At 44.5% G+C, this 233,250-nt stretch overlaps 10 protein-coding genes across 35 annotated transcripts in view; 5 read left to right on the forward strand and 5 right to left on the reverse strand.

Moving 5' to 3' along the window:
• Positions 1–22,402: 22,402 nt before the first annotated feature.
• Positions 22,403–25,105, reverse strand: LOC110527341 (putative potassium channel regulatory protein). The gene is made up of 2 exons (XM_021608554.2): positions 23,528–25,105; positions 22,403–23,026 (listed from the first exon to the last, which is right to left on the reverse strand). The coding sequence occupies exons 1-2, from the start codon at positions 24,103–24,105 to the stop codon at positions 22,771–22,773; spliced, it is 834 nt and encodes a 277-aa protein (XP_021464229.2). The 5' UTR covers positions 24,106–25,105; the 3' UTR covers positions 22,403–22,770.
• A 134-nt stretch (positions 25,106–25,239) lies between these two features.
• LOC110527340 (importin subunit alpha-4) lies at positions 25,240–38,642 on the forward strand. Of its 2 annotated transcripts, none has more exons than XM_021608552.2 (16): positions 25,240–25,459; positions 27,718–27,762; positions 28,976–29,065; positions 29,204–29,233; positions 29,322–29,470; positions 31,064–31,149; positions 31,406–31,498; positions 31,581–31,750; positions 32,503–32,547; positions 32,645–32,776; positions 35,076–35,204; positions 35,432–35,536; positions 35,656–35,727; positions 35,876–36,038; positions 36,187–36,281; positions 36,588–38,642. In XM_021608552.2, exons 1-16 carry the CDS (start codon positions 25,391–25,393, stop codon positions 36,684–36,686), a joined length of 1,572 nt encoding a protein of 523 aa, XP_021464227.1. In that variant the 5' UTR covers positions 25,240–25,390; the 3' UTR covers positions 36,687–38,642. The 2 variants fall into 2 exon arrangements, with proteins under 2 accessions (XP_021464227.1, XP_021464228.1); XM_021608553.2 differs by having other exon boundaries at positions 31,412–31,498.
• Positions 38,643–41,454: 2,812 nt separating this feature from the next.
• On the forward strand, positions 41,455–45,846 carry ebpl (EBP like). The gene is made up of 4 exons (XM_036982666.1): positions 41,455–42,014; positions 42,106–42,175; positions 42,502–42,640; positions 44,554–45,846. The coding sequence occupies exons 1-4, from the start codon at positions 41,826–41,828 to the stop codon at positions 44,789–44,791; spliced, it is 636 nt and encodes a 211-aa protein (XP_036838561.1). The 5' UTR covers positions 41,455–41,825; the 3' UTR covers positions 44,792–45,846.
• On the reverse strand, positions 44,837–46,888 carry LOC110527346 (ADP-ribosylation factor-like protein 11). The gene is made up of 2 exons (XM_021608566.2): positions 46,571–46,888; positions 44,837–45,617 (listed from the first exon to the last, which is right to left on the reverse strand). The coding sequence occupies exons 1-2, from the start codon at positions 46,795–46,797 to the stop codon at positions 45,311–45,313; spliced, it is 534 nt and encodes a 177-aa protein (XP_021464241.2). The 5' UTR covers positions 46,798–46,888; the 3' UTR covers positions 44,837–45,310.
• A 105-nt stretch (positions 46,889–46,993) lies between these two features.
• LOC110527343 (RCC1 and BTB domain-containing protein 1) lies at positions 46,994–55,798 on the forward strand. 10 transcript variants are annotated; one of them, XM_021608555.2, is made up of 14 exons: positions 46,994–47,727; positions 47,815–47,844; positions 48,539–48,773; positions 48,954–49,104; positions 49,252–49,418; positions 50,003–50,161; positions 50,303–50,410; positions 50,573–50,715; positions 52,591–52,668; positions 52,820–53,013; positions 53,207–53,333; positions 53,513–53,664; positions 53,793–53,923; positions 54,427–55,798. In XM_021608555.2, the coding sequence occupies exons 1-14, from the start codon at positions 47,588–47,590 to the stop codon at positions 54,565–54,567; spliced, it is 1,956 nt and encodes a 651-aa protein (XP_021464230.2). In that variant the 5' UTR covers positions 46,994–47,587; the 3' UTR covers positions 54,568–55,798. The 10 variants fall into 10 exon arrangements, with proteins under 10 accessions (XP_021464230.2, XP_021464231.2, XP_021464232.2 ...); XM_021608556.2 differs by having other exon boundaries at positions 52,823–53,013; XM_021608557.2 differs by having other exon boundaries at positions 48,554–48,773.
• Positions 55,799–56,357: 559 nt separating this feature from the next.
• cdadc1 (cytidine and dCMP deaminase domain containing 1) lies at positions 56,358–66,903 on the forward strand. The gene is made up of 10 exons (XM_021608564.2): positions 56,358–56,614; positions 57,648–57,751; positions 59,496–59,673; positions 61,256–61,618; positions 61,831–62,058; positions 62,531–62,580; positions 62,765–62,934; positions 63,984–64,173; positions 64,420–64,477; positions 66,112–66,903. The coding sequence occupies exons 1-10, from the start codon at positions 56,491–56,493 to the stop codon at positions 66,210–66,212; spliced, it is 1,566 nt and encodes a 521-aa protein (XP_021464239.2). The 5' UTR covers positions 56,358–56,490; the 3' UTR covers positions 66,213–66,903.
• On the reverse strand, positions 66,860–86,148 carry cab39l (calcium binding protein 39-like). The gene is made up of 9 exons (XM_021608565.2): positions 85,920–86,148; positions 72,666–72,803; positions 71,760–71,924; positions 71,524–71,642; positions 71,135–71,303; positions 70,837–70,896; positions 70,083–70,148; positions 69,811–69,954; positions 66,860–69,644 (listed from the first exon to the last, which is right to left on the reverse strand). Exons 2-9 carry the CDS (start codon positions 72,765–72,767, stop codon positions 69,465–69,467), a joined length of 1,005 nt encoding a protein of 334 aa, XP_021464240.1. The 5' UTR covers positions 72,768–72,803; positions 85,920–86,148; the 3' UTR covers positions 66,860–69,464.
• Positions 86,149–86,816: 668 nt separating this feature from the next.
• On the reverse strand, positions 86,817–156,489 carry LOC110527347 (guanine nucleotide exchange factor DBS). Of its 10 annotated transcripts, none has more exons than XM_036982634.1 (29): positions 156,353–156,489; positions 146,994–147,180; positions 123,511–123,594; positions 121,060–121,174; positions 113,119–113,209; positions 103,766–103,879; positions 103,533–103,649; positions 102,820–102,969; positions 102,435–102,559; positions 101,511–101,625; positions 100,887–101,006; positions 99,888–100,079; positions 98,658–98,849; positions 98,228–98,387; positions 96,083–96,227; positions 95,381–95,447; positions 94,956–95,071; positions 94,391–94,553; positions 94,042–94,260; positions 93,669–93,890; positions 93,270–93,441; positions 93,071–93,143; positions 92,870–92,970; positions 92,522–92,614; positions 91,975–92,049; positions 90,163–90,243; positions 89,308–89,417; positions 88,953–89,178; positions 86,817–88,756 (listed from the first exon to the last, which is right to left on the reverse strand). In XM_036982634.1, the coding sequence occupies exons 2-29, from the start codon at positions 147,172–147,174 to the stop codon at positions 88,677–88,679; spliced, it is 3,699 nt and encodes a 1,232-aa protein (XP_036838529.1). In that variant the 5' UTR covers positions 147,175–147,180; positions 156,353–156,489; the 3' UTR covers positions 86,817–88,676. The 10 variants fall into 10 exon arrangements, with proteins under 10 accessions (XP_036838529.1, XP_036838528.1, XP_036838535.1 ...); XM_036982633.1 differs by having other exon boundaries at positions 103,760–103,879; XM_036982640.1 differs by lacking the exon at positions 146,994–147,180 and adding an exon at positions 155,453–155,595 and having other exon boundaries at positions 103,760–103,879; positions 156,353–156,465.
• A 135-nt stretch (positions 156,490–156,624) lies between these two features.
• Positions 156,625–181,950, reverse strand: tubgcp3 (tubulin, gamma complex associated protein 3). 2 transcript variants are annotated; one of them, XM_021608570.2, is made up of 21 exons: positions 181,668–181,950; positions 180,676–180,783; positions 180,116–180,183; positions 179,940–180,014; positions 177,874–178,094; positions 177,136–177,290; positions 176,307–176,419; positions 173,842–174,036; positions 173,580–173,706; positions 173,325–173,491; positions 170,090–170,200; positions 169,873–169,981; positions 169,011–169,200; positions 168,752–168,887; positions 167,147–167,215; positions 166,357–166,492; positions 166,129–166,217; positions 165,893–166,024; positions 165,217–165,357; positions 159,624–159,740; positions 156,625–158,624 (listed from the first exon to the last, which is right to left on the reverse strand). In XM_021608570.2, exons 1-21 carry the CDS (start codon positions 181,741–181,743, stop codon positions 158,463–158,465), a joined length of 2,697 nt encoding a protein of 898 aa, XP_021464245.1. In that variant the 5' UTR covers positions 181,744–181,950; the 3' UTR covers positions 156,625–158,462. The 2 variants fall into 2 exon arrangements, with proteins under 2 accessions (XP_021464245.1, XP_021464244.1); XM_021608569.2 differs by having other exon boundaries at positions 173,580–173,712.
• Positions 181,951–186,795: 4,845 nt separating this feature from the next.
• Positions 186,796–233,250, forward strand: part of LOC110527351 (probable phospholipid-transporting ATPase IH) — a 91,393-nt gene continuing 44,938 nt past the window's right edge. For all 6 annotated transcript variants that reach the window (XM_036982643.1, XM_036982645.1, XM_036982644.1 and 3 more), the window contains exons 1-11: positions 186,796–187,259; positions 227,262–227,384; positions 227,810–227,899; positions 228,029–228,217; positions 228,863–228,991; positions 229,312–229,415; positions 229,530–229,580; positions 229,689–229,753; positions 231,008–231,089; positions 231,413–231,563; positions 233,048–233,245. In XM_036982643.1, coding sequence (XP_036838538.1) covers positions 187,221–187,259; positions 227,262–227,384; positions 227,810–227,899; positions 228,029–228,217; positions 228,863–228,991; positions 229,312–229,415; positions 229,530–229,580; positions 229,689–229,753; positions 231,008–231,089; positions 231,413–231,563; positions 233,048–233,245 — 1,221 coding nt within the window. In that variant the 5' untranslated portion in view covers positions 186,796–187,220. The remainder of the gene's footprint in view (positions 187,260–227,261; positions 227,385–227,809; positions 227,900–228,028; positions 228,218–228,862; positions 228,992–229,311; positions 229,416–229,529; positions 229,581–229,688; positions 229,754–231,007; positions 231,090–231,412; positions 231,564–233,047; positions 233,246–233,250) is intronic.

Consider the following 233,250-nt stretch of genomic DNA (forward strand, 5'->3'; position numbering starts at 1 on the left):
TTTTGTTTTTTCCTCCTCAACTTTTTCACTCCGGACGCTTTATCTGGACACGATTCGTCAGGACCTCCAACAGCCGAAGCTAAGTAGTAACATTAACATGATGCCTTCAAATTGCAGTCGCTGTACTCGCCTTACGGCGAGGATAGCTGTGCTACAAGCCCAGCTTCAGACGCAATCGCTAGGCAAAGGTAATTTCAGTGTAGGAAAGGATGAAACAGCGTCTGTGTCACCAGTAAGTACATATAGTAGTATAAATCCCCTGGCACAGTCCCCGCAGCCGGACAACTTTCTCACGGTTTCTGGAAGGAAATGCTGTAGGAACGCTCAACCGGTGTCACTCATTCAGCCGACAGAAACTTTCAACCGGTTTTCCCCATTAAGCAGCGGGTCGGAGTCAGAGGCCGAGTCTTCTCTGGTCTCTACTCCTCCCGTTACGGGGTCTGAGACGCCGAAGCTTCCCACCATTAGCTCTGACAAATTGAAAACTCTAGTCATTGGCGACTCCATTACCCGCAGTATTAGACTTAAAACGAATCATCCAGCGATCATACACTGTTTACCGGGGGGCAGGGCTACCGACGTTAAGGCTAATCTGAAGATGGTGCTGGCTAAAGCTAAAACTGGCGAGTATAGAGATATTGTTATCCACGTCGGCACCAACGATGTTAGGATGAAACAGTCAGAGATCATCAAGCGCAACATAGCTTCTGCGTGTAAATCAGCTAGAAAGATGTGTCGGCATCGAGTAATTGTCTCTGGCCCCCTCCCAGTTAGGGGGAGTGATGAGCTCTACAGCAGAGTCTCACAACTCAATCACTGGTTGAAAACTGTTTTCTGCCCCTCCCAAAAGATAGAATTTGTAGATAATTGGCCCTCTTTCTGGGACTCACCCACGAACAGGACCAAGCCTGACCTGCTGAGGAGTGACGGACTCCATCCTAGCTGGAGGGGTGCTCTCATTTTATCTACCAACATAGACAGGGCTCTAACTCCTCTAGCTCCACAATGAAATAGGGTGCAGGCCAGGCAGCAGGCTGTTAGCCAGCCTGCCAGCATAGTGGAGTCTGCCAGTGTAGTCAGCTCAGCTATCACCATTGAGACCGTGTCTGTGCCTCGACCTAAATTGGGCAAAACTAAACATGGCGGTGTTCGCCTTAGCAATCTCACTAGGATAAAGACCACCTCCATTCCTGTCATTATTGAAAGAGATCATGATACCTCACATCTCAAAATAGGGCTACTTAATGTTAGATCCCTTACTTCAAAGGCAATTATAGTCAATGAACTAATCACTGATCATAATCTTGATGTGATTGGCCTGACTGAAACATGGCTTAAGCCTGATGAATTTACTGTGTTAAATGAGGCCTCACCTCCTGGCTACACTAGTGACCATATCCCCCGTGCATCCCGCAAAGGCGGAGGTGTTGCTAACATTTACGATAGCAAATTTCAATTTACAAAAAAAAATGACGTTTTCATCTTTTGAGCTTCTAGTCATGAAATCTATGCAGCCTACTCAATCACTTTTTATAGCTACTGTTTACAGGCCTCCTGGGCCATATACAGCGTTCCTCACTGAGTACCCTGAATTCCTATCGGACCTTGTAGTCATAGCGGATAATATTCTAATCTTTGGTGACTTTAATATTCACATGGAAAAGTCCACAGACCCACTCCAAAAGGCTTTCGGAGCCATCATCGACTCAGTGGGTTTTGTCCAACATGTCTCTGGACCCACTCACTGTCACAGTCATACGCTGGACCTAGTTTTGTCCCATGGAATAAATGTTGTGGATCTTAATGTTTTTCCTCATAATCCTGGACTATCGTACCACCATTTTATTACGTTTGCAATTGCAACAAATAATCTGCTCAGACCCCAACCAAGGATCATCAAAAGTCGTGCTATAAATTCACAGACAACACAAAGATTCCTTGATGTCCTTCCAGATTTCCTCTGTCTACCCAAGGACGCCAGAGGACAAAAATCAGTTAACCACCTAACTGAGGAACTCAATTTAACCTTGCGCAATACCCTAGATGCAGTTGCACCCCTAAAAACTAAAAACATTTCTCATAAGAAACTAGCTCCCTGGTACACAGAAAATACCCGAGCTCTGAAGCAAGCTTCCAGAAAATTGGAACGGAAATGGCGCCACACCAAACTGGAAGTCTTCCGACTAGCTTGGAAAGACAGTACAGTGCAGTACCGAAGAGCCCTTACTGCTGCTCGATCATCCTATTTTTCTAACTTAATTGAGGAAAATAAGAACAATCCGAAATTCCTTTTTGATACTGTCGCAAAGCTAACTAAAAAGCAGCATTCCCCAAGAGAGGATGACTTTCACTTTAGCAGTGATAAATTCATTAACTTCTTTGAGGAAAAGATTATGATTATTAGAAAGCAAATTTCGGACTCCTCCTTAAATCTGCATATTCCTTTAAAGCTCAGTTGTCCTGAGTCTGCACAACTCTGCCAGGACCTAGGATCAAGAGAGACGCTCAAGTGTTTTAGTACTATATCTCTTGACACAATGATGAAAATAATCATGGCCTCTAAACCTTCAAGCTGCATACTGGACCCTATTCCAACTAAACTACTGAAAGAGCTGCTTCCTGTGCTTGGCCCTCCTATGTTGAACATAATAAACGGCTCTCTATCCACCGGATGTGTACCAAACTCACTAAAAGTGGCAGTAATAAAGCCTCTCTTGAAAAAGCCAAACCTTGACCCAGAAAATATAAAAAACTATCGGCCTATATCGAATCTTCCATTCCTCTCAAAGATTTTAGAAAAGGCTGTTGCGCAACAACTCACTGCCTTCCTGAAGACAAACAATGTATACGAAATGCTTCAGTCTGGTTTTAGACCCCATCATAGCACTGAGACGGCACTTGTGAAGGTGGTAAATTACATTTTAATGGCATCGGACCGAGGCTCTGCATCTGTCCTCGTGCTCCTAGACCTTAGTGCTGCTTTTGATACCATCGATCACCACATTCTTTTGGAGAGATTGGAAACCCAAATTGGTCTACACGGACAAGTTCTGGCCTGGTTTAGATCTTATCTGTCGGAAAGATATCAGTTTGTCTCTGTGAATGGTTTGTCCTCTGACAAATCAACTGTAAATTTCGGTGTTCCTCAAGGTTCCGTTTTAGGACCACTATTGTTTTCACTATATATTTTACCTCTTGGGGATGTTATTCGAAAACATAATGTTAACTTTCACTGCTATGCGGATGACACACAGCTGTACATTTCAATGAAACATGGTGAAGCCCCAAAATTGCCCTTGCTAGAAGAATGTGTTTCAGACATAAGGAAGTGGATGGCTGCAAACGTTCTACTTTTAAACTCGGACTAAACAGAGATGCTTGTTCTAGGTCCCAAGAAACAAAGAGATCTTCTGTTGAATCTGACAATTAATCTTAATGGTTGTACAGTCGTCTCAAATAAAACTGTGAAGGACCTCGGCGTTACTCTGGACCCTGATCTCTTTTGAAGAACATATCAAGACCATTTCAAGGACAGCTTTTTTCCATCTACGTAACATTGCAAAAATCAGAAACTTTCTGTCCAAAAATGATGCAGAAAAATTAATCCATGCTTTTGTCACTTCTAGGTTAGACTACTGCAATGCTCTACTTTCCGGCTACCCGGATAAAGCACTAAATAAACTTCAGTTAGTGCTAAATACGGCTGCTAGAATCCTGACTAGAACCAAAAAATGTGATCAAATTACTCCAGTGCTAGCCTCTCTACACTGGTTTCCTGTCAAAGCAAGGGCTGATTTCAAGGTTTTACTGCTAACCTACAAAGCATTACATGGGCTTGCTCCTATCTATCTCTCTGATTTGGTCCTGCCGTACATACCTACACGTACGCTACGGTCACAAGACGCAGGCCTCCTAATTGTCCCTAGAATTTCTAAGCAAACAGCTGGAGGCAGGGCTTTCTCCTATAGAGCTCCATTTTTATGGAACGGTCTGCCTACCCATGTCAGAGACGCAAACTCGGTCTCAACCTTTAAGTTTCTACTGAAGACTCATCTCTTCAGTGGGTCATATGATTGAGTGTAGTCTGGCCCAGGAGTGGGAGGGTGAACGGAAAGGCTCTGGAGCAACGAACCGCCCTTGCTGTCTCTGCCTGGCCGGTTCCCCTCTTTCCACTGGGATTCTCTGCCTCTAACCCTATTACAGGGGCTGAGTCACTGGCTTACTGGGGCTCTCTCATGCCGTCCCTGGAGGGGGTGCGTCACCTGAGTGGGTTGATTCACTGATGTGGTCATCCTGTCTGGGTTGGCCCCCCCCTTGGGTTATGCCGTGGCGGAGGTCTTTGTGGGCTATACTCAGCCTTGTCTCAGGATGGTAAGTTGGTGGTTGAAGATATCCCTCTAGTGGTGTGGTGGGGGCTGTGCTTTGGCAAAGTGGGTGGGGTTATATCCTTCCTGTTTGGCCCTGTCCGGGGGTGTCCTCGGATGGGGCCACAGTGTCTCCTGACCCCTCCTGTCTCAGCCTCCAGTATTTATGCTGCAGTAGTTTATGTGTCGGGGGGCTAGGGTCAGTTTGTTATATCTGGAGTACTTCTCCTGTCCTATTCGGTGTCCTGTGTGAATCTAAGTGTGCGTTCTCTAATTCTCTCCTTCTCTCTTTCTCTCTCTCGGAGGACCTGAGCCCTAGAACCATGCCCCAGGACTACCTGACATGATGACTCCTTGCTGTCCCCAGTCCACCTGGCCGTGCTGCTGCTCCAGTTTCAACTGTTCTGCCTTATTATTATTCGACCATGCTGGTCATTTATGAACATTTGAACATCTTGGCCATGTTCTGTTATAATCTCCACCCGGCACAGCCAGAAGAGGACTGGCCATCCCACATATGCTCTCTCTAATTCTCTCTTTCTTTCTCTCTCTCTGAGGACTTGAGCCCTAGGACCATGCCCCAGGAATACCTGACATGATGACTCCTTGCTGTCCCCAGTCCACCTGACTGTGCTGCTGCTCCAGTTTCAATTGTTCTGCCTTATTATTATTCGACCATGCTGGTAATTTATGAACATTTGAACATCTTGACCATGTTCTGTTATAATCTCCACCCGGCACAGCCAGAAGAGGACTGGCCACCCCACATAGCTTGGTTCCTCTCTAGGTTTCTTCCTAGGTTTTGGCCTTTCTAGGGAGTTTTTCCTAGCCACCGTGCTTCTACACCTGCATTGCTTGCTGTTTGGGGTTTTAGGCTGGGTTTCTGTACATCACTTTGAGATATCAGCTGATGTACGAAGGGCTATATAAATAAATTTGATTTGATTTGTACTGTAGACCTGCCCATGGTGGGTTGGCCTTTCCAAAGTATAATTATGTTTCATTGGGTAATAAACATTGATTGAATCGTTGTATGAAGTTGTTACTTCACAATTTCGTGAATATATGTTTAGATCTGACCTTATACAAGGCGTGACTAAAACGGCTATGTGGATGGATGAGAGGCATGGGCATGCCAGCACACTACAGGGTGGATCCAAGCTGCTGTCACCAGATGGCGCTATTTATCAAGGAAGTAGTTCAAATCCATTATCTCAGTATTTTGTGCTTGCCCAGCACTGAAGTACCTGATTCAACTAATTTACTATACATCAAGCCCTATAGCCCTTGTTTAGACTTTGTGGATCCCAGGACCAGGATTGAAGATCACTGCTCTTAAGAAATAGTGGTTCTTAAAAGGCTAGAAGTTGTGAAAATGTTTTATAGTTAGACATGTTTTTTTTTTATAGTACTACATACTCCTACTGTAGCTAGATACTGCATTAAAGTAAGTTAGTCGACAGCCCTATCAAATATAGTTGTGAATGCGAGTTCTAATACCTGGTCAGCCGTTCATGGTTGGACTCCATTACACAGGCACATACAGAACTCTAAGCTTGTGACACATCCTGTTCTCAGGGTCTCAGACGGTCCTAGACGGCTGAGTCAGGACTCGGGTCAGGGCCGACCATGTGGTGCGTGGGTGTCTAGAGCAGTCTGCAGTCTGGCTTTAGTGGTTGTCCCAGGATGTATGGACCCCCATCCCACTCGTTCCACTCTAGCATGTCTCCATTGTTTCCTAGGAGTTCTAGATAAAGTGCAAGATGATTAATTCAATAATGAATTAGTCCATTGAGTCATTGTCTGTAATCTGAATTTCATTTATTACCAGTTGTGGCTAATTGAAGACAATGTAGCCTGGCAGGTAGCCTAGTGGTTAAGAGTGTTGGGCCAGTAACCAAAATATTGCTGGTTTGAATCCCTGAGCCATCAACAGGGTGAACAATGTGCCCTTGAGCAAGGCACTTAACCCTAATTGCTCCTGTAAATCTCTCTGCTTATTAAGAGCGTCTGCTAAATGACGTTAATGTTCTGTGTACGTGTGTTGTCTTTATGTACACTATCTAATAGGTTATGACAACCCTCTGAACTCTGATCCAGTCTTTACTGCAACTCTGGAGTATTACAAAAAGGATCCTTTCTTTTCAAATGATATTCTCTAAACCCTGCACCTGTATGGAGTGATGTGATGTGTGAATACTGTGTCTATGTCCATTTGAATGGTTCCAGACAGCACCTGTGTGATAGCGGGAGAGCCATGCAGTGACTCACCATTGTGGGAAAACTGTAGGCTCAAGTATCTGTCCCACAGCAGCATAGGACTGTGGAGGTGCTAGACAGTGGGCGGTAGGTAGGTGGTGGTCAGGGGGAATTTCCCCCCTTGGTCTGATATGGGTCTAGGTAGGCCCTGACAGCTGATTGGACCTGTAACATGGTCTGGTTTGGTAGTTTAGTGTTAGCACTGTAAACCACATAGAGTGTTGTTGAAACGTCCTTGCAGTATCGGTACCGTTCTCGAGTCTAGCTGAGTGAAATCCCCGGGAAGAGAGTCACCGACTGACAGACAAGTCACCTATCACCTCCTCCTCTCCTGGGGTGGGAAGGGTGATGTCATGGCTTAGATGTTGGTAGTCATGGTTGCTGCACACAGAGCGCGCGCGCGTGTGTGTGTGTGTATAAATGAATGCGTGGGTGGGGAATTGACTAGTGGGTTTTCGTCCATGATGTCATTCTTGCAGGGTGACTTTGGCATGTGTGAATATGTGACTGATTGGGATCTGCTCTTTACCCCACAGAAGCAGTCCAAGAAATGACGTGCCTGCTTCTTGTGTACCCTCCAGAGAGACTTAATAATGATTTGATTTATAACCCAGAGATGGTCATTTGATCAGCCGCACACCCCAACCCCTCAGGTCTCTCTCCTCTTCCTCCATCACTCCTCTAAGGCGCCGTTCACAAAGGTACCCAATTCAGATTTGTTTTTCTCACTAATTGGTCTTTTGACTAATCAGAGCAGCTCTGAAAAAGAGCTGATGTGAAAATATCTGGTTTGATTGGTCAAAAGACCAATTAGTGCAAAAAATACCATAATTGGGTTGACTCTCAATTCAATTCAAAGGGCTCCATCTCTTCATCTCTCTCTCTCTCCCTCCATATCTCTTCCCATCTCTCTCTCTTCTCATCTCTCTCACTCGCTCTCTCCATCTCTCTCTCTTCCTCCATCTCTCTCGCGCCATCTCTCTCTTTCCACCTCTCTTTCATCTAGCTCTCTCTTTCCATCTCTCTCTCTCTCATCTCTCCCTATCTCTAGCTGGAGGGTAGTAAGGCTAGTACAGAGTCAGTGTACACTTTTAGGAAGGAATCACATTAATTCTCATTAGATCTGGATTATTACAGATTTGAAGGAATAACATTCATTCTCATTAGATCTAGATTATGTCAAATGGAAGGAATCACATTCATTCTCATTAGGTCTTGATCATGTCAGATGGAAGGAGTCACATTAATTCTCATTAGATCTTGATCATGTCAGATGGAAGGAGTCACATTCATTCTCATTAAGTCTTGATCATGTCAGATGGAAGGAATCACATTCATTCTCATTAGGTCTTGATCATGTCAGATGGAAGGAGTCCCATTCATTCTCATTAAGTCTTGATCATGTCAGATGGAAGGAATCATATTCATTCTCATTAGGTCTTGATCATGTCAGATGGAAGGAATCACATTCATTCTCATTAGGTCTTGATCATGTCAGATGGAAGGAATCACATTCATTCTCATTAGGTCTTGATCATGTCAGATGGAAGTGGACGGAGCATGACAGGGCAGAAATCCATAAAACCCAAACCGCCTCCAGGCTTCATGATGACCTCATACAGATACAGAACACCCCGATGCCATCAGTCTGTCAGTCTCACCTTCAGTTATTGAGGGGCAGGGCCGGCTCTAGCCTTTTGCGGGCCCGGCCCTAAGCAAGATTTGGTAAGTTTTAGATTTAATTTCTTGCAATTCTACACATTTTGCCATGGGTGTAGAGGTAGAGAAAATGTTGCAGTTTTATAACAGATTACCTGCAATTCTACCCATTTGCCATGGGGCAGAGAGAAATCATAGCATTTGTATGACACATTTCATGCAATTCTACCCATTTCCCATGGAGTGGAAGGAAATGGTTGCAGTTTTAAAGCAAATTTCCTCCAATTCCACAATTATCACGCTAACATGATTTCTGAGTGAGAATGACTAACAAAATGAATGGGGCCTCCTGGAGGTCAGGGCCCATGGGCTCGTGCCCTGTGTCCCCGGTCGGTATTCGGCCATGACTTACTACAAGTTCAGATACCATTCAAATCATTGTTAGCTGACATGACTATTGGAGTGACTGACATACAGTAGCAAGAGAAAAACTGCTGATGCACAACTACATTTTGAAATTGCACCTGCTGTATTCTAGTATTCTTAGAATAAGAATTCTTAGTATATTCAATAGTAAGTGGAGACCCCGGGGGCCCTAAGCAACCGCTTATGTTGCTGATGCTTATATCGCTTAGGACTTTGGCCCTGTTGAGGGGAAACATCTAATGGACATGAAACAGCTAGAGACGGTTCATTTAGATGAGGATTTAGAATAGACTACAAGGGAATCAGTCAAGTTTCACTGAGGGGGTTTTCCGTTTGTTGTAACAGTAGTAGTTCCTTATTTTTAGTCGAGTACACTACCATTGCTAGCCAAGCAAAACTTTAGAACTCTTATAGCACTTTGTTTTCCCAAAGCAACTGCAAGAACAGATCCCTGCCTTGAACGAACTCCCACCCCATGTCTCTAGGGACTCGCTGGTCTCAGTCTTTGTTTAGTCTACTACTGCACAACAGACAAAACACACCACTGGGGACGAGATGATGAGTCGATCACTCGTCACTTCACTTCTGACCTCTCAGCTCTCTCAACACTGTCTTTACCAACCGATACTGAGCCTAGTATCTGTGTTGTCATGACAACGGTATACGCTTACAAGAGATTTCCATGTCAACGGATGAATACGTGACAAGAAGCCTCAATGTGTATCTCTGTGTTTAAGAATCCAGCAACGGTCGCTTAAGGTCGCTGCAATCGTGAACCTTTGCTGCAATCCTGATTTTTGTGTGACCTTACAACATATAATGGTTTCTATGCTGACCCCAAAGACGTCTGTGACACAGGAGACCACCAGTTGGAAAACTCACTCACTGCACTACAATGCCTGTCACACGATCCAATTTTCCAATCAGAGTGATTGATAACCTTGTCTATACCAATCACCCTGAGGGGCTCATTGTCTCATTCAGCAGATTAAAAGTCAGTGAGATGATACATTTTCTTATCACTCAGTCAGTCTGCAAACCGATGATATCATCCTATAGAATGAGTGGAATAAATGCTATGACAATATAGGTCCAGTATTCATCACATTAGTTCTATAATATACACTCATGGCTCATCTTCTGTTTTGATAAGCATTGAATTGCTTCAGAACACCCATATCGATTTGAAAGCCATGTTGAACTGTTGTAAAAGGAACCAATGAAATGTATGACTGAGGAATAAAAGAGCAGCCATTCAGGGAGATAATCAATGTCAGTTCTCTCAGTCTGAGACGTGATGATGTCACCCTGTTCTGTAGAGTGCAGTGGGAAGGATAAACTGAGGCAGGCTGATAGACGGTATTCATCTCATTAGCTGTTTTTAGACTCATGAATCATTTCAGACTCTGGGGATCAGGGTGAATTACAGGGGCATTCCCATTAAAACCTCAGACCTCAAAAGAACCTTCAAATGCATACACACACACACACACACATGTTTTTTTAGGTCAAACTGAGTACATGTGTATGAAGCCCAGCTTGGGACATCATACCAACACTACTACCCTATATTAGCAGATAAACATTATTCCTTCTCTTTGTCTGCCACAGACTGAATGTAATTTCTCTCCCAGTGCGTTTGTCACAAAGGATGCTCATTCAGACATTCACAGTATATACACCAGGGAGGGGTGAGTTAAACTAATTTAGATAACAGTGCTAACTAAACACGCTTAATTGCACCATATATATACTGAACAAAAATATAAACGCAACATGAAAAATATTGGTCCCATGTTTCATGAGCTGAAATAAAAGATCCCAGAAATGTTCCATACGCACAAAAGCTTATTCCTCTCAAACTTTGCCAAGAGAATCCATCCACCTGACAGGTGTGACATATCAAGAAGCTGATTAAACAGCATGATCATTACACAGGTGCCTCTTGTGACCAGATCCTGAGGACCATTTGTTTAAGGTATCTGTGACCAACAGATGCCTATCTGTATTCCCAGTCAAGTGAAATCCATAGATTAGGGCCCTCCCCAATTTTTTCTCAATTGACTGATTTCCTCGTATGAACAGTAACTCAGTAAAATCTTTGAAATGGTTACATGTTGCGTTTACATTTTAGTTCAGTATATTTGGGCGAGGACATTCCTGGGATGCTTTGTGGCTCTGTGTCATCACACCAGGAGCAGTTAATTGTTGGGAATGACCTCATCAGAATGCTGAGGTGATTGTGTTCCTGTTTGACTGTCTTACGTTCTCGCGGTCAGGAACGTAAGACAGTCAGTAATGAATTCCGAGGTTGAGGAATGAATGGAGAAATACAGGCTTAAAGGCCCCAGACTGCGACGCAAACGGAGACAGTCGGAATGAACGGCAGGATGTGTGGGTCATGTTTCATTAGACATTGCAGGTTAGTGTGACTCACTGAGACCCCAATAACCACTCATACACACATGGGCACACACACACACACACCACTGATATACAGACAGGGTGTTGTGACCTGTTGCTCTTAGGTGACGTGAGACTTAACCGGTAACATGTCTTCCAAGAGGCCCAGACGACTGACTGATTTTATTTTATATGTGGCTGTTTGCTAACAGTGTCTTATTCTAGGTTTCTAATTTCTCCCTGCCGCTCTCCTCAGAGGCTTTTGGATAGGTTTGCTGCAAGTCGTAATTGCGGTTGAGAACAGTTTATGTAAGAAGAGACATGGAAGAGTTTGTGGAAAACAATAATTACCGAGGCAGTTTGTAAAATGTAGCGTGAGATAGTTCATCTAACAAGGCCCATCTTTGATGATGTTCTCTCCTTAAAGTAACTGTTCAGTGTTTCCAGATTTCTATGCAATATGACCTAAAATGAACTACAATGTGAGTGAAATCGTTTTCCTTTCAAACAATTGTAATGAAGTGTGTTAAAAGATTTTATGTGTTTAAGTGGTGTGGGATTTACCCCAACAACAGAAATGTGTGGGCGAATACCGGTCATTAAAAATATTTACGTGAGTAAACCACTGATTGGCCGGCTCAGCCAATGAGCCAACATGACATCATGTTCTATGAGGAAATAGCAAGCATTTTTAAATGTTCTGTTTGAGATGCAAGTTTGAGGTGGAGTTTTTGAAGTGTTTTTTACTCCAATTTATGCTTTGGCCACAAATACGAGTAAAGGAAAAGTCAACAACATTATTTGGGTATGAGTTAACAGAATATGAACTTTTATAAGTTTGATTTTCCCTCCACAGTTACTTTAAATGCTAAGGAAACATGGAAACCTTAACGTACTGTAACTCACCAAGCCTTTTGGAAACGTGCTGAGGGCTTATGTCAGCATTCATTTCGTTTTTTGGTTGTAAGTCACAAATTGACGCTGGCCTGTTTTTCCAAAGGAAATATCAAAGGAAATGTGTTCTGTTCTTTCAAAATAAGGATGTTGTTCAGTACTGCAAGTCACAGGTCACATACCTTTGATCCATCATGAAACAAAATAAAAAAGAATGGAAATAGTTCCACAAATGACTGCCAGTTCTACAAAACATTTACTGTAAAGGTTGGGGGTCAGAAAAACATACCAGTCTTTAGGTATGAGAGAGAAAATACCTCTGCGATGATTTAGAGAATACCAGACATTCCATTGACGCTTTCCATTCATTCCTTGGCAGAATGTTGAGGCGACATTAGACACGGGCCCATCGTTATGACTGCACACACACACACACACACTGGATCACCCTGCATTCTTTCCTAAAACTACAGTAGGCCATTCTTCCTGCCTATATTTGGTAGAGTGAAGAAGGGAATACCCTGTGATGACATCATGACTTTCTCCTGCCAAAGGGGAGCTTACAATCCAGAGGAGGACTTCGAAAAGTAAACTACATCTGTGTGTTTTTCCACCTGACATTCATTTGAATGGTTATCAATTCAAAGTTGCTTTTCCACTTAAATAAACCATGTTGATCTGTTAGTCAGAATGAAGCATGAAACAGTTTATACTGCAGTATTATAGATTCACCATGCATCTCAAGAAGACAGGTCATCAACCGTGCAGGGATGTTTTGGTGGGTTATTCTTTTAGCTCTGTCTTGGTCTTGGCAGGCATTTTCCACACTTCAGAGCTCCTAATGTAAACCTTGGTGGGTTTGAAAACAAACAAACAGCAAAACCAGAGATTATAATCAGGGTGAATGTGGAGTTTAACAGCGCTCAGATTCAACTGTTGTTTTTCCCTTCTCTGGACACGCCCAATCCCAGAGGAATATGGTGATGCTGGCTCTTTTGTTGCGGGGTGGTTGGTGGGGAGGGTTGGAAAGCGAGGTTGTCTAGGGAAGTTTGTGGCCTGTCTGCCACTTTTTTGGGCACCGGCCAATGGAGCCGACCAAGGGCTGTCTGCCTTTCAATGCCAAAGAGTTTCCCCTACACTCTGCTACCTTCCCTTGCTCACTTCTTGTCACAGATCTGGCTAAAACAAATAGGTGAATTGCAATATAGCCTCAGCTAGGTGGACCTATCGCTAACTTACTTGACGGAGAATAGAGGGCATAGGAGGAAAGGGAGCGACTTTCGGGATTGAGATGAGGCCCTGGGCTCTGAAAGCAGGGAAGAGAGAGAGAGAGAGGCCTGTTATTTCCCTGGCGCCCACGGGACTGAGCGGTGTGAGGGAAGGAGGGAGGAAATGACGCCTGTCCTTTAATTAACTTCTACTACTACTACTTCATCCACTAGAAAGCAGCAGCAGCAGGCTGGCTGGCTGGGTACACAGATCAACAGACTGTTGTATTGTGGAAATGGTTCGTTTTCTAGTTGAGCTGTAGGCTATATGGCTATAATAATATTGCTATGAATTTGGTTTATTTGCTATTTTAAAAAGTACTTTAAACACTTAAATTAACAATCATGTGGATTTTAGAACTGTGTACACTTCTAGTGGTTCTATTTCTATATTTGGAGTTCCCAGCCTATCTAACCGGCTCTCAGGATAAAGACTCCCTTTGTTCTCTCGCAGACATAAAGAGAGAGCGAGAAACAATATGCAATTTTTTTGGGATAATATAAAAAGGAAGGCCTCCTGTAATTCCTCTCAGACAGCTACTGTCACGGCGCGTTACTAGCTTTCCCTGAAGATGAAGACATCGGGCCAGCGTCAGAGAGAGAGAGAGAGAGAGGTGGAGAGAGAGCGTCCACCTACGCCTCCATGTACAGTGAAGGATCCACTCATCCGTGGTGTGAGTAGCAGTTCAGAGATATTGTAATAGAATGACTTCAAAGCTGCCTTGATCACATGGTTGCCTTTCCCTTTCTTTGGGGTAAACAAGCTAATTAGCTAACACCAAGTTAATAGGCCATGCCATTGAAGCCATTAAGATTAGTGGGCTTTACACACTGTGTTGGGCAATGGAGAAATGTGGTAGTACAGTAATGTCGGTGGTTAAGAGACAGACACTTTGGGCTGTGGTGCACCTAAAGTGGTGCACAAGGTGGGTGATGATGACACTGCATGGTGAAGTCATTAAACATGACATCATTATCTGGACAGCAGCCAGGAGAGATGGTAGGCTTTCATCTCTCTCTCTCTCTCTTTCTCTCTCTCTCTCTCCTCTCTCTCTCTCTCTCTCTCTCTCTCTCTCTTTCTTTCTCTCTCTCTCTCTCTCTCTCTCCTCTCTCTGTGCCCATTTCTCTTAAGACAACACAGACTACCTCTGTCAATCAGTCTCTATTTTCTGTCTTTCTTTCTATCTCTTTGTTTTCTCTCTCTTTCTTTCTTTTTAAGTGTGTATATTCGGTGTAGCCATTTACCTAGCCAGGCTGCCTGACTGCTTCTACATTCAACGAGTTGGCCCAAACAGAAATGGAAAATACTCTCAGGAAACCAGGCAAGCCACTATTCATACTTCTTCTCAATTCATACAAATTGGGGTTCACCCCTGAGGGCAGATTGTGACTGTTGGGCCTCTCTGGACTGAGTTCAGAGTCACGCGATGGTGGCAATGGTCCCCTCCAGAGGCCAGTGCCCCCCTCTATTTATACAGAGCCCTGTTCTGGTGTGACGGCTGCTGTTGTCTGTGGCCTGGCTCTCTGAATAACCAGCTTTCTCCTCTGTAGGACCACCATGCTAATAGGGAGCATGGGTTATAGGGGGACAGAGGGGCACTGTGGACTGGGTGCAAATGGAACACGCTAACAGAACGTTAGACTGACTCTCTGTCTCTTTCTGTCTCTTACACTCTCAATAAAGCTTTTTCTTTCTCTTATTATTCTCAACCACACTCTCTCCCTGTCTTTCTTTCGCTTTCTGTCTCTGTCTCTTTCTCCCTCTCTCTCTCACTCACATTCTCTCTCTCTTTCTCTCTCTCTCGCTCTCTCTCTCGCTCTCTCTCTCTCACACATACTCTCTCTCTCTTTCTCTCTCTCTGTCTCTCTCTCTCTCTCCCTCTCTCTCTCACTCACATTCTCTCTCTCTTTCTCTCTCTGTCTCTGTCTCTCTCTCTCTCTCTCTCTCTCACATACTCTCTCTCTCTCTGGCATGTTATCCTCCTTGGATGTCTGTCGACATACAGTATGGTTGCATAGGTTTTGATGTACCAACACACACACATACACACACACACGACTAATGCCACTAACGCGTGCCCAAACTTGCGCCATGCTTCAGATTACTTCGACAGGGTGGAGCGTTGGCTGAACGAGGAAATATTCCAAAAGTCAGAATTTCAGGCATTTGCTGTCGTTTGCTCCGGCACCATGGTTATGCAGGCAGGGAGCAGCTGCTGTCATTACAGATACTGTAGTTCGTGTGTGTGTGTGTGTGTGTGTGTGTGTGTGTGTGTGTGTGTGTGTGTGTGTGTGTGTGTGTGTGTCTTTCCCTACCAACGGCTTGGGAGAAACACGCTTGCTGCATCAACCAGCCACTCCCACACAGGGAGGAATGGGAATAGGACGATGTTGACCCCAAGCCACTGATATTTGTGTTTTATAGAGTTTTTATTTACGCACATTTCCACATGAAGTAACAGAAAACTAGTACTGGAAAAACTCACCTAATTGGTCCATAAAAATGTGCTCATAACAGAGTACCTGCAGAATAACTACAGGTTTATAACCATAATTAAAACTAAGGTTTGGTTTGGACTACATAGATATGAGACTACTTTTAAAACCTGACGATGTTCTTATTATCAACACACAGATAGACATTATTCCCCATATCGCCTCTCACAGCCCCACACTGCACTTGTTGGCCATTCCCCAGAGTTAAGACCTGGTGACAACTTGTTCTGGCTTTATTTCTGTACATCGCGTTTGTCGGCCATATTTGTTTATGCTGCGGTGTCTGGTGATCACAACCCTGGATCTGGATTCTGTGTCCTGTCTTGTGTTGCATTGACGGGTTGGGCTACTGCTACTGCACAGATACTGTTAAGCCCAGTCCTAAAAGAATCTCCAGAACCTTCTCTCCCTACAGATGTAAGATCTTAAATGGATCAGCCTGTTGCAAGAGAACTTTCCTGCAATGCAGGGGGGACTTTAAAACTTGTATTTGTATTTGAGGTTTAAAAAGTCTTCTGAAGTTTGTAATTTCCACTGTTAAATTTCAGTCTTGATTTTCCCTTCTAAAAAATGTATCAACCCCTACAAAAATGTATATTAATTACAATCCACATAATAATTAAAATGTCCTGATGCTGCAGGATTATTTTCTGGCTCAAATCAAGTTCCTACATCTGTAGTTCCACCCTATGGTGTTTGTAGATCTGAGGGAAGTGGATAGTTGTAAGCAACATGGTAGAAGTTACCAAAGTCCATTTGGAAGACTGTAATAAAATCCTTACTTTATTGCTTAAACCTATCCAGCCCCTTCATATCTGAAATCACTAAATGGGAAGGGGCCTATGGCTAGAGGATAGGTCTCAGTATGGAAAGGGATGGGGACTAGTGTAATTGAAGAGGGTAGCAACTAGTCCTTTATAAATAGTCAGGAAGCAAGCACACATGGAATGATTGCTCAGAAATGCAGACAAACATTTAACCTGATGGGACATGAAGAAAGATAAAGATAGACAGAGAGAGATAAAGATAGACAGAGAGAGGGGTTGAGAGGTGCACAGGGGATATAGGACACCTTTTGCTCCTGTGTTGTCTTGTCTCCATAGACTTTAGTCCACCATTTTTACCTCATCAGTTGCCATGTAGATATTGCTTATACAGAAATGAGCTTCATTATCTTCTTTAGTTTTCATGAACTAATCTATACTGAACAAAAATATAAACAAAACATGTAAAGTGTTGGTCCCATTTTTCATGAGCTGAAATAAAAGATCCCTGGATACCTCGTAATTGGGGAGAAAAAGAGAGAGAAAAAATACATTTTACATCCCTGTTAGTGAGCATTTTTCCTTTACTAAAGATAATCCATTAACCTGACAGATGCGGCATATCAATAAGATGATTAAACAGCATGATCATTACAAAGGTGCACCTTGTGCGGGGGACAATAAAAGACAACTCTAAAATGTGCGGTTTTGTCACACAACACAATGCCACAGATGTCTCGAGATTTGAGGGTGCGTGCAATTGGCATGCTGACTGCAGGAATGTCCACTAGAGCTGTAGCCAGAGAATGTAATGTTAATTTCTCTACCAACATTGTTTTAGAGAATTTGGCAGTACAATCAACCAGCCTCACAACCGTTGACCACGTGTAACCACACCAGTCCAGGACCTCCACATCCGGCTTCTTCGCTTGCGGGATTGTCTGAGGAGAGGGATGGGGGTGCTGAGTAGTATTTCTGTCTGTTTGTGGGGAAAAACTCATTCTGATTGGCTGGGCCTGGCTCCCCAGTGGGTGGACCTGGCTCCCAAGTCGGGAGGGCCTATGCCCTCCCAGGCCCACCCATGACTGCGCCCCTGCCCAGTCATGTGAAATCCATAGATTAGGGCCAAATGAATTTACTTCAATTGACTGTTTTCCTTCAATGAACTGTAACTCAGTAAAATCTTTGAAATTGTTGCATGTTGCGTTTATATTTTTGTTAAGTATATACTTTATTCATACAGGGGATCCCCACTCTACCAATTCCACTGAAACATGGGCTTTCAGTTGTCCCTGTAAACTGGGTAAATTTGAACACCATTGAATGTAGGCTATGTTTGTTGATAGGATCCACTGTCATGTTTTCTTTCACTTATGGGACATCAACTGTTTCTGAGGTTGGCCTTTTGCAGATACTGTGGGTCTTCTGTTGCAATAGCAGACATGTCTGTCATCTCTGATGCCTTTTGTCGATACAGACACGTCAAAGAAAGTGATGCAACAGTTTGTCTTTATGCCATGTTGTTACTGTACTTTGGTAACAATGTAGACCAATTACTCAGCTGTAGTTGCAAGTGAGGTATAAGACAATGACTGAATTGTAAGAAAACTGGACGAATTTATGTTTCAAATTCGTTCCATGTAAGAGTAAATACTATTAAACATGTATACAATCTTCGGGTCGCACGAAGACGTCAGGTGTCACAGATTAATGCGCGATTTAGTATTCGGCATGATATTTTACAGTATTTTATCCATAGACCTATAATGAAGATTTGGATAAATGAAAAACACCTTTGTAAGACCAATGTTCCATTACATAGGCCTACATTACATACATTATTTCAAGGATTAAAAGGGTTCATAGACTATAACCTATATAATGCATTCCAAATATTAGCTCATTGCTATTCAAATGAAGACGACAAATTCAGAGTTCTGTTTTCCAACACATTTTTCTTTTCGATAATCCGACTGGGTTAATTTTATTTCAGTGAGCACGCGAAAATACTATTCCAAGCAGAGTTGATGATCGTTTGTTGAGTCGCCTTACCATGTCTGACTGCAAATATTTTCGGAAACCAATTGTTTCTATTTGGTGTATATTCCTTTCAGATAGACTTTCAGCCTATAGCTATAGCGTGTACATTAATTGAAAATTGAACTGTAATGAAACAAATTATGTTTTAATTGAACAACTAGCTAGAAATGTACTACATGTTATGTAGCCTAAGTAGTGTGACATCAAAATGTAACATTAAAATAAATTATTTCAAATACCACATTAAGCCTGAAACTAAGCGTGAAAATGTATATAATTTACGACTAAACACATGCACCTTCAAAATACAAAATTTTGCTCTTACAATTTTGATCACAGAAAACGAGAAACAAAGTGATGATATTGAAAATGTGTGCTACGTGAAACGAGAAGGATGTGGACAACAATGTAAAAATGTAAACGATTAAGGCAATTCCACCAACAACACTTTCAACTGCTAATTCATTGTATGAAGCAACTTTAAAACGACATTATCAACGAATGGAATATTTTCATCATCATTGTAACGCAGTGCAGCCAGTGTTAGTTGGCGTTGACGCGCGAGATACAATTCCCCACTGTCGGGCCTCGGTTTATCCAACCACGCAAAAATTACGCACCAAATAGTTCATAATACAGAGTTAAAGAAAAGGCCTGACAGCTCCTGACGACCAGCGGTGGAAAAAGTACTCAATTAGATACCTTAATAGAAAATGACTCAAGTAAAAGTGAATGTCACCCAGTAAAATACTACTTGAGTAAAAGTCTAAAAGTATTTGGTGTTGAATATACTTAAGTATCAAAAGTAAATGGAATTGCTCAAATGTTCTTAAGTATCAAAAGTAAAAGTACAAGTATAAATAATTTCGACTTCCTTATATTAAGCAAACCAGACGGCACAATCTTCCTTTTTTATTGGATAGCCAGGGGCACACTCCAACACTCAGACATAATTTACGCATTTGTGTTTAGTGAGTCCGCCAGATCAGAGGCAGTAGGGATGACCAGGGATGTTCTCTTGGTAATTATGTGAATTTGACCATTCTTGTCAAAATGTAACGAATACTTTTGGCTGTCAGGGAAATGTATGGAGTTAAAAGTACATTATTATCTTAAGGAATGTAGTGAAGTAAAAGTAACGTTTCCATAAATATAAATAGTGCAGTACAGATACTGAAAAAAACGGCTTAAGAAGTACTTTCAAGTATTTTTACTTAAGTACTTTTAACCACTGCTGAAGACTATAGTCATCACTTAACCGAACTTCGAAAGGCGACTTCTTCTCTCCCCGAGGCGCACGTCTTTGGAAGAGGGCTCGCCGATTATGGTTTTATAGAGATGGGGGGTGGTGGTCGCGCTCTGTCTATATATAAAGTCGATTGAGGATGCGTTGATCTATTGGTTCGTGTGTATTAGCTCTTGTGTCGGCTGAGGTCAAGTGATCTCCCTTTTTTCTTCAAATGCCTTCGCCCCGCCTCCCTCGCAAAACTAGCGCTATGGAGTAGCCTATAAATAGGCTACTACAGTAGTAACAAAAGAATAGAACTTCCTTGAAGCGTGATGACCGGCTGGTTAAACTCACTGGAATATTATGTTGTTTCAATCCGCAGCTTCCTGTGCACATTGGGAAGAGTCTAAACGGGATCATTGGCTATAGGCTACCGTCTCCAGGTGTCATACGCGCAGGTATGTAGCACGATGTCTACTCATTTATTCTCACTCAGTCGGTCTGTAACATTCTTTTCGTCAAGTCGTTGTGTGACAGTTGTTGTGACCGTTATTCTCACTCAGTCGGTCTGTAACGTTTTTTTTTGTCAAATCGATGTGTGCAGTTGTTGTTATGATCGCCGTGTGTTCCTCAATAAATACATAGCTCGAAATAGCCTACCTTAAAATATTAATACATTTCATAAATGACAATTACACTATAGCCTGTACACTTCCTTATTTGTATTTGATTAACAGGTACATACTAATGATTGATGTGGAGGGTCGACTGTTTACAATAACAATGACCTCGTGTAACAGTAGACTCAGCCACTGGAGAAAAAGTACTTTTGAGGCATCAACAACTAGATCAATTTAAAAACGGGTTACATCATCAACTGTAACCAATAAAAGGCGGGACTTCCGTTTCAATTGCGGCGGAGTTCTCCACATCAACTGCTGTTTTATCACTGCCAGAGCCTAAGAAAATATGTTATAAGTGATTTAAATAAATATAAATGATTTAAAAAAATGATGTATTATATAATACAACAATGCATGGGCTTTGTTAAATGTGCTAAATTAACACTTTGCCTTTTACTTATTTCTGAAAGGATTGTTTGAGTTAGATTAATAATATTTTTATACAAACAACACACATGTCTCAGCTACCATTACACACTGTAACTAAGTTTCTATGACATACAGACGTTTATAGTTCAACGAGAGTGGCGGAAGTGAAATACCCCGTCAGCAGGGTTAAATGTAACAGGCTGCAGGATTCAATGTAACACTCTTCAATTTTAAAAATAAGTGGTACTTGAAAAATGTTATGATTTGAAACTGATATTTAGATGGAAATACACTAAGTTGACAAAACATGTTTTGATTACATTTTTTGTGCATGTCATATTGGCCAAAAACGAATTATCCAAAATGAATATAAGCATTCAAAAAGGTATTATCTGAGTTGTACTGGGAAACTTGATGTAAAGAAGTGAAATGTTATATCATTATGTGAATGTGTCTAAATACCATATAAAATACCAAATTATAAAATGTGTTTCATTTGACCCCCCAATTACTCATTTGAATCTAATCTGAGTCTTTTGAAAAAAATACTAGAATAATTATTGTCATCAACTAATCAAAATATATATTCTTACGGATACATTATATGTGATTAGATACATGGTCATTAAAAAAATGGAGGCATCAAGACTATTCATGTTAGGCCTCAAAACACTTTTTGGCCAATAAAATAAAAAATTATTGACTGGTACTCCTAAAACGTCTCAGGTATGTAGAGACATTAACCAAGTATTAGCACATTGAATAACGGCTTTCTAAGTGGTTTCTAATTTGTAGGTGTTACAACTGACCCTGTGCATACCTCATGGCAGAGGATACAGCATGCTGTCATTGTTCCATGACCATACTATCCCAACCTCATTGGCTTTTCTTGTCTTGTTTCAGATAGAGGAGAACTCTAGCCATCCTTCATACCCAGTTGATGGGTATGTGTGAATGTGTTAGTGTAGATGTGTCAGACCTTGCAGTGCTGAAGCAGCACAGAATGGTTTGTGGGTAATACAGGGATACAGGCTGTACTGTGCTGTTGCAGTAACGCCTGGAGAAACATGGAAAAAAGGATTGGAAGAGTGAAAGCAAAACACACATAGTTCCACCTGCTAGGCTATGTCCTGGAGGGCCACGGTGTATGCAGGCTTTTGTTACAACCCAGCTCTAACACACCTGATTCAACTAATTGTGGTTTAAGACCACAATCAATTAAATCAGGTGTGCCGGAGCACAAGCCTGCATACACCATGGCCCTCCAGGACCAGAGTTGCCCAACCTGTGCTTACACCTATCCTATCCTCTCAGACCTATGATAAGTGTCTAAGGCAAGGGCTTGAGAGTTCAGCCTGGGTACAAGAGAGGATGGCTGTGGTGTTATGTGCATGTCTGTGACAACGTGAGCGAAGCCTGGACATCCGAGGCTTGTGACCGCCATTCTGTGACTGGCTGCCTTGCTGTAGCAGCACGTAAATATTGGAGTTCACCACTGCTGAAGCCTCCAGTATTGACGGTGCTGTTGAAGCAAAGCATTGCCGTTCGACATCAGTCTATGGGCTACCTGGTTGAATAAAACAAAGTTTGTTTTTTCATTGTTTTATTTGTGTTCTTGATCAAATACATTCTCAATTCTATTTCAATTTAGAGAATTGTACTTTTGGAAATATACTTTAGGACACAGGAAATTGATGTCAAATAAAATATACTGTATAAATTGAGACTAATGGTGAGGTGAAGCATATTGACATTATGGCCCTCAACATTATTATCCTTTGTCGCCATCTGCTGGTCAATCCAGTCTGACTCGCAGAGAATGGATCCATCTCAATAGTCTGAAGTCCACTGATATTACAGAACTGGACATGGAAAGGGAACCACTTCAGACTTTTGAGATGCACCCTGACACTGAGTTCACTTTTTCTTTCCTTCACCAAGCTGGCTCTGTGTGTCCTGTCTTCTGAGATGTTCTGCCCTGGGGGTTTCACTCAGTACAACGATCTGGGTATTTCTGCTCCTTTCAAACATGTAGCATTCAGTCTTCTCCTCTTGGGAAACTATCCTTGTGTCGATCAGGCGAAACCCATCCTTCAGAAGGGTGTCTACCAGCAGGCCCAGGACGTTGGTGCTGTTGAGAAGCTTTCTGTCATCCGGCTCAATAGTTACAAACCTGTAAGAGTAAAACAATGCAAGTTTGGTCTTTAAAAATTGTGCATAATATAGTTATTTGAATAAACATACAAGAGTTATTAAGGATCCAGTGTTTCCCCTAACATTACACAGGCGAGTGCCTATACACTAGGCACATAACCTGCTCTCCATGACCCCCGGACTTCTCACTTCCCCCCTGCTGCTCCCCCAATGGGCAATCCCTCAGGGACATTCTACCTGCCCCAATGGACCTTTACCCTGCCCCCACCCCCCAATGGACATGTATTAGTGTTACAGTTGTAAATATGTATATATTTTAATTATTATTTGTATTTTTTCATTCACTTCTCTTTTTGACCTGCACTGTTGGAGCTCGGAGCTTAAGAATTTCACTGTACCCTGCAATTACATCTGCAACTCTGTGCATGTGACTAATAAACTCATCATACAGTATGGAGCCCTTGAGGAATTGGCCAATGGGAGACACTGAGATGGGTATAATAGTGTAACTTCCCCTCACCTGGCAGAGAAGTCATCCCTGGCTAGTTGGTCAGTCCCACAGTGGAACACCATGTCGTGGTGAGAGGGTCTCTGGACCGGTACAGGATGAGGTGTGCTGGGGTTCTGAGGCAGGTGTGGGAAATTCCCATTCAGATTTGGATCTTCCACAAAAATGGATATCCTTCTCGCCAAAGCCTCCAGAGTTTTGTTGTTGGAGCAGAATATTTGGAAGAATCCGTGAGTTTCCTGGACAGAGAAGCGCAACTCTAGAACCTCAACTCTGGATCGATGGCTGTTCCTCTCAACCCAAAGTGCCAAAGGATGCAAACCATAGAACTGTGCTTCTTGAGCCAAGCCATTGTAGTCAGAGAAGTCTGCTGGCAAGGTGATTTGACCTGTCCTCATATAATCCAGGATGTATTTAAAGAAAGTCCCATCTCTATCTACAAAAACTTGTCCACTGATAACTTTAAAATCTGCGTCTTTGCCATCCAGGATCCTAGCTATTCTTGAGTCTTGGTGTCTTCTGAGAGTTGACAGAGTAGTGGTGAATGTTTGACCTCCAATATTGAATGTTATTAAGTCCTGGGCACTCATGTTTAGATGACTGACAGTTTAAATCATTGCAGACAAGAATGGGTCTGAGGAGAGGAGTGGTATTCAGTGAACATATCCTGGCAACACCAACCGTAAACAAAACAAATTTCATGCTAGGTGAGTGCAGTCACATAACTTCAGTTGGAGAGGCTGGTGACAGTGCAGAATGTTACCACTAGGGGCTAATATGAGCCACAAATTGAAATTGATCATTGAGCCCCAATGGAGTAAATCGAGTAATAAAACACAGGAGGTTGGAGGCACCTTAATTGGGGAGGACGGGCTCGTGGTTATGGCTGGAGCAGAAAAGTATAAAATACATGGTTACCATGTGTTTGATGCCATTCAATTCATTCCATTCCAGCCATAATTATGAGCTGTGCTCCCCCCAGCAACCTCAAGGGGTACTAAAGTTACTAAATGGAGTACAGAGAGGTTGGCCCCCCGGATGGTTGATTTGGCTCCTGACAGTAGACATTGGTCTAAAGTTACATCTACATTCAACATGGGATTAGCATTATCCTTTTTTTGTTGCATTGTTTTTTATGCTTTAGCTTTGTGTCTCTTTTATTCAGTTTACCCTCCTGTCAGTTTAGTTCAATAAATGACAGTGAGTGGCACTTAATCTGCACTAATCTGAAAAAAAAATAGGATGGGTAATATGTGAGCATATGTTTATGTAGTTTCCTCAAATTCAATGTGATAATGTTTATTTAGTTGTAGGTAATACATTAAAGCAATAATAAACAACAAACTGTAGTAGTGATTTGATTGTTTTTCTGTTCAAATATTAGTGTAACTACATTTGTGTGGATTAACAGTAAAGTCAATTAATTTCTTGTTTAATTTGTGAAGCATTGATCTTAAGTGATTCTTCATAATGAAGTCCTCCCTTTGGGCTCAAATCCAACCTATCTGTCAACAACAGCAAGCAATCCGTGTAAAGTAGCCAGCCATAGCATAGTTGATTAGCAAGTCGTTTGGTAATAATGTACAGTATCTTCATTGGAGACAAAAAAAACGATATATTGCAGCAATTTAAGGGTATCAACTAGTTACATTGCGCAACAATTTTGCAAGGAAGTGGGTTCACCAGGGTTCACACATACTAGCCATAGGCTTCCTCCCCCAATTGACAGGATTCCGTGGCTCCTCCTTGACGAGATTATCCCATCGCGGTGTATCACGTCTGGACAGCCACCCTCGGCAAAACAGCAGTACGTTTTCTCTTTTCCCACCGGAGCTTCAAGCGCAGGATAGCCAAACATCCCGAACACAGACAGCCATGGCAGAAAACGCCGATTTGGATAACCACCGAATTAAGAGCTTCAAAAATAAGGGGCGCGATGTCGAGGTGAGAATCTAGCTAGGCTAACGTTAGCTGGCTGGCTGGCTGGCTGGCTAACTAGCCGTTAGCAACGAGTGCTTGCGAACACTCGGGGTTACCTAGTTCTCAATTCGGTTTGGTTGCTGCAGTATTCATTGTCCGTCCGTGTTGAAGTTATCTTTTTCTATAATGTGTCGCCGATTATGATATCATCCACATTCACTAACTAACTAAAGTGTATCATGCGGAGCGGGCGCGGCTTTCGCAAGGCCTGCTAGTTAGCCAGGAAAGTTGCTAACTCCGTGCTTGCTAGCAGCTAGCTAGGTTGTGAGGAACATATTTTTGGAAATGAACTATTCTGGCATCAACTAAACTAAATGAAAGTAATAGTTATAATTGGTAAAAGGCACCAGACAACTAACTATCTTGATGTTGGTCATGGGCATGACATTTGATATTTCGAGTTGGCAAGTCAGTCACTGTAACTTAACTGAGCTAGCTAGATACGCTTACCAGCTAACCAAACCAGCTAATTATAGCTAGTTGTATGTGTCAAAATGGGCGGATGATGCACATTAACTGTTACAAAACAACTAGCACAACTCAACTTCCACGGCTGCAACAGTTGAGATTCGGGGTTATTAATCAGTTTATAATAATATACCCAGCTAACTAACTCATACGTGAATGAACAGCTTGCAATTCAATGTCCCAGTGACCGCAGGGTGGGTGTTTAACAAACAGTGAGTTAGAGCAGTTGCACCATAAACACCATAGCACATCTGGAACTAAAGCTAATGATGCTACTGTCACCATGCTGATTCAATACAACTCCAGAGTGGCGCAGCGGTCTAAGGCACTGCCTCTCAGTGCAAAGGTACAATTAAAACCTCACACTCGATGATTAGGGACACACATTTAATTCAAAGGGACATGCCATTTCCCTTGTATCTGTATTGATCACACATCCTTAACATAAATATTCCACTTTTGGGACGACATAACATGTTGACTATCCCATATTCTTATGTATTAGAAACACAGTAATCTCGGATGGAGGTCATGATGGATTACTGTCCATCTGGTATGTGCTATATTGAGCGAAGAGGAAACAGAAGTGCGGCATGGTTGTTTTGGGGCCAAGTGCCAGTGTGACTTGCACATGTCTAACGACCCACCAGCCCTGCTGATAAGCTTGCAGCAGCTAAGCCAAGAATTCGAAATGGATCACTTGTTGTCAGAGATGAAAGGCCTTGTCCAGATACAGCCCCTATCCTTTAGGCACAGTAACCTATCAGATCTATAGAAGTGCCCCAGGGCAACACATTCACCCTGCTCCTATAGTGCTGAATTCTACTGCATCAAAGAGGACACACACAACATCTTCAGTGAGATTTAGGCTGTGTTTAGACTTCAAGGAATGTTAAAAGCTGTAGGATACAGAAAATGTATCCCTTTCACAAGTTCTGACCTACACCACCACAGAGGGCCACAGTGACTGCCGTGTATGATGTTGATAGAATACAATAATAATCCCAACATATAACAGGATACTCCACAATCAACATTGGCTATGCAGAATAAGTAGTATTCAAATGTAAAGAAAGGTTGAAGACCTCTGGTGTGTTCTCCAGGAGCTGAGGCAGTCTTCCCTCTCACAGGAAGTCGCCCTCTTGTCCCAGCATGGAATGAGTGTCCCAGAGAAATGCTTGGAATTCCATAGATTTGATCGATCGTTGTTGAGTTTCAGAGGTCTCTGACTTCCTCCTCCCAGCTGGCCAGCTGAGCCACTCTCAGGCTTTCTCTCATGGCTGATTCACTATCCTCCCTAAACACAGTTCCCACAAAAGGCAGTGTTGACCAAACATTGTGTTCCGTCTTCAATAGATGGAGTGTTTCAAACACATATGGAACCACATCAGTTTTTTACTGCGACCTTGAGTTAGGGTGTCAGATCAGGGGCAGGGTTTTGCCAGCAGCAGCGGGTCACACCTTTGAGTTGGTGGATAAATGTAAACAGAATCATTGCTTGCATGAGGGAGGTTACACAGCGTTAGTAATATGAACCAGGATGCCCCGACTGGCAATCAAGTTAACATGATCCTCTGCCGCCTGTTGCCAACATGCAGCAGTACACTTGTAATCTAAAGCCCAGTCTGTAAACAAAATGGAGCCAGTTCCAATTGACTAACATTGCATGTGGTTTGTTTGAGTGTATGGGCTGTCTTTTTAATGCTCCAGTAGTTAGGCTCATCTCTGACTGTTCTCCTCTCTCTCTCTTACAGACTATGCGAAGACATCGCAATGAAGTGACAGTGGAGCTGAGAAAGGTGAGCCTCAGCATCTCTATTGACTGTTTATAGTTCAGTTGCATCCAGTGGACTAACCCATTAGCCTACTCCTGCTCCTCCCCACACTGAAATTAGAAAGGCTCCACACTATCCTCTTGAGTTTCACCCTTCACCTCCCACCCTACCACACCTCTCTGGTCTCTGTTTGTGTCCTGGCCCACTCCACAGATGTCATTCCAGCGCTGCCGTGTCTGTCATGTACCTCTTATTTTGGTATGCGTGGCACAACTGTAAATTGAATTGATACATGCATGCCCTTTTTCCAGCCTGTTAAGTCTCTCTGGGATGTGGATGTTAGGTGGAAGCAGGGTTATATAATTAATTCACCTTTATTTTGACGGGAAATGTTGCAGTCTCTGTTCTCTATAGCAGACTCTATAGCAGCTTCTCTGGTTGGAACCATGACTATTAGAGGGGTTGGTGCCAAACTGAACTTAGATCAGCATCTGTGTGGGGGGACGACGACGACTTCATTCCATTGGGATATGACTCTGAGCTAGAGCTGAGATGGATGATACAATGAAAATGATTGACACTGACCATACCGGTCACTTATTGCAGGCATTTATCTGATATCGTTCATTACGATAAGAAGCCTATATTAGAGAAAAGAGAAGTTTGAAATCAAATACATTTTCTAAAATGGGTGATTTGAGAAAATGTACAAGCGCTGCACATCAATGTTCCAAACTTATCATTATTGCATCAATTCAGACAATTTAGCGCGGTATGGATTTTTGTCCATATCGCCCAGCTCTACTCTGAGCCCTTGGTCTTTGCACTAAGGCCCCAACATGTCCTCTGAATGCGGCTTGCAGAAGTGTTTCAGGAAGTCTGAGCTGACCAGAAGTGTGAGAGAACTTCAGTTTTTTTCTGCTAAAAAGCCATGTCCTACCCTTACAGAAGAGCAAACCACTAATGTAGGTTGTAGGATGAGTGACACAGCAGTTCTCTCACATAGCATGTGTGCTGCAGAAGAGAACCGTCTGTGCAGAGATGGATGCATTCCTCCCTCATGCTATCTGCCACTAACATCACTGGGAGGTTATGGGAGCAGTCTTAGCCTGTAGGGGTCAAGCAGGGAATCTATTCCCGCTCTGTGTGGGTGAATGTTTCCAATAGCATTCACTCCTATATTCCTTCTAGGATTCAACACTTAAAAAATATATATATATATATTTTCTCCCCCCAGAACAAACGAGATGAGCACCTTCTGAAGAAGAGGAACGTTCCACAGGAGGAGAGCCTGGAAGACTCGGACATAGACTCTGACTTCAAAGGGGTGAGTCAGTCCTCTTTCTCTCTCACACTACGACTTCAAGTTCAGGAATGACAGGGATATGTTTCCTAGCTCTAACCCTGCAACATGTAAACGCGTAGCTACAGCAAATCTCACAACTCTAGTTTTTTTGTTTTGCAGCAAAATGTAACACTGGAAGCCATCTTACAGGTAAGCCTGCATTCTGTCAGTGTTGTTGAGAACCATACACCTTGAGCTGTTGGCGCTAACCTCGTGTTCTCGCTCTCCTTCCTGTCAGAATGCTGTCAGTGACAACGGACTCATCCAGCTCAGTGCCGTGCAGGCAGCCAGAAAACTCCTGTCCAGTGACAGAAACCCCCCCATCGACGACTTGATTAAGTCTGGCATCCTGCCCATCCTGGTCAAATGCCTGGAGAGGGACGACAAGTAAGTCTGCTTTATGGGGGGGAGGAAGAGACTGTATGGGTCATGGGGCACCTTTGCCCTGGAAGAGTAATTAAAAGATGAGGGCGGTAAATTGCCCCCGTGTTAATTCTGTGTGATGCCCCCGTTCAAAAGTTGGAGAAGTGCGAAAGGAGAGAAGGAGAGAAAACCGGAGCGTGAATGAGTGGGTAGACTAGCCCCGTATGTGTCAGACTGCTCACTCTCCATTGTCTCTCTACATTCTCTGTCATGCTCTGGGGCTACTGGTGTGCCCTCCCTCTCCTCCGCATGGCTGGGCTGATGTGAACACTGTAGCAGGCTGCAGACACAGACGGATAGGAGAGAAAGTGTGTGTTCCGCTCTGCTGCACTAGTACTGCCCCACAGCTGACAGCTCTGTCTCTTCAGTGGTGGGGATGGGGAGCGATTAGGGGGAACTCCCCTGGACATGGACTGGTGGGTGGGATGAGATGGGGGGGCAGGGCTTAATGTGCAGGGTGGGGTGTCACGCTAGGACAGGCACAGGGCTGCTAGAGACATGGGGGGATTTATGTGTTGTGTAGAAAGGGGAGGTTGGGTGATGGAGGCAGGAGCTTTGAGGCAACGATAGATAGATAGATATATATACACACACTACCGTTCAGAAGTTTGGGGTCACTTGGAAATATACTTGTTTTGAAAGAGAGCACATTTTTTGTCCATTAAAATAGCATGAAATTGATCAGAAATTTATTTTTATTTATTTATTTTACCTTTATTTAACCAGGCAAGTCAGTTAAGAACAAATTCTTATTTTCAATGACGGCCTGAGAACAGTGGGTTAACTGCCTGTTCAGGGGCAGAACGACAGATTTGTACCTTGTCAGCTCGGGGGTTTGAACTCACAACCTTCCGGTTACTAGTCCAACGCTCTAACCACTAGGCTACCCTGCCGCCAGTCTAAACATCAACAGTGAAGAGGCGACTCCGGGATGCCGACCTTCTAGGCAGAGTTGCAAAGAAAAAGCCATATCTCAGACTGGCCAATAAAAAAATAAAGATTAAGATGGGCAAAAGAACACAGACACTGGACAGAGGACCTCTGCCTAGAAGGCCAGCATCCCAGAGTCACCTCTTCACTGTTGATGTTTAGACTGGTGTTTTGCGGGTACTATTTAATGAAGCTGCCAGTTGAGGACTTGTGAGGCGTCTGTTTCTCAAACTAGACACTAATGTCCTCTTGCTCAGTTGTGCACCGGGGCCTCCCACTCCTTTCTATTCTGGTTAGAGGCAGTTTGCGCTAACACAACGTGCCATTGGAACACAGGAGTGATGGTTACTGATAATGGGCCTCTGTACATCAATGTATATATTTAATAAAAAATCTGCCTTCTCCAGCTACAATAGTCATTTACAACATTAATAAGGTCTACACTGTATTTCAGATCAATTTGATGTTATTTTAATGGACAAAAAATGTGCTTTTCTTTCAAAAACAAGGGAATTTCTAAGTGACCCCAAACTTTTGTGGGCTTATTGGTTGTGTTTTGTTGTGTGGGGACAGCTTCTGTTTGTCTCTTCATATAGCTAGGCTCATTTACTCTCTCCTCTTCCCCAGTCCCTCTCTCCAGTTTGAGGCTGCCTGGGCGTTGACCAACATAGCATCAGGGACGTCACAACAGACTCAAGCTGTGGTCAAATCTAGTAAGTAGTTTCTAGTTCTTCTGTGGTCCAGTTTCAAACTGACCCATCAGGCATACATAATGGACCGGTCTATATGAGCCAACCTATCCATCTGGTTCCTGGTATAGAAACACCTGTTCTCAACTGTCTTCCCCATCTCTCTGTCTCTTGTCTGCCAGACCCTCACTCTACCTCTAACTTATGTCTCTTTCTCTACCTGTCTCTAACTGATGTCTGCAATGTTGTCTAACATATGGGTCTGCCTTTCTCTCTACATGTCCAGATGCTGTGCCTCTATTCCTGCGGCTGCTACAATCTCCTCACCAGAACGTATGTGAACAGGCCGTGTGGGCGCTAGGCAACATCATCGGTGAGTGATGGCTCACACACATGCATACACACACACACACTGGCCGATGCCAGTCAATGACACCTGTGTTCTTCCCGTGCAGGCGATGGACCGCAGTGCAGGGATTACGTAATCTCTTTGGGCGTGGTCAAGCCCCTGCTGTCGTTTATTAACCCCTCCATCCCCATCACCTTCCTCCGCAACGTCACCTGGGTCATCGTCAACCTCTGCCGCAACAAGGACCCACCGCCCCCCATGGAGACAGTACAGGAGGTAAGACAGACATTCAATCTAACTGAATTTCGTTGATATCCAATTACGATCTTGTCTCATCGCTGCAACGGTCTCGGGAGAGGCGAAGGTCGTGTCATGCTTCTTCCGAAACATGACCCGCCAAACCGTGCTTCTTAACACCTGCCCGTTTAACCCAGAAGCCAGCTGCACCAATGTGTTGGAGGAAACACCGTCCAGCTGACGACCGAAGTCAGCCTGCAGGCGCCCGGCCCGCCACGAGTCGCTTTAGCGCGATGATCCAAGTAAAGCCCCCCCGGCCAAACCCTCCCCTAACCCTGACGACACTGGGCCAATTGTGCTCCGCCCTAAGGGACTCCTGGTCACGGCCGGTTGTGACACAGCCTGGAATTGAACCCGGGTCTGTAGTGATGCCTCAAGCACTGCGATGCTGCGCCACTCGGGAGGCCAATCTGACTGAATTATGATCTTCACATAGATGTTTGTGTCGTCAATATTAGCTGAACCATTTGCCCAACAGCTCTGGCTGTGTTCCATGTGTTTGGATGATGATGGGGGGGTTTGATTAGGGAAAGTGGTCTGGGACTTTGGGTGCTGCCTAGCATTCTGCTTCCCTGTTCCCAACCATCTAGCCTGGTCCTGGAGGTCTGCATTGTCTGCCTGCTGAAACCGAAGACACCCTGGGTCCTGTCTGATCTGCTCAATAGTCGCTTCATTGTACACCTCCAATCATTATGCCTGACTCTCTCTCCTCTCCTCTCTACCTCTTCCAGATTCTACCTGCTCTCTGTGTATTGATATACCACACTGATATAAATGTAAGTATCACCCTACTATCACAACAGCAAAGCTAGTTGCTTTGCCATTCCCTATGGAAATTCCCTGGTTCTAACTCCGTCCTCTCTCTGTGGTCAGATCCTAGTGGATACAGTGTGGGCCTTGTCCTATCTCACAGACGGAGGGAACGAACAGATCCAGATGGTCATCGACTCGGGGGTTGTCCCCTTCCTCGTCCCCCTGCTCAGCCACCAAGAGGTCAAAGTTCAGGTATGTCTGCTTCCTTTCCCCTGATTGGAAGTAGGATTAGGGCTGTTACGGTGACCGTATTACCGCCACATCAGTGGTCATGAGTCATGTCCGCAGTCAAATGCCACGTGACTGTTTAGTCAGGGTAACTAGGCTTCTATAGCTCTGATGCTGCTGCTGATGGCCATTAGTAGCCTACCAAACTTGCTAACTGCCTGGTACTCAGCACTCTCTTGTCCCTCTAATCACTCTGAAATCAATGCAAATGTATTTGAAAATCTAATCAAACACTTCATGAGAGCTAATGTTGCGCAACATTTTAATAGGCTATGCAATTGCGTGAGAAAACAGTGATGGCTTTATTAAAGAGGAGTATCCCATCAGCTTTCTATTGGCTAGGCCTACTATTATTTTATTTTTTAAACTTTCCTAATATTAAGCACATTGCTTATATTTACAACAGGAGTATAGCCTACTGGCTGGCATGAAAATAAACCACAGCGTCCTCCATTCGCTATATAAGTGCATAGATCGCATAATTTTTTTCCCTCCCTACACCTGTTCCGAGATGGCATTAAATCAAGAATAGTCTGATGGGTGACAATATTAGTCTATCAGTTGTGAGTGATGTATTATCACTTGTGAATGATGCCCAGTGTGTGCAGTAAGGCAAACGGCGCATGCCTTGTTTCGCCCGACTTTTCCCAATCACTTCATGTGGACTATCCCATAGGCCTGTAGTGCCTAACTGGCATACATAGGTGGCGCTTGAGTATCAAGTTTGATGAATTACATTTTCACCATAGAAATGCACCTTTTTTTAAATATTAAAGCATTACATGCAGACTCGCATTTTGGAACATTCATGCTTATTGCCGTGTGCGCGTTGCTGCACTTATGTGATGAAATAGCTTAATAGTTGATCAACATTTTAAGCTAAATGCCCTGATCTGTTGCATCAGCCTCATTTTGATTGCGAGTGGTTGTATTAATTTGGGCTTTATCGCATTCCACAACAGGCCCAGAGAATGTTTAGAATAATTATTTATTCCACAGAAGGACAAGCGGACCAACAGAATAGGTACATTTTTGTACTATGGGGGATAGTAGATTGACATAGGCTAGTGCTTTTGCTGTTCGTTAGGCCTACTCATCTTGTTGGCTGATGAAAAGTAGGCTAAATGTGAACCGTTCTAACATAAGAGCGACGCGCATGTGTTGGTCTTCACTTGTAGCCTACTTCTTAGCTGAGATGCCTGTGAGAAGGACCTGATCACGTGACAGGCATTGGATAATTAATAAGAATTGAAATATGAGAGAACCACGTGAGAGGTGCTTTGGAGCACGGTAGCCGGGAGACAGGAATTATAATTATTATATTCAGCCCAAGGACACAACGGCCACTTTAGTGGCAAATGGCATAGATTTTTTTTAGGGGATTAAGGGGATGCCGCTGGGAAATTCAAGGCCCGTTGAGAATATTATCAAGTGCTTGTCAAATTGTGAATGAGAGAATGATTGTATGCTACCTGCACCAGAAACAGTGCTCATGCCATTCATGAGACTTTATTCAAATCATCATTAGTCGCATCATGCAGCCTTACAATATATTAAAAATTAAAACATATCTCCCAATGTTGGTGTATCAACTAAAGTTGCATAAATAACTCAAACATATAGGAGTACCTGTTTTTTTTTTTTTAACTGCTCAACACAGAATAGCCACATTTGCAAAATTGTTTGGAGAAAATATCCTTTATTTAATTTAGCTATGTTCAGTTGTATTCTTCATACTATAAAATAATGCCATGGAATTCTAAGTAAATCTTGTCGGCTAAACTAGTGTAGCCCACAGCCATTTGGCATAGCCAGATCAGGACCTATCATAAGGAAACTCGGTATGCTATTCTGTTCTTCTGAAATAGACTACATTTTCTTTAGAGCTGTCTAAAATAAATAGTGGATTTATTGTGAGGGTGTAGGCTATATTACATGGATTTATTAGATGTTCCTACGGTCTGCATCAGTGACTTGTAAGCTGTGTGGAAGCCGGGAGATGCTAAACGTGTTTGTGTTAACTGTCAATTACTGTGTGAATGACAGTTTATTTGCTTGACAATCACCGGCTGACAAGATTTCATGACCGTCACATCCCTAAGTAGGATGAAGTCACCCCTACTCTGATCTAAGATCCGTTTCCAGTTTTCCCTCTAATGGTTGAGGTTAGGCTTGTGGGAAGGGTAATATACCTGGAACTTACTGTATGGAATGTGTGACTTCCTGTGATGTCATTAACCACCTATGATGTCATATCCTGTAGACTGCAGCTCTGAGGGCAGTGGGGAACATTGTGACGGGGACAGACGAGCAGACGCAGGTGGTGCTCAACTGTGACGTCCTCTCGCACTTCCCCAACCTGCTCACACACCCCAAGGAGAAGATCAACAAGGTAACAGGCACACTTTTAGATGCTATTGGTGGCATATGTTTGTTTTGCTGTAATTAAGTCCTGTAGCGTTGAAATGGGATGGACCCCAGTGTTGTTTATTTCCAACAGTATCTATACCTCTGTGTAACGGTCTCAGTCGTACTCATGTGGTCCATGGTGTGCGTGTCTGTGGGTTTCTCTCAGCTGAATGGCTTCCTGTGTGTGTGTGTATCCCTCCCGCCCACTAGGAGGCCGTGTGGTTCCTGTCCAACATCACAGCAGGCAACCAGCAGCAGGTGCAGGCCGTCATCGACGCTGGCCTGCTGCCCATGATCATCCACCAGCTGGCTAAGGTGAGTCGCTGAGCCCTTATGTAGCCCTACGAAGCATTATGTAGCCCCTATGTCCTTGTGGAGATCTGTAAGGAACACTACCCTAACCACTGACAACCTCTCTCTGTGTTTGTCTGCAGGGAGACTTTGGCACACAGAAGGAGGCAGCCTGGGCCATCAGCAACTTGACAATAAGTGGAAGAAAAGATCAGGTATGTTCTACCAGGGCTGTTTCCATCAATACCCAATCCATACAGCGTTGCATTTTGTATGGTCCTGATTGGCTGGTTAAGTTTACCCATCTGTAGGCAAAGCACGGCCCCGATAGGCTGATCTGCTATGTTCTACCCGACCCTATAGGTGGAGTACCTGGTGCAGCAGAATGTGGTTCCTCCGTTCTGCAGCCTGCTGTCTGTGAAGGACTCCCAGGTGGTTCAGGTGGTCCTAGACGGCCTCAAGAACGTCCTCATCATGGCCGGGGACGAGGCCAGCACTATCGCTGAGATCATAGAGGAGTGTGGAGGTCAGTGTGTGTGTTAGAGGGGGGAGTGCTTGTGTGTCAGTTCACCATGTTGCCATTGTATGACAGTGTAGTGTTGCTATTGTGAAGCACACATTCTAGATTGATTCACTGCGATGGACTTTCATGCTAATTTCTCTCTGCCCATTAGGTCTAGAGAAGATCGAGAACCTCCAGCAGCATGAAAACGAGGATATCTACAAACTAGCCTTCGAGATCATCGACCAGTACTTCTCAGGAGACGATGTGAGTACCTCTGCTCTGACAGAAGCCCTACAGTTTGCACACCGTTAGAACCCAGCGCTGTCCTGACAGTGCTGTGCTGGGTGTAGGATGTGTGCTACAGAAACACAGGGCCTTTTTCCTCCGCTTCCTCTGTCAATGGGGTAAGATGGATGAATCGGCTATAGGCCTTGCTACAAAATTCTATATAAAATCTAATGAAAAATTGACCTATGTTTTCTGTAGTGACAGTGAATCTAGTCTCCACTCTGTGTGTTTGTTCATCTATGGCACCACCCTGATCCATTTATTTTCCTTCTCTCTTTTTAGATTGACGAGGATCCCAGCTTGATCCCCGAAGCCACTCAGGGCGGAACATTCAACTTTGACCCCGCCACCAACCTGCAAGCAAAGGAGTTCAAGTTTTAAAGGCAAACGGCCACCTAGTAGGTCTAACTCTCTAGCTGCTCTGAACCCTCAAGTCACCTCCTTCCCAACATCAATCACTGACTCACTAACAACAGTTCAAGCACTGAAGGAAGGATCATTGTTATCCATCTCTTTTCAAGCATCTCACAGCGATGCTTATAAATGTTCCAGAAAGAGAAAACGCCTCGTCCGTCATTCCTGCAGTTGCCAAAAAGTTGCTATTATCCTCTCTTACTCAGACACGTTCACACACACACACATACACACTGAAGAGACTGAAGTCATCTGTGTGCATGGACCAATGATCTTGTTCTACCAATCATCATATCAGCAAAGAAGAGGAATGGTCTCATTTAAAGGCGTGCTCTTCTCTGGAGTCTGGGATCAGAGCACGTTGGACACAGCGACTGAAGACACTCAACCTCCGAGTTAATTGACTCTTGAGGAGTACGGACAGCATCTAGGCCGTCCTTTGTTAAACATTCTAATTGATGACCTCATCAAAGGGCTGTTAATTATTCAGTCCTCATTGAACTACAGTTTTTTTTGGAACAGAACACTGAGAATGACTGCTCTCAAACCCCTTCTCAGAGGGTAGAGAAGTGAGCAGTCGACATATTCCCAAGTGGACTGAACAGATTTCAACAACCACCTATCACTATAATATGTTTCCTTTTAGTTGTGAAATCATCATGAAAAACAATGGATTTAAAGTACAAAAAATATATATTTAAAATTATGCAACAGGGAAATTCTGAAATTAATAACAAGGAAGACTTTGTAGCATTGATCTATGGATGGCTTGCTGGTGGAATGGTTTTTGGGTTGAAAGGAGGGGGAAGGGGAGGGGAGTTGAGCTGGAACCAAACGCACCTCTCCTCAGAACTTCTAAACTGGGTTTTTGGATTAGTCCCTCTTACCAGGTTCTATCCTCTGAACGAGAAACCCCTCAACAACAAATAAGTCTTAAAAACCAGGCTTCAACTGGGCGTTTCCAAAAGACATCCATCTCCTCTTGCAGGGGAGACATATCGTCGGACATTGAATTTAATGACTCGAGAATTTGAGGAAATATTTTGGAAAGATATATTGGTAGAGGGACAGAGAAAGACGATGTAACACTGATTTCATCTGTGTAGATTCCACATCTGCAGTTTCTATTCAGTCTTATGCACACTTCAGTCACCCCTCCCTCTGCTTACTGTGTGTGGAAAGCAATGTTTGCTTCAATAAGTCAAAGCTATGGTTGCATTGCAATGGTCCATTGACCATACAGTTGTTCCATATTTTTCTCTTCTATATGCTACATCTAATTCTACAATTTAAGAGTATTTCCCCAACTGTCTGAAGTTTGGTCTGTACAAAGCAGCTGCATTTTGCCAGTCATCCATCGATCGGTTCACTTTGCGAGGCTGTAATGTTTTTACTGTTGAAAGATGAACAGGGAAGTTTTGTTTTTAAACGTGATCGATGACTTGATTGAAAATTCTCTTGTGAACTGGACTTTTGTCTTGATTTCCCTCCAGCATTTATTTGTGAAGGGACCGGAAAAAACAAATTACATTTGGACTAATGTAGTTATGTTTTGGCTGCTAACTACTGAGAAGGCATGGGGATTATTTCAGGGGAGCGGCCCACGCCTTTTTGGACTAGCCATTCACAACCGATGAAGAAAGTCTAGCTGGTGTACAGTCATTGATCTAGATTCTAGAGACATAGAATGAGAGCCACTTTAAAGAATGGAATTTTTTGTCTTGTATCAAAGTGATACAAGCTTATGCTTTTGGGCAAGATTTTTACTTGCTAACGAAACATGTACTAAAGACGAAAAAGCAACAGATAGCATTTTGGCCTCTGTCTTACTTTTTATACATTTTAGAATCCATATCTCTTTAAGGTGGCTCACAATGTTCCTTTCAACTCTTGTGTATATTAAAGAAAATGAGTTGAAATCCATTTAGCCGTTTGGTCACTTGTGTTTTTTCACTAGGTAAACTGAGAACCATGGCAAATGCACACTGTTTATTTGGATCCCCATTTTGTTTTTGCAGAAGCAGCAGCTACTCTTCCTGGGGTCTACAAAACTGATAGACAAGGACAGTCGCAACAATGTACACTGCTCAAAAAATAAAGGGAACACTAAAATAACACATCCTAGATCTGAATGAATGAAATATTCTTATTAAATACTTTTTTCTTTACATAGTTGAATGTGCTGACAACAAAATCACGCAAAAATTATCAATGGAAATCAAATTTATCAACCCATGGAGGTCTGGATTTGGAGTCACACTCAAAATTAAAGTGGAAAACCACACTACAGGCTGATCCAACTTTGATGTAATGTCCTTAAAACAAGTCAAAATGAGGCTCAGTAGTGTGTGTGTGGCCTCCACGTGCCTGTATGACCTCCCTACAATGCCTGGGCATGCTCCTGATGAGGTGGCGGGTGGTCTCCTGAGGGATCTCCTCCCAGACCTGGACTAAAGCATCCGCCAACTCCTGGACAGTCTGTGGTGCAACGTGGCATTGGTGGATGGAGCGGGACATGATGTCCCAGATGTGCTCAATTGGATTCAGGTCTGGGGAACGGGCGGGCCAGTCCATAGCATCAATGCCTTCCTCTTGCAGGAACTGCTGACACACTCCAGCCACATGAGGTCTAGCATTGTCTTGCATTAGGAGGAACCCAGGGCCAACCGCACCAGCATATGGTCTCACAAGGGGTCTGAGGATCTCATCTCGGTACCTAATGGCAGTCAGGCTACCTCTGGCGAGCACATGGAGGGCTGTGCGGCCCCCCAAAGAAATGCCACCCCACACCATGACTGACCCACCGCCAAACCGGTCATGCTGGAGGATGTTGCAGGCAGCAGAACGTTCTCCACGGCGTCTCCAGACTGTCACGTCTGTCACATGTGCTCAGTGTGAACCTGCCTTCATCAGTGATGAGCACAAGGCGCCAGTGGCGAATTTGCCAATCTTGGTGTTCTCTGGCAAATGCCAAACGTCCTGCACGGTGTTGGGCTGTAAGCACAACCCCCACCTGTGGACGTTGGGCCCTCATGGATTCTGTTTCTGACCGTTTGAGCAGACACATGCACATTTGGGGCCTGCTGGAGTTCATTTTGCAGGGCTCTGGCAGTGCTCCTCCTGCTCTTCCTTGCACAAAGGCTGAGGTAGCGGTCCTGCTGCTGGGTTGTTGCCCTCCTACGGCCTCCTCCACGTCTCCTGATGTACTGGCCTGTCTCCTGGTACCGTCTCCATGCTCTGGACACTACGCTGACAGACACAGCAAACCTTCTTGCCACAGCTCGCATTGATTTCCATCCTGGATGAGCTGCACTACCTGAGCCACTTGTGTGGGTTGTAGACTCCGTCTCATGCTACCACTAGAGTGAAAGCACCGCCAGCATTCAAAAGTGACCAAAACATCAGCCAGGAAGCATAGGAACTGAGAAGTGGTCTGTGGTTATCATCTGCAGAACCACTCCTTTATTGGGGTTGTCTTGCTAATTGCCTATAATTTCCATCTGTTGTCTATTCCATTTGCACAACAGCATGTGAAATGTATTGTCAATCAGTGTTGCTTCCTAAGTGGACAGTTTGATTTCACAGAAGTGTGATTGACTTGGAGTTACATTGTGTTGTTTAAGTGTTCCCTTTATTTTTTTGAGCAGTGTATAATGTATAATACCAGTGGTGGAAGAAGTACATAATTGTCATACTTGAGTAAAAGTAAAGATACCTTAATAGAAACTGACTCAAGTAAAGTGAAGGTCACCCAGTAAACTAATACTTGAGTAAAAGTATGGGTAAAAAGTATAAATGCCAAATTCCTTTATATTAAGCAGACCAGACAGCACCATTTTCTTGTTTTTTAAATGTCAGGGGCACACTCCAACACTCAGACAATTTAGAAATTAAGCATTTGTTTAGTGAGTAGGTCAGATCATCGGCATTAGGGGTGACTAGAGTTGTTCTCTTGATAAGTGTGAGAAATTGACAATTTTCTGTCCTGCTAAGCATTCAAAATGTAACATGTACTTTTGGATGTTGAGATAAATGTATGGAGTAAAAAGTACATTATTTTCTTTATGAATGTAGTGAAGTAAAAGTAGTCAATATGAATAGTGAAGTACAGATACCCACAACTACTTAAGTACTTTACACCACTGTAAAATACGATATACAAACAGTATAAAGTTTGACTAATCAAATGTACTATGCTTTATTTATACTATTGTCAATCGTTGTCCAATCTGCTGTCCAAGGTCCTGATTTCGGACCTCCTCCTGGTTGATTCTACAATCGGCGTGGCAAGATGGTCGACTGACCGCTCTAACAATTTCTCAAAGGCGAAAGGCATGCGGCAGGCGAGATCAGATGGGAATATTCTAGCCAATGAGAGAGCAGATACCCGTAAGAACTGGCACAACCGATAGAAAAATCGTCGCAATGTCACGTGCAGGACATCAGTACACTCTTAATAATTTAAGTATTATGAAACTTATATTTGATCAAATAAGCCTCACCTATCAAAATAGCAATTCACTTGTATCTTCACTAGATTCGACACTCATTGCTGCCCCCCCCGCCCCACTTGGTCTGCTTAAACGCTTATTTTCACGCAGACAGATTTTGGGCGGAGTCGAGACTCGCTTCGCCTCCGGTTCACCAACTTCAGCTCCCCCTTCATTTTCTCTTAGAAGTGTAGAGATTTATCCGACAGCCAATCATGTACTTCTCACAGCGTGACACGGGCAGGGGGAGACGACTACGGAATCCATTTGGGACAAGACCATAGAGAAGGATAGAGGCCTCTAGTAGCACAAAAAAATATATTAGGATGGGAAGCGCCATTGAGGGCTTCCACCATTGTAATGAAGTCAACTGGGTGGGACTTCCAACTTCATTGAATGATCCCGACTGGTTACTCTGTTAGCGTCATGTCCAACCGGACGGATCAGCCAATCACGAAGAAGAAAATGTATTACTTCAAAATTGAGATTGACAGCATCGGCAGGGCAGGCAGACGCAAAATGGCACAGATGAGTCATCTATCTAGCTTTATGGACGAGACAATAGTTGCAAGTTCAAAGAGTAATTTGCATGGTTTGAGTCGAGTTTTCTGAGAAAATGGTATCGGCGGCGTTTAAAGAAACCCAATCTCTCTTTACTCCAGTGACGGTTTATTCTCTGCTGGCCTGCGCCACTCAGTTCGTCGTGGGATACATCCTCGCGCAGATATGGGGAAGAAAATGCTCTGGACCTGATAGATGGGTGCTCGTGTGGCTTTTCTACGACGCAATTGTTCACATTACTTTGGTGAGTGTGTGATGTGAGTGAGAAGGTGTTGTCAACATAGAAAGTTAATTTGCAGCTCTTATTTGACTCTTTCTACTGTTTGTTCTTACAGGAAGGACCTTTTGTTTACATGTCACTTGTTGGAACCGTGGCAACTTCAGACAATATTTTTGCTGAACTTTGTAAGTAGGCTACCTTGACTGCAATAAAAAACAAATGGATTAAACAAAATGATTTATAGTACTGTGTATTGAACTTTTTTTTTTATCATGCAAAATATAAATTATTACCAATGGTGCGTGTGTTTGAGATGTGCTTTGGAGCCTGGTTGTGGTGAGACATCTAGTGGATATAGTATTAAAATGCTCACATTAAACTGAATAATATACAGGAATGGAATATCAATCACGGTTAATGCTGGAGTAGAACAAAAACGTGCACCCTCTGGCCCTGGGGTCCCCCAGGAATATATTGAGATACTGCTCTAACAGATATTCTGTCCATGTAGGGAAGGAGTATGGAAAGGCAGATGAGCGCTGGCTCCACTCTGACCCCACCATCGTCTCCTTGGAGCTGTTGACGGTGGTCCTGGACGGCATCCTGGCGCTGGTACTTGTCTATGCCATCGTCAAGGACAAACACTACAGGTAGGAACACTGGTACTAAATATGCTTCATTGTCAGGCTTTTATCATGCTTTATGCCATTTCTATATTGGTACCATATTTCTTTATAGAGAACACTAATTATATACAGAATTGTCCCATTACACAAACGAGTGTTTACATCCCATTAGACACTATAAGAATGTAAATTGACTTGCTGTCTTCAGCATGTGATGTGTTGAATGACCTATTACCATATACATAGATGTAATGTGCATTTGGAAAGTATTCAGACCCCTTTTTCCACATTGTTACATTACAGCCTTATTCTAAAATCAAATACTGTTTTCCCCTCAATCTACAAACTATACCCATAATGACAAAGCAAAAACAGGACAAACATTTTTTAAACATTTTATTAAATATAAAGAGATACCTTATTTACGTAAGGATTTTTTGCTATGAGACTCAAAATTGAGCTCCGTGGGCATCCTGTTTCCATTGATCATCCTTGATGTTTCTACAACTTGATCGGAGTCCACCTGTGGTAAATTCAATAGATTGGACATGATTTGGAAAGGCACATACCTGTCTATGTCCCACAGTTGGCAGTGCATGTCAGAGCAAAAACCAAGCCATGAGGTCGAAAGGAATTGTCCGAAGAGCTCCGAGACAGGATTGTGTCAAGGGACCGATCTGGGGAAGGGTACCAAACATTTTCTGCAGCGTTGAAGGTTGCCAAGAACACAGTGGCCTCCATCATTCTTAAATGGAAGAAGTTTGGAACCACCAAGACTCTTCCTAGAGCTGGCCGCCCATCCAAACTGAGCAATCAGGGCGAGAATTGCCTTGGTCGTGGAGGTGACCAAGAACCCGATGGTCACTCTGACAGAGCTCCAGAGTTCCTCTGTGGAGATGTGAGAACCTTCCAGAAGGACAACCATCTTTGCAGCACGCCTCCAATCAGGCCTTTATGGTAGAGTGGCCAGACGGAAGCCACTCCTCAGTAAATGGCACATGGAGCCCTCTTGGAGTTTGCCAAAAGGCACCCAAAGGACAGACCATGGGAAACAAGATTCTCTGGTCAGATGAAATCAAGATTGAACTCTTTGGCCTGAATGCCAAGCGTCACGTCTGGAGGAAACCTCACAGTATCATGCTGTGGGGTTGTTTTACAGCGGCGGAAACTGGGAGACTAGTCAGGATTGAGGGAAAGATGAACGTAGCGAAGTACAGAGAGATCCTTGATGAAAACCTGCTCAGGACCTCAGACTGGGGTGAAGGACTGGGGCAACAGGACAACCACCCTAAGCACACAGCCAAGACAGCGCAGGAGAGGCTTCGAGACAAGTCTCTGGATTTCCTTGAGAAGCCCAGCCAGAGCTCGGACTTGAACCCGATCAAGCATCTCTGGAGAGACCTGAAAATAGCTGTGCAGTGACACTCCCCATCCAACCTGACAGATCTTGAGAGGATCTGCAGAGAAGAATGGGAGAAACTCCCCAAAAACAGGTGTGCCAAGCTTGTAGCATATCCAAGAAGACTCGAGGCTGTAATCGCTACCAAAGTTGCTTTAAAGTACTGAGTATAGTGTCTAAATACTTATGTAAATGTGATATTTCAGGTATTAACACATGTCAAACCTGCAAAAATTTGAAACTTGTTTTTGCTGTGTCATTATTGGATATTGTGTGTAGATTGCTGAGAACCCCCCCCAATTTAATCCATTTTAAAATGTGGCTTTAACGTAACAAAATGTGGAAAAAGTCAAGGGGTCTGAATTCTTTCCTAATGCACTGTACATGGAAAATATAGCCTGGGCGCAAGTTGGTTATCAACCTAAGTAAACGTGTCATTGTTTGTTTTGAATCTCAATGGTCAATGTGTGTTTTTAGCTTGTTTTGTTGTTGCACAGCCTGGCCTTCCGGGTGAATAGTTCTCCATGTTTGTTTTCAGGCACTTTGTCCAGATCACGTTGTGTGTGTGTGAGTTGTACGGAGGCTGGATGACCTTCTGTCCAGACTGGCTGGCAGGCAGCCCCAACCTCAACACAAACCACTGGCTCTACTTATGGATCTACCTGGTCTTCTTCAATGGGGTGTGGGTGGTGGTACCTGGACTGCTGTTGTGGCAATCATGGCTGTCACTCAAACGACTTCACCCCTCCTACCAAGCCCCGAAGAAGCAGAAATAGACATTATTTTGTATGTACATAGTAGGCATTGGCACGCCCACTACCCAAAAGCCTGGCTTCGCACAAATAATATGCCATTTAGCAGACAGACATTAGGTTTAGCATGTTTTATTAGTTTATCATTAATATAAATAGTGATGTATCTGCAAACAAAAATATTAGTTTCCCTAGCTCTTTCCCCACATCTCCACAGTGTAATAATACTCTCCAGTCTCCCTTAACATCACAGCAGTTAAATGTGCCTGCTAAGTGTTAAATCTCAACCATGTTGATTGCACAATCAAAATGCCCAAATATGGATCCTGTGCTTAGTTCATAATTGGATTGAGAATCCTGGCTCTTCCACAATCATTGTTCTGTTATAATCTGCATTTCAAATGGCACCCTATTCCCTTTATAGTGTACTACTGCTGAGGTACTTTAACATTGTTCTAGTTTAAGGTAGTGCACTATATAGTCAGTATCTCTGACTTGTCAAGTGTCTCTCACACAGTGATATCTCCACTGACGTGTCTCCTCTCAGCTCTTCTTGATGAGTTTGGCCACAGAGAGGAAGGCTTGCTGGAGCCCCATTCCCTTCAGGCCGCTGCATGCCTGGATCTGCCAGGCTCGGTCTTTGTAGCTGGGCAGCTCCAGCTGGTTGGACACCTCTCTGATGTTCATGGTGTTGGGGAGGTCCTTCTTGTTAGCCAGCACCATCAGAGGTATTCCCTTCATGTTGTCGTCGGACAGAACATTCTTCAGAGCCTTCTGAGAGTCCCCTATACTGGCCCGGTCACTACTGTCCACCACGAACACCATAGCCTTACAGCCCTCCAGGTAGTGTCTAGCTAATGATATTGCAATTTTAGCAAGTCATTAGTTGAGGATAAAAGGTTATTCTATTCCAGTACTCTAGCAACCTGATCATGGGACCGGAGACAGAATGTGCATTTATTTGTTCTAGACTTTAACTGTCACACCTGATTAAACTACACTGAACAAAAATATAAACTCAACATAGTTTTGGTCCCATGTTTCATGAGCTGAAATAAAAGATTTCCATACGCACAAAAAGCCTCATCTCAAATTTTGTGCACAACTGTGTTTACATCCCTGTTAGTGAGTATTTCTTCCTTGCCAAGATAATCCATCCAGCTGACAGGTGTGACATATCAAGAAGCTGATTAAACAGCATGATCATTACACAGGTGCACCTTGTGCTGGGGACAATAAGGCCACTAAAATGTGCAGTTGTCACATCAAAATTCCACAGATGTCAAGTTGAGGAAGCATGAAATTGGCATGCTAACTGCATAAATGCCCACCAGAGCTGCTGCCAGAGTATTGAATATTAATTTCTCTACCATAAGCTGCCTCCAAAGTCATTTTAGAGAAATTGCGTCCAACTGGCCTCACAACCGCAGACCACGTATAACCCCGCCAGCCCAGGACCTCCATATCCAGCTTCACCTGCGGGATCGTCTGAGACCAGCCACCCAGACAGAAGATGAAACTGTCTGTAATACAGCCCTTTTGTGCAGGGAAAAACATTTTGACTGGCTTGGCCTGGCTCCCCAGTGGATTGGCCTATGCCCTCACAGGCCCACACCCCTGCGTAGTCATGTGAAATCCATAGATTAGGGCCTATTTAATTCAATTGACTGATTTACTGTGACTCAGTAAAATTAATTGTTTATTTTTTGTTCAGTCTAATAACAGGCATTATGATTAGTGGAATGAGATGTTCGTAGTACTGGGCTAAAACAGAAATAGAATAGCACAGAACCAACAACTCGCCTCCAGTTGGCCCTCATCTCCCCCTGTCTGCCCACATCCCACACGGTCAAGGCCATTTTCTTGTTCAGATCCAGGGTCACCACGTTGAAGCCCACGGTGGGGGAAGTATCCATCACCAACCCTGTCTTGAACCTGAAGAGCAGGGTGGACTTCCCAGATGAGCCCAGGCCCATCAGAACAACCGTGGGAGTCCTCTTGATTTCCCTCTTGGATAGAAGCAGCCCCATGACAGACACACTTGGCTAGGCAAAGCAGGGTCTGATGTAGAAGGTAAATAGGAAGTACGGCAGTCCCACCTAGGCAGGGGTGTGGGCCTGTGCGTTAAATAGGCCATACTTCCTATTTACCTTCTACATCAGACCCTGCTTTGCCTAGCCAAGTGTGTCTGTCATGGGGCTGCTTCTATCCAAGAGGGACATCAAGAGGACTCCCACGGTTCTGATGGGCCTGGGCTCATCTGGGAAGTCCATCCACAGCTTCTGAACAATGTTGGTTTGTTGGGTCTTCCTCGGTAGTCTCTGATTTACATCAACAAAAGGAGATTCGGTGAAAGCGTCAGGTGTGCTCACTTGCTGCTGCCCTCCGGTGACTAGAGACTCACTCAACGTGAATAAAACTGAGTTTGAGTTTCAGAATATAAACATGGTCACATGAGAACCAGTCTTTTCACATTCTTCTTTTAGAGGCTGTACCAACAGGCTTTCTCAGTTTCTCTATACTCTAATGCATCCTCCCTCATTGCGCAGATCTAGGGTTTGATTGGTGAAAGCAGTGGGGTGATTATTACCGCAAGGGAAGAAAGTATGTTTTTTATTTTAATTGGGCCTATGTTTTATTATTAAACACCAGAGGGCTGAAAATGGTTATTCTTAACTCCCATTTATTGCGTTAGTAGTTGGCAAGAGAACAATAGACTAGCACCCAGGCTAGGCGCATGTGTCCTAAAATCTTCTCAACCGTGGACTCTGCCCACCGAGTCCGCTGATGACCTAAACCAAGCGCACCTTCTTTCAGCCCATGACGTCAGAGTGTCCATCTGGACCAAAGATTTGGACGGGGCTCGAGCGCAAAACTATCGCTAAACTCAAAGCTGCTGCCTGGTACGTTTGGTATCCTTACATCAGCGACGACAACAACGAAGTGACAGCTTTATTCTGGTAATCGTGCTTTCAAATCATATTTACTTGAGGTAGGTTTATTAATAGTCGAGCTGTTAAATGTGTCTTTCTTGTTTCTTTCCTCAGTTTTCTTGATGATATGGAGCGATGCTTTAGGTACAGTAACCCACAGCTTGCTAGCTATTAGTCAGCGCTGAATCTATCCAGCTAGGTGCTAGGCTAGCTTGCTTTGTAGATAGCCAGATAACGGTAAACAGCAAAGGGAGACTGCCATGGGTGCAGCCTTCAACGTAGTGCATCGCTAGCTTGACCAGTCACTGTTAGGTGACCGTTACCATGTCGCAAGCTAGTTTGCTACCTGGCAAGGTAAGCTAACTACTGTTAGCCAGCTAGGAGGCTAATGGATGCCGCATTTGTTGTGGCTGAGATTCACGATTGTAATCCCAATGGTAAACAGAGTGCATGGCCAGAGATGCGTTGGATCTGCAGTACCGTACTTACGTAGTTAGCTAATGTTACCTAGCTAGTCATCCAATTATTTAACCAACTGTATGAGACAGTTAAAAGATCTGGATGGGAACGTTTGCCAAATAAAGTAGCCATTCCATCTCCATCTGCATGTTGTCTGTATAGCCCAATACTATTTAAAAAAAATTCGATATCACCGTGAGCATCCAGAGATGGCATTATAAAGTCCTGAAGTCATGTCTAACTTACTGCACAAGCCTTTGAGCAAATATTAACATATTTATGAATACCTTAATTGAAACCAGGGTGCCTCACCACTGAGGTTTAGACTAAGACACAGTGTTTTGTACGTGTCTGTCTTTTGATGGTTGTCTTGTAACAGTGTTAGCGGGGACAGTGGTGGCCTCACAGCCCCTGCTTCTCCCTCCCCTGTGTCCCCCGTCCTCACCCCGACCCCCCCACCGCGGAGAGCCAGAGTGAGGTACCCAGCCATGGTGGATGTGGGGAAGTGGCCCCTCTTCACCCTGCTGGGGGCTCAGGAGGTCTCCCGCATCAGGCAGGCCTGTGTCTTCGGAACCTCGGCCAACGAAGCTATCTACATCACCCAGGACGATGAGGTGAGACTGGGGGTGTCTCGATTGTATAGAATAACTTTATAGTTTTTATGTAGTGCAGAACTCTCTGGAAAGCAGTGGAAATTGTTACTGAGTGGAGTTTCTTGGTTAAATAAATATAATTACATGTAATGGCATCCTCTCCCTGACTTCTCTTCATCTTTGTCTCTGATCTCCCTGTAGGTGTTTGTGTTTGGGCTGAACTGCAGTAACTGTCTGGGGACAGGAGACAGTCAGAGCACCATGGTCCCTAAGAAACTAGACTTCCTCCGAGGCAAGAAGGTGGTCAGTCTCAGCTATGGCAGTGGACCACACGTCTTACTGGCCACAGAAGGTATGCTGCCCACTTGCCTTACTTGTTTTTACCACCACCAAATGGCAACGTTGGCACGTTACTAGAACTTTACCAAAAGCCAGTATAATTGTCATAGTGCAGCTTACTTAAATAGCTCTGTTATACTTTGGTGCGTTTGTCTCTCAGGGGGAGAGTTGTTTGCCTGGGGGCACAATGGATACAGCCAGCTGGGCAACGGGACCACCAACCAGGGGGTGTCACCCATCCTGGTTTCAACCAACCTGCAGAACAAGAAAATAACACAAGTGGCCTGTGGGTCACATCACTCTCTGGCCCTGACACACGATGGAGAGGTGAGGGGAAATTCTTGTTTAAGTCCTTTTACATGCACTTGTAACCCTGAAATAAGCCCGTTTCAAGATGTCAGTGTCTACTGCTACTGCTACAGTGCTACTGCTAGGTACATAATGTTCAAGAGAATAAAAAGACTGATGAACATGAGTGGACTATTGGTGGAGGTTGTGTGTAGCCTGTCAGTGTGTGGAGTGGACTATGGAACCCTGTCAGGTTCAAGTTTTCTAACCAGGGCTGATCAGTGGTCACTTGTCTTGGCTGTCTGTCTCTTTAAGTGGTTTATGTTTGTCCCAGCAGCAGGTTAGGAAGGTATTATCTCAGTTCACTGTGTCCAGGCTGGCTGCATCTAACCCAGGCCCGCTGGCCTGGTCTCACACACGATTGAAGAGCTGATGTAGAAATGACTAATGATTTCCAAAAGTAGCCCTAAATATCTATCTTGGATGTGTTGAAATATGTTACTCAGCACTGTAAAGGGGTAGTTACAACATTACCTAATATCATGGTTACCTAGGATCACTGGTCACGAGGTGTGATTGTGTATAGGGTTGACAGTCGGTGTGTATATGATTCTATCTGCTAGGTGTTTGCGTGGGGTTACAACAACTGTGGCCAGGTGGGTTCAGGTGCCACAGCCAACCAGCCAACCCCCCGCAGGGTGACCAACTGCCTGCAGGGTAAAGTGGTGATGGGCATCGCCTGTGGACAGACCTCCTCCATGGCTGTGCTCGACAATGGGGAGGTGAGAGACCAAGCCCTTGGGAAGGATGGGTTTATATTGTGTAGTTCCCTCCGGTCCAGAGAAAGTCAAAGCAAAATGTTATATAGCAACATGTACATAAAGGAAGATATTGCTGACTACCGTGGCCTGTGTGTGTTGCAGGTGTTTGGCTGGGGATACAATGGGAATGGCCAGCTGGGAGTGGGCAACAACGGTAACCAGCTGACCCCCTGTCGCCTGGCAGCCCTCCAGGGTCTCTGTGTACTACAAGTAAGACTGGACAGTAGTGTACACTACTACCACCTGTATGTCTCTGTCTGAATCATCTACTCATGTCTACTTCAAATCAAACTAATACAAAACAGAATTGAGCCCAGAGCCTTGTTGCTGTCCACTCCCACTGTGTAAAACCCTTAAGGACTTGTCTTCCAGATCGCGTCAGGCTACGCCCACTCCCTGGCTCTAACCGACGAGGGCCTGCTGTATGCCTGGGGGGCTAACACCTACGGACAGCTGGGTACTGGCAACAAGAGCAACCAGCTCAGTCCTGTACACATCATGGCTGAGAAGGAGAGGTAAGGGAGAGAACACACTCACAGGATTGAGATGTAACTCTGGTGGCTGCTACTGCCCACTAAAAGCCCCAGTTGATATTGTCATCTTTCAGAGACCCATGGTTAGTTCTCTTTTCTCTTCGTCTTCTCTGTTGTATTCTATCCAGTGTTTGTCCATACCGTAACACTGCATAGTCCAAACATTGGCTCAGACACCAGATCTAGAATAATCTGTCTCTGAGTTTACATTGTCCCTGTCACAATGTAGCAAAACTAGAATGGAGGGGAGAGAGGGGGCAATTATGTTGTGGGCTGGGGTACAAATGGTTTTGACACTTGACAAGCCTATACTTTTCACTGAAAACATGCAAACCAGTTATTGGGATTTAATTCGGAATAGATTGTGGACATTTGTCATGTTCATTTCTATCTCTGAACGTTGTGTAACATATCAAAACACTCTTGAATGAGCCTCAGGCTGGCCTTGAGATCAAGCTACAAGACAGAGGGCACAATAAAACCAGCAACCTTCTATGTCCATGGAATACGGTCATGGCTAGACAGGATACAGTTTGTCAAATTGACGTCAAAGTATAATATTTTAGCTAACCCTAACCTAATACTCCTAACCTGCTACGTTAATTATCTTAACCTGCTGGGTAAGTAGTGAGGTCGGGCACTGATGTTGGCCGATTAGGCCTGGCTCGCAGTCTGTGTTCCAATTCATCCCAAAGGTGTTCGATGGGGTTTTGACAAGCCATTTCTGTATGGAACTCGCTTTGTGCCTGGGGGTATTGTCATGCTGAAACTGGAAAGGGCCTTCCACTAAGTTGGAAGCACAGAATGGTCTAGAATGTCATTGTATGCTGTAGTGTTAAGATTTCCCTTCACTGGAACTAAGGGGCCTAGCCCCAACCATGGAAAAAAAGTTCCAGACTATTATTCCTCCTCCACCAAACTTTACAGTTGACACTATCCATTGGGGCAGGTAGCTTTCTCCTGGCATCTGCCAAACCCAGATTCGTCCACGTGACTGCCAGATGGTGAAGTGTGATTCAGAGAACACGTTTCCGCTGCTCCAGAGTCTAATGACGCTCCAGCTGACGCTTGGCATTGCGCATGGTGATCTTAGGCTTGTGTGTGGCTGTTCGAAATGTCCTTGTCTCATCGCGCACCAGCGACTCCTGTGGTGGGCCGGGCGCAGTGCGAGCTAACACAGGTTGCCAGGTGCATAAAACCCTTTTATTTTTTCTGAATTTGACCCCTTTTTCTCCCCAATTTCGTGGCATCCAATTTATTTGTATTTTTTAGTAGCTACTATCTTGTCTCATCGCTACAACTCCCGTACAGGCTCGGGAGAGACGAAGGTTGAAAGTCATGCGTCCTCCGATACACAACCCAACCAAGCCGCACTGCTTCTTAACACAGTGCGCATCCAACCCGGAAGCCAGCCGCACCAATGTGTCAGAGGAAACACTATGCACCTGGCAACCTGTGTTAGCTCGCACTGCGCCCGGCCCACCACAGGAGTCGCTGGTGCGCGATGAGACAAGGACATCCCTACCGGCCAAGCCCTCCCTAACCCGGACGACGCTAGGTCAATTGTGCGTCGCCCCACGGACCTCCCGGTCGCGGCCGGTTGCGACAGAGCCTGGGCGCGAACCCAGAGTGTCTGATGGCACAGCTGGCGCTGCAGTACAGCGCCCTTAACCACTGCGCCACCTGGGAGGCCCCAGGTGTGGCTGAAATGGCCAAATCCACTAATTCGAAGGGGTGTCCAGATACTTTAGTACATAGTGTATATCCCATATAGTTAAATTCATGGAACAGCAGTGACTTCAGCAGTGTCCTGTCATTCTTCCTTCTCTTTTTGTGTTTCCTGTCTTCGTCTTAAAGGGGAGAGGGAGAGAGGCCCACCGTAGGCAGCAAAAGGACAAGGGAAAACACTGAAGAGGCATGGCACAGAGAGACAGAGTAGGGAGACGTGTAAAGAAACAATGCACTCAAGAATCACAGAATTTCTTATAGCGGTCAAAAGACACAGGAGAGTACCGTTACTTGGTAGAGTGTGTGTGTGTGTGTGTGTGTGTGTGTGTAACACACTCCCCCCCCCCCCCCCCCCCAGCAGGATAGTGGAGATCGCGGCGTGTCACTCCACACACACATCTGCCTGTAAGACCCAGAGCGGCCAGGTGTACATGTGGGGCCAGTGTAGGGGTCAGTCCATCGTGCTGCCACACCTCACACACTTCTCCTGCACTGACGACGTCTTCGCCTGCTTCGCTACTCCGTCTGTCATGTGGAGGCTACTCTCCATGGGTGAGTTAATTTCATCATTTATTAAATGTTATTTAAAGGTGCAGTATGTAACTTGGTTATGTGTTTTTTTCTGATCTCTAAGTAGGAGGTTCCCCTAACCAATGGTCTAGGATAACCCTCTCTCTCTCACACACACACACACACACACACACACACACACAATTCCCAGCTAAGGCGTTGTGTTCTGTTGTAGAGCATGATGACTTCCTGACTGTGGCCCAGTCTCTGAGGAAAGAGTTCGACAGCCCTGAGACGGCCGACCTCAAGTTCAGTGTGGACGGGAAATACATCCACGTACACAAGGCCGTGCTCAAGATCCGGTATGTGAATTTTAGTTTAAAAAATCTATATTTTATTATACTGCTGAAGCAAGCACATACATTTTCTTTAAGACATGTAGCTTTTCTAGTTTTAGCCTTTCCAATAGGACCAACCAGGTACAATAAAACCTGTCTATAGACGTAACACGGCAACATGTGTCCATCATTGTTTCTGTCAGGTGTGAACACTTCCGCTCCATGTTCCAGTCCCACTGGACAGAGGACATGAAGGAGGTGATTGAGATCGACCAGTTCTCCTACCCCGTCTACCGCTCCTTCTTGGAGTTCCTCTACACTGACAATGTAGACCTGCCCCCAGAGGATGCCATCGGTGAGTTGGACTGAAGCAGGAATCCTGTTTAGGATCCATACGGGGCCCCAGAATCAAAACAAATGACTTTGAGTTAAAGTCCATCCATAGTAAAGCCGCTGTGTGTACAAACTGTGTCTCTGTTTCAGGCCTGTTGGACCTGGCCACATCCTACTGTGAGAACCGTCTGAAACGTCTGTGTCAACACATCATCAAGAGAGGCATCACCGTGGAGAACGCCTTCTCTCTGCTCTCTGCCGCCGTGCGATACGACGCTGAGGTGAGACACACTGTGACAGTGTCACTACTAAGGGTTAACCACTCCGATGCTTACTGGTTACCACAAGCCTCTTGAGGCTGGCTTCTACGAGAGACGTTAGCCGTGTCATTATGGACATATTAGTCAGATGACCTCGTATTCCATCTTATACATATTTAGGTACTGTATGCCAGGGGTAGGCAATTAGATTCAGCCGCGGGCCGTTTTTTTTATGCGTAGCGGATGGTTGGGGTGCCGGAACATAATTATAAGTTGTACTCTACAAATTGGATACTAAGCCCCAAAATAGATTTGATTTGAAAATAACAAAGATACCTTGATTACCCTACGTTAAGCTGTTTTTTTTTTGTTCGTTGCTGAATTCCTGGTGACTTTACAGTCTTTTCTGACTCAAAACTAAGGGGCCCCCAAAAGATCACTTCGGTTTTGGGCCGCTTGTTGCTGACCTGCTGTATACTGTACCCGTGTTCATACTGTGACTGGATGTGATCGCTTCCCTGTAGGACCTGGAGGAGTTCTGTTTCAAGTTCTGTGTGAACCACCTGACAGAGGTGACCCAGACTGCAGCCTTCTGGCAGATCGATGGCAACATGCTCAAAGAGTTCATCTGCAGAGCCAGCCGCTGTGGGGCCTTCAAAAACTGACTGACCACTAACCAGCCCAGAAGGAAGGACGAGGAAAGGGCTAGCATGAACTGGTTTGGCTTGACACTACTTGGCCATGGTAGAAAGGACAAAGAAAGAATTGGTATGAACATGGAAACGGCTAGCTTGAATCGGATCTCTAAATTGCCATATTATTAATCCATTGAGACAATGTCTGGCGTGTTCATCTGGTGACTATGGCTCACCTCCAGTTACACAGCCAAAGAAGCCAAAGCCAGTCCCTGCCTGTGCACCTAATATTCCACGTGGACAGATGGCACTGTGGGGAGGAAGTTCCTTTACCAGTCAAAACAGTGACATCCAAGTTCATTGTCTGTCACTGCATGTTTACAAACCTGCTAAATGGCATCAGACTGCTCATTTAGCGTCAGTTTAATTGGAGGACCATAGATCTAGCTTACGATGGACACGGTTACATGCCTGACAATGTCTGGCAGTCTACCCCCCCCCCCCCCCGATTTGCATATTATTATTATATATTTTTTTGCATCAAAGTTGTGTACTTTGCTCTACTGTTAAGGTTGGATGTAGCTGGCCAGAAATATATTTTACAGGGTTTATGGTTCAGAGCCTGTGGATGTTTTGAGGAAAGGACTGTTTCAATATGATTTGTAATATGCTGTGTACTGACAAAGTAGAGCAGAGCTTGTCATTTATTCATTCAGGCACGTTAATTCTCGAGACTTGAGATGAACATGGTGATGCAATGCAACAATGAGCAGGAAGTTGGTTTTCAACTCTTCAGTTCTTTTACCAGACAGAAAACAAAACATTTGGAACATATACAACTTGTTACTCTGTGTGAACTTTTTTTATTCTTACAAAAATAGATATCTACATTGTTTACTATTACTTATTGCATTCCTTTGGTTGAGATTACTCCACCCCAGCATTTCCAATCATTCTGCTGCTTTGAATATTGTTTTAATGGTTTAACGTTCATTACTACATTCTAATTTACTTTGAAGCGAGTGTTTGTACTGAAATTGAAATTCAATGCATTGTACTTTTAGATGTATTATTTTTTCAGAAAAAGTGTTGCTTATGTTTATTTTTGCAATTACATTTAGTTTGAAATATTTACAATTATTTAGGATGGAAAGAGTTTATTGGTGCCACAATTCTCAACATGTTTATCGACTTGCAAGTCATGAGATGCAACCACTTTGAAATAAACAAAACTACATTATTGTATACAATGCTGGATGATGCATTAGAAATGACTTCATATATTATTGTTTTGAACATTCATGAGCAATGACAGATAATTACAAACATGTCCTTATGCTGCCATCTAGAGGCCATCACATACATTCTCTAATCCTAGAGACACTTGCCAAATGAATACCATTTTTATTTTAACCTGGAGGGTCAAGCCCTGAATGCTGATTGGTTGACAGCTGTGGTATATCACACCCTATACCACGGGTAGGATAACATTTATTTCTACTGCTCTAATTACGTTGGTAACCAGTTTATAATAGCAATAAGGCACCTCAGGGGTTTGATGTATGGCCAATGTACCACGGCTAAGGGCTGTGTTCAGGCATTTCGTTGTGCTTAAGAACAGCCCTTAGCTGTGGAATATTGGCCATATACCACACCTCCACGGGCCTTATGTCTTAAGATTATCACGTCATTAATGAAATGACATACTTATAGTGGAATGCAGATGTAATCTGACAATTGTTTAATTGCAACCAAGAATGCAGAACATTTACAACAAACACTGCGCTTGACAGTTCTGGGGGTTGGGTGCAAGACAAGGTCCGCCTATTTGTTCGACGTCAGAAGATGTAGGAAGAAGCCTAGCTTAGCTGTTCAGAAACCAACTACATCAAATCATCATACGTATTTGCCTTGTCTGGAGACGTTCGCTAAATTTTACATTCAATTGATTGAATGGCAACGACGGATACTGTACAGTCGAACCAATATTTGAAACCAACCTGTGCCGCTTCATGCAACTGTAAAGGATATCGCGATGTAAGGGAAGCCAGCACACAAACCGACACCAAAGTACAAGGTGAGACTACTGCGCTGTCAGTTACTGGCGAGTTGACAGCTTGACAGAAAATGCTGCGAATGTTTTTACTGTTCGATATAATATTGCTACTCACACGGAATAATGAGCTTTGAGGCATCTTAAAAATTAAGACGTAATTGTGTCACCGTCTAGGCTTTTATTAGTTTGAACCCACACGTCTGTAACCTACCTAGTGACTGTCTAGAAACGTCCAAACGGGATCCTTGGGACGTCCCAACTGTCTGACGTCACCCCATTGAATTTTTTATTTTATTTTATTTACAAATATCCTCAAACAAAAGAGGAATAGTCACATGTAAACAAGAATACAAACTATTTACATTGCCAGGAATCCTAAACAAACAAATCGTATCAATAATACAAGTTTGAATTTCCTTTTTGTTTTTCATTTTAGTTAAAGTAGTGCCATATTGTTTAAACTCAAAGTGAAAAAAGTTAGGTTTTGAATTAGACCATTTGTGAATATGAAATGTACCTAGTATTATTAGCTGTTTAATTAAATATACTACATCTTTATGTCAGAATTTCTGAAATGAATCATATCAAAACCATTATAGTACAACCGGTCCTATTTTTTTGTTGTAACAATTTTGTCACCCCGTTGAAGTTGAAACTTAAATGGTAGCGGTTTCGGGTAGTGACTTTCCAAGGATCATGTGACTGGTTCTGCAAAAATGTCTTGAGCTTTATGGCACCGGACAGGTAAGCTGGGCTTGCTCTGTAATAGTAGGGTTGCTGGATCAAGCATCCGTTTGGTTGTTCTACCCTATGAATGCCAGAGTCACATACATGTTTTGAAGAGAAATGTACTGGCCAACAGTTTCACATTCTATGTCAGTGCTCCAAAGTTGCAGTGGGAAGAGGAAGCAAATGTCTGCCCAATGTTTGGTTTAACCTAAATAATTTATTTGAGCTCAATGTGTTATCACTTGGGAGCAGCAAAGATCTAGTGGACAAAAAACTCGCTTGCCTTCCCTGTTTGTAAACACGTTTTTCTATGGTGTATTTTTAGGTCATGGACCCAGGCTGTCCAAGGTTAACCTCTTCACCCTGCTGAGTTTATGGATGGAACTTTTCCCCAAGGAGGAACCAGAAGACATAAACCAGAATGACTTTGTAAGTTTGACCTACAGTGCATTCAGAATATATTTATACCCTTTCCCCTTTTCCACATTTTGTTGTTACAGCCTTTCCCCCTCATCAATCTACACACAATACCCCATAATAACAAAGTGAAAACAGGCTAAGAATTTTTGCAAATGTATTAAAAATAAAAAACAGAAATACCTTATTTATATAAGTATTCAGACCCTTTGCTGTGAGACTTGACATTGAGCTCAGGTGCATCCTATTTCCATCGATCATCCATGAGATGTTTCTACAACTTGATTGGAATCTACCTGTGGGAAATTCAATGGATTGGACATGATTTGGAAAAGCACACACCTGTCTATATAAGGTCCCACAGTTGACCGTGCATTTCAGAGCAAAAACCAAGCCATGAGGTCAAAGGAATTGTCCATAGAGCTCAGAGACAGGATTGTGTCGAGGCATAGATCTGTGGAAGGGTACCAAAACATTTCTGCAGCATTGAAGGTCTCCAAGAACACAGTGGCCTGCATCATTATTTAAAAAAAATTATATATATTTTTACCTTTTATTTAACTAGGCAAGTCAGTTAAGAACAAATTCTTATTCTCAATGACGGCCTAGGAACAGTGGGTTAACTGCCTTGTTCAGGGGCAGAATGAAATGTTTTACCTTGTCAGCTGGATTCGATCTTGCGACCTTTCGGTTACTAGTTCAACGCTCTAACATGCCGCCCCATTCTTAAATGGAAGAATTTGGGAATCCCCAAGACTCTTCCTAGAGCTGGCCGCTCCGCCAAACTGAGCAATCGGGGGATAAAGGCCTTGGCCAGGGATGTGACCAAGAACCCGATGGTCACTCTGACAGAGCTCCAGAGTTCCTTTGTGGAGATGGGAGAACCTCCCAGAAGGACAACCATCTCATCAGCACTCCATCAATCAGGCCTTTATGGTAGAGTGGCCAGACGGAAGCCACTTCTCAGTAAATGGCACATGACAGCCCACTTGGAGTTTACCAAAAGGCACCTAAAGGACTCTGACTATCAGAAACAAGATTTTCTGGTCTGATAAGATTTAAGATTGAATTATTTGGCCTGAATGCAAAGCATCACGTCTGGATGAAACCTGGCACCATCCCTACGGTGAAAAGTGGATCTGCAGAGAAGAATGTGAGAAACTCCCGAATACAGGTGTGCCAAGCTTGTAGCGTCATACCCAAGAAGACTTGAGGCTGTCAAAGGTGCTTCTACAAAGGTCTGGAAACTTATGTAAATGTGATATCAGTTTTTTATTTGTAATACATTTTCAAACATTTCTAAAAACCTGCTTTTGCATTGTCATCATGAGGTATTGTGCGTAGATTGATGAAGAACATTTATTTAAAAATCCATTTTAGAATAAGGCTGTGATGTGGAAAAAGTCAAGGGGTCTTAATACTTTCCGAATGCACTGTGTAGCGGCCATTACATATTGTTGTTAGAACGTTGGGCCAGTAACCGAAAGGTCGCTAGTTTGAACACCCGAGCCAACAAGGTGAATAATCTGTTGATGTGCCCTTGAGCAAGGCACTTAACCCTAATTTGCTCCAGGGTCACTGTACTACTATTGCTGACCCTGTAAAACAACACATTTCACTGCACCTATCAGGTGTATGTGTCATTTTTAATTTATTTGTATAGTTAACATGCAATAAATTACCATATTGAGCATCATCAATTATGATATGCATCATCACTTTCCTCCCTTATCTCCTGTCTGTTTCTGTGTGTCAGACGCGGGGTACAGGCCTGGTGGTGGTTCGGGACCAGAGGGTGGTGGGTCTCCACTGCTCCGGTCCAGAGCTCCACGTGGGGCAGGTAGCTGTGATCAGACACGGGCCCAGGTTGGCTGCCTCAGACCTCTACTTCTCTAGGAGACCCTGCGCTACCTGCCTCAAGATGCTTATCAATGGTGAGATCTATATTTACACTGCTCAAAAAAATAAACGGAACACTAAAATAACACATCCTAGATCTGAATGAATGAAATATTCTTATTAAATACTTTTTCCTTTACATAGTTGACATGTGCTGACAACAAAATCACAAAAAATATCAATGGAAATCAAATTTATCAACCCAGGGAGGTCTGGATTTGGAGTCACACTCTAAAGTGGAAAACCACACTACAGGCTGATCCAACTTTGATGTAATGTCCATAAAACAAGTCAAAAATAGGCTCAGTAGTGTGTGGCCTCCACGTGCCTGTATGACCTCCCTACAATGCCTGGGCATGCTCCTGATGAGGTGGCGTTGGTGGATGGAGCGAGACATGATGTCCCAGATGTGCTCAATTGGATTCAGGTCTGGGGAACGGGCGGGCCAGTCCATAGCATCAATGCCTTCCTCTTGCAGGAACTGCTGACACACTCCAGCCACATGAGGTCTAGCATTGTCTTGCATTAGGAGGAACCCAGGGCCAACCGCACCAGCATATGGTCTCACAAGGGGTCTGAGGATCTCATCTCGGTACCTAATGGCAGTCAGGCTACCTCTGGCAAGCACATGGAGGGCTGTGCGGCCCCCCAAAGAAATGCCACCGCACCCCACACCATGACTGACCCACCGCCAAACCGGTCATGCTGGAGGATGTTGCAGGCAGCAGAACGTTCTCCACGGCGTCTCCAGACTCTGTCACGTGCTCAGTGTGAACCTGCTTTCCTCTGTCAAGAGCACAGGGCGCCAGTGGAAAATTTGCCAATCTTGGTGTTCTCTGGCAAATGCCAAATGTCCTGCACGGTGTTGGGCTGTAAGCACAACCCCCACCTGTGGACGTCGGGCCCTCATACCACCCTCATGGAGTCTGTTTCTGACCGTTTGAGCAGACACATGCACATTTGTGGCCTGCTGGAGGTCATTTTGCAGGGCTCTGGCAGTGCTCCTCCTGCTCCTCCTTGCACAAAGGCGGAGGTAGCGGTCCTGCTGCTGGGTTGTTGCCCTCCTACGGCCTCCTCCACGTCTCCTGATGTACTGGCCTGTCTCCTGGTAGCGCCTCCATGCTCTGGACACTACGCTGACAGACACAGCAAACCTTCTTGCCACAGCTCGCATTGATGTGCCATCCTGGTTGAGCTGCACTACCTGAGCCACTTGTGTGGGTTGTAGACTCCGTCTCATGCTACCACTAGAGTGAAAGCACCGCCAGCATTCAAAAGTGACCAAAACATCAGCCAGGAAGCATAGGAACTGAGAAGTGGTCTGGTCACCACCTGCAGAACCACTCCTTTATTGGGGGTGTCTTGCTAATTGCCTATAATTTCCACCTGTTGTCTATTCCGTTTGCACAACAGCATGTGAAATTTGTCAATCAGTGTTGCTTCCTAAGTGGACAGTTTGATTTCACAGAAGTGTGATTGACTTGGAGTTACATTGTGTTGTTTAAGTGTTCCCTTTTATTTTTTTGAGCAGTGTATATACATACACACACACACACACACACACACACACAGAGAGAGATCATTTGTAAAGTCTTGTCTCTTGTCTGTCATCTCCAGCTGGGGTGAGCCGCATCTCCTTCTGGCCTGGTGACCCTGAGATGAGTCTGCTAGCGGTCAGGCCTAATGGGACGGACTCCATTTCCCAGGAGGCCATGCTGGACGCCATTGCATCCGAGAAGCTGAAGTCCAACAGCCGGCCCCACATCAGTGTGGTGGTGCAGCCCGTGGCCCCTGGCCTGCAGCAGTTTGTGGAGGAGACCTCTAGGAGGTGTGACTTCATGGAGAGGGTGTCGGGGGACGACCCCGACTTGGACGCTGGGGACTTCTACTGGAAGCAGAGGAGACGGAACCTGGACACTTTCTCCGAAGAGTTCCTAATCCCACACGAACAGTGCCACCGTGACATTCTCACCAAAATAGGTCTGTAGTACAATCATTCAACCGTACTTGTTAGCTAGCTTGTGTTCAACGGTTAGCTGTATTTGGGCTATATTGGCTAACTCAAGATTGGTAGGTTTGAGGAGCTCCTTTGCTCAAGAGGCCATGTGCCACGCCATCTGTTGTGTAGATCCTGTTAAATGAATGGTAAACATACTGTTTATAGATGAGGATTTGACACTGTCTTGCTACAGGTCTGGAGAACTTTTGCATGGAGCCGTACTTCTCCAACCTGCGTCAGAACATGAGGGAGCTGGTTGGGGTTCTGGCCTCCGTAGCTGCTAGTGTGCCTCTTCTCCAGCATGGATTCTACAAGAAGGACTCCCAGCCTGCAACCTCGGAGCAGCCCCAGCCTCAGGGGGTGTCCCAGGAAATTGCCAGACACTGCATCGTACAGGCCAGACTGTTGGCCTACAGAACAGGTACCTGAATTATCTGTTTAGTAGTCTATATACTAGCCAGATTACTCATTCAAACTAGGAAGTCATTTTGTAAAGGTGACATGTCACCACATTTTGTGGGGAATCACATAAAGGAGTTCCAAGCAATTAAAAATTGCCAGAGAGAAGACTATTGTTATGACATAACGTCCCATGGTTGACTGCACGTTTGTTGGAGAGATGTGTTGCCCTGGGGGGGGGGGGGGGGGGGGGGGGGGGAGACATTCTAGTTTCATTAGTGGTTAGCGACAGCAGCTATGAAAAGGAGTTCTCTTATTGTTTGGTCAGCCGGATCACTCAAGAAATCAGCATTTTATTTTTTGAAAGGGTTAATTATATGTTCATGTTTTAAGGCTAACAGGACAAGCTGCGATGGGTGGTTCAACCTGTCTGAAGGTTTAAACTTTAAACAGATGGAACGTGTCTGACTGTTACTTGTTTGTTGCTATTCCAGAGGACCCTAAGGTTGGGGTTGGTGCTGTCATTTGGGCAGAAGGGAAATCGGTGAGTAAACCATTAAAATACCGTTGTATTTTCTAAGCTCATAACTATACATGAATATTAATGTATTTTGCCTCTGTAATATAATGACAAAAATAAAGTGGAAAGGCTGGTAACAAAGATTTCAATGTGAAAAATGAATAAGGTCAAACTGCCATTCACTGTGTTCTGTGCTCAACTGTTTTAGGGTGGTTGTGATGGCACGGGGCGGCTGTACCTGGTGGGTTGTGGGTACAACGCCTACCCAGTGGGCTCAGAGTACGGACAGTACCCCCAGATGGACACCAAACAGCAGGACCGCCAGAGGAGGAAGTACCGCTACATCATCCACGCTGAGCAGAACGCACTCACCTTCAGGTCAGGAGGAGAGGGAAGACATGGGTTCCATCTCAATACTCCTAAGTGACTTCCTCCCCTTATATCCACCCTTCATCTCCACTGATATGAGAGGACAGGGTACAGATGTAGGAGCTTAATTGCAGCAACAGGAAATGTGGATTATAATTAATGGACATTTTTGTAGGTTGATACATTTTTCGTAAGGTATTGACATTTTTAAAGTGGAATTGGCAAACTTCAGAAGCCTTTTTAAACCTCTGTGGCAAACCTCTTCAATGTTAGGAGCGTTTGTCACAAATTAAGTGGTAAACTGCCACCAAATCACCCAAGAATGAGAGTTATTTCGAACAGGACAGTACCTGTGTGTTTGTTTCTCCGTCCTGGTCCACCCAGGCCGTAGGCGAGGTCAAGGATAGCAGGGTTCAGTACACGAATCGGGTTCTCGGTAGGTCTAGGTCCAAACGCCAACAGGTAAGTCCAAAAAAATCCAGCTCATACACGGTAAATCCAGCCAATCTCTATTGTCTCTTTCTCTATTGTTCATAGATCCTTCCAGCACTCTCTCTCCCTCTTCCTGGTTTTTCTTGACCCTTTATCTGTGGGTCGGCTCCACCTTCTGAGGGTTCCCCTTGCTTCTGGGGCTTGTAGTTTTGGCGGTCGGCCATTTTGTGATCTGTAGTTCTGACAGGGTTGGCCATTTTAGTGATCGGGCAGAGACCGTTTATTAGTTCTGCTCTCACATATCTGCCATTTATCACTCGACCCCCTTCTTTGCCACACCTCATACACTACACATTTTACATTTCTTGCATTACAGGAAAGTTTTTCTGCAACAGGGTGATCAAATTAAGATCCTACATCTGTAGATGAAGGAAATACAGGGAATGTGTACATGGGTATATTTGCTCTCGACCTGTCCAGTCCTTACAGGTCAGCGGAGATGGCAGAGAGGATGCAAGGAGAGGAAGCAAGGAGGTACATCCGAGAAGTCGGACCAGGGGGCAGGAATTAGTAGCTGGGCATGAGGATTTATGATGTAAATAAATGTGATTGACTGTCGTTTCTAGGAGTGAAGAGATCCGTGAGGAGGAGAACACCATGCTGTTTGTGACTAAGTGTCCGTGTGATGAGTGTGTCCCTCTGATCCGAGGAGCTGGGATCAAGCAGATCTACACCACTGACCTGGACAGCGGCAAAGACAAGGGAGACATCTCCTACCTCAGATTCCACAGCCTCCAAGGAGTCCTGAAGTTCATTGTGAGTACCTACATTGATTGACTGATGAATAGTTTTTCTATGGGTGTAGCAGCATCTCAATAGTCTATTCCTGCCATTTTCTTCATCTGTACTGATGAGGGAAAAAAACTGGATGGATTCCTCAGATGTTTTCCATTCAGCTTTTACCTATCCTTGTGTTTTCCTTGTTAGGCTATTGAGGTATACTTATTATACTGCTTTCTACAGATGCAATTTTCTTAGTGTGTTTACATGTTTTCGTCACAGTGGCAGAAGTCCTCTCTAGCCAGGAGAGCCGCTGAACATGCTGGTCCTCATCTAGCCAGTGAGTTGTCCTTCTCTGTACCATTAGTTAGCATGATATTTGTCACTTTGTAGAGAGTGATGTCACGTCACGTCTTCTCCTCCTCTAATAAACTCAGCAAAAAAAATAACGTCTCTTTTTCAGGACCCTGTCTTTCAAAGATAATTCGTAAAAATCCAAATAACTTCACAGATCCCATGCTGGTTCAATTAATGAACATGCACCTGTGGAACGGTCGTTAAGACACTAACAGCTTACAGACGGTAGGCAATTAAGGTCACAGTTATGAAAACGTAGGACACGAAAGAGGCCTTTCTACTGACTCTGAAAAACACAAAATAAAAGATGCCCAGGGTCCCTGCTCATCTACATGAACGTGCCATAGGCATGCTGCAAGGAGGCATGAGGACTGCAGATGTGGCCAGAGCAATAAATTGCAATGTCCGTACTGTGAGACACCTAAGACAGCGCTACAGGGAGACAGGACGGACAGCTGATCGTCCTCGCAGTGGCAGACCACGTGTAACAACACCTGCACAGGATCTGTACATCTGAACATCACACCTGCGGGACAGGTACAGGATGGCAACAACGACTGCCCGAGTTACACCAGGAACGCACAATCCCTCCATCAATGCTCAGATTGTCCGTAATAGGCTGGACTGAGGGCTTGTAGGCCTGTTGTAAAGGCAGGTCCTCACCAGACATCACAAGCAACAATGTCGCCTATGGGCACAAACCCACCGTTGCTGGACCAGACAGGACTGACAAAAAGTCACGGTTTTGTCTCACCAAGGGTGATGGTCGGATTCGCATTTATCGTCGAAGGAATGAGCGTTACACCAAGGCCTATACTCTGGAGCGGGATCAATTTGGAGGTGAAGGGTCCGTCATGGTCTGGGGCGGTGTGTCACAGCATCATCGGACTGAGCTTGTTGTCATTGCAGGCAATCTCAACGCTGTGCGTTACAGGGAAGACCTCCTCCTCCCTCATGTGGTACCCTTCCTGCAGGCTCATCCTGACATGACCCTCCAGCATGACAATGCCACCAGCCATACTGCTCGTTCTGTGAGTGATTTCCTGCAAGACAGGAATGTCAGTGTTCTGCCATGGCCAGCGAAGAGCCCGGATCTCAATCCCATTGAGCACGTCTGGGATCTGTTGGATTGGAGGGTGAGGGCTAGGGCCATTCCCCCCCCAGAAATGTCTGGGAACTTGCAGGTGGCTTGGTGGAAGAGGGGGGTAACATCTCACAGCAAGAACTGGCAAATCTGGTGCAGTTCATGAGGAGATTCACTGCAGTACTTAATGCAGCTGGTGGCCACACCAGATACTGACTGTTACTTCTGATTTTGACCCCCCCCCCCCCCCCCCCCCCCCCTCCCTTTGTTCAGGGACACATTATTCCATGTCTGTGGAACTTGTTCAGTCTATGTCTCAGTTGTTAAATCGTATTATGTTAATGTTAAGTTTTCTGAAAATAAACGCAGTTGACAGTGAGGACGTTTCTTTTTTTTGCTGAGTTTATATTGCTGGTCATGTGCATGCCTCCACCTAATCACCACAATACAGATGATGGATCAGCCCTTCTAACCGTCTCTGATTTGACTCAGCGATGTGTCCCACCTCTGACCATGTCTTGTTATGATTACAGATGGATGTGTGGGGAAGCATGGGAGACAGCCTGAACAGGCCCTTCAATCCAACAAGAGGTTACGGTCGGCAACAAATCCAGACCTTTCCCCTGTTTGTTGAACAATGGTACCTGTAGCTTTCAGTCTGGTTTCACCAGGCTACGGTCCCCAGGCTCTTGTTGGCATTGGAAACATTTCATTTATCCAATCGCATATTGATCAGTGATTCAAGGAAGGATGCATTTTAACAATGTTGGAAATTCAAAGGCCTCTTCATACTCCCCTATAATGGACAGTTTCAAGGAGTAAACGCAGTGATTTTTAATGGACTGACTATATTCAAAGGAAATGGTACTGCGTAGATATTTAAAAAAACATTTTTTTTAAAAGTAATTTTAAGGCAAGTGAACTCCAAATGCGTGTTTCCTAATTATTTGTCTGAAGAGTTTACTATGAAGGTTACTGTTGATTGTAGCTTTAAGTTTACTATAGTTCTTCCAGACTTGAAGAATCCAAGTCACATCCCAGCCAGTGCAGGCTACCACCACTATATTGCACTTTGCCTCAAAGGATACTAACTCCTAGACCCCTGCAACTGTGCTTTGTTTGTTGTTTTTTTGTTACATGGTTGGCTCCTACATCCTTAAATTGTTTCATCCTGTTTTGCCAAACTGCTTTTAACTGATAACAATAAGCATCTAACAGCAACAAAAAAAAACGATATAAAATGACAAACCGGGAAAACTATGTATGCATTTATTTTATTGGTGTTGTGGTGCAGTAGTATCAATGTGATAAAAAAAATGAAATCCCATGGTTGAAAAGGGTCAATATTACTTTAGTACAGTATGTTAAGTAAATCTGTTTTGGCTCGGGTGTAAGTTCCTTCTGATACAGCCTGAATCTTTTAAGTCTCTTTTGTTTAACATTTTAATCCAACAATGTCAGTTTGCCATTCGAAGCCCCGTTTATACCTGGTGTTAACATGGGTCCTGTGTCTTGATCTGGTCCATATTCTGATTGTGACCATTTCTAGACCCGTGTAGAATATTACAATTATTGATGGTGATTCTTCCTAACTACCTCCAGAGGCCATCGAGGACTAATTGTATCTTGATATCTTACAAGTGTAAACAGATCTGGATTGTCAAACCATTTTAAATAGTCCCTCAAATCATTGATTCAAGGGATCAATATGTCTTAACATTGGGAATCTCATTTGAATACAGGGAGGGACTAGGGTTCAAAATATAACTTGAGAAAGGTCATTGGCATGGCAAGACTTGAACCTGTGACCTTGTGGTTATAGTCCACAGCACCAGCAGGAGGGAGGGCACCATCTAGAACAGAATTATGATGCAGTAAGTGATATGTTCAACATTCTGCTGCTTTGGGAGCCTACCTTTATCAGATGGACTTCATGGAAATATATTTTGGAAAACAAAAGCTGCATTTGGATTCAAACTGGCAACACCATCTGTCGCAACCTGTTTAACATCCTCCCACAAGCACTCCACCTCCCTGAAACACTTGTCTTTACTTGACTCACTTGTAAACTCCACCCAGTGACATGTCACTAAGCTCTGCCCACTGAACTTTCATCCAATCAATTTGTCCCCGGCTACCTCGAGAGGTGGTTGGGAAGATCTGTTCACAATTAATGATCGTCTACACTGGTCTAGAAATGTGGTCAAGATTGCATGTTAGCACCAGATATAGAACAGGGCTAGAATGACTGAGTTTCACCAAAACGACAAGGGCATTGAGGATACTATCCCTTGTGTGTCAAGTCCAATATAACAATTGAAAAAAAAAAGTATTTGGCAATTTAAAGAACAATCACTTGTCCGTGGCATGGTGCCCATCACATATATTATTCAATATTACACTGAAGAGCCATATTAATTAGTTCATATTTTCAATTTAGATGTAAGCACAACCACCACGATTAAAATATGCATTGGCTCAATTTGTCTGAGGTTATTTAATTTAGATTTCCCCCAAAACAAGCTACATGTCAAAAAAATATATATTCAGAGTAAGATGCTTCTTCTACCTTATCCAGTTTACTGGAATGTTAACTTTCCTGGACAATCATAGTCCTGAGTTTTGGCCTCCTGGTTCCTAGTTTTATGATGTGATCAATGAACTGCAACAAGTTCTCATAAAGTAAAATACTATTTCAACTGCACAACTCAAATATAGTGAGTTCAAGGTTCATTGCTTAATCACAACTAATATGTTCAACCAGACCATATTTTTTCTAAATAAGAATTAAGCTCCGCCTAGAAAATGATTTAAAATACAAAAAAAAGGGAAAACAAAAGGCACCTCTGTATGTACCCCCTACAGTTAATGTGTTCCACCAACCATCCCCCTCCACCATCTAAATAAGAAAACAAGTTAAAGAAATCACTTTTGTACAGAAAAAAAATATCAGGATTTTTCTGTCACCTGCAATGGCACTTACTTATGGGTTAAAACCAGCTATTATACACAAGACAAACTTTTTTTTAATCATCATGATAGAATCCTGTTGAACAGGAAACTACTTCATCAGCTTAAAATAAACCAAAAAAGGAATCGCTCCTTTAGCGTTGAATGATGCAGAAAGTGCTACCAGCCATCTGTGGAGAGTCGATTATCAAAACTATTGATAAGTCATATTCTATACGAAGGTTAGCAGTAGAAGAATGGCCCTGCTGATCACCAGACATCTAATATGTTCCTTGTAAGGTCAAATGTAGAGTTGTCATGTCAGAGGACCTACTACAGTGTTGAAACATAACTTAAGTGTAAATAGTGGAAGTACAACCACAGGAGTAAGACTAGCAGGGAATGTGAGTCTGAAGAGGAGTTCTATGGAACATTTGAGAATTTTGATCCTCTAATAGAGAAATAGCAATTCCTATGATTCTGGATACTTCAGTTGTACTGTGGTTAGATTAGGAGAGTATTAGAAAGAAGTCAGAACTATCTAGCTGGCTCGTTCCTGCAAGTGGCAATGAAACGAGAACATTTGCGGAAAAATATTTGCACAATTAAAGTGATGACCAGTGGTCTCCACAGCTCACTCAGCCAATCACCTAGAGGTCTCTAAGCATTGGTTCCCCCCAAGAGAGGAAATCCCCTTCCCGTTGTGGAACACTACACACTAATAAGAAAAGGGTTCATTTAAAAGTAAAAACAATGAAAAAAAATCTGATTACGAACTATTCTCAGCAAAGTTTAAGGAACCAAGAAAAAGACTGTCTTCGATATTAAGAAATTGAATCATTATTGTCAATGTATTTTTGTCGACAATAAAAAGTAAAGGTTAGGGTAAAGGTCATAGCTAAGGGGAAGGGTTTTGGGGACGAATGGGGGTAAGGTTTTAAGAGGCGGGTTTCTTTAGGTCTCGGATCTGTTTGATTAGGTAGGTCTTCTCGTCGTTGAATTGCTCGTCGTCCATGCGGTCCTTCTGGAAGTTGCTAAGGAAGTCGATGAGTTTGGGCTGGTTCTTCAGCAGGATGTCTATGATGGGCTGTGTCTTGTTGGGGTTCGCCACAAACACCTGGGTGGAGGGGTTAGCCTGTCAGCTCTGTACATTACATTGATATCGGCAATTACATTCTAGTAAGAACCCAATGGTAATGCCATGGAATGTTTGGGGCCAACATGGATGCCAGTTTGCCAGACCTTGTATATGAACGGCTCAGGGAACGGCTTTTGTGTCCTACCTTGAAGACGTGGAAGGCCTCAAATTGTATGTTAGGGCTCTTGTCCCTCAGTAGGTTCATCATCAGCTTCAGGTTCTCAGGCTTGCTGATGTACCGGGTCATCACTGTGAAGTTATGCCTGTCCAACAGAAGCTCTCCCAACAACTACATAAACACACACAAAGACCAGAGTATGCAAATGTTTACTACGAAGCAAGATAATCAACACCATAATAGCATGCAAAGTTTTAGTCCATAAATAATCCATGTAAAATGTGAATAATAGAACACACCTTTAATGACTGTCTCTTTGTCACATAGTTATCAGAGTGTAATAACTTCTCATACTGGTCAAAGATCTGCAAAGATATAAAGGAACAGGCTGAGGGGTGGCTGCATCTCAACAGTCAAAAAAATTTTCATAGAATTAAATAGGTGTTTCAGATAGTTAAATGGGATGGAATGTCTGTTGAAGTTGATATATTCTCTAACATCTCTCAGTCAGGTCTGAAAGGACCCTTATCAGGGGTGCTGTTTGGGCCAGTGTGTGTGTGATAAGCCTCCAGCGGCCTTTGGCATGAAAGCAGCCTTCTGTAAACTAGTGCGGCCCAGTGTAGGGTAGTGTCTGGCCTGTAACCCGAGCAGCCTCCAGCCGGACTGTCTGCTCTCCCCTGGGGTCTTCCCTGAGCCCCACACTACAACCAACACACAAGGTGGTCTTATGCAAGCAGGGAAAGCCAGTGACCACAGATGCCTGGAGTGTATGTGGCTAGTGTGTCAAGGGTGGTATAAATGCACTCATTCATTGTAGAGTATGGGTCATCAATCAACATGTTTTGTTCATCGGCACACACGCACTTCAGTGTATTCATCTGGTAAATGGAAATGAGAGTGCGAGTGTTTGACGCATTCACCCATTCCTTCATGAATTCTGTCAAGAGGGCAGAGGGTGGATGGTGTAACAACAAAAAACATTTTCTTTCCATGAAGTCCATCGGATAAAGGTAGGCTCCCAGGGCAGCAGAATGTTGAACATATATCACTTACGGCATCATAATTCTGTTCTAGATATTCAGCTACCAGGACCTTGTGTCTTGTGAGCAGGTCCTGTGAATGGGGGAGGAAACGTGCTCACTTTAATTCACACAAAAACAAACATTGAATATTTAATATCATCTGCTGCATCGAATCATTTTGTCAACTCTCAAACAAATGGGCATGGACAGATACAACAGTAATGTAAACATTAGCATATCATCTCGGACCATCCTAGTCTTATTAACATGGGTTTAATACAAGGTTTTTCCAGGACCCAAAGATGCTTTCAAATCTTGTGTAATCTGACCTTGAAGGTGGCGAAAGCGTCTGAGGCGATGTCGAAGGTCTCCATCTCTACGTAATTGAAGAAGTCCTGGAAGTGTTCTGAGTGGAGAACCAGCTTGGCCAGTGGCTCGTGTCTGATACACTCCCTCAGCATGATGCCACAGTTCAGCGCAGACCCAGGGGTCTCATACCTGCAGGAAGAGGGACACATGCAGACGTCACTGAGTATCATACCAATGGCTGTGGTCGGCTGTGGTCAGCTGTGTGTGTGTGTGTGTGTGTGTGTGTGTGTGTGTGTGTGTGTGTGTGTGTGTGTGTGTGTGTGTGTGTGTGTGTGTGTGTGTGTGTGTGTGTGTGTGTGTGTGTGTGTGTGTGTGTGTGTGTGTGTGTGAGAGAGAGAGAGAAACTCACCCTTTTTGCAGCACAAACAGCACCTCTTGGTGAGAGCAGAAGTACTCGACAGTGGGGCTGCGGGTGCCGATCTGCCTCCGCAGGATGTTGTTGAAGATCTGACACACGTCCTTCTTCCCCTGGGGACATGCAATGGAAAACATTTAAAAAGGAAAGCCTCCTTGTTTCAGACTGTTTTCTTCCATTTGGTGCCTAATGAACACGACCTTGATGGTCCGGCTTTGGCTCAGTCTCACCTCAAAGTCGATGACCTGCAGGTTTTCCACCAGGGAGATGAGCAGGCCGCTGTTGTAGAGCTCCTGGGCCAACTGGGCCACCGTCTCTGTGTGAGGCTCCTTGTCACCGGTCCCATATAGTATCTCCTTCATGGCCACAAGACACTTAGACACCTCCTCTGATGCCTGGGACAGGGACACCAGTTAGACACACAGGCACAATATGTACTTCTAACAGTATTGCTGCTAATAATGTTATGCTGTTTATTTAAAAAAACTGCCATGGTATTATACTTGAGTTGCCCACAAGAGGGAGACATTTAATTGACTACCTATGGAGGTACAGCTCTGTGTACACTTGTGTCTCAGCCTCAGGCCCAATCATAAGACACATTATTATTGACTTTCTCTGGATATCAGCATTGAATATGACAGGAATGGACTGTATTGAGATCACTATAGCCTGGCTGTGTGTGGAAGTAGCCTGGTTAGAGCTGAAGCAGTTCCAGCCCAGAGCCAGGTTACTGGGAGTTCTGTCTGGACAGCCCCTCTCTAACAGTCCCATGGTGTAGAGGGCCTTTACAGCTGCGTGTCAATGAAGGAACGGCCAGGCAGCGATGCTACTTTCACAGCCCAGTGTCAGCTAGAGGCGCACCGTAATAATAACCACACCAACTGACTGATCGGATCAAATAGAAGAGGTACACCGAGGCCCCAACAGCAATGTTACACAACACCTGCTTGTGGGCCTTTTCTAAGGGAAGTACTGGTTTGTGTGGTGAGGACTATTATAAGGACTTGTGTTGTAAGGATTTGTTTAGTGAGGACTTGTGTTGTAAGGATTTGTTTAGTGAGGACTTGTGTTGTAAGGATTTGTTTAGTGAGGATTCGTGGTGTAAGGACTCATGTTATGAAGATGCGTCACACCTTTTCTGTTTTCTTGTCTTGTTTGACCAGGATGGCCATGTTCTCCTTCAGAGTCCGGACGATGTCGGCGGGATTCTTGTGGGATTTACCGAACAGCGGCATGGTGGCTGGGCCTCTCCTTGGGTCTCTCCTGGCAGCCTTAAAAACACATACATTATACCCTATCTATCGATAACATATAAATTACACAACTGGGTGGTTTGAGCCCTGAATGCTGATTGGCTGACAGCCGCGGTATATCAGACCGTATACCACGGGTACGACAAAACATTTATTTTTACTGCTCTAATTACGTTGGTAACCAGTTTATAATAGCAATAAGGCACCTCAGTGGTTTGTGATATATGGCCAGTATACCACAGCTAAGGTCTGTATCCGTGTTGCGTCATGCATAGGAACAGCCCTTAGCCCTGGTATATTGGCCGTATACCACACCCCCTCGGGCCTTATTGCTTATTTATACCGTCTGTCGGATTGAAACTCAGTTTTTTCATGCTAAAAAAAAAATTACTATCAGAGGCAGATAATTTATTTAAAAGTCCCAATTCAGAAAAAATGTATTGGAAGATGTGATGCTTCTCATTTCCTCAGATAGGATAGGACACGGTTTTGATCTGAGAATCCTTCGGGAGAATACATACACACACTACCGTTCAAAAGTTTGGGGTCACTTAGAAATGTCCTTGTTTTGAAAGAGAGCACATTTTTTGTCCATTAAAATAACATAACATTTATCAGAAATACATACATTGTTAATGTTGTAAATGACTATTGGAGCTGGAAACTGCTGATATTTAATGGAATATCTACAGTGCCTTGCGAAAGTATTCGGCCCCCTTGAACTTTGCGACCTTTTGCCACATTTCAGGCTTCAAACATAAAGATATAAAACTGTATTTTTTTGTGAAGAATCAACAACAAGTGGGACACAATCATGAAGTGGAACGACATTTATTGGATATTTCAAACTTTTTTAACAAATCAAAAACTGAAAAATTGGGCGTGCAAAATTATTCAGCCCCTTTACTTTCAGTGCAGCAAACTCTCTCCAGGAGTTCAGTGAGGATCTCTGAATGATCCAATGTTGACCTAAATGACTAATGATGATAAATACAATCCACCTGTGTGTAATCAAGTCTCCGTATAAATGCACCTGCACTGTGATAGTCTCAGAGGTCCGTTAAAAGCGCAGAGAGCATCATGAAGAACAAGGAACACACCAGGCAGGTCCGAGACACTGTTGTGAAGAAGTTTAAAGCCGGATTTGGATACAAAAAGATTTATATATATATATAAATATATCCAGGAAAGCCAAAGTTCCAACAGCTGGGCCTAAAATAGAGTATAAGAGATTTAGCTGTGACTTATGTGGATGATGTTCCAATTATTGATAAACACACACTTTTTAAGAAACTGACTTAAGGCTCCATGGTATGATGAGGAATTGAAAAACCCTATGGTTGAACGAGATGGTGCAAAAGGAGTGGCTAATAAGTCTGGCTGCACATCTGACTGGCTGCCTTACTGCAAATTGAGAAATGTGTCTAAACTCAAAAAGAAGAAGAAACTGTATTATGAAGTCAAGATCAAAAATATAAAGAATGATGGAATAACTAAATGAATTTATGGGCAGAAAGACAAATTCAACTCCATCTTTCATCGAATCAGATGGCTTATTCATCACAAAACCATTTAATTTAGCCAATTATTTTGAATAATTACTTCATTGGCAAAGTGGGCAAACTTAGGTAGGAAATGCCAACAACGAACAGTGAGCCATCATATTCATGCATAAAAAAAAAACAAATAATGAAAGAAAAGCATTGGAAGGTTGAATTTTGTAAAGTTAGTGTGGGAGAGGTGAATTTTTTTTAAATCGATCAATAATGACAAACCTCGTGGCATTGACAACTTCGGTGGAAAGCTACTGAGGATGGTAGCGGACTCTATAGCCACTCCTATCTGTCACATCTTTAATCTGAGCCTAGAGGAAAGTCTCCGTTCTCAGGCCTGGAGGGAAACAAAATAATTCCGCTACCCAACAGTGGTAAAGCGGTCTTATAAGCTTGCTGCCAGCTCTTAGCAAACTGTTTGAAAAAAATTGTGTTTTGACCAAAAACGATGCTATTTCTCTGTAAACAAAATAACAACAGACTTTCAGCATGCTTATAGAGAAGGAAACTCAACATGTACTGCACTGACAAATTATAATATGAAGATTGTGGGAGCTGTACTGTTAGATTTCAGTGCTGCCTTTGATATTATTGACCATAAACTGTTGTTGCACCTCAGCTCAGCTTTCAACCTCCTCTCTAAATCCACGATATGGCAAGCTAATATAAAACAAGGCTTTTCTTTAATGGAAGCTTCTCTAATGTCAAACATGTAAAGTGTGGTGTACCGCAGGGCAGCTCTCTAGGCCCTCTTTTTTTGAAAATCCCAAATTGTTTGCATAGTTAATTTACACAAGCTCTGACACACACTTATCCCACCAGACATGACACCAGGGGTCTTTTCATTGTCCCCAAATCCAAGAAAACGTACAGTGTTATATATAGCCATTATTGCATGGAACTCCATGCCATCTCATATTGCTCAAATAAACAGCAAACCCGTTTAAGAAAACAATAGACAAAGCAACACCTCACAGCACAACACCTCTCCCCTATTTGACCTAGATAGTTTGTGTATGCATTGATATGAAGGCTACGGCCTTCTTTTTTTTAAAGTAGTTCTGTCCTTGAGCTGTTCTTGTCTATTAATGTTCTGTATTATGTCATGTTTCAAGTTGTGTGGCCCCCAGGAAGATTAGCTTCTGCTTTTGCAACAGCTAATGGGGATGCTAATGAAATCCCAAAATACCACTGCAGTCCAACTCATCCCAAACCATCTCAATTGGGTTGAGGGCAGGTGATTATGGAGGCCAGGTCATCTGATGCAGCACTCCATCATTCTCCTTCTTGGTCAAATATCCCTTACACAGCCTGGAGGTGTGTTGGGTCATTGTCCTGTTGAAAAACAAATGATAGTCCCACTAAGTGCAAACCAGATGGGATGGCATATTGCTGCAGAATGCTGTTGTAGCCATGCTTGTGTGTCACCAGAAAAGCACCCCCACACCATCACACCTTCTCCTCCATGATTCATGGTGGGAGCCACATATGCGGAGATCATCCGTTCACCTACTCTGCGTCTCACAAAGTCAGAGCGGCTGGAACCAAAAATCTCTACATTTGGACTCTGACCAAAGGACAGATTTCCACTGGTCTAATTTCCATTGCTCGTGTTTCTTGGCCCAAGCAAGTCTCTTATTGGTGTCCTTTAGCAGTGGTTTCTTTGCAGAAATACAACCATAAAGGCCTGATTCACGCAGTCTCCTCTGAACAGTTGATGTTGAGATGTGTCTGCTACTTGAACTCTGAAGCATTTATTTGGGCTGCAATCTGAATTGTCCTCTGCAGCAGAAGTAACTGTGGGTCTTCCTTTCCTCTGGCGGTCCTCATGAGAGACAGTTTCATCATAGCGCTTGATGGTTTATGCGACTGCACTTGAAGAAACTTTCAAAGTTCTTGAAATGTTCTGAATTGACTGACCTTCATGTCTTAAAGTAATGACTGACTGTCGTTTCTCGTTGCTTATTTGAGCTGTTCTTGCCATAATATGGACTTTGTCTTTTATCTATCTTCTGTATACCCACCCTACCTTGTTACAACACAACTGATTGGCTCAAACGCATTAAGAAATTCCACAAATTAGCTTTTAACAAGGCACACGTGTTAATTGAAATGCATTCCAGGTGACTACCCCGTGAAGCTGGTTGAGAGAATGACAAGAGTGTGTTAGCTATGATCCCTTATTGATGCCACTTGTTAAATCCACTTCAATCAATATAGATGAAGGGGAGGAGACAGGTTAAAGAAGGATTTTTAAGCCTTGGGACAATTGAGACAGATTGTCTATGTTTGCCATTCAGAGGGTGAATGGGAAAGACAAAAGATTGAAGTGCCTTTGAACTGGGTATGGTAGTAGGTGCCAGGCACAGTGGTTTGTGTCAAGAACTGCAACGCTGCTGGGTTTTTCCACACAACAGTTTCCTGTGTGTTTCAAGAATATTCCACCACACAAAGGACATCCAGCTACCTTGACACAAATGTGGGAAGCATTGGCGTCAACATGGGCCAGCATCCCTATGGAAAGCTTTCGACACCTTGTAGAGTGCCCCGAAGAATTTCCCCGAAGAACTGAGGTGCAAGCCAATATTAGGAAGGTGTTCTTAATGTTTTGTACACTCAGTGTATATCACACATTATAAACTGGGTGGTTCGAGACCTGAATGCTGAAAACTGTGGTATATCACGGGTATGACAAAACATATTTTTACTGCTCTAATTATGTTGGTATCCAGTTTATAATAGCAATAAGGCACCTCGGGGGTTTGTGGTATATGATCAATAAACCACGGCTAAGGGTTGTATCCAGGCACTCCACATTGCGTTTTGCATAAGAACGGCTTTTAGCCGTGGTATATACCATACCCCCCCAAGCCTTATTGCTTAATTATACCATATAACAGTGTACCACAGGCATTTCTCCCCTTACTTGACATGGGGTGCATTTCAATAGTCTGAAGTATCTTCTAATCTTCTCTCGTTTATCTACACTGATGTGAAATAAACAAACAAAAGCCTGCATCCCCTGTGGGTGTCCCAGACCAGGACTGAAGAACATTAGTAGTGATGGAGGAGAGGAGACAAGGAGAAGAAGGCAATTGTATTGAGATACACCCACAGAAAGAAGAGTGCAGTCTTCCCCCTGGGATCTCACAGTGATTTATGAAAGGGCATAAGCAATACCCGCTTACGCTGAGTCAGACTACACTCTGCACACCTCACTGCATTCAGCATGGTTGTCATGACAACAAAACAAAGGCAGCCAGACGACAGATAATAGGTGTGTGCGTGTGCGTTTCATCACTCAAGAGAATGTCTCAACAATGTGTGTCCGAAATACTGAGATAGCCTACTCATGGCCAGTGTAAAGTTAGGCCAACTCCGTTTGAGATTTAGGATTCCAACGGTTCGCCATGTTGGCACCTAGCGTTCTAACACAGTTTACATTCTAGCAAGAATCTTACAACATTATTGTCATGGAGTGTTTGACGCCAACATGAAGGATAACCTAGCTGCTGAAACAAACTCTCTGAGAGAGAGAGAGAGAGAGTGTGAGGGAGAGGGTGGGGGTGAGTATAACTTGTGACTGTTAATCCTTAGTGCTGAGCGTGACGGTATTACCTCCATTCCTCCCAGAACAGAACAGACAGACTGATGCCAGGAGCTTGTCACTTTGATCACAGTCCACAACAGGAGACTAGTCAGTGGACTGCATCGCTCACAGCCTTGCACATCATGTAGAGCAGATGGGATTCCTAATTCCTGTTTTCTTCATGCAAGAGAATGTCTGTTCTACACTATCCATTTCTATCTGGATGTTTGGTATGCTTGCAGTCACCCCTGAAAAAGCCCCAGCGCACAACGCAGGACAGTGAACCCAAGAAAATAATTTTCCTATCCCACTCACTGACTACAAGCAAGAAAAGAGCCCCCTCTCTACCCAACCCCGCTCTACCCACCCAGACCTGTTCAGAAAACTGCATTTCCCATGAAGCTGTGAAGTAAACACAGTATAAGTAGTATCTTTGTCTCTGTACTGTTGGAAAAGGACCCGTAAGTAAGTGTTTCACTGTTACACCTGTTGTTTACGAAGCATGTGATAAATAACATTTGATTTGATTAATGCAACTTTAATAACAACCCATCAATCAGAATTAAACAAGAATGAGGCTAAATGTCTCTGGACAGGCAACTGCATGAGTCCATAATGGAAGGGATAATCCTGATTCAGACACGCCACAACATGCTCAACCAGGAAATAAAAGGCTGCTAGCCTACTTTATAAACATACCACGAAGCCTACGGATATGAGGAGCGATTGGATGAAACCAAGGGGCCTGGATGTAGCCTAGGCCCAGTTGAACACAATTCACAGACTTGGGTTCATTATCGGACATCTAGTAACAGACTAGGGGCCTACAGTATGTAATATTTTACAAATAAACTGATTTTCCCTGGATGTGTGTTTTGTCCTATATTTATATTTGATTTATTTTTAATCCCAGCCCCTGTGCCCGCAGGGGGCCTTTTGGTAGGCCGTCATTGTAAATAAGAATTTGTTCTTAACTGACCTGCCTAGCTAAATAAAGGTTAAATAAATATATTTTTAAAAATAAGGATGAATGCTTTTAGCCTTTCCTAAAGGGAGTGGTTGTATTTCTTGTCATGCGCCTAGAACGGCAAGGTTGTTGTCCTGTACTGACACTAGAGCTGGGACGATAAACTGAAAATGATCGACACTGACCACTTATCGTGAACATTTTGCTGATATCGGTCATTACATAAATAACCTATAGGGTGCTACTAGAGAAATGGGAATTATGAAAATTATATAAAGTTTGTTAATATGGGTTATTGTTTATAGGACAAATGATAGCTACAACATTCAAAGTAGTTGTAGTAGTTTTAAGGGCAATAAAAAATAATAACTGTGGTACACAATAAATGTTATAAACGTATTGTTAAATGTATTGTTATCGTGATAATTCAATGAATTTAGCTTGATATGGATTTTTGGCAATATCGCCCAGTGCTAACCGACACCCTGGTATTACAATTAAATAAACTTACCTCATCTAACCAACACCCTGGTATTACAATAGGCATATTAAATAAACTAACCTCATCTAACCGACACCCTGGTATTAAAATAGGCATATGAATAAACTAACCTCATTTAACCGACACCCTGGTATTACAATAGGCATATGAATAAACTAACCGACACCCTGGTATTACAATAGGGATATTAATAAACTAACCTCATCTAACAAACACCCTGGTATTACAATAGGCATATTAATAAACTAACCGACACCCTGGTATTACAATAGGCATATGAATAAACTAACCGACACCCTGGTATTACAATAGGCATATGAATAAACTAACCGACACCCTGGTATTACAATAGGCATATGAATAAACTAACCGACACCCTGGTATTACAATAGGGATATTAATAAACTAACCTCATCTAACAAACACCCTGGTATTACAATAGGCATATTAATAAACTAACCGACACCCTGGTATTACAATAGGCATATTAATAAACTAACCTCATCTAACCGACACCCTGGTACTACAATAGGCATATTAAATAAACTAACCTCATCTAACCGACACCCTGGTATTACAATAGGCATATTAAATAAACTAACCGACACCCTGGTATTACAATAGGCATATTAAATAAACTAACCTCATCTAACCGAAACCCTGGTATTACAATAGGCATATTAAATAAACTAACCTCATCTAACCGACACCCTGGTATTACAATAGGCATATTAATAAACTAACCGACACCCTGGTACTACAATAGGCATATTAATAAACTAACCGACACCCTGGTACTACAATAGGCATATTAATAAACTAACCGACACCCTGGTATTACAATAGGCATATTAATAAACTAACCGACACCCTGGTATTACAATAGGCATATTAAATAAACTAACCGACACCCTGGTATTACAATAGGCATACCAAATAAACTAACCACATCTAACCGACACCCTGGTATTACAATAGGCATATTAAATAAACTAACCGACACCCTGGTATTACAATAGGCCTATTAATAAACTAACCGACACCCTGGTATTACAATAGGCATATTAATAAACTAACCTCATCTAACCGACACCCTGGTATTACAATAGGCATATTAAATAACTAACCTCATCTAACCGACACCCTGGTATTACAATAGGCATATTAAATAACTAACCTCATCTAACCGACACCCTGGTATTATAATAGGCATATGAATAACCTAACCGACACCCTGGTATTACAATAGGCATATTAATAAACTAACAGACACCCTGGTATTACAATAGGCATATTAAATAAACTAACCTCATCTAACCGACACCCTGGTACTACAATAAGCATATTAAATAACTAACCTCATCTAACCGACACCCTGGTATTACAATAGGCATATTAAAAAATGAACCGACACCCTGGTATTACAATAGGCATATTAATAAACTAACCGACACCCTGGTATTACAATAGGCATATTAAATAAACTAAATGACGCCCTGGTATTACAATAGGCATATTAATAAACTAACCGACACCCTGGTATTACAATAGGCATATTAATAAACTAACCGACACCCTGGTACAACAATAGGCATATTAATAAACTAACCGACACCCTGGTATTACAATAGGCATATAAAAGAAACTAACCTCATCTAACGGACACCCTGGTATTACAATAGGCATATTAATAAACTAACCGACACCCTGGTATTACAATAGGCATATTAATAAACTAACCTCATCTAACCGACACCCTGGTATTACAATAGGCATATTAAATAACTAACCTCATCTAACCGACACCCTGGTATTACAATAGGCATATTAAATAACTAACCTCATCTAACCGGCACCCTGGTATTATAATAGGCATATGAATAAACTAACCGACACCCTGGTATTACAATAGGCATATTAATAAACTAACCGACACCCTGGTATTACAATAGGCTTATTAAATAAACTAACCTCATCTAACCGACACCCTGGTACTACAATAGGCATATTAAATAAACTAACCTCATCTAACCGACACCCTGGTATTACAATAGGCATATTAATAAACTAACCGACACCCTGGTATTACAATAGGCTTATTAAATAAACTAACCTCATCTGACCGACACCCTGGTATTACAATAGGCATATTAATAAACTAACCGACACCCTGGTATTACAATAGGCATATAAAAGAAACTAACCGACACCCTGGTATTACAATAGGCATATTAATAAACTAACCTCATCTAACCGACACCCTGGTATTACAATAGGCATATTAATAAACTAACCGACACCCTGGTATTACAATAGGCATATTAATAAACTAACCGACACCCTGGTACTACAATAGGCATATTAATAAACTAACCGACACCCTGGTATTACAATAGGCATATTAAATAAACTAACCACATCTAACCGACACCCTGGTATTACAATAGGCATATTAAATAAACTAACCTCATCTAACCGACACCCTGGTATTACAATAGGCATATTAAATAAACTAACCTCATCTAACTGACACTCTGGTATTACAATAGGAATATTAAATAAACTAACCTCATCTAACCGACACCCTGGTATTACAATAGCATATTACATTAACCTCATCTAACCGAGACCCTGGTATTACATAGCATATTACATTAACCTCATCTAACAATACCCTGGTATTACATAGCATATTACATTAACCTCATCTAACCGACACCCTGGTATAACATAGCATATTACTTTAACCTCATCTAACAATACCCTGGTATTACATAGCATATTACATTAACCTCATCTAACAATACCATGGTATCACATAGCATATTACATTAACCTCATCTAACAATACCCTGGTATTACATAGCATATTACATTAACCTCATCTAACAATACCCTGGTATCACATAGCATATTACATTAACCTCATCTAACAATACCCTGGTATTACATAGCATATTACATTAACCTCATCTAACAATACCCTGGTATTACATAGCATATTACATTAACCTCATCTAACAATATCCTGGTATTACATAGCATATTACATTAACCTCATCTAACAATACCCTGGTATCACATAGCATATTACATTAACCTCATCTAACAATACCCTGGTATTACATAGCATATTACATTAACCTCATCTAACAATACCCTGGTATTACATAGCATATTACATTAACCTCATCTAACAATATCCTGGTATTACATAGCATATTACATTAACCTCATCTAACAATACCCTGGTATCACATAGCATATTACATTAACCTCATCTAACAATACCCTGGTATTACATAGCATATTACATTAACCTCATCTAACAATACCCTGGTATTACATAGCATATTACATTAACCTCATCTAACAATACCCTGGTATTACATAGCATATTACATTAACCTCATCTAACAATACCCTGGTATCACATAGCATATTACATTAACCTCATCTAACAATACCCTGGTATCACATAGCATATTACATTAACCTCATCTAACAATACCCTGGTATTACATAGCATATTACATTAACCTCATCTAACCGACACCCTGGTATCACATAGCATATTACATTAACCTCATCTAACAATACCCTGGTATTACATAGCATATTACATTAACCTCATCTAACCGACACCCTGGTATAACATAGCATATTACATTAACCTCATCTAACCGACACCCTGGTATAACATAGCATATTACTTTAACCTCATCTAACAATACCCTGGTATTACATAGCATATTACATTAACCTCATCTAACAATACCCTGGTATTACATAGCATATTACATTAACCTCATCTAACAATACCCTGGTATCACATAGCATATTACATTAACCTCATCTAACAATACCCTGGTATCACATAGCATATTACATTAACCTCATCTAACAATACCCTGGTATCACATAGCATATTACATTAACCTCATCTAACAATACCCTGGTATTACATAGCATATTACATTAACCTCATCTAACCGACACCCTGGTATAACATAGCATATTACTTTAACCTCATCTAACAATATCCTGGTATTACATAGCATATTACATTAACCTCATCTAACAATACCCTGGTATCACATAGCATATTACATTAACCTCATCTAACAATACCCTGGTATCACATAGCATATTACATTAACCTCATCTAACAATACCCTGGTATCACATAGCATATTACATTAACCTCATCTAACAATACCCTGGTATCACATAGCATATTACATTAACCTCATCTAACAATACCCTGGTATCACATAGCATATTACATTAACCTCATCTAACAATACCCTGGTATTACATAGCATATTACATTAACCTCATCTAACAATACCCTGGTATTACATAGCATATTAAATTAAACTCATCTCACCAAATATCTAGCATTGGTTGATTAGATGTGAAACTGGAAAATAGTTGATCTACAGCCAGATAGGTTAGCTGACAACGTCACGAAAATAATGCACTAACTCTTTTTGACTCTATGCATACAAGCTGGACCCTACCCACACAGACACTTCAACACATACACACTCACAGGCACACCGTCGCCAAACACACACTCATCACATATCATCTATCCTGTTAACAAGTCACTTTACCCCTACCTATAAGTACATATCTACCTCGAATCCCTCGTACCCCTAAACATCGGCTCGGTACGGGTACCCCATGTATATAGCCAAGCCATCATTGCTCATTGTGGATTTATTCCTTGTGTCACAATTTTTTCTATTCTGCATTGTTGGGAAGGCTCCGTAAGCATTTCACTGTTAGTCTACACCTGTTGTTTACTTTGCATGTGACAATAAAAATATAAGTTTACATGTCAACAATCCATTGATTCAAAGCTAACCCCGCCTGTTTTGCTCCATGGTTGCGAATGCATCGATTTTTTTGCTAAACAAGCTATAGGGAGTCATTTATGGAGCTATATGGAGTCATTTATAAATCATGAGAATGGTTACGGTAGTAGGAGAGAGACTGAAGCAGGAGAGAGGAGAGGTACTGCCCTTCACAGGGCCTGACTTCCATCTCCATCAGTCAAGATGGAGTCCAGTCCCAGAGCTCCATGAACAAACACACACAACCTCATCACAGACGCAAGGTAGAAAGAATACAGACGGAACAACTCAGAGCTCTCAGACTGAATGCAAACGGAACCCAGACAAAACCGACTGATAGGACACTCCAATGGGTTGTTCTATTTCAGGAGATGTTCTGCAGCCATTTTGCCTGTTATCTTTATCATCAACCCACCATCATCATTCTGGCCTCTAATCACCCCTAACCACAGATAGAGGGTCAGATATTTTCCAACCCCTAATGGTGAAGGCTATGATTGGGGGTAGGGTAATCTGGTCCTAGATCTGTGGTTAGAGCCAACACACAGTACATGGCGCTGCCGCTGAAATAAAACTCCCATAAGGCCTAGAGTTACCTAAAGGGGCACTGAGCATCATGACAGTCCCTGCACTGACTACATCACTGATGACATAAGCCTATGCAGCTTGTCAGACATGTCATAGGGTACTCTTTAAAAAAATGGTGAGACACAATCTAACCTATGTGAGGTGCAGTCTGGGTGACAGTTGTTTATGCCTGGTCTAAGATTGTGAATGTTGGTAGCCAATCTGACACTTTCAAAACATACATTTACATCACACATCCTGTCTAATGACACGGACTGTCTGATTTAAAAATATGAAGGCACAAATAATTATGCATTAAAGCTGGAGAACACCAAACTAGTCTGGCTGGATAAATACATACATTAATGAATAATAACAAAACAAGGAGCCAAACTACAAATGTAACATGGTAGGTCAAGGTCCAATGTCTTTAAATTAAGTAATTATTTATAAGAATAACATTTCGATGAAGTTGTTACTGTAGGCCTAATAGAGAATGACAGCTGGCGAGACAGAATAGCAGCCTATGCGACGGCCTCTCTCTGTCTTCACTGTTCATTGGTGTTCCTATCCTACTGCACGGAAAGCAAAGCTCTGCTAGCGCTAAAGCAAAACAAACCCTGTACAAACAAAGCCAGACTTGACACATTCGATGCGTGACATTACGCTTACGCACTCTACTTGTCCTGTGTGTTAAAGGACCATAAAACATGTTTAGGGAAGAGCGTTCCCGGATGAAGGCTTCACATGACATGTAGATTAATGTAGACACGCAGAAATAAAACAAATAAGACATGTGCGAATATGTCAACTATGGGATACACCCGTTTGGGCTTTTAAACTCCCTTTAACAGAATGGATGTCACATGCATAAATCGGACCGTTTTAGCAGCTAATGGTTTTACAGAGAAGCAGCTAAACAGATGGGCAATGGCTGCATTTAAGTAGCAAGATTGTTTCAAACTTGAATCGATTGAATACAATGTTAAGGGCAGCATCAATTTGAAAGATTTGAACAATAATTGTGGGGTAAAATTGCCTAACTTTACCTAGCTAGCTATCTCGTAAGGATCTAATAAATTCCGAATACTTACGGTGCAAGAGTCTATTTAGTATTTTTTCTCTCGGATGTCTTTGCTGCTGTCTCGATTCTCAATGTAACCGAGCAGCTTTTTCTGGTCACGCCAGCGGTGTGTTGTATGCTGGGCAAAACGTCAGAGGAATATGTGTATGTGCGAATTAAAATGTACGGAATCTTTTAAGAAGGCAGTGCAGAATTCCATTTGGTCTGATTCGTTATGAGCCACAGTCCCGGGATAGGCGGCGCACACTGAATATTTATCTACCAGCCCATTGGTCCTTTCCCCTGTGACGTTGAGGGATTTTCATATCCGGATCACAATTGTTTTTTAGATTTCATGAATAATAGCAGCTATGCTCTAGAAAAACATGCTCGAACAATGTTTTGATTATGTCTGTGTTTCTTTGTGTACAAATGATTTATAAATGGGAAAAAGTCAATTTGACCCTTAAACCGGTGAAACAAGATGGCCCTGCTGTAGGTCTATCAGTTACAGCTCACAAAACAGTATTCACCAAACCTCCGTGAACGCTGGAAATCACGCTTCTAGAGCTGAGCAACTAGAGGTGAAAAATAATATTTTCTAGTAATATACACTCAATTAAATATTTCATTAAATATTTTTGGTAGAAGCCTAACTTGAGTTGTGCGTGGTGTTTTCTATTCATATACGGTACTGTTTTTATTTTGTGTTATGTCAAAATCACAAACAGATTGAAAATATGAAACAATTTCAACATGTCTAGGCTGTGAGAGTGAAACTCGACATTAAAATAAGACAGTTTGTTTTAAATCATTTAACGTTGCAGCTACTAACGACCACACATTGTGCAATGATTGACTACATCATTTAATGATATCTGATGGTTTTATTATGAGAAAAACAAACAGTTATTGGATTAAAGCAAAGGATGTTTGACTTTGTTCAGCGACTTTAATAATACACCTCAGAGATACATATTTACACATACATAGATATGAATGCATATCATTAATTATATAACATCTGTATCAATACTTGTTACCGTAGGAAAATAAAGAACAAAATAATGCGGCAATGTGCTGCATAACAATGTGACACACAGGAACAACATTGTAATCTCACTGGGTGCAAATCGAAAAATATATACAGTAGAACAATAAGTTATAAAAACAGTTATAACTAAAACGGTTATAACCAAAACAGTTTAAAACCTAACCTATTGCGCGTGCTGAAATTTGAGACAACCATCATTCTTTCAGCACACGACGTATAGTTAGTTAGTTATATTCCATCTTCGGTTTTCAGTGTACAGACTGCATTCTCAAATGAGCAAAAGGATGACATTTCTATTAATATATGTCGTCTCAGGAGTTGAGAATTTACCATGGAAACATGCTCCGCCAACCAATTAATAAAATATCTTTGATATACTTAGACCCACGAAAACATATCCATGGCCTTCATACACAACATACACATTAAATGAAAAATACGAGGTATAGGATAATAAAATCTGTACACATCTTTCTCAAATAAATGAACTTGATACACGTTGATTAACGCATACAAATATTTCCTTTTAAGTTTATACTCTCTGGTACAGTACACAGTTATTTCAACACCAATTGACCTGACATGAATCTTTTTATGGGAATCTCAATCTTCAGGGGATTTCTGTGTAGTGTATAGGATTTCACTTTGAGCCAAGAGAAAATTATTCAGAAGAACATCCTGAGCACTGTTATTGTTGAAGTATCTATGATATCTGACCGTCCTGTAATATCGCCCCTGCCTAAAGGAACACCTGGTAGTTTAAAGCCCAGCTCTCTCAGATCACTGGGAACAAAGCCAAGAGTTCACTAATAGCCCAGACAGCACAGGTGGAGGAAGGAGAAACAGGGAGGGAGAGGGACTGGAAATGTACTGGGGGGCCTCTGGACAAAGCCATAGATATACACAGTTGACCAAACTCAAAAAGTAATTCATGACAATTCCATTCTAATTTTACATTCTTGCTAGAATGTGATTGTCTCGACACTTTTACAGTTTAGTTTGTCTTGGGGGATCCAGTAGAAACATATGAAATATAAATCCATCATCTATTTTTAAAGTCACTCAGGAGAGGACTGAGGACATACTGAGGAGGTTGACTGCCTGACACAGAGAAACATTATGACACAACTGGTTACCAGAGTCCACAGGAGAGAGACTGAGGCGTCTGTTTGTTTGTCTGTTGAAGTGTTGAGTTCAGTAGACGAGCTCCTGGCTCCATATCACTGTCACCTTGTTGGAGTGGGAGGAGCGGGACCGCGCTAGGCTAACAAAGCCCGCCTGTGTGTGTGAATGGAGCGGGTGTGTCCTTCCTTGTTCATCTCTGTCAAACAGGTAGGGGAGAGGCCTGAACTTCCTGTTCTCAATGTGTGCTAGCCCTCAATCACAGTAAAAGACTAGGACACTACCTCTTATCCCTGAGAGTAGAGTATGTCCAGAGGAAAGCAGTCTTCATTACCTTCCCTTCACATTGACAGATAAGCAGCTATTAGACTGCTTTCTGCTACATTCCAGGCAGCCTCCACTTCAGTATGAGAGTGAAGTATCTATGGACTGTAATGAAAACTAACGTGTGCAAGCATTTCACTGTAAAGGCTACACCAGTTGTATTCGGCACATGTGATAAATACAATTTGATTTGAACAGTAGTAGAGGGGAAAAGTGCACGTGTCGTTTGAACAGCCAACCACTGAGTGGCGCTGTAGCTGTGTCTCAGGGCTTAGAGGGGGCGGGACTTTAGGGCTTGATGTCAGAGAAACTTGTGTAGGTTTCACTGCAGCTGGAGGAGGTGCTGAGGTTGCCAGTTACACTGCCCTCTGTAACACAACAAAACACACACAAGTTAGTTTCCATTAGAGTCCACAGATACTTCTAAAACAAACTAAAATACAGACACACTCCTGTCACTTTTCAAAATAGCTATTTAGGTTGCAAGATACAGTTCCCTCTTGCACAAACCGAGAGAGAGAGACTGAAGAGAAAGAGGCAGACAGACAGATGGAGCCAGTGTACCTGAGCTGCAGAGGGACTGCGAGGACTTGGACTCTGTGATGAGGGTGAGAAGGTTGGCTGCTGCTACCCAGCCATCTTTGTTGCTCCCCAAGTTTCTAACAAACCACTGTCCGTCATCTCCCTCTTTAATGAGCTGCACCATGTCTCCACTCTTTACTGACAGGTCCTGAGGCCCTCCTTTCTCCTTCTCATAGTCCGCCACCACTGTGAACCTGTCGCCGACAGCCTGGGGTCACAGGGTAAAGGGCAAAGTTCATATGTTTGCGTCCAGTGTGTCATGTTACTATGTGTGTTGCTAGGGAATAACAAGTAACTTTCATAACATGTTGTATACATGTTGGCGACCATGACTCACCAGCTTCCTGCCTCCCTCATCCTCAGGGTCAGAGTTCATGGGGTCCTCTGCGCTGGAGTACCCATCCTGCACTTCTGGCACATCCATGGAGAAAGAGGCCTTGTTCCAACCTAAGGGGGGGAGGGAAAGAGAGAAGGAGAGTAGGAAAGAGAGAAGGATAGTAGGAAAGAGAGAAGGAGAGTAATAGAATTCAGCAAACTCGATTTGCTATCTAGATTAAGATTTAGCACTGGCACCAAAAATTCCAAGACACATCCAAGATAGATTGCAATTTAGAGAACGTTATTGTCATGGAATGTTTGATCCCAACATGGAGGATAGTTTGTCAAACTAGAGAAAGGGAGTGAAACTCAAGAGGAAAGGAAGAGTGGACACTAACACAACCATACACAAGACAAGGTGATATGTACAGTGATAGGTGACGTTGACAGAGTACACTGTAAATCCTCAAACAGAACCACAAGAACCAGATTAGAACCCAAAGAACATGATTGAATAACCAAGAAGAACAGACGTGGAGTCCTAGCATCCAGTGAGACCTAGATCAGTGCATTGTGATCCGTCAGAAACACAGACACACAGCAACCAACACGACAACACATGCTACAGAGAGAGACACACAGTTTGCCTTACAGTAAACAAACGACCCAAATCAGTATTTTCCGGCTGTGAATATCACACAGATATTCAACAGCAAATCTCAGAGAGAAGATTTGTCTGTGATTGTGGAACAAGCCAGTGATTTGTGACTATGTGTTGGGGGGGGGACATTCTGTATGTGGAAGAAGAAGAGCAGGATCCAGGCCAACCACATAGTGCAGCAGCGTGTTCCTCCCAGACATGTTGTCACACTACCTCTCCTTTTGGCCTGTAAGAGACTAGAGGTGCTGAGCCACTTGGCCCTGCTCAGAGTGATGTGAGGAGTCTGACCAGGCTCTGAGGAGAAGAAGCAGTAGCAGTCAGCAACGTCGTCCAGATGAACGCTGTGTCTGACACTCAGGTGGCTTTGAAGTACACAGGTGTAGGTTGACTCATCCATCAAACTGTCTTACAAAGGCCTTTGAGGCCAACAAGGCATGTCATAGATTTTTCACTTGTTTAAATCAAGACATTGTTGTATGCATCTTCTGTGTCAACGATCGTCAGATTTGAATGATCTTATCTGGGTCATCTCCATGTTGCAGTCCCTCGTCAGTCCAGTGTCTTTAGCTAGACAGTACCAATGCACTCAGCGGGCCCCGGTGGCTGAATGTCTTACATTGATCTACCACAATTCATTCCCTCTCCAGTTTACTCTGCTTGCATGATGGTCACACATAGATATATTTTGGGATGATGGGGAGTTGACATGGTGCTGAGATGACTACAGTGAGGGAGGGTCAGGATGGATGGATGACTACAGGGAGGGAGGGTCAGGGTGGCTGGATGACTACAGTGACGGAGGGTCAGGGTGGCTGGATGACTACAGTGACGGAGGGTCAGGGTGGCTGGATGACTACAGTGAGGGAGGGTCAGGGTGGCTGGATGACTACAGTGACGGAGGCTCAGGATGGATGACTACAGTGACGGAGGCTCAGGATGGACGACTACTGTGAGGCAGGGTCAGGATGGCTGGATGACTACAGTGAGGGAGGGAGGGTCAGGATGGCTGGATGACTACAGTGAGGCAGGGTCAGGATGGCTGGATGACTACAGTGACGGAGGGTCAGGGTGGCTGGATGACTACAGTGACAGAGGCTCAGGATGGCTGGATGACTACAGTGACAGAGGCTCAGGATGGATGACTACAGTGAGGCAGGGTTAGGATGGATGACTACAGTGAGGCAGGGTCAGGAGCGCTGGATGACTACAGCGAGGCAGGGTCAGGATGGCTGGATGACTACAGTGAGGGAGGGTCAGGATGGCTGGATGACTACAGTGAGGGAGGGTCAGGATGGCTGGATGACTACAGTGAGGCAGGATCAGGATGGCTGGATGACTACAGTGAGGCAGGGTCAGGATGGATGGATGACTACAGTGAGGCAGGGTCAGGATGGATGACTACTGTGAGGGAGGGTCAGGATGGATGACTACTGTGAGGGAGGGTCAGGATGGATGACTACAGTGACGGAGGCTCAGGATGGATGACTACAGTGACGGAGGGTCAGGATGGATGGATGACTACAGTGAGGCAGGGTCAGGATGGCTGGATGACTACAGTGAGGCAGGGTCAGGATGGCTGGATGACTACAGTGAGGCAGGGTCAGGATGGCTGGATGACTACAGTGAGGCAGGGTCAGGATGGATGACTACTGTGAGGCAGGGTCAGGATGGATGACTACTGTGAGGGAGGGTCAGGATGGATGACTACTGTGAGGGAGGGTCAGGATGGATGACTACTGTGAGGGAGGGTCAGGATGGATAACTACAGTGAGGGAGGGTCAGGATGGATGACTACTGTGAGGGAGGGTCAGGATGGATGGATGACTACAGTGAGGCAGGGTCAGGATGGATGACTACTGTGAGGGAGAGTCAGGATGGATGGATGACTACAGTGAGGCAGGGTCAGGATGGATGACTACTGTGAGGGAGGGTCAGGATGGATGGATGACTACTGTGAGGGAGGGTCAGGATGGATGACTACACTACAGAGTCAAACACAGGTATGACATGGACTAGATAGAATACCTTTACACCCAAAGGGAGTTGGGTCACTCTTAATCTCGTGGCTTTTGGCCTTATGGTCAGGGCTAAGGAGGGATCCTGTTGGCCGAAGAAGAGAGACAGAAGAGAAGGAAACAGAGAGAAATGATAAAGAGGGCAATAGAAAAACAGCCGTGAAAGAGGGAAGAGCTTCCTGAAACTGACTAGAATAATTAGCTACTTGCTAATACTATTGGAGAGGCTGGGGGACAGGCCTACTAAAACAGACACTCATTCTAATATTTGATGTATTAACCACAAACTACACTGTAGGATACCTGGTTGAGAGAATACCATTGGTAATGTTAGACTTTTACCAGCAGGGTGAAGAAATTCTGCAAAGGAAAGCAAGCCAAAATATCAGTCTTCAAAAGCCCTGATGCAGTCGACTACTGGAAAGGATGTCTCCTGTCTAAAATCATATTGGTGGGGTAGGTGAAGAGAGCTTGGGGTTGACTTCAAAATGGAGAACATATCTTTGCCATATATGATGACGACAACATGGGGGATGCCTCCAGGACACTAGCGTTACCTTTCTGACTCTTCAGATTGCTGAAGCCTTGAAGGGTAAAACGCTTTTTAGCCACTGATGACCTGTCAGTGGTGGGACTGGTGACTGTCTCCTCTACAACCATGGTAGAGAAAGAGGGACAGGAAGGAGAGACAGAGTAAAGTGGTTTGAAGAGGAAAAGAAGAGAAAGAAAGCTCAGATTAAAGGAGGAACAAGGAAGGAGGAAGTAGGAAAAGATTCAAGGACGGCTTGGGTACCTAACCAGACGAGGGGGGTCACTAAAACGGCAACAGAAGTTTGCTTCCTTGTCATGAGCATTTGATAGAAGTAAAAAACATTTTCTTTAATCAACAAAATAGGGCAACTCACCTTTGTGTTTTGGGGAGGAGGGGGAATTGGGGTCAGAGTTGACACCATCTGTCTTCTTCTCTTCTCCCTTCTTCACGCTCTTCTGACAGTTCCTAAATGGACTAAGAGGGAGAAACAAACAGGTGAAAAAGAGAAGAACCAACCATGTTGATTCCTTCTCTGTAACTGGCTCTAGCCATGGTTCTCTCTGTAAAATCTGACCTGAGACAGATAGGTGGGCTGTTGCTGGTTGGACTGGGAGACATTGTGTCTGACACCTTCTTTTGACTAGATTCTGGAACAAATCATCACAGTTACTAACAGAACACAGACACAACAACAGAGAATTTAGCATCCAGATGTGTATCAACTCTGGAATGTGTGTGCGTGTGTCTGTAATGCCGCAGATCCCCTATCTTACCCCTGCAGGCCTTCAGCTGGCCAGTCAGAACCTTCCTGATCTCATTCAACCAAGATGTTTTGATCTCAGGTGTCGCAGCCTGGACGATAAACACCTCCTCTCTGGAATTACACCAGATCTCAAACTTCTTGTTGTCACCCTTGGCGCTCTCCGTGATGCCCACCGCACTCATCTGTTAGAGAGAACCGAAGAATATTACACTTCTATATCACTGTTGAACTCATAACATACTATAGATCCAAGTAACAATCCAAGGAGAGACAGAGACAGCCAGACAGACAGACTGGCAGACAGACTGCCAGTCAGGACATTGAGGAAGTGTTTGAAGCTGTACGAGGGGGCTTTCTCATAACCCTCCCCCAGACAATGAGCCAGCCAGCTGGACATAACCAGACTCACGTTGAGGGAGTGTTTAAAGCTGTAGGACGGGGCTTTCTCGTAACCCTCCCCATTCTCCTCCCGTCTCTTACAGAAGAGCAAGGCTTTTTCATGCAGGAACAGGTGTCTCTGCATGGGCTTGAAGCGGGCCAGGTCCTTGACCTTAGCGTGACCTTTCTTGTGTTCCGTCCACACGCTGAACGACCCCTGCATCAGCAGCCTGCCCAACTCCGTCAGGCTCCCCTGGGGATCAATAAATTAACACAACCATTCAATTACAAGTAGGAAAGATAACTGAGCGTTGTCTGTGGTACAGAAGATGTTACACAGTTGGGTACATTTTTCCTCTCCACCCTAAAGCACGAGGAGAATAAGGGTGTCGTGGTTAGCTGACCTCATATCCTGTGATGGCGATGAGGTGCATGGAGTCGTTGACGGCCTTCAGGATCCCCAGGATGGAGGACAGCGCCTCCTGCAGGTCCTCTGAACCCTCACAGCCCTTACTGTACTTCAGTAACTCCTTCAGTATCAGCTGGTATTTGGTTATCCTCTGGACTGGCTTGAGGAGGTACGAGTCCAAACCCAGTTTGTGTTCCAACTTTCTCTGGCACTCCTTCGTAAAAACAAACAATCACACATCAATACAATTTTTTTATATATTTTTTTACAAGCTTACAGTATACTGAGCTTGAGGATCCTATCCAAGATACACTGAGGGCCCTGAAAGAAAGGTGAAAGGTTACCTGGAAGAAGGCGCAATCGGAGCACTGTCTCCACAAGCTCTCGGAGCGAGGTTTGTTCTGACAGTACTTCTCATAGATCTGCAGGTCGCCCATCCTCTCCAGGAAACAGCGTCCCACCAGCTCAGGGACGTCTGTGTAGGTCTCCAGCTCCCTGAGGAATGTCCTGATGTGTGTGTGTGAGTGAGTGAGTGAGTGTGTGAGTGAGTGAGTGAGTGAGTGAGTGAGTGAGTGAGTGAGTCACACACACACAGAGACAGAGACAGACAGACAGACAGACAGACAGACAGACAGACAGACAGACAGACAGACAGACAGACAGACAGACAGACAGACAGACAGACAGACAGACAGACAGACAGACAGACAGACACAGGTTAGTACTACCAAGGTTGGGAAGCAGTGGGGACTTGAGGTAATGTTAACCAAATGAAATATTGTTCAAATTGGTCCCTATAAATCGATATGGTTGAACGAATGTGCCTCTTCTGTCACAACAGTTCACAATGACAGGACATTACTCAGTAAACATTATGTAACATGGATGTTGCAGTGGAGGAAAAGTCACCTCTTGTGGAACTGGTAGATCTCTGGCATGTTGCCAAACAGGACATCCTTCCTGTTGAGCAGAGCACTAGGGAGGAGGTGGGCCATGGCTGGGTTGTCCATCTCTGCAGCATAACCCTGGGATAACAACACATACTAAAATGTTAACCATTTTTTAAAAACAATTTTCAACAAAAACACACACATACATACACATATATACATACACATATACATATACATACATATATATATATATACATATACATACATATACATACATACATACATACATACATACATACATACATATATATATATATATATATATATATATATATATATATATATATATATATATATATATATATATACACCTGTATATATTACTACATTTAGGACAGTAAGTGGAGTAGTGGCGACCTCCAGTGGTCAGAAGTGACACACCTGCAGTACACAGAGAAGCTCCTCTACGTACGCCCTCTCAGTCTCCAACAGCTCGTTCATTACATGTCTGTAGGAACAAAACAACAACATTCTATTTAACATCAACATATTGTATTATTATTTTGATAAACTTACCAAGTATGAAATATCTAACTAACCATCTCTTTTCAATTGTGTTTCACAAGAGGATTAATTGATATTGTTTTTTGAAATATATTTTTTCACCTCCTTTTTCTCCCCAATTTAGATCTTGTCTCATCGCTGAAACTCCCCAATGGACTCAGGAGAGGCGAAGGTCGTGTCATGCGTCTTCCGAAACATGACCCGCCAAACAGCGCTTCTTAACACCTGCCCGTTTAACCCAGAAGCCAGCTGCACCAATGTGTTGGAGGAAACACCATCCAGCTGACGACCGAAGTCAGCCTGCAGGCGCCCGGCCCGCCACGAGTCGCTTTAGCGCGATGATCCAAGTAAAGCCCCCCCGGGCAAACCCTCCCCTAATCCTGACGCGACTGGGCAAATTGTGCGCCACCCTATGGGACTCCCGGTCACGGCCGGTTGTGACACAGCCTGGGATCGATCCGGGGCTGTAGTGACGCTTCAAGTGCAGTAGACCCCTGAGCCACTCGGGAGGCCGTTCATTGATTTATTTTAAGGCATTTCAGGCTATAGACATCATTGACCTTTGACCCCTGACCCTACCGTCGGAGCACTGCCAGGTTCTCCTCCTCCTCAGACAGAGAGCCGTGTCTGCTGCCGTCGTTCTGCACCTGAACCTCCACTATTCTGCAGTTTTCTACGTTCAAGATGTTGTCCTCTGCATTCCTCGTCTCTTGACTCCTGTGAGCTACAAGAAACAGAAAGACGGGATAAGAAATACTCATCTGAACTTCAAACAACCAACAAAAAAGTAATTTCAATCAATCAATGATATATTGTCGGGGAATGAGATATTGTTGAACCTTTTTGGGATAGGGGGCAGCATTTTCACTTTTGGATGAATAGCATGCCCAGAGTGAACTGCCTCCTACTCTGTCCCAGATGCTAATATATGCATATTATTATTAGTATTGGATAGAAAACACTCTGAAGTTTCTAAAACTGTTTGAATGGTGTCTATGGGTATAACAGAACTCATATGGCAGGCGAAAACCTGAGAAAAATCCAACCAGGAAGTGGGACATCTGAGGTTTGTAGTTTTTCAAAGCTTGGCCTACCGAATACACATTAAGATATGGATGAGGTTGCACTTCCTAGGGATACCACTAGATGTCAACCATCTTTAGAAACTGGTTTGAGGATTCTACTATAAAGGAGGGGCTCATGAGACCTCTGAGTCAGTGGTCTGGCAGAGAGCCTTGGTCTCATGACGCGCGCCCCCAACAGAGTTCCAGTGCTTTTCTGAAGACAAAGGAATTCTCCGTTTGGAACATTATTGATGTTTTATGTTAAAAACATCCTAAAGATTGATTGCATACATCGTTTGACATGTTTCTAAAGGACTGTAATGGAACTTTTTGAGTTTTTGTCTGGATGAAGTGCCTGTGCCTCATGAAGATGGATTACTGGGCTGAACACACTAACAACAAGTGGCTATTTGGACATAAATGATGGAACTTTATGGAACAAATCAGTCATTTATTGTCGAACTGGGATTCCTGGGAGTGCCTTCTGATGAAGATCATCAAAGGTAAGTGAATATTTATGGTGTTGTTTCTAACTTTGTTGATTCCAAAATGGCGGATATTCCTCTGGCTGTTTTGGGTTCTGAGCGCCGTTATCAGATTATGCTTTTTCCATAAAGTTTTTTTGAAATCTGACACAGAGGTTGCATTAAGGAGAAGTCTATCTTTAATTCTGTGAATAACACTTGTATCTTTTATCAATGTTTAGTATGAGTATTTCTGCAAAATCACCAGATGTTTTGGAATCAAAACATTACTGCACGTAAGGCGCCAATGTAAACTGATATTTTTGGATATAAATATGCACATTATCGAACAAAACATACATGTATTGTGTAACATGATGTCCTATGAGTGTCATCTGATGAAGATCATCAAAGGTCAGAGATTGATTTGATCTATATTTCTGCTTTTTGTGACTCCTATCTTTGGCTGGAAAAATGGCTGTGTGTTTTTTCGACTTGGCGGTGATCTAACATAATCATATGTTGTGCTTTAGCTGTAAAGCATTTTTGAAATCAGACAAGATTAACAAGATGTTTATCTTTCATTTGCTGTAGTGGACTTGTTAATGTGTGAAAGTTAGATATTTCAAAAAAATATTCTTGAATTTCGCGCGCTGCCTTTTCAGGGGAATGTTGTCGATGGGTTCCGCGCTAGAAAGGTTTTTCCATCAGAACCAGAAAGACGGAGGGAAAGGTAGAGTCAGAACCAGAGAGACGGGGAGGGAAAGGTTTAGTCAGAACAAGAGAGACAGTGAGGGAAAGGTATAGTCAGAACCAGAGAGACAGGGAGGGAAAGGTAGAGTCAGAACCAGAGAGACAGTGAGGGAAAGGTATAGTCAGAACCAGAGAGACAGGGAGGGAAAGGTTTAGTCAGAACCAGAGAGACAGTGAGGGAAAGGTAGAGTCAGAACCAGAGAGACAGTGAGGGAAAGGTAGAGTCAGAACCAGAGAGACAGTGAGGGAAAGGTAGAGTCAGAACCAGAGAGACAGGGAGGGAAAGGTAGAGTCAGAACCAGAGAGACAGGGAGGGAAAGGTAGAGTCAGAACCAGAGAGACAGTGAGGGAAAGGTAGAGTCAGAACCAGAGAGACAGTGAGGGAAAGGTAGAGTCAGATAGTGACGACCAGTGTGACATGTGGCGCAGAATGTGGTATTCACCAGGAGGGGACATGGGGAACTTGATGATGGCTTCAGGCCTGGGAGCCACTGGTTGGACGGGCCGTGTCTGTTTGGCTGCCAGCTTCTTCAGACTGACCCTCCTCTTCTCAAACATCTCCTGCATGGACACCTGCTTTTGAAACACCTTCTCTACCTGCTCCTGTTAACACACACAGAGGGGAGGGAGGGTTAGATAGACATTTTGAGGGTGTACCTCAATAGTAAAAGATGTCTTCCTCTCCTCATCTCTATTCAATCGTTTGATTATACTTGGGGCCAGGAGTTTTTCCTGACCACGTGGAGAGGGGAGGAAAAACCTGGAAAAATATCTCGACCTCCTGGTCACGTCTCGTGTTCAAAACAACTGCCCACCAAAAACAATGTTTTCTCATGTAATGTATATCTGATGCCTCTATGGGGCGCCACCTACCCTGAGCTCTGGGTTGAGGATGGAGTCATAGTCCCTCCAGATGGCCTTGAGGTCGGTGATCTGGTGTTGGGCGGCCGTGTCCAGGTACTTCTCCAGCTCCTGCAGCGCGGCCTCCGCCCCGTCCTGAGACTGACATCTATCTACCGGCTGGGAGGCAAGGAGGTAGATCCCTTCCTCACACCACCTCGATGCCTAGGGAGGGAGGGAGGGAGGGATTCATTATACCACAGGTCAGAGGGAGAATGAATCCTTACCTGGCTGAACTCAAACCCAAACTCTTATACCTTGACACTTGTCAAACATCTGAAAGATTCCATCAGCTCTCACCTACTAGAGGGCTACATTGACCAATCACCCGGTTACTGATCCCCATCTAAACCAGGGTTTGCCAGTGTTTCCATGACCCTACTTCTCCCCTCCAGCCCTCACCTTCTCAGGACAGTGGTGCAGCTCCATGGCCCTACTTCTCCCCTCCAGCCCTCACCTTCTCCAGACAGTGGTGCAGCTCCATGACCCTACTTCTCCCCTCCAGCTCTCACCTTCTCCAGACAGTGGTGCAGCTCCATGGCCCTACTTCTCCCATCACCTTCTCCAGACAGTGATGCAGCTCCATGGCCCTACTTCTCCCCTCCAGCCCTCACCTTCTCCAGACAGTGATGCAGCTCCATGGCCCTACTTCTCCCCTCACCTTCTCCAGACAGTGATGCAGCTCCATGGCCCTACGTCTCCCCTCCAGCCCTCACCTTCTCCAGACAGTGGTGCAGCTCCATGGCCCTACTTCTCCCCTCACCTTCTCCAGACAGTGATGCAGCTCCATGGCCCTACGTCTCCCCTCCAGCCCTCACCTTCTCCAGACAGTGGTGCAGCTCCATGACTCTACTTCTCCCCTCCAGCCCTCACCTTCTCCAGACAGTGGTGCAGCTCCATGACCCTACTTCTCCCCTCCAGCCCTCACCTTCTCCAGACAGTGGTGCAGCTCCATGGCCCTATGTCTCCCCTCCAGCCCTCACCTTCTCCAGACAGTGGTGCAGCTCCATGACCCTACTTCTCCCCTCCAGCCCTCACCTTCTCCAGACAGTGGTGCAGCTCCATGACCCTACTTCTCCCCTCCAGCCCTCACCTTCTCCAGACAGTGGTGCAGCTCCATGACTCTACTTCTCCCCTCCAGCCCTCACCTTCTCCAGACAGTGGTGAAGCTCCATGACCCTACTTCTCCCCTCCAGCCCTCACCTTCTCCAGACAGTGGTGCAGCTCCATGGCCCTCAGGAGGAGGACCTTCTTGGTCTTGAGGAAGGAGGTGACCTCATCACACACGGCCCTCAGCTCACTGCACTTTGGCAGGATGGAGTCCTCAGCATAGTGAGCACTCTCAATCAGCCCATCCCCCTCAGCGGCCAGGGACAGAGCCCAGTCCAACACATCCTGGAGAGAGAGAGACACAGGCAGGTGAGAACACACACACACACACACACACGACTACTACACAATAAAACAAAAGAAATATGAACAAAGCAGTCATAATGGAAAGCCATTAAATCCATGTTACTTCCTAGTTGCCTCTGAAATAAGGACCGATGCATAACAGCCAACTCATCATTTTACACAACGTATACAGTCTGTAAAGATTTCACTGTGGATGTTCTAGGCCTTATTGCAGGCATTGTGGATTCAGTTCATGTCCATATATGTGATGGGAATGTAGAACGAGGGAGCAGGCTGTTTCTGTGGTGCAGAACCAGAACCAGCACCATCCACTCTACCACCACACAACACACACAATCTGTCTCTCTCTCCCTCCTTAAGTCCCCTTGAATGAAGCAGCACAAGACATATGATGTAATTTCTCCAAGAAAATAATAGCAGCACATTTAGCAGGTGTTGAACATGTTTAGATACACAGTCATATCCATGGCAACAGGCCATGTTTTCTAGTCACATGGGGACTACAGCAGTAATGTATGTGTGAACCAACCAATAGGAGGTATGATCCACTGCACGTGAGTCTCATCTGTAAAGTCAATACTGTCACTGAGATGAATGGGGTCTATAATGTACTGGGGTACAACTAGAGCGGAAACAGGATACGACCCATGTCAGCTGGTGGAATCTCATCATTCAAGTGTCTACATTCATTTCACTCATCGTGTTTTGGATCTGTTAGACAAGTTGATGAGCTATGGGGAGGATGATGTGTGCTATTGGGATGAAGTGTGTGTGTTTGTGTCTTACACAGGCTTTCTCCTCCTGGCTGGTGAGTTCTCGTAGGATGTGTTCTGCATGGGCGGGACTGATGCCAACCTCCGAGAACGCCTCTACCCGCTCTGACACCACATCCAGCTGGGCACGCACCTGAACACCCATAGTGAGGGACAGGTAGAGTCAGAACACAGACAGACAGACAGAGGGACAGGTAGAGTCAGAACACAGACAGACAGACAGAGGGACAGGTAGAGTCAGAAGACAGACAGACAGACAGAGGGACAGGTACAGTCAGAACACAGACAGACAGACAGAGGGACAGGTAGAGTCAGAACACAGACAGACAGACAGAGGGACAGGTAGAGTCAGAACACAGACAGACAGACAGAGGGACAGGTAGAGTCAGAAGACAGACAGACAGACAGAGGGACAGGTAGAGTCAGAAGACAGACAGACAGACAGAGGGACAGGTAGAGTCAGAAGACAGACAGACAGACAGAGGGACAGGTAAAGTCAGAAGACAGACAGACAGACAGAGGGACAGGTAGAGTCAGAAGACAGACAGAGGGACAGAGGGACAGACAGACAACAAATTGACAAACAGTGACCGGGACTACATCTCCCATGATGCTCTTGTGTCCCTGTTCCCCTCACCTCACGGAAGTAGTATTCAAAATGGCGGAGCTGCAGACACTGTTCCAGCTTGGTCTGGTGTCTCTCCCAGAAATCATCAAACGCCGTCTCTGTCTCATCCAGCTGGCCCAGCAGTCTACACACGGATGGAAGAAGAACGGTAGACAAATGAAGGGATGGAGAGAGAGAGATGGATGGAGGGAGATAAACATGGAAAGGGAATGAAGGATAGAACCTGAGTCAAAGAAAAAAAAAAAGAAAAAAAAAGCTAACAGTGGTATTTCAGCTTGGATCTCAAAGTATCACTAAGTGAAACCAGAAGTACCTATTCATTGAAACCAAACCAGGTCCTGTGTTTAATCAAATCCCTTACATAACCTACTCCTCCAAGAGCAGAGCACTTTACAGTATAACCAACATAATGTTTTGGGTTATGAAACACTGCAGTTCTTTCCTTTGTTCTCCCAATTCTGCTCTGCAGCTGTGAGTGCTGCCACTATGCATCCTATCCCCGTACTCCCAAAATACACCAGAATGGCACGGGGGCAGATTTCACAGCAGCGCGGCAGAACACAGCCTAGAAGGTTCAGGGTCATGGTGGGAGATGAGAGAGTAGAGTTCTAGGTAACTTCTAGCAAGACACACACCAGCATTGATACTAGAGAACATGAATCTTGACTGTTCCATAACCAGTTGGACCTCAGGATCTCTCTGTCTTATTTCCTATCTCTGTTGCTCCTACTGTACCCTGTTCCATTCTCAACCTATTACATTAGCATTAAAGGGACAGTTCACCTTAAAATTGATATGGTGCTAAACTTTTCCATTCATTTAAGATTGAGGCAAACATACAGATTTAGTATGATCTAAACAACACAACTTTAGACTACTTCTTAGGTATGAGAGTACCTCTAAGCCTGACCCTTGACCCCTGTCCCCTCTGACCTCTGCACGGTGGCCAGGTTCTCCAGCTCGTCCTGGTTCATTTTATAGTCGGGTTCTCTCTGCAGGGGCTCGTTGATGCTCTCCAGGAGCCGGCCTCCCTGGCCCAGTGCCACACACAGGTCCTCCTGGGAGAGACAGGACATGGACACATCAGTTAGAGGGATCTACCATTGGACAGTACAGAGTATACAGTCTCAGCTACAGCCAAAGTATGTTCTTCAGTATATCTTTCCCCTGAGAAACACAAACATCAGGAACAAATCAGGAACTGAATGTTTAACCGTGCCTTGAATTTAAAATGAATTGGCCTCAACACTATCACTTAAAACATGGAGGTTTTGGTAATAGTCTGTATATTAATGACTTGTTCTCTCCGTGCCCTTACCTTCATCTGTCCCTTCTTCTCGGTGTGTGTGGCCAGCAGGTTGGACGTGGCCTGGGCGTCGTTGGGTAGCTCAGTCTCGGCCAGCTCCGTCCCAAACGACTGCAGGGTCTGAGCCGTGGTCTTCACCATCAGAGCAAAGGCCTCGATAGCCTGAGGACCGGACAAACACAACCCAATTGTGTCATCACTGGTTAGAAACACACACACATCCTATTGAGATGGGGGGGACTAATGGGACAGGTTAGAATGAGTTCAGTTCAGTGAGCAGATATCAAGTTGGGATTGGGCCCTATGTAGTCTGTCAGGGGTCTGGTGGGAAGGGTATGGTAGTAGGGTACTCACGGTGCGGTGTGAGATCCAGGTATCATGTTGGGATTGGGCCCTATGTAGTCTGTCAGAGGTCTGGTGGGAAGGGTATGGTAGTAGGGTACTCACGGTGCGGTGTGAGATCCAGGTATCATGTTGGGATTGGGCCCTATGTAGTCTGTCAGGGGTCTGGTGGGAAGGGTATGGTAATAGGGTACTCACGTGCGGTGTGAGATCCAGGTATCATGTTGGGATTGGGCCCTATGTAGTCTGTCAGGGGTCTGGTGGGAAGGGTATGGTAGTAGGGTACTCACGGTGCGGTGTGAGATCCAGGTATCATGTTGGGATTGGGCCCTATGTAGTCTGTCAGGGGTCTGGTGGGAAGGGTACGGTAGTAGGGTACTCACGGTGCGGTGTGAGATCCAGGTATCATGGCAGTAATCCTGGGTTCCTCCCAGCTCCTGGGGCAGCTGAGTCCGGTCGATGTAGGCATGGAGCTCAGTCACAGAGCTCAGCATCACCACCTGAGACACAGGGAGGAGAGTCAACACACATTAACCTACATATGAAACGCATACAAAGGTCCACTAACGTCCTCACATCAGACGTGCACATGCATATAAAAAAAACATACCGGCACCTTCATCTTGAACTCATCCCTGTTGAACTTGAAGAAGATGTCGGAGAGCGTCCGCTGGAATAAGGTGGAGGGCCGCAAGACCAGAACCAGCTGTAAATGTACTGGGAATGAGCCCTGTGGAACACACACATTCATTACTTTGTGTTGTTGTTGTTGGGGGATAAACCTTCAGAGGTCTTATGGACTTGAATGGAATTCATTGATACAAATTAACTGAACATACATACACATGCCTTACTGGAAAGAGTGGTAAATCAGGGCAGTGGTTCATCTTGGTAAGCAAATCCAGTGGTCTTGTGTTTTAGCTTATTGTCCTGCTGAAAGGTGAATTTTTCTCTCAGTGTCTGATGGAACGCAGACTGAATCAGGTTTTCCTCTAGGATTGTGCCTGTGCTGAGCTCTATTCAGTTTATTTTTATCCTACAAAACTCCCTAGTCCTTGCCGATGACAAGCATACCAATAACATGATGCAGCCACCACCATGGTTGAAAATATGAACTGTGGTAGTCAGTGTTGTGTTGGATTTTCCCCACATTTTTTGCAGTTTTACTTTTGTACCTTAATGCAAACAGGATGCATGTTTTGGAATATTTTTATTCTGTACAGGCTTCCTTCTTTTCACTCTGTCATTTAGGTTAGTATTGTGGAGTAACTACAATGTTGTTGATCCATCCTCAGTTTCCTCCTATCACAGCCATCATACTCTAACTGTTTTAAAGTCACCATTGGCCTCATGGTCAAATCCTGGAGCGGTTTCCTTCCTCTCCGGCAACTGTGTTAGTGACTGGGTGTATCGATACACCATCCAAAGTGTAATTAATAACTTCACCATGCTCAAAGGGATATTTAAATGTCTGCTTTGTCCATTTTTAGCCATCTACCAATAGGTGCCCTTCTTTGCGAGGCATTGGAAAACCTCCATGGTCTTTGTTGTTGAATCTGTGTTGGAAATTCACTGCTCGACCGAGGGACCTTACAGAAAATGTTATATGTGGGGGTACAGAGATGAGGTAGTCAATTATGGTAAACACTATTATTACACACACAGTGAGTCCATGCAACTTATTATGTGACTTATTACGCACATTTTTACTCCTGAACTTATTTCGCCTTGCCGTAGCAAAGGGGTTGAATCCTTAAATACTTGTAAATATTTCTAAAAACATAATTCCATTTTGACATTATGGGGTATTGTGTTTAGGCCAGTGACACAACATATACATGTAATCCATTTTAAACTCAGGCTGTAACACAACAACATGTGGAGAAAGTCGAGAAGTGTCAACACTTTCTGAAGGCCCTGTAAGCCAGATTGTTAGTGGCTTGTTGTAACAGTGTGAACACTTTCTGAAGGCCCTGTAAGCCAGATTGTTAGTGGCTTGTTGTAACAGTGTGAACACTTTCTGAAGGCACTGTAAACCAGATTGTTAGTGGCTTGTTGTAACAGTGTGAACACTTTCTGAAGGCCCTGTAAGCCAGATTGTTAGTGGCTTGTTGTAACAGTGTCAACACTTTCTGAAGGCCCTGTAAGCCAGATTGTTAGTGGCTTGTTGTAACAGTGTCAACACTTTCTGAAGGCCCTGTAAGCCAGATTGTTAGTGGCTTGTTGTAACAGTGTCAACACTTTCTGAAGGCACTGTAAGCCAGATTGTTAGTGGCTTGTTGTAACAGTGTCAACACTTTCTGAAGGCCCTGTAAGCCAGATTGTTAGTGGCTTGTTGTAACAGTGTGAACACTTTCTGAAGGCACTGTAAACCAGATTGTTAGTGGCTTGTTGTAACAGTGTGAACACTTTCTGAAGGCACTGTAAGCCAGATTGTTAGTGGCTTGTTGTAACAGGAGTTGTGAATTACTCTGCTCTACAGGGGTGGTCTTCAAATCGATACCGCAAGACTAGCTAGAGTAGGACAACCTTCCTCAGCCTCGGGCACACAAACAACACTACCCACTGTATAATCTACATCACCACACTCTACTGCTGCTGGCTACAGCTGACATATATAGCAGGCTGAGTGGGCATAAAACTGATCCCTGGAGGAGTGGAGTGGGGGAGGGATAGCGCTTCAACCAACATCACTGGAGGTGCAGCCAAAAATATCTAGTGCATGTTATAAAACAGGTGCATCTCTCACTTGTTTTAGAATAGGTACTTGTATTGAATTCTTTGGTTTGAAAATACTGGGAAGAGATTTCGCCAGAAAACCCAGAATCCACACAGCAACTGACAGCCTGAATGTAGCCTATTGTCTGATTGGATGAGCCAGAGTCACACACACACACACACACACACACACACCTATGTATTTACTTGGACAGTGAAGATAAAAGTGCATTTGCAGTTTATTTTGGTGGTGTTTATAGGCATAAAATTACACCCCCCCCAAAATGCTAACCTCCCCTGTTATTGGTAATGGTGAGTGGTAAGCATGTTTTGGTGGCATGATCTCATTAACGTAGAAGTGTTCAGAAACATATTCTATTCTTATTTACAGTTAAAGTGACCAAAAAAATGACAATACATTATTTACCATTCATTTCTATTGGGCACAACAATCTGAAACACAGACAAAACAAACGGCAAATGCATCCATGTTTACTGAGCCTCAACCTTGATGTAGTCATTGTGTGCTAGGAATATGGGACCAAATACTACATTTAACTAAAACCAAATACTTATGACACCTTCAAATTGGGGGACTTTCATTTCTAAACAGTGAAACAGATACAGAGCCTTCAGAAAGTATTCATACCCCTTGACTTATTCCACATTTTGTTGTGTTACAGCCTGAACGTTTCTCACCCCTTATCCAGATACAAGATGTAATCGCTGTCAAAAAGGTATTCTACAAAGTATTCACTCAGGGGTGTGAATACTTCTGTAAATGAGATATTTCTGTATTTCATTTTCAAGAAATGTGCAACATTTTCTAAAAACCCATGTCATTATGGGGTATTATTGTGTGTAGGTGGGTGAGAAAAAAACATGATTTGATCTGTTTTGAATTTAGGCTGTAACAACAAAATCTGGAATAAGTCAAGGGGTATAAATACTTTCTGAAGGCACTGTATGTATGGAAATACCCTCAAATAATACATATCATATTAAACATTTGATCTCAAATCCAAAATGCTGGAGTATAGAGACAAGTTCAAAGTTTTAGCCTAACTGTTCAAATAAATACGTGGAGGTTTGTAACCACAGTAAAACCTCTGCAAATCACAATTCCAATGAGCAGAATAAGGCTCTATTTCAGCAGTATGATGTCATCTCATATTGCCAAACGGCTGCTTCCCAGAGACTAGCCCACTACATCCACACACAGCTGCTTACCTACCCTGCAAGACCACATTGCCATGGAAACTGCACTCCTTTGGAGAAAGAGATGAGGTTCCACACAGCGACGGTTTCCACGTCTGTCACACAGCCAGTCTATTTTTTATTAATGAATTGCATCTAGTAAATAAAGGACTGCTCTTTCTCACTGAAAAAAAATGTGTCAATGACCAGGTTTCGAACCTGGATCTCAAGACTGCTTTAGCTCACTGAGCTAAAGACCTGGGCATTTGCTTGGGGAGCTAACACGTGTCTTCAGGTGTCAGGAAAGGTCACTCAAATCTGAATGTATTACTGAACTACCAACGCAAAATCAATGAAGAGATCCTGAGAGATAAAACGTGTTAATCTTCATTACCTCACTCTCATTATTTATCTCCTAATCAATAATCCAGCGCACGGTCACACTGTCTGTCCTGCACATGACACTCAAACAAATGACTTGATCTGTTTGGGACTGATGCTGTATGGGACTGATGGCTGTATGGGACTGGAGCAAGCCTGCTGTGATTAGAGCCCGACTGTTATTAGGCTCCTCCTCTCTGTACATTTGAACCGTATTTGCACATAATATGGCCCTTTCCTATCACAGTAACCCATCAATATTTTTGGAGAGCTTGGAGTTTGCTGACACTAAAATCATAAAAGCACTTTAACAGCGGGCGGGCGGACGTTATTTAATGAGAACATGGAAGGAGGGGCTGCTTCTTGACCTTCAAACTGTGATTTCCATAACAATACCATTCCATGTAGTCTGACTCTGGTGTAGCCAATGAAAGCTCATGTTAAACCCAGCTACACAGTATATGATATACTGTCGGAAGTAATAATGGAACACACATCAGTCAGGGGGGAACTCACCCCATCCACCGCTAACGTGTAGCAGCACCCACTTAGATGATAGGTGGTGGCCATGTTGTAACAGAACACTCAAACCACACATCAGCTAGCGGTTACCGTGGAACAGCTGATTTGGTCATTTATTCTGGACATGTTTTTCCATCTCCAATGTCATTCTGTAGGGAGTACCATATAGACAGAACATTGATCAGGATAACCTTGACATATGTCAGCTACAGAGGAAGATGCAGAGGAAGATCCAGCCTACACCATAACAAACACATTCACGAGATATGCCATCACACACACACACACCCTCCTGTCACTGGGAAGCCCCATACAAACAGATACATACACAAGCACACGCATACCAATATATCCTTTCTACAGGAAGTCTCTTCCCCATCACACCCAGCTGACTAGCCTGACACAACTATCTCTCCCCCATCACACCCCAGCTGAGTAGCCTCACACCACTATCTCTCCCCCATCACAACAAGCTGAGTAGCCTGACACCACTATCTCTACCCCATCACACCCAGCTGAGTAGCCTGACACCGCTATCTCTACCCCATCACACCCAGCTGAGTAGCCTGACACCGCTATCTCTACCCCATCACACCCAGCTGAGTAGCCTGACACCACTATCTATCCCCCATCACACCCAGCTGAGTAGCCTGACACCACTATCTCTACCCCATCACACCCAGCTGAGTAGCCTGACACCACTATCTCTCCACCATCACACCCCAGCTGAGTAGCCTGACACCACTATCTCTCCCCATCACACCCAGCTGAGTAGCCTGACACCACTATCTCTCCACCATCACACCCAGCTGAGTAGCCTGACACCACTATCTCTCCACCATCACACCCAGCTGAGTAGCCTGACACCACTATCTCTTTCCCATGCTGCTCATCTCCCTAGCGGGTTCCATCTCACTCACACGCCCCCCTCCACCCTCCTCCTCTCCATATCCCAGCCCCTCTCCCTCCCCCTGCACGCCCCCTCCTCCTCCTCTCCATAGCCCAGCCCCTCTACCACCCCTGCCTCCCTCCTCCTCTCCATAGCCCAGCCCCTCTACCCCCCCCCTGCCTCCCTCCTCCTCCTCCTCCTCTCCATAGCCCAGCCCCTCTACCCCCCCCCCTCCTCTCCATAGCCCAGCCCCTCTTACACCCCCCCCCCCCCCCCCCCCCTCTCCTCTCCTCACCATAGCCCAGCCCCTCTACCCCCCTGCTTCAGAACCATGCAGTGCAGTGCCTAGGGGTGAGTAATGACACCAACCCTCTGCTCCTCACACTGCAGGCCCACAAGGACACAGTCACAAATCATACTGGTAATCACAATCACTGCATGCTTGAGGGTGTGTGTGAGTGTGTGCGTGTGTGTGTATGTGCGCGTTTGCCCTTGGGGCCACCACACTGATACTGTACTCTACTAATCAGCAGGTTTCCCCAGCCTGTTTACACACTACTATCACTGTAGGGAAATCAATGAACACACCCACACTTAACAGAGGCTTACAGAGGACGAATGTCCTACCACAGCAATGTTAACAGCTCAACACAAGCCTCCTCCCATCCCTTGTCACATGGACATATCCAATGGGCTGGAACGGGCCGTTATGGCTGGAACAGTCCATTATTATTGGGGGGCTGACAGGCCCATATAAGGAGAATGATGGATACATTATGGTTTGCTGATGGGAGATGGGTGAGCTAAAAGGTTAACATTTGTCAATGTTATATTTATAGAAAAGTAATATTTCTGTTTTGTTTGTCTGTTTCATAACTCTGCATTTATTACCAACATTATGAAGATCACAGATGTGAAGCCTGTATCAAGTTATTATGATGGTGATTCCTGGAACTCATTGTGGGTGTTTCATGTTCATCACCCTATCCCCTCCCTAGTCAAATCAGCCTATCCCCTCCCTAGTCAAATCAGCCTATCCCCTCCCTAGTCAAATCAGCCTATCCCCTCCCTAGTCAAATCAGCCTATCCCCTCCCTAGTCAAATCAGCCTATCCCCTCCCTAGTCAAATCAGCCTATCCCCTCCCTAGTCAAATCAGCCTATCCCCTCCCTAGTCAAATCAGCCTATCCCCTCCCTAGTCAAATCAGCCTATCCCCTCCCTAGTCAAATCAGCCTATCCCCTCCCTAGTGATATCAATTCAATTCAAGGGGCTTTACTGGCATTTGAAACATATGTTAACATTGCCAAAGCAAGTGAGGTAGATAATATACACAAGTGAAATAAGCAATAAAATTAACAGTAAACATTACACATACAGAAGTTTCAAAACAATAAAGACATTACAAATGTCATAGTCAAATCACCCTATCCCCTCCCTAGTCAAATTACCCTATCCCCTCCCTAGTCAAATCACCCTATACCCTCCCTAGTCAAATCAGCCTATCCCCTCCCTAGTCAAATCACCCTATCCCCTCCCTAGTCAAATCAGCCTATCCCCTCCCTAGTCAAATCAGCCTATCCCCTCCCTAGTCTAATCAGCCTATCCCCTCCCTAGTCTAATCAGCCTATCCCCTCCCTAGTGAAATCAATTCAATTCAAGGGGCTTTATTGGCATGGGAAACATATGTTAACTTTGCCAAAGCAAGTGAGGTAGATAATATACAAAAGTGAAATAAACAATAAAAATTATCAGTAAACATTACACATACAGACGTTTCAAAACAATAAAGACATTACAAATGTCATATTAGGTATATATACAGTGTTGTAACAATGTACAAATGGTTAAAATACAAAAGGGAAAATAAATAAGCATAAATATGGGTTGTATTTACAATGGTGTTTGTTCTTCATTGGTTGCCCTTTTCTTGTGGCAATAGGTCACAAATATTGCTGCGGTGATGGCACACTGTGGAATTTCAAATCACCCTATCCCATCCCTAGTCAAATCACCCTATCCCCTCCCTACTCAATCACTCTATCCCCTCCCTAGTCAAATCACCCTATCCCCTCCCTACTCAATCACTCTATCCCCTCCCTACTCAAATCACTCTATCCCCTCCCTAGTCAAATCACCCTATCCCCTCCCTAGTCAAATCACCCTATCCCCTCCCTAGTCAAATCACCCTATCCCCTCCCTAGTCAAATCACCCTATCCCCTCCCTACTCAATAACTCTATCCCCTCCCTAGTCAAATCACCCTATCCCCTCCCTACTCAATCACTCTATCCCTCCCTACTCAATCACCCTATCCCCTCCCTAGTCAAATCACCCTATCCCCTCCCTACTCAATCACTCTATCCCCTCCCTAGTCAAATCACCCTATCCCCTCCCTAGTCAAATCACCCTATCCCCTCCCTAGTCAAATCACCCTATCCCCTCCCTAGTCAAATCACCCTATCCCCTCCCTACTCAATCACTCTATCCCTCCCTACTCAATCACCCTATCCCCTCCCTAGTCAAATCACCCTATCCCCTCCCTACTCAATCACTCTATCCCCTCCCTAGTCAAATCACCCTATCCCCTCCCTAGTCAAATCACCCTATCCCCTCCCTAGTCAAATCACCCTATCCCCTCCCTAGTCAAATCACCCTATCCCCTCCCTAGTCAAATCACTCTATCCCCTCCCTAGTCAAATCACCCTATCCCCTCCCTAGTCAAATCACCCTATCCCCTCCCTACTCAATCACTCTATCCCCTCCAGCTACAGCCACAGCTGTTGAGCTGTCACAGCCTGTACCACATGCAGTGAGAGTGACAGACACACAGACACACACTAACCATTCGCACATATAGACATAATGACATTTGAAATGGCTTTATTGTTTTGGAACTTTTGTGAGTGTAATGTTTACTGTTCATTTTTTATTGTTTATTTCACTTTTGTTCATTATCTATTTCCTTTGCTTTGTCAATGTAAACATGTTTCCCATGCCAATAAAGCCCTTAAATTGAAATTGAATTGAGAGAGAGGGAGACACAGAGACACACAGAGAGAGAGAGAGAGACACAGAGAGAGGGAGAGAGAGAGCGAGAGAGAGAGAGACACAGAGAGAGAGGGAGAGCGAGCGAGAGAGCGCGAGCGACAGCGAGAGAGAGAGCGAGAGAGAGAAGAAAAGAGAACTAGAGGAGCATGTGACAGAGTAGAGAAGGAGAGAGGAAGTGTACAGTAGAAGAGAAGACAAAGGTGTAAAAGGGTGATTATTACTAAATATTTTCTCAGATTGTTCTGGCAATTCTAACATAGACACTTTTGGGAGGAAAAATGTTCAACAAGCTTTTTACATTTGTATCACAAACAATGTGAGAAAATCCAGATGAAAGTGGCCATATAAGGCCCTTTTTAGACCTATACATGCCTCCTGTGAGACCCTATGATCTGTGAGCCGTACATGATACAGACAACATCTTGGTGCCATTATACTCCTTATAGTGTGTTCTAAAATACGGAGTAGGAAATCCCATCGCTCTCCCTCTCTCTCCTGCAGGTTGAAGTGAGTGTGATGTTGTATAATCTGAAAGGAGGAGATGCTACAGTGCCCTCCTGCAGGTTGAAGTGAGTGTGATGTTGTATAATCTGAAAGGAGGAGATGCTACAGTGCCCTCCTGCAGGTTGAAGTGAGTGTGACGTTGTATAATCTGAAAGGAGGAGATGCTACAGTGCCCTCCTGCAGGTTGAAGTGAGTGTGACGTTGTATAATCTGAAAGGAGGAGATGCTACAGTGCCCTCCTGCAGGTTGAAGTGAGTGTGACGTTGTATAATCTGAAAGGAGGAGATGCTACAGTGCCCTCCTGCAGGTTGAAGTGAGTGTGATGTTGTATAATCTGAAAGGAGGAGATGCTACAGTGCCCTCCTGCAGGTTGAAGTGAGTGTGACGTTGTATAATCTGAAAGGAGGAGATGCTACAGTGCCCTCCTGCAGGTTTAAGTGAGTGTGATGTTGTATAATCTGAAAGGAGGAGATGCTACAGTGCCCTCCTGCAGACCTAGGCTAGTAGTTAGTTTCACCAGACAACAAGACACCTCACGGAGAAGGCTGCACTGTGCCACTACTCTGATATACAAAGGTTTCCTGTCGCTCAGCACATCTCGAACACCTGTTAAAGTGTATGTCTTAATAGATTACACACACACCCTCAGCATACAGTGTTAATGAGGCGTGCACACACACACACACACACACACACACACAGTTACTCACTGCAATGCGTAGCAGGGTCCCCTTGACGGCGGTCCATCTGTCCTGGCGGCGGTCGATGACCAGGATGAAGCCCACTCCAGACGCTGTCAGACTGCAGGAGAGCGAGACACGGTCACCACAGCAACATGGATGTGTGTTTATGTTACCACGGTTACATGGATGTGTGTGTATCCTCCTAATGACAGGACCCTTGACTGCTCCAAGATCACAGGCTACCCACAGGCAGTGGCATTATTACGCTCAATCCCTGTGTGTGTGTGTGTGTGTGTGTAGATTGTGTACAAAAGTACGAGGAAAGTGTTGCTGGCAGCACACGTTTACATCTCAGTCAATTAGCAGATGCTCTTAACAAGAGAGACAACCACACACACATAAATGTGAAAGAGTCAATGCTGCTGAGGTGGTCCATGTACATCAACACAGCCATGAGCAAATCCATCATCCATCCATCACCCTGCTGTGCACGCACGCACGCACGCACACACACACACACGGTAGAAAACACACTACCAAAATTTTGCCTCTTCCTCAGGTTAATCCCATTGATGTGACACGACAGGATACGTCTGTTATTCCCAAATGTTATTCCCAAAACCTCCTCAATAGAATGTCATCTCCTTCTCCCATTCCTTTTCTCTGTTATTCCGGTTTTCCCTCTCTGCAGATCCCGTTTGTTAAGCACCAGTGTTCTGTTTACAGCTCTGATAGAACGGGAGCCAACCACCAAGCCCCCCGAGAACAACGATCTTCTGCCTACCCGCTTCTCTACACCAGCCAATCAACTCAGCCCTGCATCTCCCCCATAGCCTATCACAGAGCAGCATACGGATGATGGACAGCGGTGGCGGGAGTGTGTTTGAATGGCTCATGAACAGAAGGGGGCGGGACATCTGATGGAGAATGAGATGGGATCCACCCCCCTTTAGCTGGTAGGTGAGGGAACCGCAAAAGTGTCATTAATTCAATTGCCGCCATGACAGTGGTGCACACACACACACACACACACACACACACAGCTTTCTTCTCGCTTTAGCTATAGAGCTTCCCCTCCCCTCCCCCTCGTCTCATTGGCTCTCTCTCTCTCTCCCCCTCCTTTCCTCTCTCTCTCCCTCTCTGCTCAGCAGCATGTGTGTTGGCAGTGAGGAGAGCACATAAGTAAAGGACAAGGATGAAGCCATAGAGATAGAAAGAGAGATTTATAGAAATTAAGGTAGAGATGAACAAAGAGAGAGAGAGAGGACAGAGAGAAAAAGGAGAGGAGAAAGTGCAGAGAGCATGCATCTTGTGAGATAAAACAGACGGTGATATGATTTATCCAGTGGTACTAATCAGGACCGTCCATAGTGCTGAACTGGCAGCATGATGGATGTTTCTCTATTGGACACCGTGTTAAATACAACACTCTGATTCAGAGATAAACTCATAGTAATTAAACACCCAGGACACCCCGTCTACACCCCCACAATACCCCCGCTTTCTCTTTTATATCTCCTCTTCCAGCTCCCTCTTTCTACCCCCTTACAGTCGCTCACGCTTTTGGTCTGGCGAGTGCGCTAGAGAGAGAGAGAGAAAGAAAGAGTGAGTAAGTAAGCAAGAGAGAAAGGGAGAGGCACAGAGAAAGAGAATGAAAGCGAGGGAATAAATGAAAGCAAGCTAGAGAGCACAACAGAGAAAGCACCCCCCCTCTCTCAATTCAATTCAAGGGGCTTTATTGGCTTGGGAAACATATGTTAATAGTGCCAAAGCAAGTGAGGTAGATAATATACAGAATTGAAATACACAATACAAATGAACAGTAAACATTACACTCACAGACGTTCCAAAAGAATATAGACATTTCAAATGTTATATTATGTCTATATACATTGTTGTAACGATGTGCAAATAGTTAAAGTACAAAAGAGAAAATAAATAAACATAAATATGGGTTGTATTTACAATGGTGTTTGTCCTTCACTGGTTGACCTTTTCTTGTGGCAACAGGTCACACATCTTACTGCTGTGATGGCACACTGTGGTATTTCACCCAATAGATATGGGAGTTTATCAAAATCGGGTTTGTTTTCAAATTCTTTGTGGATCTGTGTAATCTGAGGGAAATATGTTGGGAAGGAGGTAAGGAAGTGCAGCTCAGTTTCCACCTCATTTTGTGGGCAGTGAGCACATAGCCTGTCTTCTCTTGAGAGCCAGGTCTGCCTACAGCGGCCTTTCTCAATAGCAAGGCTATGCTCACTGAGTCTTTACATCGGGTTACTTCCGGCGCCGACAGAGATGGCCGCTTCGCTTTCCTAGGAAACTATGCAGTTTTTAGTTTTTTTACGTGTTATTTCTTACATTGGTACCCCAGGTAATCTTAGGTTTCATTACATACAGTCGAGAAGAACTACTGAATATAAGAGCAGCGTCAACTCACCATCAGTACGACCAAGAATATGACTTTCGCGAAGCGGATCCTGTGTTCTGCCTTTCACCCAGGACAACGGAATGGATCCCAGCCGGCGACCCAAAAAAACGACTTCGTAAAAGAGGGAAACGAAGCGGTCTTCTGGTCAGACTCCGGAGACGGGCACATCGCGCCCCCTCCCTAGCATACTTCTCGCCAATGTCCAGTCTCTTGACAACAAGGTTGATGAAATCCGAGCAAGGGTAGCATTCCAGAGGGACATCAGAGACTGTAACGTTCTTTGCTTCACGGAAACATGGCTCACTGGAGACGCTATCGGAGTCGGTGCAGCCAGCTGGTTTCTCCACGCATCGCGCCGACAGAAACAAACATCTTTCTGGTAAGAAGAGGGGCGGGGGCGTATGCTTTATGGTTAACGAGACGTGGTGTGGTCACAACAACATACAGGAACTCAAGTCCTTCTGTTCACCTGATTTAGAATTCCTCACAATCAAATGTCGACCGCATTATCTACCAAGGGAATTCTCTTTGATTATAATGACAGCCGTATATATTCCCCCCAAAGCAGACACATCGATGGCTCTGAACGAACTTTATTTGACTCTTTGCAAACTGGAATCCACATATCCTGAGGCTGCATTCATTGTAGCTGGGGATTTTAACAAGGCTAATCTGAAAACAAGACTCCCTAAATTGTATCAGCATATCGATTGCGCAACCAGGGCTGGCAAAACCTTGGATCATTGCTATTCTAACTTCCGCGACGCATATAAGGCCCTAACCCGCTCTCCTTTCGGAAAAGCTGACCACGACTCCATTTTGTTGCTCCCTGCATACAAACAGAAACTAAAACAAGAAGCTCCCGCGCTGAGGTCTGTTCAACGCTGGTCCGACCAATCTGATTCCACACTCCAAGACTGCTTCCATCACGTGGACTGGGATATGTTTCGTATTGCGTCAGACAACAACATTGACGAATACGCTGATTCGGTGAGCGAGTTCATTAGAAAGTGCGTTGAAGATGTCGTTCCCATAGCAATGATTAAAACATTCCCAAACCAGAAACCGTGGATTGATGGCAGCATTCGCGTGAAACTGAAAGCGCGAACCACTGCTTTTAATCAGGGCAAGGTGACCGGAAACATGACCGAATACAAACAGTGTAGCTATTCCCTCCGCAAGGCAATCAAACAAGCTAAGCGTCAATATAGAGACAAAGTAGAATCGCAATTCAACGGCTCAGACACAAGAGGTATGTGGCAGGGTCTACAGTCAATCACGGATTACAAAAAGAAAACCAGCCCAGTCACGGACCAGGATGCCTTGCTCCCAGGCAGACTAAATAACTTTTTTGCCCGCTTTGAGGACAATACAGTGCCACTGACACGGCCCGCAACCAAAACATGCGTACTCTCCTTCACTGCAGCCGAGGTGAGTAAAACATTTAAACGTGTTAACCCTCGCAAGGCTGCAGGCCCAGACGGCATCCCCAGCCGCGCCCTCAGAGCATGCGCAGACCAGCTGGCTGGTGTGTTTACGGACATATTCAATCAATCCCTATCCCAGTCTGCTGTTCCCACATGCTTCAAGAGGGTCACCATTGTTCCTGTTCCCAAGAAAGCTAAGGTAACTGAGCTAAACGACTACCGCCCCGTAGCACTCACTTCCGTCATCATGAAGTGCTTTGAGAGACTAGTCAAGGACCATATCACCTCCACCCTACCTGACACCCTAGACCCACTCCAATTTGCTTACCGCCATATAGGTCCACAGACGATGCAATCTCAACCACACTGCACACTGCTCTAACCAATCTGGACAAGAGGAATACCTATGTGAGAATGCTGTTCATCGACTACTGCTGGGTTCTATAACTGATTCAAGTATTTTTAGCCAGATCCTAATTGGTATGTCGAATTTTATGTTCTGCAGACTTTTCTAGCGCCCTCGCCAATTCATTGATCTATATGTTGAAGAGGTTGGGGATTAAGCTGCATCCCTGTCTCACCCCACGGCCCTGTGGGAAGAAATGTGTGTTTTTTGCCTATTTTAACCGCACAAATGTTGTTTGTGTACATGGATTTTATAATGTTGTATGTTTTTCCCCCAACACTGCTTCCCATCAATTTGTATAGCAGACCTTCATGCCAAATTGAGTCAAAGGCTTTTTTGAAATCAACAAAGCATGAGAAGACGTTGCCTTTGTTTTGGTTTGTTTGGTTGTCAATTAGGGTGTGCAGGGTGAATACGTGGTCTGTCGTACAATAATTTGGTAAAAAGCCAATTTGACATTTGCTCAGTACATTGTTTTCACTGAGGAAATGTATGAGTCTGCTGTTAATGATAATGCAGAGGATTTTCCCAAGGTTCCTGTTGACGCATATCCCACGGTAGTTATTGTGGTCAAATTTGGTCTAGCTAATTGGAATTTGTTGTCTGTATATTTGATAATTTCATTGAGGATACCATCAACACCACAGGCCTTTTTGGGTTGGAGGGTTTTTATTTTGTACTGTAGTTCATTCAAGGTAATTGGAGAATCCATCTCTCTTATCTATTTATTTGATTTATTACACCTTTATTTAACCAGGTAGGCAAGTTGAGAACAAGTTCTCATTTACAATTGTGACCTGGCCAAGATAAAGCAAAGCAGTTCGACACATACACAGAGTTACACATGGAGTAAAACAAACATACAGTCAATAATACAGTAGAAAAATAAGTCTATATACAATGTGAGCAAATGAGGTGAGATAAGGGAGGTAAAGGCAAAAAAGGCCATGGTGGCGAAGTAAATACAATATAGCAAGTAAAACACTGGAATGGTAGATTTGCAGTGGAAGAATGTGCAAAGTAGAGATATAAATAATGGGGTGCAAAGGAGCAAAATAAATAAATACATAAATAAATAAATAAATACAGTAGGGGGAGAGGTAGTTGTTTGGGCTAAATTATAGATGGGCTATGTACAGGTGCAGTAATCTGTGAGCTGCTCTGACAGCTGGTGCTTAAAGCTAGTGAGGGAGATAAGTGTTTCCAGTTTCAGAGATTTTTGTAGTTCATTCCAATCATTGGCAGCAGAGAACTGGAAGGAGAGGCGGCCAAAGGAAGAATTGGTTTTGGGGGTGAACAGAGAGATATACCTGCTGGAGCGCGTGCTACAGGTGGGTGCTGCTATGGTGACCAGCGAGCTGAGATAAGGGGGGACTTTACCTAGCAGGGTCTTGCAGATGACATGAAGCCAGTGGGTTTGGCGACGAGTATGAAGCGAGGGCCAGCCAACGAGAGCGTACAGGTCGCAGTGGTGGGTAGTATATGGGGTATTGGAGGCTATTTTGTAAATGACATCGCCGAAGTAGGATGATCAGTTTTACAAGGGTTTATTCGGCAGCATGAGTGAAGGATGCTTTGTTGCGAAATAGGAAGCCAATTCTAGATTTAACTTTGGATTGGAGATGTTTGATGTGAGTCTGGAAGGAGAGTTTACGGTCTAACCAGACACCTAGCGATTTGTGGTTGTCCACATATTTTAAGTCAGAACTGTCCAGAGTATTGATGTTGGACAGGCGGGCAGGTGCAGGCAGCGATCGGTTGAAGAGCATGCATGTAGTTTTACTTGTATTTAAGAGCAATTGGAGGCCACGGAAGGAGAGTTGTATGGCATTGAAGCTCGCCTGGAGCGTTGTTAACACAGTGTCCAAAGAAGGGCCAGAAGTATACAGAATGGTGTCGTCTGCGTAGAGGTGAATCAGAGACTCACCAGCAGCAAGAGCGACATCATTGATGTATACAGAGAAGAGAGTCGGTCCAAGAATTGAACCCTGTGGCACCCCCATAGAGACTGCCAGAGGCCCGGACAACAGGGCCTCCGATTTGACACACTGAACGAACTCTATCAGAGAAGTAGTTGGTGAGCCAGGCGAGGCAATCATTTGAGAAACCAAGGCTATCGAGTCTGCCGATGAGGATGTGATGATTGACAGAGTCGAAAGCCTTGGCCAGGTCAATGAATACGGCTGCACAGTATTGTTTGTTATCGATGGCGGTTAAGATATCGTTTAGGACCTTGAGCGTGGCTGAGGTGCACCCATGACCAGCTCTGAAACCAGATTGCATAGCGGAGAAGGTATGGTGGGATTCGAAATGGTCGGTAATCTGTTTGTTGACTTGGTTTTCGAAGACCTTAGAAAGGCAGGGTAAGATAGATATAGGTCTGTAGCAGTTTGGGTCAAGAGTGTCCCCCACTTTGAAGAGGAGGATGACCGCAGCTGCTTTCCAATCTTTGGGAATCTCAGACAACACGAAAGAGAGGTTGAACAGGCTAGTAATAGGGGTGGCAACAATTTCGGCAGATAATCTTTAGAAAGAAAGGGTCCAGATTGTCTAGCCCAGCTGATTTGTAGGGGTCTCTCACATCAGAGGTACATGGGGCTGGAGGGCGGCAGTATCCACAGGAGAGTTGTCTGCTTTATGAACACCCCCTGGTCTTAGTAACATGTGAGCTCATGATCACACATATCATCACCCAGTCACACACCACAACTGAATATATACATCTCAGGTAGAACCTCATTCATGCATTTGATACAGATGGGTTCCCTCCGGCTGTAACGAATGGATAGTATATGATACTATATTACTTAGAAATATATATGTTCTTTCTTGTTTTGTCAATTCAGATTTGTCTGAAATTACATCTTTACAGAACTCCTTTCTATGACAAACTGCTTCCATATAGCAGCTGAGCCCTGGAGTCTTTTAACTGACAGACCCCGTTAGTCTCTTTCATTAACACCTCCACACCAGTCATGCTCTGTCTCTCCAAGCCCCCCCCCCCCCCCCCCCAGCCAACTCCCACAGGAGTCAGGGGTTAAAGGTTTCACCATTAGCTAATGGGGAGGGGAGGATATGGTCCATTTTATGACTTTTCTTTAGTTATTCAACATTTATTAATATCAGGAATTCCTATTGAGATTGAGAATATCGTGGGATATCTGGCCAAGAAGGTAGTTAGTTCCTGTATAGAAACAGGACTAGCATAACGTCCAGGACATACACCCCATGTACCTGGACATACACCCCATGTACCGGGCCATACACCTTGTGTACCAGGACATACACCACGTGTACCAGGACATACACCACGTGTACCAGGACATACACCACGTGTACCAGGACATACACCACGTGTACCAGGACATACAACACGTATACCAGGACATACAACACGTATACCAGGACATACACCACATGTACCAGTTGCAGCAACGTTGAGGTGTAATAGAGATGCCAACTATAATGGTTAAGATACAGTCCTGCATAAGACAAGTTCACTTTGTTGTAGGGAGATTCATTGTTCTGTTCAGACAAAGGAACTGTGAAAATAGTTCTACACTGACATCTGCTGGTAGGCATTGTTACCACACTACTTTGTATAGTTGAGGAAGTGATGACAAGTTCAAGCATCAGAGTGTGCAATGCATTGTGTGTGTGTGTGTGTGTGTGTGTGTGTGTGTGTGTGTGTGTGTGTGTGTCACCTGGGCACACTGGTCAGGTAGGTCAGCACGTTGTGGAACTCTTCCTCCTGGAGCTCGCCAAACGCAGGGAATTCTGGGAACACGATGATGGGACTGCCGTTCTCAGCTCGGCCCCCTGGGAAAGAAATGGGGACGTTTGATTGATTAATTGATTACATTTGTTCAACAAGGCCATTCCCAGTGGAATGAACACACAGAGCAGCGGTTCCAGCCTCTCCTTGGGGACCCTCAGCTGTTCCATGTATTTTAACTATCCCACAGTTAGCAAACCGGATTCAACTTGTCAGCTAATCATCAAGCCCTTTGTGAAACGTCTGGGGGTCCCGAGGAGAGGTTTTGAGGACCATTGACCCGGAGGAATCATGTGACGGTCTGAGTGGGGGAGGGGGAGATTAGAGGATGAGATATAGGATCTGTCTTCTCTCACAAAGCCTGGTGTTACTGCGGCTCTGCAAGCTGCAATAATAGTCTTTTCTATTTTTATTCTTCCTTTTTAACTCTGCGTTGTCGGGAAAGGACTCGCGAGTAAGCGTTTCACGGCAAAGCCTACACCCGTTGTATTCGGCGCCTGTGACAAATCATATTTGACTTGATTTAGTGCTAGAGGAGGGTACAGGGAATGAGAAATGTGGTGAGTAGAGACAAAGAGACAGGCGGTCTGTGTGAATCTGGTACCAGATGACTAGAGCAGAACCAGAGCACTGTGCCCTGATCCATCTGGTACCAGATGACTAGAGCAGAACCAGAGCACTGTGCCCTGATCCATCTGGCACCATGTGTGTACACCTGCCTGAGTAGGCAACTAGAGGACCAGGTTAATGATTACAACACAAAACAAGGCCTGGAGACACAGACAACCTCCAGGGGAGAGGACAAACAGAGAGAACCGGGGAAGAGGAACACAGCAGGAGTCTTTTTAATAATAAAAAAAAAATAATACCCCGCTTTCTCCCTAATTTCGTGGTATCCAATTGTTTAGTAGCTACTACCTTGTCTCATCGCTACACCTCCCGTACGGGCTCGGGAGAGATGTGTCCTCCGATACACAACCCAACCAAGCCACTGCTTCTTAACACAGCGCCATCCAACCCGGAAGCCAGCCACACCAATGTGTCGGAGGAAACACCTGGCAACCTTGGTTAGCGCGCACTGCGCCCGGCACGCCACAGGAGTCGCTGGTGCGCGATGAGACAAGGATATCCCTACCGGCCAACCCCTCCCTAACCCGAACGACGCTAGGCCAATTGTGCGTCGCCCCACGGACCTCCCGGTCGCGGCCGGTTACGACAGAGCCTGGGCGCGAACCCAGAGTCTCTGGTGGCACAGCTGGCGCTGCAGTACAGCACCCTTACCCACTGCACCACCCGGGAGGCCTACAGCAGGAGTCTTTAATGACACAGCTAAAACAGTAGCGCTGCGTCACACTCTCATCCGCTGGGCTTGGAGTCATTCTAGTGGCGTACCAAGGCTGTAGCTTAGAAGTATGAATTAGAACTAGACCAAGGATCATCTTCATCAGCTGTGTGCTCATGTGACTACTCAGAGGGTGGGCAGCTGTCATGAACACACACACACACACACACACGCATCACCCCTGGCAACCACGGAGTTATTAACCACACTGACAGAGAGATGTGAAGACAAACAAGGAACTGAAGGAACTGAAGCTTGTGAAATTCAGTTAGAGACACACACACACACACACAGACACACACACACACACACACTCTCGCTCTCAACGGGTGGAGTGTTAAATTCAGTCACACACTCAGCAGCCAATCACAGCAGCACATAGTGCCACACACACACTTGGCTCTTCCAACCGTTGCCGGGCCAGGTTGCCAAGTGGATCGCCGTGTCGATTAATTAGTCACGGGCCGTCGCCGTCTCCGTGCCGTTATTATCCGTGGTAACCCGACGTGGGGCCCTATCTGGGTTGGCATCGCCGTAGTAACGGAACAAACTGAGTTGGCCCAACTCTTTGGAAATATGGGTCTGGTGTAGAACGGTTTTCCTCAGTTTTCCCCCAAAGGTCAAATCGTTGCAAAAGTCATAGTTTAGTTAAGTCATTTAGTTAAGTCATACAACAGAAATCAGTTTGAACAACACTGCTGTACTCTGTCAGCCAGAGTGCTATTCCTGTACTTTTATAAATAGGAAAATGCTGACGGATTCTGTTTTGATGTTTAGGCCAGCTACTTCACTCAGCTACTTCATTCAGCTACTACTTTGTGATATGATTGTTGCTCCATCAGTGGCTGTGTCAGCTTTGGGGATGGTTCACGGTTACTAGCTTCTGCCATATTGCTAAAGATTTTTCCATCTGTGAAGGGAGATCTTCAAGGGCCTTGGCATAGCGTTGGGATTGGCTCACTCGGATGTTTGGGATTGAACCACTATGAGAGGTAACTATGAAGGAGGGAGCGATGGAGGGAAAAGAAAAAGACTGACCTGAGAGGAAAGCAAACCGTTTCCTGAGGTCAGGATCGATGTCTGCAGCAAACAGACGATCACTCTCCTGCTGCATGATGTCATCTGGAAGATAAGAGACAAAAAAACATCAACTACAGTTACAGTAACATATAGTATTTACAACAACAGATACAGTAACATACAGTATTTACAACAATAGATGACAGTTACAGTAACATACAGCTCAGTCTTACAGCCCTGGGCGTAAGACTGAGCTGTAAATACTGTAACATACAGTATTTACAATAATAGAACATAGTATTAGTCACACAGAGCACCTGGAATGACATGACAGAGAGAGAGAGGAGCAGAGACTCCACTGACCCACTTCTCAAGGAGAAGTCTCCCCAAATCCCCCCCCTTCTCCAACTTTCATCCCCAGTCTCAGTGAGGAAGAGAGTGCGGGAGGTGAGGCTGAGGAGAGGAGTAGAGAGGGGAGGAGGAGAGAGGGGAGAGGCTGCGGGAAGAGGCTGAGAGGAGGGGGAGAGGCAGAGAGAGTATTATTGTAAATACTGTATGTTACTGTACCTGTCATCTATTATTGTAAACCCGAAACAGCAAGCAGATGTAAAAGCACGGTGGCTCGGAAAAACTCCCTAGAAAGGCCCGAACCTAGGAAGATACCTAGAGAGGAACCAGGCTGAGGGGTGGAGATTATAACAGAACATGGCCAAGATGTTCATAGATGACTAATCAAGTCGACAATCTACTGGCAAATCCTTTTCAATCCTTGTCATATGAAGAGAAATTATAGATGAAACGTATCGGTGCTCATCGGTCATGAACATTACACAACAAGTTGGAAATCACAAATTCAACAATGAGTAGTTTGGAAGGAATCAGTGGCTAACTGCAAGTGTTGCAAAGCAATCACTAGCCTGCTAGTCAGACGAGTGGGCGTGTGGTCCAAGTCTGGGTTTAAGGGTCTCTTTTCCAAGCTTAAAATGATAAACATTCAACACCATGGTTGAATACATTGGCCATACTGTCAATCCAACATGACTTCTGGCGGTTCAAAACAACTGGAAACTCAGAACTGGGAAATGGGAGACTTCAGTGAGTTCAAGACAACTGGGAACTCTGAACAAAACTAGCTCCGACTGGGAAAATACGGTCATACAACTCAGAATTCCAAGTCAGGAACTCGAGAATCTTTCTTGAGCTCCGACCTGAAGATCACTGATGTCATGATTCAACCTTGTGCTTTTCTGAGTTCCCAGTTGTCTTGAATGCACCATAAATCCAGAAAATGCCATACTTTGATGACAAAGTTTGATGACAAAATTTGCCCACGCAGGACCGCCGCACCTCCTTCCTGTTCAAGTGAGCACAGCACAACAAGGTCCAAAAAATGTCTTATATGCTGCTGCATAAATGATGTAATATGCCAGGGAGATATGTATACTGTAGCTAAGAAAGTAATAGTAAGTGTATGTTGTGTCGTAAGCTGTTAGTAGCCCATGTGCCTCACTCTAATAGTTTGTTCCTTTCCCCCGTCATAATTCAGCGTACTGTTCTGACTTGGTGGTGCACATGTAGCCTATAACCTGCTTTAGAGAAATGTAATCATCGAATATTGTAAGAGCTTTCACTGTCTGCTTATGTGCCTCCTTTATTTATCCTACAGTTCTGACTTGGTGTACAGGGATAATACTGTAAGAACAGTCCATGTTCTGAATTCTGTCGCTGTACATTTCAAAAGTGCTGAACAAATAGTTATATTGACTATGTCTGTCCTAGCTCGGTCATTAATGTCTTAATAGAAATTACGGATGGCCTCCTATCCGCTCGTCGTCCCATTTGTACATCTCAATTGTCAATAGAAACCACATTTGTTTAAGCATGTCAGCCATATCAGCTATGTTTTTTTAAAGAGGCAGTAAATGAGGCTGAATGAACTGTTTTGCCGCCAGACAAGGCTTCGCTGATAGCCAGGTGTATTGGTGGTAAGGATTCACTACTTGGTGCTGAAAAGAAAGCTCTTCTATTGGGACAGCTTTATGTAGGCCCTAACAGTCTGTGGGCACCGTTTGTCACCGTTATAGTGCCATTAATGTATTGTTTAGCGTTGTGTAGTGTGGCTTTGCTGGCATGCGTATATTTTTTTTCTTGAGTTTGCCCCACCAAGATTTACATGCTAAAATCGCCACTGCCAACCTGTCAACCTGTCAGGCTTAGCTAACTCCAACCAGCTGGAGCCGGGAAGACTAGCATCCACACAGTGAGTGGGTCCATAGGGATCAAGGTTGAGAAACACTAATGCAGTCTATTCTAGAACCATAGACATGCATGCTGGCAGTCACTGTCAGTATTCAGTCTGATGTTGGTGTAATGCATCAGGACAGGTGGACAGGCAGCCCTGGGTGGTAGGTAACAACTCAGTCTAACAGCCCTGGGTGGTAGGTAACAGCCCAGTCTAACAGCCCTGGGTGGTAGGTAACAGCTCAGTCTAACAGCCCTGCGTGGTAGGTAACAGCTCAGTCTAACAGCCCTGGGTGGTAGGTAACAGCTCAGTCTTACTACAGCCCTGGGTGGTAGGTAACAGCTCAGTCTAACAACCCTGGGTGGTAGGTAACAGCTCAGTCTTACAGCCCTGCCTGGTAGGTAACAGCTCAGTCTTACAGCCCTGGGTGGTAGGTAACAGCTCAGTCTAACAGCCCTGGGTGGTAGGTAACAGCTCAGTCTAACAGCCCTGGGTGGTAGGTAACAACTCAGTCTAACAGCCCTGGGTGGTAGGTAACAGCTCAGTCTAACAGCCCTGGGTGGTAGGTAACAGCTCAGTCTAACAGCCCTGGGTGGTAGGTAACAGCTCAGTCTTACTACAGCCCTGGGTGGTAGGTAACAGCTCAGTCTTACTACAGCCCTGGGTGGTAGGTAACAGCTCAGTCTAACAACCATGGGTGGTAGGTAACAGCTCAGTCTTACAGCCCTGGCTGGTAGGTAACAGCTCAGTCTTACAGCCCTGGCTGGTAGGTAACAGCTCAGTCTTACAGCCCTGGGTGGTAGGAAACAGCTCAGTCTTACAGCCCTGGGTGGTAGGTAACAGCTCAGTCGAACAGCCCTGGGTGGTAGGAAACAGCTCAGTCTTACAGCCCTGCGTGGTAGGTAACAGCTCAGTCTAACAGCCCTGCGTGGTAGGTAACAGCTCAGTCTTACAGCCCTGGGTGGTAGGTAACAGCTCAGTCTAACATCCCTGGGTGGTAGGTAACAGCTCAGTCTTAAAGCCCTGGGTGGTAGGTAACAGGTCAGTCTAACAGCCCTGGGTGGTAGGTAACAGCTCAGTCTTACAGCCCTGGGTGGTAGGTAACAGCTCAGTCTAACATCCCTGGGTGGTAGGTAACAGCTCAGTCTTACTACAGCCCTGGGTGGTAGGTAACAGCTCAGTCTTAAAGCCCTGGGTGGTAGGTAACAGCTCAGTCTAACAGCCCTGGGTGGTAGGTAACAGCTCAGTCTAACAGCCCTGCGTGGTAGGTAACAGCTCAGTCTTACAGCCCTGGGTGGTAGGTAACAGCTCAGTCTAACATCCCTGGGTGGTAGGTAACAGCTCAGTCTTACTACAGCCCTGGGTGGTAGGTAACAGCTCAGTCTTACAGCCCTGGGTGGTAGGTAACAGCTCAGTCTAACAGCCCTGGGTGGTAGGTAACAGCTCAGTCTTAAAGCCCTGGGTGGTAGGTAACAGCTCAGTCTTAAAGCCCTGGGTGGTAGGTAACAGCTCAGTCTAACAGCCCTGGGTGGTAGGTAACAGCTCAGTCTAACAGCCCTGCGTGGTAGGTAACAGCTCAGTCTAACATAGTTAATTTAATAGCATGGTTAGGATAACACTTTGGCCCAAACCCAGAAACCCACTCTCTCGATTAACGCCCCCCCCCCCCCTCCCTCCCTAGAGAGAAGCTGCCACCGAGCAAAGGATGTGTGTGAGTATATATTTCTAATTCTCCAATACATCTAACTTAAACATGTCTTCTAAAAATAGACCTTGTAGTACTTCTCGCTCTGTGTTTTCCCCTCTTTCTTCCTGGTACTAGAGGTAAGGAACGTCTCTAACCCATTCAGTTCCATTGAGAACTAAGGGCCCTACCCTCCTCACCGAGTGCATTGTATATGATGTGTAGAGATGTGTTCAGTCTCGTCACTGTGGTCTGTGAGCGCTCCAACTGAGACCCGGAGAAAAGCCACCAAAACAGGCCTGTGCCAGCCAGGGAACTCTTAAGCAGCACAAAACCACACAACACCCCCAACTTCCTCCCAACCAGGCCAACACAGGCCCCACGTTTTGAGGTTGATGGGGGCCAAGAATGCGGCCCACCCCCTGCCACCTCTCCACTCATTCACAATCAGGTCAGGGGCTTAATCAGTGAAGGTCAAGGTTTACAATGTGGAGAGAGAGCTAACCTGAAATTAGACAGAATCATTTCTACTCTATGCAACACATTTCTATCATGTAAGGTTTTATATCTTGCCATATTCCTTCTTGTCAGTTAACTATTGTATAACCTAACAAGTTAAAGCTCAGATCTGGATGGATGATAGCTCAGAGAGGGAGAGAAAAGGGGAAAAAGGAGGAGGGAGAGGAGAGGAAAGGGAAAAAAGGAGGAGGGGGAGAAAAGGGGGAAAAGGATGAGGGAGAGGAGAGGAAAGGGAAAAAAAGGATATGTGGGGAGAAAAGGTCAAAAAGGAGGAGGGAGAGGAAAGTGGAAAAAGGAGGAGGGAGAGGAAAGTGGAAAAAGGAGGAGGGGGAGGAAAGGGGAAAAGGGAGGAGGGGGAGGAAAGGGGAAAAAGGAGGAGGGAGAAGAAAGGGGAAAAAGGAGCAGGGAGAGGAAAGTGGAAAAAGGAGGAGGGGGAGAAAAGGGGGAAAAGGAGGAGGGAGAGGAAAGGGGAAAAGGAGGAGGGAGAGGAAAGGGGGAAAAGGAGGAGGGAGAGGAAAGGGGGAAAAGGTGGAGGGGGAGGAAAGGGGAAAAGGAGGAGGGAGAGGAAAGGGGAAAAGGAGGAGGGCGAGGAAAGGGGAAAAGGAGGGGGGAGAGGAAAGGGGAAAAGGAGGGGGGAGATACTCCATTGAAAGGAGGCCAGGGTTCTATTACTAATGCCTACATTGTTAATGTGGAGACATGGGTCTAGTTGAGCTGTGGGGACTGGGAAGACAACTACACAGTTCTTTCCAGTAATGGAGATTCTACAGAGGTCTCTCTCTCCACGTTCCTTCTATGCGTTTTATCGAATGCTATCAGAGCTAAAACAAAAGATCCGACCAACATTTTTTGTTGAATAGTTTACAATGCATTTTCACTCCAGTCATGACATTCCTTTCACATGATCGTGTGACCCCACTGACACAAAGGTTCACACATGCACCAACATGGTAGTTACCATGCCTCTGTGCTACACAGAGTGCTACTCCCTCTCCTGTCCCATGAATCTCTCTTTGTTCGGTCATCATGTTCCCACAAGCAGCCGGCAGTAAAACACGTTAGCAGCCTGGAAAGACCTCCTTGCCTTTACACGTCTGGTCTGAAGGACAAAGTCACTATCACAGGTGGTACAGTCCTTGATGTCGCCCCTTGAAAAATACAGTATAATCACCCAGTCTGACATTAACCCCTAGACCCTAACCCCTCCCCTTTATTTAACCCCTACAGCTAACCCCTCTGTTCGCTGGTCCATGCAGTAATTTCATGTGTTGTTGTGGTATGTGGTGTATGGGCAGGGTGGGCAGGGCAGTCTTGGTATGTGGACTGAAAGGCAACAGATTGTATTGGGGATGTGGAAGTATGCGTGTGTGTGTGTGTGTGACGTGGCGCACCATGCTGTGTGGAGCGCCAGGCTGTGTGGAGCGCCAGGCTGTGTGGAGCGCCACGCTGTGTGGAGCGCCACGCTGTGTGGAGCCCCACGCTGTGTGGAGCGCCACGCTGTGTGGAGCGCCACGCTGTGTGGAGCGCCATGCTGTGTGGAGCGCCATGCTGTGTGGAGCACCATGGAGCACCATGCTGTGTGGAGCACCATGATGTGTGGTTATGACGTGGAGCACCATGCTGTGTGGAGCACCATGCTGTGTGGAGCACCATGCTGTGTGGGTATGACGTGGAGCACCATGCTGTGTGGAGCACCATGCTGTGTGGAGCACCATGCTGTGTGGAGCACCATGCTGTGTGGTTATGACGTGGAGCACCATGCTGTGTGGAGCACCATGCTGTGTGGAGTGCCATGCTGTGTGGAGTGCCATGCTGTGTGGAGCGCCATGCTGTGTGGAGCGCCATGCTGTGTGGAGCACCATGCTGTGTGGAGCACCATGCTGTGTGGAGCACCATGCTGTGTGGAGCGCCATGCTGTGTGGAGCGCCATGCTGTGTGGAGCACCATGCTGTGTGGAGCGCCATGCTGTGTGGAGCACCATGCTGTGTGGAGCGCCATGCTGTGTGGAGCGCCATGCTGTGTGGAGCGCCATGCTGTGTGGGTATGACGTGGAGCACCATGCTGTGTGGGTATGACGTGGAGCACCATGCTGTGTGGAGCGCCATGCTGTGTGGGTATGATGTGGAGCACCATGCTGTGTGGGTATGACGTGGAGCACCATGCTGTGTGGAGCACCATGCTGTGTGGAGCACCATGCTGTGTGGAGCGCCATGCTGTGTGGAGCGCCATGCTGTGTGGGTATGACGTGGAGCACCATGCTGTGTGGAGCACCATGCTGTGTGGGTATGACGTGGAGCACCATGCTGTGTGGGTATGACGTGGAGCACCATGCTGTGTGGGTATGACGTGGAGCACCATGCTGTGTGGGTATGACGTGGAGCACCATGCTGTGTGGAGCGCCATGCTGTGTGTGTATGACGTGGAGCACCATGCTGTGTGGGTATGACGTGGAGCACCATGCTGTGTGGAGCACCATGCTGTGTGGAGCACCATGCTTCGTGGAGCGCCATGCTGTGTGGAGCGCCATGCTGTGTGGGTATGACGTGGAGCACCATGCTGTGTGGAGCACCATGCTGTGTGGGTATGACGTGGAGCACCATGCTGTGTGGGTATGACGTGGAGCACCATGCTGTGTGGGTATGACGTGGAGAACCATGCTGTGTGGAGCACCATGCTGTGTGGAGTACCATGCTGTGTGGGTATGACGTGGAGCACCATGCTGTGTGGAGCACCATGCTGTGTGGGTATGACGTGGAGCACCATGCTGTGTGGAGCACCATGCTGTGTGGTTATGACGTGGAGCACCATGCTGTGTGGATCACCATGCTGTGTGGAGCACCATGCTGTGTGGTTATGACGTGGAGCGCCATGCTGTGTGGTGCACCATGCTGTGTGGGTATGACGTGGAGCACCATGCTGTGTGGATCACCATGCTGTGTGGAGCACCATGCTGTGTGGTTATGACGTGGAGCGCCATGCTGTGTGGTGCACCATGCTGTGTGGGTATGAGCTGGTGATGGAGCCAACTGTTGGTGGTGGTGTGGCAAGAAGAAGGGCAGCTGTGTGTGTGAGTGAGAGGACAAGTAAGGGATGAACAGCCGTTCCACAGCTGTGTGTGTGTGTGTGTGTGTGTGTGTGCGTATCATTGTGTATGTGGGGGGGAACCCAGTTCTATTATGGTATTACAGTCTGGGTTACCAGGTCTCCATCTGCCATGGGGATAACAACACACACGACAGTAACAACTGGGTCAAACGGCCACCGTTGCCCTGTTGCCATGCATGCTCACTGTGTGTGTGTGGGTGCCCTCTGCCCAGCCCATAAATCTCTGGGTTAAATCTGTAATATTTCTACATGATGAGCTGCATTATGTGGCTACTGTTCAATCTTTGTCAAATCCTTTTTTTCCATGGAGCGTCAGGTGCCAACATGTTGGCTAGTCTGCTACACTGTAAGCTACACTATATATACGCACAGCAGTATGTGGACACCCCTTCAAATGACTGGATTCGGGCTATTTCAGCCACACCCATTGCTGACTGGTGTATAAAATTTGGCACACAGCCATGCACTTTTCATAGACAAACATTGGCAGTAATATGGCCTTACTGAAGAACTCAGTGACTTTCAACATGGAACCTTCATAGGATGCCACCTTTCCAACAAGTCAGTTCGGGGGGCAGTTCTGCCCTGCTAGAGCTGCCCCGGTCAACTGTAAGTGCTGTTATTGTGAAGTGGTAGGCCACACAAGTTCACAGAACGGGACCGCAGAGTGCTGAAGTGTGTAATAATCGTCTGTCCACGGTTCCAACACTCACTACAGAGTTCCAAACTGTCTCTGGAAGCAACGTCAACACAAGTACGGTTCGTCTGGAGCTTCATGAAATGGGTTTCCATGGCCGAGCAGCCGCACACAAGCCTAAGATCATGATGTGCAATACCAAGCGTCAGCTGGAGTGGTGTAAAGCTCGCCGCCATTGGACTCTGGAGCAGTGGAAACGCGTTCTCTGAAGTGACGAATCACGCTTCACCAACTGGCAGTCAGACGGACTAATCTGGGTTTGGTGGAGGAGAAATAATGGTCTGGGGCTGTTTTTAACTGTTTGGGCTTGGCCCCTTAGCTCTAGTGAAGGGAAATCTTAACGCAACAGCCTACAATGACATTCTAGATGATTCTGTGGTTCCAACTTTGTGGCAACAGTTTGGGGAAGGACCTTTCCTGTTTCAGCATGACAATGCCCCCGTGCACAAAATGAGGTCCATACAGAAATGGTTTGTTGAGATCGGTGTGGAAGAACTTGACTGGCCTGCAGAGAGCCCTGACCTCAACCCCATCGAATACCTTTGGAATTAATTGGAACGCCTACTGTCAGCCAGGCCTAATCGCCCAACATCCCTGCCCGACCTAATGCATGTCCCCATATCAATGTTCCAAAATCTAGTGAAAAGCTTTCCCAGAAGAGTGGAGGCTGTTATAGCAGCAAAGGGGAGGACCAACACCATATTAATGCACATGATTTTGGAATGAGATGTTTGACGAGCAGGCGTCCACACACTTTTGGTCATTAGTGTAAACCTGTGTCTGTGTGCTAGCCCTGAGAGACTGGAGGAAATGTGGCACAATGTCTTTCCGCTTGGCCAGCGGACCAGTCTCTGTGTGTCGACAAGCATATCTCTGTTACTGAATGGAAGTAAGAGACAGACAACACACCACTGTTCATCACCCTCTCCACTGTCCCACGCTACTACCACACACACACACACACACACAAGATATTCCAAGGAAACAGAACATCTCTTTTAGGACACCTCTAGTCAAACTTTCCCTTGGTTTGACAAAAGGAGACATTCCAAAGAAGAGATTCCTAGGATGTGTTTTTACTCGTACTGTAAAACCTCTCTTGGCACTTAATAGTTCAGGAGATGGAAGTGGGTTCACCGTATTGATCGATGTCAACTCAGGTGTTTAATAAAAAGCATGAGCTGGTGCACACCCAGAGATGTAGAGGTGCTGACTAAAGGTGAATAAACTGGAAGCTATAGAAACAAAGAGTCGCACACTCCATATATATATATATATATATAACCTCACAGTCATTTATTGGGTCAAAAAACACCAACGTTTCGGCATCACTGTGCCTTCTTGAGGGTGGGAGAAGCCCTGAAGGCACAGTTCAGCCGAAACATAAATGACTGGGAGGTTATATATATATATATATATGGAGTGTGCGACTCTCTTTGTTTCTATAACTCACGTGTTTAAGACAACATATTAACTCATGACAAGGCAGAATATACTGAGAAAAAAACACTTCCTTAAGCTCCCGGAAAGGATTTGAAATACTTTTGGAATCAATTCAAACCAATGCAAAATACAACAACACAACAAACTGCTACAGTTTTCTCAAATAAATGGACAGTCAATGAAGTGAACATGTTGGCATGACAACGTGGCACAGATTCAATGTTTTCATTTGAATTCTCTTGTTGAACATTTACTAGAATCTAGTCCTGACTACTTGGCACAGGGCAACAAACACAGTCATTGGTAGTTGAAGATTGTTAGTAACCAGGTACCAATTAACTGCTGCTACAGTGTTTCCATTTATGCAAATAGAGTATTTTTGCAAGAGGGAGGGACAAATTTAGATGACAACAAAGCTAAAATAAAGTGTAAAAAAATTTGCATTAAACTGAAGTAGAACTTCCTCACCTCTCTGACAATACTGTTCAGTCACACACACAGCTGCACACGCACCATATTCTGTCACATGCACTGTCAGTCACAACCCCCCCCCCCATCCCCCCCTGCCACACAAACACACACACACACACCTTACCTGTTATTGTCCATTGCTGTTCTGGTTAGTGTTTATTGGCTTATTTCACTGTAGAGCCTCTAGTCCTGCTCACTATACCTTATCCAACCTATTAGTTCCACCACCCACATATGCAATGACATCTCCTGGTTTCAATGATGTTTCTAGAGACAATATCTCTCTCTTCATCACTCAATACCTAGGTTTACCTCCACTGTATTCACATCCTACCTTACCTTTGTCTGTACATTATACCTTGATGCTATTTTATCGCCCCCAGAAACCTCCATTTACTCTCTGTTCCAGACGTTCTAGACGACCAATTCTTATTGCTTTCAGTCGCACCCTTATTCTACTCCTCCTATGTTCCTCTGGCGATGTAGAGGTGAATCCAGGCCCTGCAGTGCCTAGCTCCACTCCTATTCCCCAGGCGCTCTCTTTTGACGACTTCTGTAACCGTAATAGCCTTGGTTTCATGCATGTTAACATTAGAAGCCTCCTCCCTAAGTTTGTTCTTTTCACTGCTTTAGCACACTCTGCCAACCCGGATGTTCTAGCTGTGTCTGAATCCTGGCTTAGGACGACCACCAAAAATTCAGACATTTTAATTCCAAACTACAACATTTTCAGACAAGATAGAACTGCCAAAGGGGGCGGTGTTGCAATTTACTGCAAAGATAGCCTGCAGAGTTCTGTCCTACTATCCAGGTCTGTACCCAAACAATTTGAACTTCTACTTTTAAAAATCCACCTTTCTAAAAACAAGTCTCTCACCGTTGCCGCCTGCTATAGACCACCCTCTGCCCCCAGCTGTGCTCTGGACACCATATGTGAACTGATTGCCCCCCATCTATCTTCAGAGCTCGTGCTGCTAGGCGACCTAAACTGGAACATGCTTAACACCCCAGCCATCCTACAATCTAAACTTGATGCCCTCAATCTCACACAAATTATCAATGAACCTACCAGGTACCTCCCCAAAGCCTTAAACACGGGCACCCTCATAGATATCATCCTAACCAACTTCCCCTCTAAATACACCTCTGCTGTCTTCAACCAAGATCTCAGCGATCACTGCCTCATTGCCTGCATCCGTAATGGGTCAGCGGTCAAACGACCTCCTCTCATCACTGTAAAACGCTCCCTGAAACACTTCAGCGAGCAGGCCTTTCTAATCGACCTGGCCGGGGTATCCTGGAAGGATATTGACCTCATCCCGTCAGTAGAGGATGCCTGGATATTTTTTAAAAATGCCTTCCTAACCATCTTAAATAAACATGCCCCATTCAAGAAATTTAGAACCAGGAACAGATATAGCCCTTGGTTCTCCCCAGACCTGACTGCCCTTAATCAACACAAAAACGTCCTATGGCGTTCTGCATTAGCATCGAACAGCCCCCGTGATATGCAGCTGTTCAGGGAAGCTAGAAACCATTATACACAGGCAGTTAGAAAAGCCAAGGCTAGCTTTTTCAAGCAGAAATTTGCTTCTTGCAACACTAACTCAAAAAAGTTCTGGGACACTGTAAAGTCCATGGAGAATAAGAACACCTCCTCCCAGCTGCCCACTGCACTGAAGATAGGAAACACTGTCACCACTGATAAATCCACCATAATTGAAAATTTCAATAAGCATTTTTCTACTGCTGGCCATGCTTTCCACCTGGCTACTCCTACCCCTGTCAACAGCACTGCACCCCCAACAGCAACCCGCCCAAGCCTTCCCCATTTCTCCTTCTCCCAAATCCATTCAGCTGATGTTCTGAAAGAGCTGCAAAATCTGGACCCCTACAAATCAGCCGGGCTAGACAATCTGGACCCTTTCTTTCTAAAATTATCTGCCGAAATTGTTGCCACCCCTATTACTAGCCTGTTCAACCTCTCTTTCGTGTCGTCTGAGATTCCCAAAGATTGGAAAGCAGCTGCGGTCATCCCCCTCTTCAAAGGGGGGGACACTCTTGACCCAAACTGCTACAGACCTATATCTATCCTACCATGCCTTTCTAAGGTCTTCGAAAGCCAAGTCAACAAACAGATTACCGACCATTTTGAATCTCACCATACCTTCTCTGCTATGCAATCTGGTTTCAGAGCTGGTCATGGGTGCACCTCAGCCACGCTCAAGGTCCTAAACGATATCTTAACCGCCATCGATAAGAAACATTACTGTGCAGCCGTATTCATTGATCTGGCCAAGGCTTTCGACTCTGTCAATCACCACATCCTCATCGGCAGACTCAACAGCCTTGGTTTCTCAAATGATTGCCTCGCCTGGTTCACCAACTACTTCTCTGATAGAGTTCAGTGTGTCAAATCTGAGGGTCTGTTGTCCGGACCTCTGGCAGTCTCTATGGGGGTGCCACAGGGTTCAATTCTTGGACCGACTCTCTTCTCTGTATACATCAATGAGGTCGCTCTTGCTGCTGGTGAGTCTCTGATCCACCTCTACGCAGACGACACCATTCTGTATACTTCCGGCCCTTCTTTGGACACTGTGTTAACAACCCTCCAGGCAAGCTTCAATGCCATACAACTCTCCTTCCGTGGCCTCCAACTGCTCTTAAATACAAGTAAAACTAAATGCATGCTCTTCAACCGATCACTACCTGCACCTACCCGCCTGTCCAACATCACTACTCTGGACGGCTCTGACTTAGAATACGTGGACAACTACAAATACTTAGGTGTCTGGTTAGACTGTAAACTCTCCTTCCAGACCCATATCAAACATCTCCAATCCAAAGTTAAATCTAGAATTGGCTTCCTATTTCGCAACAAAGCATCCTTCACTCATGCTGCCAAACATACCCTTGTAAAACTGACCATCCTACCAATCCTCGACTTTGGCGATGTAATTTACAAAATAGCCTCCAATACCCTACTCAACAAACTGGATGCAGTCTATCACAGTGCAATCCGTTTTGTCACCAAAGCCCCATACACTACCCACCATTGCGACCTGTACGCTCTCGTTGGCTGGCCCTCGCTTCATACTCGTCGCCAAACCCACTGGCTCCATGTCATCTACAAGACCCTACTAGGTAAAGTCCCCCCTTATCTCAGCTCGCTGGTCACCATAGCATCTCCCACCTGTAGCACACGCTCCAGCAGGTATATCTCTCTAGTCACCCCCAAAACCAATTCTTTCTTTGGCCGCCTCTCTTTCCAGTTCTCTGCTGCCAATGACTGGAACGAACTACAAAAATCTCTGAAACTGGAAACTCTTATCTCCCTCACTAGCTTTAAGCACCAACTGTCAGAGCAGCTCACAGATTACTGCACCTGTACATAGCCCACATATAATTTAGCCCTATCAACTACCTCTTTCCCAACTGTATTTAATTTATTTATTTATTTTGCTCCTTTGCACCCCATTATTTTTATTTCTACTTTGCACATTCTTCCATTGCAAAACTACCATTCCAGTGTTTTACTTGCTATATTGTATTTACCTTGCCACCAAGGCCTTTTTTTGCCTTTACCTCCCTTCTCACCTCATTTGCTCACATTGTATATAGACTTGTTTATACTTTATTATTGACTGTATGTTTGTTTTACTCCATGTGTAACTCTGTGTTGTTGTATCTGTCGAACTGCTTTGCTTTATCTTGGCCAGGTCGCAATTGTAAATGAGAACTTGTTCTCAACTTGCCTACCTGGTTAAATAAAGGTAAAATAAATAAATAAATAAAATAAATCAAGTTGAGTTGCAGCCACATTCTGGTGATGTCATGGCAGAGCAGGGACACTGGGTTGAGGGCCATCCTGTCCCCCTTCTCCTCCGGGAGAACACACACACACACACACACACACACACACACTCCCAAACAGACACTCACACACTCTCAGAATAAGCGGTCGTGTGAGCGGCAGCCATCCATTCCTCCACAGCCTGAGTGCTGAGACTTCAGCCGTACACTGAACGCTCCGTCACTGGGCGGCGCACACACACACCACACCCCCATCCCTCCCCCTCTGTCTCCATATACACACTCAGCCAGACTGGGCTCAGTTTCAGATTACACCTCCCAATGATCCCTCTCTCCCAGGTACTGAAAGAGCGTAAACAAACAACTCAGAGAGAGAAATAGACAGACACAGAGAGACGGAGAGAGGGAGAGAGAAAGAGAGAGAGAGAGACAGAGGGGAAAAGAGAGAGAGACAGGGGGAGAGAGAGAGACGGAGGAAGGGATGGGGAAAGAGAGAAAGAGAGAGACGGAGGAAGGGAGGGGGAAAGAGAGAAAGAGAGACGGAGGAAGGGAGGGGGAAAGAGAGAAAGAGAGAGACGGAGGAAGGGAGGGGGAAAGAGAGAAAGAGAGACGGAGGAAGGGAGGGGGAAAGAGAGAAAGAGAGAGATGGAGGAAGGGAGGGGGAAGGGGGGGTGTGAAGAGGGGCGAGAGGGAGAAAGAAGGGAGGGGCTTGTAGATTTCTCTCCCAGTCTTCCCTTTTACCAGCTCTGTTCTAGACACTCAGAAGACACCAGGTGATCTGGACCCCTGACATTGACCTCTAGTCTCACACAGCTGTTGTCTCCTGACCCCACTTGTGTGTCTGTGTGGTGTGTGTGTCTCTGTGGTGTGTGAGTCTGTGTCTGTGTGATGTGTGTGTACTTAGCCATAGATCTACAGAGTTTTGATTCTTTTAATGTCAATGAGGCAAACTGTTAGAAAATGTGAAATGCAGAACGTTTACGGTCAGTGTTAATTGCCGGTGGTCCTATTTGCTGAGCCTCTCCTTGACATAAAAGTCCAGACGGACTTGGTGCATGACTCATGGGTCACAGCTAGTGAGATAGTGAAGCAGTGGGCTAATCTCCTCAGGAAGTAATACGAGACTCTAGCTGAGATGGTTACACACAGACGATCTATGTGTGGGAAATCCCCTCAACTCACTACACAGATCCCATCGCACATGGCAATCAACTAGAGGTCGACCGATTAATTGGAATGGCCGATTCATTAGGGCCGATTTCAAGTTTTCATAACAATCGGTAATCTGCATTTTTGGACACCGATTGTGGCCGAATATTATTATTTTTTATCTTTATTTAACTAGGCAAGTCAGTTAAGAACACATTCTTATTCTCAATGACGGCCTAGGAAAGATGGGTTAACTGCCTTGTTCAGGGGCAGAATGACAGATTTGTACCTTGTCAGCTCGGGGATTCGATCTTGCAACCTTCCGATTACTAGTCCAACGCTCTAACCACCTGCCTTACATCGCACTCCACAAGGAGCCTGCGTGGCAGGCTGACTACCTGTTATGCGAGTGCAGCAAGGAGCCACGGTAAGTTGCTAGCTAGCATTAAACTTATCTCATAAAAAACAATCAATCTTAACATAATCACTAGTTAAACTAGTAATATCATCAACCATGTGTAGTTAACTAGTGTGTCCTGCATTGCATATAATCGATGCGGTGCCTGTTAATTTATCATCGAATCACAGCCTACTTCTCCAAACGGGTGATGATTTAACAAGCGCATTTGCGAAAAAATGGTGGCTGTTTTTGATGCGTTCCTGGCTCGAGCCCAGGTAGGGGCGAGGAGAGGGACGAAAGTTATACTGTTACACTGGCAATACTAAAGTGCCTATAAGAACATCCAATAGTCAAAGGTATATGAAATACAAATGGTATAGAGAGAAATGGTAAATGGTATAGTCCTATAATTCCTAAAAATAACTACAACCTAAAACGTCTTAACGGGGAATATTGAAGACTCATGTTAAAAGGAACCACCAGCTTTCATATGTTCTCATGTTCTGAGCAAGGAACTGAAACGTTAGCTTTCTTACATGGCACATATTGCACTTTTACTTTCTTCTCCAACACTTTGTTTTTGCATTATTTAAACCAAATTGAACATGCTTCATTATTTATTTGAGGATAAATAGATTTTATTGATGTGTTATATTAAGTTAAAATAAAAGTGTTCATTCAGTATTGTTGTAATTGTCATTATTACAAATAAATATATAAAATAATGTAAAAAAAAAATTAAAAAAAAAAAAAAAAAAAATATATATATATTTTTTTTTAATCGGCCGATTAATTGGTATCGGCTTTTTTTGGTACTCCAATAATCGGTATCGGCGTTGAAAAATCATAATCGGTCGACCTCTACAATCAACCTCCCTCCCCCGACTCATGCTACAGCCATCCATCCAGACATAGGAGACAACTGTCTGTCTGGCCATGGTGGAGAGGACAGAGTCATGTACTTCCTCTTTAGTTCTATTTATATTGTCATTGTGGTCCTTTATGAGGTGGCCACCTAGTGATGAAGTCATGTATCTGACAGTGCTACATGTTTCCACATAGAATACAGAACAGATTAGGAGACCCCCTCTACATACAGGATGTTGTATAATCCCAGGCAGTATTCAGACAGGGTGGCATTAGGTTTTTCATTTAAAGTAAAAACTGAAATGACTGCGAGATTAGAGATGAGGGACGATGGGGTTAGAATGGTAAAATGAATTGGTTTCATCCCATCTCTCTCTCCAGTCTGTGTCCTATCCCACAGTCCAATATATCTAGAGACAGAGTTTTACCAGCAACCTCTCGTCAGGCTGCTTCTGGCTCCCAGAAATACAGCAGACAAATGACTGTGGTTTCATGGGATAATATACAAGGATCATTTGACCTGTTACCATCTGTCTCTCTGCCCCAGTGCCACTCCATCCCTCCCTTTCAATCGTTTCCCCGTCCCTTCCCCAATACTTATCTACCTGCTGTTACACAGCATTATAATAACTTGATTATTAACATGCCAATAACATAGGTAATGTTATCTGAGTTATGTTATCGGAGTTATTGCTACGCATATGCGTACAATATGCATCACTTCAATTACCTTCGAAAGACATCAATCCCGGCCCTACAGTAATTAGTCAAACACATCTGATGTCAGTCAACAGGGACAGACTCAGGAGTAAACAAGCTTGCATCCCAAATAGCTCCCTAGTTCCTATTTAGGGGGTCAAAAGTAGTGCACTTTAAAGGGAATAGGGTGCCACTTGGGAAGCACACCAAGTGTGTCTGATCCAAATCCTTTTACATTGTCTCTCTGTCGGCGTAGTGATGAAAATAGACTGCCGTTACTGTATTTGTCCCCATTATGAGAAGACCCAGGAACCAGGAAGCATATGGAGATTCAGCCTGTCAGCTGTTCTACTGTATTATGGGACGTCTGACAGCCTTCCTGTCACATGGTCCCACTGTAGGGGTGCGTCTCATCTCATATCTATACTGACCTGATAACTGATATGAAATCCAGGGCAGAAGATGGGAAGTAGACGGGGACAGTGTGTGATCTGTGTGACACTGAATGCTGACTCTAGGAAAGGAAGTGGTAGTTTATAAACAGACAGTTTCCTGTGGCTGCTGGATTGCTTTGGGACACATGAGGCGTCTATTGACAGGGCATGGTGCAAAACAGACCGGTCAACATTTCATTTCCAAGAAACAGATTGTTAGGCAACTTAGTTGTGACCCATGCCTGGCCTGCTATGTTGTAAATTGTAAACATTGACACCCCTTGACTAGATGCTTCTGTCAATGCCTACAATGTAGACCAATCTATTGGTACGATGCTCTTGGTTTGTTTGCATTGCGTGCAACACTTGTACCTGTGTGATGCAGTTTCCTTCTGAATAGTTTGTGTACATTTGAACAATAGAGGATGGATTGTCTGTTGTTGACTGATGGAACTAAATACATGACTAATAGCAGCTGGAGCCAAGTACTATTAACATGACTTGATGTTAGTGTTATGGGTGGGGTCCCCACGGTCCCTGAGACAACTGTGAAGTGTGTGTTTGTGTGTGAGACAGAAGCTGGTCCTGTGGGTGAGGGAAATCGACCTGTCTTAAGTAATCCAAGGGTCAAACATACTAGCTTTATTCTGGGCGGAACTTGTTGACAACAGAGCTTAGTACTTAGGCCACAGGTGTCAAACTCATTCCACGGAGGGCCAGGTGTCTGCATGTTTTGGTTTTTCTCCCTTTCAACTAAGACCTAGACAACCAGGTGAGGGGAGTTCCTTACTACTTACTCAATCAATCAAGTACAAGGGAGGAGTGAAAACCTGCAGTCACTCGGCCCTCCGTGAAATGAGTTTGCCACGTGATCTCGGCGGTTGATATCAACGTTTAATTTATAACGTGACTGATAACATGAGATTAGTGCTGACCGTTGGCAGGCCTGTTCAGTTGAAGGAAGTCATTGTCGTGGTTGATAAACCGATAAACATGTGGCCTGAGATGAAACAGTGGGTCTGGGGGGGCATGGTGGAGACTGGACCAGACTAACTGCTCTGATTGACTGTTTATGCCGGGATTTCCCCATCTCTTTATTCAAACACCATTTGTTCCCTCCCCCATAAACTTACCAGGAAAATAAACATTGAGGTGTGACTTAAGGCTTGTGGGATCTGTGTATGTGTACGAGAACAGCCACCTGAGAGCTGACATGATCTCAGAGGAATTTCTAGAGCGGGAACACTGGGACATGTAGGACTCATAAGACAATTGACCCTCCACTGAGTCAATAAAGGATTAGATTTGTCTCTAGTTTATCTGTCAAACCATCGGACAGGAAAACACCTAAAAACTAAATGTTGCTTTTGAGATAATTTATAGTACAAGAGAACAACAACCAATCTTTCATATTTCCTTTCTCTGACACTGTATGTGTATTTGTTTACCGAAGGGAGTGGCTGGTCACTCTCTGTCTCCGTCTCTCTGTTTCTCCATCTCTCTATATCTCTATATCCTTCTCCGTCTCTCTGTTTCTCAACCTCTCTATATCCCTATATCCTTCTCCGTCTCTCTGTTTCTCAACCTCTCTATATCTCTATATCCTTCTCCATCTCTCAGTTTCTCAACCTCTCTATATCCTTCTCCGTCTCTGTTTCTCAACCTCTCTATATCCCTATATCCTTCTCCGTCTCTCAGTTTCTCAACCTCTCTATATCCCTATATCCTTCTCCGTCTCTCAGTTTCTCAACCTCTCTATATCCCTATATCCTTCTCCGTCTCTCAACCTCTCTATATCTCTCTATCCTTCTCCATCTCTCAGTTTCTCAACCTCTCTATATCTCTATATCCTTCTCAACCTCTCTATATCTCTATATCCTTCTCTGTCACACTATGTGCATCAGTTCAGAATGCCAGACGGTCATTAAGGCCAATTTGCTTGTTCCTGCCCACTCCCAGTCACGTCCGCCTCACCAGCAGCCTGAGTGGTGCTACCAGGGCAGGCAGGCTTGTGTGTGTGTGTGTGTGTGTGTGTTCTTATCAAGCTTTCTTACTCGGAACCTGGGCGTCGTAACACATATTTGGGATAATGATTAAATAATCATACTTCCAACATTCATCATGTATAAAACACTGTTAATAGCCTGACACACCTGGGATTACTAGCTGTGGGGATTAGTATACGACTACATTGAAAGACAGACAACTTGGGAAAGGAGGGATGGAAGAACAGATGGCGGACAAGATGGAAGGGCAAAACAAGGGAGGGAACAACAAACAGAAAGAGAACAGGATAGAGGCAGAGAGAGCACAGCCAAACCAATCTGACAAGCCTTCATGGTGGACAATGATTAATCGGAACGTGTCACAGACAATTCAATCAACCTAATGTAACACCTATTGCACACGCCCTGCTCAATCATAAAGAAACATCGATAGCATCCAATCAGGCACAGACAAAAAAACACCATTATCCATGCCACTTCTTAGCAAGACAAACACTGAACTCTTACCCGAGTCTGACAGAGAAAGCATCTTCACATTACTGTAGCTGAGTCAAAAACATATCCAGTCTTTCACAAGCACAATACCAAAGGACGCACACAACAGTCTACACTGGACTGGAGTAACACAAGTTGGATAAAGGCTAGGACAGGAAGGTAGCCTATGTGTCAGTGTCTGGGCCTGGGCTGTTCAGTATCTAGAGATGCTGACGCAGCAGAGCGCTACAGAGGGGTCACAGTGAGGTTCAGAGGTCAGGGAAAGGTCTCCGCTGGGACGACGAAACCTAAATCTACACTGACAGATAGAGAGGGTGTTCAATGGGATGAAAAGGAAACTGAAATATAAATGGCTAGGAATCATGGTCATGGGATTGAGGTGTAACAGAACAAAAGTGGGGGAAAATGTATCGGGACAGTTTTCTGGACACAGATAAATACTGGTCCTGAAGATGCCATTGAGAATGATTTCTAATCCAGGCCTAGCTTTAATCTGTCTGGGAAACCGGCCCATAGTGTGTTGTTAGGGCTGAATCCTACCATTAGATCCACACTTGAAACTCTGACTTTTAAGTAAATCATGTATGGATGTCAGTGGAGGCTCCTCAGAGGAGAAAGGGAAGACCCTCAGTGAATTTCATTTTTGAAAAGTGAAACATTAAAAAAACTATCATTTTTAAATAAAAATATACTAAATGTATCCAAATATGTGTCACCAAATAATTGATTAAAACACACTGCTTTGCAATGAAGGTCTACAGTAGCCTCAACAGCACTCTGTAGGGCAGCACCATGGTGTAGCTGGAGGACAGCTAGCTCCCGTCCTCCTCTGGATACATTGACTTCAATACAAAACCTAGGAGGCTCATGGTTCTCACCCCCTTCTATAGACTTACACAGTAATTATGACGATTTCCGGAGGACATCTTCCAACCTGTCAGAGTTCTTGCAGCATGAACTGACATTTTGTCCTCCCAATCAAAGTATCAGAGAATGAATATAGTACTGAAAGCATAAGCTACAGCTAGTGCATAAAATATGGTGAGTAGTTGACATAAAGAGAGAGAAAGACAATAGTTGAACAGTTTTGAACAATTACGGTCAGAAGGTGGGTGTAGCTGGTGCATGAAGTCAGGCGCAGGAGAGCAGAATGAGTGAGCAATGTACTTTACTCAAAATAAAGGCACAAGGTCACAATACACTTGACCAACAATAAACGGTAATAAATTACGCACGGGTGAAAAGAGCACCCGTCAAAAACCAGCCATAATGTACCAAATGAACATAGAAACAATCACGCACAAAAACATGGGGGAAACAGAGGGTTAAATACTTAAATACATGAACATGTAATTGGGGAATGAAACCAGGTGTGTAAAAAACAAAGACAAAACAAACGGAAAATGAAAGGTGGATCAGCGATGGCTAGAAGACCGGTGACGTCGACCGCCGAACGCCGCCCGAACAAGGAGAGGGACCGACTTCGGCGGAAGTCGTGACAATTACATTTCTTCAAAAATGAAGGCGAAGCAAGAGAGAAGGAGAGAGAGAGAGCTAGCTAGCTTTCACTTACTTAGCTAGCTAGCTATTAACCTATTCAAACACCTGGTTCAAACTGAGAAGGCTTCTATGTTAGCTAGTTGGCTACGGCTATCCAACACTGGAACTCTTCCAAGTCAAGGGAAGCCTTTGGTTTAATTAATTTATTGCCACCGGGGCCTGCTGGTGTAACTGAAAGTACTTGCTGACTGTACACTGTACTGCATGATTGTAGCAGGTTTACTAATGTGTTAGTTCTATTAGCTATGTTGACTATGACGTTAGATAATATGGTGACAACTATGAAGGCTGTGCGTAGTGGTTATGATGAAGCTTTGGCTTGGAAAGTTTTTTTGGCCTGGTCACAGATAGCTGATATGTTGTACTAAAGTCCACAAGCGAAGGGAAAAGGTGAGAGAGGACAGCACGTATATGCGAGAAGGAATTACAACAAGCAAAGTGATCATGCTGTTTGTATGTGGCTGCTATGAAAGTGAACTGTGTTTGCGTGTGATTAGGGCTGTATTCATTCCTCCAATTCCGTTTTAAAAACGTTTCTCAAAGCGGAAGCAAACAAAATAAAATGAGGATAAACATACCCAAATTTTGTCCAATAGAAACTATTGTTTGCAACTGTTGGACTAATGATTGCGCCCTAGATCAGCTAGATGCAGGCATGAGTGTGCAAGGCGATTAGGTATCACTGTCTGTCACCTTGATTACAAAAAATTACCATCTTGACCTGTGCACCTATGTGCTAGGTTGTAGCAACCTCATGATGGGTATAGGGAAATTAGAGTATCTTGTAGTAGCCTAACCCTATCAATGTTACATTGATCTGGGTGAATGGAATATGAATATGACAGTCATCCAATATGCTGTAATAGAAATAAGGTCATGCTCATAAAAAATAATGAATCGACCTCCCTCATCTTAAACGGCACCGACCACCACTGATTGACGTCAATGGGAAATGAATGCAGAAATGTGAGTGGCATACAAAGACTGTGTAACGAAGTGGAAATATTGGCACCGTCTAATGCCATCCAATAACATGGTGCCAATCTTTCCTGTTTGTTTAGGACGGGTGCCTGTAGAAATTCTCTTTTTAGGGAGTTCTACCCAGTAGACGGCGTGTAGAAAACTATCTCTAAAGCTCAACTTCAGACGGCTTCAGAGATATAAGAACATCTGGCAAACTTTTGGTTTTGGGCTGAACTATACCTTTAAATAGCTTCCATTCCCTGACAGCATGACACAGCAATCCAAGTCCCTGAGGTGCACATCAATGAGGCTACAATTAAGACTTAGATTTTTTTCAGTTCAACAGACTTTGTAGTCCAAAGCTGGGTGAATGTTTTAGGTCCAAATATTCAGGCAAATATGCACTCTATAATAGTATAGCTCGGCTGGGGCTTGGATTAACACGGACTCCCATGATCCTTTCCTACGCATATTCAGCAACACCCTGAGCAAATAAGGATCTAACCATGTAACAATTACCACTGAACACAATAGGGATCCATTCCCTGACACAGCTTGCCTTGTGCAATAAAAGTGACTACAGTGAAAAGGAGATGAACGTCTCATCACGTAGTTCCTGCATCCTGGCACATAAAACATACAGACCAGCCTCATCCAGTAATGCATTACTTCAGAGTTGACCAATAGGCGGATGTTTAAGTCAGTGCTTATTAGTGCCATGATGAGAAACTCCACCGAGCATTACAAGGTTATGTACTGTATGTTATTACACTCTGGTGGGTGGCTGAACAGACCCTTTAACACTGTAAACATAGAACCCTGGGTAATACACACACAGTACAGTACAGTACACAGAGGCTCACTCAAACACACTTTCACCACTGTCTCAAAACAGTGAGAGTAAGAGCTAGCTACGCATGACACACACATGCACACACGCACACACACACTCACTATGCAGGCGCTGACAGCTCTGTGAGAACCGGTAGAAGCTCTTCACTTCCTCCAGAGAGATGTGGACACATCCTCCTCCGTGTCCGTGTCCGCTGGACTGCAAACGCACCTCCATCTCATCCCTCGCTCCCATCTTCTCCTCTTTTTCCTTCATATTCTCATCACTCTCTCCCGTCCTCATCACCACCTGTCACAGAGATATGAACCAGTGCAGCTCTGTCATCCCTCTCTTCACACCTCTATATTATGATGTCCGTCCCTCCCTCCCGCTCTCTCCCTCCCTCTCCCACCTTCCAAACAGCTGCAGTAAAAATGAGTAGCTCTCAACGCTTTGTCGGTCTTTCTCTCCACTTCGCCTTGTGTGTCCTCTCTGAGTTTTTTTTTTTTTACCTTAGAGCTACGCCTCTACACACACACACTGTTTCACTTCTGCCATTGAGCTGGATTTACCTGACTGCCTTACTCTGCTACAGTGCAACAGAAACAGACCTCTCCACCCTACCCACACAGCAAGACTCATGTAAGGTTCCAGTCACATTGTAGCCATCTCTCTTACTCAGCTACTCACAATAAAGAGTATTCTGACAGGGAGGCTGAAACAAAACACAGTACCAGCACCTACAGGAAATCAACCCACACTAGTGCTTTTGCAAGAACCCCTGTCCCAACCAACAGAGCCACCTGAATCATAGAACACAAACACAACGAATCAGAGTCTTCCAACTAGAGGTCGACCGATTAATTGGAATGGCCGATTAATTAGGGCCCATTTCAAGTTTTCATAACAATCAGAAATCTGTATTTTTGGGCGCCAATTTTTTTATTTAACATTTAACATTTTTTTATTTAACAACAACTTACATAGGCAAGTCAGTTTCAATGACGGCGACGGCCTAGGAACGGTGGGTTAACTGCCTTGTTCAGGGGCAGAAGGACAGATTTTCACATTGTCAGCTCGGGGGATCCAATCTTGCAACCTTACAGTTCAAGCTATAGCTATACTGTTACACTGGCAATACTAAAGTGCCTATAAGAACATCCAATAGTCAAACGTTAATGAAATACAAATGGTATAGAGGGAAATAGTCCTATAATAACTACAACCTAAAACTTCTTACCTGGGAATATTGAAGACTCATGTTAAAAGGAACCACCAGCTTTCATATGTTCTCATGTTCTGAGCAAGGAACTGAAACGTTAGCACATATTGCACTTTTACGTTCTTCTCCAACACTTTGTTTTTGCATTATTTAAACCAAATTGAACATGTTTCATTATCTACTTGAGGCTAAATTGATTTTATTGATGTATTATATTAAGTTAAAATAAGTGTTAATTCAGTATTGTTGTAATTGTCATTACTACAAATAAAATCAAATAAAATTTATTTTTTATTATAAAAATCGGCCGATTAATCGGTATCAGCTTTTTTGGTCCTCCAATAATCGGTATCGGTATTGAAAAATCATAATCAGTCGACCTCTACTTCCAACGTGATGTTAACACTTGAACATTACTAACCTGAAACAAACCAGAAGGGAATATTCCACTGCTACTCACAGAACCACTGACCTCAGACCACTGACCTGAATGCTCCTACATCTCTGTCACAGACCAGCAGCAGAACCACTGACCTGACTGCTCCTACAGCTCTGTCTCAGACCAGCAGCAGAACCACTGACCTGACTGCTCCTACAGCTCTGTCTCAGACCAGCAGCAGAACCACTGACCTGACTGCTCCTACATCTCTGTCACAGACCAGCAGCAGAACAACTGACCTGAATGCTCCAACAGCTCTGTCTCAGACCAGCAGCAGAACCACTGACCTGAGTGCTCCTACAGCTCTGTCTCAGACCAGCAGCAGAACCACTGACCTGACTGCTCCTACATCTCTGTCTCAGACCAGCAGCAGAACCACTGACCTGACTGCTCCTACAGCTCTGTCTCAGACCAGCAGCAGAACCACTGACCTGAATGCTCCTACAGCTCTGTCTCAGACCAGCAGCAGAACCACTGACCTGAATGCTCCTACAGCTCTGTCTCAGACCAGCAGCAGAACCACTGACCTGACTGCTCCTACAGCTCTGTCTCAGACCAGCAGCAGAACCACTGACCTGACTGCTCCTACAGCTCTGTCTCAGACCAGCAGCAGAACCACTGACCTGAATGCTCCTACAGCTCTGTCTCAGACCAGCAGCAGAACCACTGACCTGACTGCTCCTACAGCTCGGTCTCAGACCAGCAGCAGAACCCTGACCTGACTGCTCCTACAGCTCTGTCTCAGACCAGCAGCAGAACCACTGACCTCGGGCCATTGACCTGAGTGCTCCTACAGCTCTGTCTCAGACCAGCAGCAGAACCCTGACCTGACTGCTTCTACAGCTCTGTCTCAGACCAGCAGCAGAACCACTGACCTGAATGCCCCTACAGCTCTGTCTCAGACCAGCAGCAGAACCACTGACCTCGGGCCATTGACCTGAGTGCTCCTGCAGCTCTGTCTCAGACCAGCAGCAGAACCACTGACCTCGGGCCATTGACCTGAGTGCTCCTGCAGCTCTGTCTCAGACCAGCAGCAGAACCACTGACCTCAGGCCATTGACCTGAGTGCTCCTGCAGCTCTGTCTCTTCTTATTCCAGCAGCAGAAACGGCCAGCTGCCATCCTGGCCCAATCACACACAACAGAGACTATCTAGTGTACAAAACGTGTGAATGGAGGCCAGTAGTTGTAACTACAGCACTAAAGGAAATACTCTCAGCATATTGACCTCTACTACTGTTTCAGCTCTTCACAGGGTGGTTCCAGAGAGGTTATCCATTAAATCAAATCACATTTTATTGGTCACAAACACATGATTAGCAGATGTTATTGCAGGTGTAGCGAAATGCTTGTGCTTCTAGCTCTGACAGTGCAGTAATATCGAACAAGTAATATCTAACAAATTACACAACATATACCCAATACACACAAATTAAGTAGGAATGAATTAAGAATGTATACATATGGACGAGCGATGTCAGAGTGGAGCGGATACAGTAGAATAGCATAGGAAAAAAACGTGTATATTCAGACATTTTTAATGTTATAAATGACTATTGTAGCTGGAAAAGGCTGATTTTTTATGGAATATCTACATAGGCGTACAGGGACCCATTATCAGCAACCATCACTCCTGTGTTCCAATGGCACATTGTGTTAGCTGATCCAAGTTCATAATTTTAAAAGGCTCATTGATCATTAGAAACCCCTTTTGCAATTATGTTAGCACAGCTGAAAACTGTTGTTCTGATTAAAGAAGCAATAAACTTGCCTTCTTTAGACTAGTCGAGTATCTGAAGCATCAGCATTTGTGGGTTCGAATACAGGCTCAAACTAACCATAAACAAAGTACTTTCTTCTGAAATTTTTCAGTCTATTCTTGTTCTGAAAAATGAAGGCTATTCCATGTGAGAAATTGCCAAGAAACTGGAGATCTCGTACAACGCTGTGTACTACTCCCATCACAGAACAGCGCAAACTGGCTCTAACCAGAATAGAAAGAGGTCCCGTCGATGTGGATAGGGGGGTGCTCACTTTGCTATTTCCTGTAGTCCACGATCATCTCCTTTGTTTTGTTGACGTTGAGTGAGAGGTTGTTTTCCTGACACCACACTCCGTGTGCCCTCACCTCCTCCCTATAGGCTGTCTCGTCGTTGTTGGTAATCGAGCCTACTACTGTTGTGTCTTCTGCAAACTTCATGATTGAGTTGGAGGCGTGCTTGGCCACGCAGTCAGGGAGTACAGGAGGGGGCTGAGCACGCACCCTTGTGGGGCCCCAGTGTTGAGGATCAGCGAAGTGGAGATGTTGTTTCCTAACTTCACCACCTGGGGGCGGCCCGTCAGGAAGTCCAGGAAGTGGGTCTAGGGTGGCAGGTAAGGTGATACGATCCTTGACTAGTCTCTCAAAGCACTTCATGATGACAGAGGTGAGTGCTACGGGTGATAGTCATTAAGTTCAGTTACCTCTGAGTACAGGAACAATGGTGGCCATCTTGAAGCATGTGGGGACAGCAGACTTGGATAGGGAGAGATTGAATATGTGCATGCCTGGGTGGTATGCACGCCTCCTAAGTCGAACCAGCAGGCCGCCTCGAATGCCTCTCCTCCGCCGGCGATGTTTTGGGTCGGCCTCCGGAATAAGTTCAATTGCTCTGGAGAGAGTGAACAAAGGGATCTGCTCCAGGGAAGTCGTAATGATGGTAGTTCTGGTGAGTTACCACCGATCTAATACCCAATAGTTCTTCCCGGCTGTATGTAATGACAAAACATTTCCTGAGCTAATAATGTAAAAAAAAAATGTACTTATAAAAACAAAATACTGCAAAGTTTTCTAAGAGGTTGTTGCGATACTGCCATGACGCCGACAAACATACCCTCGTAAAACTGACTATCCTACCGATCCTCAATTTCGGCGGTGTCATTTACAAAATAGCCTCCAACACTCTACTCAGCAAACTGGATGCAGTCTATCACAGTGCCATCCGTTTTGTCACCAAAGCCCCATATACCACCCACCACTGTGACCTGTATGCTCTAGTCGGCTGGCCCTCGCTGCATATTCGTCGCCAGACCCACTGGCTCCAGGTCATCTATACGTCTATGCTAAGTAAAGCTCCACCTTATCTCAGCTCACTGGTCACCATAACAACACCCACCCGTATTACACGCTCCAGCAGGTATATCTCACTGGTCATCCAGTGAGTTCTCTCAATGACTGGAACGAATTGCAAAAATTGAAGCTGGAGACTTATATTTCCCTCACTAACTTTAAACATCAGCTATCTGAGCAGCTAACCGATCACTGCAGCTGTACATAGCCCATCTGAAAATAGCCCATCCAATCTACCTACCTCATCCCCATATTGTTTTATTTACTTTTCTGCTCTTTTGCGCACCAGTATTTCTACTTGCACATCATCATCTGCACATCTATCACTCCAGTGTTAATTTGCTAAATTGTAATTATTCACTCCTATGGCCTTACCTCCTCACGCCATTTGCACACACTGTATATAGACAATTTTTTTTATATTGTGTTATTGACTGTATGCTTGTTTATTCCATGTGTAATTCTGTGTTGTTGTTTGTGTCGCACTGCTTTGCTTTATCTTGGCCAGGTCGCAGTTGTAAATGAGAACGTGTTCTCAACTAGCTTACCTGGTTAAATAAAGGTGAAATAAAAATAAAATCTCCTTCGGCGCCATCTTCATCAGCTAGATATCAGGATCAAGTGAGGCAATGAACTCTCGAGGGCAAGTACTGCACTTCCTTAAACCACCCAAGTAGCTGCAGGGATATTCCTGTAGCAGCCATTTCAAACTGACGGTAGCTTTCTGTAAACACAGGCCGACAACAGTGTTTCACACACACACAGACTTATGCACGCACACACACAGTCCGCAAAAGAATGCCCCACAGAAGCACACCCAGGGTCCGATGCACACACACACACACACTCCTAACCTGTGTCCCGGCGGTCCCAGTAGGTGCTCTTACGTCTGTAGCTGAGGTTGTCTGTAGCTCTGTGGGCCAGGACAATGACAGACAGGCTGTGTAGGACCTGACCCAGTCTGGACAACAGATGTGATGAAGCCTCCTGCAGCTGTCCCTGACGCACAAACTCCACCAGAGACATGACAGAGTGTGTGAGGGAGAGAGTGTGTGTATGCAGCTTCGTGGGTGAGTGTTCAGGAGTCCCCAAGTCGAGCCAGGCCGCACTAAGCTACACTCAGTGTGTGTATTCCAGTCTCTCCAAATCAAGTCTAAATGAGTCAAACCAAGCCGCACTGGTCCAACCAGTGCCTCTGATCCCTCCACTCCTCAGCCAGTCTGTCTGTGACTGGGTGTGTGACTGGGGAACACATCTTAGTGGTGGTGGTACGTCCGGTTGACAGCAGAGAGGAAGAGAGGGGTGGGACCCGGGACAGGGGATGGAGGGAACACAGCGCTGGCTGCTGTTTAGGACCACCAATCCCCTTCTGCTGCGCTAATTATACCAACAGCCAGCCAAGTGTAATCTGTGCATGCTCAGGGACCAACACACGCACGTACGTACGCATGCGCACACAGACAGTTTACGATGTGAGCACACTGTGAACAATGCCATTGTCCACTTCCTCCACAGCAGCACCAAACCAAGGCTGTGACAATAAAGAATGCATTAGTTCCAGATTCAGAGACTCCTCAATATCGGGACTCTCTCTTTCCTCAGTCAACTCTATTGCCTTGGCCTACCCCATCTGATAGCATGATCTGCAGCCAGACATACAGTGGGTATCCCTCCACACAAGATGGGTATTTTCCACCCCCCTCTTATCACACAGAAACAAACTGCGATTTACAGAGCCAATCACCCAGTACAATATCCCTGGGTAGTCAATGGATCTCTGATGCCTATCTTTCACAAGCAGGCTCTCTGTGTGACTCTCTAGGTCTGTCTGGAGAAACACTGCATTATCACACAACAGAGCCAACACTCTAGAGACAGACAGAGGGAATGGCAGCTACTGTACACCAGGCATTTATTTAATTATGGAAAATGTTCAGAGTTGTAATAGAAATGTATGTTCTATGACTGACAGGTTATTTCCCCATGATAGGAAGTTAGAAAGGTCCTTGTCTGCACAATGTATCTCCATCTGCCTGGAATATAAATTCAGCTGAATTTTTCGAGCACTTCTGAGGTACGGAAACTTCTGACAAGCTTTGATTTTGGTGTGAACTACTCTGTTAAGAAGGGATAGTTCTCCCAAAGCTAGTCAATGGACAAGGTAAGACAGCAGTCCATGTTTTGATTGTGTACCTGGCCACTGTCTCCAAACTGTTTAGATTTTTTTAGCAAACGCCAGTGTAAGCCAATACCCCAGATATTAGCATTTTTTGCTTAGCTCAAAAAATGTACTTTAAGATTATCTATTGTTTGGAAATGTGGGTGAACTATCCCTTTAAGTGGGTCTGTTCCCCCCCAACAGCAGCAGCTTCCTATACATTAGGTCTGTCTGGCTCCAGTCTGGGCCAAACTTGACCCCAGGCCAGACAGCTGAGGAGTGGTGTGACAACAGCCGATACAACCCCTCCAACCTCCCGCCCGATACCCCCGTCCAACAACTATCCAAGGCGTACTCTGGTAATCTAACTGGAGTTTCCCAAACATTAAGTATCTCACAAACCTGTATACTGGCCGCGACTGAATGGGACACTAAAGACCAAGGGTGGGCAAACTTTATGGCTCGAGGGCCACATCAGGATTTTGAAATTCAACAGAGGGACGCATTTTTTGGGGGACCAATTGTTTGTTCAAATCAATTTGCGGGGGCCTCCCGAGTGGCACAGCGATTTAAGGCACTGCATTGCAGGAGATTAGAATTCTCCTGAACACAGTTCTTACAGTTAAGAATCAAGGAGATTAGAATTCTCCTGAACACAGTTCTTACAGTTAAGAATCAAGGAGATTAGAATTCTCCTGAACACAGTTCAGAATCAAGGAGATTAGAATTCTCCTGAACACAGTTCTTATAGTTAAGAATCAAGAGATTAGAATTCTCCTGAACACAGTTCTTACAGTTAAGAATCAAGTCATTATGAGTTGCAAATGGGAACTTAAGAAGATAATATGGAGATTAATCTCTAATACTGTACATGAAAAAGGGACTATTACTTAATTGACAATCATTCATGCAATCCCTCATTGTTTCGCTAGGCAGCTGTGTGTGATGCTGAAGGCACGAGGCTGTACCCCTCTCACGTATTAACCATGAGTTGTATGTGGTCACTCTCACCTAGTTCACCATGCATCACTGTCCTACACTTTATCATCTGCCAGATGATCACACCTGCAGGTTCCTCACAGGGTCAGTAGGGACCTTCCAGAAAGTTCTACAGAGACACAGATCCATTCCCTCAGTGACTTTGATAAGCCTAACATCTCATATTCAGCCAGAATTCACAGGTTGTGTGTAAACTGTACAAGAACACCACTAAAAAAGTGTCCTGTGTAGCTAGTACATATCATCAACTGAGGATAAAAAAACACAACGTGTGGTAAAAGCGGAGGTTGATCTGTGTGTAAACAGAGCTCTCTGCTTCAAGATGGCTGCTGCAGGCCAGAACATCACATTTAATAAAGAACAGCAACACTGACCTAGTTATTTTTGTTTTATTTAGCAGACGCTCTTATCCAGAGCGACTTACAGGAGCAATTAGGGTTAGGTGCCTTGCTCAATGGCACATCGGCAGATATGTTCACCTAGTCGGCTAGGGGATTCAAACCAGCAACCTTTCGGTTTGTGGCCCAACAGTCTTAATCGCTAGCAGTTACACGTCACACATCAAATGCTCTTTGGCTGGCTCTTTGGCTACGGAGCTGGGAAGTAGTGCCCTTGTGACATGCAAGGCTGCTTCAGGGACCACACACACACTTACATTCTCTCTGACTGCTTGATGTGGCTGCCAGCTACACCATCAGGAGAGTTTGATTCATGTAATCTTAAATGGTCTTTCACCCCCTCCTCCACTCTGCCTGCCAGTGGCTGTAGTGGATCAGATGATGCATCTATGGATCAGAGCTATAAAGCATTTTATTAAATATACTGATCCCGAGATCAGCTAATTAAGTTTGCCACCAGCAACAGACACACAGGCACCAGAACACAGACAACAAACAGGGATACTAATGAAACAAAGTGAGTTAGTGTAAAGAACAAGAACGCCATTCATCTCAATGGGGGGAAGTAGTGTCATGGGTCTTGTGACGTGTCCAAATAGAGCCAGGCTGCAGTGAGACATGCATTGACATTGTGACACCTCTCCTACTAAATATATCGCTACTTAATAAAGCTGCTCTGTGACTGTCTATTCTACTCCAACACACAGCAAAATACTTGAGAGCTGACTACGTATCATATTGTGGATAGAAAAGTGAATCCATGGTTTCACAGATCAACATGAGCGATCATTAATGAATCAGTACTAAACGTCATCTCGCATTTATTGAGCTACACTGCCACCACGTGGTTAAATACTCAAACTCATTCTACCTCAAATATCTTAAGGCAGCTCTTGTTGGAAGTGTCTAGCTAGTACAAGTGTAGCTACTACTACTACTGTATACTCCAGTTCTGTAATATTGTTTGTTTTCTAACCATGACAGTTGTCTAAACATGATTTACTTACTAGATTCAAACAAGCGGGAATTGACATTGACAAGTCTGTGCGTCAAGTTCTACCTAACTAGAAAACATCATCTGAAGTCTGCCCCGTTCATGTCGACTACTTTCCAAGTTTCTAAAATCACTTCAATGTTAACAATTTAAGTAAACTTACCTGCTATATCATGGATTTCCACTGTATAACTTCACATGCGTTCTGCTGCGTTCTCGAACTCCTGCACAATGGCCAAGTCACATGCCCCTTCAAACTAATTAGGCCTCAACTCAGAATGCGTCCTGCAAGAAAAAAACACTCACCGGGAGCGTGATGTATTGAATTAAATTTATTAGAAAATACCTTTTTTTTTTTTTTTTTTTTTAGACAAATGCCCTCTTATATTCTACTTAGAATGCACCCCTGATGCTGACAAAAAAAAACGAAGTACAAACTGTTAAAAAACTTGACTTTATTATTAAAGAGATGACAGGATGTTTGGGTCCATGGCATGACATTTCTATACATCTGTGCTATACAATGGACAGGATTTACAGACAGAGGTCTTGCAGTAGCGTCTTCTCTTGGCACGCCCTGATGAGAACTTGTGATTGGAAAGAAAGACAGGGGAGCCTGCTGGGAGAGGTTAAAACATCTCCAACTCTGCATCTCAAATGGCGCCCTATTATGTATGGTGCCCTATTATGTATGGTGCCATTTAGGACGCAGACAATAGCTTCATTGCCTCCTTTCCTTCATCCGCTCTGCTGACAGGTGAATGAAAGCAAGTCCTGGTAAGCATCTTCCATATCGCTTTCAGATCAGTGAAAAGGTTAGGGAGGCAAGGAAGCCACCTCTGACTATTGAGATGCACCCGAACACTACAGTATAGTCCATCATAGGGGGGGTTTGAAAGGCTAGTTTTGTCACCATTCCACTTGTAGCTTCTTCAAGGTTTAATGTCGCACTATGACAAAAGTATTTTCCCAGGGTTGTCTGAGTGGTCAGGAGAGAAAAGTGGCATAAGTTGGGTGCAACACGTTTGACAAATCTGTCTTGTACAATTAAGGAATTGAGCTGGTTCAACATGACAGATTCACAAGCAGAACAGAGGCCACAGTCTGCAAGGAGAATCAAGAGAAACCCAGTTAAATAATACAAAACACCAATAAAATCCTAACGTCTGTCAGTCTTTTAGCCTTAGGGGCTGTGGGCATTGTTTTTGAATCTCTTTAGAGAGGTGGGTGGGAGCCTGCTGTGTTGGTTCCATAATACCGTTGTTAAACAGCTATAAGTGTTTATTAACAGTTATAAAACACACCGCAGACTTTAAGACACTGGTATGAAAAATAAACAAACGTCAGTAAGAAAAACTAAACAAAATATTCACAGAACATCAAAACAAACCAATCAAATCAAGACATTCTGTTCATTATCAAATGTACAATATGAAATTCACACGGTGATGGTAGCCTATCAGACACCTCAAAGAGGTGAGGGTGAACACAGCTGGAGGCTGGAGGCAGACTACTAAAATGACAGGCTTCTAAAACCACACCTCCCAAGAGGGGACTGTGAAAGAGTGGGAAACGTGGATGTGTGTATGGTGTATTGAGCGTGTGTGTTTGTTTGTGTGAGTAATTTGCCAATGACATTGGGGGAGGAGGCAGGGTTTCAAAATGTTCTGTTTGTTTATGTCATAGTGAAATGAATCCCAGTTAGCCCTATTTGTCTCGAGGTGTTAAAATGCAGGGCCAAATGGAATCTGTGAAGTCACCACTACAGCATCCTCCTATGGGTTCTCTTTCCAGAGCTCCGACTTTCCGACCTGAAGATCACTGAACAGACAACTGGGAATTCTGAAAAAAACTAGGTCAAATCATGACGTCAGTGATCTTCAGGTCGGAAAGTCGGAGCTCTGGAAAGAGGCCCGAGTTCCCGACTTGGAATTCCGAGTTGGATGACCGTTCAAAACGATTTTTCCCAGTTAGAGCTTGTTTTTTACCGAGTTCCCAGTTGTTTTGAACGCACTGAAGTCGGAGATTTCAGAGTTCCTAGTTGTTTTGAATGCGGTATTATCTCCACCTGGCTCTATTATGATGTCATCACAACAGATTCTGTCTGGCTCTTTTGTGATGTCAATGTTCTGTCTGGTTCTATTGTGATGTCATCACAACAGATTCCATCTAGCCCTACTTTGATGTCATCTTCATGTCATATATAAATACTATCAAGGCAGATTCCGTGTGGCTCTCTGTCCCTATGTTGTGACATGGTGGTGTGCGTCAGGTCAGATGTTGGAGGGCCGTCGCCCCCTGGTGGCCCCCAGTGAGGCCCTCAGACGGGGGTCTCTGGCCCGGTAGTGCTCGTTGAAGTCCAGTCTGAAGCTGAGGAAGCGCAGGCTCTCGTCTGGACTAGTCATTATCAGCACCAAGAACTGCTGCACTATGCCCTGAGAAGGAGCACAACCAACCACAGATGTTATACACTGAACACTACCACAGACAACCAGACGGTCCTATCCACTGAACACTACCACAGACAACCAGACGGTCCTATCCACTGAACACTACCACAGACAACCAGACTGTCCTATCCACTGAACACTACCACAGACAACCAGACTGTCCTATCCACTGAACACTACCACAGACAACCAGACTGTCCTATCCACTGAACACTACCACAGACAACCAGACGGTCCTATCCACTGAACACTACCACAGACAACCAGACTGTCCTATCCACTGAACACTACCACAGACAACCAGACTGTCCTATCCACTGAACACTACCACAGACAACCAGACGGTCCTATCCACTGAACACTACCACAGACAACCAGACTGTCCTATCCACTGAACACTACCACAGACAACCAGACTGTCCTATCCACTGAACACTACCACAGACAACCAGACTGTCCTATCCACTGAACACTACCACAGACAACCAGACTGTCCTATCCACTGAACACTACCACAGACAACCAGACTGTCCTATCCACTGAACACTACCACAGACAACCAGACTGTCCTATCCACTGAACACTACCACAGACAACCAGACGGTCCTATCCACTGAACACTACCACAGACAACCAGACGGTCCTATCCACTGAACACTACCACAGACAACCAGACGGTCCTATCCACTGAACACTACCACAGACAACCAGACTGTCCTATCCACTGAACACTACCACAGACAACCAGACTGTCCTATCCACTGAACACTACCACAGACAACCAGACGGTCCTATCCACTGAACACTACCACAGACAACCAGACTGTCCTATCCACTGAACACTACCACAGACAACCAGACTGTCCTATCCACTGAACACTACCACAGACAACCAGACTGTCCTATCCACTGAACACTACCACAGACAACCAGACTGTCCTAGTGAAAGCCACTGTGGCAGTGAGAAGAGAGTAAGACCCATACCTGGTAGAAGTGTGTTAGTATCCGTAGCTGAGAGCGCATTTTTGGTATGGTTTCCTGGAACTCTTGGATCCTCCTGTTCTCCTCTGCCTCCTGTTCAGCAGTCACGCCCCACTCACCCTGAAAACACACACACAGACAGGCAACATTAGAGGTGTCAAGTTTCAGAAGGAACTTTGTTGTTGCAGCATCAGTGTGGTATCAAAGTGTGGTACCAGAAACCCTAGACCCACTCCAATTTGCATACCGCCCCAACAGATCCACAGACGATGCAATCTCTATTGCACTCCACACTGCCCTTTCCCACCTGGACAAAAGGAACACCTACGTGAGAATGCTATTCATTGACTACAGCTCAGCGTTCAACACCATAGTGCCATCAAAGCTCATCAATAAGCTAAGGACCATGGGACTAAACACCTCCCTCTGCAACTGGATCCTGGACTTCCTGACAGGCTGCCCCAGGTGGTAAGGGTAGGTAACAACACATCCGCCACGCTGATCCTCAGCACAGGGGCCCCTCAGGGGTGCGTGCTCAGTCCACTCTTGTACTCCCTGTTCACTCATGGCTGCACGGCCAGGCACGACTCCAACACCATCATTAAGTTTGCAGGTGACACAACAGTGATCACCGACAACGACGAGACAGCCTATAGGGAGGTCAAAGACCTGGCCGTGTGGTGCCAGGACAACAACCTCTCCCTCAATGTGACCAAGACAAAGGAGATGATTGTGGACCACAGGAAAAGGAGGACCGAGCACGTCCCGAATCTCATCGACGGGGCTGTTGTGGAGCAGGTTGAGAGCTTCAAGTTCCTTGGTGTCCACATCAGCAACAAACTAACATGGTCCAAGCACACCAAGACAGTTGTGAAGAGGGCACGACAAAACCTATTCCCCCTCAGGAGACTAAAAAGATTTGGCATGGGTCCTCAGATCCTCAAAAGGTTCTACAGCTGCAACATCGAGAGAATCCTGACTGGTAGCATCACTGCCTGGTATGGTAACTGCTTGGCCTCCGACCGCAAGGTGCTACAGAGGGTAGTGCGAACGGCCCAGTACATCACTGGGGCCAAGCTTCCTGCCATCCAGGACCTCTATACCAGGCGGTGTCAGAGGAGGGCCCTTAAAATTCTCCAGCCACCGTAGTCATAGACTGTTCTCTCTGCTACCAGACGGCAAGCGGTCCCAGAGCGCCAAGTCTAGGTTCAAGAGGCTTCTAAACAGCTTCTACCCCCAAGCCATAAGACTCCTGAACATCTAATCAAATGGCTACCCAGACTATTTGCATTGCCCCCTCCCCCTCTTTTACACCGCTGCTACTCTCTGTTGTTATCATCTATGCATAGTCACTTTAATAACTATACCTACATGGACCTTTTACCTCAACTAACCGGTGCTCCCGCACATTGACTCTGTACCAGTACCCCCCTGTATATAGTCTCGTTATTTTACAGCTGCTCTTTAAATTACTCGTTACCTTTATTTCTTATCTGTATATTTTTTAACTGCATTGTTGGTTCAGGGCTTGTAAGTAAGCATTTCACTGTAAGGTCTACTACACCTGTTGTATTCGGCGCATGTGACTAATAGAATTTGATTTGAAAGAGTAACCAGTGCCATCTCTTGACTTCAGTAAATGAGTAACTAACACCCACACTAAACTGTTACAGATTCCCACTCTATGACCCCAGCATTCTCCCCATAGAGACATGACCTTCAACGTCTTCTCTACTCACATACTTCTCATTCAAGTAAACACACTCAACGGCCAATATTTAAAGTTAATATAAAATCCAATATCCCCCCCATCACTGACCAACATCTTCTGTCACCCCAAACCCTCTTCCCTTGGACCTCAGTCTTATTTACAAGCTATTAAAAGAGAAACTTGGCAAACGGCGAGGCTGTGTTTGTTTTTCTAACACTTAAAGTTTAATGCTCTGATGCTCAGGGCCTGTTAAATCAATAAAATGACAACAACACCAGCATGGCCAATGGCCATTAAGGGGGAACTTGAGTTGGCCCCTGGCTGGGTTCCAGACGACTTAGAACAAACAGGACATGGGACTCTCTGAAGACTACATGTTCCTCCAATTACGCTCTATAACTAAAAGATATCATCATTATAGGTAGTTGAATTGGGCCAGTACACACCGGTACTGAAATACAACACCTCAAATGTTCTACTGCTTGAGTACCGGCAACCTCTTATAGAATATTGGCTTAAAAATATTGCAGAGTACCGGAACCTAAATATAAACCTTGTCAGCCGGTGATTGTCAAGCAAATAACTGCCAGTCTCACAGTAACAGACCGTTAATGAACATTAACACATTCAGCATCCCCTGGCTTCCACACCAATGCAGACCTTTGGAATGTCTACATTTCAAAAAGTCTAATAAATCCATGTAATACAGCCCACACCTTCACAATAAATCCATGTAATACAGCCTACACCTTCACAATAAATCCATGTAATACAGCCCACACCTTCACAATAAATCCATGTAATACAGCCCACACCTTCACAATAAATCCATGTAATACAGCCCACACCTTCACAATAAATCCATGTAATACAGCCCACACCTTCACAATAAATCCATGTAATACAGCCCACACCTTCACAATAAATCCATGTAATACAGCCCACACCTTCACAATAAATCCATGTAATACAGCCCACACCTTCACAATAAATCCATGAAATACAGCCCACACCTTCACAATAAATCCATGTAATACAGCCCACACCTTCACAATAAATCCATGTAATACAGCCCACACCTTCACAATAAATCCATGTAATACAGCCCACACCTTCACAATAAATCCATGTAATACAGCCCACACCTTCACAATAAATCCATGTAATACAGCCCACACCTTCACAATAAATCCATGTAATACAGCCCACACCTTCACAATAAATCCATGAAATACAGCCCACACCTTCACAATAAATCCATGTAATACAGCCCACACCTTCACAATAAATCCACGTAATACAGCCCACACCTTCACAATAAATCCATGTAATACAGCCCACACCTTCACAATAAATCCATGAAATACAGCCCACACCTTCACAATAAATCCACGTAATACAGCCTACACCTTCACAATAAATCCATGTAATACAGCCCACACCTTCACAATAAATCCATGAAATACAGCCCACACCTTCACAATAAATCCATGTAATACAGCCCACACCTTCACAATAAATCCATGAAATACAGCCCACACCTTCACAATAAATCCATGTAATACAGCCCACACTTTCACAATAAATCCATGTAATACAGCCCACACCTTCACAATAAATCCATGAAATACAGCCCACACCTTCACAATAAATCCATGTAATACAGCCCACACCTTCACAATAAATCCATGAAATACAGCCCACACCTTCACAATAAATCCATGTAATACAGCCCACACCTTCACAATAAATCCATGAAATACAGCCCACACCTTCACAATAAATCCACGTAATACAGCCTACACCTTCACAATAAATCCATGTAATACAGCCCACACCTTCACAATAAAGCCATGTAATACAGCCCACACCTTCACAATAAATCCATGTAATACAGCCCACACTTTCACAATAAATCCATTATTTATTTTAGTCAGGTCTAAAGAAACATGACATGATGAAAATGTAGTCTATTTCAGAAGAACATAATAGCATACTCTGAAAGGTCCTGATCTGGCTGTGCCAAATGGCTGTGGGCTACACTCATTTAGCAGACAAGATTTGCTTAGAATTCTGTGGCATTATTTTTATCGTTTTTTATAGTATGAAGAATACAATTGAACAAAGCTAAATAAAATATAAAGGATGCTTTCTCCAAACGCCCACATGGGCTATTCTGTGTTGAGCAATTAACAAAAGAAACAGGTACTCCTATATGCTTAATTTAGAGCTATTTATGTACCTTTAGTTGTGATACAAATGTTGGGCTGTATGTTTTGATCTTTAATACATTCTAAGGCTGCATGATGTGACTCTAATGAGGATTTGAGAAAAGTTGCTTGAAAGGCATGAGCTCTGCTTTGTTTTTTGTGCAGACTGTACACACTTCATCAGTCTCTCATTTATAATTTGACCGGCACTTGATAATGACTCGAATTTCCCAGCGGCATCCCTTTCGTGTGGCCGTAATGCCCCTAAAAAAAGCAACTCTCACTCACTTGGCTCTCTGTCACGTGATCTAGTCTTTCTCACAGGCTACAAGTGAAGACAGACACATCGGGGGCGCAACTGCACCCATCCTTATCCAATTCCGAGGTGCATATTGAAGATGTTGGAAGAACTGTCCACATTTACTTTTTGTCAGCCAACAAGATGAGTAGGCCTAATGAACAGCAAAAGCACTACCCCCCAGAGTACAAATGTTGACCTATTCTATATTTTGTGTGAGAAATAAATATTCCAAACAGTCTGGGACAGTTGTGGGATGTGATAGATCAAATTAATACAACCTCTTGCATCAAAGAAACATTTTTTTTACGCAATGAGGCTGACGCAACAGATCAGAACATTTAGCTTAAATTGTTGATAAACTATTAGGCTATTTCCTCACATTATAACCGCAGCAATGCGCACACGGCTACAAGCTCAAATGTTCCATTAACTGGAAAACACCATTATCAAAAGTTAGATTATGCATGTAATGCTTTTATTATAAAAAGGTGCATTTTTATGGTGAAAATTATCTTCCCCAAACTTGAAACTCACGTGCTGTTTATGTATGCCAGTTAGGCGCTACACCCTTTGTAAAGCAAATTAATGTGCTTCATTTTAAGAAGTTATTTGGCCACTTTAGTTGTGATACAAACCCTATCAAAACATATAGGCCTATGGGCTAGGCTACATTAGGTGTGGGACTATGATTGAAAAAGTTGCAAAAGAAAGTTATAATATATCATTCTTAAGTGATAGGCTAATATTGTCACCCATCAGACTGTTCTTGATTTAATCTGGTCTTTACATAAACTAAATAATATATGTGAAATCTGTTTTGATTTAGAATGGACCATTATCATGCACCTGTCTCAAAACTGGGGGAGAGGGATAAAAATCTAGGCACTTAAATAGCAAATGGAGGACGCATTTATTTTCATGCCAGCCAGTAGGATATACTCTTGTTGTACATATAAGCAATGTGCTTAATATTAGGAAAGTTTAAAAAAAATCTAATATAGTAGGCTTAGCCAATAGAAAGCTGATGGGATCCTCCTCTTTTTAATAGAAGCCATCACTCTGTTTTCTCACACAATTGCATAGCCTATAGAAATGTGCGCAACATGAGCTCTCATGAAGTTTTTGATTAGATTTTCAATTACATTTGCATTGATTTTAGAGTGCTGAGTACCAGGCAGTTATCAAGTTTAGTAGACTACTAATGAACAACAGCAGCAGCAGCATCAGAGCTTGGAGAAGCCTAATTACCCTGACTAATCAGTCATGTGGAATTTGACTGCCCTCATGACTGCAGGTGTGGCGGTAATACGGTCACCGTAACAGCCCTAAGTGCTGGCATCCATTTCAGTCCACTTCAAGCCCCGATCCTTCTACCTCAGAATCCCTCTGCTTCTTCCGCTCCTCGTACTGCAGCCGCAGGGTGAGTTCCTCCAGGGCAGAGCGGTACAGAGAGTCCTGGGCACTCTGGAACTCTATGATCTGGTCAAAGATCGCCCTCAGCTGGTTCAACAAGGACTAGCGGGAGAGAAAAACATTTTAGATGACATTAGAGTTTATTAGTCACATGTACAGGGTCGCAGATGTAATAGCTGGGTTCAGGGAAATTCTTAAAGGGATACTTAGAGATTTTGGCAATGAGGCCCTTCATCTAATTCCCCAGAGTCAGATGTACTCGCCGATACCATTTTTTTATGTCTCTGCGTGCACTTTGAAGGAAGTTGCTAACTACCTCTAGCGCAATTGCTAACTTGCGTTAGCACAATGACAAAATCTATGGCTATCTGCTAGCATGCTAGTAGATACGCATAAACTTCCAGTCATTGCGGTAAGACTAGTTAGCATTGGGTCATGAAACTACCTTCAACTTCCTTCATACTGGACACAGAGACATGAAAGTTTATCCACAAGTTCATCTGACTCTGGAGAAAATAGATAAAGGGCCTCATTGCCAACATCCCGAAGTATCCCTTTAAGCGCCAACAGTGCAGGTAAAAGAGAAGTGGACGTCAGTAAGTGCCTGTTAGAGTGTATGAGCATACGTGTGTCTCACCCTGCTGTTGGTGTCCAGTAGGCAGCGGGAGATGACAGAGTCTAAGAATCCTTCGTGGGCAGCGATGATGTGGTCTAGATCCTGGGCCTTCTCTACCTTGTTCCACAACTCATCCCAACAACACTCTAGCACCTGTACAGACACAGCCACAGACCCAGACAGACAGGGGAGGAGGGAGAGTGTGAGAGGAATGAGAGGATTAGAGAGGAAGAAGGAAAAAAAGTACAGCCCCTGACCTCGAAGGTGATGTAGTACTGCATCTGGTGGATGAAGTGGACCATCTCATTGGCCAGGATGTGGCACTGGTGCAGCACGCCAGACAGCTCTGTAACACAACATCTAACATGTTACCCTGGCTGCCTTATCTACAGCTCTTCGGTACATGTCTCCCTCTGCTGGAGGTGAGAGGGAACTGCATGGTTGTGTGTGTGTGTGCGTGCGTGCATGTGTGTGTGTGTGTTCACCTGGCATGCTCTTAAGCAGCTTGGCGTTGCACATCTGTCCCTTCCAGATGTCGGTGAGGATGTACTCCATACGCTTGGCTCGCCACAGGAAGTTGAACACCCGCAGGTAGTGGCTCATGCACTCCCGTGTGAACACCTGCCACAGCCAGAACCAGCGAGAGAAACAGAAAGCAAGAAGAGAGAGACAAAGGAGAGAAAGAGAGAGAGACAAATTAGACAGAGAGAAAGACAAAGGAGACAGCGTGAAGAGAGAGAGAGAGCGTGAACACCTGTCACAGGGTAGCACAGCATTTACACATGTTCTCTCACCATATCACAGAACAACACAAAAAACACCAGCCAGCACTTGACTTCATCTAACATGATTGACTGGTGGCCTTTGAATGAACATGTACAGTGGGGCAAAAAAATATTTAGTCAGCCACCAATTGTGCAAGTTCTCCCACTTAAAAAGATGAGAGGTCTATTTGCAAATAAATTCATTAAAAATCCTACAATGTGATTTTCTGGATTTTTTTTCTCATTTTGTCTGTCATAGTTGAAGTGTACCTATGAGGAAAATTACAGGCCTCTCATATTTTTAAGTGGGAGAACTAAATACTTTTTTGCCCCACTGTATAACAGAACAGAAAGAAACAACGTTCAGATGCTCCAGGTGGGCTTTTATGGATGAATGAAGAGAGAAGAGGAGAAGCTTTTTGGATTGCTTGAGAGGGTGTGTGTGTGTGGAGAGAGACAAGGCAACACCAGATAGGATGGTATGTGTATGTATGTAAAGTGCTGTGGTTACCGTGGCGATAGGACCCTCTACGTGGTAGTCTAAACTGAAGACGTCCCAGCCTGTATCCCCGGGAGACACCTACAGAAGGAGCACAGATGGGTTGATGACCAGGCTTTAGTTCAGAGGGATAACATGGTGCCAAGTTGACAGTTTGAAATCCAGTAGGTAACTCTGACACATGTACATCCAGCATCCAGACATCAACCATCTAGGCTTCAGTTCAGAGGGCTAACAGTCTTGAGCAACGGGTTACCAGGTTGCGTTTCAAACCCCTGACTCAATACCGTGTTAGCCCACTGAGATAAAGCTTATGACAGCAGTAATGGTATGAGCTGTAGCCTATGACAGTAGTAATGGTATGAACTGTAGCCTATGACAGTAATAATGGTATGAGCTGCAGCCTATGACAGCAGTAACGGTATGAGCTGTAGCCTATGACAGTAATAATGGTATGAGCTGCAGCCTATGACAGCAGTAATGGTATAAGCTGTAGCCTATGACAGTAGTAATGGTATGAGCTGTAGCCTATGACAGTAGTAACGGTATGAACTGTAGCCTATGACAGTAGTAACGGTATGAGCTGCATCCTATGACAGTAGTAATGGTATGAGCTGCAGCCTATGACAGTAGTAATGGTATGAACTGTAGCCTATGACAGTAGTAACGGTATGAGCTGTAGCCTATGACAGTAGTAATGGTATGAGCTGTAGCCTATGACAGAAATAATGGTATGAGCTCCAGTCTATGACAGTAGTAATGGAATGAGCTGTAGCCTATGACAGTAATAATGGTATGATCTTCAGCCTATGACAGTAGTAATGGTATGAGCTGTAGCCCATGACAGTAGTAACGGTATGAATTGTAGCCTATGACAGTAGTAATGGTATGAGCTGTAGCCTATGACAGTAGTAATGGTATGAGCTGCAGCCTATGACAGCAGTAATGGTATGAGCTGCAGCCTATGACAGTAGTAATGGTATGAGCTGCAGCCTATGACAGTAGTAATGGTATGAGCTGTAGCCTATGACAGTAGTAATGGTATGAACTGTAGCCTATGACAGTAGTAATGGTATGAGCTGCAGCCTATGACAGTAGTAATGGTATGAACTGTAGCCTATGACAGTAGTAATGGTATGAACTGTAGCCTATGACAGTAGTAATGGTATGAGCTGCAGCCTATGACAGTAGTAATGGTATGAACTGTAGCCTATGACAGTAGTAATGGTATGAGATGCAGCCTATGACAGTAGTAATGGTATGAACTGTAGCCTATGACAGTAGTAATGTTATGAGCTGCAGCCTATGACAGTAGTAATGGTATGAACTGTAGCCTATGACAGTAGTAATGGTATGAGCTGCAGCCTATGACAGTAGTAATGGTATGAACTGTAGCCTATGACAGTAGTAATGGTATGAACTGTAGCCTATGACAGTAGTAATGGTATGAGCTGCAGCCTATGACAGTAGTAATGGTATGAACTGTAGCCTATGACAGTAGTAATGGTATGAGCTGTAGCCTATGACAGTAGTAATGGTATGAGCTATAGCCTATGACAGTAATAATGGTATGAGCTGTAGCCTATGACAGTAGTAATGGTATGAGCTGCAGCCTACCTCCAGCAGGCGTACGTCCAGTCTCTTGAGGATCTCAGCGTTGTCATACTGGGCGTTGGTGGCCCTCACGGCTGTCTCCAGGATGCCTGTCAGGTTGTGTTGGTACAGAGTGGTGGCTGGGCGGGCCAGCTCTGGTCTGAAGGGACAAACACTAACGTCAATATATATGACATGTAGGATGGGGTGGGTGGGTGTGTATTTGTGCGTACCCATCTGTCTGTACACCTGTGTGTGTGTGTGTGTATGTGTGTATACGAACTTTAGCAGGTCCATGAGGTGGCGTATGAAGTCTCCCTGGCCCAGCAGCAGGTATCGTCTCATGGCCTGCAGGTGCTCCAGCAGCAGATAGTTCTGGTTGAGCACATTCAGCAGGTACTTGCTAGTTTCAAAGTAGGCTGCATCTATCTTCCCCTGGAACGCCCCCTCCAGGTCTGATAACAGCTCTGCAGCTACAGAGAGAGAGTTATTATCTGTGGTCATTATGTGGGTACTGGAGTTGGCACAACATGATGCATATTGAAATCATCTCTCAAGACCGTTTGCTGAACTCTGTATCTATAATTCAAGATAGAGTCTGCATCCCAAATAGCACCCTATTCGCTTCAGAATGCACTACTTTTGACCGGGGGCTTCATAATGCACTACCTTTAACCCTTAAGGTTATGGTCAGAAGTAGTGTACTATAAAAGGGAAAAGGGTGGCATTTGGGACAGACAGGGTAAAAATACAACCCAACCCCTCCCCTTCCAACGCCAGTCAGTATGCAGTCATTCCCCTCAAGGACGAGGCTAAGGAAGGAACTGTAAAACCATTGATCAGCGACGGAGAGAGGAGCGAGACTAAATCCAGTCGATACGACAGTAAGTACCATAACAGTACAACCAGTTCTGATGCCAAACAGATCAATGCGGCTCTGCTCTCACTAGCTACAAACACTACTATGGCAAGACCAAGGCTTCTCTACTCTGTCGAAAGACACTGCCTGCTGAATACACACTCTCTGGAGGTATATTATGTACAAATGTGTACCAAACACCAAATGCCTGTGTTGTATTGAGCTAGCCACTGACAGGCCCCTTTCACATTGTGTTGGGGTGGGGGAGAGAGGTCAGAGAGCATACCATCTTTGGGAGAGTCTGTAGACTTGGAGGCCGGGGTGATTTTCCCTGGTGAGGTTCTGTCATGGCACACCTGATGCAGGAAGTTAATGGACTTTCCAATGAGCAGAACCTACAGAGACAGAAGAGAAAGAGAGAACGAGCAAAAGTAACATGTGAATGCAAAGTTGGTATTTTCTACGTTGAGGATGAGATAATTGGTGTTTGTGTGTGTGTCTACCTTGCGGGCCTGGTCCATGGTGATGAAGGTGGGTATCATGGACTTCCTCAGTGAGTACTTGTCGTGCCACAGTCTGTCTGTCTTCACCGTGGGGTCAGATGCCACAAAGAACTGCAGGGAGAGAAATCACAATCACACCTTAAAAGACAGGACTCAACGATATCCGAACAACACAGGAGATTACTACAACAATGAATACTTATTACAGTAATGGAAAGAAAGTGAATGATGGTTCCATCTCTCAGTCATGATCGTCTCTGAGCCAGTGGTTCAACTTGAAAACCAAAATGGATGCTGATAAGTAGACATCAGTGTTACAAGGTGAAGACTTCTCTCCTAGGGGGTACAACAAGGGGGATTGAAAAGCCTTTTAGTAAACAAAAAGTATATATATAAAGTTTGATTTTAATTTCCGCTCTTCTTGTCATAATGAGTGTTTACAGTCTAACGCCACCTCCCAGCCGCCCCCTGGGCTGACAGAGGTGCCTGTAAGCTTCAGAGCCATACCCTCATTCCCCTCTGCTGGGAAGGAACAGCTCCATAACTACCACTTAGCCCTGCTACGGGGAGGGTCAATACAGGGGGCTTAAAACCAGTGTGCCCTTTGAAGCGTTCCCTTCTGAGAATAGCTCGGCAGTCGGTCTTGAAAGCCGCTACAACTCTCCTGTGCTCTGTGCTTGCCCAATCAGCACTTAGTCTCAGGTAGACGGAGTCTGAGAGGGCGATTCAGCAGCAGGTGCATTAGGACTAGATTCACAGCGTTCTACTGTCCTGTAGTTGTGGAGACAGGGAAATGGATGGAGAGCAAGGACAGAGATAGGAGAGAGAGAAGAGAGGGCCATCACTCAGTTCCCCATTACCGTCCTCTCATCCATCCTCATTTGGAAGACCGCCGCACCCCTCCCCCTCTCCCGTCCCCCTTTCCCTCCATCTCAGCTCAGAGATTAACCTGTCTGATGTCTGTGAGTCCACTTCAGCCTGAGCTCAGTTACTACCATCCGGACTCTGACCTTGACAAACTAATGGAAGTGTGTGTGTGTATTATATTTAAGCAATAAGGAACAATGGGGTGTGGTATATGACCAATATACCATGGCTACGGGCTGTTCTGATGCACAACGCATCGCGGCGTGCCTGGGCACAGCCCCTTAGCTGTGCCTTATTGCTATTATAAACTGGTTACCAACTTAATTAGAGCAGTAAAAATAAATGTAAAAGCTGTCATCAAGGCCACCCTAGTTTGAGAAACAAGTCCTCAACTGGCAGCTTCATTAAATAGTACCTGCAAAACACCAGTTTCAACATCAACAGTGAAGAGGTGATTCCTTGATGCTGGCCTCCTAGGCAGAGTTCCTCTGTCCAGTGTCGGTGTTCTTTTGCCAAGCTTAATATTTTTTTTTATTGGACAGTCTGACATATGGCTTTTACTTTGCAACTCTGCCTAGAAGGCCAGCATCCCAGAGTCGCCTCTTCACTGTTGACGTTGAGACTGGTGTTTTGTGGCCTGTAATCAAACCCACAAATGCTGATGCTCCAGACACTCAACTAGTCTAAAGAAGGCCAATTTTATTGCTTCTTTAAAATCAGCCTAACAGTTTTCAGCTGTGCTAACATAATTGCAAAAGGGTTTTCTAATGATCAATTGGCCTTTTAAAATGGTAAACTTGGATTAGCGAATAACGTGCCATTGGAACACATGTTTGCTGATAAATGTAGATATTCCATTAAAAATCAGCTTCCAGCTACAATAGTCATTTACAATATTAACAATGTCTACACTGTATTTCTGATCAATTTGATGTTATTGTCATGGACAAAAAATGTGTGTGTATATATGTGTATATATATATATATATATATATATATATATATATATATATATATATATATATATATATATATCTATCTACACAGTTGAAGTCGGAAGTTTACATACACCTTAGCCAAATACATTTAAACTAAATTTTTCACAATTCCTGACATTTAATCCTAGTAAAAATTCTCTGTCTTTAGGTCAGTTAGGATCACCACTTTATTTTAAGAACGTGAAATGTCATAATAATAGTAGAAAGATTGATTTCAGATTAGATTTATTTCATCACATTCCCATTGGGTCAGATGTTTACACCTACTCAATTAGTATTTGGTAGCATTGCCTTTAAATTGTTTAACTTGGGTCACATGTTTTTGAGTAGCCTTCCACAAGTTTCCCACAATAAGTTGGGTGAATTTTGGCCCATTCCTCCCAACAGAGCTGGTGTAACTGAGTCGGGTTTGTAGGCCTCCTTGCTCGCACACACTTTTTCAGTTCTGAATTGTTCTATAGGATTAATCCAATACCTTGACTTTGTTGTCCTTAAGCCATTTTGCCACAATTTTCGAAGTATGCTTGGGGTCATTGTCCATTTGGAAGACCCATTTGCGACCAAGCTTTAACTTCCTGACTGATGTCTTGAGATGTTGCTTCAATATATCCACATAATTTTCCTACCTCATGATGCCATCTATTTTGTGAAGTGCACCAGTCCCTCCTGCAGCAAAGCACCCCACAACATGATGCTGCCACCCCCGTGCTTCACGGTTGAGATGGTGTTCTTCGGCTTGCAAGCCTCCCCCTTTTTCCTCCAAACATAATGATGGTCATTATGGCCAAACAGTTCTATTTTTGTTTCATCAGACCAGAGGACGTTTTTCCAAAAAGTACTATCTTTGTCCCCATGTGCAGTAGCAAACCGTAGTCTGGATTTTTTATGGCGGTTTTGGAGCAGTGGCTTCTTTCTTGCTGAGCAGTCTTTCAGGTTATGTCGATATAGGACTCGTTTTACTGTGGATATAGATACTTTTGTACCGGTTTCCTCCAGCATCTTCACACGGTTCTTCGCTGTTGTTCTGGGATTGATTTTCACTTTTCACACCAAAGTACATTCATCTCTAGGAGACAGAACGCGTCTCCTTCCTGAGTGGTATGACGGCTGCGTGGTCCCATGGTGTTTATACTTGCGTACTATTGTTTGTACAGATGAATGTGGTACCTTCAGGCTTTTGGAAATTGCTCCCAAGGCTGAACCAGACTTATATATATATATATATATATGGTGTGTGTATTAAATATATGGTGTGTGTATTAAATATATGGTGTGTGTATTAAATATATATGTATGTATGCATGTATGTATTTTATATATATATATATGGTGTGTACATTAAATATATGGTGTGTGTGTGCGCGCGTCACCTCATGGTAAGTGTCCTCCAGCTCTCCGTCGTAGATCCAGCGATAGAGGAAGTTGAGGATGGGATGTGACACCAGGCTGAGGATGTGCTGCACCAGAGCTCTCATCTGAGGGTCCCCTGTCTTCCCATAGGCATGGACCGCTGACGCCAGTTCCCCTCCCTTCCTCCCTACACACACAACATTTGAACCACACACACTATTTAAATGGATACTTGATGGTACCAATCAGCAGGTGCCACAGACACACAACTCTACCTTGGCAGAAGTCAACGAGGGCAGCCAGGGTTTTGAGGCGGACTTTAGGGTCGTAGGTCCAGACTAGGAGACGTCTGAGGGTCAGACTGCTCTCCACTCCCAGGTTCACTCCCTGGTCATCCTCCACCTGCAACTGTCAAACACACCTTCACATGTCCTGTAGCCTAAATGGGTTTTCCTCTTCAAGGGCTAAGAACAAAGTTCATTCACTTGAATAAGGCAGTACAGTGTTTTGAGAGGTAGAGAAAGGTGTGTGTCTTACCTGTGAGTGCAGCACTGCCAGAAGTCTGTAGTACTCCTTCAGTTCCTGATGCAGGGAGGCACAGAAGCTCTGTCCCACCAGGCCGAAGGCTCGGTCCAGACTGCGCGAGTCAGTGTACTTCCTGATCTTGTTGTGGAGCCAGCCCAGCTCAGCCAATCGGTTACTGGTGTCCCTCAGAGACTTACAGAGAACCACCTAGGGACACACTGGAGAAGTTACGACAGGAGAATGCACACGCAGGCACACAGGCACGACGAGGTGTTGATACTCACCGTCTCTACTTTAGACAGAATAATAAAACATGATTGTCTCTAATAATGTTCCATTTCTGTATTCTGTTCTAATTATTCCGGAAACCGTGTTAGATTGAATAGGGCTTATAGCGTAACTGATGACTTCAAAAAGACTCCAGGAAACACCCTTGACGACTAGATTTGGCTCCCGTGTTCTCGTCCGATACAGTGATCCGAGGCCAGCGCATTGACAGCAGGCTATATATATATATATATAGATTTATTTTTAAACACTGAGAAGATGTATAGCTGAAACAGGTCGACTGTAATTTGTAGGAATATTAGAAGGGAGGAAATGTAATGAATCCTTGATGGATGATAGAGGTACACCATCGATGTGGCTCCTAACCAAAGAGCCAACTATTGATCTGTCAAGCTTTTTACCCTTTTCAGAAACAGATCATCAGCCTTGATGTCAGCAGCACTACAGCTGAATCTGAAAAACGCTGTCGGTCGGTCGGTTCTACAACAGCCATGATGTCAGCAGCACTACAGCTGAATCTGAAAAACGCTGTCGGTCGGCCGGTTCTACAACAGCCATGATGTCAGCAGCACTACAGCTGAATCTGAAAAACGCTGTCGGTCGGTTCTACAACAGCCATGATGTCAGCAGCACTACAGCTGAATCTGAAAAACGCTGTTGGTTGGTCGGTTCTACAACAGCCATGATGTCAGCAGCGATGAATCTGAAAAACGCTGTCGGTCGGTTCTACAACAGCCTTGATGTCAGCAGAACTACAGCTGAATCTGAAAAATGCTGTCGGCCGGTTCTACAACAGCCTTGATGTCAGCAGCACTACAGCTGAATCTGAAAAATGCTGTCGGCCGGTTCTACAACAGCCATGATGTCAGCAGCACTACAGCTGAATCTGAAAAACGCTGTCGGCCGGTTCTACAACAGCCATGATGTCAGCAGCACTACAGCTGAATCTGAAAAACGCTGTCGGTCGGCCGGTTCTACAACAGCCATGATGTCAGCAGCACTACAGCTGAATCTGAAAAACGCTGTCGGTCGGCCGGTTCTACAACAGCCATGATGTCAGCAGCACTACAGCTGAATCTGAAAAACGCTGTCGGTCGGCCGGTTCTACAACAGCCATGATGTCAGCAGCACTACAGCTGAATCTGAAAAACGCTGTCGGTCGGCCGGTTCTACAACAGCCATGATGTCAGCAGCACTACAGCTGAATCTGAAAAACGCTGTCGGTCGGACGGATCTACAACAGCCATGATGTCAGGGAGTCAGCTAGCGATGAAACAGGGTAATCTGTCAATAACTGGTCTAGCTAGTATGGATGGAAGTACGGCGCTGTCTACATTAAACATTTTAGTCATTTAGCAAGACACTCTTATCCAGAGAGACTTACAGGAGCAATTAGGGTTAAGTGCCTTGCTCAAAGGCACAGACAGATTTTTCACCTAGTCAGCTTGGGGATTCAAACCAGAGACTTTTGGTTTCTGGCCCAACGCTCTTAACCTCTAGCCTACCTACCATGGTGCGTGTAAACACAACACGTTGACTAACTAACATATACGCAGTGTACAAAACATTAGGAATACCTGCTCTCTCCATCACTTCACCCTCTGAATGGCACACATACACAATCCACTTCAATCAGTGTAGATGAAGGGGAGGAGACAGGTTAAAGAAGGATTTTTAAGCCTTGAGACATGGATTGTGTATGTGTGCCATTCAGAGGGTGAATGCGCTAGACAAAATAATTAAGTGCCTTTGAATGGGGGTGGGTATGGTAGTAGGTGTCAGGCACACCGGTTTGAGTGTGTCAAGAAGTGTAACGCTGCTGGGTTTTTCACACGCAACAGTTTCCTGTGTGTATCAAGAAGGGTCCACCAACCAAAGGACACCCAGCCAACAAGACAACTGGGATGTATTGGAGTCAACATGGGTCAGCATCCCTGTGGAACGCTTTTGACACTTTGTAGTCCATGCCCTGACAAATTGAGGCTGTTATGAGGGCAAAAGGGGGTGCAACTCAATATTAGAAAGGTGTTCCCTAATGTTTTGTACACTCAGTGAAAGGTCAAATAGCTTATGAAGTTGGTTATCAGTTTTTGCATTCGTCAGGGAAATATTTCAGGAACAAGGGGCACAAACTGAAATACCAAAGACACCTTGGACATTGTTCACGTATGACCGAATGTTCAGGTCACCTTGGAGTCGATCTTGTAGCAGTTGTCTGTGTTGCTCATCTTAATGAACTTGCCGTCGATCCCCTGGAAGACATACAGGATGTCTCTGACCAGTGCAGCCTCACCAACCTCCGCTGGAGAGAAGAAGAACGAGGGATTCAGAAAAGCAACAAAAAGTAGGACAACATTAACGAAAGCCATAAAAGTTACAGTACCAGTCAAAAGTTTGGACACCTCATCATTCAATTGTTTAAAAAATATATATTTTCTACATTGTAGAATAACAGTGAAGACGTCAAAACCATGAATTAACACACATGGAATCATGTAGTAAGCAAAAAAGTGTTAAACAAATCTAAATATATATATAGATTCCATATGTGTTATTCATAGTTTTGATGTCTTCACTATTATTCTACTATGTAGAAAATAGTACAAATAAAGAAAAACCCTGGAATGAGTAGGTGCTGTATCTCTCTATATATCTATTTAAGTCAGCCCCCAACCCTGTCAGAGGAGCACCAAGACAAATTAAATACCGGGAGAGCAACTAAACGGTTTATGAAATGAGGCGATTATGTGAGGTGGTTCTTACTGCAGAACAGGAACATTTCATTGCAGACTTGGTACATTTCCCTCAGACCTAATCTCTTTCTGTTTAATATTGAGTATTCAGTTTGCAGAGCCACTGTGCAGAGTCTTTTACCATTACAGGCCCCCTACCCAACTTCTGCCTACGTTACAAAATGTCCTCCAACCGTGAAGCATGTCCCAACTACGCCATGTAGTTCCATACACAAAAAAGTAGGCTTATACATCCCAACAATATCAGTCCCCACCCCCAACTCACCAGTGAGGTCCCCGTCATGGCGTGGCCTGGGGGCCCGGGTGGACAGGGGTGAGGGGGCGAGCGGGGCCCGTGAGGTAGGTGCAAGGGCGGAGGAGTTGGGGAGGGCCCACGCCAGCCGAGAGCCCAGCTGCTGCCCTGCTGTCTGGGGTGGGTGTCTGGAGAGAGCAAACATAGAAATGTTTAATGAACCATTTTGTATGTTTACATCCGTGTAACTATAGACATTTTTTCTCCCCCTCGACATGCATAAAAACTTCCCCTATACATGTTGGTTCTCCTAATGCAAACTGTCTTGTAGGACCATTACCATTAATAGCCTGTTAATGATGCCTCAGCTCCAAATTACTTTTATAGTGTTGATGATGATCCACTCAACCACCCACTAATCAGATACTTACCCTGGCACTAGACGAGTATAGCCAGACTAATTATACACAAGTGCTTGTGGGGTTGTGGAGAAGGACATGCATAATTGATGCTCACAACGGAATGGAAATACCCTGCTACAACAAATGGCTACAAAGAAAAATATTTTTTTTAACATGTCCTACTAATTTAAGACCCCTTCATATTCTGAAGGTTCATTGGTTACTCAGATGTGGTGCTGATCTACAACAAAAGCATACACTTCCTGCAAGTCCACAGGAACAACACTGAAGAAAGTCTAGAGTCATGTACGACTGACTACGGAGTCCTGGGTGCTGACCGGACAAACAGGGTTCCATCGATTGGCCTTACCCGGCCAGCAGGGGCTGAGGGGTGGGTGTGGGCCCGTTGAGGGAGTACACCCCCAGGCTGCTGATGCCACTGGTGCCCATGCTGGTGGAGATCTGGACGCCCCCAGGCCCCGAGCGCTCGGGGTAGCTGAGTGGCAGGCTCCCAGGTCGGGTGCAGTAGAACGGGGTGGAGTGGGCGTCCCGGGGGAGGGCCTGGGCAAACAGCGCCCCATAGCTGCCAACCTGGGAATGACATGCTATCATTAAATCAATGATGTATCAATGAAATAATTAAAATGTGGAATAACATGGAACATTTAATAGAATAGCTATTTCTGCTATTAATGGAGTTCTACAGAACTAACATGGTCACGATGGAATTACTGTTTGTGATGATGCAGTCTAGAGGATTATAATGCTTCCATTTTCTGTATCTACAGTACCCGTCAAAAGTTTGGACACACAAAGGTTTATCTTTATTTCTACTATTTCCAACGTCGAAAAATAGTGAAGACATCGAAACTATGAAAAAACACATATGGAATCATGTAGTAACCAAAAAAAGTGTTGGTTACTAAATATATTTTATATTTGAGATTCTTCAAAGTAGCCACCCTTTGCCTTGACAGCTTTGCACACTCTTGGAATCTCTCAACCAGCTTCATGAGGTAGTCACCTGGAATGCATTTCAATCAACAGCTGTGCCTTGTTAAAAGTTCATTTGTGGAATTTCTTTCCTTCTTAACGCATTTGACCCAATCAGTTGTGTAGTGGCAAGGTAGGGGTGGTATATAGAAAATAGCCCAATTTGGTAAAAGACCAAGTCCATATTATGGCAAGAACAGCTCAAATAAGCAAAGAGAAATGACAGTCCATCATTACTTTAAGACATGAGGTCAGTCAATACGGAAAATTTCAAGAACTTTGAAAGTTTCTTCAAGTGCAGTCGCAAAAACCATCAAGCGCTATGATGAAACTGGCTCTCATGAGGACCGCCAGAGGAAAGGAAGACCCTGAGTTACCTCTGCTGCAGAGGATAAGCTCATTAGAGTTACCAGCCTCAGAAATTGCAGCCCAAATATATGCTTCACAGAGTTCAGTAGCAGACATCTCAACATCAACTGTTCAGAGGAGACTGTGTGAATCAGGCCTTCGTGGTCGAATTGCTGTAAATAAACCACTACTAAAGGACACCAATAAGAAGAATAGACTTGGTTGGACCCAGAAACACGAGCAATGGACATTAGACCTGTGGAAATCTGTCCTTTGGTCTGATGAGTCCAAATTGGAGATTTTGGGTTGCAACCGCCGTTTCTATGTGAGAGTAGGTGAACGGATGATCTCCGAATGTGTGGTTCCCACCGTGAAGCATGGAGGTGGTGGTGTGATGGTGCTTTGCTGGTGACACTGTCAGTGATTTATTTAGAATTCAAGGCACACTTAACCAGCATGGCTACTACAGCATTCTGCAGCGAAACGCCATCATATCTGGTTTGCACTTAGTGGGACTATCATTTGTTTTCCAACAGGACAATGACCCAACACACCAACACACCAACAGGACAATGACCCAACACAGTGCTGCATCAGATGACCTGGCCTCCACAATCACTCGATCTCTACCCAATTGAGATGGTTTCGATGAGTTGGACCGCAGAGTGAAGGAAAAGCAGCCAACAAGTGCTCAGCATATGTGGGAACTCCTTCAAGACTGTTGGAAAAGCATTCCAGGTAAAGCTGGTTGAGGGAATGCCAAGAGTACAAAGCGGTTATCAAAGCAAATGGTGGCTACTTTGCAGAATCTAAAAAATATTTTAATTTGTTTAACACTTTTTTGGATACTACATGATTCCATATGCGTTAATAAGTAGGTGTGTCCAAACTTTTGACTGTACTGTATATATATATAGCTATGGTTAGTGTGTATGTACAGACCCAATTGGTTTATTCAGTCCCAGCAGTAATGGCTCTCTTCTGTTTGCCTGCTCTCTGTGGTGTGGCACACTGGGTCCCTTGCCCTCCTCCTACAGTGTGTGTGTGTGTGTGTGTGTGTGTGTAGCACTGTGGTGTAATGACAAGTATACCCACCCTGGACGGTTTCCTGGGGTCCTCACAGAGACTGAGCAGCAGGTATAAGACGGACCACCTGTGTTTCAGCACCCCCTGTTAATGGAAAGCAAAACACACCGATTCTCAATTGGTTCTCCTTTCAAAGCCAATAGAAGTATGCATATGCACCAGGGTATTTGGAACAGAAGACTGACCTGAGTCTGCAGCTTTCTGTGGAGCTCAGAGAACAGGGCAGCGTCACCCTCTCTCCTCTGCTTCAGTACTGGAGAACCAAAGGACAAGACAAACAGAATCAGACCACTAAATAAACAGACATACACCAATTCCAAAAACAGTTGATTAAAGGGGGCTCAACTCCACTCTGAACAAGGGTAAGTGCTGTTTTTTTATCTTATTTACTATGCTTAGCGATCGATGAGATGGTCATTAGTGGCATTACTCCGACTACAAACAAAATCTATTGAGATTTACTATTATGGAGACTCCTAACAAACGTATTTCTTTATTGTCAAATGTACAATGCTGTCACCTTTAACACGAGACAGAAAAGCTCTACTGGGAAAACAACAACAAAAGACCACATTAACAAAGGATGCATGTTTGCAAAGGTAACAGAGAAAGCGCAAACCAGTGATGTGCAGATGCCACTTTCGACTGTTGAGATGGATCCTCTCAAAGAGGATTCACGCAGCAAACCTGTCCAGTTTAGGTCACTCACATTATTGTCTCTAATAATAGGTCATAGGTCACTCACGTTCTTTTTTGATCTTCTCTGACACTAGGAACTCATCCCTCTCAATGGTGGGAGCATAGTTACTCCCGACGACTCTCACAGCATACTGGAACTGGTGGGCTACTTCAGCTGAAATGTGAAATAGGGTTGAGTTGAAGTATTGAGCATGGAATATCGGCTTTTCCCAAACCATGTCACTACTAGTGAATTAATCTTTCAGACTGGTTCAAATCTTACAGATGCAGAACGTTTCCCCTCAATCAGTAGCTAGCTCCCAATCTTACACTTTCTGGTAGTCATGCCAAGTGATAGAAAATTAAACGTTAGTACCTGCGCTCTAAAAAGTCGGGTAAACAATACTTTCCGGTTAATATTTTGTCTCATATTTCGAGCAGCTGAAAGACTTAACTGCACAGACAACCGGTATAGTAAGTTCAAACGTAATTGTATTCAACATTCTGGCTTGTAAGGAAAATGTCCACGATTGTGCAGTGCTTTGTTTCAGACTGTATAACTTTACCAAGAATTGGTATCAAAGTCAGATTTATTGGGCAAACCTTCTGGCTATCCCTAACTAGCTAACTTATTTGAAACAAGGCGTGGTTGGACTGTTGTCAACCGTATCTGCAGCTACCTATATCTATCTAGCTATGACACACTTTTGGTAGTTAGCTAGTTAAAGCCTTGGATATAGCCATCACCTAAATACAAATAAGGGTCGCGCTAACGTTAGCTAGATGGCTAACTAGCTGTGGTCCATACATAGCATGCCATCTCTGACCTGGCTGGCTAGGTGTACAGTTACTAGCAAGCCTAAGCTAACTAGCATTGGCTGTCACACAAACTTGACTTAACTACAAACTTCTTTAGCTACTGTAGCTAGATGGCGAGCTGAACGCTGGTATACAACTGTTATATCAGCATCACTGTTAAATGTTAGCTAGCTAGCAACAGACCAGGCTAGCTGCACATAACCGCGCCTGGGCAATCTAACTAGCTAGCATCATAGCTACCTTCGCTCTTCCCAGTGATCCTGCAGCAGAGACTTTGAAGGAGGACGTTGGGGGATTTTTGATCTAGGGCAGCCATTGCGTTGCAGTCTTTAGTTTTCCTTATCAGACGCCAGCGACACTATTGGATGCAGTTGTACCCACTACGATTGCTCTTGCTTTGGGTTTCCACTCTCAGTAACAGCCATTTTAACGGAACCCGCCGAAAGCGTTGCTAGCAAGAAGAGATGGGAAAAATAAATGAAAATATTACCCTCCAAAACAAGGCAATGGCACTAAAGGTTCCCTTGTCAGTTGTTCCTAGCCTTCCCCCCATGCTTATGGTGGTCAAATTGTAAGCGAAGTAGATAGCCAGTTGACTGTTAATTTTGAAATACATTTTCAATGTTCATTTTAAATAATTTTATTGGAATTAATTGCAATGAAATACAGACTTATCGAAAGACAGTTATTTTGCATATTTGCATTTCAGAACCAGGAGAGTGGACAGTTCCCAGACTTGGGGTACAAGGCAAGCATTTCATGACCCAAGTAGTGGACAGCTTTCTCTCTCAATTCAATTTCAATTCAAGGGCTTTATTGGCATGGAAAACATATGTTAACATTGCCAAAGCAAGTAAAGTAGATAATAAATAAATGTGAAATTAACAATACAAATTAACAGTAAACATGACACTCACAAAAGTTCCAAAAGAATAAAGACATTTCAAATGTTATATTATGTCAATATACAGTATTGTAACAATGTGCAAATAATTAAAGTACAAAAGGGAAAATTAATAAACATAAATATGGGTTGTAATTTATAATGGTGTTTGTTCTTCACTGGTTGCCCTTTTCTTGTAGCAACAGGTCACAAATCTTGCTGCTGTGATGGCTTACTGTGGTATTTCACCAATTGATATGGCAGTTTATCAAAATTGGATTTGTTTTCAAAGTCTTTGTGGGTCTGTGTAATCTGAGGGTAATATGTGTCTCTAATAAGGTCATACATTTGGCAGGAGGTTAGGAAGTGAAGCTCAGTCTCCACTGCATTTTGTGGTCAGTGTGCACATAGCCTGTCTTCTCTTGAGAGCCAAGTCTGCCTACGACGGCCTTTCTCAATAGCAAGGCTATGCTCACTGAGTCTTTACATAGTCAAAGCTTTCCTTACGTTTGGGTCAGTCACAGTGGTCAGGTATTCTGCAACTGTGTACTCTCTGTTTAGGGCCAAATAGCATTCTAGTTTGCTCTGTTTTGTTGTTGTAAATTCTTTCCAATCACTCCATCTCTGTTTGTGTGAAATAACTTTCTCTCAATCAAACTTGGCTGTTGTTTATGTATGCTGAGCCTGTGGACCGTTCTCTCACTCAACCTTGACTGTTGTGGTTCTACAGGTTCCCAGTAAGAAAGCCACGCTGAGAGATAACCAGCCGCAACAACAGGATGACCACATAGACAGATATCAGGTAGGACCAAACCGTTAGCACTTTGATACGTATTAAACCCAACCCCTCCCTCCCTTCCACCTCCACCCAACCACCCAACAATACAGCAAAACCCCACCCACTATTGCTACTCTCTGTTTAGGGCAAAATAGCATTCTAGTTTGCTCAGTTTTTTTGTTAGTTTTTTCCAACGTGTCAAGTAATTATCTTTTTGTTTTCTCATGATTCGGTTGGGTCTAATTGTGTCGCTGTGCTAGGGCTCTGTGGGGTCTGTTTGTGTTTGGGAACAGAGCCCCAGGACCAGCTTGCTTAGGGGACTCTTCTCCAGGTTCATCTCTCTGTAGGTGATGGCTTTGTTATGGAAGGTTTGGGAATCGCTTCCTTTTAGGTGGTTGTAGAATTTAACGTCTCTTTTCTGGATTTTGATAATTAGCGGGTATCTGCCTAATTCTGCTCTGCATGCATTATTTGGTGTTTTACGTTGTACACTGAGAATATTTTTGCAGAATTCTGCATGCAGTCTCAATTTGGTGTTTGTTCCATTTAGTGAATTATTGGTTGGAAAGCGAACCCCAGACCTCACAACCATAAAGGGCAATAGGTTCTATAACTGATTCGTCTCTCTCTCTCAATTAAATTCAATTAGCTTTATTGGCATGACACTGTCCCTCATTAAATGGCAGGCAGCAATGTAGTGCGCTGCCAACCCACAGCTCTCTGTGTCCTCCCGTAACAAGATGGTTGGCCTATCCGCATCAGAGAGGTCTTTGAAACCTTGAAAAGGGGTTTCAAATTTGGGGAAATGACACTCTCTAATTGTTTTATATTTGTGACATTTTGTCAGGAAATACAGCTCTGTTTTGCGTTCTGCTGTGTGGTTGCACAGATTTTCCTCTGCAGGGGGCCATGTTTTGTTTTGACTGGGTGCTGATACAGAACCCCTCCACTGGTTTCCTGGGCTCAGTGCTAGTGAATGACGCTCAACCTGTCTTCATCATAAGGGAGGTTTCTGAGTCAAAGGTGAACAGGGTGATTAGCTCACTAAAGAACTCTAAAGCCAAAGATGTGTTTGGGCTGGACTCTACCTTTCTTAAAAACTACAAAGAGTCACTCATTGGCCCCATTACTAAGGTCACCAACACATCTATTGGTCTCGGGGTGTTTCCAAGGGTATGGAAGTCGGCCATAATAACGCCCATCTTTAAATCGGGCGACCCTGCTGACGTGAGTAACTACAGGCCCATTAGTATACTACCTGTGGTGTCAAAGGTTGTTGAAAAGTGTGTAGCAGAACAACTCATTGCCAACCTCAACAACAGCCCCTTCACATTACACTCCATGCAGTTTGGCTTCAGAGCGAAACACTCCACAGAAACGGCCAACTGCTTTCTTCTGGAAAATGTGAAGTCCAAGATGGACAAAGGGGGCATTGTTGGGGCTGTGTTTCTGGACCTAAGGAAGGCTTTTGATACTGTTAACCATGAGATTCTCATCACAAAATTGTCCAAGTTCAACTTTTCCCCCGATGCCTTGAGATGGATGAAATCATACCTTGAAGGCAGAACTCACTGTGTCAGAGTGAGCAATGAGCTGTCGCCCACTCTTAGCTATGATGTGGGCATGCCCCAAGGGTCAATACTAGGGGCCCCTCCTGTTCAGCCTGTACATTAATGATCTGCCTTCTGTCTGTACTGTAAAAAAGCATGCGGAAAAGGTCATTCAGATAACCAAATTCAACCTAGCTAATTTCCGATTTATACGAAATTGTTTGACTACAGAGGTAGCCAAACTGTACCTCAAATCTATGATACTCCCCCACTTAACATACTGCTTGACTAGTTGGGCCCAAGCTTGCTGTACAACATTAAAAAACCTATTCAGTCTGTCTACAAACAGGCTCTCAAAGTGCTTGATAGGAAGCCCAATAGCAATCATCACTGTTACATCCTCAGAAAGCATGAGCTCCTGAGTCGGGAAAATCTTGTGCAATACACTGACGCATGTCTTGTATTCAAGATCCAAAAAGGCCTGGCTCCCCCTCCACTCAGTATTTTTGTTAAACAGAAAACCCAAACATATGGCAGCAGATCCACAAGGTCTGCCATGAGAGGTGACTGTATAGTTCCCTTAAGGAAAAGCACCTTTAGTAAATCCGCTTTCTCTGTGAGAGCTTCCCATGTCTGGAATACACTGCCTTCAGACACACATAACTGCACCACCTATCACACTTTCACAAAATGTATGAATACATGGCTAAAGGTCAATCAGATTTGTGATCATAATCCCTAGCTGTGTGTTGTCGCTTTCCATGTTGTCTGTAGCTTGTGAGGTGTGGAAACGCTTTGTTGCTTTTATGAATTTTGTCTTGCTGCTTTTTGTTCTATGTTGCTCTGTCTGTATGCTATGTCTTGCTAGTCCTATGTTGCTCTGTCTGTATGCTATGTCTTGCTTGTCCTATGTTGCTCTGCGTGTGCTCACTGCTCAATGATTGTCTATATTGTAATTGTTTTTAATAACCTGCCTAGGGACTGCGGTTGAAAATTAGCCGGCTGGCTAAAACCGGCACTTTTACTGAAACGTTGATTAATGTGCACTGTCCCTGTAAAAAATAAAATAATCTCAAACTCAAACTCAGACTGTGTTGTAATTTGGTTTGATCTGATATATTGGATGTTCTGGTCCTAAGGTGTCAGTGTGTTAGTAGAACAGGTTTGTGAACTCTCTCCCTCTCACAAACACACACACTTTTTGATTTAAGTTTATTATAGCCTGCACATGCCAAAATGAATTAGGCTTTATGGTCCAAAACCTTACCATGGTGTGCTGCCATGCATTAATGGGGAATTTGCCATTCCATTTGGTTTCTAACTCTTAGTGTATGCAAGTTTTGTGAATTAGTTAAGAACCTCTTTAGGATTGGCCCCTTTTTTTCAGTTTTCGCCTAAAATAACATACCCAAATCTAACTGCCTGTAGCTCAGGCCCTGAAGCAAGGATATGCATATTCTTGGTACCATTTGAAAGGAAACAAGTTGAAGTTTGTTGAAATGTGAAAGGAATGTAGGAGAATATAACACATTCGATCGGGTAAAAGACAATACAAAACAAAATAAACTGTTGTTTTGTATTTTTTTTGTACCATCATCTTTGAAATGCAAGAGAAAGGCCATAATGTATTATTCCAGCCCGGGTGCAATTTAGATGTTGGGCACTAGATGGCAGCAGTGCGTGTGCAAAGTTTGAGACTGATCCAAGCAACCATTGTATTTCTGTTCAAAATGTTGAATCAAGACTGCCCAAATGTGCCTAATTTGTTTTTTAATAACTTTTCATGTTCAAAACTGTGCACTCTCCTCAAACAATAGCATCGTATTCTTTCACTGTAATAGCTACTGTAAATTAGACAGAGCAGTTAGATTAACAATAATTTATGGTTTCTGCCAATATCAGATATGTCCATGTCCTGGGAAATGTTCTTGTTACTTACAACCTCATGTTAATCGCATTAGCCTACATTAGCTCAACCGTCCGCAGGGGACCCACCAATCCTGAATAAGTTTTTTAAGCGATTCTGCTGAGAAAAGACATGAGCATGCATGCCTGACCGAAACTGATACATTCCAGTTGGCAAGTGTGTGACACTAGATTGCGCAAGCGCTTACGGCTCCCAGTGACGTAGCCTATGATGGAAGAAAAACGTTTATTTCCCACAGCCGAGAGCCAAGAAGATTACCCGCGCGAGGAAGGTGAGAGAGAGAAGGCAGGAGAGGGAAAAGAAGAAGCTACTTCTGACTAGTAGAAGTAGGCGACTTTGTGTCTGAAACATTAGGGAAAAAGAATACCGCACTGGCTGCTGAATCATAGACTAACATGTCAGCATATGAATGAAACTAGAACTATGAAAGCGCGTGGGCATTTGAGCTTTATCTTTCATAGAGAGACCAATAGGTGACTGACTGATTGTATAGGATTACAATAGTCGCACCCAGACTATTATAGTTCTTAGGCAGAAAAGGGGGACCGTCCGAAAGTCATGGAGTATAGAGTAGAAATAAAAATTAGCTAGCGTCAAAAGATTAAAGAAGACTGCAAAAAAGAAATTGCCCGGAGCATCTGGAACCTGTTAAATAATGGATTTTAGCTCTATTCGCAAATTGATCACCAGATGGGTAAGTAGCCTATTGCACTGAATTACTTTCTTGGAATCGATTTGCTTGTGCCAAAGCAAAAGTCTATGGGGTTTAGCCTACTATTGTATAGTAGGCTACCAACTTGTTGGTCAGGTTGTTGCGGTTTTACAGTCTATTCTCAATTAAACATTGTTGCGTTTCAATGAACAATTGTGTGTTGCCCTTTACACTCGTACCCATATACCGGATGAAAATGATAGATTACGGCACTAATAAACTCCTAAAAAAATATCCCAATGCCCCAGGGCAGTGATTGGGGACACTGCCCTGTGTAGGGTGCCGTCTTTCGGAAGGGACGTTAAACGGGTGTCCTGACTCTCTGAGGTCATTAAAGATCCCATGGCATTTATCGTAAGAGTAAGAGTGTTAACCCCGGTGTCCTGGCTAAATTCCTAATCTGGCCCTCAAACTATCACGATCACCTAATAATCCCCAGTTTACAATTGGCTCATTCATCCCCCTCCTCTCCCCTCTAACTATTCCCCAGGTCGTTGCTGCAAATGAGAACGTGTTCTCAAACTTACCTGGTAAAACAACGGATAAATAAATACATTTGGAAGGTAATGGCTGTACAGGAACACTCAATTACATGACGTCAGAGCTCCGGCTCTGCACTTCACCGCGCTGTGTGGGTATTGACTGACAGCCTTTATGAATTTGAGTACCACGCACGACAAAAAGTTACCCCTAACCCACCCTCTAATTGGGCAACATTTTGCACATTTTTTTGTTCTCTGAATAAATTAAGATGACTTTATGTATTTTGAAAGATGAGACATTGAGGATTATAGTGAATACCGCATTGATGTCATACAAGCAAGCCAAACAGTGAGTCCAAATGTGAACTTCACATTTCGAAATAAAACTATACAGTGTCAACGTTTATGATCATTATGTTTTATGTACAGTTACACGATGACATGTCGTCATACCCTATGTTGTTCTAAACAGAATGAGACTTTGTTTATTGTGAAGAAAATGTGTCGTGGCACACGCACCCGAATGCACTAATGACTCATTTCTATGTACACCAAAATTACGATCTGTTTCTCTGAATTGCCTTGTGAAAGCTGTTAGATCGTATTTTATAATTTAGCTAGTCATGATGGCACTAGAACAAGCTTTCAAATCATGCCCACCTGACCCAGATTGCGATTTATAACGGGCCGTTTTTGGGTTGTGTAAACAACAACAGTAATTGTGTGATGCCGGCGATTCAGGGTTGTTTAACAAATGAAAAAAATACAGGTGTGCTTGCTCTAGTTCCTCAACGTCACAGCTAGGAGAGCAAAAAAGGTACCTTATAGTTGAAGACTCTTCTTTGAGTCATTAAAAGTGCATTGAAACTGCTTAGGAAATGTGCACACTTTGAAGAGGTGTGGCGAATTGGAGACACCAGTTAGTCCTCTCACTCAAACCCTTGTAATGTTTTTGTTTTATGTTGCACTTACCCCACATTTTCCAGGAATAGTCTTATCAGGTTACTGAATGTGGTTAAATGGGCTACATCATAAAAAGTTAAATAATTAAGCAAAGAGATTGTAATTGGTTGGTTTAAACTTTTTGAATTGCACAATGTCACTATCGTCTTGACTCTGTGAGGTGAAGTATGGACTCAGCTTAGAATATGGAAAGAGCAAATCATCACAGTTGCATTTAAACCACAATTTAAGTCTATAGGGTTCTACAATTCAGTTCTTTCTTCGAGCTTGGCAGAGTATTCACTTGTAGCCTATTATAATTGTATATTTGAATTTACAGCCTAGTTGCTGACAAAATCATTTGTTGATATATATTTTTCTTCTGACATCACCAGGAACCTGTGCTGACTGCTGATACAGCATCAATGTCACCTCATGTCTTTTTCATGAAATAGATTATGATAATAAGCGCACATTGGTCGGCAGATAGGCTGAAGTCAAACTGATGCACGCAATGACAGACGTAATTGACAGCACACGCCAAACCATCAATTCAGTATGTTTGAATTTAGACAGAATAATGGTTGTAAACTGAATCATTGACTGAAATGTAAACATAACAATAATGCAATTGAGAGACCCCTGGTAAAGTTCTGTAAAACAGCAACAACCCAATAATGCAAATATACACTTCTACCAATTTATTTATGTTCTGTGTTGCATGTTAAAAGATGAAGCAAAAAATATTACAGATGCCCATAAACCACCTGTTCATAAGTTTACATCAGAGGAGGCTGGTGGGAGGAGCTATAGGAGGACAGGCTCATTGTAATGAATGGAATAAATGGAGCAGATTCAAACATGGTTTCCATATGTTGGATGTGTTTTGATACCGTTCCATTTGTTCTATTTCAGCTAATGAGCCCATCTCCTATAGCTCCTCCCACCAGCCTCCTCTGGCTTACCTAACACTCCTTTTTTCTTTAGACATTAGACCACCAGCCTCCTCTGGCTTTCCTAAAGCAAACAAACACTCCTTTTTTCTTTACACATTAGACCATATGACTAGCGTAGTTGTGTGGAGAATTACGTAATCCAGTGGTTTTAGGGCTGATGTGTGCTGCTGGGGAAATCAATAGGTTACATCGGAGCCTATGGGCTGTGGGTTATCCAGTTCAGTACAGTAATGCGTGTTTGGCGCTAATCCAGAGGGCTGCTCCCATGAGCCCACGGGGTTCGAGGCATTTGGAGAAGCTTATGGACATATTACTGACTGTAGACAAGCAATGCGGCTTGCTTGGGTTGTGTTTCGGAGGACGCATGGCTCTCGACCTTCATCTCTCCCGAGCCCGTATGAGAGTTGTAGTGATGAGACAAGACGGTAACTACTAACAATTGGATACCAAGAAATTGGGGAGAAAAAGGGGGTAAAAAAATCTAATACATTTTAAAAAACTACACAGAACATCAATGGACTAGTCGGGGTATACATGCGAGCCGTCCAGCGCGTCACCTCTGAAGGCCATGACTGTAGCCGCGTGTTGAGACGTGTGTTTATCAGCAAACAGACGGGCTGACAGACAGACAGACTCTGATTCACACAGCCTCGCTCTGTTGAGAGATGATGGGCGTGAATTAAAGAATAGCAAATAGTGATGTTGTCTTGGTGATTGGCTACAAACCTACACCCATAGGACTTCACTACATACATGACTATTGAATAACATACTGTAACTTTTGATGGGCATCAATGGTGTCTATTAGACAGCGTGACAGTGAGTAGAGGGAGAGAGGAAGGCAACCCATTGGATGCAGTACGCACTGGGTTAGTTAGTCACGAAAAGCTCGGGCCCCCCTGAACTTTGATCTAATGCGTAGTAATGCTGTCTGGCGTTAGGAGAGGAGAAGATTTCCACACACACACACACACACACACACACACACACACACACACACACACACGCAGTTATGCAAGTGTACCTTTTTTAGGTTGACAATTGTCATTCCCGCAAAAGTGTTCAAAGGCAGCACTGTAATCTTTGTAGCTGTCAGTTTGCACAAGGTGCCCGCTGTTCCTCGCCTATGATGTATTGGTGGGTTATGAAACCAAAATACTAATTCATCCATAGAGCTGAAGCCGTGAGTGAAATTGCTGTTTCTTACAATGATGAGGCTCGTTGTACAGACTTTTTTCTGTGTGTAGCACTGCGTTTTAGGCTCATCCCCTGACAATGGTTTGTTACTGATGAATACATTATTCCTTTGGGGTAATTCCCTGTGTTCTGCCTCGGGGGAAATCAGCCAGGACACAGGAATCAGGACATTATCAATGATTCTGTCATCAGTCTCAGCCAATGACATCTGTTCTCTATTCAATTATTTGGTTCCCGGAGCAGCTACTCTTCCCTATTCCTGAGGGTTCACTCAAAACACAAGTACAAAATCATACACATAGACAGAAACATAGAAACAACAACAGCATAGAGACAGTAATGCATTATTCATTAACACGAAGGTGAGCGATGAAACATGTATGAAGCAGATCGGGCGACCGACCGACAGACACAAGCACATAGGACCAGTAACACACTGGTCAATACTAGAAAGGTGGGACAGAGCCTGAAACTCCCGGGCCGTGGCTGTTTGGCTGCTGACTAATCAGCTCGTCTGGACAGGAAGTCTCTCTCCTGCTGACTTCCTGTCTCCTGGGGATTAGGTGAGGAGTGGGGGAGCTCTCTCTCTCTCTCTCTCTCTCTCTCTCTCTCGCTGTCCACATAGATAGATAATCTCATTTATACTCGCCAGGGGGAGGGACCTTAATGAAACACTAGAACCATGTCATGATATAATGGGGTCATGTTGTTGAGAGGTGATTATGAGGTGAATATGCAGACATGTAAATGATCATATCTGACTGCACAATGGATCTCTCCAACTGGGACAAGAAGATATTGAATTAACTTGCTTTGAAAGGGAAACTCATGAGCATGTAATGTTACCATTATGTAATGTAGCCTATACTCTGTTACATTAGATGTACTGTATAGCTTGTTCTTAGTGTTTCATTATTCCTGATAGTCAGTAATACAGTACTACAGCATCTGTGTCCACCAGTGGGATATTTACACAGGGTCTACTGCCTATGTATGGTGTTGTGATTGTTGTGCTGTGTTTCTAGGGACAGAACGGGACAGGAGGGACGTTTTGGGATTAGTAGGATTTGAGCCAAACGGATAACGGGCCATGACACCACTTGTCGTTAGTGTTTAGACTTAGGATCCGGTCAGGGGTTTCTAAAGTTCACACAAACATTTTATCTGATCAAAAAATATATTTGTTGTTGTTGTGTAAATGACATCAATTCAAAAGCTGTACTGTACATTACAATATGATGTAATATGCTTGGTCTCTTTTAAAACCATTTTTCTGAGATAAAGAAAAAAAAGCTCATTTCCTTGATGCATGAAAATACCATGCAACTCTCAATGGACATGAGTACGTATTTCCCCTGAAGACCTCACTCATAGAGCTTCGACTCAAGCTTCCCGTATTGATCTAGCTGTAGCCAGGTTAAATAGCGGTATTATGTCTGTGTGAGCTGTGTAATCACAGTGTTATCACACCTCGCTGCACCCACCCTCTGTGTCTCTCGGTCCAGGGTCTTTCAGCCAGGTGGTAATAACATATGACTTAACACCCTCATACTGTACGTGTGTCTGTCTGCCTCTCTGTGCGTACAGACTGGGCTACTTCTTGAACCGGGATCCACAGAGCTCCTCCTTAATCCATTTAGTCTTGTTGCTCTCCTTTAAGTATCCGGTTAATTCCTTTCCATCCAATAACAATAACATTCTACTTTCCATTAATTTGGTTCCAACATGGTGCCCATCATAATTCTAGAATCTCAAAGCAAGTTGACCACCAAACTCTGTATATCTTTGGCCCTGCCTATAACTATTGAGCTGCTACAGCTCCAGTATTACCAACCGTACTGCTGAGTATCAACCTACACAGGGAGGGCCCTGTGGACCAAGAGGCTGATGATGGATTGCAGTGATTTAATGGAGCAGAAAAGGCCACATCAGGAGAGATTGAGCCAGTGAGTGTTTCAACTTGGTAATGTTCCACGTGTTGGTTCCGGGCCCTTGGATAGGAACACTAAAGAGTGCTGATAAAGGGGGGCATAACCCTTAATGCCGTCCCCCTCAGAGAATCAGATCTCACTACACTACACAGCACACACTCATTCTTTAGAGATCACACAGAGACAGGAACATCGCTCAGGTGTATCTCAAAAGGTTGAAATGGCTTTGGGCTCAATGCAATCTCAATGACAGTACTCCCTTTCTTTTAGCAGTGTTTTGTTATTAGGTCACTGGTCCCAGAGCCCAGAGGGAGCTACTCAAAACCTGTTCCATGTGATCCAACTGAAACCGTTCTAATCTACAGTGATGTCAGGATGAAAGCAGCCCAGCACGACACATTCATAAAACTGAATGTAGATAGAAATGTGATAGAACACTGTCTGATAGAACATTGTCCATTCTACACAATACATTTCTATGTGGAGGGATCATTCAGTACATTCTGTCCTAGAGAACAGAGCCCCGCTACCTACCCACAGCAGTGTCAGAGGAGAATGAGCCAGCCTAGCACAGCAGACAGTGGTGATGTAATAGCAATGGATGGTGGATGAGCGTTTGTCAGTTTGATAGGACCTTAGTGAAGTGAAGCGTGAAAGTCCTCACTGTTCGAATAGGAGAGATTCTCAACTTCTAGACTTGATGAACGGCACGCTCAGCCTGGAAATACACTATGAGAGATAGAGAGAGCTTGACATTCCCTTTGATCTATTATGACTGATATTAATCAGATTAATGACGAGCGACTAGTTAAAACAGGACGTCCCTCCTCACGGCCCCCTGCTGGGATGGAAATGAGGAGCTAATGGTTAAATAATTGTCAGAATTCTTGAAGAATGTGCCATGACAACTTGGAGACACACTCTGTCCTTGGAATAACTTGTGTGAATGAGTGTAAGACAGAGAGGGGGGGGGGTGTCTTGAGCCTCCTTGAAACAGACTGTCACTGAGTAAAAGAGGAAGAGATGGAGAGAGGAGATGAAAGAGAGGGGGGAGTGGCTGAGGGCACAGGTGGCAGCTTTATTTCACGGCTGATAGGGAGCTAATGAAACACACTGAGGCGTAGTACTATTTTATCCACTGTGTCAACACCATAGGTGAGAGCCGTGGTGCAGCGTACCATAATATAGATCCTCCTCCTGTTCCCACAGTGACGACCAAGGACATCAGGGTTCATGCACCCAGCTCTCTGGCCCGTGTCCGGACGAGCGGAGTGGAAAATCAGTGTGTGATCCCCTTAAAAACCTCTTTTCAGGGTTATAATGGAGCACAAAGACTAGTTCGATTAGAAGTCAATGGTTGGTTCTATAGACGTCACGCTGCTGATGTGTTTAGGCTGTGACCTCTGACCTTTCAACATTGGTTGTCGTCATAGAAAACATGTTACACACTCATGTGATTGACTGTCTATGGTTTGTCTGTCATACATAATGTACAAGAAAGGTTGTCTGAAAACTAGAACAAAGACATGGCAGTCTGAATTTTAACTTTGGTCTTTATCACTATAGGATGTGTTCTCTGCAGCAGAAATCTGATAGTGTCAGTGTCATTCTGTTTTGAAATTAATCAAAGATAATGATATTTTACTGAATTGTAACATGTTATAACAAGATCCTGCTACAACTTTGTTGTCTCTGATCATCAGAGGAAGACCTCAGTCTCATAGAGGAAGACCTCAGTCTCATAGAGGAAGACCTCAGTCTCATAGAGGAAGACCTCAGTCTCATAGAGGAAGACCTCAGTCTCATAGAGGAAGACCTCAGTCTCATAGAGGAAGACCTCAGTGTAGAGAGAGGGATTTTGTTTCCCTGGAGTACTGGGTCATTGGATCATCATGTGACCGCCCACCAGCCAGGATGCCTGGGGTGAGACAGCAGCATTACACACACACACAGGAAAATGGGAAAGGTTTCGCCAACTGAAGCCGGTAACAAGAGAGAGAAGGGGTGGGGGAATGAGAGAGAGAAGGGGTGGGGGAATGAGAGAGAGAAGGGGTGGGGGAATGAGAGAGAGAAGGGGTGGGGGAATGAGAGAGAGAAGGGGTGGGGGAATGAGAGAGAGGCTTTATAATAATGTGGTGATAGAAGTCAAATTGAATTGTCTGGGTAATAAAAACAATCTCTTCATTGTAAGGACATGGAAAGTGCTGGAATGGGGGCTTTCTGAGGTCATTGTGTCACCACTGACTAAAGTAGGCATAAATATACACTGAGTGTACAAAACATTAGGAACTCCTTCCTAATATTGAGTTGCCCCCCCCCCAGAGTTTTGTCAAAGAAGTGAGTTTGTGTTTATACAGGAACTCCTGCCCCCACCTACCGTCAACCAATCATTATAGCTATACGGAACCCCGCCTTCTGCAATTGGGTCCTGGACTTCCTGACGGGCCGTCCCCAGGTGGTGAAGATAGGAAACAACATCTCTACTTCGCTGATCCTCAACACTGGGGCCCCACAAGTGTGTGTGCTCAGCCCCCTCCTGTACTCCCTGTTCACCCATGACTGCGTGGCCATGGGTGATGTTGATTATGGCAGCCCCCCACACCTCTCTGATTCAGAGGGTTTGGGTTAAATGCGGAAGACACATTTCAGTTGAATGCATTCAGTTGTACAACTGACTAGGTATCCCCATTTCCCAAACCAACTGCCCTCCAGGACACTTACAGCACCTGATGTGACAGGATCATCAAGGACAACAACCACCCGAGCCACTGCCTGTTCACACCGCTACCATCCAGAAGGCGAGGTCAGTACAGGTGCATCAAAGCTGCAACCGAGAGACTGAAAAACAGCTTCTATCTCAAGGCCATCAGACTGTTAAACAGCCATCACTAACACAGAGAGGCTGCTGCCTACACACAGACTTGAAATCATTGGCCACTTTAATAAATAGATCACTAGTCACTTTAATAATGTAACTTTAATAATGTTTACATATCTTGCATTACTCATCTCATATGTATATACTGTATTCTATACCATCTATTGCATCTTGCCTATGTCGCTCTGTCATTGCTCATCCATATATTTATAGTCTTATTCCATTTCTTTACTTAGATTTGTGTATTAGGTAGTTGTTGGGGAATTGTTAGATATTGCTGCACTGTAGGAACTAAAAGCACAAGCGTTTTGCCACACTCGCAATAACATCTGCTAACCATGTATATGTGACCAATAACATCTGCTAACCATGTGTATGTGACCAATAACATCTGCTAACCATGTGTATGTGACCAATAACATCTGAAGAACCATGTGTATGTGACCAATAACATCTGCTAACCATGTGTATGTGACCAATAACATCTGCTAACCATGTGTATGTGACCAATAACATCTGCTAACCATGTGTATGTGACCAATAACATCTGCTAACCATGTGTATGTGACCAATAAAATTTGATTTGATTCACCTGGTCAGTCTGTCATGGAAAGAGCAGGTGACCTTAATGTTTTGTACATTCAGTGTATGTATGTGTGTGTATATCTGTCATATCCTGTGATCAAATATCTGTCATATCCTGTGATCACAGATGATCGTGTTCGTTGTCCACATTGTGAGTGGGCTGAGGCACCGTAATGACACAAGTATTACAATTTGCTTAATTGCCTAATCTGATCTCACAAAGACATTATTTTTCAACTTTTGCTTTGCGAGCTCCGTGAACTTCAGAACAGATTTCCATTGTTTCCGTATCACTTCCCTACCATGTCCTTTTGTCTCTGCGTGCTTAGAAATCCCTCAGTCTAGGCCTGTAATCTGCTAAATGATCTATTTAAAGATAGCTGGCTCTTGCTGGCAGCCTTTTGTCTATCAAACGCCTGGTGAGGTGAGTGGATACAATGTGCCCACAGATCGATTTGAAGCGTTTAGGAGAGAAGAGCGAGGCTGCTATCAGGCTGCTGTCAGTGATCTGACGGAGAGGTACTGGGTTGTTGAGTGAGTGTAAGCGAGATTTCTGCTAGTCAGAACAATTCAGCTTCAAGTCAGAAAAAAATAACCTCAACTCTCTCCATTCAAAACTTTCACTGGTATCGATTTTCAACGTTTTCATTCAAACAAATTAAATAAAGGGTTAAAGGAGTCAGAGCTGTGACTGTGGTCTGTGTTGTCCCCTGGCTGGCTCCTAGCTCTATGACAGGGAGGTTCCTGACAGGTCTATGCTATTTTTGGTCCTGGCTTTAGCTGGTGAATGTTTTATAGGTAGTGGGAGATTGACTGGTGCTGCTAAGGTGAGAGTGTAGTGAAGTGATGCCACAGGGCCAACACACACACACTCCTGGCTCTAGTCTGGAGGATTAGATAGCACCACAGACAGACAGCCTTAAAGCCTCTGTATGGTCAATCTGAGGTCTGCAGTGGCTGTACAGCATTTACTGAGATACGGCCTCTGCAGAAGTCAGGGCATGTATACTTCTTACACTTCGCAGAGCTGTTGTAAAGGAAGTTGTCAAAGAAGTGTTTGTGTTTATACAGGAAGTCCCAATCATGTCAATGCGGAGCTTTTACGAGCCCTCCTCATTGTTGCAATACGTGGGCGGTGCACGGCGATGTAACCTTTTACACTGAGACCAGAGAGACACTTTCACTGTGACGCTCACACTTACACCTCCGCTAGGTTTTTGAACACAGCCCTGGACTTAGAATTGACAGGTCTATTTTTTGGCATTTCTGTTCTGGCGTCTGTTCTATTGTCATTTGATACATTCTTTTATTTAATCAGTGGTCCAGTTGAGACCAGGATTAATTTTCAATGGTGGCCTGAGACCACAAAGCAAAAGATTTTAAAGAAATATAACAAGATCCAATTACAAGTACATTACATTAGAACATCAGCAACATCACAGCCTTCATTAAGAAGTTACTAAATCAGTCAGTCAAAACTATTGCACACCTCTGAAACCCTGATGATGAATGAGTTCACAAACTGCCCTAGTGGCACCAGGGAATCTAAATGTAATACATTTTGTGGAGCGCGAGAACTAAAAGTGGATTTACCTAATTCCTTGGAGACCCGAGGAATCTGAAGAGTTAACCAACCCTGTGAATGGGTTTGGTATCTCATTCATTTATATGTTGGAAGCTTGTGTAGTTTATAAAGTTTGAATTGATGGGAGTGGAGGTATAATCAAACCTGGCTGAGCACAGAGCTCTGAGGTGTTCCTCACAGTGCCTGTGTTCAGTAGAGCTGAGCAGATTAGGTCTTAACATATTTACCCCTGCTGAAGGGTCAGCTGGTCTGATCCCACCACACAGTCAGTCCCCCATCACATGACTACGGCCTGTGTGATCATGTGACTGTTTAGCCCAGAACAGAACTGCCTCTATGGTGTAACATGCACACTAGTGTGACCATGTAGATGATCAGTCATGAGGAGCTTTGTTAGGATTCATATCTGTGTTCAGCAGATTCCAAAGGCTAAAATATTTTGGCGACAACATTTAGAGTTTTTATGTGCACTTGTTCTGAGTGTGTTTTGAGTGTTGTCGGGTTGACTTGAATGGAGTTGAGTTGGATGTTTTCCTGTCTCTGGAACGCAGTGCATCGTGTGTGTGTGTGTGTGTGCGTGTGTGTGTGTTTTCCAGGCCTAAGAGGCAGTGTGTCTGAGAGAGCAACATTAATCCCAGGACGGCCACAGCACCACAAACACACACCCACACACATACACATACACACACACACACACACACACACACAGAGAAACAGAGACGATAGCTGGGGAGACCGAGCAGGAAGAGAGACAGAGAGGAGAAGACCAAACCTGGCACCACTCTACAGACGAACAGACAAGCTGTCGTCACACAGCCATTCCTGGGAGTCATACTGCTTATGAAACCACATGAACACACTGATAACCTGCACCTTTGTTACTCTGCACCTTTTCCACTTGACGTTAGTAATGCATTGTGATGGGAATGTTCTGTGTGTATCCAATCGTATGTTTAGAATAATGCTGCTTTCTAATAACCTGTCTTGGTTGGGTTTATGCGAGTGACAGATTGCTTAGTCAATTTGGCAGTATGCCCAGAACATTGCTCTGGGAACCAAAAGGAGTATCTCAGTTTCAAGGTAAAAAGCCTGGTCTGGTATCAGTCATGCAGGAACCAACCATGCTTATATGACTTGTTTGTGTAGCAGTATTTTTTTTAAATAATTGTTTTACCCCTTTTTCACCTCAAATTCTTGATATTCAATTGGTAGTTGCAGTCTTGTCCCAACGCTGCAACCCCTGTATGGACTCGGGAGAGGTGAAGGTCAAGAGCCGTGCGCCCTCCGAAACACGACCCAGCCAAGCCACGCTGCTTTTTGACACAATGCCCGCTTAACCCGGAAGCCAGCCGCACCAATGTGTCAGAGGAAACACTGTACACCTGGCGACTGTGTCAGCGTGCATGGCGCCCAGCCCGCCACAGGAGATGCTAGACTCCGATGGGACAAGTACATTCCAGCCGGCCATAACCACCCCGGACGACGCTGGGCCAACTGTGTGCCGCCCCATGCGTCTGCCGGCTGCGACAGAGCCTGGACTCGAACCAGGATCGCTAGTGGCACAGCTACTTAGACCACTGCGCCACTCGGAACTCTCCTTTAAAGTCTCATCAGGCTTGTATTGAGTTTGTGAACCTCTCCGTCTGTGATAATACAGATTGCTAAATTACTTGACATTAGTAATGAATCATACTTTGAGGAACAGCATTTTTGTTTCCCGTCCAAGCATTGACAGTGAAACAGCGTCTGTCACAGTGTGCCATGAATCAGTAGTATAATATGATCAGTCTTCTCCCCATGTAGCAGACGGCCAGTCAGCAATTCATGGAAATAGACTAATTAGTCTGGTTCCATCCTGCTACAGCCTAATATCCACCACTTCACACCCCCTGGAGCCTGTCTGGTCCTGCCTGGGACAAAACACAGCCTTGGGAACACTCAGCTCTGGGTGGACGGACAAGTCGGCCTCTACAATAACAAATAGCCTGGGACGCTGGGACTTAGGTGTTGCTGTTTCCTATCACTCTGTGCTCATGTCATTCCCTGCTGACTACAGTATCTCTGACTATGCTAGAGGGTTACAGGTAGAACACTTTCCTACCACACATCAGTTGTTTACTGCTAACCCCAATCAGCTGAGCAGATCCCAGAAAACACTATGACCCGCCAACACAATGGTTTATCACTTATCACTGTGGGTTCCCCATGTGATACCTCTAAGATACGATATCATCTTGTGCCATGGTCTGTGTGTGTAGTGTCTCCTGGAACAAAAGGAGGAAGTGAGAAGATGATTTATGAGGAGATGGTGTAGCGAAGGCCCAGGAGGTTTGGGCTAGTATAGCTTAGCATTGCCTCTTCCTCTGTCCTACCCTCTGTAGCATGGAGGAAGGAGTTTATTAACAGAGTGATTCAGCAGCTGTCCTGTACTGAGCCTTACAGCAGACTGACTCCATGCATGGTGCTGTCCAGGACTGAGCCTTACAGTATACTATGACACTATGCATGGTGCTGTCCTGTACTGAGCCTTACAGTAGACTATGACACTATGCATGGTGCTGTCCTGTACTGAGCCTTACAGTATACTATGACACTATGCATGGTGCTGTCCTGTACTGAGCCTTACAGTAGCCTACAGAATGACTCCATGCAGGTGCTGTCCTATACTGAGCCTTACAGTAGACTATGACACTATGCATGGTGCTGTCCTGTACTGAGCCTTACAGCAGACTATGACACTATGCATGGTGCTGTCCTGTACTGAGCCTTACAGTAGACCATGACACTATGCATGGTGCTGTCCTGTACTGAGCCTTACAGCAGACTATGACACTATGCATGGTGCTGTCCTGTACTGAGCCTTACAGCAGACTATGACACTATGCATGGTGCTGTCCTGTACTGAGCCTTACAGTATACTATGACACTATGCATGGTGCTGTCCTGTACTGAGCCTTACAGTATACTATGACACTATGCATGGTGCTGTCCTGTACTGAGCCTTACAGCAGACTATGACACTATGCATGGTGCTGTCCTGTACTGAGCCTTACAGTAGACTATGACTCCATGCATGGTGCTGTCCTGTACTGAGCCGTACAGCTAACTACTGTATGACTCCATGCATGGTGCTGTCCTGTACTGAGCCTTACAGTAAACTATGACACTATGCATGGTGCTGTCCTGTACTGAGCCTTACAGCAGACTACTGTATGACACCATGCATTTTTTTCCTTCATTTTTTTAAACGTCACATTTATTTAACCAGGTAGGCTAGTTGAGAACAAGTTCTCATTTACAACTGTGACCTGGCCAAGATAAAGCAAAGCAGTTTGACACACAACAACACAGAGTTACACATGGAGTAAAACAAACATACAGTCAATAATACTGTAGAAAAAGTCTATACACAGTGTGTGCAAATGAGGTAGGATAAGGGAGGTACGGCAATAAATAGGCCATGGTGGTGAAGTAATTACAATATAGCAGTTAAACACTGGAATGGTAGATGTGCAGAAGATGAATGTGCAAGTAGAGATACTGGGGTGCAAAGGAGCAAGATAAATAAATAAATACAGTATGGGGATGAGGTAGTTGAATGGGCTATTTACAGATGGGCTATGTACAGTTGCAGTGATATGTGATCTGCCTCTACAGCTGGTGCTTAAAGCTAGTGAGGGAGATATGAGTCTCCAGCTTCAGGGATTTTTGCAGTTCGTTCCAGTCACTGGCAGCAGAGAACTGGAAGGAAAGGCGGGGGGTGACCAGTGACCAGTGAGATATATCTGCTGGAGCGCGTGCTAAGGGTGGGTGCTGCTATGGTGACCAGTGAGATATACCTGCTGGAGCGCATGCTACTGGTGGGTGCTGCTATGGTGACTAGTGAGATATACCTGCTGGAGCGCATGCTACTGGTGGGTGCTGCTATGGTGACCAGTGAGATATACCTGCTGGAGCGCGTGCTACGGGTGGGTGCTGCTATGGTGACCAGTGAGATATACCTGCTGGAGCGCGTGCTACGGGTGGGTGCTGCTATGGTGACCAGTGAGATATACCTGCTGGAGCGCGTGCTACGGGTGGGTGCTGCTATGGTGACCAGTGACCAGTGAGATATACCTGCTGGAGCGCGTGCTACGGGTGGGTGCTGCTATGGTGACCAGTGACCAGTGAGATATACCTGCTGGAGCGCGTGCTACGGGTGGGTGCTGCTATGGTGACCAGTGACCAGTGAGATATACCTGCTGGAGCGCGTGCTACGGGTGGGTGCTGCTATGGTGACCAGTGAGCTGAGATAAGGCGGGACTTTACCTAGCAGAGACTTGTAGATGACTTGGAGCCAGTGGGTTTGGTGACGAGTATGAAGCGAGGGCCAGCCAACGAGAGCGTACAAGTCGCAGTGGTGGGTTGTATATGGGGCTTTGGTGACAAAACGGATGGCACTGTGATCGACTGCATCCAATTTATTGAGTAGAGTGTTGGAGCCTATTTTGTCAATGACATCGCCAAAGTCGAGGATCGGTAGGATGGTCAGTGTTACGAGGGTATGTTTGGCAGCATGAGTGAAGGATGCTTTGTTGCGAAATAGGAAGCTGATTCAATATTTAATTTTGGATTGGAGATGCTTAATGTGAGTCTGGAAGGAGAGTTTACAGTCTAACCAGACACCTAGGTATTTGTAGTTGTCCACATATTCTAAGTCAGAACCGTCCAGAGTAGTGATGCTGGACTGGCGGGCAGGTGCGGGCAGCGATCGGTTTAAGAGCATGAATTTCATTTTACTTGCATTTAAGAGCAGTTGGAGGCCACGGAAGGAGAGTTGTATGGCATTGAAGCTCGTCTGGAGGTTAGTTAACACAGTGTCCAAAGAAGGGCCAGAGGTATACAGAATGGTGTCGTCTACGTAGAGGTGGATCGGAGAATCACCAGCAGCAAGAACGACATCATTGATGTATACAGAGAAGAGTGTCGGCCCGAGGATTGAACCCTGTGGTACCCCCATAGAGACTGCCAGAGGTCCGGACAACAGGCCCTCCGATTTGACCCACTGAACTCTATCAGAGAAGTAGTTGGTATACCAGGCGAGGCAGTCATTTGAGAAACCAAGGCTGTTGAGTCTGCCGATAAGAACGTGGTGATTGACAGAGTCGAAAGCCTTGGCCACATCGATGAATACGGCTGCACAGTAATGTCTCTTCTCGATGGCGGTTATGATATCGTTTAGGACCTTGAGCATGGCTGAGGTGCACCCATGACCAACTCTGAAACCAGATTGCATAGCGGAGAAGGTATTGTGGGATTCAAAATAGTCGGTAATCTGTTTGTTAACTTGGCTTTCAAAGACCTTAGAAAGGCAGGGTAGGATAGATATAGGTCTGTAGCAGTTTGGGTCTAGAGTGTCTCCCCCTTTGAAGAGGGGGATGACCGTGGCAGCTTTCCAATCTTTGGGAATCTCAGACAATACGAAAGAGAGGTTGAACAGGCTAGTAATAGGGGTTGCAACAATTTCGGCAGATAATTTTAGAAAGAGAGGGTCCAGATTGTCTAGCCCGGCTGATTTGTAGGGGTCCAGATTTTGCAGGTCTTTCAGAACATCAGCTATCGGGATTTGGGTGAAGGAGAAATGGGGAGGCTTGGGCGAGTTGCTGTGGGGGGTGCAAGGCTGTTGATCGGGGTAGGGGTAGCCAGGTGGAAAGCATGGCCAGCCGTAGAAAAATGCTTATTGAAATTTTCAATTATAGTGGATTTATCGGTGGTTACAGTGTTTCCTAGCCTCAGTTCAGTGGGCAGCTGGGAGGAGGTGCTCTTATGGACTTTTTGCTCCAGAACGTTTTTGAGTTTGTGCTACAGGATGCAAATTTCTGCTTGAAAAAGCTAGCCTTAGCTTTCCTAACTGCCTGTGTATGTTGGTTCCTAACTTCCCTGAAAAGTTGCATATCATGGGGTCTATTCCATGCTAATGCAGAACGCCACAGGATATTTTTGTGCTGGTCAAGGGCAGTCAGGTCTGGAGAGAACCAAGGGCTATATCTGTTCCTGGTAAAATTTTGCTTATTTTGCTTATGCTTATTTAAGATGATGAGGAAGGCACTTTTAAAGAATAACCAGGCGTCCTCTACTGACGGGATGAGGTCAATACCCTTCCAGGATATCCGGGCCAGGTCGATAAGAAAGGCCTGCTCGCTGAAGTGTTTTAAACAATGCTACCTAATATAATGTTTACATACCCTACATTATTCATCTCATATGTATACGTATATACTGTACTCTATATCATCTACTGCATCTTTATGTAATACATGTATCACTAGCCACTTTAACTATGCCACTTTGTTTACATACTCATCTCATATGTATATACTGTACTCAATACCATCTACTGTATCTTGCCTATGCCGCTCTGTACCATCACTCATTCATATATCTTTATGTACATATTCTTTATCCTCTTACACTTGTGTCTATAAGGTAGTAGTTTTGGAATTGTTAGCTAGATTACTTGTTGGTTATTACTGCATTGTCGGAACTAGAAGCACAAGCATTTCGCTACACTCGCATTAACATCTGCTAACCATGTGTATGTGACAAATCAAATTTGATTTGATTTAGGGAGCGTTTGACAGTGATGAGGGGTGGTCGTTTGACCGCAGACCCATTACGGATGCAGGCAATGAGGCAGTGATCGCTGAGATCTTGGTTGAAGACAGCAGAGGTATATTTGGAGGGCAAGTTGGTTAGGATGATATCTATGAGGGTGCCCGTGTTTACGGATTTGGGGTTGTACCTGGTGGGTTCATTGATAGCTTGTGTGAGATTGAGGGCATCAAGCTTAGATTGTAGGATGGCCTGGGGTGTTAAGCATGTCCCAGTTTAGGTCACCTAGCAGCACTGGAGCTGTCCTGTACTGAGTCTTACAGCAGACTACTGCATGGATGAGGTGTTATTTAATTAACACTAGGCTACACATTCTATGAACCACATGTGTGGAATGCAGTTAGTACCTAGGCCTATGTTTCGTCATGCCCCAAATGTCATTTCACTGCAACATTACAATTCCGTATACGTAGCTAAAAGACTTACTGTATGTGCAACTATGATCATGTAAAAATGTAGTGTGACCATTGGTTTTGATTGAATAGGACAGGAGTGGATATGTAGGCTGAGTTACTGTAGCCTCCCTCAGCTTATGGCTGTATAGACAGATCCCTCTACTAAGCCACAAAAAACAAATAGGGAACATATGTGGTTTGTATAGCAACGCTTTTTAATGCAACAGTCACCAGTGTGCAGGAGTATTGATGATATGTCAGCAGTGTAGTTATGGCATTCCATAGTTGGGCTGGTTCAGTGTGACATAAAGACTAATGGGAACCTGGAGCAGGTATTATGTAATAGCCACACCCTGGCTTCCTCTCCTTGTCTCCTTTCCTTTCCTCTTCAGCGAGATGAAACAACTGGGACAGGCGAGATGTTTCCTCCAAAGACAATCTCTCATGGACTGTTTACACTCCTTAGTTCACTGTTAGCTCATGGCTGGGAAACAGTGCAGTGTCATGCAATACCATTCAACTGGAAAACTCAAGTGTGTCTCTGTGTAATGAGTGACTCAGCTGGTAGTACTATAGTTCTCTGGGCTCAGCGCTCTGTTTCCCACAGTAACAGCGGGGCGGAGAGGAGGGGAGGGGAGGAGGAGAGGAGAGGATGGGAGAGGAGGAGAGGATGGGAGAGGAGGAGAGGATGGGAGAGGATGGGAGGAGAGGACGGGATGTTTCTACAGAGGTGAGGTCAGGTGAGGTGAGGTCACAACACAGGTGCAGGACTGGAGCTGAACACGTAATCAGCCTGAGATCTCTCAACTGGTGGAGCCAAACCAAACACACTGACACAGCCACGTATGCTCGGGGACTGTTGTTCTACGCGGTGGAGAGGGTGTTGATTTCAGATTACCACACAGTCGCCTAGAATGAGTCACACCAACCATCTCAGTTCACCCCGTACATGGAACACAATTCTGACACGCTAACATCTTGGTTGGTAGTTTTGAAAATCAGCCCGGCCTCCAGACAGAGCCTGATGGTTACTATAATAGCAGGAACAGCCATATGAAGGTACAGGGGGCTGGGGAGGCCTGATCTCTCAACACGTTGGCACGGTCACACTTTCAAAATGCAACAGTCAGTGAGGGACGACAAAGATCTCACATGGTCAGCCTGGCCGCTTGTCCAGATTGAGTCTTATAGACTGGCCTGCCTGCCTGCCTGCCTCTGCTCTGCTTGGCTCTCAGGGTTTTAAGTGATTGTAGTTTGATGTCGTCTTCTTTACATGGCCTCTCCCTCTCTCTCTCTCACACACTGGGTTAATGGCTGCTGAAACATCTGGCCAACAACACTGGCTATGCACACGCACACAAACACACATCCTCACTAGTGTAACAGTATAGCTTCTGTCCCTCTCCTCGCCCCGACCTGGGCTCAAACCAGGGACTCTCTGCACACATCGACAAACGCCACCCTCAAAGCATCATTACCCATCGCTCCACAAAAGCCGCAGGGGAACAACTACGTCAAGGTCCCAGAGGGAGTGACGTCACCGATTGAAACGCTATTAGCGCGCACCCCGCAAACTAGCTAGCCATTTCACATCGGTAACACTAGCACACACACCCTGCACATCTGGCCTACCATGCTCTTGGGCTCCGTAAAGCCTATTAGCTGTGTTACCAGGACCAGGGAGCTGGCCCCTATGGTCCCACAGAGAGGGGAAGAAGGAATAGACAGAAACACCATGGTAGATCAGGCCTGTTTTGCATTCCCTTTTGCCTTTGCAAATCACTCCAATGGGTAGATGTACAGTATGTGAAAGAGCCACATGGTAAAGAGTAGTGACCGCATATTAGCTTCATGTTGTTTTGCATCATGTTTTTATACACAGTGACCCAGAGGCCGTGGCAGTAAGGCAGTTGATGTATTGTGGATCAGTCTGAGCTTGTTTGGTAGGGCTGTTTATCTTCAGGCAGTACAAGACGATGGATGGACAGATGGAGAGCACAGCAGGGGTGTAATCTGTGGGGTGTAATCAACCCACAGACAGAGTACAGTGAGGCCCATCTGCAGAGCTACAGAGTTCAGCTAACTATCCTCCATTTTGACTCGGAACGTTCCATGACAATAACATTCTAAGTGGTCCCTCTACAATTTGATTGTTTTGGAACCACAGAACTTTTCCAAAGCTTGGACTGAAAAACAGAAAGGTTACGGTTTTCTCAGGAGTTGTCAAGATTCTAGTCATCTTGAGCAAGACTCCCTGGAGATCTGGTGATTTACAGTAAGTTCTAAATGGCTCGGACAGAGAGAAAAGAGAGAGCGGAGACAACAGAGGAACACAGGTACCTTGGAAGCAGTCTGTGGTGAAAATCCTTTTCTCCTTGGCTTCCCTTGCCTGCCAACACATTCCTCTCCTAATCTCTGGAGCAACAGGGAGACCAGAATCGCGCACACACACACACACACACACACACACACACGGGCACACACACACACACACACACACACGGGCACACCAGCCTTATCTCGGGATTTGATAGGCTTGAAGTCATAAACAGCGCAATGCTTGACACACAACAAAGAGCTGCTGGCAACGCACAAAAGTGCTGTTTGAATTAATGTTTACGCGCCTGCTTCTGCCTACCACCCCTCAGTCAGATACTTGTATGCTTGTATGCTCAGCTAGATAATATGCAACGCAGGACACGCTAGATAATATCTAGTAATATCATCAACCATGTGTAGTTAACTAGTGATTATGATTGATTGTTTTTTATAAGATAAGTTTAATGCCAGCTAGCAACTTACCTTGGCTTACTGCATTTGCGTAACAGGCAGTCTCCTTGTGGAGTGCAATGAGAGAGAGGCAGGTTGTTATTGCGTTGGACTAGTTAACTGTAAGGTTGCAAGATTGGATCCCCCGAGTTGACAAGGTGAAAATCTGTCTTTCTGCCCCTGAACGAGGCAGTTAACCCACAGTTCCGAGGCCGGAACACTGTGTGTTGTGTGCCAGCATATTGTTTGACTTGTTGCCAATGTGACAATGCTATTTACCCAGCTCTTGTCTCTGCCTGTCTTCCACCCTGATAGTTCAAGCCTGCGAGACGGTCAGCTATTGAAGAGCTGGGGACTGGACAGTAGAGATTTTCCTTATCTCTCTACCTCAGAACTGACATTAAATGACCATCTCTATTCTCTGTTCCATTGTTCCTAGCTACCTAGTGTTTCACCCTCTGTGATGATGACATAAATAGATCACCACTTGTATCTGTTTTTATCAGTTCTCGAGCTAGCGTTTCTGCTATGGCTATATGGCCGGAAGTGTGGGTGTATTGTACAACACACTCTTATCTTTCACACGCTTTCACACAACCTTGTGTAGTGATGGACAGTAACACACTTTAACAGCCTGTTTTTATCTGAAACCCGTCTAACCACAACATAGTGTTGCTGTGCTGTTCATTGCCCAGTGAGTGTTGTTGGATTGGTCCCTGGTCTCTCTGTGTGACTGCAAATGGACCAGCAGGCAGTCATGTCCAAGAGTGAGAGAGGCTGAAATGTAATCTCCCCCGTTAAACCCCAACTCCCCCCTCACTCCCTCCTCTCCCCACTCTCCCCCTTAATGTTGCTGTCGATAGTCAGCCTGTATCTTCATTGATGCTTCCCATCAAATATTAACACGGCGTCTCCCTTCTTTATTTTGCTCGCTCTCTACTGAGGAGGCATTACAACATCTAAGTGCCTGTGCATTATAATCCAGGAATTGTCCCAGCAGTGGGGGATGGGTTGTCCTGCACTTCCTGTTAACGACAATTACAGCACTGTTTCCACCAGTGTAACTGTTACTTTCACTGTCTAGTATAGTAACTAAACACATTCCTACAATTACAGTACCAGTCAAAAGGTTAGACACACCTACTCATTCAAGGGTTTTTCTTTATTTGTACAATTTTCTATATTGTAGAATAATAGTGAAGACATCAAAGCTATGAAAGTAAAAACCAATAAAGTGTTAAACAAATCTAAATGTATTTTAGATTCTTCAAAGTAGCCACCTTTGCCTTGATGACAGCTTTGCACACATTTGGCATTCTCTCAACCAGCTTCACCTGGAATGCTTTCCCAGCAGTCTTGAAGGAGTTCCCACATATGCTGAGCACTTGTTGGCTGCATTTCCATCAATCTAGGGTCCAACTCAACCCAAACCATCTCAATTGGGTTGAGGTCAGGTAATTGTGGAGGTCAGGTCATCTGATGCAGCACTACATCACTCTCCTTTTTGGTCAAATAGCTCTTATACACTCTGGATGTGTGTTTGGTCATTGTCCTGTTGGAAAACAAATGATAGTCACACTAAGTGCAAACCAGATGGGATGGAGTATCGCTGCAGAATGCTGTGGTAGCTATACTGGTTAAGTGTGCCTTGAATTCTAAATAAATCACCAACACTGTCACCAGCAAAGCACTCCTACGCCGTCACCTCCTTTTCCCCTGCTTCAACCAAACATGCAGAGATCTCTTCTTCAAGCAAGTATCTTCTTCTTATTGGTGTCCTTTAGTAGGGGTTTCTTTGCAGCAATTCGACCATGAAGGACTGATTCACGCAGTCTCCTCTGAACAGTTGATGTTGAGATGTGTCTGTTACTTGAGCTCTGTGAAGCATTTATTTGGGCTGCAATTTCTGAGAATGGTAACTCTAATGAGCTTATCCTCTGCAGCAGAGGTAACTCTGGGTCTTCCTTTCCTATGGAGGTCCTCATGAGAGCCAGTTTCATCATGGCTATTGATGATTTTTGCGACTGCACTTGAAGAAATTTTCAAAGTTCTTGAAAGGTTCCATATTGACTGACCTTCACATTTTAAAGTAATGATGGACTGTTATTTCTCTTTGCTTATTTGAGCTGTTCTTGCCATAATATGGACTTGGTATTTTACCAAATAGGGCTATATTCTGTATACCACCCCTACCTTGTCATAACACAACTGATCGGCTCAAACTCATTAAGATGTAAAGAAATTCCACAAATTAACTTTTAACAGGGCACACCTGTTAATTGAAATGCATTCCAGGTGACTACCTCATGAAGCTGGATGAGAGAATGCCAAGCGTGTGCAAAGCTGTCATCATGGCAAAGGGTGGCTATTTGAAGAATCTCAAATATAAAATCTATTTAGATTTTAATTTGTTTTACACTTTTTTGGTTACTACATGTAAAATATATTTTGATATTTGTAACACTTTTTTGCCTACGACATGATTCCGTATGTGTTATTTCAAATGTGTTTTGACGTCTTCACTATTATTCTATAATGTAGAAAATTGTAAAAAATTAAGAAAAACCCTTGAATGAATATGTGTGTCCAAACTGTGATGCATACAAAGCCCTTCCCTGTCCTCCTTTTGGCAAATCCGACCACGACTCCATTTTGTCGCTCCCAGCCTATAGACAGAAACTTAAACAGGAAACGCCCGTGCTCAGGTCTGTTCAACACGCTTCGATCACGTGGACTGAGATATGTTCCGGATAGCGTTGAACAACAACATTGATGTATACGCTGATTCGGTGAGCGAGTTTATTAGCAAGTGAATCGGTGATGTTGTACCCACGGCGACTATTAAAACCTTCCCCAACCAGAAACCGTGGATTGATGGCAGCATTCGCGCAAAACTAAAAGCGCGAACCACTGCTTTTAATCATGGCAAGGCGACCGGAAGCATTACCAAACACAAACAATGTAGCTATTCTCTCCGCAAGGCAATCAAACAAGCTAAGCGTCAGTATAGAGACAAAGTAGAGTCGCAATTCAACGGCTCAGACACGAGTGGTATGTGGCAGGGTCTACAGTCAATTACGGACTACAAAAAGAAAACCAGCCCCGTCGCGGACCGCGATATCTTGCTACCAGACAAACTAAACACCTTCTTTGCTCGCTTTGAGGACAATATAGTGCCACCGAAACGGCCCGCTACCAAAACCTGCTGGCTCTCCTTCACCGTGAGTAAAACATTTAAACGTGTTAACCCTCGCAAGGCTGCCGGCCCAGACGGCATCCCTAGCTGCGTCCTCAGAGCATGCGCAGACCAGCTGGCTGGTGTGTTTACGGACATATTAAATCAATCCCTATCCCAGTCTGCTGTTCCCACATGCTTCCATTGTTCCTGTTCCCAAGAAAGCTAAGGTAACTGAGATAAACGACTATCGCCCCGTAGCACTCACTTCCGTCATCATGAAGTGCTTTGAGAGTCTAGTCAAGGATCATATCACCTCCACCCTACCTGACGCCCTAGACCCACTCAAATTTGCTTACCGCCCCAATAGGTCCACAGACGACACAATCGCAATCACACTGCACACTGCCCTAACCCATCTGGACAAGAGGAATACCTATGTAAGAATGCTGTTCATCGACTACAGCTCAGCATTTAACACCATAGTACCCTCCAAACTTGTCATCAAGCTCGAGACCCTGGGTCTCGACCTCAACCTGTGCAACTGGGTCCTGGACTTTCTGACAGGATGCCCCCAGGTGGTGAAGGTAGGAAACAACATCACCACCCCGCTGATCCTCAACACTGGGGCCCCACAAGGGCGCGTTCTCAGCCCTCTCCTGTACTCCCTGTTCACCCATGACTGTGTGGCAATGCACGCTTCCAACTCAATCATCAAGTTTGCAGACGACACCACAGTGGTAGGGCCCTCGGAGTGTGGTGTCAGGAAAATAACCTCACACTCAACGTCAACAAAACAAAGGAGATGATTGTGGACTTCAGGAAACAGCAGAGGGAGCAGCCCCCTATCCACATCGATGGGACAGTAGTGGAGAAGGTGGAAAGTTTTAAGTTCACGGACAAACTGAAATGGTCCACCCACACAGACAGTGTGGTGAAGAAGGCGCAACAGCACTTCTTCAACCTCAGGAAGCTGAAGAAATTTGTATTGTCACCTAAATCACTCACAAACATTTACAGATGCACAATCGAGAGCATCCTGTCGGGCTGTATCACCGCCTGGTACAGCAACTGCTCCGCCCACAACCATAAAGCTCTCCAGAGGGTAGTGAGGTCTGCACAACGCATCACCGGGGGAAAACTACCTGCCATCCAGGACACCTACACCACCCTATGTCACAGGAAAGCCAAAAAGATCATCAAGGACAACAGCCACCGAGCCTCTGTTCACCCCGCTATCATCCAGAAGGCGAGGTCAGTACAGGTGCATCAAAGCAGGGACCGAGAGACTGAAAAACGGCTTCTTTCTCAAGGCCATCAGACTGTTAAACAGCTATCACTAACATTGAGTGGTTTCTGCCAACATACTGACTCAAATCTCTGGCCACTTAATAATACAAAATTGGATATAATAAATGTATCACTAGTCACTTTAAACCATGTCACTTTATATAATGTTTACATACCCTACATTACTCATCTCATGTGTATACTGTACTCTATACCATCTACTGCATCTTGCCTATGCTTTTCGGCCATCGCTCATCCATATATTTTAATGTACATATTCTTATTCATTCCTTTACACTTGTGTGTGTATAAGGTAATTGTTGTGAAATTGTTAGATTACTTGTTAGATATTACTGCACGGTCGGAACTAGAAGCATTTCGCTACCGTCGTATTAACATCTGCTAACCATGTGTATGTGACCAATAACATTTGATTTGATTTGGTACTGTATATCCCATAGAACAGTGGTTCACAAATTGGTGGGTTGGGGTAACCTTAATTGAGTTTGACTGATTACTTTTGGAATGAGATTGTGGACTGGAAACTGGTTAGAAATGTGATTCTGGTTGACTTGGAAGGTCACAGGAAACTACTTCAGATAAACCATATCAAAACAATCACTGCCAATGAATTCACAAAAGGCTTCTGGGAATAGCGTACTCACCATTAGGGAATGAGGCTAAATGTATCCTCCTGCTACTGAACAGTGACAGGAAGTCCTTGGTTATCAAAAGGAAGCGGTGACTGATCCTTTAAAGGGGCGGCCAATGAGAAGCAGGGAGAAAGTCAATGCGTCCACTAAGTGACGACGACACAGAAAAGGCAGCCACTTTATGTCTAATAGCAAAAGGTTCTCCATTGATTTTTGTCTCCCCGTTTTTTCCCCTTTAACTATAAATACGCTCCCGTCCTGAAACCTGACCCAGCACTAACTATTAAAACCTCTAGAATAGAAGAAGTCTAGTATTACATCCGACTGGATCAGAAGTCGGCCTTAATCGTGGCACTTTGATTTTATTCGACGCAGACCGGTCTTAATGCAAAATGTCTTAAAACTCTAAAAGCTTAAATGTAATCAGTAAAAGAATGTTGTCGGCTTAGCACTATATAAACGGTTGTCTGTGGTGGGAGAGAGAGAGGGGCTGGGCTGGAACAGAGACTCAAATAAGGTTAGAGATGCATTACCTGGGGAGGCGACATTACAGAACACTGAGTTCCTGGGAGGACGATTGAACTGTCATCTACAGTATGATAAAGTGCATAATAAAGCCTTACTCTGCCTTCTTAACAACGCTATCAGCAAGACAGGTCCTGCAGGCCCTAGTTCTGTCATCCCTGGACTACTGTCCAGTTGTTGGTCAGGTGACACAAAGAAGGACTTAGGAAAATGTACAATTGTCCCAGAACAGGGCAGGGTGGCTGGCCCTTAAATGTAGACAGTGAGCTAGCATTCATAATATGCATGTCAATCTCTCCTGGCTCAAAGAAGAGGAGAGATAGACTTCATCACTACTTGTTTTTGTAAGAGGTGTTGACAAGCTGAATGCACTGAGCTGTCTGTTTAAACTACTAGCTCACAGCTCAGACACCCATGCATACCACACAAGACATGCCATCAGAGGTCTCTTCACAGTCCCCAAGTCCAGAACAGACAACGGGAGGTGCACAGTACTACATAGAGCCATGACTACGTGGAACTCTATTCCACACTGTACACCTTATAGAACAGCTGGACTGTGAAGAGACACACACACACAGGCACAGACACGCATACACACACATGATAACATACGCACCATACACACACATACACATGGATTTTGTGTTGTAGATATGTGGTAGTAGAGTAGGGGCCTGAGGGCACACATGTAATGTGTTGTGAAATGTATTGTAATGTTTTTTTAAATTATATATAACTGCCTTAATTTCACTGGTCCCCAGGAAGAGTAGCTGCTGCCTTGGCAGGAACTAATGGGGATCCTTAATAAATACAAATATAAAAGCAAAAGCAATGAGTGGCACTTACAGGGTCAGAGTTCACCCAGACATAAAGGTTTTCAGATGTTTTTCATACATCCAAGTCTACAGTAAATACCTAAATGTTTCAGGCCTCAGGCGAATGAGAAATGACACCATCTAACTCCATCCAAGTCTACAGTAAATACCTAAATGTTTCAGGCCTCAGGCGAATGAGAAATGACACCATCTAACTCCATTCAAATCTTGATATTACAAATGGATTTGACCGTGCCAAATTTGTTTGAATATTTACCAGCATGATTTAGAGTATCCGTCACTGACAAACAGGACCATATGTTTAACTGAGCCGACCATGAACAGGCAAATGGAGTGATTAGAAGAGGTCAGTAGCGGGCCACGGGGCCTAGTGTGAGAGAACAGAGGAGTGTGTTAGAACACGAGGAGAGGGCTTGATTAAAACCCAGTGAAGAGACTATACAAGGCCAGTGGTATAATGGCATGCAGTGCCTAAGTTCCAAATGGAATGCTGAGAGGTCAGGCTGACCCTGCAGTCAGAGATCTAATCAGTGATTGTTGTGGACATTCTCACCAGCGTTCCTCTAGTCCAGTGATTCCCAACTCCAGTCCTCCAGTACCCCCAACAACATACATTTTTGTTGTAGCCCCAGACGAGCAGACCTGATTCATCTCATTGAGGGCCTGATGATTAGTTGATAAGCTGACTAAGGTCTGTGTGTCTGGGGCTCCAATATAAATATGTATTGTTGGGGTACTGGAGATGGGAAACATTGGACTATACTAGGTGAGGAAGCCCACAACAGTCATTGATTTGATCTCTCTGACTGCAGTCAGGCTGACCTCTTTCAGCCTTCCATTTGCATAGCATTATACCACTTACTCTGCTAACCAGAATGACCCCTGGTTAGGGATGACCATGTATGGTATTACAAGTATCAATGGTTACTGAATCTGTATTCCTCTCCCACTTGATGCCTAAGTAAGCAAGACCCCCAACTGTCTTAGACCCCCAACTATTCTAGACCGCCATCTGTCGTAGGCTCCCAACTATTCTAGACCGCCATCTGTCGTAGGCCCCCAACTGTCTTAGACCCCCAACTATTCTAGACCGCCATCTGTCGTAGGCCCCCAACTGTCTTAGACCCCCAACTATTCTAGACCGCCAGCTGTCGTAGGCCCCCAACTATTCTAGACCGCCATCTGTCGTAGGCCCCCAACTGTCTTAGACCCCCAACTATTCTAGACCGCCATCTGTCGTAGGCCCCCAACTATTCTAGACCGCCATCTGTCGTAGGCCCCCAACTGTCTTAGACCCCCAACTATTCTAGACCGCCATCTGTCGTAGGCCCCCAACTATTCTAGACCGCCATCTGTCGTAGGCCCCCAACTGTCTTAGACCCCCAACTGCCCTCATTACTAGATATGTTTTATGTTTGTTCCTCATTCCATGCTCCTTGGTTGGACTGAGAGGTCCTGTACTGTAGCAACAGTGTTGTCTTCTTTAGAATGGAGGAAGCCCAGCTAGCACATAACGTTCTGAGAACCATAAGTTTCTTAGAGCTTGGTGAGAGCGTGGTTGTCCTGTGGATATTTAGCATTAAACCTTCCCATTATGTTTCCTACAGACTTCTTCATGATTCTATTAAAAGTAATGTTCTCAAATTGTTCAGAGAACGTTAAGAAGTATCGTTCCTCTATGGGAATTTCAGTACTTCTGCATAAGGTTTTCTCCAGTTTTCCTCATGGTTGTATTAAAAGTCATGTTCTCAGAATATTAAGAAACAATTCCATAAAAAACAAGAAAACATTAGTAACGCTCAAAGAACGTTGTAGAAATGTTATTTAAAAACATTTACATTCCGTTCTCAGCGTCAACAAAACTATTTGAATCGCTCCTCTATCTTAAGTGATTTTAATGAGTGAGTGTTTCCTTAGAAATAGGGTTTGAATAGTCTAAAATGAACAGCTTTGTATGAGTAAAAAAGACACATGTCATGCTAGCTGCATCCTGGTGGCGCAGTGGACTAATTCATGAATAATGCCTAAGCACATTCATTTCCATGTGTCCTATCTGTGCTGGGAGTTTAAAACCATTAAGCTAGCAGTGCTATTGAAAGTCTTATTGAAACATGTTCTTATAACGTTATTTAATTGCCTTCAAATAACCTAGAATTTCCATTTTCAGATCGTTAATAAAACCTCCCAGGAAAACTTTCAGGGAACCATAGATAAACATTCCCAGAACCTCCCTGCAACCTAAAAATGTATGTTACCAGAACAGGCAAAATGTTCACTTCCATTCTCAGAATGGTAAAAAATGAAATCCGTTTTAATCATCAGGAAACGTATGGCTTTGTTCTCTCAACTTCTAAGGAACCAAAAGTGCCAGCTGGGAGGAAGCAGATGGGGTGAGAGAGAGAGATGTTTGGGAGAAAAGGTCAGGAGGCAGATGGAGAGAGAGATGTGTGGTCAGGAGTTATATGGAGAGAGAGAGATGTGTGGGAGAAGAGGGCAGGATGCAGACAGAGAGGAGAGGAGTGGGCGAGAAGAGGGCAGGAGGTAGATAGATAGAGAGATGTGTGGGAGAAGAGGGCAGGAGATAGATAGATAGATAGAGAGATGTGTGGGAGAAGAGGGCAAGAGGCAGACAGAGAGGAGAGGAGTGGGCGAGAAGAGGGCAGGAGATAGATAGAGAGAGATGTGAGAGAAGATAAGAGAAGAGAAGACAGGCTATGTGCTCACTGCCCACAAAATGAGGTGGAAACTGAGCTGCACTTCCTAACCTCCTGCCCAATGTATGACCATATTAGAGAGACATATTTCCCTCAGATTAAACAGATCCACAAAGAATTCGAAAACAAATCCAATTTTGATAAAGTCCCATATCTACTGGGCAAGATTTGTGACCTGTTGCCACGAGAAAAGGGCAACCAGTGAAGAACAAACACCATTATAAATACAACCCATATTTATGCTTATTTATTTTATCTTGTGTCCTTTAACCATTTGTACATTGTTAAAACACTGTATATATATAATATGACATTTGGATTGTCCTTATTGTTTTGAAACTTCTGTATGTGTAATGTTTACTGTTAATTTTTATTGTTTATTTCACTTTATATATTCACTTTATATATTATTCACTTGCTTTGGCAATGTTAACACATGTTTCCCATGCCAATAAAGCCCCTTGAATTGAATTGAATTGAATTGATGTGTGGGAGAAGAGGGCAGGAGGCAGACAGATAGGAGAGGAGTGGGCAAGAAGAGGGCAGGAGATAGAGAGAGATGTGTGGGAGAAGAGGGCAGGAGGCAGAGAGAGAGGAGAGGAGTGGGCGAGAAGAGGGCAGGAGATAGATAGATAGAGAGATGTGTGGGAGAAGAGGGCAGACAGAGAGGAGAGGAGTTGGCGAGAAGATTGCAGGAGATAGATAGAGAGATGTGTGGGAGAAGAGGGCAGACAGAGAGGAGAGGAGTGGGCGAGAAGATTGCAGGAGATAGATAGAGAGAGAGGAGTGGGCGAGACGAGAGTGTTGTCAGCATCTCCAGACTCAAGCTAACCAGTCTATCTATACTGTACTATACTGTGCTCTCCTCTTCTCTCCATGAGAGCACCAGAACAGACTGTGTACTATCAGCAGACATGCCATGATGATACGCCATGTACAAGAGATATTGGTCCTGTACCAATACTAAAGGCACTCTTCCCTTCTCCACCACTAAGTAGTATAATCACAGATTCCACACCTTACTGGATGGGTGAAAACAATGTAGAGGAACTCTTATTTTCACCTATCCTGTCATGTTACGTCAGTGTTTACTGGTTCTCGTCAGGCAGGGAGGATGTGCATTATTTATGCGTGGGCTTGTACCCTCATTAACGTTGCCCCGCCTCATGTTCTAACAGGAACATGAGTTTGTGTCTTTGATGTGCTATTTCTTAGAGGATATATTTTAAAGCCCGGGAAAAAAATCTGTTTTGGAAGAGGGTTGTTTTTTAGAATAGAATATAGAATACATCTTTATCATCCATAAAGTCAATAGGTTCATTTGGTTCTAGTTGTGTGGATGTCTCAATGGCTGCGGTCTGTACCCGTTGTTTCTCTGGTTGAGGGTGACTCCCTTTCCTCTGTCAGGCAGAGGACAATACAGTGTTCATGGTAGAAGCTGCCTCCTCTGCTCCTGAACAATAAACACTCTCTCTTTCTCACTCTCACACCCGCTCTTTCTCTCGTGACTCATCTGAGATAGGGAGTGGTGTATGTCTGAGAGTGAGCTGAGTGAGCAAGATAAATGTAGGGATTGTGAAAAGAATAGAGAAAGCAAGAGTGTGGGCTGACCGTGAGAGAGAGTGGACCAGCTCTTATCTGGGGAGAGGAGATCCCAGCTGTTCCCAGTCTGCTGCTGATACACACAGAACAGAAGGCTGCTCTTCTCTCCTCGCTCTTCCTCATGCTCTGTCTTCTCTCATCTCTCAGATCACTGAAGCAGGCCAGCTACGGCTGCATCTCAATAGTCTATAGTGGCATCCTCTTCTCCACCCTTAACCCTTTGATTGGTGAACCAGCATCATGATACTAGAAGACTTTGCCACTATAGACTTTTGGGATCTATCCCCAGAATCACCAGTCAAAGGGTAAGGAGACTAGAAGAGGGTGTTGCTATAGACTACTGAGATGCACCCTTGGATGGCCTGTTTCAAGTCAGATAAGACCAATTTAAACCTCCTTAGGCTCAATGATCCAGAGGTGGAGTCTCCTCCTATCCTGTCTGAGGTGTGTATAGGACAGGTGAGCTCAAAATAGCTGAGCACTAGTGGGGGTGACCAGAGTAGTCTAGGACACTAGGAGTGCTCAGTGACTTAACCCCGCGAGACATGGCTGGAGACTAGGAGTGCTCAGTGACTTAACCCCGCGAGACATGGCTGGAGACTAGGAGTGCTCAGTGACTTAACCCTGCGAGACACGGCTGGAGAATAGGAGTGCTCAGTGACTTAACCCTGCGAGACACGGCTGGAGACTAGGAGTGCTCAGTGACTTAACCCTGCGAGACACGGCTGGAGACTAGGAGTGCTCAGTGAATTAACCCCGCGAGACATGGCTGGAGACTAGGAGTGCTCAGTGACTTAACCCTGCGAGACACGGCTGGAGACTAGGAGTGCTCAGTGACTTAACCCTGCGAGACACGGCTGGAGACTAGGAGTGCTCAGTGACTTAACCCTGCGAGACACGGCTGGAGACTAGGAGTGCTCAGTGACTTAACCCTGCGAGACACGGCTGGAGACTAGGAGTGCTCAGTGACTTAACCCTGCGAGACACGGCTGGAGACTAGGAGTGCTCAGTGAATTAACCCTGCGAGACACGGCTGGAGACTAGGAGTGCTCAGTGACTTAACCCTGCGAGACACGGCTGGAGACTAGGAGTGCTCAGTGACTTAACCCTGCGAGACACGGCTGGAGACTAGGAGTGCTCAGTGACTTAACCCTGCGAGACACGGCTGGAGACTAGGAGTGCTCAGTGAATTAACCCCGCGAGACATGGCTGAAAACTAGGGTACGTTGCTAGGGGAAAACAATCCTATTCCCTGGACAGGGATTACCATCACCTCTTTTTATACTGCAGCAGGAGATGTGTGTGTAATGTCTGTTTGTCTGGGCAAGAGGAGGTCAGTGTGATAATGATTTCACTATTCATCCTGTGAATGTTGTTATAACATCCATGCTATCTTTACTCAGGAGAAGATACTAACTCATATCAAACAACAAACCAATCACAATGAGTTGCCAACAGCAACAAACTGACACAGAGGCTATAAGCCACTCTAGTAAAGAGAGCATTGTTGACAGCTGTAGTATAGTAATACTATGGTATGGAGACAGCTGTAGTATAGTAATACTATGGTATGGAGACAGCTGTAGTATAGTAATACTATGGAATGGAGACAGCTGTAGTATAGTAATACTATGGTATGGAGACAGCTGTAGTATAGTAATACTACGGTATGTAGACAGCTGTAGTATAGTAATAGTATGGTATAGAGACAGCTGTAGTATAGTAATACTATGGTATGGAGACAGCTGTAGTATAGTAATACTATGGTATGGAGACAGCTGTAGTATAGTAATACTACGGTATGTAGACAGCTGTAGTATAGTAATAGTATGGTATAGAGACAGCTGTAGTATAGTAATACTATGGTATGGAGACAGCTGTAGTATAGTAATACTATGGTATGTAGACAGCTGTAGTATAGTAATACTATGGAATGGAGACAGCTGTAGTATAGTAATACTATGGTATGGAGACAGCTGTAGTATAGTAATACTACGGTATGTAGACAGCTGTAATATAGTAATAGTATGGTATAGAGACAGCTGTAGTATAGTAATACTATGGTATGGCGACAGCTGTAGTATAGTAATACTACGGTATGGAGACAGTTGTAGTATAGTAATACTATGGTATGGAGACAGCTGTAGTATAGTAATAGTATGGTATAGAGACAGCTGTAGTATAGTAATACTATGGAATGGAGACAGCTGTAGTATAGTAATACTACGGTATGGAGACAGCTGTAGTATAGTAATACTATGGTATAGAGACAGCTGTAGTATAGTAATACTATGGTATGGAGACAGCTGTAGTATAGTAATACTATGGAATGGAGACAGCTGTAGTATAGTAATACTATGGAATGGAGACAGCTGTAGTATAGTAATACTATGGTATGGAGACAGCTGTAGTATAGTAATACTATGGAATGGAGACAGATGTAGTATAGTAATACTATGGTATGGAGACAGCTGTAGTATAGTAATACTACGGTATGTAGACAGCTGTAATATAGTAATAGTATGGTATAGAGACAGCTGTAGTATAGTAATACTATGGTATGGCGACAGCTGTAGTATAGTAATACTACGGTATGGAGACAGCTGTAGTATAGTAATACTATGGTATGGAGACAGCTGTAGTATAGTAATGGTATGGTATAGAGACAGCTGTAGTATAGTAATACTATGGAATGGAGACAGCTGTAGTATAGTAATACTACGGTATGGAGACAGCTGTAGTATAGTAATACTATGGTATAGAGACAGCTGTAGTATAGTAATACTATGGTATGGAGACAGTTGTAGTATAGTAATGCTATGGAATGGAGACAGCTGTAGTATAGTAATACTATGGAATGGAGACAGCTGTAGTATAGTAATACTATGGTATGGAGACAGCTGTAGTATAGTAATACTATGGTATAGAGACAGCTGTAGTATAGTAATACTATGGTGTAGAGCAGGGTGGGAGGTCTGCTGTGAGAGGCTCAGTGGACACACGGCCCCTCACCAGCTGTTGTAGAGCCTACAGCATGAGGCTACTAGCCACTTTATTACCGAGAGAGAGGGGAAGAGTAGGGAAATAGGAGAGGGAGAGAGAGAGCGAGAGAGTGAGGGAGAAAGAGAGAGGGAATGAAAAAGAGAAGGATCTTGTCTGATGACTCGTAGGCTCTCAGGTGTTATCTGTAGGTGTGTGCGTGTGTTCTTTGTTCAGTCTTTATGCTGCAGTCCCCTGTGAGACACAGGCTTGTGCTCAGCAGCCAACCAAGGTAACAGGATAACTTATTCAGGGACGAGAATAGTGAGTAATTCACTTTAATACTGAATCTCTGGTATTCTGCTAGCTCGTTAGACCCTAGCTAAATACAAACTAACGTGTTGACTTCCGATTGACTCCTATTTCCTATTTTCTCAAAAAAATGAAACTTTTATTGAATTAAAATCTGTTTCTATGAATGAAATCATGTAGAGAACTAGGGCTGAATGTTTTATAAGAGAAATACACTGCCCAGGACAAGATAAGTTAAAAGGTTACGTTTTGTTACAGTACATTGAAGCAAAACAAATATACTGTATGATGAAACTCGTAAGCCCGATTGTCCCTGTGCCATTTAGAAGACACTTTTAGCCAAAGTGTCTTCCAGTCATGCGTGCAGACATTTCTATGATTGGGTGGTCCCGGGAATCAAACCCACTACCCTGGTGTTACAAACGCGATGCTCTGCCAACTGAACGACAAAGGACTAATTCATTAATAAGAGCTAACGGAGGTTTAATCTGCTTGGCCGATATACCACAGTGCCCTCTGTGGGTAAAAATAATATCTAAAGGGATGTTAGCCTGTACTCGCCCCACTTACATAACCGCTAGCTAAAGATGCTAATGCTACACATGCTGGCTCAATGTAATCCCTGTCTAATGGGATGGATGGGTGGACCCGTGGTGCGGTAGGGGCATTCTGAGAGTAGTTTCACCGGCCATACTAGGAAACCACACTCATCACCTCACACTGGCCTCTTATGAACCACAGCTTACCAGAGCCTGGATGGCTGAACACATTTGCTTGTCTTACAGGTCATACTGAAAAACCACACTGGCCACTCTGACCTTTTTAATAGCTGAGGTTTGATTGATTAGGTATGCAGAGTAGCAACCTTTCAGGTGTTGATAAGATCATTCCCTGCAGCCTCTGTCTGGCTCCAGTGAGTGCGTCTATAGAAAGAACAAGGTCGGACTGTATCTTAGGCTAGGTTGACTATCTTAGGCTAGGTGGAACTGTATCTTAGGCTAGGTTGACTATCTTAGGCTAGGTGGAACTGTATCTTAGGCTAGGTGGAACTGTATCTTAGGCTAGGTTGACTATCTTAGGCTAGGTGGAACTGTATCTTAGGCTAGGTTGACTATCTTAGACTAGGTGGAACTGTATCTTAGGCTAGGTTGACTATCTTAGGCCAGGTGGAACTGTATCATAGGCTAGGTGGAACTGTATCTTAGGCTAGGTGGAACTGTATCTTAGGCTAGGTTGGACTGTATCTTAGGCTATGTTGACTATCTTAGGCCAGGTGGAACTGTATCTTAGGCTAGGTGGAACTGTATCATAGGCTAGGTGGAACTGTATCTTAGGCTAGGTGGAACTGTATCTTAGGCTTTGTTGACTATCTTAGGCTAGGTCGGACTGTATCTTAGGCTAGGTCGGACTGTATCTTAGGCTAGGTCGGACTGTATCTTAGGCTAGGTGGAACTGTATCTTAGGCTAGATGGAACTGTATCTTGGGCTTGGTTGACTATCTTAGGCTAGGTGGAACTGTATCTTAGGCTAGGTGGAACTGTATCTTAGGCTAGGTGGAACTGTATCTTAGGCTAGGTGGGACTGTATCATAGGCTAGGTGGAACTGTATCTTAGGCTAGGTCGGACTGTATCTTAGGCTAGGTGGAACTGTATCTTAGGCTAGGTCGGACTGTATCTTAGGCTAGGTGGAACTGTATCTTAGGCTAGGTCGGACTGTATCTTAGGCTAGGTTGACTATCTTAGGCCAGGTGGAACTGTCTCTTAGGCTAGGTGGAAATGTATCTTAGGCTAGGTGGAAATGTATCTTAGGCTAGGTGGAACTGTATCTTAGGCTAGGTGGAACTGTATCTTAGGCTAGGTCGGACTGTATCTTAGGCTAGGTGGAACTGTATCTTAGGCTAGGTGGAACTGTATCTTAGGCTAGGTGGAACTGTATATTGGGCTAGGTTGACTATCTTAGGCTAGGTGGAACTGTATCTTAGGCTAGGTGGAACTGTATCTTAGGCTAGGTCGGACTGTATCTTAGGCTAGGTCGGACTGTATCTTAGGCTAGGGGGAACTGTATCTTAGGCTAGGTCAGACTGTATCTTAGGCTAGGTCGAACTGTATCTTGGGCTAGGTTGACTATCTTAGGCTAGGTGGAACTGTATCTTAGGCTAGGTGGAACTGTATCTTAGGCTAGGTGGAACTGTATCTTGGGCTAGGTTGACTATCTTAGGCTAGGTGGAACTGTATCTTAGGCTAGGTGGAACTGTATCTTAGGCTAGGTCGGACTGTATCTTAGGCTAGGGGGAACTGTATCTTAGGCTAGGTGGAACTGTATCTTGGGCTAGGTTGACTATCTTAGGCTAGGTGGAACTGTATCTTAGGCTAGGTGGAACTGTTTCTTAGGCTAGGTGGAACTGTATCTTAGGCTAGGTCGGACTGTATCTTAGGCTAGGGGGAACTGTATCTTAGGCTAGGTCAGACTGTATCTTAGGCTAGGTCGGACTGTATCGTAGGCTATGTTGATTGTATCTTAGGCTAGGTTGACTGTATCTTAGGCTAGGTTGACTGTATCTTAGGCTAGGTCGGACTGTATCGTAGGCTATGTTGATTGTATCTTAGGCTAGGTTGACTGTATCTTAGGCTAGGTCGACTGTATCTTAGGCTAGGTCGACTATATCTTAGGCTAGGTTGAACTGTATCTTAGGCTATGTTGATTGTATCTTAGGCTAGGTCGACTGTATCTTAGGCTAGGTCGACTGTATCTTAGGCTAGGTCGACTGTACCTTAGGCTAGGTCGACTGTATCTTAGGCTAGGTTGACTTTACCTTAGGCCAGGTGGAACTGTATCTTAGGCTAGGTTGAACTGTATCTTAGGCTAGGTGGAACTGTATCTTAGGCTAGGTGGAACTGTATCTTAGGCTAGGTCGGACTGTATCTTAGGCTAGGTTGACTATCTTAGGCTAGGTGGAACTGTATCTTAGGCTAGGTGGAACTGTATCTTAGGCTAGGTGGAACTGTATCTTAGGCTAGGTGGAACTGTATCTTAGGCTAGGTGGAACTGTATCTTAGGCTAGGTCGGACTGTATCTTAGGCTAGGGGGAACTGTATCTTAGGCTAGGTCAGACTGTATCTTAGGCTAGGTCGGACTGTATCTTAGGCTAGGTGGCACTGTATCGTAGGCTAGGTGGAACTGTATTGTAGGCTAGGTGGAACTGAATCTTAGGCTAGCTCGGACTGTATCTTAGGCTAGGTGGAACTGTATCTTAGGCTAGGTCGGACTGTATCTTAGGCTAGGTCAAACTGTATCTTAGGCTAGGTCGGACTGTATCGTAGGCTAGGTCGACTGTATCGCAGGCTAGGTTGACTGTATCGTAGGCTAGGTCGACTGTATCTTAGGCTAGGTCGACTGTATCTTAGGCTAGGTCGACTGTATCTTAGGCTAGGTCGACTGTATCTTAGGCTAGGTGGAAATGTATCTTAGGCTAGGTTGAACTGTATCTTAGGCTAGGTGGAACTGTATCTTAGGCTAGGTGGAACTGTATCTTAGGCTAGGTGGAACTGTATCTTAGGCTAGGTCGGACTGTATCTTAGGCTAGGGGGAACTATATCTTAGGCTAGGTCAGACTGTATCTTAGGCTAGGTCGGACTCTATCTTAGGCTAGGTGGGACTGTATCTTAGGCTAGGTGGGACTGTATCTTAGGCTAGGTGGGACTGTATCTTAGGCTAGGTGGGACTGTATCTTAGGCTAGGTGGGACTGTATCGTAGGCTAGGTGGAACTGTATCGTAGGCTAGGTGGAACTGAATCTTAGGCTAGCTCGAACTGTATCTTAGGCTATGTGGAACTGTATCTTAGGCTAGGTCGGACTGTATCTTAGGCTAGGTCGAACTGTATCTTAGGCTAGGTCGGACTGTATCGTAGGCTAGGTCGACTGTATCTTAGGCTAGGTCGACTGTATCTTAGGCTAGGTCGACTGTATCTTAGGCTAGGTCGACTGTATCGTAGGCTAGGTCGACTGTATCTTAGGCTAGGTCGACTGTATCTTAGGCTAGGTGGAAATGTATCTTAGGCTAGGTTGAACTGTATCTTAGGCTAGGTTGAACTGTATCTTAGGCTATGTTGATTGTATCTTAGGCTAGGTCGACTGTACCTTAGGCTAGGTTGACTGTATCTTAGGCTAGGTTGACTTTACCTTAGGCTAGGTTGACTGTATCGTAGGCTAGGTTGACTGTATCTTGGGCTAGGTTGACTGTATCTTAGGCTAGATTGAGGAGTGATATTGCCACTATGATGCATTTGTAAGAATACAGGAATGATGGTCGAAGACAAGGTTTCCAGTTCAGGGTATTTAATAACTCATTAAAAAAGACACCGCAAATGGACACAGGAGCACATGGGGGGTAGGATGGCGATATGGAATGGCTTGAAAGGCCGGTAGGTAAGGTTTTGGTCTGGAGGGAATACAAAGGGGACATGGATACAACACATTCACATACAAGACAAATTGTCAGAACTAAGGAGACATACAAAGTATAACATGCTAACCAAACATAAGACATGACCAATATGTCCCTGACTGTCCCTCAATATCTATGGAACTCAGGATATACACTATATTCAGATGAAGGAGGTATTCTAAGGAAAGTATAGCATTATATACATGCTCTGATTGGCAATACAGGCTAGAAAGTTAGTGTTGGAACGCCCAGAACGGGGCGCCCGGCTCACACCCGGGAGGCAGCCCGGTTCTAAATGGAATGCAGTCAATGCTCAGTTCACTTGGGGCATGCCCGGGGGATTAATCAAATCCCCTCAGTGTCTCTCTGTTTGGGCTTGTCCAGCTTCTTGAGCTAGCTCACTGGTGATAAACAGACATGGGCAAACATGTAGCACTCTACTGGACGCAACCCATTTAGTTACTTAAGGCTCAGCGAGTAAGGAAATTACTTTAAGATTATATTATATTTGATTTGATTTCCCTCTTTTTATATTTGATTATGTTTGATTAGATTCTATTCTATTTGACTATTCCAGACAGGTGTGAAATCAGTGGGTTGACCTTCCTATGGTGTTGTGGTGTGTATTGGTGAGTGTTTGTATATAGGCGTGTGTCATAGTTAGTGTTGAATGGGAGAGTTATTGTATGGTGAAAGGTTTGTAGCCAACACTCATTTATCATTCCCCACCCAGTTACATGACTCAGAGCCCTTACTCACTTCTACTGGAGGTCTGTTGTGTTGTGTTTGTTAGGTCGCCACTTTATTACACTCAACACAGTCATTTATTCTGTTTGCGACTGTAATGCTATTGTGTCTGCCAGACTGTCTCTGCATTCAACAACACTAACCAAGTTTGGTGAGACAAAGACATGTTGGCTGGAGCAGGAAACAACTGCCTGACAACCAGTGAGGCTACCTTTGTTGCCCCTGTGTCTTCTCCTGTTCTGTCCTGACCTGCCCTGATTTGTCCTGTCATGATCTGACCTGACCTGTGTGCTGACCTGGCATTGACCTTTGACGTCTTGACCTCTGTGCAGTGTGCTGGAGAGGAGAACTGGGTGGACACCAGGACGGTGTACATCGGAAACAAGGAGCCCCCACCGGGAGCAGAGGCCTACATTCCCCAGAGGTACCCCGACAACCGCATCATCTCCTCCAAGGTGAGAACCACAACCATGCTACAACCACGTTATAACCACGTTACAACCATGTTATAACCACGTTACAACCATGTTACAACCACGTTACAGCCACGTTATAACCACGTTATAACCACATTACAACCATGTTATAACCACATTACAACCATGCTACAACCACATTACAACCACGCTACAACCACATTACAACCACGTTATAACCACATTACAACCACGTTACAACCACGTTACAACCACGTTACAACCATGTTATAACCATGTTATAACCATGTTATAACCACATTACAACCACGTTACAACCACATTACAACCATGCTACAACCACATTACAACCACGTTACAACCATGTTACAACCACGTTACAACCATGTTATAACCACATTACAACCATGTTATACCATTTGCTGTTGCTTCCCTTTCCACAGTACACCTTCTGGAATTTTTTTCCGAAGAATTTGTTTGAGCAGTTTAGAAGAATTGCCAATTTCTACTTCCTCATCATATTTCTTGTCCAGGTCAGAGCTTGACTGGTAGATTCAATTTGAGTCAATTTAAGGTTTTGTTGGCAAGAAATATAAATCTGGCAAACGCAGAAGTTTCAGATGACAATAGATCATTCTCTCTTTCTCTCCCGCCCTCTTCAGTTGATAATTGACACTCCCACCAGTCCCATCACCAGCGGACTACCTCTCTTCTTTGTCATCACTGTCACGGCCATCAAACAGGGCTATGAGGACTGGCTCAGGCACAAAGCAGACAATGCTATTAACCAGTGTCCTGTGCACGAGGTGCAGCATGGGAAGGTGATCAGGAAACAGAGTCGTAAGCTGAGGGTACGTATCATCCTACAACTGAAAATGACCAGGGATCAAACCTGGGTTCTTTGGATCAGGGGTTGGCAAACTTTCTTGCTTCGTGACCCAAAAATATACATTAATTTGGAGTCACGACCCACCATAAGGGTTGAGCAGAGAAAAAAACATAAACAGACCAAAGAATAAGTACCAAATATCATTTTGGCAGCGGAGAGAACATTTTTCAATTTTAAAGCTAATTTCCTGCAATTCTACACATTTTGTCATGGAGCTGAGAGAAAGTTGTGCAATTGATAATATTTTTTATATTTTATATTTTATGCATATTTTATGCATGGCTATTGCTGTGTTATTATGCTCAAAACATTCTAAAACAATCTAGTTTTATTTGGGAACCACTGCTTTAGACAACTCAAGACTGTGTTATCCTATTGAGCTAAAGACATCTCTCTCACGCTCTACCTTCCAACCCACCCATTCACCCTTCCTTCCTTCCTTCCTTCCTTCCTTCCTTCCTTCCTTCCTTCCTTCCTTCCTTCCTTCCTTCCTTCCTTCCTTCCTTCCTTCCTTCCTTCCTTCCTTCCTTACTTACTTACTTACTTACTTCCTTCCTTCCTTCCTTCCTTCCTTCCTTCCTTCCTTCCTTCCTTCCCTCTCTCCCAGGTGGGTGATGTGGTGCTGATCAAGGAAGATGAGACGTTCCCCTGTGACCTCATCCTTCTCTCCACCAGTAGGGAGGACGGGACCTGTTTTGTCACCACAGCCAGTCTGGACGGGGAGTCCAGTCACAAGGTAACACTACACTCTGACTGAGAGAGAGGAGGAGGGAGATGGGAGAGGTGGCTGAGGCAGAGATAAAGAAAGAACGGGATAGAGTTGAGGGAGAACAGAAGAGTGAAAGAGAGAGAGAGCATGGGAGACGGGGGACAGAGGGGAAAGAGTGAGTGAGAGAGAGGGGTGAGTGTGTATGTGAGGGATATAGAGAGATGGAGCGAAATGGAGAGAGAGAGTTTCTATTCTGTTTCATTAGAGGGGTAGTGTAAGATGCGTCTTGGCTCGGTGTGTTCCTGATCTCGCTGTGACTCTCTCCATCCCTCCATCCCTCCACAAAGACCTACTATGCTGTGCAGGACACTAAGGCCTTCATCACAGAGGAGGATTTCGATACCCTACAGGCTTCTATTGAATGTGAACAACCACAACCAGACCTCTACAAGTGAGTGACAACACTGCACACAACACTGCATCCAGACAATCAGAACTGGTTGTATAGAGAAAAACAACGCAAAACACACCAACTCACACATGCATTCCCTCTCTCCTTGGACAGATTCGTGGGCCGAATCAATATTTATTCGGACAGAAACGAGCCCATCGCGAGGTAAATCCATACCCAGGAAATTGACTCCAAATTCAGGAAGTCATTGCTCGTGTGTTTGCACAAAAAAATAAAAATCTAACAGAGAAGTGTGTTCTGTGTTTTCTTCAGGCCTTTAGGATCTGAGAACCTACTTCTCAGAGGGGCGACACTGAAAAACACACAGCACATATATGGTAAGACACTACACTGGGTGACCTTGTAATGACATCACTAATAGAATCTAAAGACACTACACTGGGCGACCTTGTAATGACATCACTAATAGAATCTAAAGACACTACACTGGGTGACCTTGTAATGACATCACTAATAGAATCTAAAGACACTACACTGGGTGACCTTGTAATGACATCACTAATAGAATCTAAAGACACTACACTGGGTGACCTTGTAATGACATCACTAATAGAATCTAAAGGCACTACACTGGATGACCTTGTAATGACATCACTAATAGAATCTAAAGACACTACACTGGGTGACCTTGTAATGACATCACTAATAGAATCTAAAGACACTACACTGGGTGACCTTGTAATGACATCACTAATAGAATCTAAAGACACTACACTGGGTGACCTTGTAATGACATCACTAATAGAATCTAAAGACACTACACTGGGTGACCTTGTAATGACATCACTAATAGAATCTAAAGACACTACACTGGATGACCTTGTAATGACATCACTAATAGAATCTAAAGGCACTACACTGGATGACCTTGTAATGACATCACTAATAGAATCTAAAGACACTACACTGGGTGACCTTGTAATGACATCACTAATAGAATCTAAAGACACTACACTGGATGACCTTGTAATGACATCACTAATAGAATCTAAAGACACTACACTGGATGACCTTGTAATGACATCACTAATAGAATCTAAAGACACTACACTGGGTGACCTTGTAATGACATCACTAATAAAATCTAAAGACGCTACACTGGGTGACCTTGTAATGACATCAGTTATAGAATCTAAAATGGATTCCTAGTTTTCATTCATATAATGGGTTTGGAATGTTTAGAGGTTCCTTTCCAAATCATTAAGTTCCTGTGTTCACACTGTGGGTTGCATATTGAGGCCAGCTGCTGAGGCCTGTACAGACCTGTATGAGTGAGAATATTACAAACTGTCAAGCAGGAATGCAGTCAGTACACTGCATGAGATGACATGACTGCAAGCCAAGTCTTATTATGAAATCAGATGAGTGTGATGGGAGTTGATTTCACAGATAATTGTAGGACACCATGACAGTATTCAGTACTGACAGAGACTTGTCAGATCTGACTGATATTATTGTCATCAGGGCTGCATCTCAATATTACAAAGTCGTTCCCTTTCCTAGTCTCTTTTCTTCATCTTCACAGATGTGAAATGTCTCCCCAAGTTGACCCTCTGGTTTGTGTCTCCTAGCTGTTGCCATCTACACTGGTATGGAGACCAAGATGGCGCTCAACTACCAGTCCAAGTCCCAGAAACGCTCTGCAGTGGAGAAGTAAGGCCCACCAACATGGTTGTGTTTTCCACTTTATGATGCGTGTTTACCATGTTTCCAGACAGGTTCACTTAACGTTGATTGCCATCTAATTGCATCATATCCATTTCCCCATAAAGACCTGTTCAGACCGTCCACCCTTCCTGAAGACATTCTTATGTCATTTCCTCTGCATCGGTCACCCCTCCTTTTTGTCATCTCTCCCCCTCTCTGTCACCTCTCCTCACACCCCCCCTCTCTGTCTCTCCTCCCCTCTCTGTCTCTCCCCCCTCTCTGTCTCTCCCCCCTCTCTGTCTCCCCCCCTCTCTGTCTCCCCCCTCCAGGTCAATGAATGCGTATCTGATAGTGTACCTGTGCATCCTGATCAGCAAGGCTCTGATCAACACAGTGCTGAAGTATGTGTGGCAGGCTGACCCGGACAAAGACGAGCCCTTCTACAACCAGAAGACTGACACAGAGAGGCAACGCCATATAGTAGGTTATAAAACTACAATCATTTTTATGCAATAGCTGATGTTTTTTTACCTCTCACTTTCCCTTTCTCTCTCTCTCCCTGTCACCTCTGACTGTCCCTCCTCCCCCTCTCCCTCCTCATACCTCCCTCCCTCCTCTCTCTCACCCTGTCACCTCTGACTGTCCCTCCTCCCCCCTCTCCCTCCTCATACCTCCCTCCCTCCTCTCTCTCACCCTGTCACCTCTGACTGTCCCTCCTCTCCCTCCTCATACCTCCCTCCCTCCTCGCTCTCTCCCTGTCACCTCTGACTGTCCCTCCTCCCCCCTCTCCCTCCTCATACCTCCCTCCCTCCTCTCTCTCTCCCTGTCACCTCTGACTGTCCCTCCTCCCCCTCTCCCTCCTCATACCTCCCTCCCCTTTCTCTCCCTGTCACCTCTGACTGTCCCTCCTCCCCCCCTCTCTCCTCATACCTCCCTCCCTCCTCTCTCTCTCCCTGTCACCTATGACTGTCCCTCCTCCCCCTCTCCCTCCTCATACCTCCCTCCCTCCTCTCTCTCTCTGTCACCTCTGACTGTTCCTCCTCCCTCCTCATACCTCCCTCCCTCCTCTCTCTCTCCCTGTCACCTCTGACTGTCCCTCCTCCCCCTCTCCCTCCTCATACCTCCCTCCCTCCTCTCTCTCTCCCTGTCACCTATGACTGTCCCTCCTCCCCCTCTCCCTCCTCATACCTCCCTCCCTCCTCTCTCTCTCCCTGTCACCTCTGACTGTCCCTCCTCCCCCTCTCCCTCCTCATACCTCCCTCCCTCCCTCCTCTTTCTCTCCCTGTCACCTCTGACTGTTCCTCCTCCCCCTCTCCCTCCTCATACCTCCCTCCCTCCTCTCTCTCTCTCCCTGTCACCTCTGACTGTCCCTCCTCCCCCCTCTCCCTCCTCATACCTCCCTCCTCTCTCTCTCTCCCTGTCACCTCTGACTGTCCCTCCTCATCCCTCCCTCCTCTCTCTCTCCCTGTCACCTCTGACTGTCCCTCCTCCCCCTCTCCCTCCTCATACCTCCCTCCCTCCTCTCTCTCTCCCTGTCACCTCTGACTGTCCCTCCTCCCCCTCTCCCTCCTCATACCTCCCTCCCTCCTGTCACCTCTGACTGTCCCTCCTCCTCCTCTCCCTCCTCATACCTCCCTCCCTCCTCTCTCTCTCCCTGTCACCTCTGACTGTCCCTCCTCCCCCTCTCTCTCCTCATACCTCCCTCCTCTCTCTCTCCCTGTCACCTCTGACTGTCCCTCCTCATCCCTCCCTCCTCTCTCTCTCCCTGTCACCTCTGACTGTTCCTCCTCCCCCTCTCCCTCCTCATACCTCCCTCCCTCCTCTCTCTCTCTCCCTGTCACCTCTGACTGTCCCTCCTCCCCCCTCTCCCTCCTCATACCTCCCTCCCGCCTCTCTCTCTCCCTGTCACCTCTGACCTTCCTCCCTCCTCTCCCTCCTCATACCTCCCTCCTCTCTCTCTCCAGTTGATCCGGGCGTTCACAGACTTCCTGGCCTTCATGGTGTTGTTTAATTACATCATCCCCGTGTCCATGTACGTTACCGTGGAGATGCAGAAGTTCCTGGGGTCCTACTTCATCATGTGGGATGATGAGATGTTTGACGAGGAACTGGGAGAGAGGGCTCAGGTTAACACATCTGACCTCAATGAAGAACTGGGACAGGTAGG

This window comes from Oncorhynchus mykiss, chromosome 7 (assembly GCF_013265735.2).
Source record: "Oncorhynchus mykiss isolate Arlee chromosome 7, USDA_OmykA_1.1, whole genome shotgun sequence".
In the NCBI taxonomy this organism is placed as follows: Eukaryota; Metazoa; Chordata; class Actinopteri; order Salmoniformes; family Salmonidae; genus Oncorhynchus; species Oncorhynchus mykiss.

Excerpts from the sequence above, each read along its gene's own strand:
- LOC110527341 (XM_021608554.2), bottom strand. The coding sequence starts at position 24,105 with ATGAGTGCCCAGGACTTAATAACATTCAATATTGGAGGTCAAACATTC. Across the intron at positions 23,027-23,527 it reads AGGGATGACTTCTCTGCCAG|GTTTGTAACTATTGAGCCGG; the intron begins GTGAGGGGAAGT and ends TTACTCTTACAG.
- LOC110527340 (XM_021608552.2), top strand. The coding sequence starts at position 25,391 with ATGGCAGAAAACGCCGATTTGGATAACCACCGAATTAAGAGCTTCAAA. Across the intron at positions 31,150-31,405 it reads TCAAGCTGTGGTCAAATCTA|GTCCAGATGCTGTGCCTCTA; the intron begins GTAAGTAGTTTC and ends TTCTCTCTACAT. Across the intron at positions 32,548-32,644 it reads TATACCACACTGATATAAAT|ATCCTAGTGGATACAGTGTG; the intron begins GTAAGTATCACC and ends CTCTGTGGTCAG.
- ebpl (XM_036982666.1), top strand. The coding sequence starts at position 41,826 with ATGGTATCGGCGGCGTTTAAAGAAACCCAATCTCTCTTTACTCCAGTG. Across the intron at positions 42,015-42,105 it reads CAATTGTTCACATTACTTTG|GAAGGACCTTTTGTTTACAT; the intron begins GTGAGTGTGTGA and ends TTGTTCTTACAG. Across the intron at positions 42,176-42,501 it reads CAATATTTTTGCTGAACTTT|GGAAGGAGTATGGAAAGGCA; the intron begins GTAAGTAGGCTA and ends CTGTCCATGTAG.
- LOC110527346 (XM_021608566.2), bottom strand. The coding sequence starts at position 46,797 with ATGGGGCTGCTTCTATCCAAGAGGGAAATCAAGAGGACTCCCACGGTT. Across the intron at positions 45,618-46,570 it reads GAGATGAGGGCCAACTGGAG|ACACTACCTGGAGGGCTGTA; the intron begins GCGAGTTGTTGG and ends ATCATTAGCTAG.
- LOC110527343 (XM_021608555.2), top strand. The coding sequence starts at position 47,588 with ATGACGTCAGAGTGTCCATCTGGACCAAAGATTTGGACGGGGCTCGAG. Across the intron at positions 48,774-48,953 it reads ACATCACCCAGGACGATGAG|GTGTTTGTGTTTGGGCTGAA; the intron begins GTGAGACTGGGG and ends ATCTCCCTGTAG. Across the intron at positions 53,665-53,792 it reads GCCCCCAGAGGATGCCATCG|GCCTGTTGGACCTGGCCACA; the intron begins GTGAGTTGGACT and ends TCTCTGTTTCAG.
- cdadc1 (XM_021608564.2), top strand. The coding sequence starts at position 56,491 with ATGGCAACGACGGATACTGTACAGTCGAACCAATATTTGAAACCAACC. Across the intron at positions 57,752-59,495 it reads ACATAAACCAGAATGACTTT|ACGCGGGGTACAGGCCTGGT; the intron begins GTAAGTTTGACC and ends TCTGTGTGTCAG. Across the intron at positions 59,674-61,255 it reads CCTCAAGATGCTTATCAATG|CTGGGGTGAGCCGCATCTCC; the intron begins GTGAGATCTATA and ends TGTCATCTCCAG.
- cab39l (XM_021608565.2), bottom strand. The coding sequence starts at position 72,767 with ATGCCGCTGTTCGGTAAATCCCACAAGAATCCCGCCGACATCGTCCGG. Across the intron at positions 71,643-71,759 it reads TGCAGGTCATCGACTTTGAG|GGGAAGAAGGACGTGTGTCA; the intron begins GTGAGACTGAGC and ends GCATGTCCCCAG. Across the intron at positions 70,897-71,134 it reads ACGCTTTCGCCACCTTCAAG|GACCTGCTCACAAGACACAA; the intron begins GTCAGATTACAC and ends CCCCATTCACAG.
- LOC110527347 (XM_036982633.1), bottom strand. The coding sequence starts at position 147,174 with ATGAGGACGGGAGAGAGTGATGAGAATATGAAGGAAAAAGAGGAGAAG. Across the intron at positions 101,007-101,510 it reads TTGAATACTACTTCCGTGAG|GTGCGTGCCCAGCTGGATGT; the intron begins GTGAGGGGAACA and ends ATGGGTGTTCAG. Across the intron at positions 88,757-88,952 it reads GCAGTCCCTCTGCAGCTCAG|AGGGCAGTGTAACTGGCAAC; the intron begins GTACACTGGCTC and ends GTTGTGTTACAG.
- tubgcp3 (XM_021608569.2), bottom strand. The coding sequence starts at position 181,743 with ATGGCTGCCCTAGATCAAAAATCCCCCAACGTCCTCCTTCAAAGTCTC. Across the intron at positions 169,982-170,089 it reads CCATGGACCAGGCCCGCAAG|GTTCTGCTCATTGGAAAGTC; the intron begins GTAGACACACAC and ends CTGTCTCTGTAG. Across the intron at positions 169,201-169,872 it reads TACAGACTCTCCCAAAGATG|CTGCAGAGCTGTTATCAGAC; the intron begins GTATGCTCTCTG and ends CTCTCTCTGTAG.